General features: G+C 44.5%; 4 protein-coding genes, 1 long non-coding RNA gene and 2 pseudogenes across 44 annotated transcripts, besides 15 other annotated features; 3 read left to right on the forward strand and 4 right to left on the reverse strand.

The window, feature by feature from the left end:
• The first annotated feature begins 8,613 nt into the window (after window positions 1–8,613).
• Window positions 8,614–15,628, forward strand: XAGE5 (X antigen family member 5). Of its 2 annotated transcripts, NM_001386970.1 has the most exons (6): window positions 8,614–8,739; window positions 8,875–9,046; window positions 9,886–9,965; window positions 10,467–10,572; window positions 12,419–12,544; window positions 15,518–15,628. In NM_001386970.1, exons 3-6 carry the CDS (start codon window positions 9,894–9,896, stop codon window positions 15,538–15,540), a joined length of 327 nt encoding a protein of 108 aa, NP_001373899.1. In that variant the 5' UTR covers window positions 8,614–8,739; window positions 8,875–9,046; window positions 9,886–9,893; the 3' UTR covers window positions 15,541–15,628. The 2 variants fall into 2 exon arrangements, with proteins under 2 accessions (NP_001373899.1, NP_570131.1); NM_130775.3 differs by lacking the exons at window positions 8,614–8,739; window positions 8,875–9,046 and adding an exon at window positions 9,531–9,587.
• Window positions 15,629–18,937: 3,309 nt separating this feature from the next.
• On the reverse strand, window positions 18,938–26,588 carry LOC107985641 (X antigen family member 3-like; annotated as a pseudogene).
• Window positions 23,495–24,461: an enhancer, noted in NCBI's record as "NANOG-H3K27ac hESC enhancer chrX:52855217-52856182 (GRCh37/hg19 assembly coordinates)". NCBI's record gives its function as "activates a minimal SCP1, AML or CMV promoter by ChIP-STARR-seq in primed H9 embryonic stem cells {active_cell/tissue: H9 hESC(primed)}" and the evidence as "EXISTENCE:reporter gene assay evidence [ECO:0000049][PMID:30033119]".
• Window positions 26,589–29,969: 3,381 nt separating the features above from the next.
• EIF4A2P4 (eukaryotic translation initiation factor 4A2 pseudogene 4) lies at window positions 29,970–31,260 on the reverse strand (annotated as a pseudogene).
• Window positions 50,463–50,532: an enhancer, noted in NCBI's record as "active region_29644". NCBI's record gives its function as "activates an Ori minimal core promoter by ATAC-STARR-seq in GM12878 lymphoblastoid cells {active_cell/tissue: GM12878}" and the evidence as "EXISTENCE:reporter gene assay evidence [ECO:0000049][PMID:35858748]".
• On the reverse strand, window positions 59,855–65,410 carry XAGE3 (X antigen family member 3). 5 transcript variants are annotated; one of them, NM_133179.3, is made up of 5 exons: window positions 65,333–65,410; window positions 64,380–64,468; window positions 63,760–63,865; window positions 62,102–62,227; window positions 59,855–59,967 (listed from the first exon to the last, which is right to left on the reverse strand). In NM_133179.3, the coding sequence occupies exons 2-5, from the start codon at window positions 64,458–64,460 to the stop codon at window positions 59,945–59,947; spliced, it is 336 nt and encodes a 111-aa protein (NP_573440.1). In that variant the 5' UTR covers window positions 64,461–64,468; window positions 65,333–65,410; the 3' UTR covers window positions 59,855–59,944. The 5 variants fall into 5 exon arrangements, with proteins under 5 accessions (NP_573440.1, XP_011529070.1, XP_011529071.1 ...); XM_011530768.3 differs by having other exon boundaries at window positions 64,380–64,482; XM_011530769.3 differs by having other exon boundaries at window positions 65,213–65,410.
• Window positions 63,417–64,614: an enhancer, noted in NCBI's record as "MED14-independent group 3 enhancer chrX:52895119-52896318 (GRCh37/hg19 assembly coordinates)". NCBI's record gives its function as "activates an origin of replication core promoter dependent on BRD2, BRD4, P300/CBP and CDK7 cofactors, and independent of MED14, by STARR-seq in HCT116 cells {active_cell/tissue: HCT116}" and the evidence as "EXISTENCE:reporter gene assay evidence [ECO:0000049][PMID:35650434]".
• A 23,508-nt stretch (window positions 65,411–88,918) lies between the features above and the next one.
• Window positions 88,919–105,887, forward strand: FAM156B (family with sequence similarity 156 member B). 14 transcript variants are annotated; one of them, NM_001321181.2, is made up of 4 exons: window positions 88,919–89,057; window positions 96,386–96,868; window positions 97,895–97,987; window positions 104,436–105,887. In NM_001321181.2, exon 4 carries the CDS (start codon window positions 104,553–104,555, stop codon window positions 105,192–105,194), a length of 642 nt encoding a protein of 213 aa, NP_001308110.1. In that variant the 5' UTR covers window positions 88,919–89,057; window positions 96,386–96,868; window positions 97,895–97,987; window positions 104,436–104,552; the 3' UTR covers window positions 105,195–105,887. The 14 variants fall into 14 exon arrangements, with proteins under 14 accessions (NP_001308110.1, NP_001308115.1, NP_001308112.1 ...); NM_001321186.2 differs by having other exon boundaries at window positions 96,795–96,868; NM_001321183.1 differs by lacking the exon at window positions 88,919–89,057 and adding an exon at window positions 94,268–94,517 and having other exon boundaries at window positions 96,795–96,868.
• Window positions 117,766–118,369: an enhancer, noted in NCBI's record as "H3K27ac hESC enhancer chrX:52949629-52950232 (GRCh37/hg19 assembly coordinates)". NCBI's record gives its function as "activates a minimal SCP1, AML or CMV promoter by ChIP-STARR-seq in primed H9 embryonic stem cells {active_cell/tissue: H9 hESC(primed)}" and the evidence as "EXISTENCE:reporter gene assay evidence [ECO:0000049][PMID:30033119]".
• Window positions 118,061–118,120: an enhancer, noted in NCBI's record as "active region_29645". NCBI's record gives its function as "activates an Ori minimal core promoter by ATAC-STARR-seq in GM12878 lymphoblastoid cells {active_cell/tissue: GM12878}" and the evidence as "EXISTENCE:reporter gene assay evidence [ECO:0000049][PMID:35858748]".
• Window positions 118,651–118,780: an enhancer, noted in NCBI's record as "active region_29646". NCBI's record gives its function as "activates an Ori minimal core promoter by ATAC-STARR-seq in GM12878 lymphoblastoid cells {active_cell/tissue: GM12878}" and the evidence as "EXISTENCE:reporter gene assay evidence [ECO:0000049][PMID:35858748]".
• Window positions 118,861–118,950: an enhancer, noted in NCBI's record as "active region_29647". NCBI's record gives its function as "activates an Ori minimal core promoter by ATAC-STARR-seq in GM12878 lymphoblastoid cells {active_cell/tissue: GM12878}" and the evidence as "EXISTENCE:reporter gene assay evidence [ECO:0000049][PMID:35858748]".
• LOC124905190 (uncharacterized) lies at window positions 120,552–128,172 on the forward strand. Its single transcript, XR_007068242.1, has 3 exons — window positions 120,552–120,784; window positions 121,193–121,519; window positions 126,329–128,172. It is a non-coding gene; the product is annotated as an uncharacterized LOC124905190 (long non-coding RNA).
• Window positions 121,134–121,263: an enhancer, noted in NCBI's record as "active region_29648". NCBI's record gives its function as "activates an Ori minimal core promoter by ATAC-STARR-seq in GM12878 lymphoblastoid cells {active_cell/tissue: GM12878}" and the evidence as "EXISTENCE:reporter gene assay evidence [ECO:0000049][PMID:35858748]".
• Window positions 121,324–121,533: an enhancer, noted in NCBI's record as "active region_29649". NCBI's record gives its function as "activates an Ori minimal core promoter by ATAC-STARR-seq in GM12878 lymphoblastoid cells {active_cell/tissue: GM12878}" and the evidence as "EXISTENCE:reporter gene assay evidence [ECO:0000049][PMID:35858748]".
• Window positions 131,330–132,302: an enhancer, noted in NCBI's record as "H3K27ac hESC enhancer chrX:52963212-52964184 (GRCh37/hg19 assembly coordinates)". NCBI's record gives its function as "activates a minimal SCP1, AML or CMV promoter by ChIP-STARR-seq in naive H9 embryonic stem cells {active_cell/tissue: H9 hESC(naive)}" and the evidence as "EXISTENCE:reporter gene assay evidence [ECO:0000049][PMID:30033119]".
• Window positions 131,330–132,367: a biological region, named in NCBI's record as "H3K27ac hESC enhancer GRCh37_chrX:52963212-52964184".
• Window positions 132,118–132,367: an enhancer, noted in NCBI's record as "active region_29650". NCBI's record gives its function as "activates an Ori minimal core promoter by ATAC-STARR-seq in GM12878 lymphoblastoid cells {active_cell/tissue: GM12878}" and the evidence as "EXISTENCE:reporter gene assay evidence [ECO:0000049][PMID:35858748]".
• Window positions 132,303–133,274: an enhancer, noted in NCBI's record as "H3K27ac hESC enhancer chrX:52964185-52965156 (GRCh37/hg19 assembly coordinates)". NCBI's record gives its function as "activates a minimal SCP1, AML or CMV promoter by ChIP-STARR-seq in primed H9 embryonic stem cells {active_cell/tissue: H9 hESC(primed)}" and the evidence as "EXISTENCE:reporter gene assay evidence [ECO:0000049][PMID:30033119]".
• Window positions 144,581–192,799, reverse strand: FAM156A (family with sequence similarity 156 member A). Of its 22 annotated transcripts, none has more exons than NM_001242493.2 (5): window positions 192,742–192,799; window positions 154,415–154,565; window positions 153,600–153,673; window positions 152,481–152,573; window positions 144,581–146,032 (listed from the first exon to the last, which is right to left on the reverse strand). In NM_001242493.2, exon 5 carries the CDS (start codon window positions 145,913–145,915, stop codon window positions 145,274–145,276), a length of 642 nt encoding a protein of 213 aa, NP_001229422.1. In that variant the 5' UTR covers window positions 145,916–146,032; window positions 152,481–152,573; window positions 153,600–153,673; window positions 154,415–154,565; window positions 192,742–192,799; the 3' UTR covers window positions 144,581–145,273. The 22 variants fall into 22 exon arrangements, with proteins under 22 accessions (NP_001229422.1, NP_054857.2, NP_001229421.1 ...); NM_014138.5 differs by having other exon boundaries at window positions 153,600–154,082; NM_001242492.2 differs by lacking the exon at window positions 154,415–154,565 and adding an exon at window positions 161,411–161,562 and having other exon boundaries at window positions 152,481–152,570; window positions 192,633–192,799.
• Window positions 186,998–187,577: an enhancer, noted in NCBI's record as "H3K4me1 hESC enhancer chrX:53018839-53019418 (GRCh37/hg19 assembly coordinates)". NCBI's record gives its function as "activates a minimal SCP1, AML or CMV promoter by ChIP-STARR-seq in naive H9 embryonic stem cells {active_cell/tissue: H9 hESC(naive)}" and the evidence as "EXISTENCE:reporter gene assay evidence [ECO:0000049][PMID:30033119]".
• Window positions 213,465–213,566: a silencer, noted in NCBI's record as "fragment chrX:53045322-53045423 (GRCh37/hg19 assembly coordinates)". NCBI's record gives its function as "represses an EF-1alpha promoter that drives an FKBP-Casp9 reporter gene in an ReSE screen in phorbol 12-myristate 13-acetate-treated (for megakaryocytic differentiation) K562 erythroleukemia cells {active_cell/tissue: K562(+PMA)}" and the evidence as "EXISTENCE:reporter gene assay evidence [ECO:0000049][PMID:32094911]".

Raw genomic sequence — 245,108 nt, forward strand, 5'->3', positions numbered from 1 at the left:
CTGGAGTGCAATGGTGCAGTCCCGGCTCACCGCAACCTCCACCTCCTGGATTCAAGCAGTTTCTCTGCCTCAGCCTCCCGAGTAGCTGGGATTGCAGGCATGTGCCACCACGCCCGGCTAATTTTTGTATTTTTAGTAGAGACGGGGTTTCGCCATGTTGCCCAGGCTCGTCTCGAACTCCTGAACTCAGGTGATCCACCCACCTTGGCCTCCCAAAGTGCTGGGATTACAGATGTGAGCCACTATGCCTTGTGCAGCAAGGGGCATGCACACTGAGTCAGGCACATGCAGGGCCGGCCAGGGTTTTCCTGCTATCCCCACACCCTTATCCCAGGTAGTTTGTAGTAGGAAGAAAGGGACGTGAGAGATTTTTTAAATTTTTTTTGTCTCTTGCCCAGCCATTCTCAGGCATCCAGAAACATTGAGAACAGAGAGTCCCATGTCACCCTTAGTGGAGGGTGTGTCTCAGAAAGACCTTTTGTGACAGAAATAAAGAATTTTATGTCTATATTTACACATACTGTTTTCTCAGGGTGTTTTTCTGTTGTCCAGGGTGGAGGGCAGTGGCATGACCATGGCTCACTGCAGCCTCCATCTCTTGGGCTCAAGCAATCCTCCTCACACAGCAACCTCCCCTGTAGCTGGGACTGCAGTTGGCCGCCACCACGCCCTCCTAATGTATTTAATTATTATTATATTTTAGATGCGGGGTGTCACTGAGTTGCTCAGGCTGCTTTCAAACACATGGCCTCAAGTGATCCTCCCATGCCTGCCAATTTTTATACATGCTTTTTATACATGCTGTAGACAATCAATTCACACCTGTACTTTTTTTTAAGGTTGTGTTATTGCACTTTTATACCTCTTGACTGGTAGCTGATTTCCTTGAATACCTGTAAGGTAATCACTGGCTCACCAATGAATGTGGTTTTAACAATGGCTCACAGTGGCTTGGAAAGCCCTCATGGGAAGTATTTCTGAGGAAAAGTGGAGAGTGTGCAGGAATAGTTTTGAAAAACAGAGACAACCGATGTCCTCCTTCCCTCCCTTGCCTCTCCTCATGTGCCAGGTTTTCTGTTTTCTCCACTATTACAGAATCACCATGTTGTATCCTGTGATGAAAAGTTTTTATCTCTTTAATCATCCCATTTCGTCCTCCAGACCTTTTTTTTTCTGGAAGGGTTGTAAGCAGAAGGGACGAAACATCTTCAGAAAAACACATTATGATATAAACTTAGTGAAAAGATTCATCATATTTAAGAAATGGACAGGATGAAATCCTGAATTCATAAAAATTTTAAAAATCAGTTTACATAACATCCATCCCTTTTGTCTCTATCCCTTATCCAGTGAGAAGTGTAGAAAAGATGAATTCCTCACTTGTGGCAACTGCATTAAGTAGTCAAACTGCTGGACCCTCTCCGTCAGTATCACACATCCAGATGTAATAGCCACAAAACACAAAGACATTTTACAACTGTACCTTTTTTTTATCTCATTGTAATTTCCATCAAAACCCTAGCACTGAACTCAACATTCACAGAGTTATGATACCATGGCCAAGAGAAATCCTGCCTCAAATGTTGGGAGGAGGCTGCAGCACTGGCAGTCCAGCTGAAGACAAGGCTGAAATGTGTCTTCACACACCCCACTCCCTTTTTGAGACAGGGTTTCTCTCTGTCATCCAGGCTGGAATACACTGGAGGACTTAGAGCTCACCACAACCTAGGAGTCCTAGGCTCAAGCAATCCTCCTGTGTTACCTTCCTGAGTAGATGGGACTACAGACATGTGCCATGATACCCAGCTAATTTTAAAAATTGTGTAGAGCAGGGGTCTCACTATGTTGCCCAGGCTGGTCTTGAACTCCTGGCTTCAAGTGATTCTCCTCCCTCAGCCTCTCAAAATACTGGGATTACAGGTGTGAGCCGCTGCATGTGGCCTTTTTTTCTCTCACTTTTTTTCCTTTATCTAAGACTTAAGTTTTATCTAAGGCTTTGCTTTAGCCCAGGAAACTGATTTTTTCCCTCCCACTTAGAGGAAAGAGCAATTCAAACCTTCAGGATTTTTGGCCTACTGAAAGTTCATTGGCAACAATTGTATCCTGTCTCTACCTGCCTGCAGGAGAAAACAAAAATTAAAGTCAGCACCAGACTGCGATTTTCCTCCGTACATTATCCTGCACAGAACAGCGGTCGAGGGATCCAGTCAGCCAGTTCTCTCACAGTTGGAGGGATTATTGTTAATGCTGTGAGTACATGTATTCTTCATAAAAGACAACAGCTCAGCTGCTGCTTCATACTATGGGGAAATCCATAGTCTCCCAGGAGTGACAGCTTCCTCATCTCTACCCCTTCGCTCTTCCTTTACTCAAAGAAAGTTTCACCATATTGTAGTGAGTCAGGGTCCTGCTGGTGAATCACACGGTTGCTGACAGTGTGTCAGGAACCCCCAAGGCCACCCTCACCTTCAGTGATTCATGGACATTCTCTGCTGCCCTTCTGCATACAATACTCCTAACTGAAGCCAGCCCCCTCACCTCAGGTCAGTATACCATGCCTCCCACCTTGTCATGGGCTTTGCTCCTACAGTGATCACTCCTCTCTCCTGAAGCATCGACTGCTCCCTCTACATTGGATCATTCCCCAAGCTACGGGAAAACTCACCCTCTTCCCCCATGTCCTTCTCTAGCTATGAACACATTTAATTCCTGCCCTGCAAAGGAAAACTGCATGAACTTATGCAACACACTTCACTGGAGTCCATTTTCAAAATTATCTACATAGGAAAATGAACCAGAATATCCAAAGCAATTCTGAAGTTTAACTTTGGGGAATTCACCCTACAGGAGGTCAAGATTCACATTAATTCTATTATATTTATTGATTGATTATGTTATCAGTGCATTGGAAGAAGGTGACTTCCCCCTTGGCTTGGGGATTGATCCAATATAGAGGGAGCTGTTGATGGTTCAGGAGAGAAGAGAGATCAGTGCAGGAGCAGAGCCCCTGAGAAGGTGGGAGGCATGGGATCCTCAGCTGAGGTGAGGGTGCTGCCTTGAGTTAGGAAGCATTGCATGAAGTTGTTGATTATGATTCTTAATCATCCAGCCCCATATGGCAATTGTGTTACTTCTCCAGTATTCAAGACAGTATGGTATTGGAGAAAAATCAACAGGTCAAAATAGAGCCAGCAATAGGCTCACAAACCTAATAAGTTGATTTTCAGAAAAGTGGCAAAGGCAATGGACAAAGATTATCTTTTTAAAATATTGTGTTGTTTTCTCCTGTCTCGTGGCCACTACATTAATTGATTTTTATTCCTCTGGTTCCCTTCCCTGTGTTTCTCCTTTGCACTTCAACTGCTGTTTTGTTTGTCTGTCTTCCCCACCACAGTGCAATATTTCCCACAGCAAGGACCACGTGTCTTTGTGATATTTGAGATGTCCAACCCGTCAATGAGAAACCGAATCAAGAAAATGCGGTACATGTACACCATGGAATACCATGCAGCCATAAAAAGAATGAGATCATGTCCTTGGCAGAGACATGGATGGTGGCGGCAGCCACTATCCTTAGCAAACTAATGCAGGAACAGAAAACCAAATACCAGATGTCCTCACTTTTAAGTGAGAGCTAAATGATTAAAACACATGGACACATGGGAGAAGCATCACACACTGGGCCTACTGGACTGCGGGGGTGGGAGGAGGGAGAGGGTCAGGAAGAATAGCTCGTGGATGCTGGGCTTAATACCAGGGTGATGTGATGATGTGTGCAGTAAATCACCGTGGCACATATTTACCTATGTAAGAAACCTGCACATCCTGCACATGTACCCCTAAGCTTAAAGTAAATTTTGGAAATAAAAAATGTCAATATTTCAGAATCCTTCTTTCCATGTGTTGGTCATTGTGTCATTTATCTAAGCATTATGGTGACATGAAAGCTGAGGCATAATAACAATTAGTATGATCAGCAATTTTCCAGGATTATGCCCCAGTATGATCTAACATCAACTACTAATATTGAATTGCATTTGACTCCTGGAAGTACTTAAGGAAAGTTGGTAAGAAAAAATACTCATCCTTGAAAATATTTTTAAAATTTGTATAAATTGGATCAACACTGAATACCACAGATGTCACTGTCACTGGATACTAATGAAGTACATAATGGACCCATAAGACACAATCAATAATAAAGGGGGAAATAAAAGGGAACATATCAAAGCACTGTCAGACGAGTGCAGAAGCACACACATGGTCACACCTGCAGCTGCAGAAAGACATGGTAGGAAGTAAAGCCCCACAACTCATCAGCCTTCCTTCTCACCAGCTCATGAGTTCACAAATGAGTTTGCTGAGGGTCAAATGCCCACAGTAAAACTGACCAATTTAAACATCACTGAGTGCCATTTCAAGCATTATGTAGAAAGCTACAGAGAACAGTGAACTTATTCTGAGCAAATCTTAATCCATCATCTTCACAGATGGCTATAGAAATGGCCTGTAAACATTTTATCTGATAACCACTAAAGTAATGACGTTCAAACTCTTTTATGACAACGTGTGAGAAATACACAGTTTATATATAGTCAACTAGGCAAATAAATATATGTATGTACATGGAGATGTGTAGTGTATTTGTATATTCTATATACAGTGAACGCTATTTAGTAATTTATCTCCATTCTTTAAAATGCTGTTTGTGGCTGACAACATTCATCTTATGATCCACTATGAATTAAAAACCAGTTTAGAAATGATTACAGCTTTTTCAGAGAACATCCCCCATGGTTGATAAATGTTGCTATAGAATATATGCAAATATACATGAGAACCCAATTTTGTCCACCTCCTTTGCAATTCAGTGTTTTTAGACAAAAATGTCATCTTTGATATGGGCCACAAAGGCTACTACAAAATATACAATTACTGATGAAATGTGTGCTTCATCTGCAGATATCAGCGTCTGTTTTGCACAGGTGAAGTCTTACTTGGAGAAGTGGGAACTCACAGGCAAAAGGAACAGAAAGTACATGTGACTTCTTGTCCTCTTGATATCATGTGGAGGCTTTGCTTGGGCTGCAGCATAGCTGAATGTCATGCATTGCATGCATTCACAGGGAGGTCCCTGTGTGACCTCCATTCCCCTATGGTGCTCCCATTTTATGAAGCAAGTGGGAGAGCTACACTGAAAATGGTAGGTAGTAAATAATTTGGCCTCAACCACCAAGCAATCTGAGCTCACGTGACAGCGTTTACTCTGGTACCCTGAAACTTGCCAGCTGCTCAGAATCTGTAGACTTTGTCCCACCCACCCACCATCCTGTGGAAATCTATGTTTGGTCATAGATTCCCGTGTATGGAGGATGGGAAGCTCTGGTCATGTGGGAAATTGAGCCCTCCCACAGGTAGACCGGCTGTGTTGCTCCCAGCTCTGTTTCCTCCCTTAGCAGCTAGAGAGTTGCTAGGGTCATGTATCAGGCAACTCTTCTTGTCTCTACAGTGTCTTTCATACTTTCCGCTGCTTCCTGTTTGTCACAAGGACTCTTTCACAACTTTCCCAATCCCAATCCTAATATGATCCTTTGAACTCATCCAGCAGGTCTGGAGTTATGGCCCACAGGAATGGCAGCGGGAAGTTCAAATTTGGCAAGAAATTCAAGCCTGCTCTTTGAGGCTGGAGTGAGGCCACTCAGGAATCATTAAAGTCCAGGTCTGCATGTGATGGTTAATATTAAGTGTCAACTTGATTGGATCGAAGGATGCAAAGTATTGTTCCTGGGTGTGTCTGAGAGTGTGCTGTCAAAGGAGATTAATATTTGAGTCAGTGAACTGGGAGAGGTAGACCCACCCTCAGTCTGTGTGGGCACCATCTAATAATCAATTGCCAGCGCCACTAGAACAAACCAGGCAGAAGAACATGGAAAACTAGACTTGCTGAGTCTTCCAGCCTCCAACTATCTCCGGTGCTGCATGCCTCCTGCCCTCGAACAACAGACTCCAGGTTCTTCAGCTTTTGGACTCTTGAACTTACACCAGTGATCTGCCAGGGGCTCTCGGGACTTTGGACATAGACTAAAGGCTGCAATGTTGGCTTCAATACTTTTGAGGTTTTGGAACTCGGACTGCCTTCCTTGCTTCTCAGGTTGCTGATGGCCTATTGTGGGACTTCACCTTGTCACCATGTGAGTCAATACTCCTTAATAAACCTTACTTCATATATACATCTGTCCTATTAGTTCTGTCCTTCTACAGATCCCTAACTAATACAGCATGAAACACTACCATCCAGCCATCTGATGGCATGGCCATTTGCTAAATAGTTGCTCACAAAACGTCTGAGTCCAGAAATCACTATCTCCCATTCTGTGAGCACTTCTGAGTGCACTATATTAAAAACTGGAGTTAATAAGAAGCAAAAGAAAGTAAAATTTAATAATGATAGTGTCCATGCCAAGAAAGAATAAAAAATATAAAAGGTAAATTAAATAAGAGATTATGATTATAACTGCTCTCGCTTTTAAAAAAAAATATTTAAAACACCATGATTCCTACTCAAGTTGCTTTTGAGAGACAGAGAGAGACTGAGCAACCTTTCTTTTCCAGCTCAAGGTATTTCCCTAAAAGAAGCCCAGCTGCATGAAATATATAGGCGTCATTTTAGCAATATATCTTAATTTATTTATAAAGGGCTACATTCTGATCAGGACACCCTTCCTATCCTTCCCTTCCATATAATATTTCCCACATTAAACTGCTAAAGAATACAAAAGTAATAAGAACAGGAATCATGCGCACAGCTTGCTGTCTACATGGAGAGTTTATACTCCACTGGCTTCATCAACATAACTTTACTAATACAGCAATCTCTTGCCTAGGAAAATAAAAGTTTCAAAGAACTTTACTGTTCATTTCAGCAACTGCCTGAAAGATCCATCAACTCTTCAGTCAAAAGTGTCAAATGACATTTTTCAATCCCAAAACTCATTGAACTGTTGCCTAAAAATCTTTGTCTTCTTGGCTCCACCAACCCTAAATCATTATGATTCCTACCTAACTCTAACCAAACAATCCCCCACTTTAAAAGACCCACTGTACACCAGATTTCAAAATCAGAATAAATATACTGAAATCCCTTCAACGTCTGATGTGCTAGTGCCTCAGTCGAGGTAGTGCTCTCCCTTACAGCATTATGCAAATAATGTCAGCCCTGTCATATGAACAGGCTATTTGGCTGATATTTGGAGAGTACAGTATATGATCCATTTAGTCACCACTGCTTTGCATCATGTCACAGTAGACTGCGCCTAGATCTTGTCATCAATATGTATGTATATTTCTGAATCAAAATACATGATCTGAATGACCTACAGGTATATTCAGGCAAATCAGTCACTAGCCCAGAGATTTAAATGTGCAATAACACATCCTCCGAAAAAAAACTAAGCATGTGTGAATATATTTAGTCTGCAGAAGAGTTTATTCCATTACATTCATTAGAAGCATGGCAGAAAACTGAGAACCAGAGGGAAAAAGTGACTAATCAAAGCATTTATAAAAATTGGTCAAGGTGGGATGATAGCTTGAGCCCAGGAATTCAAGACCAGCATGGCATCAGACTGAAACAACGTTCTAAAAAATAAATTAATTGCTCAGGTGTGGTGTTCGCACCTGTAGTACCATCCACTTGAGAGGCTTCAGCATGAGGATTATTTGAGCCCAAGAGACCCAGACTTCAGTGAGGTATGGTCATGCCACTGCCATCCAGCCTGGGCGAGAAAGCCATACCCCGTCTGAAAAAAAAATTTATAAATAAAGATATAAAAATAGTTTATTTCTTTCACAACAGGCTTTTCTGAGACACATCTTCCATTAAGGGTGACATAGGACTGTGTGTTCCCAACGTTTCTCAATGCATGAGATTGTTTGGGCAAAAAAAAAACAAATGCTCTCTTAAGTCCCTTTATTTCCACTACAAACACCCTGTGGATGCGAGTACGAGAACAGCAGGAAAACCACGGTCAGCCTGCAAGTGGCAGACTCAATGGGCATGCTCCCTGCTAAGCAAGTTCCGGCTGCCCATGTGCCTTGCTGTCTGTCTTCTATCCCTGCAGAGCTGTGGAAGGAAACGTCATGACTTCTTTCTTGCCAACTATGACACAGCAGGTAGGTCAGCAGACCAGTCCTCCCAGAAGTTGAAGTGTCTGAGTGTGAGGGAAAGCAGAAAGGCTTCCCGTGGTTTGGACCACTCGGTCCATGGCCTCATATAGGTTGTCATCCTTCTACTAAAAGGCAGCGACATCACCATGGCCTTGCTGTTGTGGGGTCCTGGGCAGGGGAGGAAGTAAGGGCATAGAGGGGAGGAGGGTCAGATGAACACGGAATGAGTTGAAGGGTGACATTATTTGCAGTATTTCAGTCTCAGAGGCATAAAAAAACCACACAGAGAGGATGGATTCCAAAGTCCTTAGTGGGGGACCTTGGAAGGAGCAGAGAACAGGGCACGGGGGGACACTGAAGGGGCAGTGCAGCTCTTAAGGCAAGAGGCGACCTCACTGCGCATGCTCCTTGGGTGCCTCCTTAGTGCGCATGTTCATTGGGCACCTTGCCATTGGCCCTTCGCCCACCCGGGAGCTGTGATCCTGCACTTCGGGTCCCTGAGGTCTGGATTCTTTCTCCCCTACTGAGACGCAGCCAGTAGGTCCACAGGCCGATCCAACTGGGAGTTGAAGTGTGAGTGAGAGTGCGGAGGAGCCAGCGGGCTTCCGGAGGGTCGGGGCGCGTGATTGGTGACTCCGAGTGAGAAGGGCCTTGATGTCGTCGTCCTTCTCGTGCGGCCCCGCAGCTATGGGCCTTCTTGTCTTGTAGGGGTCAGGACGAAGGAAGAAGGAGGGCTTCGGAGTGCGACGGGGGTTAGGTGAAGCTGGGGCAATGCTGGGGTGCTGTTGGTGGTATTCCAGTCCCAGAAACGCCTGGAACTCCCAACAGAGGACAAATTCCAGACTCCTCAAGGGACATCAAGGCTGGAATGTCGTGGACGGTAAGGAAGGGGCCTAGAAAGTGGGAACACTCCGGACTGGTGACCGCCACCCCAAGGTTTGTATAACGAACCGCAGAGGTGCCCGCCCGGTGAGGACTGCCCAGTGCTATGTGGCAACTTCTCAACCCCATCTTGGAAGTTCGAATGGGTGGAAGGGGCTATGCATTCCAACAAAACTCGATTTTAGGGGGGAAACGGGCCTAGCAAATGGGTGTGTGACAAAAGCCATGGGCACTTTAATTTTAATTCTCAAGCTGTATTTTCCTAAATGTCTCACGATGGAGAGTCCAATTGCGAAACCAAACCTCATTGGAAATACCGTGTGTCTCTTGCCATAAGCCCTAAGGATTGCTCAGCTAGCTTGACGAACATAAGTGGCTGTACAAGTATTCGATTCAGAAGGCATACACACTTATACATGCCCTCTGACTTACTTTTCAATGTCTTACCAAATTTTTAAAAATTGCAAGTTAGCATTTGGCCATGGAAGTGCTCAAGTGTGGTATACACTCAGGTGCATTTTTCCAATCACAATATTCTGGTTTTTGCTTTGGTTTGGTTTGGCTTTTTTGAGACAGAGTTTTGCTCTTGTTGCCCAGGCTGGAGTGCAATGGTGCAATCTCGGCTGGCTGCAACATTCGCCCCCCGGTTCAAGTGGTTCTCCTGCCTCAACTTCCCGAGTAGCTGGGATTACAGGTGCTCGCTACCACACCCAGCTACGTTTTTGTATTTTTAGTAGAGACGGGGTTTCACCATTTTGGCCAAGCTGGCCTCGAGCTTCTGACCTCAGGTGATCCATCCCCCTCAGCCTCCCAAAGTGCACACTATTCTGTTTGCAGACTGAAATATGAGTTGGCGAGGAAGAAGATATAGACCAAGACGATGTTTACGACTTGCTCAGCTGGTTGGGCCTATGCTTGTGAGTGACTTCACATTCGATTTTTTTCTACTAGCAGAAATTTTTTTGTGTGGTAGTTATTGTTGAACTAGTATAGATACACTGATAAAGGTCTCCCATGTTGATAAAAAATGATCATGGCATCTCATGAAGGAAAGAGTAACCCAAGAAGACTACATACTGTTTTTGCCTGGATGTGTGAACTTGTGTTCCTCGATTTCACTGGTGATTTCCTCTTCATGCTTATTCATAGCACATTACACCCATTCAACCCAACATAAATTAAAATGGCTTCCAACGCCATTGAGGGTAACGGTCTCAGAGTAACCTCTCTATGGGAACAGTAACTTAATGAAGAATAAGTATGTGGAATCGTTTTGGGATAGTGTAGGAGCATGTCTTTAAACATGCATATGATCAGAAGTATCTGTGTAATCTGTATATTCATATTATTGACATGCATTGATAAGAAAAATTTTTTATCTCCACACACACACACCACCACCCCCGCCCTTGTCCCAGGAGCCCAGTGTGCCAGAGCCTCAACAAGAAGAACCACCAACTGAAAGTCAGGATCATACACCTGGTCAGAAGAGAGAAGATGATCAGGGTGCAGCTGAGATTCAAGGTGCTGGGAAGGGAAAGAAGGAATGTCTATGGGGGGAGGAGGCCTGTGTGTGCATCACGCCTTATGCCATGACCAGTAACAGGAGGAAAGAAAGCAATAGGAAAGGATCTCAAACATTTGCTGAGAGTTTTGCAAGAGGCTGGAAATGTGATGGGTATAGTTTGCAGCTTCCTGCAGTCCCTGGATATGATGAATCTTCTCTTTTTCTTTGAGATGCATTTTGTATGCTTGAAAATATAGTCCTTCCTAAATCAGATGAAACCGTTTAATTGGTTGTATAAAATGTACATTATTTCACCAGTTTAACTTGATATTCTTAGGATGTTGCAGTGAGATCCTCTCAGCCATGGTGTTCACAGTGTTGTAAGCACCCTTTGATAGCATGTGGAGTGCCAAGTCACCCTACCATATAACATCCCAAATAAAGCCCATTTGCAAAGGGATGTTAACCTCATTTTATAAATAAGAAAACTGAGGCCGGGCGTGGTGCCTCACCCCTGTAATCCCTGCACTTTGGGAGGCCGAGGTGGGCGGATCACTTGAGGTCAGGAATTCGAGACCACTGTGGCCAATGTGGTGAAATCCTGTCTCTACTAAAAATATACGAATTAGTTGGGCATGGTGGCACTCACCTGTAATCTCAGCTACTAAGTAGGCTGAGGCAGGAGAATTTCTTGAGCCCGTGCGGCGGAGGCTGCAGTGAGCCAAGATCGCGCCACTGCACTCCAGCCTTGGTGACACAGCGAGACTCCATCTCAAAAAATGAAAATAAATAAATAAGAAAACTGAGGCTCAGAGATAGAGGCTTACCAAGAAAACTTGACTCATGGAGAAGGAATTCATATTTTGTTCCAAGGTGTGCATTCTTCCTGCCATCTATTTTAGAAAATGTGAATGATTTTGCTTAAAAATGCTTAATACTCAAATGTGTCTGTACTATAAGGTACTTCGATATTGGCTCAGGACAAAACGCAGTTCAGTGAAACAGGATAGCAACTCCAGAAAAGAGGTCAATGAATGACAGCCACTGTTTCCTTTGATGTACATTTTTGACAGCATGTTTCGTAAAAGGTGGATAATTCAGGATGTTGGCGTGCAGGTAACTGTGTTAATAGGATATGGAAGGGGCTTTTAAAAGTTGTTTCAATATTTTTATAATTAGAAAACTCCAAGTAGAATAAGATTATCGTGAAACAGAAATTGTTTTCACAACGGATAGCATTTTCAAACTAATCAGAGACAGAATTTGGGCCATGGATTATTTTAGCAATTCACTGTTAAGGGGTTTCCAGAATATGACTGTCAACAATGCTCATTAATTTCTTTGCACTTCAGTTCCCATACTCTCACTGGAAGACAGTGATTTTGCTGTTATATTTCGTACTTTTTTTCTTAATGACATTCATGTATGGAAAGTCACATATAGGGCCTTTCAACCTAAGAATTACTTTAATAAAGTTTAACCCCAACATTTTCAAGATACCTCAACAGGGGATGAGTGTCAGGACCATAAGATTTGTCATAAGCTCACCAATACATTGATCTAATCCTTCAGAAAATTACATTTAAGTTATGATTAAAATGCTATCCGTGAGGCCGTCTTCAGTTTTCCTAGGTAGCTGTGTGTTTATAATACACATTAGTAAAGTATGGGAAATGTAGGTGTGCTGAGACTTATCCTCAGATTGTCATTTAAGATAAGATATCATAATACAGGAAAACAAACATTTATTACCACAGTAGCCTCTAGGCTTTTATTGCACAACACTGAGGAAAAGAATAGGATCATCTCCTTATTTATCATTCTGGTTTGGCTGCTCCAGTCCATATCCTTGGTATTTTTCAGTGCCTAACCTGGAAGCTGATCTCCAGGAGCTGTCTCAGTCAAAGACTGGGGATGAATGCGGAGATAGTCCTGATGTCCAGGGGAAGATTCTGCCAAAATCAGAGCAATTTAAAATGCCAGAAGGAGGTATGTTATCCATTAAGATTAAAAATTATGTGCTTTCTGTATTACACAATATTATACTTTTGATAATAAAAGGAGAGAATATTACTGCCCCTTTAGAAATAGAGTTCAAATGCAGACTTTCTTTGGAAGGTAATTCAGACCCCAGAAGCCTGACTGCAAAGCTGAAACACTATCAGATACAGACACAAATTGGGTGAAAGCCATATTGAACCATCAAATAGGAAAGCATTTTCTTACTTCTGATTATAACCAACAGCTAACAATTTTCAGATTATTTTGTAATTTCTGCTTTTCACAAATATATAATACACTCGTAATACCTCTTTGTGTGAAATATGCTGATCCCTGAAGAAGATTCTAGTACCAGCTCTAACATAATTTGTGAGATTCTGGACAAATCACATAAATCCAACACCCATTTTTGCTTTTATTGAAAGTAGTGAATGCACATCAGATAGATTAAAATCCATTTCATTGCTGATTTCTACATGCTCTGGTTCTGTTGGAGAGAATACAAAGATATTCGGATTTTCATGATTTGTTTATCATAACGATCAGCTTCAGTCCAATTGTAATATCTGAGTTGAGATTTCATTGCTCCTAAGAAAACGAGCAGGCACTCTGCTTGATGTTTGTTTTTCCATAAGGAGACCTTCATGAGTGTTCTTGGATTTTGTCAAATCCTGAATTCTCTCAGGCTCTTAAACAACTATTGTTTTATTTATTTTTGTTTGTTTTTGTTTTGTTTTTTTCGGACGAGGTCTCGCTCTGCCGCCCAGGATGGGGTCCAATCTTGGTTCACTGTGACCTCCGCCTCCCGGGTTCAAGCGATTCTCATGCCTTAGCCTCACATGTATTTGGGATTACAGGTGCGTGCCACCACGCCCAACTAACTTTTGTATTTTTAATAGAGACGGGGTTTCACCATGTTGGCCAGTCTGGGCTCGAACTCCTGACCTCAAGTGATCCACCTGCCTTGACCTCCCAAAATGCTGGGATTACAGGTGTGAACCACCTCCCTCACCGGACCCAATGATTGCATTTGCAGGAACCTACTGGACATTCAGACCATACATTCAGACCATTCCCGCAGTGAAGCCTTGAATGACTGAATAATAAAATGGAAAGAGACAGTCAAGTTTTTGTGGCCCATGAAGTAGGGAACATGCATGTAGGTCAGTGATGCTCAAAATGGTTGGAAGATGCCTGCGCTAAGCATGCTCCCTACCCTTCTGTCAATCGTCATGAGCTACTGTGTGTAATTAGATTGAAGACACATATGGTAACCTCTAAACATATCAGAGGTTATATATTACAGGTTTCTGCCTTGAGTCATCAGATGATATGATTTAAAGGTCAAAGACTATAACGTACTAAGTCCTGAGTAGTCCACAGAAGTATCTTTTACACATGTTTTCCAAATTCCTGACTTAATTAGAACTTCTGAATTTAAAGGATGCACTGCATTTTTAGGGGAGAAATTATCTAAATGTTTTACTCCACACTTCTGAACCACTCCATTAGACTAATTACATCAATAGATAGTTTGTAGACGATTTCCAGGAGCCTACTGAACAAGCCTCAGTTGTATTCTTAGGACAGTCATAGCGTTAAATGCATATCTTATTAAAATAGATAACAAATTACATGATACAAGAAAATAATACTAAGACATAAAAAATAATAAAAGAGTCACAGAATAAACTTAAGGGAAAAGGAAGCAGGCAGTAAATGAAAGGTATGAATCATTAACAAAAGGAAAACTAATCCAAAAGTAATACATTTAATAGATCGTTCTTTTGAGAAATAGGTAGGAAGACAGCATCCAGTAGATTAAACAATCTTGAAAAAAATGGAAAAAGCACAACATGGAATATGAACAAGACCCAGATATTGAATGTAAGGCATAATTGAAAGTGAATACATTCTTAAACACTAATATTTTCAGAGTATGGATGAAATGGTTGACATGCTAGGGATGCCTACATTATTTAATATGTCCCTGCAATACCTGAATATCTGAACGCCACAAAGACTGTGCATGAACTTGTGAAATTTGCTAGTCGTCCCTCAAAAACAGTTACTTTTAGAAGCAAATATTTAGCTTTTCCAGATGTCTTACTCTCCGTTTTCATTTCCCTCTCCATCCATTTCTTCTTTTTTTTCCACACTGGTTATGATATATAACTCTTTCACATTTTAATATCAATCATGATCTTGATACCTTAAAACTTATATGACCATTTAATTAATTGTACAAACGGGAATAGTTTCCAGTGAAAAAAGTGTCATTATTCATATTGACATGAGGACTATAGGTGAAAACTGGATGCAAATGGTTAGTGTATGTTAAAAAAGAACAAAGAAGGGTAAACTAGCTCAAAGCAATATCACAGCACTTCTTCACGATAGAGAAAAAACAAATGCAATACTGGTCTTTCTATTCATTCCACTTATGTATTTCCTAATGTGACATTAACTGTTTTCTCAAAAGATGGTTTTCAGACTATTTGTAGGAACCTATTGGACATTCAGACCATACTCTCAAGCCAAAACTTTAAATTATGCATTTTTTCTGGAGGAATTTTTTTTTCAGAAATTCCTTCTGTTTCTTAGGTTTTTTGTGTTCTCGTTGTATTTTGAGTAAACTCTACACAATGTTTGCCATCTACTTTAAGCCCCTTTTGATAGATGCACTTGATTTAATGTGATCTGACCTCAGACTGTCTTTTGGTTTCCTTCTAGCACTAAAAGCAGGGTGTGTTTTAAAAATGTTGCTAATGTATATGTTTGGAAGTGTATCCTCAAAGTCTCTACAGAGGTCTAGTTGAATATTAGCCGTAGGGAGACTCTTCAGATTCTGGTTTTAGTCCACTGTATAAAACTAAACCTTTGGTGTCCTTTGCATACCTTTAATTTCATCTGAATACAGTTCTGCTAGTAATGTTCCCTCCTGTTATGTTTCTATTGCAGGGGAAGGGAAACCACAGCTTTAAACGAAGACAACCAAAAGAATGCAAACTGGATTTATCCGAGATATTTGACTTTTAAAAATCTCAATAAAGTTTTCCAGTTTTCTCCAAAGAAGTATCACACATCTTTTGTTCATTTATTCTCGCATATTAGACCCTATTGGAAATTTTGGCCAGGTGCAGTGGCTCATGCCTGTAATCCAAGCACATTGGGATGCTGAGGCAGGAGGATTGCTTGAGCTTGGGAGATTGAGACATGCTTGGGCAACATGGCAAAACCCGCTCTCTACAAAAATAAATGAATGAATGCATGAATATATGCATATATGTATGTAGGTGTAGTCCCAGCTACTCTGGAGGCTGAGGTGGGAGTATCCCTTGAGCCTAGGAGGTCAAGGATGCAGGTAGTCATGTTCATGCCACTGCAACTCCAGCCTGGGTGAATGAGACTCTGTCTGTATAAAAAATCGTATCATTTTTGCAACTTTGTATTCTGATTGAGCTGGTATACACGTGTGATATTGTGAAATATATATATTTGGTCCTGGACCCTGCTTACTGTCATACAACTCCTACAGGTTTTAGAATCGCCTCATAGTGACGTCTTTTTGTATGCTAGTGAGTTGACCATTGACTGGCAGCTCCTAGGTAGCTCTAGGATAGGGGATTAGAGGGTTGGCACTTTCAGCCACATCCCCAACCTTCAGGACAGGGAGAGGGGCTGAAGGTTAAGTTGATTGCCAATGGCGGGCCAACAGTTTAGTCAGTCATGCCTATATAATGAAAACCTCCATCAAAACCCAAAAGGACAGGGTTCATAGAGCTTCTGCCTAGCAGAACACATGGAGGGTAGCATGCCCGTAGAGGCCATGGAAGCCCCCTGCCTCTTCCTTCTATTCCTTCCCCTATGTATCTCTTTATCTGCATCCTTTGTTAGGATATCCTACTTTCCACAAAATATGTGAGAATTCCCCAGGCTGTAGAGCTGGATGAAAGAACTACAGCCTAGGCAGAAGAAAGGGGAAAGCAACTAGGGCAACTTGCTGAAGCAAAATTACTTGGATCCTACCTACACTGTCTCCTTACAGGCGATGGCATGACATAGCCATGGGTGTAAGAGCCATCCTGCCTCTCAAACACTGGCCTTGAGATGGTGGGCAGGATACTTACATCCTGTGGGACTGTTTCCCCATTTTAAAGTTGAAATTAGAATATTTAGACTAAATACTTGCTATGAAGAATAAATGAAATAACATACAATGCAGGCATTACATTGCAGATAAATTTACTAGTTATCTTTCCTTAATCCCTTTAAAATTTCAAATGTTTTCATTCCATTTTTCTTTACAACTACACCTCTAGTATGTGATAACTGCTTTGGAATTGCAAGTAGGAATATCAGTCTACCTTTTTAAATGCATTTGACTTCAGAAACTGATTTGATGTAAATATGTAAATTAAATAGCAGTGTAGCTGGCATCAGACATGGCATTGATTCTGAAGTTGATTTGTAAATAACCGAGGTGTGACAAGGCCAACCCTATGTCAGTACTATGTGCTGAAAACTTGTTTGGTGTGTGTGAAGCCATGAAGAATAAGTCTATTCCGGTCAGTCAACACCACAGAACTCAATATCATCGTGTGTCAAGAGCTCAGGCAGTCCCTAAGCAGCCCTGTGGTGGCTAATGGGGCCACAAGGATCACCAGTGCAGTTGTAATTTTGTCTTGTCATATATTCATAGATTTGGTGGGTAAAAGACAATGAGCCCAAATGGATCAAAGTGGTTGATTACTTGCAGACTCAGCAAAAGCAAGATTAACATCGTGTCAGCACTGTGTCCCTAGTCCTACAGTACCACACTGAATCGGAGTTACTCAGTGACAGCACAGATGGTGGGTCTCTCTGCCTGTGAGGAGCCCACAGTCATAGCATAAGGCCAATTTTGAAACCACACTGAATCCTGAACCCCAGATCACACCTGACCAAGTTGCAACTATGGGACAGCAGGGGTGACCCAGCTCCCGAACATCTCACACAGAACACCTTAGGGATGTCATCCATGCTTGTGAGGAGGAGGAACCTGTGTCAATGACTACCCTGAACTGGCTGCCTGCTGACAGCTCCCGTAAACCAAAGATGCAAATCAGTTGTTTGGACTGGACAAGGAACCCTAGAGGGAAAGGTCCCTTAATGGGAGGCCACATTGGGGGCCTTGGCCAGCTCCTACCTGACGAATGTATGTCCTGCTGCGGGTGCCCTAACAAGGGTAAAGTCTTGTTGTCCAGGGGTATCACCTGTGCCCTCTGGGATTGTTCTTACCTATATGCCCTGACTATCCCATCACTGCCTCATCCCTGGAAGGCATTCACATCAGCTTCAGCTTCCTGTCCATAGTTGCGCTGAGCCTGAAATGCTGGCTTGGGCTGGATAAAAATGGTTAATACAGAATCTTAGTTAGGAAGTCACCTGCCTTTGTCAGATGGACCTTCAGCATTAATAGGATTCGTATAAGATGGATGTGATGGGAAATTTGATGTGTCAACTTTGCTACGCCACGATGCCTGAGAAATGTTCACTTTGACCACAGTAGATGTATCCATGAAGTGTTTTCTTTACATGAAAACTAGCATTTAAATCAGCAGACTTTGGGTAAACCTAATTGCCCTACCCAATGTGGGTGGGCCTCCTCCAGTTCCTTGAAGGCCTTCAGAGAAGAAGACAGGGGTCCTCCACAAGATGAAGAAATTCTGCCTCCACACTGCCCTCGATTTGAGCTCTCATATCACCTCTTCCCCGAGTCTCCAGCCTGACATCCTGCTCTGTGAGATTTGGACTTGCCAGTCACAACACTTCCATGGGCTAGGTCTTCAAACTCAGTCTCTCTCTCTCTCTCTCTCTCCACCCACCCACCCACACGTGCACACACACACACACACACACACACACGCGCGTGCACGCGCAATGAGGAACCCTAACCAATAGGCTGCATATGTCTGGGACCCTTAAAGGGCATAACTGAGATCAGTACTGCAGGTTGGTCTCACTCTGCTGCATGGCTCCTAAAGCAGAGGCCTGTGGCATTCCCCTCCCGCCCTCTGCAGACTGACATCCACGTGACTTAGGGTTTGGTCATCCAACCATGTAGAGATCACTACAATTCCACAAGTGTTCCCTGCCCTCCTTCTGCATGTGAGGTCCTCTGAGATATTTTTAAGTCAAATGTCTAATACAAAACCAGTTTGCGTTCTTTCAGCTTGTATTCATTTAAACCTGTAGTTGCCTTTCACCTATGATAGAACAACATTACTAGCAGAACTGTATTTAGGTGACATTAAAGGTATGCAAAGGACGCCAACGTTTTAGTTTCATACAATAGACCAAAACCAGAAGCCTATGAGTCACCCATTGGCTTACATGCAGTTAGACCTCTGTAGAGATTTTGAAGATAGATTTCCAAGCATATACATTATCAATACTTTTTAAACACACCCTGGTTTCTAGTGCTACAAGGAAACCAAAAGACAGTTAGAGGTCAGAACACTTTAAATCAGGTGAACCTATTAAAAAGTGGTTCAAAGTAGAAAGCAAACATTGTGTATACTTTTGCTAAAAATATAACCAACACACAAAAAAAGTTAAGAAACAAAAGGAATTTACAAAAAAATGTTTAATGCTTTAGCTTGAAACTACGTTCTGGATGTCCAATAGGCTCCTGGAAATAGTCTGAAAACTATCTTTTAAGAAAACAGTTTATTGCATTTGTTTTTTCTCTATTGTGCAGAAGTGCAAAAGTGTTTCTTTGGGCTAGTTTACCCTTCTGTGGTTTTTAAGGTACAGTAATCATTTTCCCCAATTTTCACTTAAAGTGCTAATGTCAATATGAATACTGCCTTTTTACACTTGAAAGTATTCCCGTTTGTATAATTAATTATATGGTCACATTAGTTTTAAGCTATCACTATCATTCCTGATGTCAAAACGTGAAACCGTTATATATCATGAACAGTGTGGCCAAAAAAAAAAGGAAATAGAGGGATAGGAAAATGGAAAGGACAGTAAGACATCTGGAGAAGCCAACCATTTGTTTCTAAAAGTAAGAGTTTTTGAGGGACAACTAGCAAATTTCAGTTCTTCCAGTCTTCGTGATGTTTAGGTATTCACATATTATAGGGATATATTAAATAATGTATATGTGCCTAGCATATCAACCATTTCATCCATACACTGAAAATATTAGAGTTCAAGAATGTATTCACTTTCAGTTATAACCTAAATTCAATATCTGTGTCTTGTTCATGTTCCGTGTTGACCTTTTTCCATTTTCTCCGAGTGTGTAAACTACTGGATACTCTATTCATAACTATTTCCCCCAAAAAAATCTTTTGAATTTGTTACTTTTGGATTCGTTTTCCTTTTACTAGTGATTCGTATCTGTCTTTTATTCATTTCCTCTTTCCTTTCCCCTTAGGTTTATTCTATTGCTCTTTTTTTTTTATTTTTTATTCTTCTCCTTTATCATGTAATGTGTTATCTATTTTAATAAGATGTGCATTTAGGACTATAATCTTCCTAAGCATACAGTTGAGGCTTCTTCAATAGGCTCCTGGAAATAGACTGAAAACTGTCTTTCTTTTTTTTTTTTTTTTTGAGACGGAGTCTCGCTCTGTAGCCCAGGCTGGAGTGAGTGCAGTGGCGCGATCTCGGCTCACTGCAAGCTCCGCCTCCCGGGTTCACGCCATTCTCCTGCCTCAGCCTCCCGAGTAGCTGGGACTACAGGCGCCCGCCACCACACCTTGCTAATTTTTTGTGTTTTGTTTAGTAGAGACGGGGTTTCACTGTGTTAGGCAGGATGGTCTCAATCTCTTGACCTCGTGATCTGCCCGCCTCGGCCTCCCAAAGAAAACTGTCTTTGTATGTAAATGGTCTAATGGAATGGTTCAGCAGTGTAGAGTCCAAACTTTTAGGTAATTTCTTCCCTAAATATGGAGTGCTCCCTTGAAATTCAGAAGCTCTTCTATTAACAGTCAGCAATTTGGAAAATATGTGTAAAAGATACTTATGTCGACTACTCACGAATTAGGACGTTATAGTCTTTGAACTGTAAGTCGTATCATCCGATGTCTCAAGGCAGAAACCTGTAATATGTAACCTCTGATATGGTTAGAGGTGATTCTATCATATGTGTCTTCAATCTAATCACACACAGTAGCTCATGAAGACTGACAGAAGGGCAGGGAGCATGCTTAGCACAGGCATCTTACACCCACTTTGAGCGTCACTGACCTACATGCATGCTCCCTACTACATCGGCCACAGAAACCTGACTGTCTCTTGCCATTTTATTATTCAGTCATTCAAGGGTTCACTGCGGGAAGGATTTAAAATACAATTATTCCTTAAGAACCAGAGAATTCAAAATTTAACAAAATCCAAGAACAGTCATTTAGGTCTCCATACAGGAAAACAAACATCAAGCAGGGTGCCCACTCTTTTTCTTAGGAACCATGAAATCTCAAATCAGATATTATAACTGGAGTGAAACTGTTATGAGAAACAAATAATATCTTTGTATTCTATCCAACAGAACATGAAAATACAGAAATCAATCTTGAAACAGATTTTAATATATCTGATTTGCATTTACTATTTTCAATAGAAAAAGATGGATGTAGAATTTTTGGAATTCATCCAAAATCTCACAAATTATGTTAGATCTTGTACTAGAACCTCCTTCAGTACTCAGCATATTTCACACAAAGTGGTATTACAAATGCATTATGTATTTGTTTAAAGCAGAAATTAGAAAATCTGAAAATTGTTGGCTATTGGCTATAGTCACAAGTAAGAAAATGCTTTCATATTTGATGATTCAGTATGGCTTTGACCCAATTTGTTTCTGTATCTGATAGTGTTTAAGTCTTCCAGTCAGGCATTTGGGGTCTGAACAACTTTTCAAAGAAAGCCTGCATTTGAATTGTGTTTTTAAAGGGGCAGTAATGTTCTCTCTTTTTATTATCAAAAGTATAATATTGTGAAAAACAGAAAGCACATAATTTTGCATCTTAATGGGTAGCATACCTCCTTCTGGCATTTTAAATTGCTCTGATTTTGGCAGAATTGTCCCCTGAACATCAGGACCATCTCCGCATTCATCCCCAGTCTTTGACTGAGACAGCTCTGGAGATCAGCTTCCAGGTCAGGCACTGAAAAATACAGAGGTTCTTGATTGAAGCAGGCAAACAAGAAAGACAAATAAGGAAATGATAATACTATTTTCCTCAGTGTTATGAAATAAAAGCCTGTAGACTACTGTGGTAATAAATGTGATGTAAAGATGTCACATTTTTGTTTTCCTATATTATGGAATCTTATCTTAAATGATAATCTGAGGATAAATCACACCACACCTACATTTCCCATACTTTACCATTGTGAATTATGAACAGTGAATATCGACTAAGAAATCTGAAGTCTGCCACATGGATAGAATTTTAATCCTAAATGAAATGCAGTTTTCTGAAGGATTAGATCAACGTATTGGCCTGCCTATGAGACATCTTACAATTGTGACACCCATCCCTTGTTGAGGTAACTTGAAAATTATTTAGATAAATTAACATTATGCTTAGGTCTAAGGGCCCCATATGTAACTTTACATAAATGAATCACATTTAGAATAATGTACCAAAAATAACAGGAAAATCACTATCTTCCAGTAAGGGTACAGGAGGTTGAGTGCAAATAAATTAGTGGTCATTGTTGACAGTCATATTCTGGAAACCTCTTAACAGTGAATTGCTAAAATAATCCATGGCCCAAATTCTGCCAGTGTTTAACGCAAAAATGCTATCTACTGAGTAAACAACTTCTGATTCAGGATAAACTTATGGTACTTTGAGTTTTCTAATTATGAAAGTGCTTCTACAACTTTTAAAAGCCCCTTCGAAATCATACTAATATAGCTACCTGTATGCCAGTGTCCTGAATTACCCACCTTTTGCCAAACATCCTGAAAAAATACAGAAGGATACCAATCAAAGAGTGGCTGTCATTTATTGAGCTCTTTTCTGGAGTTGCTATTCTGCTTCACTGAACTGTGTTTCGTCCTGAGCCAATACTGAAGTACTTTACAGTACACACACATTCGAATAGTAAGTATCTTAAGCAAAACCACTGACCTTTTCTTATTACAACATGGATAACACAAACCTTGGGACAAAATATGAATTCTGTCTCCATGAGTACAAAGGTTCTTGGTAAACCTCCATTTCAGAGCCTCAGTTTGCTTATTTATAAAATGGGGCTACCATCCTTACGCAAATGGGCTTTATTCAGGGTGTTATAAGGTAGGATGACTTGGCACTCCACATGCTGTTAAAGGGTGCTTACAGCACTGTTGACACAATGGCTTAGAAGATTATACAACAACATTCTAAGAAGAACAAATTAAACTAATGGCACACTGCATATTTATGCATAAAATTAAACTGCTTCATCTGATTTAGCAAGGACTGTATTTTCAAGTACACAAAATATATTTCTTTTTTTTTATGTTTCCAAAATTTATTAATTAAATTTAGGTTTATTTTAGTAATAAAGTGTAAATAGCAAATGGCATTCCTTTTCATTATTGGGTTAGTAGATACTACGTTCAGTATCTTTTTCTTACACACATCTAATGAAAGATGTGAAAACAAAAACTTTCACAGTGAAGAGTATACTCATGCACCATTAATTCATCATGTCCCATAGCTTAAAAAATTCCCAAGAAGTGTATCCATCTCTTTTTTACTGGCGCTACAATTTCTTCACTTTTGCCATCCTCATGGAACTGTCAGCCAGCACACTGGAAGGATTCTCTGAAAACAAAGGCATCATCAAGTTCTCTGGGTTTTGGTAGAGATTGAAGGCCAACAGACCTCAGACTCATTTAGAAATATTTAGTTGAGGAATAACCCTTCATAAGCAGTCGCTTGACAGGCGACATTTTATTTTTTTTTTTAATTTATTTTTTTATTGATAATTCTTGGGTGTTTCTCACAGAGGGGGATTTGGCAGGGTCATGGGACAATAGTGGAGGGAAGGTCAGCAGATAAACAAGTGAACAAAGGTCTCTGGTTTTCCTAGGCAGAGGACCCTGCGGCCTTCCGCAGTGTTTGTGTCCCTGATTACTTGAGATTAGGGATTGGTGATGACTCTTAACGAGCATGCTGCCTTCAAGCATCTGTTTAACAAAGCACATCTTGCACCGCCCTTAATCCATTTAACCCTGAGTGGACACAGCACATGTTTCAGAGAGCACAGGGTTGGGGGTAAGGTCACAGATCAACAGGATCCCAAGGCAGAAGAATTTTTCTTAGTGCAGAACAAAATGAAAAGTCTCCCATGTCTACTTCTTTCTACACAGACACGGCAACCATCCGATTTCTCAATCTTTTCCCCACCTTTCCCGCCTTTCTATTCCACAAAACCACCATTGTCATCATGGCCCGTTCTCAATGAGCTGTTGGGTACACCTCCCAGACGGGGTGGTGGCCGGGCAGAGGGGCTCCTCACTTCCCAGTAGGGGAGGCCGGGCAGAGGCGCCCCTCACCTCCCGGACGGGGCGGCTGGCCGGGCGGGGGGCTGACCCCCCCACCTCCCTCCCGGACGGGGCGGCTGGCCAGGCGGGGGGGCTGACCCCCCCACCTCCCTCCCGGACGGGGCGGCTGGCCGGGCGGGGGGCTGACCCCCCCACCTCCCTCCCGGACGGGGCGGCTGGCCGGGCGGGGGGTGGACCCCCCCCCACCTCCCTCCCGGACGGGGTGGCTGCCGGGCGGAGACGCTCCTCACTTCCCAGATGGGGTGGCTGCCGGGCGGAGAGGCTCCTCACTTCTCAGACGGGGCAGCTGCCAGGCAGAGGGTCTCCTCACTTCTCAGATGGGGCGGCCAGGCAGAGACGCTCCTCACCTCCCAGATGGGGCGGCGGGGCAGAGGCGCTCCCCACATCTCAGACGATGGGCGGCCGGGCAGAGACGCTCCTCACTTCCTAGATGTGATGGCGGCTGGGAAGAGGCGCTCCTCACTTCCTAGATGGGATGGCGGCCGGGCAGAGACGCTCCTCACTTTCCAGACTGGGCAGCCAGGCAGAGGGGCTCCTCACATCCCAGACGATGGGCGGCCAGGCAGAGACGCTCCTCACTTCCCAGACGGGGTGGCGGCCGGGCAGAGGCTGCAATCTCGGCACTTTGGGAGGCCAAGGCAGGCGGCTGGGAGGTGTAGGTTGTAGCAAGCCGAGATCACGCCACTGCACTCCAGCCTGGGCACCATTGAGCACTGAGTGAACGAGACTCCGTCTGCAATCCCAGCACCTCGGGAGGCCGAGGCTGGCGGATCACTCGCGGTTAGAGGCTGGAGACCAGCCCGGCCAACACAGCGAAACGCCGTCTCCACCAAAACCAGTCAGGCGTGGCGGCGCGTGCCTGCAATCGCAGGCACTCGGCAGGCTGAGGCAGGAGAATCAGGCAGGGAGGTTGCAGTGAGCCGAGATGGCAGCAGTACAGTCCAGCTTCGGCTCCGCATGAGAGGGAGACCGTGGAAAGAGAGGGAGACCGTGGGGAGAGGGAGAGGGAGATGGAGAGGGAGAGGGAGAGGGAGGCACAAAATATATTTCAAAGTTAGGAGAAGATTCCTTATATCCAGGGACTGCATGAAGCTGTAAACTGTACTCTTCACTTTTCCAGCCAACTTTCAGCAAATGTTTGCGATCCTTTCCTAATGTTTTCTTTCCTCCTGTTACCGGTCATGGCATAATGCATGATGCACACATAGGCCTCCTCCCCCCATAGACGTTCTTTCTTTCCCTTCCCACCACCTTGAATATCAGCTGCACCCTGATCTTCCCTCTTCTGACCAGGTGTAGGATCCCGACTTTCAGTTGGTGGTTCCTCTCGAGGCTCCTCATCACTGGGCTCCTGGGACTGTGGTTGTGTGTGTATAAATAAAAAGTTTTGGCCGGGCGCAGTGGTTCATGCCCAGCACTTTGGGAAGCCAAGGCAAGCAGATCACGAGGTCAAGAGTTCGAGACCAGCCTAGCAAACACAGTGAAACCTTGTCTCTACTAAGAATACAAAAATTACCCGGGCGTGGTGGCGCATGCCTGTAATCCCAGCTACTTGGGAGGCTGAGGCAGGAGAATCGCTTGAACACGGGAAGCGGAGGTTGCAGTGAGCCGAGATCACACCACTGCACTCCAGCCTGGGTGACAGAGCAAGACTCTATCTCGGGAAAAAAAAAAAAAGTTTTGTTATAAATACATGTCAATAATGCAAATATACAGAATACATAGATATTTCTGATCATAAGTCTAAAGACATTTCTCCAACACTATTCCACATACTTATTATTCATAAAGTTATTCTTCCCACAGAGAGGTTACTCTAAGACAGTTACACTCAAGGGCTTTGGAAGGCAGTTTAATCTATGTTGGGATGGATGTGTGCAATCTGTTATGAATAAGCATACGGAGGAAGTCATGGGCAAAATCTGGGGAATCCATCCAGGCAAAATCAGAATGTAGGCTGGGCACAGTGGCTCAGGCCTGTAATCCCAGCACTTTGGGAGGCTGAGGCAGGCGGATTGCCTGAGCTCAGGGGTTCAAGACCAGCCTGGGCAACATGATGAAACTCCGTCTCTATTAAAATACAAAAAGAAATTAGCTGGGCGAGGCGGCGTGCACCTGTAGTCCCAGCTACTCGGGAGGCTGAGGCAGCAGAATTGCTTGAGCCCAGGAGACGGAGGTTGCAGTGAGCCGAGCCTGGGTGACAGAGCAAGACTCCGTCTCCAAAAAAAACACACACAACGTAATCCTCTTGGACCAGTCTTTCCTTCATGAGATGCCATGATCATTTTTTATCAGCTCGGAAGACCTTTAACAGTGTATGCATACTAGTTCAATGACACTATCACAAAAAAAAATAATTTCTGCTAATAGAAAACAACGAATGTTAAAGCACTCACGCATACTCCCAATCAGCTCAGGAGGTTGTAAACTTCGTCTTGGTCTAGGCCTACATGTTGATCTTCCTCGCCAAATTATATTTCACTCTGCAAAGAGAATACAGAACACTGTGATTGGGAAATGGCACTTGAGAGGATAGCTATATTTGAGCACTTCCATGGCCAAATGTTAACGTGTCACTTTTTTAAAGTTTGGAAATACTTTGAAGGTAAGTCCCAGGGCAAGTATAAGTTTGTGTGTCTTCTGAATAGAATGCTTGCACAATCACTTAAGGTGGTCAAGCTATCAATGTCTTAAGGCTCCTGGCAAGAGATACTGGATATCTCTGATGTGGTTTGGTTTCACAGCTGGAATTTCCATCATGGAGACATGTAGGAAAATAGAACTAGAGAATTAAACTGGGAGTGACCACAGTGTTTGTCACATACCCATTTCCTGGTCCCAGTTCCTCCCTAAAATCAAGTTTTGCTCGACCACAAAGCCCCGTCCATTCAAACCTCATGGAGTTGAGAAGTTGCAACACAGCACTGGGTGCTCCTCACTGGACACCTGTGCCTGGCATTCTACAGACCTCGGGGCTGAAGTCACCAACCCGCAGCCTTCCCAGTTCCCAGGCCCCTTCCTTGCCACCCACGCCGTCCCTGCCTGGGTCCCCCCTGGGGAGTCTACAATCTGTCCTCTTTTGGGGGCTTGAGGCATTTCTGGGACTCAGATACCTCCAACAGCTCCCCCAGTATGCACCCCATCATAACCCAGTCCCCCCCATGCCGAGGCCCTCCTTCCTCCCCAGTTGTGGCCCCGACAAAAAAGAAGGCCCATGGCTGCAGTGCCACATATAAAGAATGAAGACCTCGAGGCCCTTCTCCCTCTGAGTCTCCCTCCCACCGGTGACCCTCCAGAAGCCCACTGGCTCCTCCTCACCCTCACTCACACTTCAACTCCCAGTTGGATTGGCCTGTGGACCTACCTGCTGCATCTCAGTAGGAGAGAAAGAATCTAGACCTTAGGAACTTGGCCTCACAGCTCCAAGGCATTCACCACGAGGGCGAAGGGGTAGAGTAGAAGACGCCCAGTGAACATGTGCACTGAGGTGGGCGCCCAAATAGCATGCGCAGTGAGATGTGCGCTAGCCTTAAGGGCTGTGGTGTCCCTCCTTCTCCCCCCTCCCCCTGCTCTTTCCTCCATCCCTTCCTAGGACCCCACTAAGGACTTTGGAATCCATCCTCCCTGTGTGTTTTTTTATGCCTCTGAGACTCAAATACCCCAATATCACCATTCAAAACTCACTCCGTGTTCACCTGACCCTCCTCCCCTCTATGGCCCTTGTTCCTCCCTTTTCCAGGCCCCTCAAGGGAGCAAGTGCATGGTGGTGTCGCTGACTTCTAGTAGGAGGATGAGGCTCTCTGTCAGGCCACGGACCAAGTGGCCCAACCCATGGGAAGTCTGCCCACTTTCCCTCACACTCACTCACACTTCAACTTCTGGGAGGACTGATCTGTGGACCCACCTGATGTGTCATAGTCAGCAAGAAAGAAGTCACAACATTTCCTCCCACAGCTCTGCAGGGACAGAAGGCAGACAGCAAGACCCACAGGCAGCAGGAACTTGCATAGGAAGGAACATGCACATTGAGCCAGGGACTTTCAGGGACAGCCAGAGTTTCCTCACTGTCACCATGATAGCAGCAGCTGCTGCCATCACACTGGCTGCAGCAGGGAGGCCCAGCCAGGGCTGCACGCTCTGTGGAGGCAGCAGGAGCCAGGGACAAGTGGGATCCCCATCTTTTACGAGTTGGGGAGGGAGCTCCTGGGTGCACCTGCAGCTGCCCAAACAGCAGCTGTAGACCCAGACCTCTAGCTCCATGGAGCAGGCATATTGTGGCTACAGATCCAAGCCTCCCTGTCCTCTTGGGGGGACTGTGAGCAGGCAGGATCCCTGCCCTCCTGGGTGCAGCTGCAGCCAAGCGATCTATGGCTGCAGACCCAGGAGCTGGGGACAGGTGGGAGCCCCACCCCTTCAGAGTTGGTGGGTTGGGAGCTCCCCAGGAGCAGCTGCAACTGCCCTCCCAGGTGCAAGACCCAGGCGTGTCTGCAGCCTGCACTCTCTGAAGCCCAGGAAGGCCCCCACTGTCCCTGCAGACTTGGAAGTGTCAGCACCCACTGCCTGATCTCTCCCTGCTCTCAGCACCCACTCTGATTTCAGAGCAGGTTGGGAGCTGAGCCCCTGCACTGTCACAGCTCAGCCAAGTGTGCACATGGCCAGGCCAGCACTGGCATGCCAGCCCCCTGCCACCTCAGACACTCCAGCATTTGATTTTTGAGGAACATGAGAGGGGAAGCCAAGGAGGTGCTGAGGGCAGCTGGGCGGAGGCCTGCAGGTGCCCCTTGGTGTGAGCAGCCTGGGCACCATAGACTGCAGTGGGAGGCAGACCGGCTCCAGAGCAGAAGGGGGCAGTCCCTGGTAAGGACCCACCTTCAGACCAGGGACTGGCCAGGCAGCCAATCCCAGAGACCAGAGTGTGGACTTGTGGTGCCTTTTCTGGGCCGATCCATGGCCACCCATGGACCAATGTACATGCACTTTCTCCCCTCCGAGGTCCGTAAATGCCTGGGACTCAGCCAGAGCAGGGCAAAGGATGGAGAGACAATGGGACGACCAGCTGCAGAGAGGAGCTACCCTCTCCAGTGCCTCCTCCCTGCTAAGAGCTGCAGACATTGGAAAGACCTGCCTGCAAAGAGGAGCCACACTCTTCAGGGCCTCCTCTCTGCTGAGAGCTGAACACTTGAGTGAACAACCTGCCTACAGAGGAACTACCCACTGCGGATCTCCTCTGAGCTGTTCTAACACTCAATAAAGCTCCTCTATGTCTTGTTTTTTTAAAAAGTGAACATACAATTTACTTAACATTCAAACTTCGTTAAGACATGTGCAATATGGCAATTTTACTGGGGATTAAACCCTACCTAGGATGATTGCTTGCCGGAGCTTAGCAACAGGGTCCAGTTCACACTTAGCACTAATTAAATATTTTACTGAATAAATATAATACCAAACAAAATGCATTCAAATGCTTCCTAAAAAAAATTTTAAAGTCCTTTCTACTCAGGCTAATGACAAACACAATAAAGGCAGATATGCTAGTTTAACATAATTGGCTGATTTTATACAGCACTTATATCTTTTAGTCCACAAGTATATTATTAAATCATGGAGAACATCAAATACAACCATTTCTACAGAACTAGGAAATAAATTTCTAAGAAAGAAAGATTTTACAGACCCCATCTTTTATACCCACCCCAACAGTCTAACTCTAAAGAGGATGAAGCCAATGACTTTCCTCACAAGAGCTCAAGACTAATGTAGCTTTGCTATCAAAATCTATATTTCTGATCCATTATGAGCATTGAGACAAGATCCAAATAGTCCCAAAGAAAGAACCACAATGCATATTGTCATTGCCTATTCAGCAACAGCAAACACTGCATCCAAAACTCTCATCCCAGAAATTAAATAAGGTCAGCCACATTCATGGGCATCTCCTTTACTGTAGTATTGTAGAAAGTCTCAATGTCATGAAGAATCCTCTTGTCTTCTTCAGTAACAAAGTTTGTAGCCACACCTTTCCTCCCAAATAGACCCCCTCTGCCAATTCTGTGAATATAGTTTCACGATTGGTAGGTAGATCATAATTTATAACCAAAGACAGTTGTTGCACATCAATCCCACGAGCCAACAAGTCACTAGTGATCAGAACACGGCTTGACCCTGATCAGAATTCCCTCATGATAACATCTCTCTCCTTCTGGTCCATGTCACCATGCAGAGCAGAAACTGAAGTCTCTGGCATGCATTTTCTCAGTCAGCCAGTCCACTTTGGGCCTTGAGAAAAATAACAGCCTGCGTAATGGTCGGTGTCTCATACAAGTCACAAAGTGTATCCAACTTCCATTCTTCTCTCTCAACATTAATATAAAACTGTTTGATTCCTTCAAGGGTCAATTATTCCTTTTTCACCAGAATTCAAATTGGATCTCTCATGAATTTTTTGGTCACTTCCAACACATCAGTTGGCATTGTGGCAGAAAGCAACACAACCTGAATACTTGTATTTAGTTTTTGGAAAATCTCATAGATTTCATCCTTAAACCCATGGCTCAACATTTCATCTGCTTCATCCAAAACAAGCATTTTGATCCATTTTGGAAAAAGATATCTTCTGTTTAACATATCAAACACTCTCCCAAGTGTACCAACAACAATATGTGGTGCTTCAGCCTGCAGTTTTTGCATTTCAGTTTGAACATTTGTTCCACCAATGCAGGCATGACAAGTTGCTCCCATATAGTCTCCAAGTGCCAGAATTACCTTTTGGATCTGTGGAGCCAGTTCTCTGGTGGGGGCCAGCATTAGTGCTTGGGTCTCCAACTGTTGCAGGATGGAAATAGCAAATGTGGCTGTCTTGCCAGTACCTGACTGAGCTTGAGCAATCACATCATACCCTTTCATACAGGTAATAATAGCTCTCTGCTGAATAGCAGAAGACTTCTCAAAATCGTAAGCATAGATGCCCCAAAGAAGAGACTCCTTTAAATTCATATCATCAAAGTTATCAACGATCTCATTACAGTTGCTCTCAATGGCACCATCAGGGTCCATTCCCTCTGGGCTGCCACGTTCTCTGTTATAATCCATGGAGCCACCAGACATGATCCAAAAAACCACTCAGTGCCCGACTGAAAAGTCCTCTTTGTCTTGTTTACCCTCCACTTGTCTGTGTACCTTATACTTCCTGGATGCAGGACAAGAACTTGAACAAAGGTGCCACCAGCCACAGAGGTTTCCAGCCAGAAAATCGACACCCCAAAGATCCCATAACACCTGTATCCGCATCCACAGGGCATTTTTTAGTAAAAAGAAAGGGACTTAAGAGAGCTTTTGTTTCTTTGCCCAAACAATCTCCTGCATCAAGAAACACTGGAAACACACAGTCCCATGTCACCCTTAGTGGAGGATGTATTTCTTTTGTGACAGAAATAAGGAATTTTATGTCTGTATTTATACGTGCTTTTTCCTAAGGATGTTGTTCTGTTGCCAAGGCTGGAGGGCAGTGGCACAACTCCTGGGCTCAAACAATCCTCATCCTGCAGCCTCCCAAGTGGGTGGTACTACAGGTGTGGACACAACACCTGAGCAATTGATTCATTTATTTTTTAGAGAGTGGTCTCACTATGTTGTTCATGCTGGTCTCAAATTCTTGGGCTCAAGTGATCTTCCCACCTTGGCCAATTTTTATACATGCTTTGATTAATCACTTTTTTCTGTGATTCTGGGTTTTATGCCATGCTTCCAGTGAATGTAACAATAAAAGATCTTACAGGGCAATAATCCTACTGCACTTCTAGTCAGACTAACAATTATTACACTTCAGCTTTTACGTCACCATTATGCTTAAATGACATATTGACCAAGACATAGAATGAAAGATTCTGAGATTTTGACATTATTAACAAATCAACTTGAGAAATACACAATTGTGGACTACCAGGAAAATTATTGCCTTGAAACTCATGTAGGATAGGCGAGCCCCAAAGTTGGAGCTTATTCCAGGGGGGTTCTTGGCTTTGCCTCGGAGAGAATTTAAGCATGAGCTGGTGGTGTTAGACAGCAATACTTTTATAGAACAGTACGGCTCCTTTCTGAACAGGGCTAACCTACAGGCAGTGCGCCAGGAGGCAGCAACCTATGGGCTCTTGACAACTGTATTTATACTCATTTATACCCACTTTCAGTTCCATGTAAATGAAGGGGTAGGTTAATGCAAATTGAAGGGCGAGTTATTTAGAACTGTCTAGTAATGCAGGGGGGCAGGGGAGGGTGAACTTCTGGTTCATTGCCATGGCGGTTGTAAACTGTCATGGTGCTGGTGACAGTGTCATGTGCTAGTGAACAATGAAGTCAGCTAGAGATTCCTCAATCATCCACGGTCATCTCTGTCTGCGGGTTCATGAGGGTTTCTTCACTCTATCCTGTGAGGACCGTGAATTAAGTCCTGTCAGGACCTGGAACTAAGTGCTGTGTGTCTTCTACTTAAAAACTACAAGAGAATGCAGGGTTTTCTTTCTTATTAAAATCAGGTGTCCCTTTAATCATTCCAAGCATATTTTTTATTGCATGCAGCCATTCAAAGTTTGCTTTTTCACAAATATTTGGCCTAAATTTTCTATTCAGCTTCAGTTTCAGCTTAGGATATTTAGGAAGACAAAGTAGCCAAATTCTATGCCAACAAGATTTCTGGCATCCCTATACTACTTTGTGATCCTGATAATTCTTATGTGACCATCATATCTAACCAATAATACATCATCAGTACTATAAACAAACCATAACATTTAGAGTTATGGTTATCATGTTATCCCAATTACTTTCAGATGAGTAATTGGGAAATAGATTGAGAGTTCAATTAAAAAAAGAGCATACATAAGTTAGAAAATATCCTGAAGAATGTTATATTCTTCTTGATTAGACCCATGTTTATATAAATGTATACATTATAACATAAATATGTCTTTATATTGATACAAATTCTTGGTAAACATAGTGAAAAACATTCATTTGTATCATGTTTTTAATTTTGCTTGTTGAAAAATCACAAAACACATTGGTAACTTGATGGGGATGGCATGGAATCTATAAATTACCTTGGGCAGTATGGCCATTTTCACGATATTGATTCTTCCTACCCATGAGCATGGAATGTTCTTCCATTTGTTTGTATCCTCTTTTATTTCATTGAGCAGTGGTTTGTAGTTCTCCTTGAAGAGGTTCTTCATGTCCCTTGTAAGTTGGATTCCTAGATATTTTATTCTCTTTGAAGCTATTGTGAATGGGAGTTCACTCATGATTTGGCTCTCTGTTTGTCTATTATTGGTGTATAAGAATGCTTGTGATTTTTGCACATTGATTTTGTATCCTGAGACTTTGCTGAAGTTGCCTATCAGATTAAGGAGATTTTGGGCTGAGACGTTGGGGTTTTCCAGATATACAATCATGTCATCTGCAAACAGGGACAATTTGACTTCCTCTTTTCCTAATTGAATACCCTTTATTTCTTTCTCCTGCCTGATTGCCCTGGCCAGAACTTCCAACACTATGTTGAATAGGAGTGGTGAGAGAGGGCATCCCTGTCTTGTGCCAGTTTTCAAAGGGAATGCTTCCAGGTTTTGCCCATTCAGTATGATATTGGCTGTGGGTTTGTCATAAATAGCTCTTATTGTTTTGAGATACGTGCCATCAATACCTAATTTATTGAGAGTTTTTAGCATGAAGGGTTGCTGAATTTTGTCAAAGGCCTTTTCTTTTTTTTTTTTTTTTTTTTTTGAGACGGAGTCTCACTCTGTCGCCCAGGCTGGAGTGCAGTGGCGCGATCTCTGCTCACTGCAAGCTCCGCCTCCCGGGTTCACGCCATTCTCCTGCCTCAGCCTCCTGAGTAGCTGGGACTACAGGCGCCCGCCACCACGCCCAGCTATTTTTTTTTGTATTTTTAGTAGAGACGGGGTTTCACCGTGTTAGCCAGGATGGTCTCGATCTCCTAACCTTGTGATCCACCCGCCTCGGCCACCCAAAGTGCTGGGATTACAGGCGTGAGCCACCGCACCCGGCCAAAGGCCTTTTCTACATCTATTGAGATAATCATGTGATTTTTGTCGTTGGTTCTGTTTATATGCTGGATTACGTTTATTGATTTGCATATGTTGAACCAGCCTTGCATCCCAGGGATGAAGCCCACTTGATCATGGTGGATAAGCTTTTTGATGTGCTGCTGGATTCGGTTACCAATGACTTTCTTCACAGAATTGGAAAAAACTACTTTAAAGTTCATATGGAACCAAAAAAGAGCCCACACCTCCAAGTCAATCCTAAGCCAAAAGAACAAAGCTGGAGGCATCACGCTACCTGACTTCAAACTATACTACAAAGCTACAGTAACCAAAACAGCATGGTACTGGTACCAAAACAGAGATATAGACCAATGGAACAGAACAGAGCCCTCAGAAATAATGCTGCACATCTACAGCTATCTGATCTTTCACAAACCTGACAAAAACAAGCAATGGGGAAAGGATTCCCTATTTAATAAATGGTGCTGGGAAAACTGGCTAGCCATATGCAGAAAGCTGAAACTGGATCCCTTCCTTACACCTTATACAAAAATTAATTCAAGATGGATTAAAGACTTACATGTTAGATCTAAAACCATAAAAACCCTACAAGAAAACCTAGGCAATACCATTCAGAACATTGGCATGGGCAAGGACTTCATGTCTAAAACACCAAAAGCAATGGCAACAAAAGCCAAAATTGACAAATGGGATCTAATTAAACTCAAGAGCTTCTGCACAGCAAAAGAAACTACCGTCAGAGTGAACAGGCAAACCTACAGAATGGGAGAAAATTTTTGCAATCTACTCATCTGACAAAGGGCTAATATCCAGAATCTACAATGAACTCAAACAAATTTACAAGAAAAAAACAAACAACCCCATCAACAAGTGGTCAAAGGATATGAACAGACACTTCTCAAAAGAAGACATTTATGCAGCCAAAAGACACATGAAAAAATGCTCATCATTGCTAGCCATCAGAGAAATGCAAATCAAAACCACAATGAGATACCATCTCACACCAGTTAGAATGGCGATCATTAAAAAGTCAGGAAACACATCCCATTCCTGGGTATATACCCAAAGGATTAAAAACATGCTGCTATAAAGACACATGCACAGGTTTGTTTATTGCAACACTATTCACAATAGCAAAGACTTGGAACCAACCCAAATGTCCAACAATGATAGACTGGATTAAGAAAATGTGGCACATATACACCATGGAATACTATGCAGCCATAAAAAATGATGAGTTCATGTCCTTTGTAGGGACATGGATGAAGCTGGAAACCATCATTCTCCGCAAACTATCGCAAGGACAAAAAAACAAACACCGCATGTTCTCACTCATAGGTGGGAATTGAACAATGAGAACACATGGACACAGGAAGGGGAACATCTCACACCAGGGCCTGTTGTGGGGTGGAGGGAGTGGGGAGGGATAGCATTAGGAGATATACCTAATGTTAAATGATGAGTTAATGGGTGCAGCACACCAACATGGCACATGAATACATATGTAACAAAACTGCACGTTGGGCACGTGTACCCTAAAACTTAAAGTATAATAAAAAAATTAAAAAAAGAAAAATTACAAAACACAGAAAATCATAAACAAAAATCTCAGCAATGGGAGATTTATAATAGTGCCCATTTAACTGCAGCATTATGAAGAATATCCATGGGTATTCGTTGTTTATTCAAAAATAAGTGTTTTCTAATTTGATGGAGAAAGTTTCCATTTAAATTTTGCTTTATTTTTCATTCCAAAATTACTAGAAGGTGCATAAGTGTTTCTATATCTTTATAATTTGAACTGTTTTGGTGCTAATTTTCCATTTTATTCTTATTTTTATTTATCATGTTATATCCATACTGTTTTAATTTTTTTCATCTCAAGGGTTTTTGTTTGTGTGTACAAAGAGTATTAACTCTGTCACGTTATACAAAGAATAACTTTTCTGTTGATATATTGTTTCAAAATTGTTGATGATTTTTATTATTTTTTCTTCTTTAAAAATGTTTACTTAACAACTAATAATTATATATATTTATGGTGTACAATTTGATGATTTGATATATGTATACAATTTAAGATATGAGTGAGTTATAAAAGGGATTGGATAGAAGTGCAACAAATGTTTACCTCACACTGTGAAATTTTGGCTGTTTTTATTCTGCTATTCCATATTTTACAATTTTCTGTAAAAATCATCTACTACTTTTTAATCAGAAAAGAAATAATATCTTACATCAAGAAAATTAATATTAAATTCCTTTAGAGAGAATATACAACCACAAATCCTTAATCAAATAAATAGCAATATGCTATTTACTTTATTATGGTAAACTTCTGGTTCATTGCCATGGCATTTATAAACTGTCATGATGCTGGTGGGAAGGTCCCATGCTAATAAGCAATGAGGGCAGCCAGAAATCACCCTCACGGCCACCTGCTGGTTTCTGCCAGTTTCACTATCTTATCCTGTTTGGATCAGATCCTGTTTTGGTCAGTAGGGTTATGACTAGAAAACAAGTCCTGCTGGTCTCCTACCTCACATACATGTTTGTGTATTCACATGAGCCTTGGGCCAAGTTCCCCCGACTGAAACCATGGTATCATAAAGCTGGATGATTTATGGAAGGGATACAGTAAGATCAGAAAGTAATCCATAATTTTCAATCTGTAGGTAAATAAATTAAGCAATGGGTGAAAAAATGTATACAATAATGCAAAGCAGAATAATATGTATTAAATTAATATGAGGTCAGCAAATTTTTCTTTAACAGGCCCTACAATAAGTATTTCAGTCTTGGTAGGCCATGTAGTTTCTGTGTCATATTGTTGTGTTTTTTAGAAATAATACTTTAAAATGTAAAAAAAAAATACTTATCTCAAAAGATGTGCAAAAATAAGCCATAGACTGGATTTAGCTTTCAAGCCATAGACAGCTAGCCCCTGGATTATCTTTTAATTCAAATATTTGAATACTGTATTTTTGTACCAGTAGTCAAAATATTAACAAATGAGAGTTCTAACTTCAGATAAGATTTTGAAAGCCTCAAGAGAAAGTCACTCTAGCCCTGAAAATCAGCAATATCCTGATAATCTATAAAATTATAGGGGATTTACATGCTACTATAAAGACACATGCACACGTATGCTTATTGCGGCACTATTCACAATAGCAAAGACTTGGAACCAACCCAAATGCCCATCAATGATAGACTGGATTAAGAAAATGTGGCACATATACACCATGGAATACTGTGTAGCCATAAAAAAGGATGACTTCATGTCCTTCGCAGGGACATGGATGAAGCTGGAAACCATCATTCTGAGCAAACTATCACAAGGACAGAAAACCAAACACTGCATGTTCTCACTCATAGGTGGGAACTGAACAATGAGAACACTTGGACACAGGAAGGGGAACATCACACCTTGGTGGGGTGGTGGACAGGGAGAGGGATAGCATTAGGAGAAATACCTAATGTAAATGATGAGTTAATGGGTGCAGCACACCAACATGGCACATGTATACCTATGTAACAAACCTGCAGGTTGTGAACATGTACCCTAGAACTTAAAGTATAATAATAAAAAAAATTATAGGGGATTTATTAGATCATGATCTAAAAAAGATCATCAAGGTAACAAGGCAGCCATGGGAACTGATACAAAAGGGCGACTAGTCCCTCTAAGGAGAGATGAGACACACAAACTGCATCACTTCTGGCAGAGCACATGTGGAGGCAGTGACAGTCATAAAAGTGAGTAAGAAGGAAACAACTGAAAATGTAACAAATTCATAAAGGCCAAACATACGCAATTGAGAGAGCTGGAATCCCTGGAAGTCTCAGAGACAAGTGGAATTCACATCCACAGACAGAGTGAGATCCTGTCTCAAAAAAAAATTGTCTGAGTTTATAATACTAGATAAAAAGGTAAGAACGAAAATAACAGATGCTGGTGAGTTTGTGCAGAAAAAGCAACACTGGCACCCTGTTGGTTGGAGTATAAAAATTAGTTCAACCATTGTGGAAAGGAGCGTGGAGATTCCTCAAAGACCTAAAAATAGAAATACCATTTTGACACAGCAATCCCATTGCTGGGAATATACCCAAAGGAATACAAATCTTTTTATTATAAAGACATGCACATGTATGGTCATTGCAGCACTATTCACAATAAGAAACACATGGAATTAACCTAAATGCCCATCAATAGTAGACTGGATAAAGAAAATGTGGTACATATACACCATTGAATACTATGTGCCCATTTTAAAAAGCGAGATCATATCATTTGCAGGAACATGAATAGAGCTGGAGGCCATTATCCTTAGCAAACTAATGCAAGAAATGAAAACTAAATACCACAAGATCTCACTTATAAGTGGGAACTAAATGATGAGAACACACGGACACATAGAGGGGAACAACACCCACTGGAGCCTGTTGGAGGGTGGAGGGTGGGAGGAGGGAGAAGGTCAGAAAAATACCTAATGGGTACTGGGTTTAATACCTGGGTGATGAAATAATCTGTACAACAAACCCCTATGACACAAGTTTACCTAGGTAACAAACCTGCACATGTACCCCTCAACCCAAAATAAAAGTTTCAAAAAAACGCACAAAAATTGTGAAATATTCTGATCTTTCTACTGAGAAAAAAAATCAGTTCATTTCTTTTTATTAAAAAGGGAAGGGAGGAAGGGAGGAAGGAAGGAAGGGAGGAAGGAAGGAAGGGAGGAAGGGAGGAAGGAAGGGAGGGAGGTAGGTAGGTAGGGAGGGAGGGAGGGGATAAGGAGAGAAGGAGAAGAAAACAGAAAACAAAAACAGGGCTGAACAAATGTGTCTGTCTCTACCCAAACAGCTCTTGATGAGAAGGCACTTTGAGCAACTTGAGTGTCAAGTAACATAAATCAGAGGGTCATAATCATCTCCATTTACAGCCTTTCAAAAGTTATTCTGGCTAGTTTTTTTTATTACACTTTAAGTTTTAGGGTACATGTGCACAACGTACAGGTTTGTTACATATGTATACATATGCCATGTTGGTGTGCTGCACCCATTAACTCGTCATTTAGCATTAGGTATATCTCCTAATGCTATTCATCCCCCCTCCCCAGTTTTTCTGAGCGATTCAATCCTGCCTTGGGCTCCATTGAATCCAGTGTATTCTCCTGAAGGGCACCTCTTCCCTGGATTAACAGCCCAACTGAGGACCAAAAGAGACTGGTTAGTTTAGGGAAAAAAGGAAAAGAAAAATATAAAAGACCAACATTTCCTCCCCCATGATAATGTTCTCCTTTTTACGTTTCCCACTCAATCTACAGGAGGATATTTGAACTCCAAAATGTCAAAGCTAAGAGAGCTCTGAGAGATCATCTGATATAGCCATTTTTCAAAGAACTTTTAGCACCATAACACTTCTGTAAAATGAAATTTTATCCAAAACCCTACTGCAGAAAGTGGTGGGATAAAATAATATTTTTAGACAAATATATCACTTTAGTTTCAAGTTATCTTTCCATAAAGGCTGTAAAATGGTTTGATTTAGGTTCTTTTGAAGAACCTTACAAATTATTCTGTGGATTTCTTCATAACACTTCAGTTTTATATTAACTTCTGCATCTAATTTTTTGGTATTTTTATTGTGGCGCAGCTGCAAGAAGATCTTGATTTTCACAATACATTTATCAGTAATCCGTATCTTGAAAAAACCCACGTTAAAAATAAATAAGTTACAAGCAAAGGATAGAAGAAGATATAACCCCACAAATACGAATCAAATAAAAACTGGAGGGATTAATACCTCACAAAGCACACTTTATAGTGGAGATTATTACAAGGGACAAAGTGGGACATTACATAATAATCATAGAAAGGTGCATTGATTCAGGAGACAGAAACACCATGAGTATGTATGCACCTTCAAAATACATGAGGCAAAATCGATACATCAGAAAGAAGAAATAGACACACATGCAGTTATAGTAGAACTCTTCAACACTCCTGCCAGCAATTGGTAGAAAGAGTGTACAAAAACACCAGGATATATACATGCAGAAGGCTTAAACATCACTATTAAACAACTTGGCCTAATTGATATTCATAGAGCAAAGCAGAATGCATATTCGTCTCAAGTGCTCATGGAATGTTCACCAAGATAAACCATATTATAGGCCGAAAAACAAATATCAACAAATTCAAAAGGAATGAAAACTTATAAAACATGTTTTGTGACCACAAAAGAATTCAAATAGAAATTACTTGTAGAAAGATATCTAGAATCCATGAAATAGCAGAAATTAAACAAAACTTTTAAGTAATGCAGGGATGAAAGAAGAAATTGTAGGGAAAATTTTATTTTTATTTTTATTTTTTTTTATACTTTAAGTTTTAGGGTACATGTTCACAACATGCAGATTAGTTACACATGCATACATGTGCCATGTTGGTGTGCTGCACCCATTAACTAGTCATTTAACATTAGGTATATCTCCTAATGCTATCCCTCCCCCCTCCCCCCCACAACAGGCCCCGGTGTGTGATGTTCCCCTTCCTGTGTCCATGTGTTCTCATTGTTCAATTCCCACCTATGAGTATATTTTTATTTTTTATTATACTTTAAGTTCTACTTTAAGTTCAAATGTGCACAACAAGCAGGTTTGTTACATAGGTATACATGTGCCATGTTGGTTTGCTGCACCCTTTAACTCGTCATTTACATTAGGTATTTCTCCTGATGCTATCCCTTACCCTGTCCCCCAGCCCACGACAGGCCCCAGTGTGTGATGCTCCCCGCCCTGTGTCCAAATGTTCTCATTGTTCAATTCCCACCTACAAATAAGAGCATGAGGTGTTTGGTTTTCTGTCCTTGTGATACTTTGCTCAGAATGATGGTTTCCAGCTTCATCCATGTCCCCACAAAGGACATAGCCTCATCCTTTTTTATGGCTGCATAGTATTCCATGGTGTATATGTGCCACATTTTCTTAATCCAGTCTATCTTTGACGGACATTTGGGTTGGTTCCAAGTCTTTGCTATTGTGAATAGTGCTTCAAAAAACATACATGTGCATGGGTCTTTATAGTAGCATGATTTATAATTCTTTGGGTATATACCCAGTAATGGGATCACTGGATCAAATGGTATTTCTAGTTCTAGATCCTTGAGGAATCACCGCACTGTCTTCCACAATGGTTGAATTAGTTTACACTCCCACCAACAGTGTAAAAGCGTTCCTATTTCTACACATCCTCTCCAGCACCTGTTGTTTCCTGACTTTTTAATGATCACCATTCTAACTAGTGTGAGATGGTATCTCATTGTGGTTTTGATTTGCATTTCTCTGATGACCAGTGATGATGGGCATTTTTTCATGTGCCTGTTGGCTGCATAAATGTCTTCTTTTGAAAAGTGTCTGTTCATATCCTTTGTCCACTTTTTGATGGGGTTGTTTGATTTTTTTCTTGTAAATTTGTTTAAGTTCTTTGTAGATTCTGGATATTAGCCCTTTGTCAGATGAGTAGATTGCAAAAATTTTCTCCCTTTCTCTAGGTTGCCTTTTCGCTCTGATGATAGTTTCTTTTCCTGTGCAGAAGCTCTTGAGTTTAATTAGATCCCTTTTGTCAATTTTGGCTTTTGTTGTCATTGCTTTTGGTGTTTTAGTCATGAGGTCCTTGCCCATGCCAATGTCCTGAATGGTATTGCCTAGATTTTCTTCTAGGGTTTTTATGGTTTTAGGTCTACAATTTAAGTGTTTAATCCAGCTTGAATTAATTTCTGTATAAGGTGTAAGGAAGGGATCCAGTCTCAGCTTTCTACATATGGCTAACCAGTTTTCCCAGCACCATTTATTAAATAGGGAATCCTTTCCCCATTGCTTGTTTTTGTCAGGTTTGTCAAAGATCAGATAGTTGTGGATGTGTAGTGTTATTACTAAGGGCTCTGTTCTGTTTCATTGGTCTATATCTCTGTTTTGGTACCAGTACCATACTGTTTTGGTTACTTTATCCTTGTAGCATAGTTTGAAGTCAGGTAGCCTGATTTCTCCAGCTTTGTTCCTTCTCCTTAGGATTGTCTTGGCAAGGCAGGCTCTTTTTTGGTTCCATATGAACTTTAAAGTAGTTTCTTCCAATTCTGTGAAGGAAGTCATTGGGAGCTTGATGGGGATGGCATTGAATCTAAAAATTGCCTTGGGCAGTATGGCCATTTTCACAATATTGATTCTTCCTATCCATGAGCATGGAATGTGCTTCTATTTGTTTGTGTCCTTTTTTACTTCGTTGAGCAGTGGTTTGTAGCTCCCCTTGAAGAGGTCCTTCACATCCCTTGTAAGTTGGATTCCTAGATATTTTATTCTCTTTGTAGCAATTGTGAATGGGAGTTCACTCATGATTTGGCTCTCTGTTTGTCTGTTATTGGTGTGTAAGAATGCTTGTGATTTTTGCACATTGATTTTATATCCTGAGACTTTGCTGAAGTTGCTTACCAGCTTAAGGAGATTTTGGGCTGAGATGATGGGGTTTTCTAGATATACAATTATGTCATCTGTAAACAGGGACAATTTGACTTCCTCTTTTCCTAATTGAATACCCTTTATTTCTTTCTCCTGCCTGATTGCCCTGGCCAGAACTTCCAACACTATGTTGAATAGGAGTGGTGAGAGAGGGCATCCCTCTCTTGTGCCAGTTTTCAAAGAAAATGCTTCCAGCTTTTGCCCATTCAGTATGATATTGGCTGTGGGTTTGTCATAAATAGCTCTTATTGTTTTGAGATATGTCCCATCAATACCTAATTTATTGAGAGTTTTTAGCATGAAGGGCTGCTGAATTTTGTCAAAGGCCTTTTCTACATCTACTGAGATAATCATGTGGTTTTTGTCCTTGGTTCTGTTTATATGCTGGATTACGTTTATTGATTTGTGTATGTTGAACCAGCCTTGCATCCCAGGGATGAAGCCCACTTGATCATGGTGGATAAGCTTTTTGATGTGCTGCTGGATTCGGTTTGCCAGTATTTTATTGAGGACTTTTGCATCGATGTTCATCAGGGATATTGGTCTAAAATTCTCTTTTTTTGTTGTGTCTCTGCCAGGCTTTGTTATCAGGATGATGCTGGACTCATAAAATGAGTTAGGGAGGATTCTCTCTTTTTCTATTGATTAGAGTAGTTTCAGAAGGAATGGTACCAGCTCCTCCTTGTACCTCTGGTAGAATTCAGCTGTGAATCCATCTGGTCCTGAACTTTTCTTGGTTGGTAAGCTATTAATTATTGCCTCAATTTCAGAGTCTGTTATTGGTCTATTCAGAGATTCAACTTCTTCCTGGTTTAGTCTTGGGAGGGTGTATGTGTCCAGGAATTTATCCGTTTCTTCTAGATTTTCTATGCAAATAAGCATAGAGGTGTTTATAGTATTCTCTGATGGTAGTTTGTATTTCTGTGGGATTGGTGGTGATATCCCCTTTATCATTTTTTATTGCGTCTATTTGATTCTTCTCTCTTTTCTTCTTTATTAGTCTTGCTAGCAGTCTATCGATTTTGTTGATCTTTAAAAAAAAAACCAGCTCCTGGATTCACAGATTTTTTGAAGGGTTTTTTGCGTCTCTATCTCCTTCAGTTCTGCTTTGATCTTGTTATTTCTTGCCTTCGGCTAGCTTTTGAATGTGTTTGCTCTTGCTTCTCTAGTTCTTTTAATTGTGATGTTAGGGTGTCAATTTTAGATCTTTTCTGCTTTCACTTGTGGGCATTTAGTGCTGTACTTTTCCCTCTACACACTGCTTTAAATGTGTCCCAGAGATTCTGGTATGTTGTGTCTTTGTTCTCATTGGTTTCAAAGAACATCTTTATTTCTGCCTTCATTTCGTTATTTACCCCGTAGTCATTCAGGAGTAAGTTGTTCAGTTTCCATGTAGTTGTGTGGTTTTGAGTGAGTTTCATAATCCTGAGTTCTAATTTCATTGCACTGTGGTCTGACAGACAGTTTGTTATCATTTCTGTTCTTTTGCATTTGCTGAGGAGTGCTTCACTTCCACCTATGTGGTCAATTTTGGAATAAGTGCGATGTGGTGCTGAGAAGAATGTACATTCTGTTGATTTGGGGTGAAGAGTTCTGTAGATGTCTATTAGGTCTGCTTGTTGCAGAGCTGAGTTCAGTTCCTGGATATCCTTGTTAACCTTCTGTCTCGTTGATCTGTCTAATGTTGACAGTGGGGTGTTAAAGTCTTCCATTATCATTGTGTGGGAGTCTAAGTGTCTTTGCAGGTCTCTAAGGGCTTGCTTTATGAATCTGGGTGCTCCTGTATTGGATGCATGTATATTTAGGATAGTTAGCTCTTCTTGTTGAATTGATCCCTTTACCATTATGTAATAGCCTTCTTTATCTCTTTTGATCTGTGTTGGTTTAAAGTCTGTTTTATCAGAGACTAGGATTGCAACCCCTGTTTTTTGTTTGTTTGTTTGTTGTTTGTTTTGTTTTGTTTTTTTGTTTTTTTGCTTTCCATTTGCTTGGTAGATCTTCCTCCATCCCTTTATTTTGAGCCTATGTGTGTGTCTCTGCACGTGAGATGGGTCTCCTGAATACAGCACAGCAATGGGTCTTGACTCTTTATCCAATTTGCCAGTCTCTGTCTTTTAATTGGGGCATTTAGCCCATTTACATTTAAGGTTAATATTGTTATGTGTGAATTTGATCCTGTCATTATGATGTTAGCTGGTTATTTTGCCTGTTAGTTAATGCAGTTTCTTCCTAGCATTGATGGTCTTTACAAATTGGCATGTTTTTGCAGTGGCTGTTACCAGTTGTTCCTTTCCATGTTTAGTGCTTCCTTCAGGAGCTCTTGTAAGGCAGGCCTGGTGGTGACAAAATCTCTCAGCATTTGCTTGTCTGCAAAGGATTTTATTTCTCCTTCACTTATGAAGCTTAGTTTGGCTGGATATGAAATCCTGGGTTGAAAATTCTTTTCTTTAAGAATGTTGAATATTGGCCCCCACTCTCTTCTGACTTGCAGCGTTTCTGCTGAGATATCCACTGTTAGTCTAATGGGCTTGCCTTTGTGGGTAACCTGACCTTTCTCTCTGGGTGCCCTTAACATTTTTTCCTTCATTTCAACCTCGGTGAATCTGACAATTATGTGTCTTGGGGTTGCTCTTCTCGAGGAGTATCATTGTGGTGTTCTCTGTATTTCCTGAATTTGAATGCTGGCCTGCCTTGCTAGGTTGGGGAAGTTTTCCTGGAAAATATCCTGAAGAGTGTTTTCCAGCTTGGTTCCATTCTCCCCGTCACTTTCAGGTACACCAATCAGACGTAGATTTGGTCTTTTCACATAGTCCCATATTTCTTGGAGGCTTTGTTTGTTTCTTTTTACTCTTTTTTCTCTAAACTTCTCTTCTTGCTTCATTTCATTAATTTGATCTTCAATCACCATTACCCTTTCTTCCACTTGATCGAATCGGCTACTGAAGCTTGTGCATGTGTCACGTAGTTCTTGTGCCATGGTTTTCAGCTCCATCAGGTCATTTAAGGTCTTCTGTACAGTGTTTATTCTAGTTAGCCATTCATCTAATCTTTTCAAAGGTTTTTAGCTTCCTTGCAATGGGTTCAAACATCCTCCTTTAACTTGGAGAAGTTTGTTATTACCAATCTTCTGAACCCTACTTCTGTCAACTCGTCAAAGTCATTCTCCGTCCAGCTTTATTCTGTTGCTGGTGAGGAGCTGCAGTCCTTTGGAGGAGAAGAGGTATTCTGGTTTTTAGAATTTTCAGCTTCTCTACTCCGGTTTCTCCCCATATTTGTGGTTTTATCTACCTTTGGTCTTTGATGATGGTGACCCACAGATGGGGTTTTGGTGTGGATGTCCTTTTTGTTAATGTTGATGCTATTCCTTTCTGTTTGTTAGTTTTCCTTCTAACAGTCAGATCCCTCAGCCTCAGGTCTGTTGGAGTTTGCTGGAGGTGCACTCCAGATCCTGTTTGCCTGGGTATCACCAGCAGAGGCTGCAGAACAGCAAATTTTGCAGAATAGCAAATATTGCTGCCTGATCCTTCCTCTGGAAGCTTTGTCTCAGAGGGGCACCCATCTGTATGAGATGTCAGTTGGCCCCTACTAGGAAGTGTCTCCCAGTTAGTCTACACGGAGGTCAGGGACTCACTTGAGGAGGCAGTCTGTCCATTCTCAGAGCTCAAACACCTTGCTGGGAGAACCACTGCTCTCTTCAGAGCTGTCCAACAGGGATGTTTAAAGACGTTTAAGTTTGCAGAAGTTTCTGCTGCCTTTTATTCAGCTATGCCCTGCCCCCAGAGGTTAAGTCTACAGAGGCAGACAGGCCTCGTTGAGCTGCAGTGGGTCCCACCCAGTTCAAGCTTCGCTTCGTTTACCTACTCAAGCCTTAGCAATGGCAGATGCCCCTCCCCCAGCCAGGCTGCAGCCTCGCAATTCGATCTCGGACTGCTGTGCTAGCAGTGAGCAAGGCTCTGTGGGCATGGGACCTGCTGATCCAGGTACGGGATATAATTTCCTGGTGTGCCATTTGCTACAACCATTGGAAAAGCACAGTATTTAGGTGGCGGTGCCCCAATATTCCCGGTACAGTCTGTCACATCTTCTCTTGGCTAGGAAAGGGAAATCCCTTGATCCCTTGCACTTCTCATGTGAGGCGACGCCCCGCCCTGCTTCAGCTCGCCCTCTGTGGGCTGCACCCACAGTCCAACCAGTCCCAATAAGATGAACCATGGAAATGCAGAAAGCACCCGTCTTCTGCGTCGGTCACACTGGGAGCTGCAGACTGGAGCAGTTCCTCTTCAGAACCGGACCTCACAGAGAAAATTTTAAAATAAAAATGCAACATATCAAACTTTGCAAGATGAAACTAAAGCATAGAGGGAAATGTATACCATTCAATACTCGCATCAGAAAGGAAGAAAAGTCTTAAATTGGCCAGGCATGGTCAGGCGAGGTGGCTCACGCCTGTAATCCCAGCACTTTGGGAGGCTGAGATGAGAGGATTGCTTGAGACCAGGAGTTCAAGAACAGCCTGGTCAACATAGGGAGGCTCTATTTCTAATTTTTTTAAAAAAATGCATCATAGAACTAAATGTAAAAGCTAATGTTACAACACTTGTAGAAGAAAATGTATGAGGATGTCTGACATCATGTTAGACAAAGACAGGATACAAAAAGCACAGACTATGAAATAAAAAATTCATAAACTGTTTTTAAGTTTATATACCTATGTCCTATCATTATCCAGTGACTACTTACTTTTCAAAGCATTATACAAATCACATGAAGAGGTCACTAGAGGTCTAATTGCCTAGAGAAATGTAAATTTTTCCTAGAAGTTCATGATGACTAAATCCCACCATTTCATTTAGTTTCCACAATACCCTTTAAGGAGAGCTGAATATTCATTATGCTAAAAAAAAAAAACTATGCCCTCTCCCAAGCCCCGCAGACTCAGTCTTTGAGTCCCTGAAGAGCTGAAGAGATAACCCAAAGATCAGCCAAGGTGTCAAAGTAGTCTTGACTTTGTATCTCTGGAACATGCTCCAGGAAAATGTGGGAAGAGCAACAATATTCACAGCAAAAATGTCACTGCTAGAATTAATTGGAAACTTACTATATGCAAGGAACTGTCTTGACAACTGTACTTGTTTACACAGTCAGTGCTCTAAACTGCCTGCAAGAAGTAGATGACTTTACAAGTACTATTTCCAAAGAACTAATGGAGAAAGGAGGCACAGAGATGTTAAGTAACTTTCTCAATGTCACCCAGCAGTAAGCAGTGGAGCATGGGTCAGAGGCATCATGAAAACATCTACTGTGCTACATATTTGTGCAATCAAGGGCAAGACCCAAAAGCTACTGCAAAATATTTATAATTTTACAGCATGGGACTGTACAATGAATGGAAATTTGATTTCTTCAGAAATCATTTAGAGACGGAGGCTTGAAAGGATTGGTCTGGGTATCATTTGGAGAAGGTGCCCTGAGTGTGTCATTACCATACCAGGCAGCATGTCAGTGTCAGCCCCGTAACCTGAAGGTCTTGAGTTTGTACATCAGAGAACACTCCAAACCTATCCCTTTTATACATTCACAAAGGAGAAAGCTGTGTGGCTGGGAAAGACTACTTCCCTGCTCTAGTAGTCCTCAAACAAGTTTCCATGAAAGTTGGAACCCAGAATCTTTTAAAAATGCAGACTCCAGGATTCACACCCAATGAATCTCATGTAGTGCGGCCACAATGGTGCCCTAGGATCTGGGAATTTACTGCCTAGCCTAGGGAACTTTCAGAAACCTTATTAAATCCCTTAGGTAGCAAGACTGTGTGCAATATACCCACTCTTCCCAGCACAGACAGGACGTTTAGAAGAGCGACCTCAGAGTACACGGGAACAGAAGACATGATGAACACAGTGTGAAAGTCACCACAAGGGTAAGACGATGAGTCTTATGAGAAGACCTTGCAACTCCTACTGGCCTTTCTCCCTGAAGGACTCAGTTTATCTCAAATCTCTTATCCTCATGGGTAGTGGATGGAGGGGTGCCAGGAAACGACCTTTTAGATCACAAAAGGGCATAGGCTTTTCTCAGGGACCATTGAACACATTAGATGGGAGGTGATGCAAGCTATTGTCCCCCTCCCACCAGCCTTGGTTTCTTTCTTCGTGTCCCTCCACGGGAACCTAGAGCAATGTCAGGATGTAGGGCCAATGTCCCCTTCACTAACAGACTCCACACCCTCACCTGAGGAGTTCGTCTCCCCTCTCCTCCCTTAAGCTGTCCTTCTCCTGATCTCGTCTGTGATCCCACAGCAGACAGCTGTCCCTGGCAGCCCGACAACCTAGCCTGGCCCCTTCCTCCTGTGTCCCAGCCTAGAGAGGGCTGTCCTCACCAAGGAGAAGGACATCTGTCCCAGGATCCCAGAGCCATGACTACCACAGAACCATCCTGAGCATCAGTGTCCCATGGCAGTGGTTGACCTATGAAATGAAGCTTCACCACACACCCCAGATGGCTCTGAAATACTTTCTTTTCTTTTTGTCTTATTTCAGACAGGGTCTCATTGTTGCTCAGCCTGGAGTGCAGTGGGGAAATCATGGCTCACCGTAGCCTTCACCACCCAGGCTCAAGCCATCCTCCCATCTCAGCCTCCCACGTAGCTGGGACTACATGCACACTCCACCACATCTGGGGTTGTTTTTTTGTTTGTTTGTTTGTTTGTTTGTTTTTGTAAAGACGAGGTATCCCTATGTTCCGCAGGCTGATCGCAAACTCCTGGGCTCAAGCAATACTTGTGCCTCGACGTCCCAACATGCTGGGATTAGAGGGCTGAGCCACCTCGCTTGGTCCTGAAAAACTTTCCTATCACAGAAAGCAAGACAGAGGAGGAAGGTGCCTTAACCCCTCCTAGGAAACGTGTCCTTTTCCACACTAGAGAGCTATTTCCTCTGTACTGACCACAACATTCCTATTCTTTTTATGTAAATAAGAAGACTGAGGGTAATTTCAATCCTAAACTTGTAATTTATAGCAAGAAAATCATTGCACATTTTGGGACATTTAGGACATTCTGAGGGCAGCTTTGGTTGCTGGAGTGATTGGCAGGGGCTACTGGCATTTGGGGACTGAGGGTTACAGGGAAGGCAATTGACTTTTTCTAGAGTCTTAAATAAACTGGATTTTCCATACATGTCACTCCTTGTAAACTGAGAGATGCTTGTAATGTTGCTTCATCTGAGAACTTACAAAGACTTATTGACTGCTTTGGCAATCACATCACTACAGAGCATTCCATTCTTGGATTGCACTCTGACACAACATACCAGTATCAATTTGCTTTGTAACTCCGCATGCCCCAGGGGAAACAATGAGGGGAATCCAACTTACCTACCAAAGGGATAATTTCCATGATAAGCTGTTAGTTGATGCGGAAAATCAAGTGGGAGATGTTGGTAGTGTGATCTCTCATTAGTTGGTGAACACACCGGCTATGCCCGTTGCTGTTACTGCACTGAAGTTCTCTTTGCAGGTGTATTTCCCTCACCAGGCTCTGTGGTCTCTCCTGGAAAGCTGGAAACATACCCAGTAGATCTCTGTGTCCTCAGGATGGGACAGAGGACCTCACAGACAGAAGGAGGGCAGGGAACACTTGTGGAATGGTAGTGATCTCTACATGGTTGGATGACCAAACCCTGAGTCACAGTGATGAGCCACATGGATGGCAGTCTGCAGAGGGTGGGAGGGGAATGCCACAGGCCTCTGCCTTAGGAGCCATGCAGCTGCAGCAGAGTGAGACCAACCTGCAGTACTGATCTCAGTTATGCCCTTTAAGGGTCCCAGATGTATGCAGCCTATTGGTTAAGGTTCCTCTGTGTGTGTGTGTGTGTGTGTGTGTGTGTGTGTGTGTGCACGCAGAGAGAGACAGAGAGAAATTGATTTTGAGGAAGTGGATCATGCAAATGTGGGGGCTGGAAGTACAAACCTTGCAGAGCAGGATGTCAGGCTGGAGTCCCATGGCAGAGGTGATGTGATCTCTCAAATTTAAGGGCAGCGTAGAGGCAGAATTTCTTCATCTTGAGGAGAACTTCAGTCTTCTTCTCTGAAAGCCTTCAAGTGACCGGATGAGGCCCACCCACATTGTGGAGGGCAATTAAGTTTACCCAGTGTCTGTTTATTTAACTGTTAGTCTCAGCTGAAAAACACCCTCAGAGAGACACCTACCCTGGACAAAGTGAACAATTTTGTCTCGATCGTGACTGAGCCAAGTTGACACACCAGATTTCCCATCATAGCCATCTTATACAAATCCTATTAATTATGAAGGTCTATCTGACAAAGGCAGGTGACTTCCTAACTAAGATTCTGTATTAACCTTTTTTGTCCAGCCCAAGCCTCCATTTCAGGCTTGGTATGATACTGGCCAGGAAACTGAGGCTGATGTAAATGCCTTCCAGGGCTCAGGCAGGGTCAGGATAGTCAGGGCGCACATGCAAGTACAATCCCAGAGGGCACAAGTGATACCCGTGGACTCTAAGAGTTTATACCCTTGTTAGGGTACCCCCAGCAGGACATACATTAGTTAGGCAGGAGCTGGCCAAGGCTCCCAATGTGGCCTCCCACTGCGTGACCTTTCCCTCTGGGGTTCTTATCCAGTCCAAACAATTCATTTGCATCTTTGGCTTAAGGGAACTGTCAGAAGGCAGTCAGTTCACGGTAGTCATTGACACCAGTTCCTCCAATTCAAAAGCATGGATACATCCCCAGGTGTTGTGCCTGGGATGTTCAGGAGCTGGGTCGCCCCTGCTGTTCCATAGTCGCAGCTGTGTCAGGTGTGATCTTGGGTTCAGTATTCGGTGTAGTTTCAACCTTGGCTACAGGATATGACTGTGGGCTCCTCACAAGCAGAGAGACCCACCATCTGTGCTGTCACAGAGTACCTCCAATTCAGTGTCATACTGTAAGACTAGGGACACAGTGCTGACACAATGCTGATCTTGCTTTTGCTGTCTACGCAAGCAATCAACCACTTGGATCCATTTGGGCTCATTTTCTTCTTACCGGCTAAATCTATGGATATGTGACAAGGTAAACTAACAACTATACTGGTGAACCTTGTAGCCCTGTTAGCCACAACAGGGCTGTTTAGGAACTGCTTGAGCAATTGACACACTATTGTACTGAATTGTGTGTAGTGTTGCCTGGCCAGAACATTGACTAATTCCTCCTGGCATCACACGGAGCAAGAAGCACAGTTTTTAGCACATACCACTGACTTAGGATTGGCCTTGTCACCGTTGGGTATTTACAAACAGACTTTAGAATTCATTCCATGTCTGACACAATTAATTAACATATTTATTTAAATCAAATAAGTTTTGGAAGTCAAATGCATTTTTAAAGATAACTTGGTATTTTTACTTGCATTTCAAAAGCAGTTATCACTTACTATAGATGTAGTTGTAAAGGTAAATTGAATGAAAAAAATAAATTTTGAAGAAAAAACAGAAATGTAACTAGTAAACCAAATTTGTCTGCAATGTCATGCCTGCTTCCTATATTATTTCATTTATTCTTCATAGCAAGTATTTAGTGTAAATATTCTAATTTCTACTTTAGAAATGGGGAAACCGTCCCATAGGATATAAGTATCTTGCCCACCATCTCAAGGCCAGCGCGTGAGAGGCGGAATAGAAACCCATGGTTATTTCATGTCATAGCCTATAAAGAGACAGTGTAGCTAGGACCCAAGTCATCTCTCATCAGCAAGTTGCCCTGGTTACTTTCCCCTGTCTTTGACCTAGGCCTTAATTCTTTCATCCCAGCTCTATGGCCTAGGCAAATGGGATCCCCTACACTTAGTCTCACTTTTTATTTGAATCCTGGCTTTTCAGTCCTTTTGGATAAGAAAATACTTTATAATCTCTGTAATAGGGAGAAATAATTGCTGATTATAATCTCCTTCCCCTCCTTAAGCAGTATGGATTCTGAGTAGGGCCTTTGCTGCAGAATTCTCTTTGTGGGTATGAGGATACAAATGGAGCCCAGAGTTGAAATTCCTGTATTATGTTTAGTAAGAGGGATATAAGGCTGGATCCAGGAAGCTTCAGGGGCTTCTGAATGAGATGTGGTGACTGTCAGACTGATGGAGTTTTTATGTAGATGAAAAATGAGGCTTGTATGAAATACTATGCAGCCATAAAAAAGAATGAGATCGTGTCCTTTGCAGGGACATGGATGAAGCTGGAAGCCATCATCCTCAGCAAACTAATACAGGAACAGAGAACATTCTCTCACTCATAAGTGGGAGTTGAATGATGAGAACACATGGACACAGGGAGGGGGAACAACACACACTGGGTGGGGGGGTCGGGGGCAAGGAGAGGGAGAGCATTAGGACAAATACCTAATGCATGCAGAGCTTAAAACCTAGATGACAGGTTGGTAGGTGTAGCAAACCACATGGCACATGTACACCTACATAACAAATCTGCACATTCTGCACATGTATCCCAGAACTTAAAGTAAAATTTAAAAAAAATGATTTAAAGAGGGAAGCACAATTTCTTTTAGAAATGTAGAAGAGGAAGCTTAGCAGTTTAAGTACATTAAAGAAGGCTTCATAGAGAAGGTAACACCTGAGCAGAATAAGGGAGAGTAAATGGGAGTTACTCAAGTAAAAAAAGAGGGGTAAGCACATTCCGGGCAGAGAAGACAATATATATACAGACAGGGAGGAATAAAATAGCATTGTGTGTGGATGAGAAGTATGAGCAGTCCTTGACAATAGAATGTAAAATGAAAGGTGGAAAGCGGTGGTGATTGAAACTAGAAAGATCATAGGAGGATGGGAAAGAGAGGAAATTTTGTATGTCATGTTGAAAAGCTTGGAACATATCATACAGAGATATAAAACCAGTGGTAACTTTTGAGGATGGGGTTCAGGACACACTACCCCAGAATATGGGGCTATTTAGAAAACAGCAGAAGCAGGAAGATAGCTCTCACCTTCCCCCAACCCTTCTCCCCTGAAGCAGGTCATAAAACCCTCATTTGACAGGTGCTGTCTCTATACCCAGAGGAAATGGACATCTGTATGTCTCCAAAAACACAAGATCACTGACAGCAATCTGAACAAACAGGCATAACTGAGTTCTCCCCAATTAACTACCATTAGATCATGCGTTTTTATCCAACATACTTTTCCATCACTATCCACTTCTCCATCAAACCTAGAATAAATATACACAAGTTTTCCTGTTTCTTTGTGTTTTCCTTTCCCTATGTAAAACTTATATTAAATAAATGTGTGTGCTTTTCTAAAAAAAAAATGAGGTTTGGTGCTTCTCCCTCCCTGGCTCTTAATAACTTTTAAAGAAAGGTCAAATGTGTTTGCAGGAGATGTTGTGGCATTTTCCATAGGGATTGAGGCATCAGTTCTTCTCTCCGTGTTCCCACAAACTATTCCAAATGACTTTAGTATTCCAGTTATATTGTTCTGTAGCACAGTAAAATAGGTATGTTATCATTACTTTTTTAAATGTTTTTGTACCAATGGTTTCATCTCGGAACGCCTGTTAGCTCTATGTGCCATATTTTGGGAAACCCCTCCTTCAAGAAAAGAATAAAGCCTTTTATCTTGAACTATGAAAAAATATATATTTTATATATTACCACAGATTTATATGAAAAATGAGATTACCACTGAAGTCAATATATACAACACCAGTTCTACATTCAATGCTGTCAGAAGCATTTGCTTCGAGAAAATGCAGACTGTGAACTTAGAACTTGAATCCCCATATCTGCTTCTTACTAGAGTCATTTATTGCAAAGTTTACGAAAACTCTGACTCACCTTTTTAAAGGATTAAATGAGGTCAGAAACAATGAAACATAGCTCAGAGAAGTGGCTAATGGATAACACATACTCTTTAAATGTGAGTTATTATTATTCCTGTTTTTCTTAACTCAATAAATGGAGCTATTGTCCTAACTATAAACACCTTTGGTTAGTCAACCCATTCACAACCACATACCACAGATCAAAATCATGTAGGCAGGCCCGGCATGGTGGCTCTCACCTGTTATCCCAGGACGTTTGGAGGCCAAGGAGGGAGGATCACTTGAGCCCAGGAGTTCAAGATCAGCCTGGGCAACATAGCAAGAACCCATCTCTTAAAAAACTTATGTAAGCACATTAATAGAATGGCAACTTTTAACTTTCTGTGTACAGGGGTTAATATCAGTACAAAAAAAAAGGAGCAGGTAGTTTTCAGAGTGACAGCATCATTAGAGGGATCATTGGAGGAAAGACGGCCACCTTATAAAGTTCAAAGGCATAGGAACCTAAAGCTGCCCCTTCTGTCTTTCTTTTAAGTAAGGTCCAAAGGTAAAAAGGAGATTCAATCTAGAAACAAAAGAACATGACAAAGCCTATCCCTAAGTTATTCAGTCTTGCAGAGATTTCAGTTCTAGAGAATAGAAAGAGGACTTATACCCAGGAGGCGGATCTTGCAGTGAGCCGAGATTGCACCACTGCATTCCAGCCTGGGCGACAGAGCTAGACTCCGTCTCAAAAAAAAAAAAAAAAAAGAAAGAAAGAAAGAAAGAAAGAGGACTTATATCCCAATTCATTTCATGAAGCTAGTGTAACCTAGATACCAAAGGCCAACAAAGAGAATACAGATGGCCCCAACTTATGATGCTTCCACTTAAAATTATTTGGCTTTATGATGGCAGATAAAAGAAATGTGTTCAGTGGAAACAGTACTTCGAATAGCCATATAACCATTATATTTTTCACTTCCAGGACAGTATTCAATAAATTACATGAGATATTCCAAGTTATGATAAAATAGACTTTGTGTTAGATGATTTTGCACAACCGTAGGCTAATGTAACCATGCTGGGCACGTTTAAGGGAGCCTAAGCTAAGCTATGATGTTTGCTAAGTTAGGTGTACTGAATGCATTTTCAACTTACAAAATTTTCAATATATGATCGATTTATTAGGACATAATTCTATGATAACTTGAGGAGCATCTCTACATAAAATAAAAATATAGGCTAATGTCGCTTCTGAGAACACACATACAAATCCTAAACAAATTAGTAATACATAGATTATTCAAAAAGGATAATGTGTCATGACCAAATGTTTCCCCCTAGGAATGCAACGTTGGTTTAAACATAGCAACTTACCAATGTAATTCACAATGTTAACAGATTAATAAAGGAAAAAGTCCTGTAATCATCTACGTGGATGCATTACAAGTGCTTCATGAAAGTCAATATATATTCAAGATAAATAGTCTTAACAAATGGAAAATAGAATGGAACTTCCTATTCTAATAAAATAGATCTATTTTAAAAAGCACAGCAAACTTAAGATATTTATCAAAAAATTCCCATTCTTATACACCAATAACAGACAAACAGAGAGCCAAATCATGAGTGAACTCCCATTCACAATTGCTTTGAAGAGAATAAAATACCTAGGAATCCAACTTACAAGGGACATGAAGGACCTCTTCAAGGAGAACTACAAACCACTGCTCAATGAAATAAAAGAGGATACAAACAAATGGAAGAACACTCCACACTCATGGGTAGGAACAATCAATATTGTGAAAATGGCCATACTGCCCAAGGTAATTTATAGATTCAATGCCATCCCCATCAAGCTACCAATGACTTTCTTCACAGAATTGGAAAAAACTACTTTAAAGTTCATATGGAACCAAAAAAGAGCCCACATCGCCAAGTCAATCCTAAGCCAAAAGAACAAAGCTAGAGACATCAAGCTACCTGACTTCAAACTATACTACAAGGATACAGTAACCAAAACAGCATGGTACTGGTACCAAAACAGAGCTATAGATCAAGGGAACAGAACAGAGCCCTCAGAAATAATGCCGCATATCTATAACCATCTGATCTTTGACAAACCTGACAAAAACAAGCAATGGGGAAAGGATTCCCTATTTAATAAATGGTGCTTGGAAAACTGGCTAGCCATATGCAGAAAGCTGAAACTGGAACCCTTCCTTCCACCTTATACAAAAATTAATTCAAGCTGGATTAAAGACTTAAATGTTAGACCTGAAAACATAAAAACTCTGGAAGAAAACCTAGGCAATACCATTCAGGACATAGGCATGGGCAAGGACTTCATGTCTAAAACACTAAAAGCAATGGCAACAAAAGCCAAAATTGACAAATGGGATCTAATTAAACTCAAGAGCTTCTGCACAGCAAAAGAAACTACCATCAGAGTGAACAGGCAGCCTACAGAATGGGAGAAAATTTTTGCAATCTACTCATCTGACAAAGGGCTAATATCCAGAATCTACAATGAACTCCATCAAATTTACAAGAAAAAAACAACCCCATCAAAAAGTGGGCAAAGGATATGAACAGACACTTCTCAAAAGAAGACACTTAGGCAGCCAAAAGACACATGAAAAAATGCTCATCATCACTGGCCATCAGAGAAATGCAAATCAAAACCACAATGAGATACCATCTCACACCAGTTAGAATGGCGATCATTAAAAAGTCAGGAAACAACAGGTGCTGGAGAGGATGTGGAGAAATAGGAACACTTTTACACTGTTGGTGGGACTGGAAACTAGTTCAACCATTGTGGAAGTGAGTGTGGTGATTCCTCAGGGATCTAGAACTAGAAATACCATTTGACTCAGCCATCCCATTACTGGGTATATACCCAAAGGATTATAAATCATGCTGCTATAAAGACACATGCACATGTATGTTTCTTGCGGCACTATTCACAATAGCAAAGACTTGGAACCAACCCAAATTTTGAGAAGTGTCTGTTCATATCCTTTGCCCACCAACCAATCCAACAATAATAGCCTGGATTAAGAAAATGTGGCACATATACACCATGGAATACTATGCAGCCATAAAAAATGATGAGCTCACGTCCTTTGTAGGGACATGGATGAAATTAGAAATCATCATTCTCAGTAAGCTATCGCAAGGACAAAATACCAAACACTGCATGTTCTCACTCATAGATGGGAATTGAACGATGAGAACACATGGACACAGGAAGGGGAACATCGCACTCTGGGGACTGTTGTGGGGTGGGGGGAGTGGGGAGGGTTAGCATTAGGAGATATACCTAATGCTATATGACAAGTTAATGGGTGCAGCACACCAGCATGGCACATGTATACATATGTAACTTACCTGCACATTGTGCACATGTACCCTAAAACTTAAAGTATAATAATAATAAAAAAAAGAAAATGTGGCACATATACACTATGGAATACTAAGCAGCCATAAAAAATGATGAGTTCATGTCCTTTATAGGGACATGGATGAAGCTGGAAACCATCATTCTCAGCAAACTATCACAAGGACAAAAAACCAAACACCACATGTTGTCACTCATAGGTGGGAATTGAACAGTGAGAACACATGGAAACAGGAAGGGGAACATCACACACCAGGGCCTGTTGTGGGGTGGGGGGAGTGGGGAGGGATAGCATTAGAAGATATACCTAATGTTAAATGACGAGTTAATGGGTGCAGCACACCAACATGGCACATGTGTACATATGTAACTAACCTGCACATTGTGCACATGTACCTTAAAACTTAAAGTATAACAAAAAATATAAAACAAAAAATTTCCAGTGCCTAGTACGCATAAGAGAAGGATGGCCACAATTACTGGTTCTAATCAGCATTGTATTGGGTGAGTCCGTCTGATGTTGTGAAATAGGAAAAAGGAAAAAGTACAGTGTTTGAAATGTCAGAAACAAGCTGTTGTTATTCAAAGACGATATGATTGTGTATGTTGAAAATCCGAAAGGATCTAGAGATAAATTTGGAATGAGGATATTTAGCAAGTTTACTGCATAGAAAAACAATATACAAACATGATACCTGTTGGTTGAATGGAAGAAAAAAGTGTTTTCTCTGTTCTTGCCCTACTACCAGTAACATCAAAGACTTCTGTGACCAAATATGTGGGGGCTTTTCTCAACACACCAAGCAAGCAATCAGTTTTGCAGCATACGCGAGCTGGGTATCCTCCCATTCAACTCCAATAGGATCTACCTGGAGATAGCATCAGATTGCACAGATTGAGGGCTCAGTCCCACAAGAGGACCCTGCCAATTGCTTCAAGCCCTAGGTTGTTTTACTGTGTTTCTGACACACCAGCTATAAATTGAATTTCCCATGACTCCTACTCGAGTTCAATTAATTTACTAAAGCATCTCACGACTCAGTGAAACATATACATTTATGGGTTGATTTAAACAGGATATTAGAAAGGATCCAGTTAAAGAGATGCATAGGGTAAGGAATGAGTTAAGGGGCAGGGAGCATCCATGCCCTCTGTGGAAATGCTATCCTCCATGTGTGCAGCTATCCAGAAGCTCTCTGAACCCTGTCCTTTTCGGTTTTCATGGAGGTTTCCATTATGCAGGTGTGATCGATTAAACCACTGGCTGGCCATTGGTGATCAACTTAACCTTCAACTCTTCTCCCTTCCCTGAAGGTTTGGGGTGGGGCTGAAAGTCCCAGCCCACTAATCCCCCATCCCAAAGCTACCTAGGGGCTGCTAGGCATCAGTCCAACTCATTAGCATACAAAAAGACATCACTTTGTGGAGATTCTAAAAATATTAAGAGTTGTATGCCAGTATACAGGGTAGAGGACCAAATATATATTTATATATTTCATAATATCACAAGTGTGTGTACCAGTGTAATCAGAATAGAAAATTTCAAAAATGATACTTTTCCTTTTCTTTTTTTAAACAGAGTCTCACTCTGTCACCCAGGCTGGAGTTGCAGTGGCCTGAACATAACTACCTACATCCTCGACCTCCTGAGTTCAAGGGATCCTCTCAACATAGCCTCAGGAGTAGCTGGGACTAAGGCTACATATATACATGCATACATTCATGCATTCATGCAGTCATTCATTTATTTTGCAGTGAGGGGGTCTCACTATGTTGCCCAAGCTGGTGTCAGTTTCCTGAGCTCAAGAAATCCTCCTGTCTCCGCATCCCAAAGTGCTGGGATTACAGGCTTGAGCCACCACACCTGGCCACCATTTTCAATAGTACCAAATATTTGGGAATAAAATGAACAAAAAATGTGCAAGACTTCTTTGGAGAAAGCTGCAAAAGTTTATTTCGATATTTTTAAGTCAAATATCTTAGATAAAAACAGTTTTGTGTTGTTTCAGCTTGTCTTCATTTAAACCTGTGGTTGCCTGTCACCTATAATAGAAATATAACAGGAGGGAACATTAGTAGCAGAACTGTATTCAGATGACATTAAAGGTAGGCAAAGGACACCAAAGTTTTGGTTTTATACCGTGGATTAAACCAGAAGCCTAAGAGTAACCTGATGGCTAACATTCAGTTAGACCTCTGTAGAGACTTTGAAGATAGGCTTCCAAGTATATACATTAGCAACATTTTTAAAACATCCTGCCTTCTGTAGTTCAAGGAAACCAAAAACTGTCTAACTTCAGAGCACTTTAAATCAAGTGAACCTATTAAAAGGTGGCTCAAAGTGAAAAGCAAACATTGTGTATTGTTTTAATAAAAATATGACCAACACACAACAAACCTAAGAAACAAAAGGAATTTACAAACAATGTATCATGTAATGCAATGTTTTGCCTTGAAATAATAGTCTGGATGTTCAACAAGCTCCTGGGAAACAATTTATGTCACATTAGGGACTGCAAAAGTGCAGTGAATTGAAAGGTCAGTACTGCATTTGTTTTTTCTCTTTGCACAGAAGTCCAAAAATATTGCTTGGGGCTAGTTCATCCTTCTGTGGTCTTTAAGGTACGGTAACCATTTGTCCAAGATTTTCACCTATCATCCTGATGTCAATATGAAGAGTCCCTCTTTTTACACTTGAAAGTATTCCCATTGGTAAAATAAATTACATGGTCACATTTGGTTTAATCTATCACTATTATTTTTGACATCAAAATGAGAAAGAGGCATATATCATGAATAGTCGGGCAAAAAAAGAAATGGAGGGAGAGGAAAATAGAAAAGGACAGTAAGACATCTGGAAAAGCCAAATAATTGTTTCTAAAAGTTAAGTGTTTTTGAGGGATAAGTGGGAACTTTCAGAAGTTTTCCCACACTCTTTGTGATGCTTAGATGTTCAGGTATTACTGGAATAAATTAACTAATGTATGTGTTCCTAGCATATCAATCATTTCATTCATACTTCGAAAATACTAGAGTTCAAGAATGTATTCACTTTCGATTATACCATATATTCAGTATCTGTTAGGGTCTTGTTCATATTCCATGTTGAGCTTTTTCCATTTTCTTCAAGAGTGTGTAAACTATTACTCTATTCATAGCTATTTTTCAAAAGAACAATCTTTTAAATGTATTACTTTTGGATTACATTTCCTTTTACTAATGACTCATATCTGTCTCTTATTAAGGACCTCTTTCCTTTTCCCTTAGATTTATTCTATTGCTCTTTATAATTTTCATTAATATTTTCCTTTCTCGTGTAATTTTCTATCTATTTTAACAAGATACTCACTTAAGACTATCTTCCTAAGAATACAATTGAGGATTGCTCAATGGGCTCCTGGAAATAATTGAAAACTATCTTTCATGTAAATAGTCTAATGGAATGGTTCAGCAGTATAGAGTAAAACCATTTAGGCAATTTCTTCCATAAATATGGAATGCTTCCTATAAATTCAGAAGCTCTTCTGATTAACAGTCATCAATTTGGAAAATATGTGGAAAAGATACTTTCATGAAGCAAGTTGCCCACTCATTTTCTTAGGAACCATGAAATCTCAACTCAGATATTATAACTGGAGCGAAACTGATTGTTATGAAAAACAAATCATATCTTTGTATTCTATCCAACAGAACATGAGGATACAGAAATCAATTTTGAAACAGATGTTAATACATCTGATATGCATTTACTATTTTCAATAACAGCAAAAGATGGTTGTAGAATTTATGGAATTCATCCAGAATCTCACAAATAATGTTAGAGCTGTTATTAGAATCTGCTTAAGGTGCTCAGGATATTTCACACAAAGTGGTATTACAAATGCATTATGTATTTGTTAAAAGCAGAAATTGAAAAATATCTGAAAATTGTTAGTTGTTGGGTATAATCAGAAGTAAGAATATGCTTTCATATTTGATGATTCAATGTGGGTTTGACCCAATTTGTGTCTGTAGCTGATAGTGTTTAAGTCTTACAGTCAGGCAATTGGGGTCTGAACAACCTTTCAAAAAAAGTCTGCATTTGAACTCTGATTTTAAAGGGATAGTAATGTTCTCTTTTATTATCAAAAGTATAATATTGTGGAAAACAGAAAGCACATAATAATGGATAGCATACCTCCTTCTGGCATTTTAAATTGTTCTGATTTTGGCAGAATCTTCCCCTGGTCATCAGGACCATTTCCACATTCACCCCCAGTCTTTGACTGAGACAGCTCCTGGAGATCAGCTTCCAGGTCAGGCACTAAAAAATACAAAGGTTGTCGATTGAAGCAGGCAAACAAGAAAGATAAAGAAGGAAATGATAATATTCTTTTCCTCAATGTTATGAAATAAAAGGCTGCAGGCGACTGTGGTAATAAATGTGATGCAAAGATGTCCCACCTTTGTTTTCCTGTACTATGAAATCTTATCTTAAATGACAATCTGAGGAAAAATCAGACCACACTTACATTTCCTATACTTTACCATTGTGTACTATAAACAGTGAGTGTCAGCTATCTAGGAAACCTAAAGACTGCCCAATGGATAGCATTTTAATAATAACTTAAATGTAATTTTCTGAAAGATTAGATGAATATATTGGTGAGCCTATGACAAATCTTACAGTCCTGACACTCATCACCTGTTGAGGTAACTTGAAAATTTTTTGGTTAAAATTAAACAAACTTAGGTCCAAAGGCCCTATATGTAACTTTCCATAAATGAATCCCATTCACAAAAAAATACCGAATATAACAGCAAAATCGCTGTCTTCCACAAGAGTACAGAAACTTGAGTGAAAAAAAAATTAATGGGCATTGTTGACAGTCATATTCTGGAAACCCCTTAACAGTGAATTGCTAAAGTAACCCATGACCCAAATTCTGTCAATGTTTAACTTCAAAATGCTCTCTGTTGAGGAAATAATTTCTGTTTCATGATAATCTTATCGTACTTCGAGTTTTCTAATTATAAAAGTATATAAACAACTCTTTAAAAGCCCCTTAAAATCATACTAATATAGCTACCTGTATGCCAATGTCCTGAATTATCCAGATTTTACCAAACATACTTTCAAAAATACAAAGCAAAGGAAAGAGTGGCTGTCATTCATTGAGCTCTTTTCTGGCGTTGCTATCCTGCTTCACTGAACTTTGTTTTGTCCTGAGCCAATACTGAAGTACTTACAGTACAGACACATTTGAGTATTAACATTTCAAGCAAAATCATTCACGTTTTCTAATGTGAATGGTAGGGAGAACACAAACCTTGGAATGAAATATGAATTCCTTCTCCATGACTCAACTGTTCTTGGTAAGCCTCCATTTCAGAGCCTCAGTTTTCTTATTTATAAAATGGGGCTAACATCCTTATGCAAATGGGCTTTATTCAGTGTATTCAGGTAGGGTGACTTGGCATTCTACATGCTATTAAAGGGTGCATACAATACTGTGGACACCTTGGCTGAGAAGATCAGACAACAACATTCTAAGAAGATCAAAGTAAACTAGTGAAATAATGTATATTTTTGTACATCAAATTAAACAGTTTCATCTGATTTAGCAAGGACTGTATTTTCAAGCATACGAAATATATTTCAAAGGTAAGAGAAGATTCATTATATCCATGAAGCTGCAAACTATACTCTTCACTTTTCCAGCCAACTCTCAGCAAATGTTTGAGATCCTTTCCTAATGTTTTCTTTCCTCCTGTTACTGGTCATGGCATAAGGCATGATGCACACATAGGCCTCCTCCCCTCCCCATAGACATTCTTTCTTTCCCTTCCCAGCACCTTGAGTCTCAGCTGCACCCTGATCTTCTTCTCTCTCCTGACCAGGTGCAGGATCCCGACTTTCAGTTGGTGGTTCCTCTTGCTGAGGCTCCTCATCACCGGGCTCCTGGAACCAGGGGTGTGTGTGTGTGTGTGTGTGTGTGCAGATAAAAAGTTTTGTTATCGATACATTTCAATAATACAAATATACAGAATACATAGATATTTCTGATCATAAGTCTAAAGACATTTCTCCAACACGATTCCACATACTTATTTTTCATAAAGTTACTCTTCCCACAGAGAGGTTACTCTAAGACAGTTGCCCTCAAGGGCTTTGGAAGCTGTTTTAATCTAAGCTGGGATGAATGTGTGTAATCTTTTGCAAATAAGCATGAGAAGGAAATCATGGGCAAAATCTGGGGAACACAAGATCATCCATCCAGACAACAGAAGAACTTAATCCTCTTGGACTAGTCTTTCCTTCATGAGATGCCATGATTATTTTTCTCAGCATGGGAGACCTTTATTGGTATATCTATACTGGTTCAACAACAATTACAAAACATAGTTTTGCAACAACAACAAGTTACAAAAATAACTTTCTGCTAATAGAAAACATCAAAGGTTAAGGCACTCACCAGCATAGGCCCAATCAGCTCAGGAGGTGGTACACTTCTCCTCGGCCTAGGCCTATATGTTGATCTTCCTCGCCAAATCATATTTCACACTGCAAACAGAATACTGTGAATTGGTAAATGCACTTGAAAAGACAGCTATATTTGACCACTTCCATGACCAAATATTAACTTGTCATTTTTTAAAAGTTTGTAAATACTTTCGAACTAAGTCTCAGGGCAAGTGTAAGTATGTGTGCCTTCTGAATGCTTGGGAAGCCATTAAGTTGGTCAAGCTAGCTGAGCAATTTCTTAAGGCTCCTGGCAAAAGACAGGATATTTCCGATGAGGTTTGGTTTCACAACTGAACTCTCCTCCGTGGAGACATTTGGGAAAATACAGCCAGAGAATTAAAACTGCAGTGACCACGGCTTTTGTCACACACCCATTTGCTGGGCCCATTTCCCCCCTAAAATCAAGTTTTGTTGGAATGCAGAGCCCCGCCCATTCAAACCTCCACAGTGGAGTTGAGAAGTTGCCACACAGCTCTGGGCCCTCCTCACTGTACACCTCTGCCAGGCGCTTTACAGACCTCAGGGCCACAGTCACCAACCCGCAGCGTTCCCAGTTCCCTTCCTTAATGCCCACCCTGCTCCTTCCCGGGTCGACACGGAGGAGTCTGGAATCCGTCCTCGGTCGAGGGTTCCAGGGACTCGGATACCTGCCCCAGCACCCCCAGCACTCGCCCCATTTTCACCTGACCCCTCTCAACTACGCGGCCCACCTTCTTCCCTCATTCTGACTTCACCACAACAAGGCCCATGGCAGTGCCACCTCACGAGGAGAAGGACGATCACCTTGAGACCCTTCGGCCTCTGAGGCCACGGGCTATGCTTTCCCACGCTCCGGACAGCCACTGGCTCCTCCTCACACGCACTCACACTTCAACCCTTGGGAGGACTGGCCTGCGGACCTACCAGCTGCGTCTCAGTGGGACAGAAAAAGTCCAGACAGCAGGAACGCGACCCTCACACCCTCACAACTCCAGGGCATTCACCACGTGGGAAAAGGGGCCGAGGGGAAGACACCCAGTGGACATGCGCAGTGAGGTCGGTGCCTGCCTAGTGGGCTGTGGCGCCTCTCCTAGCCCCACCCCATGCCGCGCCGCGCAGTTCTCTACCCTCTCCCAGGTTCCCACTGAAGACTTCGGAATGTGTCTTCTGTGGGCGGTTTCATATGCCTCCGGGACTCAAATACCACAAATAGTTTCCCCCTTCAAAACTCACTCCATGTTCACTAGGTCCTCCTCCCCTCTATGGCCCTCCTTCCTCCCCTGTCTGGGACCCCCACGACAGCAAGGCCATGGCTGTGTCACCACCTGTTAGGAGAAGGACAGGAACCTCAAGGACCTCCCCGTCGGAGGCCATAGACCGCGCCGCGGGCTCCTCCTCACAGTCTCTCCCACTTCAACTCTGGGAAGACTGATCTTCGGACTTACTGGCTGACTCCTAGTCAGCAGCACAGAAGGAAGTCATGATGTCTCCTTGCACAGCTCTGCAGGGACAGAAGGCGGACAGCAAGGCACATGGACAAGGGACTTGGGCAGCAAGGGACGTGCACACTGAGTCAGGCACATGCAAGGCCACCCGGGGTTTTCCCTCTCTCCCCAGGCTCGCATCCCTAAGGTGTTTGTAGTAGAAGGAAAGGGACTAAGAGGCTTCGTTCTCTCTCTTGCCCTACCATTCTCATGCATCCAGAAACACTGGGGACAGTCCCATGTCACCATGAGTGGAGGATGTGTCTCAGACCTTTTGTGACAGAAATAAATTATTTTATTATATATATTCATACATACTTCTTTCTCATTTATATATGCATGGGTGTCTGCCATGTTGCAGGAAATATCTGGGATGCTGGAAATGTGAAGACCAAGGAACCACACGTGGTATGTCCCATGGAGGCTACCACACTGTGGTGGGGCAGACAGACAGTTAAACAGAAGAGCAGTTGAACTGCAAAGGAGAAACACGGGGAACGGACCCAGGGGAGTAAAGAACAATGAATGTCGTGGCCAAGAAGCAAGGGAGAAAACAACACAATTTCTCAAGAAGATAATATTTCTCCATTGCCTTTGCACCTTTTTTGAAAATGAGTTTATCATGTCTGTGAACCTATTGCTGGACTCCATTCTGATCTGTTGATTTTTCCCCAGTACCACATTCCCTGGATTACTATAGAATTAACATGACTCTTGAAATTAGGTAGTGTGATTTCCCCAAAGTTATAGTTCAGAATCGTTTTGGTTTTTCTCGTTCATTTTCCTTTCCATATAATTTTGAAAAAATGACTCCAATGAAGTGGGTTGTATAAGTTCATGCAGTTTCGCTTTGAAAGGCAGCAGATAAATGTGTTAGTAGCTATAGGAGGACATGGGGGAAGAAGGGGAGTTCCCCCCTTAGCTTGGAGAATGATCCCATTTAGAGGGAAGAGTTGGTGGTTCAGGAGAGAGGAATGATCATTGCAGGAGCAAAGCTCCTGAAAAGGTGGGAGGCATGGGATCCTGAGCTGAGGTGAGGGGCTGGCTTTAGTTAGGAGCATTGTATGCAGAAGGGCGGCAGAGAATGCCAGGGCAAGCACAGGTAGACTGGGTTTTAGAAGCTCTAAGAGTTCCCAGCAGATCGCTTCTCTCCTCTAAATGAATCATTATGGGAGGTCATTCAAATGGAGGAGAGTTTCTAGCATTGTGTGGGTGTTTATATAACTATAGAGAAAGTTTCTGTCATCTTAGAGAATACATCAATCATCATGAACAGAATATTCCTAGAAATATGAATGTTGAAGGTGAGCTCTCAGACAGGAATGGGGAACACGGTGTTGGAAACATGTGGACACACAATCCCTGTAAGAAAGTAGCAGAGAATTTGGCTAGAATGCATTCTCTTAGATGCAGAGTAGAACTTGTAAGTGATGAAATTGTATATGTAGCTAAGAACATTTCTAAGCAAAGTATTGAAGTTGTGGCCTGGTTTCTCCTCGCTGTTGGTTGCAAAATGTAAGGGAGGAGAAATAAAACAACAACAGAATTGCTGAGCAAAAAGGAATCAGCCCTTGATTATTTAGAAGATTCTCAGCCTAACCAGATAGCAAGCTCTGGAAATAGGGCCAAGGGTGTAGCAGGACAACTGATTGCTAAGGATATGAGCTATGTGAGTCATGGATCCAGTCAACCATCTCAGCAGAATGCAGGGAAGGAGATGCATTTATCCAGGAAAGATCTAGGGAGGATTCAGGGTCTGTTGGCATGGATGCCATGAATTGCATCAGAGGCCAACATGTTTTTGAGGATTTTATACCAAAAGAAGCACAGCCAGCCTGAAATGAAAGGGACAGAAATGGGACAAAATAAAGGAAGAGTGACTTTGAGGGGAGAGCTACAGATGCAGAGGCTGGCAAGCTGCCACTGCCTCTATAGGCCCAGACAGCAATGACCTGGGGAACAGGAATCCAGACGCCTCTTCCTGAGCTCCAGATGGCAGAGCCACCTCCTCAATTTCAGAAAACAGGGCTTCTGCCCAGGGGTGAGGGAGCAGGGCTAACATTCAGGGCCAAGAGGGCAGAGCTGCCACCCTACTAGGCCCAGAGGACACATCATCAAGCCAAAGAGGACCATTCTGAAGCCTTAAAATCTCTTAAAGTCTGAAACCTTGCTTGGACCCCATGACTCCTTTTCTCCTTCCATCTTCTCCATTTTGGAATAGGAATGTTTCTACTATGCCTGCACCTTCATGCTGTTTTGGAAGCAGATAACATCTTGTCTGGTTTCACAAGTTCACAGATGAAAATAATTTTGCCCCAGAATACAACATACTCTGACTCTCACCCTTTCCTGATTTTGATGACATTTGAATGAGATTTGGGATTTAGAGTTGATGCTGAAAAGAATTAAGAGTTTTGAGGATGTTGAGATGAGATGAATGTATTTTAGATGTGAGAGAACATGAATTTGAGGTGCCAGATGGTGGACTTTTACATATTAAATCATGTCCCCTTCAGAAATTTATGCAGGCATAAATCATAGATATTGCATGTACTGTTCCAGAACACCACAATAAAGCAAGTCTCACACATTTTTTTATTTCCTAGTGCATATAAGAGTGATGTTTATAGTATGTTCTCACTCATAAGTGGGAACTAAGCTATGTGGATGCAAAGGCATAAGAATGATACAATGGACTTTGAGGACTCAGGGGAAAGGGTGGGAGGGGGGTGAGGGATGAAAGACTACAAATTGGTTTCAGTATATACTGCTCAGGTGATGGGTGCATCAAAATCTCACAGATCACCACTAAAGAACTTACTCATGTAACCAAATACCACCTGTTCCCCCAAAAACCTATTGAAATAAAAAATTTTAAAAATGATAATAAAATAAAATAAAAGTGATGTTTATACTACACTACAATCTGTTAACTGTGCAATAGTATTATGTCAAAAAATGTACATAACTTAATTGGAAAATACTGTATTGCTAAAAGATGCTAAAGATCATCTGAGCCTTCAGTGCGTTGTAACTTTTGGGCTGGTAGAGAGTCTTGCCTGGATGTACATGGCTGCTGACTGATCAGGGTGCTGGTTGCTGAAAGTTGGGTGGCTGTGGCAATTTATTTTCTTTTTTTATTTACTTTTTAACAAGCTAATACTACATGGAGGGCTGTGGCAATTTCTTAAAGTAAGACAACAGTGAAATTTGCTCCATTGATGTACTCTTCCTTTCACGAAAGATTTCTCCATAACAGGCAATGCTGCTTGATAGCATTTTACCTACAGTAGAACTCCTTTATAAATTGGAGTCAGATCTCTCAAATCCTGCCATTACCTAATCAACTCATCCTTTGCTGTCATTTCCACAGTGTTCACAGCATCTTCACCGGGAGTAGATTTCATTGCAAGAAACTACTCTCTTTATTCATCCATAAGAAGCAACTCCTTACAGGTTAAAGTTTTATCATGAGATGGCAGCAGTTGAGTCACCTCTTCACGCTCCACCCTTGTTCTCTTGCTGTTTCCACCATGTCGGCAGGTACTTCATCCACTGGAGCCATGAACCCCTCAAAACCACCCATGAGGGAATACACGGTCTGCTGTCGTTATGAGGAGCTTTCTTTACATGTCACTTAGATCCAATTAGTCCATGGTGCCATTCAGTTCATCTATATGTTGCTGACTTTTTTCCATTGGTTCTGTCTGATTTGATTATGCATTTTAAAGCTTTGTAGTTGAGTTCTGTGCAAAAAAGAGGTAATATAGCAGGTCTGAAACTACTATCCTTAGAAAGGCCAGCTTGCAAGACTGGCCCTTGCCTGGCATCTCTGAACTTGATTTCAGGAGGTTTCCCACCATTCTCCATCTGATAAGAGTGGTTTACTCCTCCGAAACTGTTCAAGCAATATGTTCTATGCTGAACACCAGCTTCCCTTCTGGGAATCTGAAATGTTGTTGCCTGTTAGGCAGAGAGTGCCTATGTGACCAGTCCCCAGTAAAAACCTGGGGCACTGAGTTTCTAATGAGCTTCCCTGGTAGACAACATTTTACACATGTTGTCACGATTCATTGCTGGAGAGACAAATTGTGTGACTCCATTGGGAAGGGACTCTTAGAAGCTTTTGCTGGTTCCCGCCGGACTTTGCCCAGTGGACTTTCCCCATTACTGATTTAGCTCAGTATTCTTTTGCTGTAAGAAATCTTAGCCACGAGCACAACTATACATTGGGTCCTCATAGGCAATTACTGGAAGTGAGGGTGGTCTTGAGGATCCCTGACACAGTGGCAGCAACAGTGTGATTCTCCAGCAAGACCCTGACTCACTAAAATATGATGAAAGACTTCTTTGAATAAAGAATGAAGAAGCAGGCATGACGAAGCTGTAACACCTGGGAGACTGTGGATTTGCCCATAATAGGAAGCAGCAGCTGAGCTCTTGTCTGTTGTGAAAAATATATGTACTCACAGCATTTCACAGTAATCCCTCCAATGGCAAGAGAGTTGGCCCACTGGATCCCTGAGTCGCTGTTCTATGCTGAATAATGCAGGGTGCAGGGGGAAGGTGCAGCCAGGTGCTGACTTTGGCTTTTGTTTTCTCCTCCAGGCAGGAGGAGAAAGGACTCAAATGTTGCCAAAGGTGAGCTTTGAGGAGGCAAAAATCCTGAAAGTTTGGTTGCTCTTTCCTCCAAGTGGGTGAGAAAAAAATCAGTTTTCTGGGCTGGAGCAAAGACTTAGATAAAGGGAAAAAAAGGAGGGGGCAAACAGACCAGGTGCAGTGGCTCACACCTGTAATCCCAGCACTTTGGGAGTCTGAGGCAGGACAATCACTTGAAGCAAGGAGTTTGAGACCAGCCTGGACAACATAGCAAGAACTCACATCTACAAAATTTTAAAAATTAGCTGGGCATGGTGGCACCCATATGTAGTCCCAGCTACTCAGGAGGCTGAGGTGGGAGGATCACTGGACTGCAGAAGGTCGAGGCTGCAGTGAGCCATTATCATGCCACTACACTCCAGCCTGGGTGAGAAAGCGAGACTTTGTCTCAAAAAAATAAATTCATTGGTGACTTAATAAAAGACCAATGATACTACTGTTTTCTGAGCGAAATCATGAGAAGATGGTATCAATTTACTCAGATCCAGAGTCAGAGGAAATGGGCAATGGGGAAAGCGAGTGGAGTGTGGAGGGGAGGTGAAGGTGTGTGGGGGCAGGGAGAGAGATCTGGGGCAGACAGGGGCAAGGAATAATGGGGAAGAGCAGAAAGCAGAAGATCAGAGATGTGAGAATAGAAGCTCAAACTTCTGGATACTTACTCTAGGCCAGATGCTTTTACTTTACAGATACTTTTACTTTACAGATTTTACTTTACAGATGCTTTTACTTTACAGCTTTTTTTTTTACTTTACACATGCTTTTACTTTACAGCTTTTACTTTACAGATGCTTTTACTTTACAGATACTTTTACTTTACAGATTTTACTTTACAGATGCTTTTACTTTACAGATTTTACTTTACAGATGCTTTTACTTTACAGCTTTTTTTTTTTTACTTTACAGATGCTTTTACTTTACAGCTTTTACTTTACAGATGCTTTTACTTTACAGATGCTTTTACTTTACAGATACTTTTACTTTACAGATACTTACTCTAGGCCAGATGCTTTTAGCGCACTCTTCTCTCTCTCTCTCTCCCCACATATATATATATATGTATATATATGTGTGTATATATGTATGTATATATGTATATATACGTGTATAAATATATATGTGTGTATATATGTATGTATATATGTATATATGTATGTATATATGTATATATGTATGTGTATATGTGTATGTATGTGTGTATATGTATGTATATATGTATGTATATGTATGTATATATGTATATATATGTATGTATATATATGTATATATATGTATGTATATATATATGGGGAGAGAGAGAGACTATATTTTTAAATTTTATATATATATGTATATATAACAACAGTCACTTAGTGCTCATAGCAACACTGTCATGGGTGTGTTATTAATGTTATCACCTCTTATTATAGAATAGGAAACTGAGACACATTAAGAGACTAAGGAACTTGCCCAAAGTCACCTCGCCAGCAAGGGCAGAGTCAGATTGGTACCCAGGCTAGACAGGGGTGTACAGACACATGCAATCTGACCCTGACACTCTAGAATGCACTGCAATGTGGAATGGTCCTCCAGATAAGAAGACAAGTGAAAGTGTCCAGCAGCATTCATGAGATGACATTATCTGCGTGTGGATTCAACATGAGGTCTCTTGAGTGCATTCGATAATACGGGGTGATGAGTCAATACCAGGAAAGCACAAAGGCGGTCTGTGGTCCATATCAAGCTTTCTGTATGTGTTTGCTACCATGGATGCTAGCAGCAACATCTCTGTCACTGTCATTATGGGAAATAGCTTTGGTATAATATTAAACAAAACAACATATGCAGTATTGTAAACACACTACTTATTCTCCAATCTCATAATTTTTTTAAAAATGCATAGAAAAAAGCCTGGAAGGGAACGCGCCACATATGAGGTGTTGTTCTCTATGTGGGAAACTCTCAATTATTTTGAAACAACATTCCTTTCACTGTTTTACTTGCATTTTCTTTGCTATTATTACTCAGCCACTGTTGCTATAATAATTTTTAAGATAGATGTTCTGAAGACTCATTCTTTTAGGTATCTTGAGAATCCTCAAAGGGATAAAAGGTGTTTTGATATCCTTATCAGGAGGAAAATCAGTCAGTGACCCTCAGGGCAGCACGTAAACAGAAGGAAGGTTTGGGGTAGGGTAGAGAGGGGCAGTGGGGGAGGCAGGGTGGTGTGGATGGAAGGTTAGCTGAAGACCCCAGGCATCCTGAAAAATGCCACAGTGGGTACATGTTGAAAGAAACCAAAACACCCGCATGTCCATAAGAGGAGGCTGCTGTGCTATCGAGATGGAGATCTTTATGACGTCTCCTTAGACCTTTCCTCTCCTTCGGCTCCAGTGGCACAATTTGGCAGCACATGGCCCTAGCAAGGCGCTGCTGCTGGTGAGCTGTGCTGAGGTCAAGGCCCGGCCCACCTGCAGCATCATCACTTCAGAGACTGGCCTGGGGCTCCTGTCTTGGTATCTGGAAGCCTACAGTTTCAGATCAGGGAAACGGAGAAAACACATAGTGCAATAGTTAGACTCAACGCTCCCCCAGTGACGCCATCAGTGCAAAGCGAGAGGCACATATAGGTTGCTGTGGTCATTAGTTTGGGATGAGCAGGGCTGGGTTGGATTGGTCCCTGAAAGAATAATTGGGGGAGTGAATGCCAATGCAATCTATAACATTACTAGCGCACAAGTGGCTAAGCTTATGTTTCCTAGGTTTGTTTTTCTGCTAAGATGATGGAGTGCTCCATTACTGTGGTGAGAAGCCTCCCTGGCCTTAGGCATGTCAGGCAATGATTGTATCTAGTGATGAGTATTCTGAAGATTCGCCAAAAGCTGTGACAAGGGGGCACTGAATGCATAAATTATATTGCTGTAGTTATTTTCAACATAACACAATACTTCTGATTCAGGGTACAAGATACCAGTATGATGGTATGAAGATCCCCAGGCCCTTACCACCCACACACCCAGAAAGCTCTTCAGCCCGGCTGCGTGTCATGCCATGACACCTTCAGGAAGCTTCGAAGCCAACATCGAGCTAAAGTTCCAGTGCCCTTCAGCCTCCTAATGCAGGTCAGGTGGCTGCACAGAAGCTGCCCACTGATCTGAATCAGTGCCAAGGGAATGTGTGCGTGTGTGTGTGTGTGTGTGTATGTGTTTAACAGAGAGGGAGGGCACACCTGAAATAGTGAGAGAAATCGACCAGGGCTTGCTCTGTCTTGCTTCTGACCTGAGGAGCTAACTGCCTTTGCTCATTCCCACACGTAGGCCAAGCTAACTATGGGAGGAATTTAGTGTAGGGTTTAACTTCAAAGCAAAGATGATAATAGTCCCTTTCGGAACCCAGCCCCGAGGAGATGAGAAGGGTGTACACACAAGCAGCAATGTTGTGTGAAAGGTTTATGGGAGCACTGTGAACTGACCAAGGACAAAGATGTTTTGCCACCTCCCCGGGCTCCCGTTGACACCTAGATGTCTGTGGTCACCATTCTCCTCCTGACCTCACCCTTTCCTGATTCTCCCTTGCCTGTAAAAAGAAGCTTGAGATTCATGCCCCTTAAGATGGCTCCACAGGACACTAGTCCATCATCGTCTCAGCTTGGTGGCTCTCTGAAATAAAGTCACTTTTCTCTCCCCGGGAGGTGGAGGTTGCAGTGAGCCATGATCAGGGCACTGCACTCCAGCCTGGGCAATATAGTGAGACCCTATCAGAAAAAAAAAAAAAAACTTCATTTGTTGAACAGTCATTTGCCAAATCCCAACTATATTCTCTGTACTGAGCTGAGTGTCTGGGGCATATGATAAAAAAAGACACATCCCCGCCCCCATGGAGTTTATGTCAAATTGTAGGATAATGGTCAATCTACTGATCCACACAAAAAGTGCAAAAATTCCTGCCAGACTTCAAGTAATATCCTACCACTTCATGTACACTGTAAGACTCTTACAGCTGTATTCTTCCATTTCCTTTCTCCCCAGCTTTCTGCTATTATTGTCTTACATTATATTTCTACCTATGTCAGAACCCCACAATACATTGTTACTATTTGACAGTCAATTTTCTTTTTTTTTTTTTAGACGGAGTCTTGCTCTGTCACCAGGCTGGAGTGCAGTGGCGCAATCTCAGCTCACTGCAACCTCTGCCTCCCAGGTTCAAGTGATTCCCCTGCCTCAGTCTCCCAAGTAGCTGGGATTACAGGCACGCACCAACACACCAGCTAAATTTTGTATTTTAGTAGAGATGGGGTTTCACCACGTTGCCAAGATGGTCTCAATCTCCTGACCTTGTGATCCGCCTGCCTCAGCCTCCCAAAGTGCTGGGATTACAGGCGTGAGCCACCGTACCTGGCCCAATTTTCTTTTAAAGAGATTAGCTACAAGAAAAAGTCTTCACTGAGCATGATGGCTCACACCTGTAATCTCAGCACTTTGGGAGGTTGCAACAGGAGGATTGCTTGAGCCCAGAGGTTTGAGAGAAGCCTGGGCAACATAGGGAGATCTTTTCTCTAAAAAAATGACAGGATCAAATTCACACATAACAATACTAACCTTAAATGTAAATGGGCTAAATGCTCCAATTAAAAGACACAGACTGACAAACTGGATAAAGAGTCAAGACGTATCAGTGTGCTGTATTCAGGAAACCCATCTCACGTGCAGAGACATACATAGGCTCAAAATAAAGGGATGGAGGAAGATCCACCAAGAAAATGGAAAACAAAAAAGGGCAGGGGTTGCAATCCTACTCTCCAATAAAACAGACTTTAAACCAACAAAGATCAAAAGAGACAAAAAGGCCATTACATAATGGTAAAGGGATCAATTCAACAAGAAGAGCTAACTATCCTAAATATATATGCACCCAATACAGGAGCACCCAGATTCATAAAGCAAGTTCTTAGAGACCTAGAAAGAGACTTAGACTTCCACACAATAATAATGGGAGACTTTAACACCCCACTGTCAACATTAGACAGATCAATGAGACAGAAAGTTAACAAGGATATCCAGGAACTGAACTCAGCTCTGCACCAAGCGGACCTAATAGACATCTACAGAACTCTCCACCCCAAATCAACACAATATACATTCTTCTCAGCACCACACTGTACTTACTCCAAAATTTAACACATAGTTGGAAGTAAAGCACTCCTCAGCAAATGTAAAAGAATAGAAATTATGACAAACTGTCTCTCAGACCACAGTGCAAAGAAACTAGAACTCAGGATTAAGAAATTCACTCAAAACCGCTCAACTACATGGAAACTGAACAATCTGCTCCTGAAAGACTACTGGGTACATAACAAAATGAAGGCAGAAATAAAGATGTTCTTTGAAACCAACGAGAACAAAGACACAACATACCAGAATCTATGGGACACATTCAAAGCAGTGTGTAGAGGGAAATTGATAGCACTAAATGCCCACAAGAGAAAGCAGGAAAGATCTAAAATTGACACCCTAACATCACAATTAAAAGAACTAGAGAAGCAAGAGCAAACACATTCAAAAGCTAGCAGAAGGCAAGAAATAACTAAAATCAGAGCAGAACTGAAGGAAATAGAGACACAAAAAACCCTTCAAAAAATCAATGAATCCAGGAGCTGGTTTTTTGAAAAGATCAACAAAATTGATAGACCGCTAGCAAGAATAATAAAGAAGAAAAGAGAGAAGAATCAAATAGACGCAATAAAAAATGATAAAGGGGATATCACCATCGATCCCACAGAAATACAAACTACCATCAGAGAATACTATAAACACCTCTATGCAAATAAACTAGAAAACCTAGAAGAAATGGATAAATTCCTCGACACATACACCCTCGCAAGACTAAACCAGGAAGAAGTTGAATCTCTGAATAGACCAATAACAGGCCCTGAAATTGAGGCAATAATTAATAGCTTACCGACCAAAAAAAGTCCAGGACCAGATGGATTCACAGCTGAATTCTACCAGAGGCATAAGGAGGAGCTGCTACCATTCCTTCTGAAACTATTCCAATCAATAGAAAAAGAGAGAACCCTCCCTAACGCATTTTGTGAGGCCAGCATCATCCTGATGCTGATACCAAAAGCCTGGCAGAGACACAACAAAAAAAAAGAGAATTTTAGACCAATATCCCTGATGAACATCGATGCAAAAGTCCTCAATAAAATACTGGCAAACCGAATCCAGCAGCACATCCAAAAGCTTATCCACCATGATCAAGTGGGCTTCATCCCTGGGATGCAAGGCTGGTTCAACATACACAAATCAATAAACGTAATCCAGCATATAAACAGAACCAAACACAAAAACCATATGATTATCTCGATAGATGTAGAAAAGGCCTTTGACGAAATTCACCAGCCCTTCATGCTAAAAACTCTCAATTAATTAGGTATTGACGGGACGTATCTCAAAATAATAAGAGCTATTTATGACAAACCCACAGCCAATATCATACTGAATGGGCAAAACCTGGAAGCATTCCCTTTGAAAACTGGCACAAGACAGGGATGCCCTCTCTCACCACTCCTATTCAACATAGTGTTGGAAGTTCTGGCCAGGGCAACCAGGCAGGAGAAAGAAATAAAGGGTATTCAATTAGGAAAAGAGGAAGTCAAATTGTCCCTATTTGCAGATGACATGATTGTATATTTAGAAAACCCCATCGTCTCAGCCCAAAATCTCCTTAAGCTGATAAGCAACATCAGCAAAGTCTCAGGATACAAAAATCAATGTGCAAAAATCACAAGCTTTCTTATACACCAATAGCAGACAGACAGAGAGCCAAATCATGAGTGAACTCCCATCCACAATTGCTTCAAAGAGAATAAAATATCTAGGAATCCAACTTACAAGGGATGTGAAGGACCTCTTCAAGGAGAACTACAAACCACTGCTCAACGAAATAAAAGAGGACACAAACAAATGGAAGAACATTCCATGCTCATGGATAGGAAGAGTCAATATCGTGAAAATGGCCATACTGCCCAAGGTAATTTATAGAATCAATGCCATCCCCATCAAGCTACCAATGACTTTCTTCACAGAATTGGAAAAAACTACTTTAAAGTTCATATGGAACCAAAAAAGAGCCCGCATTGCCAAGTTAATCCTAAGCCAAAAGAACAAAGCTGGAGGCATCACGCTACCTGACTTCAAACTATATATACTACAAGGCTGCAGTAACCAAAACAGCATGGTACTGGTACCAAAACAACGATATAGACCAATGGAACAGAACAGAGCCCTCAGAAATAATGCCGCATATTTACAACCATCTGATCTTTGACAAACCTGACAAAAACAAGAAATGGGGAAAGGATTCCCTATTGAATAAATGGTGCTGGGAAAACTGGCTAGCCATATGCAGAAAGCTGAAACTGGATCCCTTCCTTACACCTTATACAAAAATTAATTCAAGCTGGATTAAACACTTAAATTGTAGACCTAAAACCATAAAAACCCTAGAAGAAAACCTAGGCAATACCATTCAGGACATAGGCATGGGCAAGGACTTCATGTCTAAAACACCAAAAGCAATGGCAACAAAAGCCAAAATTGACAAATGGGATCTAATTAAACTCAAGATCTTCTGCACAGCAAAAGAAACTACCATCAGAGTGAACAGGCAGCCTACAGAATGGGAGAAAATTTTTGCAATCTACTCATCTGACAAAGGGCTAATATCCAGAATCTACAATGAACTCCATCAAATTTACAAGAAAAAAACAAACAACCCCATCAAAAAGTGGGCGAAGGATATGAACAGACACTTCTCAAAAGAAGACATTTATGCAGCCAAAAGACACATGAAAAAATGCTCATCATCACTGGCCATCAGAGAAATGCAAATCAAAACCACAATGAGATACCATCTCACACCAGTTAGAATGGCAATCATTAAAAAGTCAGGAAACAACAGGTGCTGGAGAGGATGTGGAGAAATAGGAACACTTTTACACTGTTGGTGGGACTGGAAACTAGTTCAACCATTGTGGAAGTCAGTGTGGCGATTCCTCAGGGATCTAGAACTAGAAATACCATTTGACTCAGCCATCCCATTACTGGGTATATACCCAAAGGATTATAAATCATGCTGCTATAAAGACACATGCACATGTATGTTTATTGAGGCACTATTCACAATAGCAAAGACTTGGAACCAACTCAAATGTTCAACAATGATAGACTGGATTAAGAAAATGTGGCACATATACACCATGGAATACTATGGAGCCATAAAAAAGGATGAGTCCATGTCCTTTGTAGGGACATGGATGAAGCTGGAAACCATCTTTCTTAGCAAACTATCGCAAGGACAAAAAACCAAACACCACATGTTCTCACTCATAGGTGGGAACTGAACAATGAGAACACATGGACACAGGAAGGGGAACATCACACACCAGGGCCTGTTGTGGGGTGGGGGGAGCGGGGAGGGATAGCATTTGGAGATATACCTAATGTTAAATGACGAGTTAATGGGTGCAGCACACCACCATGGCACATGCATACATATGTAACTAACCTGCACATTGTGCACATGTACTCTAAAACTTAAAGTATAATAAAAAAAAAAAGAAACCTAAAATTTTTTTAAAACAATCAGCTGGGCCTGGTGGCTCATGCCTGTAATCCCAGCACTTTGGGAGGCCAAGGCAGGTGGATTGCCTGAGCTCAGGAGTTCATGACCAGCCTGGGCAACATGGTGAAACCCCGTCTCTATTAAAATACAAAAAAATTTGCCTGGCATGGCAGCGTGCACCTGTAGTCACAGCTACTTGGGAGGCTGAGGCAGGAGAATCGCTTGAACCCAGGAGGCGGAGGTTGCAGTGAGCAGAGATCGTGCCACTGCACTCCAGCCTGGGTGACAGAGGGAAACTCTATCTCCAAAAAACAAAAAATCTTGCACTTGCCCACAATTGTTCTGTGTTCAGCACGGTGAAGTTCTGTGTGTAGTTCCAAATTTCCTTCTATTTTCCTTCTGACCCAAGAACTTCCTTTAACATGTTTTGTAGGACAAATCTGTTGACAGTGACTTTTCTCCCCATTTTTGTTTGTTTACCTGTTTGTGTAAACATGTTTATGTCACATTCATTAAAAAAAATTGTGCTGATTAGAAAGTTCTGGGTTGCACAGATTCTGATGAGAAGTCTGATGGATGACTTTAAATTTGTTCCTCTGTATGTAGTGTGTCTTCCTTTCTTTTTCTGCCAGAGCATTGATGTTGGGGTTTGAATCAATCTTTTCAGTAGCTGAACTGGACTTCAGTTGTGTTTTTGCTGTAGTTATTTTCTCTCTTTTTTTTTGCAGCAGCTATAAATGTGAATTTATTTTTTTTTTAATTTTTTAATTTTTATTTATTATACTTTAAGTTCTAGGGTACATGTGCACAACATGCAGGTTTGTTACATAGGTATACATGCACCATGTTGGTGTGCTGCATCCATTAACTCGTCATTTACATTAGGTGTATCTCCTAATGCTATCCCTCCCTCCTCCCTCCCACCCCATGACAGGCCCCGGTGTGTGATGATCCCCTTCCTGTGTCCAAGTGTTCTCATTGTTCAATTCCTACCTATGAGTGAGAACATGCGGTGTTTGGTTTTTTGTCCTTGTGATAGTTTGCGGAGAATGATGGTTTCCAGCTTCATCCATGTCCCTACAAAGGACATGAACTCATCCTTTTTTATGGCTGCATAGTATTCCATGGTGTATATGTGCCACATTTTCTTAATCCAATCTATCATTGATGGACATTTTGGTTGGTTCCAAGTCTTTGCTATTGTGAATAGTGCCGCAATAAACATACATGTGCATGTGTCTTTATAGCAGCATGATTTATAATCCTTTGGGTATATACCCAGTAATGGGATGGCTGGGTCAAATGGTATTTCTAGTTGTAGATCCTTGAGGAATCGCCACACTGTCTTCCACAATGGTTGAACTAGTTTCCAGTCCCACCAACAGTGTAAAAGTGTTCCTATTTCTCCACATCCTCTCCAGCACCTGTTGTTTCCTGACTTTTTAATGATTGCCATTCTAACTGGTGTGAGATGGTATCTCATTGTGGTTTTGATTTGCATTTCTCTGATGGCTGCCTAAATGTCTTCTTTTGAGAAGACTTTTTGAGAAGTCTTTTGAGAAGACTTTGCCCACTTTTTGATGGGGTTGTTTGTTTTTTTCTTGTAAATTTGTTTGAGTTCTTTGTAGATTCTGGATATTAGCCCTTTGTCAGATGAGTAGATTGCAAAAATTTTCTCCCATTCTGTAGGCTGCCTATTCACGCTGATGGTAGTTTCTTTTGCTGTGCAGAAGCTCTTGAGTTTAATTAGATCCCATTTGTCAATTTTGGCTTTTGTTGCCATTGCTTTTGGTGTTTTAGACATGAAGTCCTTGCCCATGCCTATGTCCTGAAAGGTATTGCCTAGGTTTTCTTCTAGGGTTTTAATGGTTTTAGGTCTAACATTTAAGTCTTTAATCCATCTTGAATTAATTTTTGTATAAGGTGTAAGGAAGGGATCCAGTTTCAGCTTTCTGCATATGGCTAGCCAGTTTTCCCAGCACCATTTATTCAATAGGGAATCCTTTCCCCATTTCTTGTTTTTGTCAGGTTTGTCAAAGATCAGATGGTTGTAGATGTGTGGTATTATTTCTGAGGGCTCTGTTCTGTTCCATTGGTCTATATCTCTGTTTTGGTACCAGTACCATGCTGTTTTGGTTACTATAGCCTTGTAGTATATATAGTTTGAAGTCAGGTAGCGTGATGCCTCCAGATTTGTTCTTTTGGCTTAGGGTTGTCTTGGCAATGCAGGCCCTTTTTTGGTTCCATATGAACTTTAAAGTAGTTTTTTCCAATTCTGTGAAGAAAGTCATTGGTAGCTTGATGGGGATGGCATTGATTCTATAAATTACCTTGGGCAGTATGGCCATTTTCACGATATTGACTCTTCCTATCCATGAGCATGGAATGTTCTTCCATTTGTTTGTGTCCTCTTTTATTTCGTTGAGCAGTGGTTTGTAGTTCTCCTTGAAGAGGTCCTTCACATCCCTTGTAAGTTGGATTCCTAGATATTTTATTCTCTTTGAAGCAATTGTGGATGGGAGTTCACTCATGATTTGGCTCTCTGTCTGTCTGCTATTGGTGTATAAGAATGCTTGTGATTTTTGCACATTGATTTTTGTATCCTGAGACTTTGCTGATGTTGCTTATCAGCTTAAGGAGATTTTGGGCTGAGACGATGGGGTTTTCTAAATATACAATCATGTCATCTGCAAATAGGGACAATTTGACTTCCTCTTTTCCTAATTGAATACCCTTTATTTCTTTCTCCTGCCTGGTTGCCCTGGCCAGAACTTCCGACACTATGTTGAATAGGAGTGGTGAGAGAGGGCATCCCTGTCTTGTGCCAGTTTTCAAAGGGAATGCTTCCAGGTTTTGCCCATTCAGTATGATATTGGCTGTGGGTTTGTCATAAATAGCTCTTATTATTTTGAGATACGTCCCGTCAATACCTAATTTATTGAGAGTTTTTAGCATGAAGGCTGTTGAATTTTGTCAAAGGCCTTTTCTGCATCTATTGAGATAATCATGTGGTTTTTGTGTTTGGTTCTGTTTATATGCTGGATTACATTTATTGACTTTCGTATGTTAAACCAGCCTTGCATCCCAGGGATGAAGCCCACTTGATCGTGGTGGATAAGCTTTTTGATGTGCTGCTGGATTCGGTTTGCCAGTATTTTACTGAGGATTTTTGCATCAATGTTCATCAGGGATATTGGTCTAAAAGCTGTAGATATTTTCAATATAACACAATACCTCAGATTCAGGGTACAAGATATCAGTATGCAAAAATCAATTGTATTACTTCTTTGTTTTTATTTGATAAATTGGCATAATAATTGTACATATACATGGGGCAAGTAGTGATATTTCCATACATATGATGTATGGTGATCAAAGCAGAGTAATTAGCATATGGATTGTCTCAAACATTCATCATTTCTTTGTGTTGGGAATATTCAATGTCCTCCTAACTATTTGAAACTATATAATATATTATTTGTTTACTTTTTCAAAACAGAGTCTCACTCTGTCACCCAGGCTGGAGTGCAGTGGCACGATCTCAGCTCACTGCAACCTCCGCTTCCCAAGCTCAAGCGGTTCTCCTGTCTCAGGATCCCGAGTAGCTGGGATTACAGGCAACCACCACCACGCCTGGCTAATTTTTGTATTTTTAGTAGAGACGGTGTTTTGCCATGTCGACCAGGCTGGTCTCAAACTCCTGACCTCAGATGATCCGCCCGCCTCAGTCTCCCTAAGTGCTGGGATTACAGGTGTGAGCCACCATGCCCGGCCTATATAATATATTATCGTTCATTATAGTTATCCCACAATGCTGTGGAACACTATAACTTACTTCTCCTATCAAACTGTAATTTTGTATCCTTTAACAAATCTCTCTCTATCTCCACCACCCCTTACCCTTTCCAGCCTCTAGTATCCTCTGTTCTACTTTTTATTTCTATGAGATTAGCATTTTTTAGCTTCCACATATGAATGACAACATGTGGTGTTTAAGTCTCTGTTCCTGGCTTATTTCACTTAACATAAAGTCCTCCACTTCCACCCAAGATTGCTCAGAATGACAGAATTTCATTCCTTTTTAGGGCTGAAAAGTATTGCATTGTGTACGTGTACCACATTTTCTTCATCCGTTCATCTAGACTGATTCCATAGCATGGCTATTGTGCATAGTGCTATAATCAATGTGGGAGTGCAGATGTCTCTTTGATATGCTGATTTCCTATCCCTTGAATAAATGCCCAGTAGTGGGATTGCTGGATCATATGGTGGTTCTATTGTAGTTTTTGGAGGAACCTCCCTTCTGTTCTCCATAGTGTCTCTACTAGTTTAAATTCTCACCAATAGGGTATGACAGTTCCCTTTTCTCTGCATCCTTGCCAGTGTTTGTTATTTTTCGTCTTTTTGAGAATAGGCATTCTAGCTGAGTGAGATTGCCAGCATTTGTTTGTTTGTTTGTTTGTTTTGTCTTTTTGATAACAGGTATTGTAACTGTGTGAGACGATAACTCATTGTGGTTTTACTGTTATTTCTTTTCTTTTCTGGAGACAGGGTCTCACTATGTTGCCCAGGCTGGTCTTGAAGTCCTGAGCTCAAGCAGTCCTCCTCCCTTGGCTTCCTAAGTAGCTGGGACTACAGGCCTGCTCCATCCCAGCCAGCTCTCATTGTGGTTTTGATTTGCATTTCCCTGATGATTAGCGATGCTGAACATTTTTTCATACATTTCTTGGCCATTTGTAGGTCTTCCTTTGAGAAACATCTATTCAGATAATTTCCCTATTTGAGCTTGGATGGGTTTTTTGGCTGTTGAGATGTTTGACTTCCTTGTATATCATGGTTATTAACACCCTGTCTAATGAATAGTTTGCAAATCTTTTCAATCTTTTGTAAATAAACAAATACGGGATTTTATTTTTTTAATTATATTTTTTTGAGACAGGATTGTGCTCTGTCACCCAGGTTGGAGTGCGGTGGCGCGATCAAGGCTCACTGCAGCCTCAACCTCCCAGGCCCAAACCTTCCTCCCACCTCAGCCTCCTGAGTACCTGGGATTCCAGGTGCTCACAACCCTGCCCAGCTCATTTTTAATTTTTTTTTGTAAAGACAGGGTCTCGCTATGTTGCCCAGACTGGTCTTGAACTCCTGGCCTCAACTGATCCTCCCACTTCAGCCTCTGAAGAGCTGGGATTACAGGAGTGAGCCATCGTGCCCAGCCTAAATATGGGATTTTAGGCATTAAGCAGGGACAGGTGTTTGGGTGAGCGTAGCTAAGAGCTGGGTTCTTCAGTCAGAGAGCATCCCACCAGGCATTGATTAAGCCCGGACTGTGTTCAGAGCGCTGGAGGAAATGCTGAAGATGCGACACTGGGCTCCTGTGGTCCTGCGGGAGTGCACGTCCACCAGGGAATCAGAGATGGGCCACTGAGTGTGTCCGCCAGGAGGATCAGGCCTACCGGCCAGGCCCACCTGGGCCTCAGTCCCCGAATTCCACAGCCTTACAGCTGTTTTCATCCATGAGCAAATAGCCCTGCCCTAGGGCTGGTCTAGAGGAGATGGGGCAGGGAGATGTCTGGGCTCCTTCCGTTTGCACAAAGCCCTGCAAGAAGCATGGATACCCTCGTGTGCTGTCTCTTGTAAAGCAGAATCAGGCATTTAGAGGTAGGGAGTGGGGTCGGGGGGACGGGTCTCTCATGGCACAGGGAGGATAACTGGGGAGGGACAGCAGCACCCCTCAGTGTCAGCTCTTGGTCTGTGCCACGGATCCTCAGCACAGCACGGCCAGCTACTTCAGGCTCCACTTTAGCTGCCTCTGCTTCACTCCCTTGCGAAAGATCTGCAGGTGCCCTTCTGTTCAGGGCCACAGAGGGCAGAGAGAAGCCAGGTGGCCGCCGTGCCTCCTGAGTGCACTTGCCCAGGAGGCTGAAGCAGACTTGCTCAGGGCGGATGAAGAGGGTGTGGACAAGCAGTCCCAAGGTTGGGGGAAGCTTCCAGCACTTTCGTAAGCAGCACAGGTTCATGCTCTTATTCCACCGGGGCAGAGACACCCCTTCCCCACACCAGGACAGCAGCACCTCAGCAGGAGGGCAGCTGGGGCCTTAGGGGCACAGGGTTCCACCTCATGATGGCATGAACCCTCCAAACCTAGAATGGATCCCCATTTTGATGGGTAAAGGGCTCCCCTGTGTGCCTGGGCCAGCTCCTGCCCTCCTGGATGTGGCCTAGGCCCAGAAACAGCCTCTGAGGGCAGAAACCGGGGTCTCCCTTCGCCTGGAAAACAAAAGGTTACTCGGCTGCCTGGGCCCGGGTCCTGAGATCGAGGCTAACTCCGTGAGGACAGAAGGTGTCCAGAAATGCTCTCCCTAATCCTCAATCCCTCCCCCACCTCATTGCTCCCTTTGACTCTGTCTGTCTCTGTCTCCCTGTGTCTCCATGTCTGCCTCATGAGCCTGGGTGATCTCTTGCTGTGACTGCATCTGACACGTGTCCTGTACCAAGTGACTTTTTAGGTGTCTCCAACGCAAGATGTCATTCTGCTGAGCTTTTTCAGGCTCTGTGCCCAGATTCTGAGGCCTCTGACCAATTTGGAGGGTAGCGTCCCAGGTCGGCAGGTCTCTGAGCTGTGGAGGGCTTGTGTCTGGGGTGACAGTCCTCTGGGCTGATCAGGGTTCTCTCCCAGCATGTGAGGTGTCTGATCTGCTTTAGGTATTGTGTCTAGAATGCAAGGCATGGGAGCAGTTCTGATTTCAGGAAGTAGGGTTTGAGCTCTCCCGAGTGTCTGTGTCAATGATAGGACACAATAGCGCCCCTTGGGGCTCCATATCCTAGGTTGTGAGAACACTGAGGTTATTCCAAACTCACGAAAGGTGTCTGATCCTTTTGGGGTCCTGCGTCCTGAGTGTGTCCTCCCTACCCGGTTATGAGTCTGCACCGCAGGGGTTGAGGCTGCTGACATGTTGAGGAGTTGCTGTGTCTCAGGTTGTAAACTCTGTGCTGTGTGGGAATGGTGTGTCCCACACTCTGAGGTCTCCTAGGTGTTTGTTGCAGGGAACATTGTGCCCAAGGCCTCTGTGTTCCCTGTCCCGGTCCCCTCAACTGTTTCTGTGTCCGCATCTCAGGGTGTGCGCACTGTGGTTTTGTGGGCTTCTGGGTCCGGGCTGTGAGGTCCGTGAGGTAATCCGTTTTCTACATCACAGGTTCTAAAGTTGCTCACACGCACGTGGGTCTGAATTTTAGAATCTGATGTCTCTGAGCAGGTTTAGTGTCTGTGTCCTCCTTCACTGAGTTCTTGGAGGGGTCTGAGTTCTGCGAACTGTTCAGTGTTGTGTGTCCAGGGTTGAGGTCTCTGAGCTGCTTGTTCCTGGGTTGTTGTCTGGGTTTTCTATGTCACTGGGGTCTCTTGGGCTTTGTGACCCAGCCTGTGAGGTCCCTGAGGTATCTGAGAGTGTGTGTGTCCAGGATAGGACGTTTCAGAGCTGGTAGGAGATGTATGTTTTGGAGGGAGGCCTGTTCTGTCTTTGGTTCCGTGTTCCAGGGATTGAAACGTCTGAGCTCTTTGGGAGATCATCTCAAGCATGAGAGACACTGTCACATAGCAAAGTTCAGACATGAGTTGTTTGTGACCTTCTCCTGATATTTGGGTCTCACCCTGTACAGTCAGTGAGAGGTTGTCTTGAGTTGACTTTCCCAGACTCGTCCACTCCAGCCTGCCACAGCCACGCTTACTTATCTAGACCCCTGAGTTTACACGGCCAGCTTCCTTCACAGCTGCCCCTGGGGTTGGAGTCATGCGACTGCTTTGAGAGTCACAGGTCCCCCTCAGCACCACTTGTGGAGATCTCACTGTGCGGAGGAGTTTCTTCTGTGTCTCTGATAAAAGACACAGAGCAGGGACCCTCTCTCTCAGCGATGAACAGGACCTGCCCATGTGTTCCTGGGTCGTGTGGTCTGTCTCCTGCAAGATGTCACTGACACCCAGAAAATAACCTGGACACAACATCCCTCTTGCAGCTCTCCCAGAACACATGCATCAAACCCGGGATCCCCTGTGCCCTGGTGGGATGGCAGGAGTCTCTAGCTGTTTGGATCATCTTCCCAAACCTTAACTTCACCTTTACATGATGAGGATCTACAGAGCGGCATCTCAGCCCTTTCCTGCAAACGCACGGTGCTTCTGAATGCAGAATTCGGGGCTAGGGAAGGGAGGGGACACAGGTAGATGCCATCTGTGGTCAGGGGGAGGTGTGGGCCCGAGACCGTCTCAGCTGAAATGTAGGAGTAATGGGCACAGACCATTCAAGAGAAATGTGTGTTGGGCTGAAGAAAGTAGAAACTACCTCCAGAGTATCTCCTCCATCTCTAAGACATGCACGGTTTAATTCTGTTATTTTGTGAGGCTCTTTGCACCATGACACAAGCATGCATAGAGGGCTCCATCATACAGGGGAGAACGAGACCCTGAATGGTCTCACAGTCTAGTGGGGGAGGCATATGTGTTCCTTCAGGCAACAAATATGTATGAAAGTCTTCTACGTGCCAGGCACTGCTTGAGGTGTAGGGATACCTCAGGGAAGCAAATCAACAGAAATCCCTGCCCTGGATCTGACATTCCCCGAAGAGGACGTGGTAGGTGGCAGACAGCAAACCCTCCACAAGGGAATCTAGGAAACGTTAGAAGTTATGAACCAAAACGTACCCGAGACAGGTCTCAATCAATTTAGAAGTTTATTTTGCCAAGGTTAAGGACGTGCCCCTGACACAACCTCAGGAGGTCCTGACGAAACATCCCCAAGGTCGTCAGGGTACAGCTTCGCTTTATACACTTTAGGGAGACATAAGACATCAATCAATGCATGTACGACATACATTGATTCCTTCTGAAAAGGCGGGACAACTACAAGTTGGCGGGCGGTGGAGGGGCGGTGGGGTCTTACAGGTCATAAGTGGATTCAAAGATTTTCTGATTGGCAATTGCTTGAGTTTATCTAAAGACCTCCAATCCATAGGAGGGAGTGTCTGGGTTAAGATAAGGGGTTGTGGAGATCAAGGTTCTTATTATGCCAATGAAGTCCCGAGGCAGCCGGCTTCAGAGAGAATAGACTGTAAATATTTCTTATCAGACCTTAAAAGTTGCTGGACTCTTGGGAACTAATTCTCTCCTAGACCAGGAAAAAGACCTGGAAAGGGAAAGGGATTCTCTACAGAATGTAGACTTCCTCACAAGAGATGGCTTTGTAGGCCTATTTCAAAATGTGTCAAAGAAATGTATTGTTGGATGAAACACTTTGACTTCTTTCAGGGCCTATTTGTTATGTGATGCTATACTAGTCAGGCTGGAACTTGGTGTCTTATTGCCACAGTCTTAAGATCTCTCCCTTAACATAAATGCTGGTCAGTTGTGCCTGAATTCCATAGGGAGAAGGGTGTAATGACGCATGTCTGACCCACCCTTCCCATCATGGCCTGAACTACTTTTTCAGGCTAACTTTGGAAAAGCTTTGGCCGAGAGGAAGGGTCCATTCAGATGGTTGGGGAGTGGGGCTTAGAATTTTATTTTTAGTTTACAAAGATGATGGGGGCTGTGTTAAAAAGAAAAAATATACAGATCACAGTACAGGGATTGGGAATTGGGGGAGGCACTGGGTTAGCTGCAGGTAAATTATAACAGAGTGACTAGGGTAGGCTGGGTTGAGAAGGTGACAATTTGACAAAGATGTGAAGGGGGAGGAGTCAGTCAAGCAGATATCTGTGGTGAAGGCCTTCCAGACAGAGGGAGCAGTTGGAAAAAAGTCAGAGGCTGAGTCGTTCCAACATGGCGCAGATGCCACAAGGACACTAGCACACCAGCAGGAAGCTGAACAGAAGGCTGGAGGTGCCACGGTGACAAGGACGGGATCCTGTCAGGCCAGGTAAGCTTCTGCTCTGCCAGTGACACGGAAAGGGACAATGAAGGGCCACAGATACAGAAAGCATGTCTGTGCAGCCTGCAGAGTTCAGGTGAAGGAGGGACCCAGGCAGGAGCAGTCAGAACCAGGAGGGCTTAGGCAAGAGACAGGACAGGCAAAGGCACTGATGCAGCCCACCCAGACTTGACAGACGCGTTCATCCAGGTGTTCATGTCCTTGTCACTGTGGACATCTGTGTTGCAGCCACAGAACCACATACTCGATTAGGACGCCTGAACCCAATCAATAGTCGTTTTTCCCTACAGACCCTGGGGGAGGCCCACATGCACTTGCCCTAGGGTACTCTGACATTTTGGCACTGCAGTCCCACTGGGAGGCCACATGGAGTAACATACTGGCCAAGACATATTTAAAAATTCTGGCAGGGTGCGGTGGCTCACACCTGTAATCCCAGGACTTGGGGAGGGCAAGGCAGGCAGATCACTTGAGGTCAGGAGTTCAAGAACAGCCTGGCCAATATGGTGAAGCCCCATTTCTACTAAAAATCCAAAAAAAAAAATAATCCCGGGTGCAGTGACGCACACCTGTAATCCCAGCTACTTGGGTGGCTGAGGCACAAGAATCACTTGATCCCAGGAGGTGGAGGATGCAGTGAGCTGAGATTGTGCCACTGCACTCCAGCCTGGGTGACAGAGCTAGTCTCTATCTAAAATAAACAAATAATTTTGTAGCCTCTTTTACTAGGAGTTCTGGAATTAGGGAAGAGAGGAAAGGTACAACCCTCCTCCCGAACTCCAGGGGAGGAGAATCTCATTGCACAGATGTCCTCTGTTCACTCGATTCTCCTGGAGCATTTCTAAGGCACACAGAGCTGCTACCATCATAGCCATTACTGACCAAGTACTCTGGGTGAAATTCCTTTATTAACTGAATAAACTTGTTCTGAAGTGCTGACCGGACACTCTGGGGACAGGGGGAGGTTTCGGCTGTATCCTTGCTGGCAGATGACCCCCACACTTGGGGGGTAAGGAGAGCCATGGCAGAATTCAACCCACGGTCCCCTAGGAGTACACAGGAGACCACCCTACCCTCACCTGAGGGATGTGTGTGTGCAAGGGTTGGGTCAGGGCAGACTCTTCAGAAGAGGGGAGGTTTGTGCGGCAGGCACTTTGATTCTGCACAGCTTACAGTCCAGAGAGCCGAAGAACAAGAGGAACTAGATTCCCATTCTCAGTCTGTTGATTTCCACACCACATTTGGAGTCTGATCAACTCCACAGCTGTGTTGCAGCCGCTAACGCTGCCTCTGCTCTGTTTGCCTCTAGATTCTTCTTATCTGTTAAATAAAGTGAGGCTGATGGAGATGTAATTTAGGGCGGGGGTGGATTGCAAGTGTCTCTGTGATAGGGCAAAGCGCCTCCCGGTGGAGGCGCAGAAGCTAAACTCGACTGGTAGCTGTGAGGCAAGGGACGCCAGGGCAGCTCCTGTGGACTGTGTTAGAACTTTTCAGGGTGGCTTTGCCCTGCCAGGGGCCTGGATCTCACAGGGGGACGTCGTGTTAGGACCAAGCTGACTGTCCCATCACAGAATAATATCTGCAGCTCAGCATGGGGAGCATAAGCAAAGTACGTTGTCGTGAGTTTAAAGAGGCCTGGCTTTGGAGTCTGACAGAACCCGCGTGTGAGTCCCAGATCCAGCCTTTTCTGCCTCAGTGCCCTGACCTCTTTCAGCTTGGTTCCTTATCTGTAGATGGGAGTTTGATACTTACCTCTCTGGGTCTTTGGGAAATCAACACTGTACATGAGTAGCACACAGTAGGTCCTCAACAACCAGGCTCCAGGGAGAGAGAGCCATTCACACTGTGCCATGTTAGAGGCACATCAGTGTGCAGGCCAGCGTGCCAGGACAGTGGGAGTCCAGTCTACCCTCCAGCCAGGGTTTGGGCTTGGGCTGATGGTGGCAGGACCAGGGCCATTTCCATCTTTTCTCTTTTATTGTCCATATGTCCAAAGCAGACACTTCCATTCATATTCAGGTGTGCAATGCTAGGAGCTGAAATAACAGGCTGTAGTGAATGAAGCGAAGCCTCACAGTTCACTCTATGGCAGGAAGAACCAGCTGTGAGGCAGGTCCTCAGCCCACATCACTTCATGGTACTGAACCTGGGGCCACAGTTCCAAACTCCATGTTCACACATGATGAGTCTATAGGAATGAAGGAGAGATCTATGTTGTGTATCTTTATTATTATGTTTTATTGTATATATTTAAGGTATAAAACATGTTGTTATACACACACACACACACACACACAGTGAAATAATTGCTACAGTCAGGCAAATGAACCTGTCACCTTCCTCAGTTACCTTCCTGCATCCTATTTTTGCAAGTAAACTTTTCCTAAAAACCCTACTCTCACGTGACATTCCAGTTGGTTGGCCCATTGGGGGAATTTTCATGAATCTCCATCATGTGCTATTCAGTAAAAATATCAAACCCACTAAGCATGCCTTTTCATCCAGTTGCTCCCTAGGTAAAGTATAATTTGCTCTCCTTCACTTGAGAGCTGAAGGTAAGGAGCAATCAGGCAGCGGTTGATGGAGCAAGTGCAGGCCAGACAGAGGGAAGGGCGGTTGTGAGGCGGCAGACACGAGAGAGAGACAGCGAGAGAGCGAGCGTGCACGCTAGACAGAGAGAGGCCTGGTAGTAGCTGGGGCCTGATACCCCTAATCCAGGAGGCTGGACTTTATCCTAAGGGCAGCAGGCAGCCCTAGTAGAATTTGAAAAGGTTTGACATGACCAGATTAGCAGTCAAGAAAGGTGCCCCACTCACTGGGACAGAGAATGCGTGGGAAGGGGTCAAGACTGGCAGCAAGATGAGCTATGAATTGTTGGTGGTCATCGAGGAGGGAGATGAGGGTGACTGGACTAGGGAACTTCCTGTGGTGATGGAGAGGAGTCAGTGTCAAGGTCTCACTTAGAAAAACTTGGGAGGTCTAACTGGCCAGGCTCGGTCAACTGTGGGGGTGGTAAGAGGCAGCAATCAAGGATGGCTTTCAAGATCTTTGGCCCAAGCTGCTGGGTAGAGGGTGGTGCCTGTCACTGAGTCAGGCAGCACAGGAGGAGGGGCAGGCGTGCTGAGTGGGGATGGGTGCGTTCACTTTGGGACATGCTGAGCAGTACTTGCTATGGGACTCAACGACTTATGACTTGAAGACTTCGCAGAGCTGACCTAACCTCCCTGTGCTTACCGTGCCTCATCTGTAATAGGAGAATAAGAATAATTAGAAAAAATAACTAATTAGTTTCATTTGTTGAGTCTAGGAGAATGTTCTCCTTTTATACTGCAGAGTGGTATTTTCTTGTCAGGTCTTCCCAAGTAAAATGGGAATGTCTCGACTTGCCCATACAGTGGCTTGATTTTACCTGTCTGCTTTGGGTATCACCACCATTCGGCATGTATTGCCAATACTAAACAAATAAGTAAATACATAAATTCAAAGTAACAGGTGTTTATTATCACGTGTGTGCTGTAATAGCCCATCAGCCTGTCCCTCAGACAAATAAACTCTCTTTAAATCTTCTAAACTTCCTCTTGAAGCCCACCTCTCCCTCCAGGGGCTGGACAGGGCATTTGGGACCCAGGATCTCTAACACTCTCTTCTCTGGGAAGCCATCTCCCACTGCCCAGGATGCTGGATGGGAGGTGAGTGCAACGGGCCTGTGGGGTTGTCAGTTGGCGGAAGAAATCTGTAGATCCAGGGAGAGAATCGAGCCACATGTGTGGATTTGGAAATGACAGTGTATGGCTGCACAGCACGAAGGGGATGAAGTCACAGACACCTGGATTTAAATCGAGACTCCACCATTTATTTCTTGTACGACTTTGGGGAGGTTACTTAATCTCTTTGTGGCTCAGTTACTTCATTTGTAAAATGAAATGATAATATTCTGGGAGAATGGTTCATGTTTCCTTCCTTCATAAACTGCTGTTCACGAGGCGGCTTCTTCCAGGGTTAAAAAGGAATCTACTATCCATGTATCTGCTAGGACAGACATTGTTGCGTGTCACTTGACTCCTGAAATACGCCACGGTAAAGAAATCTCTGTACACTTTCGTGTTCTGGGAAGTCACTGACCACACAGGACCAATTATTCTCCATGAGACTTAGATAAGGGATGCTGTCTTCCCACTCTGTGCCGTGACTCCCAGATGGCAGACACCACCAGTCCTTGTTCTTTTGTCTCATGAATGTGTTGTAACCAAGCGAGTTATAGAGAAACGCCACACTTTTGAGACAAATTAAGGGGACCTTTATTAGCTGGCGACCTACAGGCAGCTAACGCTCAAAATTCTCTCGGCCCCAAGGAAGGGGCTAGTTTTGTTTTTATACCGTGGTCTAAACAGGGGAGGGGGGAGTTTAGCTGAAGCAATTTTACAGAAGCAGAATAGGCAAAAAGTTAAAAAAAATTAATTGGTTATAGAAGCAGTTACAAAAAATAAACAGTTCCAGGTGCAGGGGCTTAAACTATGATTAAGAGATAAATGCAGGGGCTTTTAGGTACCTTCCACCGAGCACATTCCCGAGCTGTTGGTACAGCCTGCCTCAATATCTTACCAGCAGGTGTATTCTTGGATGTGCTTGGACTCAGCTTGCACTAGTTATTCCCTTAAGGGGGATAAAGGGGGCTGCAAGTGAAGAAACTAAAATGGAGTCTGTCCGGCTCTCTCTGCTAGGAAAGAGTCACTCAGGTTAAAACAAGGTAGGGTATCACAAATGATTCACTTAGACGGGAAGTCTGTCCTCCTAAAAGTAGCTAGGCACAGAGAGAAACATTCCCTGTTCAGCTGGCTGAGACTTCCGCTGATTAAAAAAAAAACAAAAAACCCTGCCCCATAAATCTCCCCACTGAAACCGGTGTACTCCTTCCTATGAAAGTAAAAGACACCCCCGCCCCGCCCCGGTTACCCCAACAGTGTGATTTCCACTTCTGGGGCGCTCTCCCTAAGGCAGTAGCCTGAATAATTTCAATGTATTGGATTGTTTGGTTTCTGTCTTTACCAAGGTGCATTTATCATTCATGCAAAAACAGTAAAAAAAAAAAAAAAAAAAAAAAAAAAAATGAAACAGCACGTGTCGGTTCTCAGCGGCGCGCCCTAGCTCAAAACTCCAGCCAATCACAGGAGAAGTCGGCCGCCTCCCAACCCTCCAGCCCAGTTCCCACGTCCCTCGCCCGGGAAGTCACGTCCGCTACAGGGAGTGTCTTCCCATGGCCTCCGGAAGCATTCGGCAGTCCACAAGCCACGCTTCAGAGAAGCCGCTCCGGGAACGCCGCGGCGCACCTCCGGAAGGGATGACCTCCACGCCTTCTCCCCTCGCAGTCCACCCGAGCGGCGTGGGTCGCGAGAAGCCACCCAACCGCTCCGTCTTCCGGCTCCGGCGGTCCGCGGCAGCCAATCAAAGGTTCAGTTTCTCAGCGGCGTCGCATCCCTGTGACGTGAGCACATCCTCGCCGGCGCCCCCTTCCGCGCTGCGGCGCCTCTAGCCCGCCGGAGGGCGGCTCCTCTCGATGGTCTTAACCCTTCAATTACGAGCGGGCGGCGCTGCGTTTCCAGGGCAGAGGAAACGAGGCGCCGCGTTGGCGCTTGGACGGCGGGAACCGGCTCCGGAGCGAGAACGCGCGTGAGAGAGCCCGAGAGAGACGGAGAGCGAGCGAGCGCGCGGGAGAGACTGAGAGCGGGGGGGTGGGAGAGAGACTTCCAGAGAGACAGAGCGAGAGGCCGAGACGGAGGCTGTCCCTAGCACAGGCCAGGGTGTCTTGGGACTCGAATCCCTGGGTTGGGCTGGCCGGGAGTGGGGCTTTCGAAGGAAGCGGGTGATTTTCCACGTCGTCCATATCTCCCCGGTGTGGGAATGGCGGTCGTGCACTCTGGGGGTGGCGTTGTTCTCGTTCCCTACTTGGGGGTGGCCTTTTTCAGCGGAGAAAGAGGATGCCGCGGGCATTGGTAGCCGGCGGGACTACACTTGGGCTAGGATCAGTGTTCAGCGGGTTCAGAAATCACCGTGTCCTTGGCATCACCTCCCTCCCCACCTCCTCTCCCATCGCACAGCAGGAGACAGTGACTGGAGGGTTTTCAAGGAGGACTGCATTGCCCCTATTGAAACAAACCGTCCGACAAACCCTTTCTCCGACGTGTGACAGAGGGACGGTCGTAATGTGAAATACGACTAGACATGCGTTTAATGGGCGGTGTGATTGCTGCATTCGTGCGCAATGAATGGTCCAGGCCATTTGTGTCCAGTAGCCGCACAAGCTGCAGGGTCTCATGTTTAGAGAGGGAGGGCCTCTCCGCCGTCCACCTTGCTGGAGTACAGGCGACCCTGGGCGGTAGCCCTCTCCGCCATCAGAAATGTGGTGCTCTGAGTAGCCACAGATTCCCATCTGCATCTCCAATACCATTTCCCTCTACTCACTGACCCGTTGGGTGCGTTGGATTTGTGCGTGGGTGTGAGGGTAGTTTGGTGTGTTTGCTTGCAAATGGAAAAGCGAATGGCCTTGGTTGGCTGAGCTTATCAGGGCACTAGCAGTGGAGAGAGAAAGGACTACTGTATTCTTAGGAGCAGAATCTCAACAACTTCCTATAAAACGGGCAGTGTGTCTTACCTGGAATGCTTTGGCATTTAATAAAATGTCCTGTGAATACTTTTCATAGGGAAGCACTTTGTTTTTACTGTTTCTGGTTGGACAGTGGTTACATTTCAAATCGTAGTTCAGAATTCGTGAAATACCCAAATTAAATCTCTACGTGGCAGTAATCCATTTTCTTTCCTTGGTGTGTGGTTGGAAGATTAATTTGAGATAAGTGTTCAGTTCTGGGCTGGGCAGTCGTGCCGGGCACGGGAAATTCAGGTTCTTTAAGGGAAAGGCCTGATGTGCTAAGACGAAATCTATACCGTGTGTAGCCGCTTATGAGAATATGAAACTAAGGAGAGCCACAGGTAAGTATACGTCTATGAATGCGAATTAAAACGGGTGACAATATAAAGAGAGATTGGTGTCACAAATGGTGGAGTGACTTTTGTATTTCAGCAGACCTCAGTGAGAAATGGTCACCACCACTCCCTAGATGTGTGACCTTGAGTGAGTTGCTTAACCTCTCTGATCCTGTTACCTCATCTGCAACTGGGGATGAGAATATATATCATAGCATGCCCTGGGAGAAGCTGTTCCTGACCACCTGGGCTATGGTGATTTTGACTTCCTCTGTGTCAGAAGTACCCCCGTCTCATGCCTGCCATAGTTGTCTTTTTGTTTTGTTTTGTGATTTCAGATGGACTCACCCTGTCACCCAGGTTGGACTGCACTGGCCTCAACCTCCTGAGTTCAAGTGATCGTCCCACCTCAGCCTCCCCAGTAGCTGGGACCATAGCTGTGCAGCATCATGCCTGGCTAATTTTTTAAGTTTTTTGTTGAGATGGTGGTCTCGCCCTGTTGCTCAGGCTGGCCTCAAACTCCTGGGCTGAAGCAGTCCTCCCACCTCAGCCTCCCAAAGTGCTTGGATTAGAGGCGTGAGCCACCATTCCTGGCTCCTTGGACAATATTTTATTCCTCAGATTAAGACACGTCCTTGGGATGGGGCTGCATTGGATAATTCACCGAAGGCACCGCTGAATGGAGTGGGCCCTCAGTAAATACCTGGAGGAATGTGACCTGGCCAGTGAGGTTATTTTCTTTTGTAGGTGAAAGGTGTAGCAGTCACTCGGCCTACACCCACAGCATCGACCTTGTGAACCCAGCGACCTGACTGCCTTGGGTGAGTCTAGGCAAGCTCCATTCTCGCCAGAGCGGACTTGCTCCTTGTCTTCCTCTTGCTGCTCTGGCCACTCTTCTTGGTCCCTCCCCTGTTCCCTCCCCGGACTCCCGGTTGTACTCCCGCTGCTTTTCTGTGTACTCACCTGCTGGGAGACCCCTGATGCCAGCACCACGCTTCACTGCTGTCTTCATTTTCTTCTTTCTTTCTTGAAAGTGGGCATTGCTGGCTTTACTGACTACCTGTTCTTTTGTTACAAAGCTGCTAAAAATTGTATCTCTTCCGCTCCAGACCCAGTAGGATAGAGATGATCTGTGTAGGCATCAAAAATGTAGAACATCTGCAAGTCATGTGTAGGACAGACTCTTTCCTCAATCTGTGTGGCGTTGCGTGGCTAGGAGTTAGATTCCTTTGCCATGACATGGCACAAGACTAGGAGCACGGTTTTCAGCACCCAGAGAACTTGCACAGACCTTAGACATTTTGCTGTAGGATTTTGCCACTTCTAGAAAAAAGTCCATGTGGCCGGGCGTGGTGGCTCACGCCTGTAATCTCAGCACTTTGGGAAGCCGACGTGGGCAGATCACAAGGTCAGGAGTTCGCGGCCAGCCTGGCCACCGTGGTGAAACCCTGTCTCTACTAAAAATACAAATGTGAGCCGGGTGTGGTGGCGGGTGCTTGTAATCCCAGCTACTCCGGAGGCTGAGGCAGGAGAATTGCTTTAAACCAGGAGACGGAGGTTGCAGTGAGCTGAGATCATGCCACTGCACTCCAGCCTGGGCGACACAGTGAGACTGTCTCAAAAAAAAAAAAAAAAGTCCATATTTAATTGGGATTATTAAATGAAATCTGTATCTTTAAACTGAAATAAATGCATTTTATTATCTCATATTATTGTGGAAGATTGAAAAAAGCATCACATGGGACTGGCTTAATTTTGAAAAGAAACACAAAGCTCTTCCTGGCGCTCATCTGCAGGGTGTCGTCTGGATTCACTTGCTTAGCTGTTCTCTTTCTCCTTCCGCACAGGAGAATTGAAGCGAATGAGAGTGGGGAGTGTGAGAGGTGCGTTTGGTGCAGCATTTCTGGCATGGGAACAGAACTGGCCAGGAGGAAGTGACGGTAAGGATTCGCAGCATTGCACCCGATCCCCGGGCAGCTGTGGACATGCGGGTCAGCCCCTAGGACTCTGCTGTCTGAACTCTTCCCTCAGGATTACTTTCTCGCTTAGGTATCAGGGGAGGCTGAACACCCAGAGAGGCAATGCCACCAGGGGTGTGTTCATCTGCAGTCAGGGAGACCTGGGAGGGAATTCTGTCCCTGAGTGGTTGTGTGATCTGAGGGAAGTTACTTGACCTCTCCATGCAGGAATTTCTGCCTTTGCAACGTGGGAAAATATGGATTCTGCAGGGTTGACTTGACATTCTCAGTGAGATGTTTATCACGGGCCCCACATCCTTCTTGTTTCATTTGATAGATATTTGTGAATGTCCACTGGGCTCAAGGCTCTGTGATGGGTGAACAAGACAAAGTCCCTGGCCTCTGTCAGCTCCTGGGCTAGTGGGTTGACAGAGAAATAACCATCTGTTGACAGCTGAGTGGGATTGGGGCTGGGACAGGGGAAATACAGGGCGTTTTAGGAGCTTGGAGAAGGCTTCCTGGGAGAAGTGCTATCTCAGCTGAGTCATGCAGGGTGAATGAGAGGTGAAAGTCTTGCCAAGGGCCATGGCAGTCCCAAACTACAGGCACCCATCACTATACCCGGCTAATTTTTATTTTTAGTAGAGATGGGGTTTCACCCCGGTGGCCAGGCTGCTCTCGAACTGCTGACCTCAAGTGATCCACCCGCCTCAGCCTCCCGAAGCAGGGATTACAGGCGTGAGCCACTGTGCCCAGCGTGATTGTAAATGTTAATCATGTCCACAAATACCTTCCCAGCAACAACTAGAGTAGCATTTGACCAAAAGGGACCAGGCACCAAGCCTGGCCGAGTTGACCGATAAAACCATCACAGTGAGGGATTGGTACCCAGAGACATCACCTCTCATGCTGAAGGTCTGACCGGTAAACTGTCTGGGTTCCCTGTCTCCAGTAGTCCTTCTCTCTCTTCGGTAGCTGCATGACATGATGCAGGAAACTTGAGGCTGTGGTGTTTCATGCAGAGATTTTTGATACAAGGTCTTTTACCTGGGGGCAAGTGCCTGTTGAAGAAATGACATTGGTGAGATGATGAAGGAAGGGAAGTCACATGTATTGCTGCAGCTGCTCCCCTCCGCACACACAACGGACTTCTCTAGGCCTCACTGTCCTTAATGCCTCTGTCAGGGATCATGAGCAACTCCATGGGTGTGGTTTGAGAATCTCTGGATGAACCTACACATAGGACGGTAAAATGTTTCATTTCACAAAATTGCTGGAGGGAGAAAGAGAGAAAAGAGAGCGATGACTATGCAGGCCGGTTGTCAGTTGATGTCTCCAGAATCTTCCTATTTCTTTTTTTTCTTTTTCTTTTTTTTTTTTTTTTTTTTTTTTTTTTTGAGACAGAGTCTTGCTCCGTTGCCCAGACTGGAGTGCAGTGGTGCAATCTCGGCTTACTGCAACCTCCGCCTCCTGGGTTCAAGTGATTCTCCTGCCTCAACCTCTCTATTACCTGGGATTACAGGTGCCCACCACCACACCCAGCTAATTTTTTTGTATTTTCCGTAGAGATGGCGTTTCGCCATGTTGGCCAGGCTGGTCTCAAACCCCTGACCTCAGGTGATCTGCCTGCCTCGGCCTTCCAAAGTGCTGGGATTGCAGGCATGAGCCACCACACCCGGCTCACATTTCTTCTCATAAAAGTGTTTCTGGCTGGGAACAGTGGCTCACGCCTATAATCCCAGCACTCTGGGAGGCTGAGGCATGCAGATCATGTGGAGCTCAGGAGTTCCAGACCAGCCTAGGCAACATGGCAAAACCCCGTCTCTACAAAAAATACAAAAATTAGCCGGGCATGGTGGCTCACGCCTGTAGTGCAAGCTGCTCAGGCGTCTGAGACTGGAGGATCCCTTGAGCCCAGGAAGCAGAGGTTTCAATGAGCCGAGGTTTTGCCACTGCACACCAGACTAGGTAACAGAGCGAGTCCCTGCCTCAAACAAACAAACAAAACAGCAAAAGAAACGTGGGGGGTGGGGGTCGTAAGGTCTTTTCTCTCTCTGAGAATTGGCTTTCTACATGTAGAAATAGATCCTGAGAGAGTCCTTGTGACACATGAGAATTGGCTGGGAGATAATTGGGTTAAGATCATTTTCCAAACGTTTCACACATTAACTGTTTGTGTCAGATAGTGGTGGCCCAAAGGATGTCAGGGAACTAACTCGTAGGAAAGATAGATTGCAATTTCTGAAAAGTTAAGAACTCTTTCTGGGATGTGTGTGTGTGTGTGTTTATATATGTTTGTGTTCAGTACATATTCAAACTGTTCCTGTTACGGTTCTGTCTTTCTTGCCCCAGTGTGGGCTGATAGCCACGATTTGGTGAATAAACATTCAGAGGACCAGTATCCTCTGAAGAAAACTAGTGAATTCTTGGTTTCCACGTTTGTCAAAAGAATAGAGCCTGGGAGGCTGATCTAAAGTTTCCATTTAGCATTTAATGTCAATTTTTGGTTGCACTCATCCAAGATGTATTTATCAAAACAGTACAGAGAGATACCCTTATCGCAAAATATGCCGTTGGGTTTTTCCACTTAACCTACAGCAAGATTGACTTTTTTCCCTCAGGAGTACAGTTCTGTGAGCTTTGACACGGGCATACATTCTTGTCACCACCACCACAGTCGGGATCCAGAACAGTCCCATCACCGCAGGACACTCCCTGGAACTGCCCCATTGCGGTTACCCCTTCTTCATCCATCATCCCTGGTGTAAAGTGATCTGTTTCCTTCCCTCTAGTTTTGTCTTGGGGAGAGTGTTATGTCAATGACACCATACAGTTTGTGGCCTTGTGAGGCGGGCTTCCTTCTTTTGGCCCGATGAACATCTCGGATGAGTGTCAGATGCCTCTGTCACAGGCTGTTGTTTTTTCATGAAGGCAGTTTCACGGTGTGGAAGACCACAGGTGTTCAGCCATCCTTCTACTGAATGACATTTTCCTCTGTCCAGTGTGGGGCAGTTTCGCATCGAGCTGCTTTTACAATTCAGTGCGGGCTTTTTTGTGAACCTAAGTTTTCATTTCTCTAGGGTAGATACCCAGGAGTGGGATGGCTGGGTCCTATGGTAAACATCTGTTTGACTTACAAGAAACTGCCAAACTGCTTCTCAAAGTTGCTGTGCTATTTCGCCCTCCCAGCTGCAAAGTGTGAGAGTTCCAGTCACCCAACATGTTCTCGCTTGGCCTTGCCAGTCTCCATGGTGTTAATTTGCATTCCCCTAATGCTGAATGATGTTAAATATGGTTTCTTGCGCTCCCATTCAAGTCTTTCCCCCATTTTCTAGTTGGGGTGTTGATTTTCTTATTGTGGAGTTTTGAAAACGCGCCATGTGTTTTGGATATAAGATCTGTCAGGTTGGTGATTCTCAAACATTTCCTCCTAGTGGTGCAGCTTTGATTTTCATTCTCTGAACACACTGGCTCTTACACAGCCAAAGTTGTGTTGTATTGTATTGTGTTGTATTGTGTTGTATTGTATTGTATTGTATCGTATCGTATCGTATAGTATCGTATAGTATCGTATCGTATCCTATTCTATTCTATCTATCCTATTCTATTCTGTTCTATTCTGTTCTATTTATTTATTTAGAGACAGGGGCTCGCTATGTCGCCCAGACTGGAGGGCAGTGGCTCGATCTCGGCTCACTGCAGCCTCTGCCTCCTGGGTCGAGCAATTCTCCTGCCTCAGCCTCCCCAGTAGCTGGGGACTACAGGTATGTCCCACCATGCCAGGTAATTTTTGTATTTTTTGGTAGAGACAGGGTTTCACCATGTTGGCCAGGCTGGTCTCGAACAACTGAACTCTAGTGATCTGCCCACCTTGGCCTCCCGAAGTGTTGGGATTACAGGCAGGAGCCACCACGCCCGGCCAGAGCCAGAGTTTTAAATTTTGCCAAACTCCTATCCATCCATCTTTCCTTTCCATGGATCATGCATCTCAGGTCATGTCCTAGCCTCCCCTCACAAAGATGTCCTCCTACGGTTTCTACCAAAAGTCATAGTATTGAACTTTGGCGTGTAGGTCTCTGAACCCTTTTTCCTTAATTGCGTGTAAAGGTTGAGGTTGAGGTGCATCTTTTTGCGTAAGGATAGGCCACCTCATGTATTGAAAAGCTTATCCCTTCTCCATTGGATTCCCTCTCACACCCATGTCAAAACTCACTGGACACATTTCTATGGATGGATTCATGGACTCTATTTTATTCCATGGATCTACTCGTCTACCCCTGTAAGCCAGCAATCTCGATTATTACAGCTTTAGAGCAAATCTGAAAATCTGATAATATCATCTCTCTAAAATACCTTCTGCTTTTTGAAACATCAGATATTCCACGTGAATTGTAGAATCTGCTTGTTTATGCATGCAAATGTCCCTCAAGGATTCTGATTGGCAGGCACTGCATTCATTCTACAGATCAAGTTGGGGACAATGGACTGTTAACTTTTTTGGGTCTTTAAATATGGGAACACATTGTTTCTCTCCATTTAACTAAATCTTCTTTGATTTTTTCATTACCGTTTAATAGTTTTGGGCATACAGACCCCGTCCACGTATTTTAGCTTTATACATAACCATTGCATTGTGTTTGTAGCTTTTGTAAAACAGTATTATTTCTTAAATTTAGGTTTCCAGTTACGCATAGGATTGTTTTCCGTGTGTTGAGTTTCTCTCCTGTATTGCTGCTAAGCTCTCATTAATGAGCACTAAGCTCTTATTAGCTCTGAGAGTCTGGGGGAGATACACTGGTTGTTTCATGTAGACGATCACAGGACCCATGAAAAGGAGTACTTTGGTTTCTTGCTTTCTCCGGTGTGTGCCGTGATTCTTCTGGCATTATAGCACTGACTGGGCCTCAGCGTGACGTTGAATAGCTGTGGTGAGAGTGGACGTCCTTGCCTGGTTCGCATCCTTAGGCAGAAAGCATCCAGTCGTTGACCATTAAGTGGCTTGTTAGTTGTAGGTTTGACTGTACACGCCCTTTTTCAGGTTGAGGAAGTTGTCTTGTGTTCCTAGTGTGCTAGAGCTTTTATATCACCAGTGGACTTTGAATCTTATCAAAGGGTTTTTCTGCATAGCTTGATGTGATCCTGTCATTTTTGTTCTTCATCTGATCTCTCAATCTGTGGGTTACATTGATTGATTTTCAGGTGTGGGAAGAACAACCCTTGCATTCCCGCTATAAAACCCACTTGATCGTGGCTTATTATTCTTCTCACATATTGCTCAATTCAAACTGCAAGGTTTTGTTGAATACTTTGGTGCCTGTACTAGGAAAGAATACTGGTCTGTCCTTTTCTTGGTATCCCTGTGGTGCTGGCCTCATAAAATCAGTGGGGCGCATTCCCTCTGCTTTGTTTCCTAGAAGAAGTTGTGTAAGTTGGTGATATTTCTTCATTAAACGTTTGGTAGACTTGGCCAGTGAAACTGTCTTGGCCCAGAGATCTTTTTGCAAATGTGTTTGCCTGTGAATTCAACTTCTTTAAAACATATAGGACTGTGCACACAGTTCAGTGTTTGAAATCCATCCTGTGTGAGTTTCCGTAGCTTGTGGTTTTCAAGTATGTGCTACATTTCCTCTGACCTGTGGAATGTGAATCTGTAGAGTTGCGTGTATTCTTACCATATTGACCCTTTTATGTTTTCTGGGTCTGGAGTGAAATCTCTTCTTGCATTCCTGATATTGGTAACTTGTTTCTTTGCCCTCTTTTTTCCCAGCCAGTCCTGCCACGGGTGTATCAATTTCATTGATCACTTCAAAGAACCAGCTTTTTTTTTTTTTTTTTTCCTGGATTAATTGAATTCATCTATGTGTTTTTCTGTTTGAAGTCTCCTGGGGGTTTATGCTTCTGTTGTTTAGCAAAATAAATTCTTATCCACACTAGGAATTTGGAAACGATTTCCATAGGCATGAGCAGCCTTTTCGACTAGATGCAAACCCAGTGGTCAGGAAGGCGAACATACAAAAGGGTGTGTCCCCATGGTGCAAACGCTTACAGTTGAGTAAAAGTCTCCCTTGTGAGTGGATGAAAATGAACGCTCATGGGCAGAGCACCTGTGAGTCACACATTGATTATTCTACAAATGATGCTTGGGAAGGGGTTGGAAAATGTCAGCAGGGAATTGACATCGTCGAACTGCATTGCATCCTTTTGCACCCCGTGTCACGTGGATGCATTAATTGGTATCATTTGTAAATCCTTTATTAGATGGCATTAATATTCTAAGCTGGTGAGATGTATGATCTCACGTCATCCTCAGAAGAAGCCTAGGACAGGGTCTCTCTATAATCCCCATTCTACACACAGGAAGTGGAGGGACAGAGAGGTTGAGTAAGATGAATAATTCTGTGTTTTCTTGTCTTATCACCTTGCGTTGCAGTCTGGGTTCTGCCCGCACACATTCCTCGCCACCTTCTTGGTGTCTGAGAACCTCCAGCTTCACCTCCTTTTCTGGACCCGAGGGCCTGGCGGAGCTTCCAGCTGGGACCAGACCTCCATGGATCCACTCCAGAAACGGAATCCAGCATCGCCTTCCAAATCTTCCCCGATGACAGCTGCAGAGACTTCCCAGGAAGGTCCAGCGCCCTCTCAGCCTTCGTACTCAGAACAGCCGATGATGGGCCTCAGTAACCTGAGCCCCGGTCCTGGCCCCAGCCAGGCCGTGCCTCTCCCAGAGGGGCTGCTCCGCCAGCGGTACAGAGAGGAGAAGACCCTGGAAGAGCGGCGGTGGGAGAGGCTGGAGTTCCTTCAGAGGAAGAAAGCATTCCTGCGGCATGTGAGGAGGAGACACCGCGATCACATGGCCCCCTATGCTGTTGGGAGGGAAGCCAGAATCTCCCCATTAGGTGACAGAAGTCAGAATCGATTCCGATGTGAATGTCGATACTGCCAGAGCCACAGGCCGAATCTTTCTGGGATCCCTGGGGAGAGTAACAGGGCCCCACATCCCTCCTCCTGGGAGACGCTGGTGCAGGGCCTCAGTGGCTTGACTCTCAGCCTAGGCACCAACCAGCCCGGGCCTCTGCCTGAAGCGGCACTCCAGCCACAGGAGACAGAGGAGAAGCGCCAGCGAGAGAGGCAGCAGGAGAGCAAAATAATGTTTCAGAGGCTGCTCAAGCAGTGGTTAGAGGAAAACTGAGACGTGCACCCCCATGGGATGGAGACCCGAAGGGACTCAGACGGAGCCGCCGTGTTGGCAGCGCCTGGGTGTGGGCCCATTTTGGGGACCAAACAGCAAGCTGTGGTCGGATGAGTGCCAGGACCTGTGTACCGGGACACGTGGGAGTCCTCCCAGCATGATGCTTGACTGACCCGAGGAAGGTCCTCATGTTTCGTGCCTGTCATTCTCGGATGGCTGTGAGGCATTCCTTGGCAAGGGACGCTGCGTACCAGCGGTCCTCACCGCATCTCACATGGCTCCTGTGATGCATGTTGTCGCTTTCCCACCCGGGATCTCCATCTCTCTTCCCTTCCTGCTGTCAGTAAGAGATCACATGTCTGTGTAGTGTGAATGCCTTGTCGCTGTCCTGTGCTTTTGCACCATTGAGTTGACTGCCTCTGAGAAGCAGCACTAGGCCTGTTGAAATGCAATGTGCTGCCCTGAGATCCAGTTTCAAGAATGGGCAGGTAAACGCAGTGTGGGAAAGGAATGTGGAATGAGAACTTGGTGGTTCACCGCTGTACTATTTGTGTAAATGTTTACGTATGTGATAAGCTACATGTATGTAAATGTTGCAATACCCCTAACAGTCGAGTAGTAGTCTCCCTTACAGGAATTTTTGACGGGGTTCCTCATCATCAATACCAAATAAATATATGTAGGAATGGAAAATGGGTGTAGAATTCAGGTTTGTTCCTCAGTATTGGTTTGTTTCTCATTAGATCTGAGCTGGTTACCTTGAAATCTCCCAGCAGGGGATCCGGGTTTATTGAGGGAAGCTCTGTGCTGTGGAGACTGGGAACGGGGGAGGGAGGGCACCAGAGAACACAGCCCAGTCACTGTTTGAGCCCTGCAGCGGGACCAGCATCGAGACCAGCGAGGCAGGGCCATGGCTTTGAAGAGAGGCTTCCTGTGCACAGGAGACGTGGAAGCAGAGTCCGCCGCCCACGGTGAGAGCCCTGCGTGTTGGTGCTGGTGCCCTGGCTTAGGGGCTGCGGCGCCATTGCTTGTTGTGTGGTGGGCCCGGGTGGGTGAAACTGAGCAGCAGTTTGCACCTGCTTTGTGAGAACCAGAGCATCCTTGGGTTCTTCCAACATCTTATTGGGATTTAGACATGTGTGTCTTTTAATTTCAGGAGGCACAAATGACTAAATCTACCTTTTTTTTTAACCTCTGCAGAATCCTGAGATGTGAACCCAGCCAGTACCCATGTGACTCCTCTGAACTGAAAACAAATTCTGCTTTGTGTCAGTCTGTTTTAGGTAGTCCCCAGAGCTGTCTTGCTGCAAAAGTCTACACATCTCCTGCCGACAGAAGTGGCTTGAAAACAGGTAAGTGTCTTGGATTCTGATGCTGAGATCTCATGAGAGAGTCGACAGTTGAACTGACCTAGCTCCAGGGGAGAAGGGAAAAAAAAGCAGGGCTATTCCTTCTTGAAACACAAAGGCCTAAATGGAGACCAGTGAATCCGGGAGGGTTTCAAAGGGGTTCGAGGCGTTGCCCTTTGGCTGATGTTTCCTAGGGTTCTGATGGTATTTTCCCCATTTCCATATGTCAGCTGCCTTCCTCCACTCCCACACACCCATCCTCTAGCAACATTTTCAGTTCCGCTTTATGAATTTCGAAAGCAGAACACCAGAGAAGTTAGGGAACTAGCCCACGGTGGCACAGGCAGTAAGAGGTAGAACTAGCACCCGAACCTAGGTAGGCTGGGATCGGAGCTGGCCCCCCTTCAGCAGTTCACCTCTGTGAAGGCTGTGGGTGAAGTGCCTAGAGCCGGGCTTTGGTGCTCATTTCATAGCTGGTAGCACCAAGTCTTGGTGAGATCCATTGCTGAATCCTCCACACAGTGCCGTGGGCCAGGTACAACCATCCCCACCTTGTGGAGAGTTTGTGCAGGTCCTAAAGTGGTGGCCAGAGATGCATGCCTTTGTCTCACTCCCCAACCACTCAGATGCTCTCTGCGGACCTTCTCAGTCAGCGCAGCAAGCACACCAGGTCCATGCTGCCAGTGACAGTCATCATTTCAGCAATCATCAGGGTTTCCATTTTCTCACCTTGCCTGTCTCCCTTCTGGGCTACGTCGACTGTCGTGGTGGGGAGGTGAGGAGGAGTTGCAGAGGTAGCCCCGCTCCGGGGGATTGAGCGATTCATCAGGGAGAGAGATCCGACCCCATCTTAGTCTGTGTCCTTCCACTATATCATGAAATACAACAGGTTGGGTGCTCTGGACTGGATATGGTGTGTTTATCCCCACCAAGAGTCAGGTTGAAGTTGAATCCTCAGTGCTGCAGTGTTGGGAGGTGGGTCCTAGTGGGAGGTGTTTGGGTCGTGGTGGGGATCCCTCATGAATGAGTCAGTGTCCTGTGATGCCATCCTGCTGGGCTGAGTTCTTACTCTCACAGGTATGGATTAGTTCGCAGGAGAGTGGATTGTTCACAAGATTCTGGCCTCCCTCGATTCTCTCTCCCTTCCTTCTTTCCATGTGATCTCGTTGCACACGCCGGCTCCCCTTCCACTTTCCACCATGAGTTGAAGCAGCCCGAGGCCCTCACCAGATGCAGTTGCCCAAAAATGAATGTTTCAGCCACCAGAATTGTGAGCCAGATAGACCAACTTTTTCTTTTTAAAAGATTTATTTATTTTAATTTTTTTTAAGAGACCGGGTGATGCTCTGTTGCCGACGAGAGTGGAGTGGCACGATCATGGCTCACTACAGCCTTGAACTCAGGTGGGATCCTCCCACCTGAGCTTCCCAAGTAGCTCAAGGATGTACTGCCATGCCAGGCTGATTTTTAAATGTTTTGTAGAGATAGCGTCTGGCCGTGTTGCCCAGGCAGATCTCGAACTTCAGGCCTGAAGGTGTTCCTCCTACCTTGGCCTCCCAGAATGCTGGGATTAACAGGCATGAGCCACCGTGCCTGGCCTCCCATTTTCTTTAGAAATTACTGAGTCTCAGGTATTCTGTTATAGCAAAGCAAAATGGACCAAGACAGCTGGCAATTTGTAATGGAAACAAATTTATTTCTCGCGACCCTGGATGCTGAGAAGTCCAAAACAAAGGTACCAGTATCTGGTATCTGGCAAGAGTCTTCCTGGTATTTCCTCACGTGGCAAAAGGTGGAAGGACAAGCCGGGGAGAATGTTATGTCCTCACATAGCAGAAGAGGAAAAGAGAGAGCAAACCCACTTCTGCAAGCTCTTTTCATAGCAGCATTCATTCACTCACGAGGGCTCTGCCGTGATGGCCTAAACACCTGCTGTTATTCCACACCTCCCAACACTGTTGCAGTGGGGATTCATTTCACTGTGAGTTTTGGAGGGAACACAAATATTGAAATGCTAGCAGATACGCATCGTTGTGTCAGAGAACAGGTGGTTGATCCCATGTGGTCCCAGTCTCAGGAGATGAAAGGAGTGAGAAGGATCTCAGTTGGAAAAAGCAGGCATCAGGGGCTTGCTCAGGGAAGTCACAGATGCACAGTGCCACAGGGTCTCCAGGAACAGACATGGAAGGTGGGTGGGTGGAGGTAACTGAGGCACTCGGCACACCCTCCACATCCTCACCTCCAGGTCTTTGTCCCTGTACCTGTGTATGGGGGGTGGATGGGACTTGGGGGTCATGTCTGAGACACCATACTATCCCAAGTTACAGACTAGGATCTGCAGTCCTGTGATGTCCACAGGTGTCCAGCATGCGACATTCTAGAGTAGAGACCAAACCAAAGGCACCAGCAGGCGAGAGAGGATTGGGACAGAGAAAGGTGCAAATGCAGTGATCACATGGGACATCTGAGTAGACCCGGAGAATGTAAGGAAATAGAAAGACTACATTAAAAATCTTCCCACTAGGGACAGTCTAGGCTCCACTGCCTCATTGGTGAAGGCTATCCAACATTTACAAAATACATAATGCCAACCCTTCACAGATTCTTTTAGACTATAGAGGAGGGAACATTTCCCAACTTATCCTTTGAAAATTGTATTACCCTGCTACTAAAGGCAGATAGAGGCTGGGCGTGGTGGCTCACGCCTGTAATCCCAACGTGTTGGGAGTCTGAGGTGGGCGGACCACCTGAGGTCAGGAGTTTGTGACCAGCCTGGCCAACATGGTGAAACCCCGACTCTGCTAAAAATACAAAAATTAGCTGAGTATACTGGTGGGCACCTGTATTCCCAGCTACTCGGGAGGCGGAGGCAGGAGAATTGCATGAACCTGGGAGGCAGAAGTTGCAGTGAGCCCAGAGCGCACCACTGCACTCCAGCCTGGGTGACAGAGCAAGACTTGTCTCAAAAACAATAATAAAATAATAATAATAATAATAGTGCCAGAGACAGCAGAAGAATACCATAAACCAATATCCATCATGAATATGCGTGCAAAAATCCCCAACAAAACATTAACAAACCCCAATCCAGCGACACATACAGTGGGTTATGCAACATGACCAAGTGACATTTATTCTAGGAATGCAAGATTGGCTTAACATTCAAATTTCAGTCAAGGTAATCCACCCTGTTAATATAATAGAGGACAGGAACTATATCATCATCTTCATAGACAGAGAAAAGTATTTGACAATATCTGACACCCATTAGTGATAAAATCATGTCTACACAAAGACATGTGCTCAGATGTTCACTGCAGCATTTTGCAGGAAGGCCCCAGGGTGGAAACAAGCCAAATGTCTACCAATCAGTAAAGGGATAAAGAAGTGGTATATCCGTACAGCCGAATGTTACTGAGCCGTGACAAAGAACACACTACTGATGCACGTTTGAGCCTCCAAGACATTATGCTCATTGACAGATGTCAGACACAGAAGACCACTTATTGCACAAGTCAGTTTATAGGAAATGCCCAGAGAGGCAGCTCTAAAGAGAGAGAAAGGAGCTTGCTAGTTGCCTGGGTGGGCCTGGAGGTAAAGTAATGGGGATTCACTGCTGCTAGTGGGTACCAGCGATCTTTCTGGGGTGATGGAAGTATTCTGAAACTGGATAGTGGTGAGGGCTGCAAAACTGTGTAAATTTACTAAAACTCACTGTGTTATTCCCTTTAGGTACGTGAAGTTTGTGGCAAGCAAATTATACCTTAGTAAAGCCATTTAAAAAATGTAGTGCAAGTGTGACCGTAAGTCACGGAGGAAGGGGTATGCAGTCATTTTTTTCTACAACAGTAAGCAACATCCCCTCTCTTTCCCTGTTCCGCATCCTGCCTACATGTCCTGCCTGGTCGCCTGGCTCCTCCACGTGCACTTGATGCTCCAGCCAGATAGACTGTGCACACCTGGGCAGAGGGAGTGCTGGTGAGTGCACATGTCTACGTGTGTGTCTGTGTGCGGTGTGCACGCGTTCCTGCGCAGGCACCCTGTGGGTGCATGCACTAGTGACTGTCAATCCTCTGTCTGTGGGCTGGCTCCCATAATCCATGCTACGTCCTGAATTCCACTGCCGGTTTTTCTGTTCACCAATCTCAAGGACCTGGCTTCAGTTTCTCTGGTAACCAACCTCAGCCCTTAGCTTCAACCTCTGAGCACAGGAAGACAGCCAGAGTGGGGAGGGGTGTTGTCTCACCCACAGGGCCCCTGCCGGAGCTGAGCACCCCAATGGGATGAGTGGCAGCACGGTTACCAAGACAACAGAACTCTCGACCCCTTTCCACCTGCAAGGCTCTTCTCCCTCTCCTGGGCCTGCCGAGCATCAGGTCGGAAAGGTAAAGCTGTGGCATAACCACCCTCCTAAGTCCTTGAAATTGCTCTAGACGTGGCTGTAGAATAAATATGTCAAAAGATGCTCTTGAAAGAGAAGGCAACCCCTACTTTTTTTTTCCCAATTCATTAACTACAAACAAGGCTATGAAGTCCAAGGTTATATTTAAAAATCAGGGCAGGCGAAAGGGAGTGTGTGCTTATGTCTCTCAACGTCAGCTGTGCATCAGGTCTCTCGTGGAGCATTTGTCCAAGAGCAAATGCCGGACCCCATCCCCAGAGAGTCTGACTTAGCAGGTCTGGAATGTGGCCCCAGCATGAGTATCATTTTATAACTCCTCTTATGAAAGACGAGGTGGCAGCTGCAGAAACGGAACCATCCTCATAGGAAGTAAAGCATATCTGAAACACAAGGTCCCTCGCCAAAGGGAAAGCAGGACGTCTTTGCTCCCTGCTGTGCTGGCGGTTTCTAGGGCTAATAGATTTCCCGGGCTAAGGAAAGGTCAAAAACATTCAAAGTAATGTGAGTGCGTGTTTTACAGCTGACACTGTGCTCGCCTTCCTCTATATTCCTGAAATCAAAATTTTCACGTTAACATGCTGCATTTGCCAGTGAAATTTATTGTTGTTTCTGGTGAGGGTCTCCTATGCTCGAGTTCTTTTCTTTTTTTTTTTTTTTAACTTTCCACATACCCTCTTTTTTATTACTATTATTATTATTATTATTAATATTATTCTTATTTTGTGTGTGTGTGTGTGTGTGTGTGTGTGTGTGTGTGTGTGTGTGATAAGAACACTTAGCCAAAAATCTACTCTTTTAGTAAATTTGAAGTATACAATACAGTGTTTTTAGCTATAGGCATTATGCTATGTAGTAGATCTCTAGAACTTCTTTATCTTACATAACTGAAACTTTGCAACTTTGACCATCAACCCTCCATTCCCTGCCCCAACCAGCCCCTGGCAACCACCATTCTACTCTCTGTTTATATAAGTTTAACTATTTTAGATTCCACATATAAGTGAGGTCGCACAGTATGTGTCTGGCATATTCACTTAGCATAATGTTCTCAGGGTCCATCCATGTTGTCACAAATGTCAGAATTTCCTTCTTTTTAAGGCTGAATAATATTCCATTGTATGTATATACCACATTTTCTTTATTCATCCATCAATGAACACTTAGGTTGTTCTTATATCTTGCTTATTATGAATAGTGCTGCAAAGAACATGGGGAGTATCTGGACTATCAATACCCAGAAGTGAGATTACTGGATCATATGGTAGTTATTTTCAAGGTGAGTAAAACACTGCATAGATACGTTCACGAGACATTGCACAATCATTCCTTGAATCTAGAGATGGCTCAGATTTGTATTAGCTGATGTGGATGAATCAGCTCCCAGGCTTACTTATTGTGTTGAGATGTATTTTTCACATGTTATTATAATTAGTGATATCAGATTAATCCTTCCGCTTAAAGGGCCATATAGGACTAGGAAATGTACGATGAAAAATACAATTCAGCAGTCCCTTGTTTCATGTGGTGCACCCGTGGAGACCCACCTCCGCAAACTTCTCTTTTTTTTCTTCAGCTATTTCTTCTGAATATTAACCTCTGTGTCTCTAAATGATGGGCTCCTACTGCTATGTCCCGATTTAGGGATTTGGAGGTTATCTGCTGAGTTCTCGGAGGAGATGAGCATTTCGGTCTCTGAGATACATTACAGGGCCCGGGTCTGCTCTTTGGCCTTCCCTGTGGGGGCCACCCAAGCCAGGGTCTGGGCCTCCACTCGGATGCCTGTAGAGAGTCTCTGCCAATACAAAGCCTTCACGGGAGACTCTTTGCTCATCTGTGGCAATGTGGAGGTCATGGTTGGCTTTTTCCAGAGGCTTGCAGCAGAGTCACGGGGTGATCTGCAGCCAACCTGGCAGTATTCCTAGGTTCTGGGGTTCAGGAACTGAGTGGATGGCGGTGCCAACCCATGAGACAAGGGACACAGTTGGGGGTCATCCGCTGATTTGTTGGGCTTGTGGGATATCTGAGTGGACATGCTCCTGAAACCATGCCCTGTGGGGGCTCTGGGGCTCAGCTGGGATTTTCCTGGTGGAGTTCGTGATGCAGGAATCCATCAGCACACAAGCGGAGAAGGACGGAACCAAGTCTGGGTGGCCATGTGGGCACCCAGGGTCACCTACAGAATGAGGAGTGTCCAGGGCAAAGGTCGCAAGAGGGAGGAGGAGTCCTGCTGGGGGAGCACAGAGCAGTCTTGTGATGAGAGTGGTGGACCTATGGGGCTTGGAGTTGGGGTGATGGAAGGGGCTGGGTACATGGGGGCACTTGGTCTGGAGATTCACACCGAATGCCTGGTGTGAGGAGGTTTCTTTGCTTGGGACCATAGAAGCACGAGGAGCCATCAGAAGCCAGAAGAGGTTGTTCGTGTCTGTGGCCCTGGCCAGGATGGATTTCCAGCCTCTGTAAACCTAAGCCCTATCGTGAGAGTGGCCTCAAAGTGTTATCCCTCGTGGTGAGGAGGCTGTGCTTTTGGGCCCTTCAAGGGAGGATCAGAGAGACTTAGCCACAGGGTGACACAACAGAACTCCCCTGGGAGTTCTCCATGGGAACTGCGAGGGGCCCCGTGTTCCAGTATTCTTTGCAAATGCAAGGAGAGCCCCGAGTCTGGAGGTTCAGATATCTTGCAGCGAGCCACCTGTACCAGGCCGCCATAAATAATGGTGGGGTATGTTCCCCAGTGAAGGAGCAGGTGCGATGCAAGAAAGATTCCAGCCACCACTACCTGGCCACAGCCCAGGTGCCGTCGGGAACTGAAGGTCTTTGTCAAGGAAACTCGTCATTGCAAAGCTCCTTAAACTCTCTTTGGGCGGTGGGGGGGGGGCAGTCTCCGGGTGTCTACCTGGGTGGTACCCCCTATAAGAAAAGGGGACCACATGAGGCATGAATGTGACAAGAGGAGAAGCACGCCCTTCCTCCAAATTGACCCCTTTAGAGATCTCAGGATGAGACACAAGGGCCCCGGGAGCCTCTCTGGGTCTGGTTCCTGGTGTGCATTTGCCAGACTCTTCGGCCTCAGAGCGCTGCTGGGGCGTGAAGAAGTGCTGTGGAAGTCATGATTTTCTCAGCGTCAAGAGCCCAATCAGGATCTGGAAGTGGTGGAGTGGCCTCGGAGTTCCAGGTACTCGAGAGGCTGAGGTGGGAGGATGGCTTGAGCCGAGTTCAAGGCTGTAGTGATGTATGTTTGCACGACTGCACTCCAGCCTGGGTGACAGAGCAAGACCTTATATCAAAAAAAAACAAAACCGAATCAGGCAATGCGTATATAAATGTTTTCTAAATCTTACAGCTCCACGTGAAGTAAGAGTGCTATTACTGATTTTGTTTTTGCTGTCTAACTGTGGCGGCTGCTTCTATTAGTAACCGAGTTCTATTATTAAATGAAAACACTCAATGGGGCCCAAGACAGCTGACTCGCCCCGGGGTGGAGAAGCGAGACCTGCCCAAAGGGCCATGCCAGTGCACTAGGGCGCATGGCGTCTGTGAGAAATGAGGAGGTTCTGCCTTGGAGAATGAGTTTCTGCCAGGATACAACAATGGGAGACAATTCTTGGGTCTGTCAGGAGCCACTGAAGTTCTCCCCTGTACCTTTCAACTCTTGGGAGGAAACTGGCATTATGTACATTTGAAAGAAATAGGAAGGAAAAAAGCCCTCCTTCTTTTAATAAGAAATTTTGGCTTGCTGCATTTGCTCCAGGCGTCATTCTCTGTCTGTAGAAACATTGTTTCACTCCACCCTCCAGGGCTCAGGTCCTGGGAAGTGGGGTCTATCTTAATAAAGAACACTGGAGCCCGGCATGGCTGGGGATGTCAATGATGGCCCTGAAGGAGGCCCTGCTCACCTCGGTGACACGCTCATTGGCTGCTCCACTCTCTGTGTGTGTCTGGTTTTCTCCTCTTTCTGTGCTCTGTTTGGGGAGGGTCTATTTATGGGGAGTTAATATCATCTCAGATGATTAAAGAAGAGGTGGCAGCCATGCACACTGGTACACACCAGTAATCCCAATCATTTGGGAGGCTGAGGCTGGAGGATGCTTGAGCCCAGGAGTTTGAGACCAGCCTGGGCAACATAATGAGACCTCATCTCTACAAAGAATAAAAACATTAGCCGGCTGTGGTCGTGCAAGATTGTACTCCCAGCTACTGGGGTGGTTGAGGTGGGAGGATCTCTTGAGCCCAGGAGTTTGACGCTGCAGTGAGCTACAATCATGCTACTGTACTCCATCCTAGGTGACAGAAAAAAAAAGAGAAAGAAAAGAAGGGGGAAAAAAACCCTTCTTTTTATGAGAATCTTTGGCTTACTGCTTTTTCTCTAGACATCCTTTCCTGGCTCTCGACACATGTTTTGACTCCAAGCTCCATGGCTCAGGCCCTGGGAAATGGGGTCTGTCTTAATAAAGGACAGTAGAGCCTGGCCTTGCATGGGGAGGGGAACGACAGCTTCTCTCTTCTGTGTGTCTGTCAGATTCTTTGCTCTTTCTGTGTCCTGTTTTGGGAGTCTGCTTATGAGGGGTTAAAATTGTCCTGGGTTACAGTAGGGAAGACAAGTACGTCCCATTCCCTTGCTACTGTGGACTGATAAGACGGTGTGCAGAGGAGGAGTCGCAGGGAATGGTATGCAGAGAGCAACAAACTCACTCAAGCCCCTCACACCCCACAAGCACGCTGGCTTATTTATTCTCTCTGACTGATTTGACATTTGTCTTGCTTGTCCACCCTCTGGACTGGATAGTAAGGGGAAACAAACGCACTGGATTTTCGTCTAATCTGGTGTCATCTGATGCTGTCATGTAACCGATCCATTTGTATAAATGCTCAATCTGTTTTGGCGAAAATGATCAGTCTCTTGGATTGCCACCCCACCTCCCTACTCTTGTCCAAGATGGGGAAGGGGCATATATGGCTTTTGAGTCTCCATGGTGATGTGGGAAGGGGCCTATGACATTGTATGTTGGCTGCAGTGTCCTCGGTGGGTTCTGAGGGAAGGCTCACTCTTGTCCCCAGGTCCTGCTGTCGACGCTGCCCTGCTCACCCATGCGTGAGGCTGGCGTAACTTGCATTTTTGTCTCTCTCTCTCATCTTGATCAGGACCTTGTGCTCCCTGGCTGACTTGACCTCAGCCCACCTGTGCTGGCATCTAGCCGACCCTTCTGAGTCAGGGCCTCATGCTCTCCCCGACCCCTGACCAGTGCTGTCCACTCCACAGCCTCAGCTGCAGGGTCTCCTAGCTCCTATCTGGCTTATGCTTGCTTCATGGTAGCACCGCTGGGTTTTGAATCAGCCACTTCCACATTCCCCTCTCAGAGAATGTAGAGCGCTGAGGTCTCCCAAAACAGCAGGAACCAAGATCAGCTCTACAAAGTGAAATTCCTCAACTCCAGACATCCCTCTGCCCAAAGAGGCTACTGGGCCATTCTGCAAAACGAGCTCCAAATTTGCATGAGGTAAAACCCTCTTTTACTCGAAGCTTCTCTCCACTCCCTTGTCACACCTTCCTCCTCTGAGATGTCTGACTCTGTCACTGCCTCTGGGGACCTCCTACCCCCTGTGACCAGAACAGGACACCTTCTTTGGCTTGTCTTTCATGTTCACCTCAGACTTGCCCTGTTATATCCAGGTCAAGAAGGTCACAGTTGGGAATTTGTACTTGGTTCAGAACAACAGTAGAATATGTTTCCAAGGGCCTGAGCCATGGAGCTTGGATTCAAAAAAATGTGTCCAGAGCCAGGAAAGGACGCCTAGGGAAAAAGCAGTAAGCCAAAGGTTTACTGCTTCTTACTTATAAGAAGAAGGGGAGATTTTTCCCTCTTGTTTCTCTCTCTTTTTTTTTTTTTTTTTTTTTGAGACACCCTCTCGTTCTGTCACCAAGGCTGGACTATAGTGGCACAATCATAGCTCACTGCAGCCTCAAAATCCTGGTTTCAAGAGATCCTCCCACCTCAGCCACCCCAAAATACAGATTAGGGACAAAAGCCCTATTGAAGGGAGTTGAGGAGGCCGTGGCCTCAGAACTCCAGGCAGTTTTTGTTGAAGGGCAGCACATTCTGTGCCAGCAGCTGCTGAAGGACATGTGGGGAGAGGGTGGGTTTTTCCTCCTTTGCTTGTGGAGTGCTCCAACGTAGAGGGGGCAGTTGATGACTTTGAAGGGAGGAGGGATCATTGCAGGAGCAAAGCCCCTGAGAAGGTGGGAGGTATGGGATCCTGAGCTGAGGTGAGGAGCTGGCTTCAGTTAGGAGCACTGTATGCAGAAGGGCGGCAGAGAATGCCAGGGCAGGCACGGGTAGACCGGGCTTGGGAAGCCCTAAGAGTTCCCAGTGGATTGCTTCTGTCTTCTCGATGAATCCTTAGGGTAGGCCACTGAAATGGAAGAGGGTTCCTAGCATTGTTGGGGGGTATGTTAGCAATGGAGGTAGGATGACAGTGAAAGAGAGAAGCAATCTCTCTTGGTCATGGAGAAAGGTACAATAATAAGTAAGGCATTTTTTCTCATCAGTGCTCAGCTCCTGAGAGGCAGGGCGCCCATCCTTTACTGCACATCGTGGAGGGGCGCAGTCTTTCCTGAGGCCAAGGGCATGAAGGTGGGCAGGAGGAGACCCCTGAAGACATAGGGGTTCTGGCAGTAGCCTGGTCAGCCCCGGGGGTGGGCGTTGAGATCGCCAGAGAGGATTTATAGAGTAAGGGCTGCGAGGGTACAGGGGGTGTGTCACGTGGGAAGCGTGTGCAAAGGCTGGCTTGGGCACTTTGGGAGGCTGAGGCGGGGGGATCACACGGTTAGGAGTTCGACACCAGCCTGGCCAATATGGTGAAACCCCGCCTCTACTAAAAATACAAAAATTAGCCGGGCATGGTGGCGGGTGCCTGTAGTCCCAGCTATGCGTGAGGCTGAGGCAAGAGAATCGCCTAAGCCTGGGAGGCGGAGGTTGCAGTGAGCCGAGATCGCGCCACTGCACACCAGCCTGGGGGGACAGAGCGAGACTCCGTCTCAAAAAAAAAAAAAAAAGCGCCTGGCTTGGTAGGAGGAGAATGGCCTGGTGACTGACACAAGTCTCGAACGTGGCGCGGCTGGGGCAGTCGCGTCCCTCAGCCGTCAGCTCCCAACAGCAAGGAAGGAAGCCCTGGCGGACCCCGTGAAGGATACAGGAGCCGATCTCCCCGGGCTCCGAAGCGTAGTCCCAGAGCCCGTCAATCCTACGCCAGCAACGCCCCACGGGTTGCGTTTTCCGGCGCTACAGGAACTTCCTGCGCGGTTGCTGTGGTTGCGAGGGCGTGACAAGTGGGGGTTACCGACGCCGTAAGCACTTCCTGCTCGGCTGCTGTGGTTGCGGGAACGGGACTAGCGCGGTTGCTATGGTTGCGAGGCCGTGACTGGGGGGGGGGGGGTTCCGGCGCCGCAGGAACTTCCTGCGCGGTTGCTGTGATTGAGAGGGCGGGATTAGAAGTTTTGTGCAGTGGTGGGTCCCTCTTCCCTGTTCGCCGGAGCCATTGCGTCCCGTACCATTCCCTTCTCGGGTCGTAGTTCTCCTCCCGCTAGCCTGCCCCAGTCGGGCTCGGGGCCGAAAAGCAGAGGAGAAGATGGAATTTCCTCTGCAGTTGGCGGCGTTCGGTTTTTGCGGCCGGCAGGTGGCAATGTTGCACCATGGAGCCACCCTGCTCGCCTCCCGCCCCGCCCTTCGCGAGCGAAAAAAGGCCGCCGAACCTTTTCCGAGAGAAGAGGCTTTTTTTTTTTCCCTTCCCTGGGGTCTGCGCCGGTAGGTCCCGGAGGCTGAGATTCCGCCCTCTGAGGGGCCCCCTCGCTAAAACTCACAGCCTGTGGACAAAGCCTTTTTGGTTTTCAAATCGGCCTGTTTCCCGCGAGGCTGCCTTCTTCCTTTAGCAACCCTCATTCTGCTGCGCTGAATGCTCTCGTCTTTTTTTTTTGGAGACAGAGTCTCGCTCTGTCGCCCACGCTGCAGTGCAGTGGCGCGATCTCCGCGCACTGCAAGCTCCGCCTCCCGGGTTCACGCCATTCTCCTGCCTCAGCCTCCCGAATAGCTGGGACTACAGGCGACCGCCACCACACCTTGCTAATTTTTTGTGTTTTGTTTAGTAGAGACGGGGTTTCACCTGTTAGCCAGGATGGTCTCGATCTTCTGACCTCGTGATCCACCCGCCTCGGCCTCCCAAAGTGCTAGGATTACAGGCGTGAGCCACCGGGCCCGGCCTGGTCTCATCCTTCTTTTCCCCCCACGCCGTCCTGGCGCCTGTGGACCTTCATCAACGTTTTTTTTTTTTTTTTTGAGACGGAGTCTCGCTTTGTTGCCCAGGTTGGGGTGCAGTGTTGCGAGGCTCACTGCAACCTCCGCCTCCTGGGTTCAAGGGATTCTCCTGCCTCAGCCTCTTGAGTAGCTGAAATTATAGGCAGGCGCCACCACACCCGGCTAATTTTTGTATTTTTAGTACAGACGAGGTTTCACCATGTTGGCCAGTCCAGTCTCGAACTCCTGACCTCAGGTGATCCGCCCGCCTCAGCCTCCTAAAGTGCTGGGATTACAAGCGTGAGCCACCGCCCGGCCCATCAATGTATTCTTTCATTAGGGACTGCGTTCAGCCTCACTGGAGAACGTTGGGAGGCGAGATAACGCAGAATAAAGAAAACGAATCTTAGCCACCGTCCCATCACGCAGCGGTGGCCATTCATTATGCTTTGTGATATTTCCTTAAGAAGGTTTTTCAACCATAAAGGTGCATTTTCCACATACTGAGATTCCTACTTCCGTCGCGACTTCAACATCCTTCTTTTTAACTCGGTTTCACATTTTTGAAAAATTCTTTTTGTAACTTTAATGGTTTTGATTGAAATAATAATGCAAACGTTTTCTGGAACGTTGAAAGTTCCTGTAAAACTTGAGTGCACAATTCATTAACTCGATATCCAAAGACAGCCGTCACTGTGTTATGAGGGTAGGAGCTGTGGTATGTGTGTGTTCCAGTCTTTTGTCCTCAGCACCTGGAAGACTACTTAGAATTTACTAGGTGCCTAATAAACATTGTGAATTAAACTGATATTTACATTTCCAGTCAATTTTCCTTATATATGCAGAGTTAATCTTTTCATAACCCTGGATTATAATATAGCACCGGTTTTCTACATGATTTTTTCGTTTCACATTTTGTAGTGAGCATTTGCCTTTGTCGTTAACATTTCTTAAATGTTTGTCTTGCATCGGTCAGGTCAATTCACTTACAAAAGATAATTTTACTTGTTTATGATATTCAGGAAAGAATTCAGGGCTTTGCATGTAAAACACTCTCCATAATTCCATAAAAATCTCACTGAAGCCGGCCAGCGCAGTGGCTCACGCCTGTAATCCCAGCACTTTGGGAGGCCAAGGTGGGCAGATCACCTGAGGTCGGGAGTTTGAGACCAGCCTGGCTAACATGTTGAAACCCCGTCTCTACTAAAAATACAAAATTAGCTGGGCGTGGAGGTGTGCGCCTGTAATCCCAGCTACTCGGGGGGCTGAGGCAGGAGAATCGCTTGAACCCAGGAGGTGGAGGTTGCAGTGAGCCAAGATCACACCACTGCACTCCTGCCTGGGCAAGAGTGAGACTCCGTCTCCAAAAATAATAATCTCACTGAAGCTTAACTAAGTTGTAGCCTAGAATTGCCTTGATAGAGACGGATCTTTTATTCTGTGTTTTAATCAGCTTTCAATATATTGGCTGTCTTCCACAGGACACTGCCCTAGATCAAGACAATTCACAGAACTGAGATTCTGGATGGCATGCTAAGGTTATCTGGCCCAGTGGTAAGAAGCTACAGTCAGCTTAGCTTGCTGCATTGATATAGTCATGTAATGACGTACTGGGGGCATAAAGAAAAATGCACTAAATATGAACTTAGGGGCCTAATTCCCAACGTGTCATTGGAGTCAGGGACACCATCACTTGACTGGAAGCACCATATGTGAGCCAAGGCTCATCTGACTGCAGTGGTCTTTCTCCATGTCTAGCTAATACTTGTGAAGCTGCTTTAGGCATGCCTCAAATAACTGAAAAAAATCACATACTTCTTTCCAAAAAGGGGGAGGGGGCTCACCGTAAACAGTACTGTACACAAATAATCGGAGTTAATTTATGCAGACAGCTTCTTTACCCTAAAGCTGCGGTTTGATTTGGACAAGAAGTTCTTCACTAATATTCACTTCCTCTCACAGGGCCTCATGCAGGGCCTTGGGCCAGGCCTCAAGAGAAGTCCCTTTCTATTAATAGTTCCTGCCCTGCCAGCCTTACCTATTTGACTGAGTCACTTTGCTTCTCTGGGCTTGCAGCAGCATCCAGGGAGGGGTGTGGTGAGAGTGCCCCTGTTCCCAGCCCAACAGCTCCTCTTTTTTCTCTTATGCATTGGATTTTTTTTTCAAGAAACATGCTTTTACTTTAACAAAAACTGAAATCCACTGGTCTACGTGATTTCTAAGATTTCCTATGTGCTTAGTCACCCACAGATGAAGGAAGATTGGACAGCAATGAAGTTATGAAAATGAGTAAGTACAGCTATCCATAGGAGTAGCGGCTACTACCAAGCAATCGCTCTGCTTAGGTCTCCAGCACTGTCAAGTTACTCTACTGGCCCTTGGCTTAATCAAGACTATTTGAAGATAAACTTTTATCTTTTGTTAAAGCTAATATATTTTTGCTGCCTCATTAAATAGATTAGCCTGTTTCCTAACTAAATAGTTATATAAGGGCCGGGCACGGTGGCTCACGCCTGTAATCCTAGCAATTTGGGAGGCCGAGGCAGGTGGATCACATGGTCAGGAGTTCAAGACCAGCGTGGCTAAGATGGTGAAACCCCGTCTCAACTAAAACTACAAATAATTAGCCAGGCGCTGTGGCAGGCATCTGTAATCCCAGCTACTTGGGAGGCTGAGGCAGGAGAATCGCTTGAACTCGGGCGGCAGAGGTTGCAGTGAACCGAGATCGCACCACTGCACTCCAGCCTGGGTGACAGAGATTCTGTCTCAAAATAGTAGTAGTAATAATAATAATAATAATAATAATAATAATAATAGGCATATAAGAGCATAGACTGTAGCATCACTGAAAACTAAACTCTATAGAAATTTCAGTCCTTTTTTTCAATTTAGTGAGTTTTTCAATATCTTTTCCAAACAGCAAAACACAGTTTTTCCTATATTTGTTTCCCAGTGGCATCTTAGGTTGTATTATTTTGGCACAGACACCCTTCGTTTGTATTTTAAAGATGTAGGGACCCCGTCTCTACAAAAAATTTTTTTAAAATTAGCCAGGTGTGGTTCCAGCTACTCGAGGCTGAAGTGGCAGGATTGCTTGAGCCCAGTAGTTTAAGGCTACAGTGAGCTGTGATCACACCATGGCACTCCAGCTTGGGCAACAGAGTGAGACCTTGTCTCGAAAAAAAGGATGTAAAGAAAGTCTTTACTCTCCCTAAAATTATGATTCCAGAGACTGTATTCTTATCTATTTCAAATCATGTGGATAAGATTTATTGAGCATATACTATGTGTTGGGTACTATACTGAGTCCTTTACATGTACTATTAGTCTCATTGATCATAGAAACCTTTGGAGTTTGTTATTGGTTACTATAATTATTCCTGTTTAACAGATGAGAAAACTGCTACTTAAAGAGACATCAATGCTCAGGTGTGTGATGCTAAAGATGTTTGTATAATGTAAACCCTATGATGACTCAAGGGACAGATTTCCTCATATTATTTTTTTCTTTTTCTTGAGACGGAGTCTCACTCCATCACCCAGGCTGGAGTGCAGTGGGGTGATCTCAGCTTACTGCAACCTCCGCCTCCTGGGTTCAAGCATTTCTCCTGCCTCAACCTCCCGAGTAGCTGGGATTACAGGCACACGCTACCACGCCCAGCTAATCTTTTGTATTTTAGTAGAGACGGGGGGCATGAGCCACTGTACATGCCGTTTTTTTTTTTTTTTTTTTTTGAGACAGGGTCTCTATCACCCAGGCTGGAGTGCAGTGGTGCAATAATGGTTCACTGCAGCCTCGACCTCCTGAGCTCAAGAGATCCTCCCACCTCAGCCTCCCAAGTAGCTGGAATCATACCTGGCTTTTTTTTTTTTTTTTTTTTTTGAGACGGAGTCTCGCTCTGTCACCAGGCTGCAGTGCAGTGACACGATCTCGGCTCACTGCAATCTCCGCCTCCCAGGTTCAAGCGATTCTACTCCGTCAGCCTCCTGAGTAGCTAGGATTACAGGTGCGTGCCACCACACCCAGCTCATTTTTTCGTATTTTTAGTAGAGACAGGTTTTCACCATATTGGCCAGGATAGTCTCCATCTCCTAACCTCGTGATCCACCTGCCTCAGCCTCCCAAAGTGCTGGGATTACAGGTGAGAGCCACCACGCCTGGCAAAACCTGGCTAATTTTTAAAAATTAAAAACAAATCCCAGCACTTTGGGAGGCCAAGGTGGGAGGATCACTTGAGATCAGGAGTTCGAGACCAGCTGGGCCAACATGGTGAAACCCCGTATCTACTAAAAATACAAAAATTGGCCAGGCGTGGTGGCCCGTGCCTGTAGTCCCAGCTACTGTGGAGGCTGAGGCACAAGAATCGCTTGAACCCAGGAGACAGAGGTTGCAGTGAGCCGAGATTGCACCACTGCACTCCAGCCTGGGCAACAGAGTGAGACCCTATCTCAAAATAAATTATTTTTCCAGTCCCTCCTCTTAGACAAGATGAACTCCTTTCATTGCCAGCATATTCTTTTTTGGAGAGAAAACAAAATTATAAGGATATATCATATTCAGGAATTGAGCCAAGAAGGCCTCCATAATGGATCTGAGGAGCAGTTTGTTATTTGGTCTTCTGTTCCTTAGTCGTAACATGGGTCATCCATTTGGACAGGAGAGTGCTGCTGGTCTTAACTAGATGTGACTGGATAGACTTCATGAGGAGTATTCCTATGAGAATAAAAAGAAAAATTATCACTATATCTTGGAAAAGCAGTGCATCCCCAGGACTGTATCCCTGTTGGGAATATTCAAGGGAAAAGGTCATATTCTCAGCCACCCAATGATAACCCAGAGGTCCCAGAGATCAGGACTAGGTGGCAATTCATCAAAAAGACATCAGAAAGGTGTTGGGGGATATATGTACAGCAGTCGTCATTGACAACTGCACAAGTGCATCCATCTCCTAGATCTGCCCGGATGATGGCTAATGCCAGTTGATGATGGACAACAGCCTCTGGAGTTCTTGCATTTCTTGAGTGATTGTGTTAATATTTTTCGTGACATCACTGGTGACTTGGTTGGCTTCATGAATGAGAGCATGGAAAACTCAGGAATTGGGTTGAGCTTCTTCAGTAACCCACAGAGCTGGATTGCCAGAAAAGCCTGCAACCTGAGACCTGTCCCTGTTGGGGGCGAACACATCTAAAACCATTCCAAGTCTTTTAGCTTCTTCAGACAGTTCCTGTTGTTTTCCTGGAGAGAATGGCTGTTTTGCAGAGGGATGTTCTCACTCCTGACAATGGATTGTTCTGTCTAGGAGTGAGAGTTTTACTCTACTTCTGAAAAGGTGGTAAGTTGTCATAACTCTATGCAAATGTATAATCAGAAAGGGAGAAAGAGATGGGTAAGATAACATGACTATCCAATTGGCTGGTTAAAAAAAAAAAGGCAGTGAACCCACAACAAAGTATGAATTGCTTTGGTATTCTCCGGGGGGGAAAAAAACAATTGTCACAATTTATCATGTAACTTTCCTAGGTGCGGCTGGTGTTGGGGCTAAACCCAAGTTACCCACTGCCTTCATTTGGGCTAATAACCTGGCCAGTTTCCTTTGCAGTAGCTTAGGCTCACAAATTTATGATTACAAACAAACACTTCCTTTGGATAAAAACAAGTTCATCTCCTTTGGTGCGTATCCTGGGTAGGGTGTGTTCCTTTTTTAGAGTCGTCAGAGGTCCAGTTTGTATGGGAATATGCCTCAAATGGCAGCCGTACTGGTGGAGAGATTTCTTCCAGGGTAGGAAATGGAGGAGTTGTAAAATACAATTGACAGGAAAAGGTGAGCAGAGCCAATAGGTGACATTAGCTTCATAAGCCTGAGCAAGAAAATGAGAAAGATTTGAGGTATTGAGTAAGGGCAGAGGAGAAAGGGAGAAGGAAATGGGGAGAACAAGGAGAGGAAACAGAAATAGCAGAGTGAGAATACAAGTTGGTAGCGATAGTATAATTTTTGGCTAACAGGAAACACCTTACAAAGTTTCTTAATTATAATTTCAGTAAAATGAGTAAGTAGAGATTCCCCAGATAGGAAGTACAAATTCTAATGTTCTTAAAAGTCATAGTAAGAGCTGTTGCCTTAGAGCAAGGGAATTAAGGAAATTAAACGTTTTGTGATGCAGGGAGTTATATAAAGTCCATCTGTAAATCTTCAAAAGGTCCCTGGAGCTGTGGTTCCTGTCCATGTCCCACATTTACAGTTTGTCCAGGATTATAAAATATTGCAGGTGGAACATACCCTGGGGACATCATCTGCTACTCAAATAAAATTCCCCACCAGTGTTGGCCCAGAGGAGTTTTCAAGGTTTACTGTGATGGATCATAGCCTAGAAATTTTTCATCAAGCTCCAATTCAGACTGGAGAGGCCAAACAGCAGTCTTGGTATCTCCATTGCCCATCTGATAGGAGGGAACATTGGGTTTCTTCCAATATCTTATTTTACTGTGGTAAAATATACATAACATAAAATTTACTATTTTAACCATTTTTAAGTATACAGTTCAGTTCCATTGAATACATTCATATTGTTCTGCAGGCACCACCACCATCCATCTCCAGAACTCTTTTCATCTTGCAAAACTGAAACTCTGTCCACACTGAACCATAGCTCCATATTCCCCCCTCCTTCCAGCCCCTGGCAACTACCATTCTACTCCCTGTCTCTATGAATGTGACTACTCTAAATACCTCATATAAGTGAAATTATATAATGTTTGTCTTTGTGACTGTCTTATTTCAGTTAGTATGTCTTCAAGGTTTTTTAATGTTGTAGCATGTGTCAGAATGTCATTCCTTTTTTAAGGCTGAATAATACTCCATTGTATTTATATACCACATTTTGTGTATCTATTCATCTGTCAATGGACACTTGGGTTGCTTCCACATTTTGGCTATTGAGAATAATGCTGCTATGAAAATGGGTGTACAAATATCTGGTCATGTCCCTGACTGCAGTTCTTTTGGGTATATACCAAGAACTGGGATTGCTGGATTATATGGTAATTCTATGTTTAATTTTTTGAGGAACTGCCATTCTCCCTTATCTCTTTTATAGAATCGAATGCTTGTGACTGCAGTTTTCCCAAGGTTTCATAGAAGTGGTCTGGAGGCTCTTCAAGGAGAACTACAAACCACTGCTGAAGGAAATAAGAGAGGACACAAACAAATGGAAAAACATTCCATGCTCATGGATAGGAAGAATCAATATCGTGAAAATGGCCTTACTGCCCAAAGTAATTTATAGATTCAATGCTATCCTCATCAAGCTACCACTGACTTTCTTCACAGAATTGGAAAAAAACTACTTTCAACTTCATATGGAATCAAAACAGAGCCCGCATTAGCCAAGACAATCCTGGGCAAGAAGAACAAAGCTGGAGGCATCACGCTACCTGACTTGAAACTTTACTACAAGGCTACAGTAACCAAAACAGCATGCTACTGGTACCAGAACAGAGATATAGACCAATGGAACAGAACGGAGGCCTCAGAAATACTACCACACATCTACCACCTCTGATCTTTGACAAACCTGACACACACAAGCAATGGGGAAAACATTCCCTGTTTAATAAATTATGTTGGGAAAACTGGCTAGCCATATGCAGAAAACTGAAACTGGACCCCTTCCTTACACCTTATACAAAAATTAACACAAGATGGATCAAAGACTTAAACGTAAGACCTAGGACCATAAAAATCCTAGAAGAAAACCTGGGCAATACCATTTAGGATGTAGGCATGGGCAAAGACTTCATGACTAAAACATCAAAAGCAATGGCAACAGAAGCCAAAATTGACAAATGGGATCTAATTAAAATAAAGAGCTTCTGCACAGCAAAAGAAACTATCATCAGAGTGAACAGGCAACCTACAGAATGGGACAAAATTTTTGCAATCTACCCATCTGACAAAGGGCTAATATCCAGAATCTACAAAGAACTTAAACAAATTTACAAGAAAAAAACAACCCCATAAAAAAATGGTCAAAGGGTATGAACTGACACTTCTCAAAAGAAGACATTTATGCAGCCAACAGACATATGAAAAAATGCTCATCATCACTGGTCATTAGAGAAATGCAAATCAAAACCACAATGGGACACCATCTCACGCCAGTTAGAATAGCGATCATTAAAAAGTCAGGAAACAACAGATGCTGGAGAGGATGTGGAGAAATAGGAACACTTTTACACTGTTGGTGGGAGTGTAAATTAGTTCAACCATTGTGGAAGACAGTGTGGCTATTCTTCAAGGATCTAGAACTAGAAATACCATTTGACCCAGCAATCCCATTACTGGGCATATACCCGAAGGATTATAAATCATTCTGCTATAAAGACACGTGCACACGTATGTTTATTGCGGCACTATACACAATAGCAAAGACTTGGAACAACCCAAATGTCCATCAATGATAGTCTTGATTAAGAAAACGTGGCTCATATACACCATGGAATACTATGCAGCCATAAAAAAGGATGAGTTTGTGTCCTTTGCAGGGACATGGATGAAGCTGGAAACCATCATTCTCAGCAAACCATCACAAGATCAGAAAACCAAACACCGCATATTCTCACTCATAAGTGGGAGCTGAAGAATGAGAACACATGGACACAGGGAGGGGAACATCACACACCAGGGCCTGTGGTGGGTGGGGGGATAGAGGAGGGATAACATTAGGAGAAATACCTAATGTAGGTGATGGGTTGATGGGTGCAGCAAACCACCATAGCATGTGTATACCTATGTAACAAAACTGCACGTTCTGCACATGTAACCCAGAACTTAAATTATAATAAATAAATAAATAAGTGGTCTGGAGGAACCAGACCATCATTAGTTTGCTGAATATGAATGAGAGCGAATTGTTTAGCATACCAGTCAAGGACTTTCCTTTTGTTTCACAGGTTTATTTCCCAGTAGGAGCTTTGACCACACTTACAGCCAATTCCTGGAGCAAGGTTTCTAGTAAAGCTCGACCTTGTCACCATACTTAATGTAAGTACCAGCAGCAGGTAGGAAACCCTATTGTTTCCGTAGAATACCAAAATTATAAACCACAGCATCGGCACACATGCTTGTCTAGCTGTGTTGTATTTGTAGAGGCCCTTGTGTTTCCCTTAGGTGAAGTTGAGGGCCATAAGACTGTGCATGCAGTTTTCTCCTCATTTATCATACTTTCTTCAAAATACTGAGCTAAGTGTTGTAACTCATGGATGGGTATGACTTGCCCACCTATTTTCTGCTTCTGAACAGCAGCTGATATTTCAGGCTTAGGGCCATTAACAAAAAAGGTGGAGAACTCCCTGGCGGCATCAGCATTAATGCCCAACCTCTAGCATTCCTGATAGTAGTATCTAATTGGTCTCTATAGTTAGAGACAGATTCATCCTACCTTTGTCAACAGGATTGGATTGTTCTCTAGTAATTGTGAGGGGGTAAACTTCAGGGATAGCCTTTAAAAGACACTATCCTATTTCTGGGGCTTCTACATATGCAGAGCAGGTGTTATTTCTAGGAGCGTTACCTAAATCCTCATTTATGGTGGCCTTGTCAAACCAGGCTCAGGGATCTCCTGGTCTTACTGAAAGGTGTGCTAAATGATACAGGTCAAGGAGCTCAGGCAAATCAAGGAGCTCAGGGTGGCCAGGTGCAGTGGCTCACGCCTGTAATCCCAGCACTTTGGGAGGCCGAGGCAGGCAGATCACCTGAGGTCAGGAGTTTGAGACCAGCCTGGCCAACATGGTAAAATCCTGTCTCTACTAAAAATACAAAAATTAGCTGGGCGTGGTGGTGGGCACCTGTAATCCCAGGTACTCGGGAGGCTGAGGCAGGAGAATTGCTTGAACCCAGGAGGCAGAGGTTGCAGTGAGCCGAGATGGCGCCATTGCACTCCAGCCTGGGCAACAAGAGCAAAACTCCATAAATAATAATAATAATAATCATCATCATCATCATCATCAGAGATAGTGAAAAATATATATGTACAAAAATATTCTTTACATTTTATGGAGGGAATATCTTTGAGGAATGTATCAATATGCTTTCCTCCTACACATTTCCTTGCATGAATTTCCCTAGTGATTAGTAGAGTGCATTTTCTACCAGAAGGCAAAAATGGAAAATGAAAGAACACATAGCAGCTATAACTAAATTTCTTTTTTTTTTTTTTTTTTTTTTTGAGAGGAGTCTCGCTCTGTCGCCCAGGCCGGACTGCGGACTGCAGTGGCGCAATCTCGGCTCACTGCAAGCTCCGCTTCCCGGGTTCACGCCATTCTCCTGCCTCAGCCTCCCGAGTAGCTGGGACTACAGGCGCCCGCCACCGCGCCCGGCTAATTTTTTTGTATTTTTAGTAGAGACGGGGTTTCACCGTGTTAGCCAGGATGGTCTCGATCTCTTGACCTCATGATCCACCCGCCTCGGCCTCCCAAAGTGCTGAGATTACAGGCGTGAGCCACCGCGCCCGGCCACTAAATTTCAAGACTAGATTTTACTACATGCACTCTAAAAAAAATCTGGCTTAAAAATCCGGTTGGGCGCCATGGCTCACGCCTGTAATCCTAACACTTTGGGAGGTTGAGGCAGGTGGATCGTTTGACGCCAGAAGTTCGAGACCAGCCTGGTCAACATTGTGAAACCCTGTCTCTATTAAAAAGACAAAAATCAGCCAGGCGTGGTGGCCCATGCCTGTAATCCCAGCTACTCAGGAGGGTGAGGCACAAGAATCGCTTGAACCTGGGAGGCAGAGGTGCAGTGAGCCGAGATCGTGCCACTGCACTCCAGGCTGGGAGACAGAGCGAGACTCCGTCTCAAAAAAAAAAAAAAAAAACTGTACCTACTACACACGTAATAGAAAATATTAGACACAACAACAGTAGTATGACATCTACAACCGCCAGGACCCAAGCCAAGAACCTGTTGGGCTGTTTATGATGAACACCACCCCCTGAAGGAGATGCTGTTACCACCCTTAATCTATACTTGTGGAAACAGGCACACAGATGTGGAGTCAGTTGTCCCTGGTCTGTCAGACTCTATATTACACACTGGCTTGCAGAATGCTTTCCTGCCCCCAGTATAAGAATAAAAGACACACTGGGGAAGTGTGTAAAAGAGCCAGCAAAACTTTTTAAAAAATCATGGAAGTCACTGCTCACAGAAATAGTGCAAAATGGAAAGAAAAAATAAACCATGAAGGAAATTGTTCAAAGAGTAGGATCTAAGTATTATGAAATGATCTTTTTTTTTTTTTTTTTTGAGACAAGGCCCAGGTTGGAGTACAGTGGTACAATCAAGGCTCACTGCAGCCTTGACCTCCTGGGCTCAAGCGACCCTCCCACTTCAGCCCCCTGTGGCTCCCAAAAGCTGAGACTATAGGTACACACCACCACAGCCTGCCAATTTTATTGTTTATGTTTTGTAGAGACAGGATCTCACTATGTTGCCCAGGCTGGCCTCCAACTTGATCCTGGGATCAAGCAATCCTCCTGCCTTGGCCTCCCAAAGTGCTGGGATTACAGGCCTAAGCCATGACGCCTGGCCTATTTTTTTTTTACTCACCTGGAAGAAATTAGACACTTGTATTTGTATTCAACAAATGTCTATATTGACAAGACAAAGCTAGGCACTGTTCTGGTAATGTGCTGAAAATACATTGGTGAGCAAAAACAAAGCAAAACAAATATAGTTTCTGTCCTTATAATGATCACTTTCTGATATTAACCTTTGAAATAGGGAGTCAGGGGTTATTTCTGTTGTACAGCTTAATTGTTAATTTTTTTTTTGCTCTTCTATACTACATATTGTATTAGCAAAAGACATGAATAAAAAATTTTCGAGTCTTTTTGAAATAATTTGTGGGACACCTTAATGCTAAATAGAATAGTTTAAAAATTTTCGAAAGAAATGATGCAAACATCAATCTCAGTATGTTTAAAATGTACCTTTATAGATGGAAAACCGCTAAGGAAATAAAAAAATATGATTAGTGATGATGGCATGTTGATGGAACTGTGGATAGTTTTCTTCACTATATTTTATCTCTCAGTGCTATGAAAAGATTGTTTCTACACGTATAAAGAAAAATGACGGGAAATATAAATACTTTATTTCACAATGTTTATTAGGCACCCAGTAAATTCTAAGTGTCCTTGCAGGTACTGAGGACAAAAGACTGAAACACACACACACAGACCACAGCTCCTGCCCTCATAAGAGAACACGGTGACAGCTGTCTTTGGATCACGAGTTAATGAATTGTGCACTGGAGTTTTACAGGAACACAGAACATTCCAGAAAACGTTTGCATTATTTCAATCAAAACGACGAAAATCACAAAAACCGTTTTTCAAAAATGTGAAACCGAGTTTTAAAATAAGGATGTTGAAGTCGTGACGCAAGTAGGAATGTCAGTATGTGGAAAATGCACCGTTATGGATGAAAAACCCTCTTAAGGAAGAAATTTCACAAAGCATAATGAATGGCCACCGCTGTGTGATAGGACGGTGGCTAAGATTCGTTTTCTTTATTCTGCGTTATTTCGCCTCGCATGTTCTCCAGCAAGGCTGAACGCCCTACCTAATGAAAGAATACAGTGATGAAGGCCAACGGATTCCAGGACGACGTGGGGGAAAGACCATTCAGAGCAGCAGAATAAGGGTTACTAAGGGACGCAGGCAGGTCCGCGGGAGACAGGCCGATTTGAAAAGCAAAAAGGCTTTGTCCACCAGTGCTGAGTTTCAGCGAGGGACCCCCCCCCCTCGCCCGCCAGAAGGTGGCAACTCAGGCTCCAGGACCAGCCGGTTCACACGCCAGGGAAGGAGGAAAAAAAAAAACCGACCTCTTCCATCGGAAAACGATGGGCAGCGTTTTTTCGCTCGCGAAGGGAGGGGCGGAAGGCGAGCAGGGCCACTCCACAGTGCAACACTGCCACCTGCCGGCGAAATAAACCGAAAGCCACCAACCACAGAGGAAATTCCATCTTCTCCACTACTTTTCGGCACCAAGCCCTGAGAGATCCACTGGGGCAGGAAAGGAGAGCGACGAACAGAGAAGGGACTGGAACGGGCCGCGATGGCTCCGGCGAACAGGGAAGAGGGACTCACCCCTGCACAAAAGCCTCCCCTAGTCCCGCCCTCGCAACCACAGCAACTGCGCAATAAGTTCCTGCGGCGCCAGACACCCCCACTAGTTCCGCCCTCGGAACCATAGCATCCGGACAGAAAGTTCCTGCGCCGCCGGAAATACGCAGTCCGGAGGGCGGGGCTGGCCTAGGATTGACGAGCTCTGGGCCTGCGCGTCGGAGCCCGGGGAGGTCGGCTCGTCTCATCGGGGTTCGCCGCAGGCTTCCTTCCCTGCGGTTAGGAGCTGACGGCTGAGGGACACGACTGCCCAGCCGCCCCGCGTTCGAGACCTGTGCCAGTCCCAGAGCCATTCTCCTCCCATCCAGCCAGCCTTTGAACACGCTTCCCACGTGGCACACCCCGTCTTCCCCGCAGCCCTTAATCCGCCGATCCTCCCTGGCGATCTCAGCGCCCCCAGGGGCTGACCAGGCCACCGCCAGAACCTCTCCGTCCTCACGGGTCTCCTCCTGCCCACCTAAGTCTCTTCTGCCAGCGGTCATGCCCTGGGCCTCAGGAAAGACCGCACCCCTCCACGATGTGAAGGAATGCACGGGCGTCATGCCTGTCTGAGCACTGATGAGAAAAACCTTAACAAGCCTTACAAATTATTGTACCTTTCTCCATGACCAAGAGAGATTGCTTCTCTCTTTCACTGTCATCCTACCTCCATTGCTAACATACCCCCCAACAATGCTAGGAACCCTCTTCCATTTCAGTGGCCTACCCTAAGGATTCATCGAGAAGACAGAAGCAATCCACTGGGAACTCTTAGGGCTTCCCAAGCCCGGTCTACCCGTGCCTGCCCTGGCATTCTCTGCCGCCCTTCTGCATACAGTGCTCCTAACTGAAGCCAGCTCCTCACCTCAGCTCAGGATCCCATACCTCCCACCTTCTCAGGGGCTTTGCTCCTGCAATGATCCCTCCTCCCTTCAAAGTCATCAACTGCCCCCTCTACGTTGGAGCACTCCACAAGCAAAGGAGGAAAAACCCACCCTCTCCCCACATGTCCTTCAGCAGCTGCTGGCACAGAATGTGCTGCCCTTCAACAAAAACTGCCTGGAGTTCTGAGGCCACGGCCTCCTCAACTCCCTTCAATAGGGCTTTTGTCCCTAATCTGTATTTTGGGGTGGCTGAGGTGGGAGGATCTCTTGAAACCAGGATTTTGAGGCTGCAGTGAGCTATGATTGTGCCACTATAGTCCAGCCTTGGTGACAGAACGAGAGGGTGTCTCAAAAAAAAAAAAAAAAAAAAAGAGAGAGAAACAAGAGGGAAAAATCTCCCCTTCTTCTTATAAGTAAGAAGCAGTAAACCTTTGGCTTACTGCTTTTTCCCTAGGCGTCCTTTCCTGGCTCTGGACACATTTTTTTGAATCCAAGCTCCATGGCTCAGGCCCTTGGAAACATATTCTACTGTTGTTCTGAACCAAGTACAAATTCCCAACTGTGACCTTCTTGACCTGGATATAACAGGGCAAGTCTGAGGTGAACATGAAAGACAAGCCAAAGAAGGTGTCCTGTTCTGGTCACAGGGGGTAGGAGGTCCCCAGAGGCAGTGACAGAGTCAGACATCTCAGAGGAGGAAGGTGTGACAAGGGAGTGGAGAGAAGCTTCGAGTAAAAGAGGGTTTTACCTCATGCAAATTTGGAGCTCGTTTTGCAGAATGGCCCAGTAGCCTCTTTGGGCAGAGGGATGTCTGGAGTTGAGGAATTTCACTTTGTAGAGCTGATCTTGGTTCCTGCTGTTTTGGGAGACCTCAGCGCTCTACATTCTCTGAGAGGGGAATGTGGAAGTGGCTGATTCAAAACCCAGCGGTGCTACCATGAAGCAAGCATAAGCCAGATAGGAGCTAGGAGACCCTGCAGCTGAGGCTGTGGAGTGGACAGCACTGGTCAGGGGTCGGGGAGAGCATGAGGCCCTGACTCAGAAGGGTCGGCTAGATGCCAGCACAGGTGGGCTGAGGTCAAGTCAGCCAGGGAGCACAAGGTCCTGATCAAGATGAGAGAGAGAGACAAAAATGCAAGTTACGCCAGCCTCACGCATGGGTGAGCAGGGCAGCGTCGACAGCAGGACCTGGGGACAAGAGTGAGCCTTCCCTCAGAACCCACCGAGGACACTGCAGCCAACATACAATGTCATAGGCCCCTTCCCACATCACCATGGAGACTCAAAAGCCATATATGCCCCTTCCCCATCTTGGACAAGAGTAGGGAGGTGGGGTGGCAATCCAAGAGACTGATCATTTTCGCCAAAACAGATTGAGCATTTATACAAATGGATCGGTTACATGACAGCATCAGATGACACCAGATTAGACGAAAATCCAGTGCGTTTGTTTCCCCTTACTATCCAGTCCAGAGGGTGGACAAGCAAGACAAATGTCAAATCAGTCAGAGAGAATAAATAAGCCAGCGTGCTTGTGGGGTGTGAGGGGCTTGAGTGAGTTTGTTGCTCTCTGCATACCATTCCCTGCGACTCCTCCTCTGCACACCGTCTTATCAGTCCACAGTAGCAAGGGAATGGGACGTACTTGTCTTCCCTACTGTAACCCAGGACAATTTTAACCCCTCATAAGCAGACTCCCAAAACAGGACACAGAAAGAGCAAAGAATCTGACAGACACACAGAAGAGAGAAGCTGTCGTTCCCCTCCCCATGCAAGGCCAGGCTCTACTGTCCTTTATTAAGACAGACCCCATTTCCCAGGGCCTGAGCCATGGAGCTTGGAGTCAAAACATGTGTCGAGAGCCAGGAAAGGATGTCTAGAGAAAAAGCAGTAAGCCAAAGATTCTCATAAAAAGAAGGGTTTTTTTCCCCCTTCTTTTCTTTCTCTTTTTTTTTCTGTCACCTAGGATGGAGTACAGTAGCATGATTGTAGCTCACTGCAGCGTCAAACTCCTGGGCTCAAGAGATCCTCCCACCTCAACCACCCCAGTAGCTGGGAGTACAATCTTGCACGACCACAGCCGGCTAATGTTTTTATTCTTTGTAGAGATGAGGTCTCATTATGTTGCCCAGGCTGGTCTCAAACTCCTGGGCTCAAGCATCCTCCAGCCTCAGCCTCCCAAATGATTGGGATTACTGGTGTGTACCAGTGTGCATGGCTGCCACCTCTTCTTTAATCATCTGAGATGATATTAACTCCCCATAAATAGACCCTCCCCAAACAGAGCACAGAAAGAGGAGAAAACCAGACACACACAGAGAGTGGAGCAGCCAATGAGCGTGTCACCGAGGTGAGCAGGGCCTCCTTCAGGGCCATCATTGACATCCCCAGCCATGCCGGGCTCCAGTGTTCTTTATTAAGATAGACCCCACTTCCCAGGACCTGAGCCCTGGAGGGTGGAGTGAAACAATGTTTCTACAGACAGAGAATGACGCCTGGAGCAAATGCAGCAAGCCAAAATTTCTTATTAAAAGAAGGAGGGCTTTTTTCCTTCCTATTTCTTTCAAATGTACATAATGCCAGTTTCCTCCCAAGAGTTGAAAGGTACAGGGGAGAACTTCAGTGGCTCCTGACAGACCCAAGAATTGTCTCCCATTGTTGTATCCTGGCAGAAACTCATTCTCCAAGGCAGAACCTCCTCATTTCTCACAGACGCCATGCGCCCTAGTGCACTGGCATGGCCCTTTGGGCAGGTCTCGCTTCTCCACCCCGGGGCGAGTCAGCTGTCTTGGGCCCCATTGAGTGTTTTCATTTAATAATAGAACTCGGTTACTAATAGAAGCAGCCGCCACAGTTAGACAGCAAAAACAAAATCAGTAATAGCACTCTTACTTCACGTGGAGCTGTAAGATTTAGAAAACATTTATATACGCATTGCCTGATTCGGTTTTGTTTTTTTTTGATATAAGGTCTTGCTCTGTCACCCAGGCTGGAGTGCAGTCGTGCAAACATACATCACTACAGCCTTGAACTCGGCTCAAGCCATCCTCCCACCTCAGCCTCTCGAGTACCTGGAACTCCGAGGCCACTCCACCACTTCCAGATCCTGATTGGGCTCTTGACGCTGAGAAAATCATGACTTCCACAGCACTTCTTCACGCCCCAGCAGCGCTCTGAGGCCGAAGAGTCTGGCAAATGCACACCAGGAACCAGACCCAGAGAGGCTCCCGGGGCCCTTGTGTCTCATCCTGAGATCTCTAAAGGGGTCAATTTGGAGGAAGGGCGTGCTTCTCCTCTTGTCACATTCATGCCTCATGTGGTCCCCTTTTCTTATAGGGGGTACCACCCAGGTAGACACCCGGAGACTGCCCCCCCCCCACCGCCCAAAGAGAGTTTAAGGAGCTTTGCAATGACGAGTTTCCTTGACAAAGACCTTCAGTTCCCGACGGCACCTGGGCTGTGGCCAGGTAGTGGTGGCTGGAATCTTTCTTGCATCGCACCTGCTCCTTCACTGGGGAACATACCCCACCATTATTTATGGCGGCCTGGTACAGGTGGCTCGCTGCAAGATATCTGAACCTCCAGACTCGGGGCTCTCCTTGCATTTGCAAAGAATACTGGAACACGGGGCCCCTCGCAGTTCCCATGGAGAACTCCCAGGGGAGTTCTGTTGTGTCACCCTGTGGCTAAGTCTCTCTGATCCTCCCTTGAAGGGCCCAAAAGCACAGCCTCCTCACCACGAGGGATAACACTTTGAGGCCACTCTCACGATAGGGCTTAGGTTTACAGAGGCTGGAAATCCATCCTGGCCAGGGCCACAGACACGAACAACCTCTTCTGGCTTCTGATGGCTCCTCGTGCTTCTATGGTCCCAAGCAAAGAAACCTCCTCACACCAGGCATTCGGTGTGAATCTCCAGACCAAGTGCCCCCATGTACCCAGCCCCTTCCATCACCCCAACTCCAAGCCCCATAGGTCCACCACTCTCATCACAAGACTGCTCTGTGCTCCCCCAGCAGGACTCCTCCTCCCTCTTGCGACCTTTGCCCTGGACACTCCTCATTCTGTAGGTGACCCTGGGTGCCCACATGGCCACCCAGACTTGGTTCCGTCCTTCTCCGCTTGTGTGCTGATGGATTCCTGCATCACGAACTCCACCAGGAAAATCCCAGCTGAGCCCCAGAGCCCCCACAGGGCATGGTTTCAGGAGCATGTCCACTCAGATATCCCACAAGCCCAACAAATCAGCGGATGACCCCCAACTGTGTCCCTTGTCTCATGGGTTGGCACCGCCATCCACTCAGTTCCTGAACCCCAGAACCTAGGAATACTGCCAGGTTGGCTGCAGATCACCCCGTGACTCTGCTGCAAGCCTCTGGAAAAAGCCAACCATGACCTCCACATTGCCACAGATGAGCAAAGAGTCTCCCGTGAAGGCTTTGTATTGGCAGAGACTCTCTACAGGCATCCGAGTGGAGGCCCAGACCCTGGCTTGGGTGGCCCCCACAGGGAAGGCCAAAGAGCAGACCCGGGCCCTGTAATGTATCTCAGAGACCGAAATGCTCATCTCCTCCGAGAACTCAGCAGATAACCTCCAAATCCCTAAATCGGGACATAGCAGTAGGAGCCCATCATTTAGAGACACAGAGGTTAATATTCAGAAGAAATAGCTGAAGAAAAAAAAGAGAAGTTTGCGGAGGTGGGTCTCCACGGGTGCACCACATGAAACAAGGGACTGCTGAATTGTATTTTTCATCGTACATTTCCTAGTCCTATATGGCCCTTTAAGCGGAAGGATTAATCTGATATCACTAATTATAATAACATGTGAAAAATACATCTCAACACAATAAGTAAGCCTGGGAGCTGATTCATCCACATCAGCTAATACAAATCTGAGCCATCTCTAGATTCAAGGAATGATTGTGCAATGTCTCGTGAACGTATCTATGCAGTGTTTTACTCACCTTGAAAATAACTACCATATGATCCAGTAATCTCACTTCTGGGTATTGATAGTCCAGATACTCCCCATGTTCTTTGCAGCACTATTCATAATAAGCAAGATATAAGAACAACCTAAGTGTTCATTGATGGATGAATAAAGAAAATGTGGTATATACATACAATGGAATATTATTCAGCCTTAAAAAGAAGGAAATTCTGACATTTGTGACAACATGGATGGACCCTGAGAACATTATGCTAAGTGAATATGCCAGACACATACTGTGCGACCTCACTTATATGTGGAATCTAAAATAGTTAAACTTATATAAACAGAGAGTAGAATGGTGGTTGCCAGGGGCTGGTTGGGGCAGGGAATGGAGGGTTGATGGTCAAAGTTGCAAAGTTTCAGTTATGTAAGATAAAGAAGTTCTAGAGATCTACTACATAGCATAATGCCTATAGCTAAAAACACTGTATTGTATACTTCAAATTTACTAAAAGAGTAGATTTTTGGCTAAGTGTTCTTATCACACACACACACACACACACACACACACACACACACACACACAAAATAAGAATAATATTAATAATAATAATAATAATAGTAATAAAAAAGAGGGTATGTGGAAAGTTAAAAAAAAAAAAAAAGAAAAGAACTCGAGCATAGGAGACCCTCACCAGAAACAACAATAAATTTCACTGGCAAATGCAGCATGTTAACGTGAAAATTTTGATTTCAGGAATATAGAGGAAGGCGAGCACAGTGTCAGCTGTAAAACACGCACTCACATTACTTTGAATGTTTTTGACCTTTCCTTAGCCCGGGAAATCTATTAGCCCTAGAAACCGCCAGCACAGCAGGGAGCAAAGACGTCCTGCTTTCCCTTTGGCGAGGGACCTTGTGTTTCAGATATGCTTTACTTCCTATGAGGATGGTTCCGTTTCTGCAGCTGCCACCTCGTCTTTCATAAGAGGAGTTATAAAATGATACTCATGCTGGGGCCACATTCCAGACCTGCTAAGTCAGACTCTCTGGGGATGGGGTCCGGCATTTGCTCTTGGACAAATGCTCCACGAGAGACCTGATGCACAGCTGACGTTGAGAGACATAAGCACACACTCCCTTTCGCCTGCCCTGATTTTTAAATATAACCTTGGACTTCATAGCCTTGTTTGTAGTTAATGAATTGGGAAAAAAAAAGTAGGGGTTGCCTTCTCTTTCAAGAGCATCTTTTGACATATTTATTCTACAGCCACGTCTAGAGCAATTTCAAGGACTTAGGAGGGTGGTTATGCCACAGCTTTACCTTTCCGACCTGATGCTCGGCAGGCCCAGGAGAGGGAGAAGAGCCTTGCAGGTGGAAAGGGGTCGAGAGTTCTGTTGTCTTGGTAACCGTGCTGCCACTCATCCCATTGGGGTGCTCAGCTCCGGCAGGGGCCCTGTGGGTGAGACAACACCCCTCCCCACTCTGGCTGTCTTCCTGTGCTCAGAGGTTGAAGCTAAGGGCTGAGGTTGGTTACCAGAGAAACTGAAGCCAGGTCCTTGAGATTGGTGAACAGAAAAACCGGCAGTGGAATTCAGGACGTAGCATGGATTATGGGAGCCAGCCCACAGACAGAGGATTGACAGTCACTAGTGCATGCACCCACAGGGTGCCTGCGCAGGAACGCGTGCACACCGCACACAGACACACACGTAGACATGTGCACTCACCAGCACTCCCTCTGCCCAGGTGTGCACAGTCTATCTGGCTGGAGCATCAAGTGCACGTGGAGGAGCCAGGCGACCAGGCAGGACATGTAGGCAGGATGCGGAACAGGGAAAGAGAGGGGATGTTGCTTACTGTTGTAGAAAAAAATGACTGCATACCCCTTCCTCCGTGACTTACGGTCACACTTGCACTACATTTTTTAAATGGCTTTACTAAGGTATAATTTGCTTGCCACAAACTTCACGTACCTAAAGGGAATAACACAGTGAGTTTTAGTAAATTTACACAGTTTTGCAGCCCTCACCACTATCCAGTTTCAGAATACTTCCATCACCCCAGAAAGATCGCTGGTACCCACTAGCAGCAGTGAATCCCCATTACTTTACCTCCAGGCCCACCCAGGCAACTAGCAAGCTCCTTTCTCTCTCTTTAGAGCTGCCTCTCTGGGCATTTCCTATAAACTGACTTGTGCAATAAGTGGTCTTCTGTGTCTGACATCTGTCAATGAGCATAATGTCTTGGAGGCTCAAACGTGCATCAGTAGTGTGTTCTTTGTCACGGCTCAGTAACATTCGGCTGTACGGATATACCACTTCTTTATCCCTTTACTGATTGGTAGACATTTGGCTTGTTTCCACCCTGGGGCCTTCCTGCAAAATGCTGCAGTGAACATCTGAGCACATGTCTTTGTGTAGACATGATTTTATCACTAATGGGTGTCAGATATTGTCAAATACTTTTCTCTGTCTATGAAGATGATGATATAGTTCCTGTCCTCTATTATATTAACAGGGTGGATTACCTTGACTGAAATTTGAATGTTAAGCCAATCTTGCATTCCTAGAATAAATGTCACTTGGTCATGTTGCATAACCCACTGTATGTGTCGCTGGATTGGGGTTTGTTAATGTTTTGTTGGGGATTTTTGCACGCATATTCATGATGGATATTGGTTTATGGTATTCTTCTGCTGTCTCTGGCACTATTATTATTATTATTATTTTATTATTGTTTTTGAGACAAGTCTTGCTCTGTCACCCAGGCTGGAGTGCAGTGGTGCGCTCTGGGCTCACTGCAACTTCTGCCTCCCAGGTTCATGCAATTCTCCTGCCTCCGCCTCCCGAGTAGCTGGGAATACAGGTGCCCACCAGTATACTCAGCTAATTTTTGTATTTTTAGCAGAGTCGGGGTTTCACCATGTTGGCCAGGCTGGTCACAAACTCCTGACCTCAGGTGGTCCGCCCACCTCAGACTCCCAACACGTTGGGATTACAGGCGTGAGCCACCACGCCCAGCCTCTATCTGCCTTTAGTAGCAGGGTAATACAATTTTCAAAGGATAAGTTGGGAAATGTTCCCTCCTCTATAGTCTAAAAGAATCTGTGAAGGGTTGGCATTATGTATTTTGTAAATGTTGGATAGCCTTCACCAATGAGGCAGTGGAGCCTAGACTGTCCCTAGTGGGAAGATTTTTAATGTAGTCTTTCTATTTCCTTACATTCTCCGGGTCTACTCAGATGTCCCATGTGATCACTGCATTTGCACCTTTCTCTGTCCCAATCCTCTCTCGCCTGCTGGTGCCTTTGGTTTGGTCTCTACTCTAGAATGTCGCATGCTGGACACCTGTGGACATCACAGGACTGCAGATCCTAGTCTGTAACTTGGGATAGTATGGTGTCTCAGACATGACCCCCAAGTCCCATCCACCCCCCATACACAGGTACAGGGACAAAGACCTGGAGGTGAGGATGTGGAGGGTGTGCCGAGTGCCTCAGTTACCTCCACCCACCCACCTTCCATGTCTGTTCCTGGAGACCCTGTGGCACTGTGCATCTGTGACTTCCCTGAGCAAGCCCCTGATGCCTGCTTTTTCCAACTGAGATCCTTCTCACTCCTTTCATCTCCTGAGACTGGGACCACATGGGATCAACCACCTGTTCTCTGACACAACGATGCGTATCTGCTAGCATTTCAATATTTGTGTTCCCTCCAAAACTCACAGTGAAATGAATCCCCACTGCAACAGTGTTGGGAGGTGTGGAATAACAGCAGGTGTTTAGGCCATCACGGCAGAGCCCTCGTGAGTGAATGAATGCTGCTATGAAAAGAGCTTGCAGAAGTGGGTTTGCTCTCTCTTTTCCTCTTCTGCTATGTGAGGACATAACATTCTCCCCGGCTTGTCCTTCCACCTTTTGCCACGTGAGGAAATACCAGGAAGACTCTTGCCAGATACCAGATACTGGTACCTTTGTTTTGGACTTCTCAGCATCCAGGGTCGCGAGAAATAAATTTGTTTCCATTACAAATTGCCAGCTGTCTTGGTCCATTTTGCTTTGCTATAACAGAATACCTGAGACTCAGTAATTTCTAAAGAAAATGGGAGGCCAGGCACGGTGGCTCATGCCTGTTAATCCCAGCATTCTGGGAGGCCAAGGTAGGAGGAACACCTTCAGGCCTGAAGTTCGAGATCTGCCTGGGCAACACGGCCAGACGCTATCTCTACAAAACATTTAAAAATCAGCCTGGCATGGCAGTACATCCTTGAGCTACTTGGGAAGCTCAGGTGGGAGGATCCCACCTGAGTTCAAGGCTGTAGTGAGCCATGATCGTGCCACTCCACTCTCGTCGGCAACAGAGCATCACCCGGTCTCTTAAAAAAAATTAAAATAAATAAATCTTTTAAAAAGAAAAAGTTGGTCTATCTGGCTCACAATTCTGGTGGCTGAAACATTCATTTTTGGGCAACTGCATCTGGTGAGGGCCTCGGGCTGCTTCAACTCATGGTGGAAAGTGGAAGGGGAGCCGGCGTGTGCAACGAGATCACATGGAAAGAAGGAAGGGAGAGAGAATCGAGGGAGGCCAGAATCTTGTGAACAATCCACTCTCCTGCGAACTAATCCATACCTGTGAGAGTAAGAACTCAGCCCAGCAGGATGGCATCACAGGACACTGACTCATTCATGAGGGATCCCCACCACGACCCAAACACCTCCCACTAGGACCCACCTCCCAACACTGCAGCACTGAGGATTCAACTTCAACCTGACTCTTGGTGGGGATAAACACACCATATCCAGTCCAGAGCACCCAACCTGTTGTATTTCATGATATAGTGGAAGGACACAGACTAAGATGGGGTCGGATCTCTCTCCCTGATGAATCGCTCAATCCCCCGGAGCGGGGCTACCTCTGCAACTCCTCCTCACCTCCCCACCACGACAGTCGACGTAGCCCAGAAGGGAGACAGGCAAGGTGAGAAAATGGAAACCCTGATGATTGCTGAAATGATGACTGTCACTGGCAGCATGGACCTGGTGTGCTTGCTGCGCTGACTGAGAAGGTCCGCAGAGAGCATCTGAGTGGTTGGGGAGTGAGACAAAGGCATGCATCTCTGGCCACCACTTTAGGACCTGCACAAACTCTCCACAAGGTGGGGATGGTTGTACCTGGCCCACGGCACTGTGTGGAGGATTCAGCAATGGATCTCACCAAGACTTGGTGCTACCAGCTATGAAATGAGCACCAAAGCCCGGCTCTAGGCACTTCACCCACAGCCTTCACAGAGGTGAACTGCTGAAGGGGGGCCAGCTCCGATCCCAGCCTACCTAGGTTCGGGTGCTAGTTCTACCTCTTACTGCCTGTGCCACCGTGGGCTAGTTCCCTAACTTCTCTGGTGTTCTGCTTTCGAAATTCATAAAGCGGAACTGAAAATGTTGCTAGAGGATGGGTGTGTGGGAGTGGAGGAAGGCAGCTGACATATGGAAATGGGGAAAATACCATCAGAACCCTAGGAAACATCAGCCAAAGGGCAACGCCTCGAACCCCTTTGAAACCCTCCCGGATTCACTGGTCTCCATTTAGGCCTTTGTGTTTCAAGAAGGAATAGCCCTGCTTTTTTTTCCCTTCTCCCCTGGAGCTAGGTCAGTTCAACTGTCGACTCTCTCATGAGATCTCAGCATCAGAATCCAAGACACTTACCTGTTTTCAAGCCACTTCTGTCGGCAGGAGATGTGTAGACTTTTGCAGCAAGACAGCTCTGGGGACTACCTAAAACAGACTGACACAAAGCAGAATTTGTTTTCAGTTCAGAGGAGTCACATGGGTACTGGCTGGGTTCACATCTCAGGATTCTGCAGAGGTTAAAAAAAAAGGTAGATTTAGTCATTTGTGCCTCCTGAAATTAAAAGACACACATGTCTAAATCCCAATAAGATGTTGGAAGAACCCAAGGATGCTCTGGTTCTCACAAAGCAGGTGCAAACTGCTGCTCAGTTTCACCCACCCGGGCCCACCACACAACAAGCAATGGCGCCGCAGCCCCTAAGCCAGGGCACCAGCACCAACACGCAGGGCTCTCACCGTGGGCGGCGGACTCTGCTTCCACGTCTCCTGTGCACAGGAAGCCTCTCTTCAAAGCCATGGCCCTGCCTCGCTGGTCTCGATGCTGGTCCCGCTGCAGGGCTCAAACAGTGACTGGGCTGTGTTCTCTGGTGCCCTCCCTCCCCCGTTCCCAGTCTCCACAGCACAGAGCTTCCCTCAATAAACCCGGATCCCCTGCTGGGAGATTTCAAGGTAACCAGCTCAGATCTAATGAGAAACAAACCAATACTGAGGAACAAACCTGAATTCTACACCCATTTTCCATTCCTACATATATTTATTTGGTATTGATGATGAGGAACCCCGTCAAAAATTCCTGTAAGGGAGACTACTACTCGACTGTTAGGGGTATTGCAACATTTACATACATGTAGCTTATCACATACGTAAACATTTACACAAATAGTACAGCGGTGAACCACCAAGTTCTCATTCCACATTCCTTTCCCACACTGCGTTTACCTGCCCATTCTTGAAACTGGATCTCAGGGCAGCACATTGCATTTCAACAGGCCTAGTGCTGCTTCTCAGAGGCAGTCAACTCAATGGTGCAAAAGCACAGGACAGCGACAAGGCATTCACACTACACAGACATGTGATCTCTTACTGACAGCAGGAAGGGAAGAGAGATGGAGATCCCGGGTGGGAAAGCGACAACATGCATCACAGGAGCCATGTGAGATGCGGTGAGGACCGCTGGTACGCAGCGTCCCTTGCCAAGGAATGCCTCACAGCCATCCGAGAATGACAGGCACGAAACATGAGGACCTTCCTCGGGTCAGTCAAGCATCATGCTGGGAGGACTCCCACGTGTCCCGGTACACAGGTCCTGGCACTCATCCGACCACAGCTTGCTGTTTGGTCCCCAAAATGGGCCCACACCCAGGCGCTGCCAACACGGCGGCTCCGTCTGAGTCCCTTCGGGTCTCCATCCCATGGGGGTGCACGTCTCAGTTTTCCTCTAACCACTGCTTGAGCAGCCTCTGAAACATTATTTTGCTCTCCTGCTGCCTCTCTCGCTGGCGCTTCTCCTCTGTCTCCTGTGGCTGGAGTGCCGCTTCAGGCAGAGGCCCGGGCTGGTTGGTGCCTAGGCTGAGAGTCAAGCCACTGAGGCCCTGCACCAGCGTCTCCCAGGAGGAGGGATGTGGGGCCCTGTTACTCTCCCCAGGGATCCCAGAAAGATTCGGCCTGTGGCTCTGGCAGTATCGACATTCACATCGGAATCGATTCTGACTTCTGTCACCTAATGGGGAGATTCTGGCTTCCCTCCCAACAGCATAGGGGGCCATGTGATCGCGGTGTCTCCTCCTCACATGCCGCAGGAATGCTTTCTTCCTCTGAAGGAACTCCAGCCTCTCCCACCGCCGCTCTTCCAGGGTCTTCTCCTCTCTGTACCGCTGGCGGAGCAGCCCCTCTGGGAGAGGCACGGCCTGGCTGGGGCCAGGACCGGGGCTCAGGTTACTGAGGCCCATCATCGGCTGTTCTGAGTACGAAGGCTGAGAGGGCGCTGGACCTTCCTGGGAAGTCTCTGCAGCTGTCATCGGGGAAGATTTGGAAGGCGATGCTGGATTCCGTTTCTGGAGTGGATCCATGGAGGTCTGGTCCCAGCTGGAAGCTCCGCCAGGCCCTCGGGTCCAGAAAAGGAGGTGAAGCTGGAGGTTCTCAGACACCAAGAAGGTGGCGAGGAATGTGTGCGGGCAGAACCCAGACTGCAACGCAAGGTGATAAGACAAGAAAACACAGAATTATTCATCTTACTCAACCTCTCTGTCCCTCCACTTCCTGTGTGTAGAATGGGGATTATAGAGAGACCCTGTCCTAGGCTTCTTCTGAGGATGACGTGAGATCATACATCTCACCAGCTTAGAATATTAATGCCATCTAATAAAGGATTTACAAATGATACCAATTAATGCATCCACGTGACACGGGGTGCAAAAGGATGCAATGCAGTTCGACGATGTCAATTCCCTGCTGACATTTTCCAACCCCTTCCCAAGCATCATTTGTAGAATAATCAATGTGTGACTCACAGGTGCTCTGCCCATGAGCGTTCATTTTCATCCACTCACAAGGGAGACTTTTACTCAACTGTAAGCGTTTGCACCATGGGGACACACCCTTTTGTATGTTCGCCTTCCTGACCACTGGGTTTGCATCTAGTCGAAAAGGCTGCTCATGCCTATGGAAATCGTTTCCAAATTCCTAGTGTGGATAAGAATTTATTTTGCTAAACAACAGAAGCATAAACCCCCAGGAGACTTCAAACAGAAAAACACATAGATGAATTCAATTAATCCAGGAAAAAAAAAAAAAAAAAAGCTGGTTCTTTGAAGTGATCAATGAAATTGATACACCCGTGGCAGGACTGGCTGGGAAAAAAGAGGGCAAAGAAACAAGTTACCAATATCAGGAATGCAAGAAGAGATTTCACTCCAGACCCAGAAAACATAAAAGGGTCAATATGGTAAGAATACACGCAACTCTACAGATTCACATTCCACAGGTCAGAGGAAATGTAGCACATACTTGAAAACCACAAGCTACGGAAACTCACACAGGATGGATTTCAAACACTGAACTGTGTGCACAGTCCTATATGTTTTAAAGAAGTTGAATTCACAGGCAAACACATTTGCAAAAAGATCTCTGGGCCAAGACAGTTTCACTGGCCAAGTCTACCAAACGTTTAATGAAGAAATATCACCAACTTACACAACTTCTTCTAGGAAACAAAGCAGAGGGAATGCGCCCCACTGATTTTATGAGGCCAGCACCACAGGGATACCAAGAAAAGGACAGACCAGTATTCTTTCCTAGTACAGGCACCAAAGTATTCAACAAAACCTTGCAGTTTGAATTGAGCAATATGTGAGAAGAATAATAAGCCACGATCAAGTGGGTTTTATAGCGGGAATGCAAGGGTTGTTCTTCCCACACCTGAAAATCAATCAATGTAACCCACAGATTGAGAGATCAGATGAAGAACAAAAATGACAGGATCACATCAAGCTATGCAGAAAAACCCTTTGATAAGATTCAAAGTCCACTGGTGATATAAAAGCTCTAGCACACTAGGAACACAAGACAACTTCCTCAACCTGAAAAAGGGCGTGTACAGTCAAACCTACAACTAACAAGCCACTTAATGGTCAACGACTGGATGCTTTCTGCCTAAGGATGCGAACCAGGCAAGGACGTCCACTCTCACCACAGCTATTCAACGTCACGCTGAGGCCCAGTCAGTGCTATAATGCCAGAAGAATCACGGCACACACCGGAGAAAGCAAGAAACCAAAGTACTCCTTTTCATGGGTCCTGTGATCGTCTACATGAAACAACCAGTGTATCTCCCCCAGACTCTCAGAGCTAATAAGAGCTTAGTGCTCATTAATGAGAGCTTAGCAGCAATACAGGAGAGAAACTCAACACACGGAAAACAATCCTATGCGTAACTGGAAACCTAAATTTAAGAAATAATACTGTTTTACAAAAGCTACAAACACAATGCAATGGTTATGTATAAAGCTAAAATACGTGGACGGGGTCTGTATGCCCAAAACTATTAAACGGTAATGAAAAAATCAAAGAAGATTTAGTTAAATGGAGAGAAACAATGTGTTCCCATATTTAAAGACCCAAAAAAGTTAACAGTCCATTGTCCCCAACTTGATCTGTAGAATGAATGCAGTGCCTGCCAATCAGAATCCTTGAGGGACATTTGCATGCATAAACAAGCAGATTCTACAATTCACGTGGAATATCTGATGTTTCAAAAAGCAGAAGGTATTTTAGAGAGATGATATTATCAGATTTTCAGATTTGCTCTAAAGCTGTAATAATCGAGATTGCTGGCTTACAGGGGTAGACGAGTAGATCCATGGAATAAAATAGAGTCCATGAATCCATCCATAGAAATGTGTCCAGTGAGTTTTGACATGGGTGTGAGAGGGAATCCAATGGAGAAGGGATAAGCTTTTCAATACATGAGGTGGCCTATCCTTACGCAAAAAGATGCACCTCAACCTCAACCTTTACACGCAATTAAGGAAAAAGGGTTCAGAGACCTACACGCCAAAGTTCAATACTATGACTTTTGGTAGAAACCGTAGGAGGACATCTTTGTGAGGGGAGGCTAGGACATGACCTGAGATGCATGATCCATGGAAAGGAAAGATGGATGGATAGGAGTTTGGCAAAATTTAAAACTCTGGCTCTGGCCGGGCGTGGTGGCTCCTGCCTGTAATCCCAACACTTCGGGAGGCCAAGGTGGGCAGATCACTAGAGTTCAGTTGTTCGAGACCAGCCTGGCCAACATGGTGAAACCCTGTCTCTACCAAAAAATACAAAAATTACCTGGCATGGTGGGACATACCTGTAGTCCCCAGCTACTGGGGAGGCTGAGGCAGGAGAATTGCTCGACCCAGGAGGCAGAGGCTGCAGTGAGCCGAGATCGAGCCACTGCCCTCCAGTCTGGGCGACATAGCGAGCCCCTGTCTCTAAATAAATAAATAGAACAGAATAGAACAGAATAGAATAGGATAGATAGAATAGAATAGGATACGATACGATACTATACGATAATATACGATACGATACGATACAATACAATACAATACAACACAATACAACACAATACAATACAACACAACTTTGGCTGTGTAAGAGCCAGTGTGTTCAGAGAATGAAAATCAAAGCTGCACCACTAGGAGGAAATGTTTGAGAATCACCAACCTGACAGATCTTATATCCAAAACACATGGCGCGTTTTCAAAACTCCACAATAAGAAAATCAACACCCCAACTAGAAAATGGGGGAAAGACTTGAATGGGAGCGCAAGAAACCATATTTAACATCATTCAGCATTAGGGGAATGCAAATTAACACCATGGAGACTGGCAAGGCCAAGCGAGAACATGTTGGGTGACTGGAACTCTCACACTTTGCAGCTGGGAGGGCGAAATAGCACAGCAACTTTGAGAAGCAGTTTGGCAGTTTCTTGTAAGTCAAACAGATGTTTACCATAGGACCCAGCCATCCCACTCCTGGGTATCTACCCTAGAGAAATGAAAACTTAGGTTCACAAAAAAGCCCGCACTGAATTGTAAAAGCAGCTCGATGCGAAACTGCCCCACACTGGACAGAGGAAAATGTCATTCAGTAGAAGGATGGCTGAACACCTGTGGTCTTCCACACCGTGAAACTGCCTTCATGAAAAAACAACAGCCTGTGACAGAGGCATCTGACACTCATCCGAGATGTTCATCGGGCCAAAAGAAGGAAGCCCGCCTCACAAGGCCACAAACTGTATGGTGTCATTGACATAACACTCTCCCCAAGACAAAACTAGAGGGAAGGAAACAGATCACTTTACACCAGGGATGATGGATGAAGAAGGGGTAACCGCAATGGGGCAGTTCCAGGGAGTGTCCTGCGGTGATGGGACTGTTCTGGATCCCGACTGTGGTGGTGGTGACAAGAATGTATGCCCGTGTCAAAGCTCACAGAACTGTACTCCTGAGGGAAAAAAGTCAATCTTGCTGTAGGTTAAGTGGAAAAACCCAACGGCATATTTTGCGATAAGGGTATCTCTCTGTACTGTTTTGATAAATACATCTTGGATGAGTGCAACCAAAAATTGACATTAAATGCTAAATGGAAACTTTAGATCAGCCTCCCAGGCTCTATTCTTTTGACAAACGTGGAAACCAAGAATTCACTAGTTTTCTTCAGAGGATACTGGTCCTCTGAATGTTTATTCACCAAATCGTGGCTATCAGCCCACACTGGGGCAAGAAAGACAGAACCGTAACAGGAACAGTTTGAATATGTACTGAACACAAACATATATAAACACACACACACACACATCCCAGAAAGAGTTCTTAACTTTTCAGAAATTGCAATCTATCTTTCCTACGAGTTAGTTCCCTGACATCCTTTGGGCCACCACTATCTGACACAAACAGTTAATGTGTGAAACGTTTGGAAAATGATCTTAACCCAATTATCTCCCAGCCAATTCTCATGTGTCACAAGGACTCTCTCAGGATCTATTTCTACATGTAGAAAGCCAATTCTCAGAGAGAGAAAAGACCTTACGACCCCCACCCCCCACGTTTCTTTTGCTGTTTTGTTTGTTTGTTTGAGGCAGGGACTCGCTCTGTTACCTAGTCTGGTGTGCAGTGGCAAAACCTCGGCTCATTGAAACCTCTGCTTCCTGGGCTCAAGGGATCCTCCAGTCTCAGACGCCTGAGCAGCTTGCACTACAGGCGTGAGCCACCATGCCCGGCTAATTTTTGTATTTTTTGTAGAGACGGGGTTTTGCCATGTTGCCTAGGCTGGTCTGGAACTCCTGAGCTCCACATGATCTGCATGCCTCAGCCTCCCAGAGTGCTGGGATTATAGGCGTGAGCCACTGTTCCCAGCCAGAAACACTTTTATGAGAAGAAATGTGAGCCGGGTGTGGTGGCTCATGCCTGCAATCCCAGCACTTTGGAAGGCCGAGGCAGGCAGATCACCTGAGGTCAGGGGTTTGAGACCAGCCTGGCCAACATGGCGAAACGCCATCTCTACGGAAAATACAAAAAAATTAGCTGGGTGTGGTGGTGGGCACCTGTAATCCCAGGTAATAGAGAGGTTGAGGCAGGAGAATCACTTGAACCCAGGAGGCGGAGGTTGCAGTAAGCCGAGATTGCACCACTGCACTCCAGTCTGGGCAACGGAGCAAGACTCTGTCTCAAAAAAAAAAAAAAAAAAAAAAAAAAAAAGAAAAAGAAAAAAAAGAAATAGGAAGATTCTGGAGACATCAACTGACAACCGGCCTGCATAGTCATCGCTCTCTTTTCTCTCTTTCTCCCTCCAGCAATTTTGTGAAATGAAACATTTTACCGTCCTATGTGTAGGTTCATCCAGAGATTCTCAAACCACACCCATGGAGTTGCTCATGATCCCTGACAGAGGCATTAAGGACAGTGAGGCCTAGAGAAGTCCGTTGTGTGTGCGGAGGGGAGCAGCTGCAGCAATACATGTGACTTCCCTTCCTTCATCATCTCACCAATGTCATTTCTTCAACAGGCACTTGCCCCCAGGTAAAAGACCTTGTATCAAAAATCTCTGCATGAAACACCACAGCCTCAAGTTTCCTGCATCATGTCATGCAGCTACCGAAGAGAGAGAAGGACTACTGGAGACAGGGAACCCAGACAGTTTACCGGTCAGACCTTCAGCATGAGAGGTGATGTCTCTGGGTACCAATCCCTCACTGTGATGGTTTTATCGGTCAACTCGGCCAGGCTTGGTGCCTGGTCCCTTTTGGTCAAATGCTACTCTAGTTGTTGCTGGGAAGGTATTTGTGGACATGATTAACATTTACAATCACGCTGGGCACAGTGGCTCACGCCTGTAATCCCTGCTTCGGGAGGCTGAGGCGGGTGGATCACTTGAGGTCAGCAGTTCGAGAGCAGCCTGGCCACCGGGGTGAAACCCCATCTCTACTAAAAATAAAAATTAGCCGGGTATAGTGATGGGTGCCTGTAGTTTGGGACTGCCATGGCCCTTGGCAAGACTTTCACCTCTCATTCACCCTGCATGACTCAGCTGAGATAGCACTTCTCCCAGGAAGCCTTCTCCAAGCTCCTAAAACGCCCTGTATTTCCCCTGTCCCAGCCCCAATCCCACTCAGCTGTCAACAGATGGTTATTTCTCTGTCAACCCACTAGCCCAGGAGCTGACAGAGGCCAGGGACTTTGTCTTGTTCACCCATCACAGAGCCTTGAGCCCAGTGGACATTCACAAATATCTATCAAATGAAACAAGAAGGATGTGGGGCCCGTGATAAACATCTCACTGAGAATGTCAAGTCAACCCTGCAGAATCCATATTTTCCCACGTTGCAAAGGCAGAAATTCCTGCATGGAGAGGTCAAGTAACTTCCCTCAGATCACACAACCACTCAGGGACAGAATTCCCTCCCAGGTCTCCCTGACTGCAGATGAACACACCCCTGGTGGCATTGCCTCTCTGGGTGTTCAGCCTCCCCTGATACCTAAGCGAGAAAGTAATCCTGAGGGAAGAGTTCAGACAGCAGAGTCCTAGGGGCTGACCCGCATGTCCACAGCTGCCCGGGGATCGGGTGCAATGCTGCGAATCCTTACCGTCACTTCCTCCTGGCCAGTTCTGTTCCCATGCCAGAAATGCTGCACCAAACGCACCTCTCACACTCCCCACTCTCATTCGCTTCAATTCTCCTGTGCGGAAGGAGAAAGAGAACAGCTAAGCAAGTGAATCCAGACGACACCCTGCAGATGAGCGCCAGGAAGAGCTTTGTGTTTCTTTTCAAAATTAAGCCAGTCCCATGTGATGCTTTTTTCAATCTTCCACAATAATATGAGATAATAAAATGCATTTATTTCAGTTTAAAGATACAGATTTCATTTAATAATCCCAATTAAATATGGACTTTTTTTTTTTTTTTTGAGACAGTCTCACTGTGTCGCCCAGGCTGGAGTGCAGTGGCATGATCTCAGCTCACTGCAACCTCCGTCTCCTGGTTTAAAGCAATTCTCCTGCCTCAGCCTCCGGAGTAGCTGGGATTACAAGCACCCGCCACCACACCCGGCTCACATTTGTATTTTTAGTAGAGACAGGGTTTCACCACGGTGGCCAGGCTGGCCGCGAACTCCTGACCTTGTGATCTGCCCACGTCGGCTTCCCAAAGTGCTGAGATTACAGGCGTGAGCCACCACGCCCGGCCACATGGACTTTTTTCTAGAAGTGGCAAAATCCTACAGCAAAATGTCTAAGGTCTGTGCAAGTTCTCTGGGTGCTGAAAACCGTGCTCCTAGTCTTGTGCCATGTCATGGCAAAGGAATCTAACTCCTAGCCACGCAACGCCACACAGATTGAGGAAAGAGTCTGTCCTACACATGACTTGCAGATGTTCTACATTTTTGATGCCTACACAGATCATCTCTATCCTACTGGGTCTGGAGCGGAAGAGATACAATTTTTAGCAGCTTTGTAACAAAAGAACAGGTAGTCAGTAAAGCCAGCAATGCCCACTTTCAAGAAAGAAAGAAGAAAATGAAGACAGCAGTGAAGCGTGGTGCTGGCATCAGGGGTCTCCCAGCAGGTGAGTACACAGAAAAGCAGCGGGAGTACAACCGGGAGTCCGGGGAGGGAACAGGGGAGGGACCAAGAAGAGTGGCCAGAGCAGCAAGAGGAAGACAAGGAGCAAGTCCGCTCTGGCGAGAATGGAGCTTGCCTAGACTCACCCAAGGCAGTCAGGTCGCTGGGTTCACAAGGTCGATGCTGTGGGTGTAGGCCGAGTGACTGCTACACCTTTCACCTACAAAAGAAAATAACCTCACTGGCCAGGTCACATTCCTCCAGGTATTTACTGAGGGCCCACTCCATTCAGCGGTGCCTTCGGTGAATTATCCAATGCAGCCCCATCCCAAGGACGTGTCTTAATCTGAGGAATAAAATATTGTCCAAGGAGCCAGGAATGGTGGCTCACGCCTCTAATCCAAGCACTTTGGGAGGCTGAGGTGGGAGGACTGCTTCAGCCCAGGAGTTTGAGGCCAGCCTGAGCAACAGGGCGAGACCACCATCTCAACAAAAAACTTAAAAAATTAGCCAGGCATGATGCTGCACAGCTATGGTCCCAGCTACTGGGGAGGCTGAGGTGGGACGATCACTTGAACTCAGGAGGTTGAGGCCAGTGCAGTCCAACCTGGGTGACAGGGTGAGTCCATCTGAAATCACAAAACAAAACAAAAAGACAACTATGGCAGGCATGAGACGGGGGTACTTCTGACACAGAGGAAGTCAAAATCACCATAGCCCAGGTGGTCAGGAACAGCTTCTCCCAGGGCATGCTATGATATATATTCTCATCCCCAGTTGCAGATGAGGTAACAGGATCAGAGAGGTTAAGCAACTCACTCAAGGTCACACATCTAGGGAGTGGTGGTGACCATTTCTCACTGAGGTCTGCTGAAATACAAAAGTCACTCCACCATTTGTGACACCAATCTCTCTTTATATTGTCACCCGTTTTAATTCGCATTCATAGACGTATACTTACCTGTGGCTCTCCTTAGTTTCATATTCTCATAAGCGGCTACACACGGTATAGATTTCGTCTTAGCACATCAGGCCTTTCCCTTAAAGAACCTGAATTTCCCGTGCCCGGCACGACTGCCCAGCCCAGAACTGAACACTTATCTCAAATTAATCTTCCAACCACACACCAAGGAAAGAAAATGGATTACTGCCACGTAGAGATTTAATTTGGGTATTTCACGAATTCTGAACTACGATTTGAAATGTAACCACTGTCCAACCAGAAACAGTAAAAACAAAGTGCTTCCCTATGAAAAGTATTCACAGGACATTTTATTAAATGCCAAAGCATTCCAGGTAAGACACACTGCCCGTTTTATAGGAAGTTGTTGAGATTCTGCTCCTAAGAATACAGTAGTCCTTTCTCTCTCCACTGCTAGTGCCCTGATAAGCTCAGCCAACCAAGGCCATTCGCTTTTCCATTTGCAAGCAAACACACCAAACTACCCTCACACCCACGCACAAATCCAACGCACCCAACGGGTCAGTGAGTAGAGGGAAATGGTATTGGAGATGCAGATGGGAATCTGTGGCTACTCAGAGCACCACATTTCTGATGGCGGAGAGGGCTACCGCCCAGGGTCGCCTGTACTCCAGCAAGGTGGACGGCGGAGAGGCCCTCCCTCTCTAAACATGAGACCCTGCAGCTTGTGCGGCTACTGGACACAAATGGCCTGGACCATTCATTGCGCACGAATGCAGCAATCACACCGCCCATTAAACGCATGTCTAGTCGTATTTCACATTACGACCGTCCCTCTGTCACACGTCGGAGAAAGGGTTTGTCGGACGGTTTGTTTCAATAGGGGCAATGCAGTCCTCCTTGAAAACCCTCCAGTCACTGTCTCCTGCTGTGCGATGGGAGAGGAGGTGGGGAGGGAGGTGATGCCAAGGACACGGTGATTTCTGAACCCGCTGAACACTGATCCTAGCCCAAGTGTAGTCCCGCCGGCTACCAATGCCCGCGGCATCCTCTTTCTCCGCTGAAAAAGGCCACCCCCAAGTAGGGAACGAGAACAACGCCACCCCCAGAGTGCACGACCGCCATTCCCACACCGGGGAGATATGGACGACGTGGAAAATCACCCGCTTCCTTCGAAAGCCCCACTCCCGGCCAGCCCAACCCAGGGATTCGAGTCCCAAGACACCCTGGCCTGTGCTAGGGACAGCCTCCGTCTCGGCCTCTCGCTCTGTCTCTCTGGAAGTCTCTCTCCCACCCCCCCGCTCTCAGTCTCTCCCGCGCGCTCGCTCGCTCTCCGTCTCTCTCGGGCTCTCTCACGCGCGTTCTCGCTCCGGAGCCGGTTCCCGCCGTCCAAGCGCCAACGCGGCGCCTCGTTTCCTCTGCCCTGGAAACGCAGCGCCGCCCGCTCGTAATTGAAGGGTTAAGACCATCGAGAGGAGCCGCCCTCCGGCGGGCTAGAGGCGCCGCAGCGCGGAAGGGGGCGCCGGCGAGGATGTGCTCACGTCACAGGGATGCGACGCCGCTGAGAAACTGAACCTTTGATTGGCTGCCGCGGACCGCCGGAGCCGGAAGACGGAGCGGTTGGGTGGCTTCTCGCGACCCACGCCGCTCGGGTGGACTGCGAGGGGAGAAGGCGTGGAGGTCATCCCTTCCGGAGGTGCGCCGCGGCGTTCCCGGAGCGGCTTCTCTGAAGCGTGGCTTGTGGACTGCCGAATGCTTCCGGAGGCCATGGGAAGACACTCCCTGTAGCGGACGTGACTTCCCGGGCGAGGGACGTGGGAACTGGGCTGGAGGGTTGGGAGGCGGCCGACTTCTCCTGTGATTGGCTGGAGTTTTGAGCTAGGGCGCGCCGCTGAGAACCGACACGTGCTGTTTCATTTTTTTTTTTTTTTTTTTTTTTTTTTTTACTGTTTTTGCATGAATGATAAATGCACCTTGGTAAAGACAGAAACCAAACAATCCAATACATTGAAATTATTCAGGCTACTGCCTTAGGGAGAGCGCCCCAGAAGTGGAAATCACACTGTTGGGGTAACCGGGGCGGGGCGGGGGTGTCTTTTACTTTCATAGGAAGGAGTACACCGGTTTCAGTGGGGAGATTTATGGGGCAGGGTTTTTTGTTTTTTTTTTAATCAGCGGAAGTCTCAGCCAGCTGAACAGGGAATGTTTCTCTCTGTGCCTAGCTACTTTTAGGAGGACAGACTTCCCGTCTAAGTGAATCATTTGTGATACCCTACCTTGTTTTAACCTGAGTGACTCTTTCCTAGCAGAGAGAGCCGGACAGACTCCATTTTAGTTTCTTCACTTGCAGCCCCCTTTATCCCCCTTAAGGGAATAACTAGTGCAAGCTGAGTCCAAGCACATCCAAGAATACACCTGCTGGTAAGATATTGAGGCAGGCTGTACCAACAGCTCGGGAATGTGCTCGGTGGAAGGTACCTAAAAGCCCCTGCATTTATCTCTTAATCATAGTTTAAGCCCCTGCACCTGGAACTGTTTATTTTTTGTAACTGCTTCTATAACCAATTAATTTTTTTTAACTTTTTGCCTATTCTGCTTCTGTAAAATTGCTTCAGCTAAACTCCCCCCTCCCCTGTTTAGACCACGGTATAAAAACAAAACTAGCCCCTTCCTTGGGGCCGAGAGAATTTTGAGCGTTAGCTGCCTGTAGGTCGCCAGCTAATAAAGGTCCCCTTAATTTGTCTCAAAAGTGTGGCGTTTCTCTATAACTCGCTTGGTTACAACACATTCATGAGACAAAAGAACAAGGACTGGTGGTGTCTGCCATCTGGGAGTCACGGCACAGAGTGGGAAGACAGCATCCCTTATCTAAGTCTCATGGAGAATAATTGGTCCTGTGTGGTCAGTGACTTCCCAGAACACGAAAGTGTACAGAGATTTCTTTACCGTGGCGTATTTCAGGAGTCAAGTGACACGCAACAATGTCTGTCCTAGCAGATACATGGATAGTAGATTCCTTTTTAACCCTGGAAGAAGCCGCCTCGTGAACAGCAGTTTATGAAGGAAGGAAACATGAACCATTCTCCCAGAATATTATCATTTCATTTTACAAATGAAGTAACTGAGCCACAAAGAGATTAAGTAACCTCCCCAAAGTCGTACAAGAAATAAATGGTGGAGTCTCGATTTAAATCCAGGTGTCTGTGACTTCATCCCCTTCGTGCTGTGCAGCCATACACTGTCATTTCCAAATCCACACATGTGGCTCGATTCTCTCCCTGGATCTACAGATTTCTTCCGCCAACTGACAACCCCACAGGCCCGTTGCACTCACCTCCCATCCAGCATCCTGGGCAGTGGGAGATGGCTTCCCAGAGAAGAGAGTGTTAGAGATCCTGGGTCCCAAATGCCCTGTCCAGCCCCTGGAGGGAGAGGTGGGCTTCAAGAGGAAGTTTAGAAGATTTAAAGAGAGTTTATTTGTCTGAGGGACAGGCTGATGGGCTATTACAGCACACACGTGATAATAAACACCTGTTACTTTGAATTTATGTATTTACTTATTTGTTTAGTATTGGCAATACATGCCGAATGGTGGTGATACCCAAAGCAGACAGGTAAAATCAAGCCACTGTATGGGCAAGTCGAGACATTCCCATTTTACTTGGGAAGACCTGACAAGAAAATACCACTCTGCAGTATAAAAGGAGAACATTCTCCTAGACTCAACAAATGAAACTAATTAGTTATTTTTTCTAATTATTCTTATTCTCCTATTACAGATGAGGCACGGTAAGCACAGGGAGGTTAGGTCAGCTCTGCGAAGTCTTCAAGTCATAAGTCGTTGAGTCCCATAGCAAGTACTGCTCAGCATGTCCCAAAGTGAACGCACCCATCCCCACTCAGCACGCCTGCCCCTCCTCCTGTGCTGCCTGACTCAGTGACAGGCACCACCCTCTACCCAGCAGCTTGGGCCAAAGATCTTGAAAGCCATCCTTGATTGCTGCCTCTTACCACCCCCACAGTTGACCGAGCCTGGCCAGTTAGACCTCCCAAGTTTTTCTAAGTGAGACCTTGACACTGACTCCTCTCCATCACCACAGGAAGTTCCCTAGTCCAGTCACCCTCATCTCCCTCCTCGATGACCACCAACAATTCATAGCTCATCTTGCTGCCAGTCTTGACCCCTTCCCACGCATTCTCTGTCCCAGTGAGTGGGGCACCTTTCTTGACTGCTAATCTGGTCATGTCAAACCTTTTCAAATTCTACTAGGGCTGCCTGCTGCCCTTAGGATAAAGTCCAGCCTCCTGGATTAGGGGTATCAGGCCCCAGCTACTACCAGGCCTCTCTCTGTCTAGCGTGCACGCTCGCTCTCTCGCTGTCTCTCTCTCGTGTCTGCCGCCTCACAACCGCCCTTCCCTCTGTCTGGCCTGCACTTGCTCCATCAACCGCTGCCTGATTGCTCCTTACCTTCAGCTCTCAAGTGAAGGAGAGCAAATTATACTTTACCTAGGGAGCAACTGGATGAAAAGGCATGCTTAGTGGGTTTGATATTTTTACTGAATAGCACATGATGGAGATTCATGAAAATTCCCCCAATGGGCCAACCAACTGGAATGTCACGTGAGAGTAGGGTTTTTAGGAAAAGTTTACTTGCAAAAATAGGATGCAGGAAGGTAACTGAGGAAGGTGACAGGTTCATTTGCCTGACTGTAGCAATTATTTCACTGTGTGTGTGTGTGTGTGTGTGTATAACAACATGTTTTATACCTTAAATATATACAATAAAACATAATAATAAAGATACACAACATAGATCTCTCCTTCATTCCTATAGACTCATCATGTGTGAACATGGAGTTTGGAACTGTGGCCCCAGGTTCAGTACCATGAAGTGATGTGGGCTGAGGACCTGCCTCACAGCTGGTTCTTCCTGCCATAGAGTGAACTGTGAGGCTTCGCTTCATTCACTACAGCCTGTTATTTCAGCTCCTAGCATTGCACACCTGAATATGAATGGAAGTGTCTGCTTTGGACATATGGACAATAAAAGAGAAAAGATGGAAATGGCCCTGGTCCTGCCACCATCAGCCCAAGCCCAAACCCTGGCTGGAGGGTAGACTGGACTCCCACTGTCCTGGCACGCTGGCCTGCACACTGATGTGCCTCTAACATGGCACAGTGTGAATGGCTCTCTCTCCCTGGAGCCTGGTTGTTGAGGACCTACTGTGTGCTACTCATGTACAGTGTTGATTTCCCAAAGACCCAGAGAGGTAAGTATCAAACTCCCATCTACAGATAAGGAACCAAGCTGAAAGAGGTCAGGGCACTGAGGCAGAAAAGGCTGGATCTGGGACTCACACGCGGGTTCTGTCAGACTCCAAAGCCAGGCCTCTTTAAACTCACGACAACGTACTTTGCTTATGCTCCCCATGCTGAGCTGCAGATATTATTCTGTGATGGGACAGTCAGCTTGGTCCTAACACGACGTCCCCCTGTGAGATCCAGGCCCCTGGCAGGGCAAAGCCACCCTGAAAAGTTCTAACACAGTCCACAGGAGCTGCCCTGGCGTCCCTTGCCTCACAGCTACCAGTCGAGTTTAGCTTCTGCGCCTCCACCGGGAGGCGCTTTGCCCTATCACAGAGACACTTGCAATCCACCCCTGCCCTAAATTACATCTCCATCAGCCTCACTTTATTTAACAGATAAGAAGAATCTAGAGGCAAACAGAGCAGAGGCAGCGTTAGCGGCTGCAACACAGCTGTGGAGTTGATCAGACTCCAAATGTGGTGTGGAAATCAACAGACTGAGAATGGGAATCTAGTTCCTCTTGTTCTTCGGCTCTCTGGACTGTAAGCTGTGCAGAATCAAAGTGCCTGCCGCACAAACCTCCCCTCTTCTGAAGAGTCTGCCCTGACCCAACCCTTGCACACACACATCCCTCAGGTGAGGGTAGGGTGGTCTCCTGTGTACTCCTAGGGGACCGTGGGTTGAATTCTGCCATGGCTCTCCTTACCCCCCAAGTGTGGGGGTCATCTGCCAGCAAGGATACAGCCGAAACCTCCCCCTGTCCCCAGAGTGTCCGGTCAGCACTTCAGAACAAGTTTATTCAGTTAATAAAGGAATTTCACCCAGAGTACTTGGTCAGTAATGGCTATGATGGTAGCAGCTCTGTGTGCCTTAGAAATGCTCCAGGAGAATCGAGTGAACAGAGGACATCTGTGCAATGAGATTCTCCTCCCCTGGAGTTCGGGAGGAGGGTTGTACCTTTCCTCTCTTCCCTAATTCCAGAACTCCTAGTAAAAGAGGCTACAAAATTATTTGTTTATTTTAGATAGAGACTAGCTCTGTCACCCAGGCTGGAGTGCAGTGGCACAATCTCAGCTCACTGCATCCTCCACCTCCTGGGATCAAGTGATTCTTGTGCCTCAGCCACCCAAGTAGCTGGGATTACAGGTGTGCGTCACTGCACCCGGGATTATTTTTTTTTTTGGATTTTTAGTAGAAATGGGGCTTCACCATATTGGCCAGGCTGTTCTTGAACTCCTGACCTCAAGTGATCTGCCTGCCTTGCCCTCCCCAAGTCCTGGGATTACAGGTGTGAGCCACCGCACCCTGCCAGAATTTTTAAATATGTCTTGGCCAGTATGTTACTCCATGTGGCCTCCCAGTGGGACTGCAGTGCCAAAATGTCAGAGTACCCTAGGGCAAGTGCATGTGGGCCTCCCCCAGGGTCTGTAGGGAAAAACGACTATTGATTGGGTTCAGGCGTCCTAATCGAGTATGTGGTTCTGTGGCTGCAACACAGATGTCCACAGTGACAAGGACATGAACACCTGGATGAACGCGTCTGTCAAGTCTGGGTGGGCTGCATCAGTGCCTTTGCCTGTCCTGTCTCTTGCCTAAGCCCTCCTGGTTCTGACTGCTCCTGCCTGGGTCCCTCCTTCACCTGAACTCTGCAGGCTGCACAGACATGCTTTCTGTATCTGTGGCCCTTCATTGTCCCTTTCCGTGTCACTGGCAGAGCAGAAGCTTACCTGGCCTGACAGGATCCCGTCCTTGTCACCGTGGCACCTCCAGCCTTCTGTTCAGCTTCCTGCTGGTGTGCTAGTGTCCTTGTGGCATCTGCGCCATGTTGGAACGACTCAGCCTCTGACTTTTTTCCAACTGCTCCCTCTGTCTGGAAGGCCTTCACCACAGATATCTGCTTGACTGACTCCTCCCCCTTCACATCTTTGTCAAATTGTCACCTTCTCAACCCAGCCTACCCTAGTCACTCTGTTATAATTTACCTGCAGCTAACCCAGTGCCTCCCCCAATTCCCAATCCCTGTACTGTGATCTGTATATTTTTTCTTTTTAACACAGCCCCCATCATCTTTGTAAACTAAAAATAAAATTCTAAGCCCCACTCCCCAACCATCTGAATGGACCCTTCCTCTCGGCCAAAGCTTTTCCAAAGTTAGCCTGAAAAAGTAGTTCAGGCCATGATGGGAAGGGTGGGTCAGACATGCGTCATTACACCCTTCTCCCTATGGAATTCAGGCACAACTGACCAGCATTTATGTTAAGGGAGAGATCTTAAGACTGTGGCAATAAGACACCAAGTTCCAGCCTGACTAGTATAGCATCACATAACAAATAGGCCCTGAAAGAAGTCAAAGTGTTTCATCCAACAATACATTTCTTTGACACATTTTGAAATAGGCCTACAAAGCCATCTCTTGTGAGGAAGTCTACATTCTGTAGAGAATCCCTTTCCCTTTCCAGGTCTTTTTCCTGGTCTAGGAGAGAATTAGTTCCCAAGAGTCCAGCAACTTTTAAGGTCTGATAAGAAATATTTACAGTCTATTCTCTCTGAAGCCGGCTGCCTCGGGACTTCATTGGCATAATAAGAACCTTGATCTCCACAACCCCTTATCTTAACCCAGACACTCCCTCCTATGGATTGGAGGTCTTTAGATAAACTCAAGCAATTGCCAATCAGAAAATCTTTGAATCCACTTATGACCTGTAAGACCCCACCGCCCCTCCACCGCCCGCCAACTTGTAGTTGTCCCGCCTTTTCAGAAGGAATCAATGTATGTCGTACATGCATTGATTGATGTCTTATGTCTCCCTAAAGTGTATAAAGCGAAGCTGTACCCTGACGACCTTGGGGATGTTTCGTCAGGACCTCCTGAGGTTGTGTCAGGGGCACGTCCTTAACCTTGGCAAAATAAACTTCTAAATTGATTGAGACCTGTCTCGGGTACGTTTTGGTTCATAACTTCTAACGTTTCCTAGATTCCCTTGTGGAGGGTTTGCTGTCTGCCACCTACCACGTCCTCTTCGGGGAATGTCAGATCCAGGGCAGGGATTTCTGTTGATTTGCTTCCCTGAGGTATCCCTACACCTCAAGCAGTGCCTGGCACGTAGAAGACTTTCATACATATTTGTTGCCTGAAGGAACACATATGCCTCCCCCACTAGACTGTGAGACCATTCAGGGTCTCGTTCTCCCCTGTATGATGGAGCCCTCTATGCATGCTTGTGTCATGGTGCAAAGAGCCTCACAAAATAACAGAATTAAACCGTGCATGTCTTAGAGATGGAGGAGATACTCTGGAGGTAGTTTCTACTTTCTTCAGCCCAACACACATTTCTCTTGAATGGTCTGTGCCCATTACTCCTACATTTCAGCTGAGACGGTCTCGGGCCCACACCTCCCCCTGACCACAGATGGCATCTACCTGTGTCCCCTCCCTTCCCTAGCCCCGAATTCTGCATTCAGAAGCACCGTGCGTTTGCAGGAAAGGGCTGAGATGCCGCTCTGTAGATCCTCATCATGTAAAGGTGAAGTTAAGGTTTGGGAAGATGATCCAAACAGCTAGAGACTCCTGCCATCCCACCAGGGCACAGGGGATCCCGGGTTTGATGCATGTGTTCTGGGAGAGCTGCAAGAGGGATGTTGTGTCCAGGTTATTTTCTGGGTGTCAGTGACATCTTGCAGGAGACAGACCACACGACCCAGGAACACATGGGCAGGTCCTGTTCATCGCTGAGAGAGAGGGTCCCTGCTCTGTGTCTTTTATCAGAGACACAGAAGAAACTCCTCCGCACAGTGAGATCTCCACAAGTGGTGCTGAGGGGGACCTGTGACTCTCAAAGCAGTCGCATGACTCCAACCCCAGGGGCAGCTGTGAAGGAAGCTGGCCGTGTAAACTCAGGGGTCTAGATAAGTAAGCGTGGCTGTGGCAGGCTGGAGTGGACGAGTCTGGGAAAGTCAACTCAAGACAACCTCTCACTGACTGTACAGGGTGAGACCCAAATATCAGGAGAAGGTCACAAACAACTCATGTCTGAACTTTGCTATGTGACAGTGTCTCTCATGCTTGAGATGATCTCCCAAAGAGCTCAGACGTTTCAATCCCTGGAACACGGAACCAAAGACAGAACAGGCCTCCCTCCAAAACATACATCTCCTACCAGCTCTGAAACGTCCTATCCTGGACACACACACTCTCAGATACCTCAGGGACCTCACAGGCTGGGTCACAAAGCCCAAGAGACCCCAGTGACATAGAAAACCCAGACAACAACCCAGGAACAAGCAGCTCAGAGACCTCAACCCTGGACACACAACACTGAACAGTTCGCAGAACTCAGACCCCTCCAAGAACTCAGTGAAGGAGGACACAGACACTAAACCTGCTCAGAGACATCAGATTCTAAAATTCAGACCCACGTGCGTGTGAGCAACTTTAGAACCTGTGATGTAGAAAACGGATTACCTCACGGACCTCACAGCCCGGACCCAGAAGCCCACAAAACCACAGTGCGCACACCCTGAGATGCGGACACAGAAACAGTTGAGGGGACCGGGACAGGGAACACAGAGGCCTTGGGCACAATGTTCCCTGCAACAAACACCTAGGAGACCTCAGAGTGTGGGACACACCATTCCCACACAGCACAGAGTTTACAACCTGAGACACAGCAACTCCTCAACATGTCAGCAGCCTCAACCCCTGCGGTGCAGACTCATAACCGGGTAGGGAGGACACACTCAGGACGCAGGACCCCAAAAGGATCAGACACCTTTCGTGAGTTTGGAATAACCTCAGTGTTCTCACAACCTAGGATATGGAGCCCCAAGGGGCGCTATTGTGTCCTATCATTGACACAGACACTCGGGAGAGCTCAAACCCTACTTCCTGAAATCAGAACTGCTCCCATGCCTTGCATTCTAGACACAATACCTAAAGCAGATCAGACACCTCACATGCTGGGAGAGAACCCTGATCAGCCCAGAGGACTGTCACCCCAGACACAAGCCCTCCACAGCTCAGAGACCTGCCGACCTGGGACGCTACCCTCCAAATTGGTCAGAGGCCTCAGAATCTGGGCACAGAGCCTGAAAAAGCTCAGCAGAATGACATCTTGCGTTGGAGACACCTAAAAAGTCACTTGGTACAGGACACGTGTCAGATGCAGTCACAGCAAGAGATCACCCAGGCTCATGAGGCAGACATGGAGACACAGGGAGACAGAGACAGACAGAGTCAAAGGGAGCAATGAGGTGGGGGAGGGATTGAGGATTAGGGAGAGCATTTCTGGACACCTTCTGTCCTCACGGAGTTAGCCTCGATCTCAGGACCCGGGCCCAGGCAGCCGAGTAACCTTTTGTTTTCCAGGCGAAGGGAGACCCCGGTTTCTGCCCTCAGAGGCTGTTTCTGGGCCTAGGCCACATCCAGGAGGGCAGGAGCTGGCCCAGGCACACAGGGGAGCCCTTTACCCATCAAAATGGGGATCCATTCTAGGTTTGGAGGGTTCATGCCATCATGAGGTGGAACCCTGTGCCCCTAAGGCCCCAGCTGCCCTCCTGCTGAGGTGCTGCTGTCCTGGTGTGGGGAAGGGGTGTCTCTGCCCCGGTGGAATAAGAGCATGAACCTGTGCTGCTTACGAAAGTGCTGGAAGCTTCCCCCAACCTTGGGACTGCTTGTCCACACCCTCTTCATCCGCCCTGAGCAAGTCTGCTTCAGCCTCCTGGGCAAGTGCACTCAGGAGGCACGGCGGCCACCTGGCTTCTCTCTGCCCTCTGTGGCCCTGAACAGAAGGGCACCTGCAGATCTTTCGCAAGGGAGTGAAGCAGAGGCAGCTAAAGTGGAGCCTGAAGTAGCTGGCCGTGCTGTGCTGAGGATCCGTGGCACAGACCAAGAGCTGACACTGAGGGGTGCTGCTGTCCCTCCCCAGTTATCCTCCCTGTGCCATGAGAGACCCGTCCCCCCGACCCCACTCCCTACCTCTAAATGCCTGATTCTGCTTTACAAGAGACAGCACACGAGGGTATCCATGCTTCTTGCAGGGCTTTGTGCAAACGGAAGGAGCCCAGACATCTCCCTGCCCCATCTCCTCTAGACCAGCCCTAGGGCAGGGCTATTTGCTCATGGATGAAAACAGCTGTAAGGCTGTGGAATTCGGGGACTGAGGCCCAGGTGGGCCTGGCCGGTAGGCCTGATCCTCCTGGCGGACACACTCAGTGGCCCATCTCTGATTCCCTGGTGGACGTGCACTCCCGCAGGACCACAGGAGCCCAGTGTCGCATCTTCAGCATTTCCTCCAGCGCTCTGAACACAGTCCGGGCTTAATCAATGCCTGGTGGGATGCTCTCTGACTGAAGAACCCAGCTCTTAGCTACGCTCACCCAAACACCTGTCCCTGCTTAATGCCTAAAATCCCATATTTAGGCTGGGCACGATGGCTCACTCCTGTAATCCCAGCTCTTCAGAGGCTGAAGTGGGAGGATCAGTTGAGGCCAGGAGTTCAAGACCAGTCTGGGCAACATAGCGAGACCCTGTCTTTACAAAAAAAAATTAAAAATGAGCTGGGCAGGGTTGTGAGCACCTGGAATCCCAGGTACTCAGGAGGCTGAGGTGGGAGGAAGGTTTGGGCCTGGGAGGTTGAGGCTGCAGTGAGCCTTGATCGCGCCACCGCACTCCAACCTGGGTGACAGAGCACAATCCTGTCTCAAAAAAATATAATTAAAAAAATAAAATCCCGTATTTGTTTATTTACAAAAGATTGAAAAGATTTGCAAACTATTCATTAGACAGGGTGTTAATAACCATGATATACAAGGAAGTCAAACATCTCAACAGCCAAAAAACCCATCCAAGCTCAAATAGGGAAATTATCTGAATAGATGTTTCTCAAAGGAAGACCTACAAATGGCCAAGAAATGTATGAAAAAATGTTCAGCATCGCTAATCATCAGGGAAATGCAAATCAAAACCACAATGAGAGCTGGCTGGGATGGAGCAGGCCTGTAGTCCCAGCTACTTAGGAAGCCAAGGGAGGAGGACTGCTTGAGCTCAGGACTTCAAGACCAGCCTGGGCAACATAGTGAGACCCTGTCTCCAGAAAAGAAAAGAAATAACAGTAAAACCACAATGAGTTATCGTCTCACACAGTTACAATACCTGTTATCAAAAAGACAAAACAAACAAACAAACAAACAAATGCTGGCAATCTCACTCAGCTAGAATGCCTATTCTCAAAAAGACGAAAAATAACAAACACTGGCAAGGATGCAGAGAAAAGGGAACTGTCATACCCTATTGGTGAGAATTTAAACTAGTAGAGACACTATGGAGAACAGAAGGGAGGTTCCTCCAAAAACTACAATAGAACCACCATATGATCCAGCAATCCCACTACTGGGCATTTATTCAAGGGATAGGAAATCAGCATATCAAAGAGACATCTGCACTCCCACATTGATTATAGCACTATGCACAATAGCCATGCTATGGAATCAGTCTAGATGAACGGATGAAGAAAATGTGGTACACGTACACAATGCAATACTTTTCAGCCCTAAAAAGGAATGAAATTCTGTCATTCTGAGCAATCTTGGGTGGAAGTGGAGGACTTTATGTTAAGTGAAATAAGCCAGGAACAGAGACTTAAACACCACATGTTGTCATTCATATGTGGAAGCTAAAAAATGCTAATCTCATAGAAATAAAAAGTAGAACAGAGGATACTAGAGGCTGGAAAGGGTAAGGGGTGGTGGAGATAGAGAGAGATTTGTTAAAGGATACAAAATTACAGTTTGATAGGAGAAGTAAGTTATAGTGTTCCACAGCATTGTGGGATAACTATAATGAACGATAATATATTATATAGGCCGGGCATGGTGGCTCACACCTGTAATCCCAGCACTTAGGGAGACTGAGGCGGGCGGATCATCTGAGGTCAGGAGTTTGAGACCAGCCTGGTCGACATGGCAAAACACCGTCTCTACTAAAAATACAAAAATTAGCCAGGCGTGGTGGTGGTTGCCTGTAATCCCAGCTACTCGGGATCCTGAGACAGGAGAACCGCTTGAGCTTGGGAAGCGGAGGTTGCAGTGAGCTGAGATCGTGCCACTGCACTCCAGCCTGGGTGACAGAGTGAGACTCTGTTTTGAAAAAGTAAACAAATAATATATTATATAGTTTCAAATAGTTAGGAGGACATTGAATATTCCCAACACAAAGAAATGATGAATGTTTGAGACAATCCATATGCTAATTACTCTGCTTTGATCACCATACATCATATGTATGGAAATATCACTACTTGCCCCATGTATATGTACAATTATTATGCCAATTTATCAAATAAAAACAAAGAAGTAATACAATTGATTTTTGCATACTGATATCTTGTACCCTGAATCTGAGGTATTGTGTTATATTGAAAATATCTACAGCTTTTAGACCAATATCCCTGATGAACATTGATGCAAAAATCCTCAGTAAAATACTGGCAAACCGAATCCAGCAGCACATCAAAAAGCTTATCCACCACGATCAAGTGGGCTTCATCCCTGGGATGCAAGGCTGGTTTAACATACGAAAGTCAATAAATGTAATCCAGCATATAAACAGAACCAAACACAAAAACCACATGATTATCTCAATAGATGCAGAAAAGGCCTTTGACAAAATTCAACAGCCTTCATGCTAAAAACTCTCAATAAATTAGGTATTGACGGGACGTATCTCAAAATAATAAGAGCTATTTATGACAAACCCACAGCCAATATCATACTGAATGGGCAAAACCTGGAAGCATTCCCTTTGAAAACTGGCACAAGACAGGGATGCCCTCTCTCACCACTCCTATTCAACATAGTGTCGGAAGTTCTGGCCAGGGCAACCAGGCAGGAGAAAGAAATAAAGGGTATTCAATTAGGAAAAGAGGAAGTCAAATTGTCCCTATTTGCAGATGACATGATTGTATATTTAGAAAACCCCATCGTCTCAGCCCAAAATCTCCTTAAGCTGATAAGCAACATCAGCAAAGTCTCAGGATACAAAAATCAATGTGCAAAAATCACAAGCATTCTTATACACCAATAGCAGACAGACAGAGAGCCAAATCATGAGTGAACTCCCATCCACAATTGCTTCAAAGAGAATAAAATATCTAGGAATCCAACTTACAAGGGATGTGAAGGACCTCTTCAAGGAGAACTACAAACCACTGCTCAACGAAATAAAAGAGGACACAAACAAATGGAAGAACATTCCATGCTCATGGATAGGAAGAGTCAATATCGTGAAAATGGCCATACTGCCCAAGGTAATTTATAGAATCAATGCCATCCCCATCAAGCTACCAATGACTTTCTTCACAGAATTGGAAAAAACTACTTTAAAGTTCATATGGAACCAAAAAAGGGCCTGCATTGCCAAGACAACCCTAAGCCAAAAGAACAAATCTGGAGGCATCACGCTACCTGACTTCAAACTATATATACTACAAGGCTATAGTAACCAAAACAGCATGGTACTGGTACCAAAACAGAGATATAGACCAATGGAACAGAACAGAGCCCTCAGAAATAATACCACACATCTACAACCATCTGATCTTTGACAAACCTGACAAAAACAAGAAATGGGGAAAGGATTCCCTATTGAATAAATGGTGCTGGGAAAACTGGCTAGCCATATGCAGAAAGCTGAAACTGGATCCCTTCCTTACACCTTATACAAAAATTAATTCAAGATGGATTAAAGACTTAAATGTTAGACCTAAAACCATTAAAACCCTAGAAGAAAACCTAGGCAATACCTTTCAGGACATAGGCATGGGCAAGGACTTCATGTCTAAAACACCAAAAGCAATGGCAACAAAAGCCAAAATTGACAAATGGGATCTAATTAAACTCAAGAGCTTCTGCACAGCAAAAGAAACTACCATCAGCGTGAATAGGCAGCCTACAGAATGGGAGAAAATTTTTGCAATCTACTCATCTGACAAAGGGCTAATATCCAGAATCTACAAAGAACTCAAACAAATTTACAAGAAAAAAACAAACAACCCCATCAAAAAGTGGGCAAAGTCTTCTCAAAAGACTTCTCAAAAAGTCTTCTCAAAAGAAGACATTTAGGCAGCCATCAGAGAAATGCAAATCAAAACCACAATGAGATACCATCTCACACCAGTTAGAATGGCAATCATTAAAAAGTCAGGAAACAACAGGTGCTGGAGAGGATGTGGAGAAATAGGAACACTTTTACACTGTTGGTGGGACTGGAAACTAGTTCAACCATTGTGGAAGACAGTGTGGTGATTCCTCAAGGATCTACAACTAGAAATACCATTTGACCCAGCCATCCCATTACTGGGTATATACCCAAAGGATTATAAATCATGCTGCTATAAAGACACATGCACATGTATGTTTATTGCGGCACTATTCACAATAGCAAAGACTTGGAACCAACCAAAATGTCCATCAATGATAGATTGGATTAAGAAAATGTGGCACATATACACCATGGAATACTATGCAGCCATAAAAAAGGATGAGTTCATGTCCTTTGTAGGGACATGGATGAAGCTGGAAACCATCATTCTCCGCAAACTATCACAAGGACAAAAAACCAAACACCGCATGTTCTCACTCATAGGTAGGAATTGAACAATGAGAACACTTGGACACAGGAAGGGGATCATCACACACCGGGGCCTGTCATGGGGTGGGAGGGAGGAGGGAGGGATAGCATTAGGAGATACACCTAATGTAAATGACGAGTTAATGGATGCAGCACACCAACATGGTGCATGTATACCTATGTAACAAACCTGCATGTTGTGCACATGTACCCTAGAACTTAAAGTATAATAAATAAAAATTAAAAAATTAAAAAAAAATAAATTCACATTTATAGCTGCTGCAAAAAAAAAGAGAGAAAATAACTACAGCAACAACACAACTGAAGTCCAGTTCAGCTACTGAAAAGATTGATTCAAACCCCAACACCAATGCTCTGGCAGAAAAAGAAAGGAAGACACACTACATACAGAGGAACAAATTTAAAGTCATCCATCAGACTTCTCATCAGAATCTGTGCAACCCAGAACTTTCTAATCAGCACAATTTTTTTTAATGAATGTGACATAAACATGTTTACACAAACAGGTAAACAAACAAAAATGGGGAGAAAAGTCACTGTCAACAGATTTGTCCTACAAACCATGTTAAAGGAAGTTCTTGGGTCAGAAGGAAAATAGAAGGAAATTTGGATCTACACACAGAACTTCACAGTACTGGACACGGAACAATTGTGGGAAAGTACAAGATTTTATTTTTTGGAGACGGAGTTTCCGTCTGTCGCCCAGGCTGGAGTGCAGTGGCACGATCTCTGCTCACTGCAACCTCCGCCTTCCAGGTTCAAGGGATTCTCCTGCCTCAGCCTCCTAAGTAGCTGTGACTACAGGTGCACGCCGCCACGCCTGGCTAATTTTTTTGTGTTTTAGTAGAGACGGGGTTTCACCATGTTGCCCAGCCTGGTCATGAACTCCTGAGCTCAGGCAAACCACCCACCTCGACCTCCCAAACTGCTGGGATTATAGGCATGAGCCACGGGGCCCGGCTGATTTTTTAAAAACTTTTAAAGTTTCTTATTTAGAAAAAAGGTCTCCCTATGTTGCCCAGGCTTCTCTCAAACCTCTGGGCTCAAGCAATCCTCCTGCCTCAGCCTCCCAAAGTGCCAGGATTACAGGCATGAGCCGCCATGCTCAGTCAAGACTTTTTTCTTGTAGCTAATCTCTTTAAAAGAAAATTGACTGTCAAATAGTAACAATGTATTGTGGGGCTCTGACATAGGTAGACATATAATGTAAGACAACAATAGCAGAAGGCTGGGGAGAAAGGAAATGGAAGTATACAGCTGTAAGAGTCTCACAGTGTACATGAAGTGGTAGGACATTACTTGAAGTCTGGCAGGAATTTTTGCATTTTTTGTGTGGGATCAGTAGATTGACCATTATCCTACAATTTGACATAAACTCCATGAGGGCGGGGATGTGTCTTTTTTTATTGTATGTCCCAGACACTCAGCACAGTACCTAGAACATAGTTGAGGCTTGGCAAATGACTGTTCAACAAATTAAGTTTTTTTTTGAGACAGGGTCTCACTATATTGCCCAGGCTGGAGTGCAGTGCCCTGATCATGGCTCACTGCAACCTCCACCTCCTGGGCAGAGAAAAGTGACTTTATTTCAGACAGCCAGCAAGCCAAGACGATGATGGACTAATGACCTATGGAGCCATCTTAAGGGGCATGAATCTCAAGCTTCTTTTTACAGGCAAGGGAGAATCAGGAAAGGGTGAGGTCAGGAGGAGAATGGTGACCACAGACATCTAGGTGTCAACGGGAGCCCAGGGAGGTTGCAAAACATCTTTGTCCTTGGTCAGGTCACAGTGCTCCCATAAACCTTTCACACAACATTGCTGCTTGTGTGTACACCCTTCTCATCTCCTCGGGGCTGGGTTCCGAAAGGGACTATTATCGTCTTTGCTTTGAAGTTAAACCCTACACTAAATTCCTCCCATAGTTAGCTTGGCCTACGTGCGGGAATGAGCAAAGGCAGTTAGCTCCTCAGGTCAGAAGCAAGACAGAGCAAGCCCTGGTCGATTTCTCTCACTATTTCAGGTGCGCCCTCCCTCTCTGTTAAACACATACACACACACACACACACACACACACACACACACACACACACATTCCCTTGGCACTGATTCAGATCAGTGGGCAGCTTCTGGGAAGCCACCTGACCTGCATTAGGAGGCTGAAGGGCACCAGAACTTTAGCTCGAGGGTGGCCTCAAAGCTTCCCGTGGCCTCAAAGATGCCACGGCATGATGCACAGCCAGGCTGAAGAGCTTTCTGGGTCTGTGGGTGCTAAGAGCCAGGGGCCTTCATAGCTTTATGCGGGCAGTGCCCCCTTGTCACAGCTTTTGGCGAATCTTCAGAATGCTCATCAGTAGGTGCAGTCATTCCCGCACACACCTCAGGCCAGGGCAGCTTCTCACCACAGTAACGGAGCACGCCATTGTCTTAGCAGAAAAACAAACTTAGGAAACAGAAGCTTAGCCACTTGTGCACTAGTAATGTAATAGATCACACTGGCATTCACTCCCCCAATTCCTCTTTCAGGGAATGACCCAACCCAGCCCTGCTCATCCCAAACTAATGACCACAACAACCTATATGTGCCTCTCGCTTTGCACTGATGGCGTCACTGGGGGAGCGTTGAGTCTAACTATTGCACTATGTGTTTTCTCCGTTTCCCTGATCTGAAACTGTAGGCTTCCAGATACCAAGACAGGTGCCCCAGGCCAGTCTCTGAAGTGATGATGCTGCAGGTGGGCCGGGCCTTGACCTCAGCACAGCTCACCAGCAGCAGCGCCTTGCCAGGGCCATGTGCTGCCAAATTGCGCCACTGGAGCCGAAGGAGAGGAAAGGTCTAAGGAGACGTCATAAAGATCTCCATCTCGATAGCACAGCAGCCTCCTCTTATGGACATGCGGGTGTTTTGGTTTCTTTCAACATGTACCCACTGTGGCATTTTTCAGGATGCCTGGGGGTCTTCAGCTAACTTTCCATCCACACCACCCTGCCTCCCCCACTGCCCCTCTCTACCCTACCCCAAACCTTCCTTCTGTTTTAAATGCTGCCCCCGAGGGTCACTGACTGGTTTGCCTCCTGATAAGGATATCAAAACACCTTTTACCCCTAATCCTCAAGATACCTAAAAGAATGAGTCTTCAGAACATCTATTTTAAAAATTATTGGCCAGGTGCGGTGGCTCACGCCTGTAATCCCAGCACTTTGGGAGGCTGAGTCGGGCGGATCATGAGGTCAGGAGTTCGAGACAAACCTGGCCAACATGGTGAAACCTGGTCTCTACTAAAAATACAAAAATTAGCCAGGCATAGTGGTGCATACCTGTAATGCCAGCTACTCGGGAGGCTGAGGCAGGAAAACTGCTTGAACCTGGGAAGCAGAGGTTACAGTGAAACAAGATCGTGCCACTGCACTCCAGCCCGGGCGACAGATCAGGACTCCATCTCAAAAAAAAAAATTATTAGAGAAACAGTGGCTGAGTAATAATAAGGAAGAAAACGCAAGTAAAACAGTGAAAGGAATGTTATTTCAAAATGATTGAGTTTCCCACTTAGAGAGCAACACTTCAAATGTGGTGCATTCCCTTACAGGCTTTTTTCTATGCATGTTTTTTAAAATTATGAGATTGGAGAACAAGTAGTGTGTTTATAATACTGCATCTGTTGTTTTGTTTAATATTATACCAAAGCTATTTCCCATAATGACAGTGACAAGGATGTTGCTGCTAACATCCATGGTAGCAAACACATACAGAAAGCTTGATATGGAACAGAGACCATCTTTGTGCTTTCCTGGTATTGACTCATCACCCTGTATTATCGAAATATGACTATATTTTTACATTATATAAATATGTATATATAATAACAGTCACTTAGTGTGTTGCTAATGTTATCATCCCTTATTACAGAATAGGAAACTGAGACACATAGGTTAAGAGACTAAGGAACTTGCCAAAAGTCACATTGCCTGCAAGGGCAGGGACAGTAGAGTTTTCACGATGCCTGTGGCACTATACATATATATATATATACACACACACATATATATATACACACACATATATACATATACATATATACATATATATACACACACACACACACACATATATATATATATATATATATCTTGATACGTATATATATAAATGAAGAGAGAGAGTGCACTAAAAACATCTGGCCCAGAGTAAGTATCCAGAAGTATGAGTTTTTATTCTCACATCTCTGAACTTCTGCTTTCTGCTCTTCCCCATTATTCCTTGCCCCTGTCTGCCCTAGACCTCTCTCCCTGCCCCGCACACCTTCACTTCCCCTCCACACTCCACTCTCTTCCCCCATTGCCCATTTCCTCTGACTCTGGATCTGAATAAATTGATACCATCTTCTCATGATTTAGCTCAGAAAACATTAGTACCATAAGTCTTTCCTTAGATCAAAAATGAATTTACTTTTTTGAGACAGGGTCTCACTCCCATTGCCCAGGCCAGAGTGTAGTGGTATGATCATGGTTCACTGCAGCCTTGACTTCCTGGGCTCAAGTAATCCTCCCACCTCAGACCCCTGAGTAGCTGGGAATACAGGCATGAACCACCATGCCCAGCTTATTTTTTTATTCTTGTAGAGACAAGGTCTCACTACATTGCCCAGGATGATCTCGAACTCCTGGGCCCAAGCAATCCTCCTGCCTTGGCCTCCTAAGATTCTAGGATTATAGGTGTGAGCCATCATGCCTAGCCAACAATAAACATTAATGGTAGAAGTAATCAACACAAGATACAACAGACGAGGTGAATACTATACAAAAAATAAAATACCACTAATAAAAATTCAACTGCTAACAGCTTCATATCTCCATCAGATTCAGATCTTCACAATTTGATGGAGGAGAGTTGGACTTAATAGAACTAATAGCAATAGAATAATCCATATGATAATAATTTTTGACCTTTAAATTTCACTCTTTAAATTATTTCTAAAAATTTATATGCTTTTGTGCTATCATTATCCAGTGACCACTTGCTTGTCCAAGCATTATACAAGTTACATGAAGAGGTCACTAGAGTTCTAATTTCCTAGAGAAATTTCCATTCAAATTTTCCATACAAGCTCATGATGATGAAACTCCAGCATTGCATTTAGGCTCCACGATACCCTGTAAGGAAAGCTGAATATTCATTATGCTAATAAAATGTGCCCTCCCCCTGCCCCACAGACTCAGACCTTGAGTCCCAGAAGAGCTGAAGAGATAATCTAAACATCATCCAAGGGGTCAAAAGTAGACTTGACATCTGTCTCTCCAGAACATGCCCCAGGGAAATGCGGGAACAGCAACAATAACAGCTTAGAATTTATTGGAAACTGACCATATGCCAGGGACTGTCCAGACAACTGTACATGTCTTCACACAGTCAGTGCTCTAAACTGCCCCAAGAAGTAGATGACATTACTAGTAGTATTTCCATGGTACTAATGGAGAAAGGAAGCACAGAGATGTTAAGGAACTTTCTCAGGGTCACCCAGCAGTGAGTGCTGGAACCAAGAGCCACGGGCATCGCGAAAACTCTACTGTGCTGCATATTAGTGCAATCAAGAGTAAGATCCAAAAGCTACTGCAAAATATTTAGAATTTTATAGCATGGGACTGCACAGGCAATAGATATTTGATTTCTTCAGAAATCTTTAAGAGATGGAGACTTGAAAGGACTGGTCTGGGTATCATTTGGAGATGGTGCCCTGAGTGTGTCATTACCATAACAGGCAGCACGTCAGTGTCGGTCTCCTCAGCTGAAGGTCTTGGGTTTGTACATCAGAGAACACATCAAACCTATCCCTTCCATACCTTCACAAAGGAGAAAGAAGCTGTGTCACTGGGAAAGGAGACTATTCTCCTGCTCTAGTATTGCTCAGACACGTTTCCATGAAAGTTAGAACCTAGGATCTTTTAAAAGTGCAGATTCCAGAACTCACACCCAGTGAGTCTCATGTAGTCCAAGGGAACTTTGCTGGCCAGCCTAGGGAACTTTCAGAAACCTTATTAAATCCCTTTGGTAGCAAGACTGTCTGCAATATACCCAGAAAAATATTCCCAGGACAGACATGAGGTTCAGAAGAGCAACCTCAGAGCAAAGTAACACAGGACAAGATGAGCGCAGTGTGAGACTCACCGTAAGGGTAGGGCAGAGGGACTTTTGAGAAGGCCTCACAACTCCTACTGGCCTTTCTCCTTGAAGGCCTCAGTTTATCTCAAATCCCTTCTCTTCATGGGCAGTGAATGAAGGGGTCCCAGGAAATGACCTTTTAGATCCCAAAATGGTATGGGCTCCTCTCAGGGACCACTGAACACATAGGATGGGAGGAGATGCAAGCTGTTGTCCCCCTCCCACCAGCCTTGGTTTCCTTCTTGCACCGTCATTTCCTTCAACGGGAGCCTAGAGCAATGTCAGGACTTAGGACCAATGTCTTCCCTTCACCAACAGACACCTGCCCCTCACCTAAGGAGTTCGTCTCCCCTCTCCTCCCTCCAGCTGTCCTTCTCCTTCTCCCACAGCACACACCTGTCCCTGGCAGCCTGACGACCTAGCCTGGCCTGTTCCTCCTATGTCACAGCCTGGAGAGGGCTGTCCTCACTGAGAAGAAGGACACCAGTCCCAGGATCCCAGAGCCATGACTACCACAGAACCATCCTGAGCATCAATGTCCCATGGCAGTGGTTGACCTTTGAAATGAAGCTTCACCACACACCCCAGCTGGCACTGAAACACTTTCTTATCACAAGAAAGCAACACAGAGGAACAAGGTTCCCGCAACCCCTCCTGGGGAACATTGTGTCCTTCTCCATGTTACTGTGCTGTTTCCTCTGTACCGACTGCAACATTCCTAAACTTTTGATGTTATTAAGAAGTTCTAGGATTCTTCTTTTAAATCCTAAACTTGTGGTTTGTAGTCAGAATATCATCGCCCATTTTGGGGCATTTTGGAAATTTCCAAGGGCAGCTTTGGGTGTTCAAATTATTGGAAGCGGCTACTGGCATTTGTGGAGTGAAGGTTACAGGGAGGCAAACAACTTTTTCCAGAGTCTTAAATAAACTGGATTTTTTTCCATATATATCACTTCCCTGTAAACTGGGTGGCGGGGGCCGGGGCTTGTATGTTGCTTCACCTGGAAACTTACAAAGACTTATTGACTGCTTTAGAAATCACATCACTGCAGGGCATTCCATTCTTGGATTCCACTCTGACACAACATACCAGTATCAATTTGCTTTGTAGTGCTGCATGCCTGGGGGAAACAATGAGGGGAATCCAACTTACCTACCAAAGGGATCATTTCCATGATAAGCTGTTAGTTGATGGGGAAAATCAAGCGGGAGATGTTGGTAGTGTGATCTCTCATTAGTTGGTGAACACACCGGCTATGCCCATTGCTGTTACTAAACTGAACTTCTCTTTGCAGGTGTATTTCCCTCACCAGGCTCTGTGGTCTCTCCTGGAAGGTTGGAAACATGCCCAGTAGATCCCTGAGTCCTCAGGATGGGATAGAGGACCTCACAGACAGAAAGAGGGCAGGGAACACTTATGGAATTGTAGTGATCTCTACATGGTTGGATGACCAAACGCTGAGTCACAGTGATGAGCCCCATGGCTGGCAGTCTGCAGAGGGTGGGAGGAGAATGCCAGAGGCCTCTGCCTTAGGAGCCATGCAACAGAGTGAGACCAAAGTACTGATCTCAGCTATGCCCTTTAAGGGTCCCAGATGTAAGCAGCCTTTTGGTTAGGGTTCCTCTGTGTGTGTGTGTGTGTGTGTGTGTGTGTGTGTGTGTGTGTGTGTGTGTGTGTGTGTGTGTGTGTGTGTAGAGGGAGAGAGAGAGAGAGAGGCTGTGGGGGCTGGCAAGTCTAAATTGTGCAGAGCAGAATGTCAGGCTGGAGACCCAGGGAAGAGGTAATGTAGCTCGAATCCAAGGGCAGTCTCGAGGCAGAATTTTTTCTTCATGGGGGGATCCCAGTCTTTTTTTTTTTCTTTAAGACTTTCAAGTGATTGAATGAGGCCCAGCCACATCATGGAGTATAATTTGCATTACTCAAAGTCTACTGATTTTAATGTTAGTCTCATCTTAAAAAACACCTTCACAGAGACACCTAGTCTGGTGTTTCAACAAATACCTGTGTACTGTGGCCAAGCCAAGTTGACACATCAAGTTTACCATCACAGCCAACTAATACAAATCCCAGTAACCATGAAGGTCTATCTTAGAAAGGCAGGTGACTTCCTAACTAAGATTGTGTATGAACCTTTTTTTGTCCAGCCCAAGTCTCCATTTCAGGCTCAGCACCAATCTGGACAGGAAACTGAAGCTGACATGAATGCCTTCCAGGGATGAGGCAGTGATGGAATAGTCAGGGCGCACATGCAAGTACAATCCCAGAAGGCACACGTGGTACCCCTGGACACCAAGACTTTACCCTTGTTAGGGCACCCCCAGCAGGACATACATTAGTCAGGCAGGAGCTGGCCAAGGCCCCCAGTGTGGCTTCCCACTGTGGGACTTTTCCCTCTAGGGTTCCTCGTCCATCCAAACAACTCATTTGTGTTCTTGGTTTCTGAGGGACTGACAGAAGGCAGTCAGTCCAGGTTCTGTTAACCATTGACACCAGTTCCTCCTCTTCACAAGCATGGATGACATCTGTAGATGTTCTGCATGGGATGCTCAGGAGCTGGGTTGCCCCTACTGTCCCCTAGTTGCAGCTCTGTCAGGTGTAATTGTGCACTCGGCAGTCAGTATGATTTCAACATACTCACAGAAATTTAGGAAGGCTGAATGAGGAGCTTTTTTTTTTTTTCAGGAAAAGGGGAAGGTTTTCATGAACCATTTGAAAACCAGAGATCACTAATGTCCCCTCTCTCTGGCTTGACTCTTTCCACATGTCAGGTTTTGTGTTTTCTTCATTGTTAGAAAACCAGTGTGTACTAATCTGAAATCAAAACTTTCCACTTCTTACAAATCAAAACTACAATGAGATATCATCTCAGTGGATCATGCCTGTAATCCCAGCACTTTGGAAGGCCTAGGAAGGAGGACTGCTTGAGGCCAAGAGTTCAAGACCAACCTGGCCAACATAGCAGAACCCATCTCAAAAAATAAATAAAATTTTTAAAAACTTATATTTTTTAAAAGGCTGGGCGTGGTGGCTCATGCCTGTAATCTCAGCACTTTGGAAGGCCAAGGTGGGTGGATCACTTGATGTCAGGAGTTCAAGACCAGCCTGGCCAACATGGTGAAACCCCATGTCTACTAAAAATACAAAAATTAGCTGGGCATGGTGATGAGCACCTGTAATCCCAGCTACTCGAGAGGCTGAGGTGGGAGAATCGCTTGAGCCTGGAAGGCGGAGGTTATAGTGAACCAAGATCAAGCCACTGCACTCCAGACTGGGTGATAGAGTGAGACTCCATCTCAAAAATAAATAAATAAATAATTTTAAAAAAGAAAGTCAATTAATGTAAGTAACGATATATTAATCAGTTAAAGTAAAAAATAATAATCTCAATAGATACTATAAAGACACTCAATGTAATTCAATATATACTTTAAATAAAACCAAGTATCTCTTAAAAAAAAAAGACCTTCCCATTTCTTTACTTATCATCTACCGTCCTCTAGATCTTTTCTCTGAAATGGTCATATGCAAGAGGGAAAAAAGAATTTTCAGAGAAAAAAATTTTAATAAATCAACCAATAATACACATCATGTTCAGAAACTGATCAGGATGAAATTCCAGATTTAAAAATAAATTTATGTAGGTTTGCATAACTTCTTATCCCTTTTGTCTCTATCATTTATTTCACGAGCAGGCTGGAAAAGTTCAATGCTTTGCTGGTGACAGCTCTGCATTGAATGGTCAAAGTGCCTTACCAAGGTGTGTACACCAGGAGAAAAGTTAGGGAAGCAAAGCCAGGCTATTAGTCCTTTGTTGTGTAGGAGCTGAGGGCTTTGGCCCTTTACAGGTTCACTGGAAATGACTAACATAAGGCAGATTGAGCCCAGGAATTAAAGACCAGCCTAGACAACACAGAGAAACTCCATCTCTACAAAAAGATAAGAAAATTAGCCTGGCATCCTGGCACATGCCTGTGATCTCAGGTACTCGTGAGGCTGAGATGGGAGGATTGCTTGAACCCAGAAGGTCGAGGCTACAGTGAGCCATGATTGCACCACTGCACTGCAGCCTAGGCAACAGAGTGAGACCGTCTCAAAATAAAAAAGAAAAAATATTTCCCCTCCAGCCTTCCCTGAAGGGGATGGTCCCTCTAGCATTTATTACATTATAAGTATATAGCATTTCACATCAATTTTATCATACATCCAGATGCAGCAGCCATAAAACAAAAAAAAAAGCTATTTTTAATTCCTTTTTTTGGCTTTCATTGCAATTATAGGGTTAACATCATAGCTGCCAGGGGAGATTCTGTCTGGAAGGCTGGGAGGGGCTGCAGTAGCAGCAGCAAAGCTGAAGAAAAGGCTGGAGAAATTTTTCTTTTTGTTCCCTTTGGTTTATCTAAGCTTTGCTCCAGCCCAGAGAACTGATATAATTTTTTCCCTCCCACCTGGAGGAGAGAGAAACCCAAATTTTTAACATTTTTCATCCACCCCAGCATTACTTTTGTGAATTCCCAGTCCCTTTCTTTTGTTTGGAAGAGAGGACAAAAACCAAAATTTGACCTGGCTGTGCTCCCACCCCACAATCTCCGGCATGGCAAAAGACGCCAAGGAATGCAGTGATCCAAGTCTCCAAGAGTTGGATGTGTTCTTTTTAAATTCTGTAAGTAACATTTACCTCTCACAAGAGACAACAGCTAGCTGCTGTTTCACAGCGTGTGTGAGGCCATAATCGCCCGAGCACAAAAGGTTCATCACCCATTACTCCTTCATCCTTTCTTTACTTAAACAAGGCTTTCACCATATTTTAGTGAGTCAGGCTCATTCTGGCAAATCCCACCACTGTCACAACTGTGTCAGGGGTCCCCAAGACCACTCCCATTTTCGATTATTTGCTGGGAGGACGCACAGGACTCACAGTCAGCATATAGCTGGACTCATGTTGGTGAAGATTCATTACAATGGAAGTATACGGCAATATCAGCACAAAAAAAAAAGTGTATGGGGCAATGTCCCGAGGAAACCAGCCCAAGTTTCCAGGAGTCCTTTTTTAGGAAAGTCACAGAATTCGTTCCTCCAGAAATCAATTGTGACATGTGTGATGTGACATATTTTCTACCAGAGCAGCTCACTAGAGATTCAGTGTTGAAGACTTTTACTGGGGGCTGGTCACACAGGCACCCTCTGCCTAGCATGTGCCAAGATTCCAGACTTCCAGAATGAAAGCACCTATGCAGCATAAACTATATTTTGTACAAACAGTTTAGGCAGAGTAAGGGAATCATGGGAATCCTTCCCAAATCCAAGTTCCCTGATGCCTGGCAAGGGCCAACATGGTAAGCAGGCCCTTCTAAGGGAAGTCTCAGGCTTCCTATATTATTAACCCTTTTCTGCCAGCACCGAACAACAGACCTTCGAAACACAAAAGCAGGCTGGGCACAGTGGTTCGCGCCTGTAATCCCAGAACTTTGGGAGGCCGAGGCAGGTGGATCACCTGAGGTCAGGAGTTTGAGACCAGCCTGGCCAACAGGATGAAACCCCATCTGTACTAAAAAATACAAAAATTAGCCAGGTGTGGTGGCACATGCCTGTAATCCCAGCTACTCAGGAGGCTGAGGCAGGAGAATCGCTTGAACCTGGGAGGCGGAGGTTGCAGTGAGCTGAGATTGCACCACTGCACTCCAGCCTGGGTGACAGAGTGAGACTCTGTCTCAAAAAACAAAAAACAAAAACAAAAAAAAAAACACAAAAGCAAAATCACACATAGAGGAAAAGATGAACAAATTTATAATTATAGTTGGAGATTTCAATTCTCTCTCAGTAATATATAGAAATAGTTGAAAGAAAATTAGCAAGGATATAGAAGAACTGAATGACACCATTTACCCACTGAATTGTATTTACATTTACAGAACCATCTACATAACAACATGAGGATATACATTCTTTTCTAGTACATATGGACACTTCACCAAAATAGCCCATATCTTGGGTCACAAAATAAATCTTCCCAAATGTAAAATAATTGAAATCATACAGAGCATGTTCTCTGATCAAAATAGGAAAAAAAAAAAACAAGGAATAAGAGAAAGTAAACAGGAAAATCTCCAAACTTAGAAATTAAACAATCCATATACTTCTAAGTAATCCATGGGTCAAGGAGCAATACAAGGGAAATTAGAAAATATTTTAAACTGAATGAAGATGAAAATACAACATATTAAAATTTGCAGGATGCAGCTAAATCAGTGCTAGGGAGTAAATTTATACCATTACATTATCATATTGGAAAAAATAAAGGACCCAAACCCATTATGAAACTTTCCACCTTAAGAAACTAGAAAAAGAAAATAAAAATAAACCCAAAGTAAGCAGAATGAGGGAAATAAAGATTGGAGCTGAAATCGATAAGACTGAAAACAAAAAAAAGAACAGACAAAATCAATGGCCCAAAAGCTCGTTCTTTGAAAACTTTAATACAAGTTAGAGACCCCACAAAAATGAAAAGGATACTATGAATAACTAATGAATACTAATTCACAAATATATGAATGCATATACATTAAGCAACTTAGATGAAAATGGAACAATTGTTTGAAAGACACAAACCACCAAAACTTACTCAAAAATAGATCATTGGCCAGCTGTGGTGGCTCATGCCTGTAATCCCAGCACCTTGGGAAGCCAAGGTGGGTGGATCACTTGAGGTCAGGAGTTCAAGACCAGCCTGTACAACATGGCAAAACTCTGTCTCTACTAAAAAAAAATAATAATAATAATAAAATAAACCAATAATAAAATAAACCAATCATCTAAATAGATTCCATCTATTAAAAGATGGAATTTTCTTAATCCAGTCTATCATTGTTGGACATTTGGGTTGGTTCCAAGTCTTTGCTATTGTGAATAGTGCCACAACAAACATACATGTGCATGTGTCTTTGTAGCAGCATGATTTATAATCCTTTGGGTATATACCCAGTAATGGGATGGCTGGGTCAAATGGTATTTCTAGTTCTAGATCCCTGAGGAATCGCCACACTGACTTCCCTAAACTTAAAGTATAATAATAATAAAATTAAAAAAATAAAATAAAAAAATAAAATCACTGCAGAAAAAAAAAACATGGAATTGATGGTTGAAATATTTACCAAATCATGTTATAAGATCAGCATTACACTGACACCAAAATCAGACAAAGACAGCATTAAGAAAAAACCAACTATAGTGTAATCTCCCTCATGAACATAGATTCAGAAAATTCTCAACAAAATATTATCAAGAAAACATTTGGTTAATATTAAATCCAATAATATATAAAAAGGATAATGCACCAAGACCAAGTGGGATTTATCTTGGGAATGCAAAGCTGGTTCAATATTCAAAAATGTGTCAATGCAATCTACCATATTAATATACCGAAAAAAAACTGCAAACTCCAACCACATGGTCACAACAGTTGATACAGATAAAGCCTTTGACAAAATTCAACAGTCATTCATAATTAAAGAAAAAAAAAACAGCAAACCAGAATTAGAAGGAGGCTTGCTTAACTTGATATGGAGCAACTAAAAAAATCCTACACCTTATATTATACTTAATAAAGACTAACTGCTTTCTCCATAACATCAGGAACCAAACAAGGTTGCTCATTCTCACCCCTGTTATTCAATATTGTACTGAAAGTTCCAACCAGCTTAAAAAGGAAAGAAAAAGAAATAAATGGCTTACAGATTGGAAAGGAGGGACTACAACTACTCCAACTCACAGACATTATTATAATCTACATAGAAAATCTTGTCAGATTTATAAAAAATACTTCTCGAATGAACAAGGGAGTTAAGCAACATTATAGGATATATGTTCAACAACAACAAAAAGCAAAGCACTTCTATAGACTAGCAATGAACTGCTTGGAACATTTTTAAAAATATACAATACCATTTACAATAGCTGCCCCTGAAAACCTAACAAAACATGTGCAGGAGCCGTATGCTAAAAACCATCAGAAGCTAATGAAAGAAATAAAGGAACAATTAAATAAAGAGAGGGACGTACTGTACTCATGGATTACAGACTCATTATAGGAATGATGTCCCCAAATTGATGTACAGATTTCATGCAATTCCAATGAAATTCCCAGCAGGATCTTTTATAGATACAAACTGATTCTAAAATTTATGTGGAAAGGGAAAGGAGCTACAACAGTCAAAATGACTTTGAACTTTGGGAAGCCGAGGCAGGATGGCTTGAGCCCAGAAGGTCGAGGCTGCAGTGAGTCATGATCATGCCACTGCACTCCAGCCTGAGTGACAGAGTGAGACCCCATCTCTGCAAAAAATAAGAAAACTTAGCCGAGTGTGCTGGTGTACACCTGTAGTCCCAGCTACTCAGGAGGCTGAGGATTGCTTGAGCCTGAGAGGCCAAGGGTGCAGCAAACCGTGATTGTGGCACTGCACTCTAGCCTGGGTGAGAGAGTAAGACCCTGTCTCAAAAAAAAAAAAAAAAATCTATTTGCCTTATTTTTGTGGATAGTTCAACAGAAAGAGAACAGTCTTTTCAACAAATGGTGTTGGAAACATTGGACATCCAGGATATTTATCCTAGAAGAAGGAAAATTTATGTTTACACAAAAATCCATGCACAAATGTTTATGGCAGCTCTATTCATAATTGTACCAAACTAGAAATGACCCAAATGTCCTTCAATGGGTGCATGGATAAACAAGATCTGCTACACACATACAATGGAATATTATTCAGAAAAAAAGAAGGAACTATTGATATATTCAACGATTTGAATGAAACTCAAGGGGTCGAGCGCAGTGGCTCATGCCTATAATCCCAGCACTTTGGGAGGCCGAGGCGGGCGGATCAGAAGTTCGAGACAACCCTGGCCAACATGGTGAAACCCCGTCTCTACTAAAAATACAAATATTGGCAAGGCATGGTGGTGCGTGCCTGTAATCCCAGCTACTCAGGAGGCTGAGGCAGGAGAATAGAATCGCTTGAACCCGGGAGATGGAGGTTGCAGTGAGCCGAGATCACGCCACTGCACTCCAGCCTGGGCAACAGAGCAAGACTCTGTCTCAAAAAAAAAAAAGAAAAGAAAAGAAAAGAAAGGAAAAGAAAAGAAAAGAGACTATGCTGAGTGAAGAAGCCAGTCTCAAAAGACTACAGGCTGTATTATTCCATTTCTATGATATCCTGGAAAAGACAATAGTATAGTGATAAGAGAACAGATCCGTGGGTGCCAGCGCTTAGGGGTGGGAGAAGGAAGTGACTATACAAGGGCAGCACAAGGAACCCAGGAAGTTCTTTGGGGTGATGCATATGTTCTGGATACTGACTGTGATGGTGGTTATATCTATCTATACAGGTGTTCAAATTCACAGAACTATACCTCAAGTGTCCATTTTACTGTATAATTTCAAAAATTAAGAAAATTTGCCCACCAGACAGGTTAGAATCCTTGCTTTCTGTAAAACTGTTATAATACAGACATATGTATGCCTAAACACTATTGTTATTTGCTTTTGAGCCATGTAGAAAGGGAATCACATAGCATATCCTCTTTTATATCTGGCTTCAGTCACCTAATGTTATGTCTCTGTATGGTCTAGCTCATTCCTTCTCATAGCTGTGCAGTAATTCATAGTGTGAATCTGGCAGAATTTATTTATGCAACTTCTTATTGGTGTGTAGTTGGGTTGTTTCCAGTTTTTAGCTATTACAAGTAGGGTTACTCTATGAACATCATTGCATGTACAAGAATTCTCATCACAGGTCTGGATGGTCAAAAAGTAAATCAAACACTAATTAACGATCCAATAGGAGAATGACTGAATAAACTATGGCTACAATAAATGATGGCATATAATCCAAATCAGGTCAGAACAGGTGAGTCATTATTTGGATAAATTACCCAAGTGTTAACCTGGTGGCTGTTGTGATGATGACGCATGGCTCTAATGACTGCATGTGGGTCGCAGTAACTCACAGTGAGCTCACTGGGCTCGTCTCGGGGCACCCATAGGCAGAGATGACGACAACAGGAAGGAACAGTGACAAAGCAGGTGGCCACCCCAGAACACTATAGAGAAAATCTCACCTGGTCCCCAGACCATGGTTCTGCTCACAACCTCAGAACTTCCCTCGCCTGACTGTCCTGAGCACTTCCAGGAAGGCAGCCCCTGGCTGTCCCTGAGGTGGCCGCATCTGTCCTTCCCCACCAACCCTGACCCACTCCTCCTCCTCTTGGGCCAAATCTGCTTTATTAACGCCTCAGCTCCCCTCCATTCATGAGCATCCCCTGCATGTTGGGGGTATAATGATGCTCACTGCGCAGGTGAGGAGACTGAGTGTCGTAGAGGGCAGCAGCTGGGCCTGCAGCTGCACAGCAGGTCAGTGGGCCTGTGCTGGGTGGGCCGTGCCTCACCCCACAGCTGTGCACCCCCTCAAGCTGTATGGAGATTGTCTGCTGCCTCCTCTTCTGAGGGATCCTCCTGGTCCCTGTCTCCCCAAACCACCAGGCCTGGAGCTTCTAGACCCAGAGTTCAGGCCCTGGGAGAGGACAGGGTGGAGGCGGAGCCGGCAGCTGGCCAGGATCTGGCTGGGGGGTTGGTGGCCTTTTCCTGAGCCCCAGGCTCTGTTGGAGCCTGCCCCCAGTATCTTCAGGATCCAGGCTGGTGCCCTCAGGACTCGCCAACCTATAGCCTGACCTGCCTCAGAGCCAGTGCATCTTGTAGAAGAAAGCATATAATGCAATCATTAAATAAGAAAAGGAAGACAAAATTATATGAGAATTTTCCTTTAGCCATGGAAATGAGCTTCTGGTACAAGGAGAAGAAGTAGGAAGGAGTGAAAAGCCATCTGCAGATGACCCCAACAGCACTAAAACCTGGCCCTAGGCTGCCCCTACCTGTCCACATGCAGAGAGGGAGGCTCCAAGAGACACCCAGCCTGGAGCTCATGCACCCTGAGGCCTCTGACCCCACCAGGAGTGAATGTTTAAGACTGTTCCTCTGTCTTCTCTGAGGCTTTCCCGGTCTTGGAGATGAGATGCCCCCTGCTGGCAAAGGTGGATATCACTGCAACGTGGCTGCACTGTGCCTGGAGACACCAAGACCTCACCGTGGGACCACAGGCTTCAGTCAGGCTTCCCTGACTGAAAGGAAAAGGTCACTTTGACTTAGCAGGAAGCTCAGGTTTGGACTTGGTCCCACCCTGGACAACAGACACGGAGAAGAGGAAGTGGAGGGGTTGTAGGATGTGGGTGGGTGACAGCAGGGCTGAGGGCTGAGGACAGAATGAGCAGGGGCCACTGTGAGACTAAGATGCTAGCTCTGGCCAGGTACGGTGGCTCATGCCTGTAATCCCAGCATTTTGGGAGGCCAAGGCGGGTGGATCACTTGAGGTCAGGAGTTCAAGTCCAGCCCGGCCATCATGGCAAAACCCCATCTCTACTAAAAATACAAAAATTAGCCATGCATGTTGGCGTGCACCTGTAATCCCAGCTACTCTGGAGACTGAGGCAGGAGAATCGCTTGAACCTGGGAGGTGCAGGTTGCAGTGAGCCGAGATCGCTCCACTGCACTCCAGAGTGGGCGATAGAGTGAGACTGTCAAGAAAAGAAAAGAAAAGAAAGAAAAGAAAAGAAAAGAAAAGAAAAGAAAAGAAAAGAAAAGAAAAGAAAAGAAAAGATGCTGGCCCTGGTCAGAAGGAGGAGGAGGAAGAGGAGGACCAGGAAGGCCTCGGCAAAGGACTGTGCTCGGAGCTGGGGCTGATGAGAATACAGAAGGCCCTCACCTGTGAATGGGTGATAGAAGTAGAGTTGACAGTCACGGAGTTGGGTGAGAAAAGCATGATTCATGTTAGGTGGTCAGCCAGTGTCTGGTACAGAATCACGGTGAGGTGAATACCGATAGTATTGGTATGAATGGTTGTATTAGTCAGGGTTCTCCCAAGAAACAGAACCAAAGAGGGGACTTGTTATGGGAATTGGCTCATGTGACTGTGGGGGCTGAGAAGTCCTGCCATCTCCATCTGCAAGCTGGAGAGCCAGGGAGGTGGATGGTGTGATTCAGTTTGAGTCCAAAGGCCTGAGAACCAGCAGAGCCAGAGGCATAATTCATGGAGTCTGAAGGCTTGAAAACCCGGAGTTCTTATGTCCAAAGGCAGGAGAAGACGGGGTGTCCCAACTCCAGAAGACAGCAAATTCCCCTTTCCTCCGCCTTCTTGTTGTACCTGTGCCCTCGAGGGATCGGACAATGCCCACCCACGCCAATCTTCCTCCATCGGTTCACTGATTCAAAGGCCAGAAACACCCTCACAGACACACCCAGAGATAATGGTTTGCCAGCTATTTGGGTTTTTCTTAACCCCATCAAGCAGACACCTAAAACTAACCATCACAATAGTGATATAAAAGGCATCACTCTGTGAACTGCCTGCGACATGCTGTTCTCCTCTACAGGGTGGGCACTCACTCTCTTGGAGGCTAAGGTCCATCTGTCTACCTCTGTGGCCCCAGTATGGGGACAATGACAGTTACCATCAAGGCTTGCCAAGGAAGAGGGTAAGTGGTAGGCAGAATAGTGGCCCCCCAAACACATCCATGTCATTATTGCTAGAACCTATTCCAGCCAGGGAGATGACAGTGGGCCTGTACTCAGCCTTGCCCTGTGCCCGGCACTGCTCTCGGTGACTGACCAGTTGTCTCACCTCTCCTTCACATAACCCTGTGAGGAGGGAAAGTTAGTACCCTGATGACAGACGAGCAAAGGGAGGCAGAGAGAGCTGAAGCCACTTGCCCACCGTCTGATCCGGGGCAATTTAGTCCCTGCCAATGTCACTCCAGCCCCTGCTCCTACCCTGCCTCAACTACTAGACCCATCTAACATGGGCTCGGGAGGAGGGCAGTACACATGTTTTCCCCAAAACCTGCACCTACCCTGCTTGGCGGGCATTAGCCTCCTTTATGAATGGGGAACTGAGGCTGGTCAAGGACAGGTGACTTGCCCAAAGTCACACCACCAGGGCTTGGGGTTCCAGGCTTCTATGAAGCCTGCCAGGCCCCAAAGCCCACATGTCCTGGGCTATTGTGGGTGTAAATGAGGCCTGAGGGGAGATGGACCCCAACATCTGAGGACAAAATGGGCAGATCCTGTCTATCCCCTGAGAGGTGGTGTTCCTGCTCCATGGCTGGCGTCAGGAGCACAGGATAGAGGATTTCCCACCAGACAATCTCCACAAACAGGCCTGAGGGAGCCTCTGGAGCCTCCAGGATAGAAGGCAAGACCTGGAGCCCAGGGGAGGTTCTGCAGGAAGGAGGCCGCCTATGCTGTGTGGTCCACACCAGCAGGCCAGGGCACTGCGAGCCTGTGTGCAGGAGTCAGGGACACTCACGCGACTCCCACTTCCCACAGCACTCTGCTTCACTTGTGAGTCTTTTTTTTTTTTTTTGCCTGAGAGTGTATAAAACGTTAAGTGTATGTTTTAATGACAAGCAATAAGCTGCACGTTCATGTAACAACCATATAGTTCAAGGTCGATCACCATCCCAGAAGTCCCCAGGGTCCCTTCTCAATCAGTGTGTTTTTCCTCACTGTCCCCCACCTTCCCCTTCTGCCTCTCTCTTCCATCCCAGTTCCTTTCTCATTCCTAAAGTCCTGCCTTCCCACTGGAAGTAGAAATGTCATGCTGGCCATGGTTCCTGTATTATCATAAATAATTTCTACTGGCTGGCTGGCTGACTTTCAGTGTGGATGGCACCTTCCCTCCAGCTGTGGGCTCAAGCCCTGTGTCTCCCGTGGCACAATAGGAGGTCATCCCTCTTTTAGGAATTTCAGGTGTGAGCAGGAGAGCAGGCTCAGGGCACTTCTCTGAGCCTCAGGTCCTTCATCTGTGACATGGGAGAACCCCATCTCCCTCTCAGGTTGTGGGAGAAATAGAGATGGGGACACCAGGCACCTGTCAATGAGTGCCACATGTCAAAACCTTGGATGAGCCTTTCTTTACCATCACACATCCTTGAGATCCCAGACCCACCAGGTGCTTCCCCTGCTCCAGGGCTGTTGCACTTGCTGTTCCTTCTGCCTGGAATGCTCTTCCCTCAGGTAATTGCAAGGCCTGCTCCTCACTGCCTCCAGGTCTCTGCTCAGTCATCACCTCTCCAGGGATGCCTTCCCCACACACCCTGAATAAAATAACATCCTGCCCACTTACCCATTTACCTGACCCTGTCTTAACTTTCTTTTTTTTTTTTTTTTTTTTTTTTGAGACAAAATCTCACTCTGTCACCCAGGCTGGAGTGCAGTGGCGCGATTTTGGCTCACTGCAAACTCCGCCTCCCGGGTTCAAGCAATTCTCATGCCTCAGCCTCCCAAGTAGCTGGGATTATAGGTGTCTGCCACCACGCCTGGCTAATTTTTGTATTTTCAGTAGAGACGGGGTTTCATCATGTTGGCCAGGCTGGTTTCGAACTCCCAACCCCAGGTGATCTGCCCGCCTCGGCCTACCAAAGTGCTGGGATTACAGGCATGAGCCACTGCGTCAGCCACTGTCTTAACTTTCTACGTAGCACTTACCACACTGTGATGTGCTATATATTTACTGACCAACTCTATGCTATCAGGGATGTTGTTGGTTTTGGTCTCTGTTGTATCTGCAGAACCTAGAACAGTACTCAAATATACAGCAGACGCTCAGGAAATTCTTGTTGAAGGATGGCTGGAGTGGGGCCCTTTACACACATTGCTAAGATGCACAGATGCCCTCCAAGATGGATATTGGCCCCATTTTACTGATTATGATACATACTGAGGTTCAAGGAGACAAGTGACTTGCCCAATGTCACACAATCAAGACTTGGGGGCTCCAGGCTTTGAAATCATGTCTGCCAGCCTCCAAAACCCATAGTTCCTGGACCGAGACCTCACAGCCAAAAAGGTAAGAAATTTCACTCCTGAGACACAGACTCCCAAACAGCTCAGATACTCAAAGACATCAAAAAGAGCTCACTAATCTCACAACCTGAAACAGACTCCAAAATCCCTGCACAGAGACCCCACAACTTGACACAGACCCCCAAACAGAACAGAGACCACACATGCTGTGACAAAGACCCCCACACACAACAGACCAAAGTTCTCACTCCTGGGAAACAAATTAAAACCATTCAGATATCTCACACCCTAGACAGAGACCCCCCCCAAACCACTCAGACACCTCCCAACCTAATACAAAACAGAAACAGAAGTTCAAGTAGCTCAGAAACATCACATAATCTTAAGATAAAGTCCCCAGACAAATCAGAGAACCTACATTCTGGGCAGAGACCCCTCCCTCCTCCAAACAGCTCAGATACTTTATACCTTAAGCAAAATTGTCCTCACCAACACCAGCTGGGAAACATCACAACTTGGGACCCAGAATTGCAAACAGCTCAGAGACTTCACATCCTGGGGTGCAGACACCTACATAGAGCTCTCACACCCAGGGACACAAATGTCCAAAAAGCTCAGAAGATGCACACCCAGGCCAGGCGTGGTGGCTCATGTCTGTAATCCCAGCACTTTGGGAGACCGAGGTGGGAGGATCACTTGAGGCCAGGAGTTCAAAAACAGCCTGATCAACATAGCGAGACTCCATATCTACAAAATAAAAAATAAAAAACTTAGCCGGGCATGGTGGTGAGCACCTATAGTCGCAGCTACTCGGGAGGCTGAGGCGGGAGGATAGCTTGAGCCTAGGAGTATGAGGCTGCAGTGAGCCATGATCAGCCACTGCACTCCAGCCTGGGCGACAGAGTGAGACTCTGAAAACAAACAAGAGAAAAGAAAAGAAGGCATATCCAGACACATAGGCACACAAAATCCACTGAGATAAAATATCCCATTCAGACACAATCTGGACCCCAAACGGCCCAGAGTGATCAAATACACCCAAACAGCATCTGAGATGTCATGCCTAAAGATACACATCCCCGAAACTGCTTCACCCGCATTACTTCCTAGGCAAACACCAAACAAGCTCAGAGACCGCTCCCTGGACATTAATTGAGTGTAGCGGGAGGAACGATGGTGCCGTGCCAAAAGCGCCAGACTAGGCTTGTCACCGAGTTAAGGATAAACAAGACTGAAAGAGCTCACGTGAAGCAAATGACTAGGGCGAACTTTGCCGGGGTGGCATCTCCAGCCCCTTTGGGACTGTCAGTTGGTGAGTAGGCCAAAGAACTCTACTGTATCAAAAGCCACACACCCTCCTCGCTCCCGCTGCCTGAACTTCAGCTCCGCAATCGTCGTGCCTGTCACAAACTGAAGGCCAATGGGAACCAGAGATGCGAAGAGGGAGGCAGGGGCTAGCCGGTCCATCCGGAGCCACTCCGCGCCCCGGAAAAGCTTAGTCGGGGCACTCTCGCAGTAACCAATCACCTCCCGGGACGGCCCTCGACCCCGCCCTTCACATCTTGGAGCCAATCGCTTGCCCCTTTGCGGTCCCCAGCGGGATTTGACTATGTAGAAACGAGGGGGTGGAGGTAAAGTGAAAATGATGCCTCGAACAGGCTGGGAGAACCGAGTGGTGCGAGTAGGGACGGACCTAACGGGGCAGGAACTGTGGCGGATGCTACACGTGGGTTTAAAGAGACCCTTAGTGCTGTCGCACACAAGGGATTATTCCAAAATGGACAGGCGGAGTGGACTGTCCTTCCTCTGCGCCCCTCAGTGGTACATCCCAGGATAGAACTGTTCCATCCCGCGCGCCCCTTGGTGGTGCAAACAAGGAACAGCTAGTGGATGCAGATACCCATGGACCATTCCGGGCTGGTCCCCAGAGGGTGAGAGGGCAAAGTCAGGACAAAAACTGACTGTATACTCACTGCAATCTTGAACAGGAGAAAAGTGTTCCTAAGCAGCAGACTTCCATTACCTTCCTGCAGCGTCCACCATCAAACGTTTACCACGTGCTGGGCATTGTGCTCACTTGTCCCTCCCTGGGTAATGCAGAATAGATCTAATGGGGGGCCTGCTGGCCTGGGAACCCAGCCACAGTCCCCCAAGGGGCAGGAGGGATGGAACTCCTGACTGGGCTCAGAAGGCCTGATGCGGGCCAGGTGTCTGTCCTTGACTGTCAGTAATGGGTGAGAGGGACAGCAGGACCTTCAAGCTCTGTTAGGGAAAGGGCCATCTCTCAGGGGCCCCCAAGGAGAATGAGTAGGCCAAATAAATCCTGTCACACCTGAATATGTGCCCTAGCAGAATCCTCAACCTGTCTAGCTATATCTCTCACCAGAATTTTGCATTGGTTTATTCATTTGCTAATTTATTCATTCTGTCCAAAGTATGTGCCAGGCACTGTTATAGGTGTTAGGAATACAGCTGTGTGGAAAGAGACAAAAACTCCTGCCCTCGTGGAGCTTACATTCTATTGGGATCATATGGCACAAAAATGTAAGCATGTAATTTGTCAGGTGGTGGTAATTGCTGTAATGAAAAGTCAGGGTAGTGAAATAGAAGAGGGGAGGATCCTATCTAGAAAGAGTAGCCAAGGAAGATCTTTCTGAGAACGTGAAATTGACATTTCAATAGGAGATGAATATCTGAGAGAAGCATTCTGGGCAGAGATAAGAACCAGTGCAAAAGTGTTGAGGTGGAACTCTGCCTAGCATGTGTGAGGCACAGTGAGGAGGCCAGTGTTGCTGGAAGAGGTGGGAGATGAGCTCAGAAAGGTAATGAGGACCAGATTATACAGGACCTTCTGGGCCATGGCAAGGACTTTGACTTACTCTGAGCGAGCCATGGGAAAGTTTTTAGCAGAGAAGCTCCTATGCTTCTTTCAGAGGCCAGAGGCCCAGGTCACTCAAAGTATAGGGAAGAGCTCCTGGTTTTGCCGAGGGACTCCTCCAGCCCCTCTGCAGCCAAATATGCCTTTCCTGGACAATCCCTTAGACTCAGAAGGTATCCTCCCAACTGCTCCCCAGAAAAATCCATGTCAGAGGATGATACCCTTAGAAGAAGCTGATCAAGGGCCCTGATAGCATGAGTGAGGTCACACCTAGCCCCATGTCTGAGAGAGAAAGTAACAGACACAGAGAAGATAGAGGGAAAGAAAGAGAGTAATAGAGAGACAAGGGCAGAGAGACTACTTCTGGCAGCTGGCTGTCCCTGCTGAATTAGATCCACAGCTCCGGACCCCTATGCATGCTACTAGGTGCTGTGCCTGTGTCTGCAGAGGAAAGGAAGCCTCTCCCCAGAAACTGTGTCTAGGGACTGACTCACCTGCCCTTGGCCTGGGCCTCAGTCATGAGGGAAGACCCGCCCCACTTCCTTGACACACATTGGGACCCTCTACCCATCAGGATAAGGACACGTTCCAGTTATGGGGAGGCTCATGCTGTATACAGAATCCCCCATACCCCCTCCAGCCCTTGACTGCCGTCCTGCTGACTCTCAGTGCTGAAAAAATTCTTTTTTTTTTTTTTTTTTTTTGAGACAGAGTCTTGCTCTGTCACCCAGGCTGTAGTGCAGTGGCACAATCACGGCTCACCGCAGCCTCAACCTCCTGGGCTCAAGCAATCCTCCTACCTCAGCCTCCCAAGTAGCTGGGACTATAGGTGCACGCCACCATGCCCAGCTGATTTTTTTGTTTTGGTTTTGGTTTCTTTGAGACAGAGTTTCCCTCTGTCACCGAGGCTGAGTGCAGTGGTGTGATCTCGGCTCACTGCAACCTCCACCTCCTGGGCTCAAGCGATTCTCATGCCTCAGCCTCCCGAGTAGCTGGGATTACAGGCATGCACCACCATGCCCGGCTAATTTTTGTATTTTTAGTAGAGACAGGGTTTCGCCAGGTTGGACAGGCTGGTCTCAAACTCCTAGCCTCAAGTGATCCACCTGCCTTGGCCTCTCAAAGTGCTGGGATTACAGGCATGAGCCACCATGCCCGGCCTGATTTTTTTTTATATGTTTTGTAAAGACAGGGTTTTGCCATGTTGCCCAAGCTGGTTTTGAACTCCTGGGCTCAAGCCATCTGCCTGCCTCGGCCTCCCAAAAGTGCTGGGATTACAGGCGTGAGCCACCATGCCTGGCCTGAAAAAAATTCTTTCAAGGGGGAAGAAGAGGTAGGAATCTCTACATTTGCTGGTGGACCTCATGCCAATGGATGAATCTGTGGTATTTCCCCACTCTTTACCTCATGCCACCACTTCCACAGGTAACGTGAGGATTGCATTCTCAACATCCATTACCAAGCAGGGTGTGCGACAGAGAGACAGAGAGGCAGACCTCCCACCAGTGAGTCAGTGATGGGGCCCTTGAGGCCCTGGGCAAACCTCTTCCTTTCCCCTTTCCTTGTCATCTCCCATTGACCCCGGCTGTGCCTGAGCCTTTCCCTGTCTCCTCCAGTGAGTCCAAGTTACAGCCAGTTCCTCCCTCTTCATGAGGACTGTGTGAGCACAGGCCCTACCCTCACTTGGCTTCAGCCTCCTCATCTGCAAATGGTGAGCTCCTCATTGGCAATTTGGCAGATTGAGTTAACATGGGTTACATGGGTTTGTCACAGGGGTCGGCCCTGAGCAAGGATGGGGTTAATGTCTGCAGACATTGTCATTAGTATTTGTACCACTGGCTCCTACATGCTACACTGAGGACTTGCCCTCCCTAAGGATAAGGATCCTATGTTTTCATCTCTCTGATACCAGGGCACCTTGTTCTACCCCTGTGAGAGAAAGGACCATCCTGCCTTCCTCACAAAAATATCCTGATATATGAGCAGCTCGGAGACCTAACCTTCTGGACAAAGACCTCCCACAAAAATGTTCAAAGATCTCATGCCTTAGGACAGTGCCCACAAGCAGTTCAGAGACCTCTCACCCTAGACACCAACCACCAAACAGCTCAAAGATGCCACACCTCAGGACACAGACCCCCAACCAGCTCAGAGAATTCCTACCTCAAGGTAACAGCTCACAATAACTCAAGGACCTCACACACCAACCCACAAAGAGCTTACCAGCTACACCCTGGTACACATACCCACAAAGAATCAGCTCAGGGCTGCTGTGTGATGCTGAATCTCTGTGCCATCCAACACTGTTATGGGGAGGCCTTGGATCTTGTAGTTCCCCACAGTCTGCAGTCACCACCGTTGTTGTCATGAGGAAGGCAGGTTCACACCAGGGATGGGGAAGGACCCTCTGGGACTGAGGGGATCAGAGAGTAAGCTCTCATATCTGGCTCCCAGGAATGGCCATCGTCTGACCAACCCTGATCACCTTTGGTCCTGGTGACTTTTGTATCTTGCCCCATGGGGGCTTCAGGGTAAATCCCAGAACACAGTAGGAGACCCCTAGACCCCGTTATCTTTGCCATCTCTCAGCACCCACTGTGGGGAACTGGATCTTGGAGAGAGAGTAGAGGTCCTCCCTTCACACTGCCAATGGCAACCCCCATTATGGCCCTTCTGAGCATTCTGGTCCTTTCTCCCAAACTTCCTCTCCAATTGGCAGCTGCCACACCTCCTCTCTCTCCCCAGCTCCCCACCCTTGTGAGCCACCAGGGCTCCCCTTCCACCACGGACCTCTACCTCCCTACCCCAGCCCTAGTCATGGGGCCTCAGTTATACCCTCTCACGCCCACTTCGGTCCTCTCACCCGGCACCTAGGCCTACCTCAGAGGACCCCCTCAGGACCCTCCCTGCACTTCCTGAAAGTGCAGACCATTTTGCAGGACAGATATCTCTCCTGCCCCCACACAGGTTTCTGTCACAACATCCCTGTTAGGGCAGAACTGGAAATGTCTCCCAGATCCAGATGAAACTCCAGACCCAGACTGAGAGTCCAGGGCAATTCGCCTAGGGCTGGAGGGGGCGGGGTGGGATTCCTGAAGGAGGCGCTGGGGTGAGTGTCACCTCAGGAGATGGGAGGACACTGCCCAGCTGGGTCTGTGAGGACAGAGAAGGGACCCTGGGAGGGACAGGGGCAGCATGAGCGCTGGGAGTGTCCCAACTGCGGTCCTCCGGGAATTGTCATCTGGCCCCAGCTCTGCCCCACCCTGGTTGGAGGGCCCCAGCCAGGGATCTGCCTTCTTGGCGCTCCAGTGTCCTCATCAGCGACAGAGGTGACAGGGCTTTCTTCCAAAGGTGCTAGTGGGGATTAAATGAGATGGCACATAAGAAAGAAGTGCTTGGGACACTGCAAGTCAGATCTGTGATGACCTAAAACTTAGAGCCCTGCGCACTGAGCGCCAGATGACCCCTTGCGAGTGGTCTCACTTAAGCCCTGCCTGTGACTTGGGAAGCATCTTTAGCCTCATACTGAACAACAGTCCAAGTCTTGAAGACTGGATCCCACTGGTCATCCAGTCCTTAAAGCCCAGGCTCCGCTTTACGAACTTCCGCCCATCAGCCACTGTGCCTGACCGTGCGCGAGCGCGAAGACCCAGGGACCCGGCTCTACGAGTGCATCCCGCTGTACTCTGTAAGAGCCGCACTCTCTAGGTGAGCTTCCCAGAGCGGTCCTTGATGCCTTCCTGCCTTGATCGTCCCACAACCGATCGACTGCCCCTTTGCAGGTTCCTAATTTATTCAGATCTGTAGAACGGAGACGGGCGTGGCCAAAAATGGGACTAGAGGGGTCTCCGAGAAGTCGGAGAATGGGTGTCAGCTTGGGCCTGGGTGGAAACCAGGAGGACGGATTGCCGCCTGGGGCGCTCGCCGCCGCGCCCGCCCTACTGTCGAAAGGTGGGGCTGATTTCGTTGGTGGGCGGGGGTGGGCTTTATTGTCCCTCCACACACAGCATTTGTATTCTTACAAAATAGAAGCTCCCTTCCCCTATGGTATCTCGCATAATGGTGTGTTCATTTCCGGTACCCGCAATGGTATGTTACATCCTCCACGCCTCATCCCCAGCTGCACACTCACAGGAGGTGAGATCCAAGAGGGGCCAGCTATTTCATACTTAGGTCCTGTGGATTACTCTAATGGTTCTCAAACTTTAGTGTGCATCAAGAATCACCTAGAGAGCTTGTTAAAACACAGATTGCTGGGCCTCACCTTTCAGAGTTTCTGATTCAGTGGGTCTGGGGAGGGGCCCAAGACTTTCATTTCTTTTTTTTCTTCTTCTTCTTTCTTTCTGTTTTTGCTTTTGAGATGGAGTCTCGCTCTGTTGCCCAGGCTGCAGTGCAGTGGCCGAACTCGGCTCACTGCAACCTCCACCTCCCAGGTCAAGTGATTCTCATGCCCCAGCCTCCGGAGTAGCTGAGACTACAGGCGCACACCACCACACCCGGCTAATTTTTGTATTTTTAGTATTTTTAGTAGGGACGGGGTTTTACCATGTTGGCCAGGCTGGTCTAGAACTCCTGACCTCAGGTGATCCGCCCGCCTCAGCCTCCCAAAGTGCTGGGATTACAGGCATGAGCCACTGCACTCGGCCAAGACTGCATTTCTAACTGTGCCCAGCCACTCTTCCACACAGCTAAGTAGACTTTTATTCCCACCTTCCTCCACTGTATTACTAGTAGACCAGCCCTTCCCCATCTTTTTCTCCCTCTCTCCCCAACAACACACCCAGATAAAGTCTTATCACCAGACCCTGAAGATCTTAAAGGGAGCAAAGGTCTAAGCATCGAGTCCACTGCCACAGAGCTCCTGCCCCATGAGTGGTGTGACTATGCCAGTCAACAAACTTTTCTTCTCCTGCACCACTGATGAATAACATCAGAGCAGCATCTATCAAAATGAAAAATCCTTATATGTAAGCCCTTAGAATGTTACATCCATGAGGGCAGGGGCATTTTCCTATCCAGTTTCCTCAGTCTCTCCAGTGCCCACCACACAGCAGGCACTCACTGCATGGTTGTTGAATGGCTGAACTCTTTTTCCCTAGCAATTCCACTTAAAAGAATGTATAATGAAGAAACATACACATAGCACAGAGCTTAGTATACAAGGAAGATAGTAGCAAACAATCAGGGAAAACCTCTAAATGTCCATTCATAGTCAGTGATCACTGGATGGTAAATGAACAATGAGAGACTTGTATTATATCAGGGAGCAGTCACTGGCCACGGAACAGAATGAGGGGACCAGACTATACTGGTCAAAGGAATCTTCTTCAGGACACGCTCTTAATGGGGGAATGTGGAAAAGTTCATAGTGGGACCTGGGGTGTGTGTGTGTGTGTGTGTGTGTGTGTTTAAACACAGAGAAATGTATTTGAAGAAAACAAGCAAACACCCAGATCCTCACCCCAGTGGTAAGCTGGGAAGGGAGAGAATGTGGAGGAAGGGGATGGCCTATGTAGTCCGTGTACTGATGTACTAATGGAGTCTTTTATTCTTCTTTTTTTGAGACAGGCTCTCACTGTGTCACCCAGGCTGAGTGCAGTGGTGTGATCACAGCTCACTGCAGCCTCAATCTCCTGGGCTCTAGGGATCCTCCCACCACAGCCTCCCAAGTAGCTGGGGCTACAGGCGTGTGCCACCACACCTGGCCATTTTTTAGTTTTTTGTAGAGACAGGGTCTCACTATGTTGCCCAAGCTGGTCTTAACTCCTGAGCTCAAGTGATCCTCCCACCTTGGCCTCCCAAAGTTCTGGGATTACAGGTATGAGCCACTGTGCCCAGCCTAATGGAGTCTTTTACACCAGGCCCATATTCGAGTATTATTTGAGTAACTATAAAGCAAAGTCATGTGATGAAAGCAATCCCTACACCACAGAGGAGTTTTGTGTGAGGGTATCTGGAGGGTGTCCAGGAATAGGGTTATCAAAGTTACATGCCCGAGGGGCTAGACAATGTGCATAAGAGAACCCAGCTCATCTCAATGTAAGGAAGATCAGCGCAATGAGTATGCTAAATGTTCCCTGCCAATCAGCCTCTGGAGTGAATACAAACAGAGAAATTGGAGCTGGTGCAGATCCCAGCTTCTCCTCCTCTTATTAGCTGTGTGACTGGGGATCATTCCCTTGCCTTCTGTGTGTCTCAGTCTTCTCCACTGTGAAACAGAGTCAATCCCCATAGATTGTAGTGAAGAGTAAATAAGGTGATCCCAGTAAGAGTTATATTGGCTGTGAAGTGAGTCCTTGGTTAAAATATATACACACACACACACACACACACACACACACGAGTTCTCTCAAGACCTGGCACAGAATAAATGTGAGATAAACATTAGCCAGTACTATTGTTTTTGTCTTTCGGAGTCTCCCTCTATTGTTCAAGCTGGACTGCAGTGGCGTGATCTCGGCTCACTGCAACCTCTGCCTCCTGGGTTCAAGCGATTCTCCTGCTTCAGCACCCCCCACCCCCACCCTGAGTAGTTGGAACCACAGGCGTCTGCCACCACACCCAGCTAATTTTTGTATTTTTAGTAGAGACAGGGTTTCACCATGTTGGCCAGGCTGGCCTTGAACTCTTGACTTCAAGTGATTTGCCAGCCTCAGCCTCCCAAAATGCCGAGATTACAGGCATGAGCCACTGCACCCGGCTGCTTTTGTCATTATTTTTTCCAGAGATGCTCTATTTTAATGGTCAGTTAACTCCTTTAATACTGATAACATCCCTGGGTGGTTGTTATTATTATTAATCACTGTTTTACAGATGAGTAAACTGAGGCACTGTTCATCAGCTGACTTAAGCTTACCAGGGCCAGAGGATAAAAGCTAGTACTTATGCCCAGGTCTAGTCTGGCCCCAGAGCTCCTGCCCATATGCCTGGCTGTGCCTTATTCCATAGCAATATCAGTGACAGTGGTAGCCACTGTCATAAAGGTCATAAAGGTAGCCAAAGCTGAGCAAAGACCCCTGAAAGAAATTCGATCCTCACAACATGCTGAAGAAAGACTAGACATTTGAAGTACTCTCAGTCTCAGTGAGTCACTCCTCCCTGTGCATGTCCTGGGAGCTGGGAGAATCCATCCTATGGGTTCTGTCTTCAAGGGACATCCCAGCTACCTACAGGATCATGTCCAAAGCTGACCTGAGCAACACCCATCTCTTTCTGCACCGCTGGGCAGGGCATGCTGATGGCATCTGTTCTAGGGACTTTCTACCCCTGGGCCCAGCTGACCCATCATGACCTCCTTCCTGGCACTCTCCGCTTCGAGTGGCTGCAACAGCCCACATTCACCCCTGCTTCTATTAATAGACCAGTGAATAAGGAGACCTAGATACAAAGGGGTTAGACAGCTTGTCCAGGATCCCACCAAAGCCTGGATTTACACACTGCGCTTTCTGATGCTAGGTGTCCTGTCCTAAAACAACATTCTATTCTGCCTCTAGTAGCAGGTGCTCTTTAAATGATGACCTCATGTCGTGTACTTTACACACGATACATCCTCATCATCATAAATGGTAACTGTCATGATAGCAACAGCTGTTAAATTTTTACACTGACAGAACGTGGGGAGTTTCCTTCAACCTCTTCATCACAGGTCACACACATACATGTCATATGAGAAAGATTGCCAACCCTCTGAACACAGCATTCCAAGCCTAATTCAAGACTTACCTAGGAATCACTTCTGGCTTGCTACTCCATGATAAAGTAATGGGGTCTAAATTTATCTTCCCACTCTAAATAACTAAAAAAATTGGAAGAAGCAGTTTTAGGATATGGTACAACAGGCAGTGCAGGCATTGATACATGAGAGAAGGGGGGAAATGAGGTAAGTACTAAAATTGTTCCCAATTTACTGCCTGGAGAGTTTCCAGACATCAGTGCAGGGAAAGGGAACCCAAACAGAGGCCAGCATTCTCCCAGAGTTGAGGAAACAGAGCTGATTATTCTCGGAGGCCAAGACAGCTAGAATTCACAGAGCAGAGGTCCTGAGAAAGAGAGCTGCATGGAGAGGAGAGAGCTGCAGAGACAGAGAGAGAGAGTTCTGGAAATCTGCCAAGGGTCCCGTTGAGTCTTCAGCTGAATTTTGATCAGCATAAGTGTGTGAGGAAACTACCCAAGCCTGGAAAAACAGTCGCGGAAAAGGAGTGGGTGGAACAACCCCAGAACTCACAAAGGGATGGAAATAGTTTATCTCCTCACCTGCCAGAGTGGGAAAAACTTCATAACATGCAGGCTTCTGGGTAGAGTACTCAAAAAGATACTACCTCATGTGTTAAGCCATTCTTGTATTGCTGTAAAGAAATACCTGAGGCTGGGGAAAAGAGGTTTAATTGGCTCACAGTTCTGCAGGCTTCACAGGAAACATTGTGATGGCATCAGTTTCTGGTGACGCCTCAGGAAAGCTTTCAATCATGGCAGAAGGCAACGGGGAGCCAGCATGTCACATGGTGAGAGTGGGAGCAAGAGAGAGAGGGGGGAGGTGCCACACACTTTTAAATGACCAGATATCTTGGGAACTAGCTGAACAAGAACTCACTTATCACCAAGGGAATGTTGCTAAACCATTCATGAGGGATCCACCCCATGATCTAACCACCTCCCATCAGGCTCCACTTCCAACATTGTGAATCACATGTCGTCATGAGATTTGGAGGGCACAAACATCCAAACCATATTATTCTGCCCCTGGCCCCCCAAATCTCATGTCTTTCTCACACTTCAAAATACAATTATGCCTTTGCAATAATTTCCTAAACTCTTAACTTGTTTCAGCATTAAATCACGTCTCAAGTCTCATCTGAGACTCAACTCCTTCCACCTATAAACCTGTAAAATCAAGTTATTTACCTCCAAGATACAATGGTGGTACGGGCATTGGGTAAACATTCCCATTCCAAAAGGGAGAAATCAACCAAAAGAAAAGGGCAACAGGGGCTGGGCATGGTAGTAGATGCCTGTAGTCCCAGCTACTCAGGAGGCTGAGGCAGGAGAATCGCTTGAGCCCAGGAGTTTGAGGCTGCAGTGAGCCATGATTGTGCCACTATACTTCAGCCTGGGCAACAGAGTAAGATCCTGCCTAAAAAAATTAAATTAAATTAAAATAAAGGGGCAGTAGGCCCCAAGCAAGTCCAAAACCCAGCAGGGCAGTTATTAACCCTTAAATCTCCAACATAATCTTTGACTCTATGTCCTGCATCCAGGCACACTGGTGTGAGGGGTGGGCTTCCAAGGCTATGGGCAGCCCTGCCCCTATAGCTTTGCAGGATACAGCCCCTGTGGCTGCTGTCACAGGTCGAAGTTGAGTGCCTGCAACTTTTCCAGGCTCAGGGTACAAGCTGCCCATGGCTGTGCCATTCTGGGGTCTGGATGACAGTTACCCATTCTCACAGCTCCACTAGGCAGTGGCCCAGTGGAGACTCTATGTGGGGGCGCCTCTTATGTGGGGGGCTCTAAACTCACATTTCCCCTCTGCACTGACCTAGCAGAGGTTCTCTGTGAGGGCTCTGCCCCAGGCTTTCTCATATATCCTTTAAAATCTAGAGAGAAGCTGCCAAGCTTCCTTACTCTCACATTCCATGCACCTACAGACTTAACATTATATAGAAACCACCAAGGCTTATGGCTTGCACCCTTTGAAGCAGCAACACAAGCTGCACTGGGAGCCCCTTGAGACACAGCTGGATCTAGAGCTGGAGCAGCAGGGATGCAGGTAGTAGTATCCCAAGGCTGCATAGGGCAGCAGGGCCCTGGACCTGGCCCCCCAAACCCTTTCCTTCTAGGCCTCTGGATCTGTGATGGGATAGGCTGCCACAAAGATCTCTGAAATGCCTTCAAGGTCTTTTTCCCATAGCCTTAGATATTAATACTTGGCTCCCCTTTTGTCATGCCAAGTCTCTCTAGCAAATGGTTACTCCACAGCCCTCTTATAGTCCTCTACTGAGAAAACTTTTTCTTTGTCTGCCACATGGCTAGGCTGCAAATTTTCCAAACTTTTACACTCTGCTTCCCTTTTAAATATAAGTTCCAACTTTAACTCATTCCTTTGCTCCCATATCTGATCACACATTGCTAGAAGCAGCTAGGCTGATTTTTGAATGCTTTACTGCTTAGAAATTTCTTCTGCCAGCACCTGTAGTCCCAGCTACTTGGGAGGCTGAGGCAGGAGAATCACTTGAACCCAGGAGGCGGAGGTTGCAGTGAGCCAAGATCACGCCACTGCACTCCAGCCTGGCGACAGAGCAAGATTCTGTCTCAAAAAAAAAAAAAGAAAGAAAGAAATTTCTTCTGCCAGATACCCTAAGTCATCACTCTTAAGTTCAACCTTCCACAGATACCTAGGACATGGACACCATGCAGCCAAGCTCTTTGCTAGGGCATAACGCAGGTGACCTTTACTCCAGTTCCCAATAACATCCTTCATTTCCAACTGAGACCTCTTCAACCTGGCCTTCACTGTCTACATTTCTTTCTTTCTTTTCTTTCTCTTTCTTTCTTTTCTTTCTCTTTCTTTCTTTCTTTTTCTTTCTTTCTTTCTTTTTTTGAGACAGGGTCTTGCTATGTTGTCCAGGCTGCTCTTGAACTCCTGACCTCAAGCAGTCCTCCCACCTCAGCCTCCTAACGTGCTAGGATTATAGGTATGAGCCACTGTGCCTGACCTGTCCATATTTCTGTCAGCATTTTGGACATGACTACTTAACAAGTCTTTAAGAAGTTCCAAGCTTTCCTTCATCTTCCTGTCTTCTTCTAAGCCATCCAAACTCTTCCAACCTGTGCCTGTTACCCAGTTCCAGAGTCATTTTCACATCTTCGGGTATCTTTCTAACAATGCCCCACTCTTTGGTACCAATTTTCTGCGTAAAGCCATACTTACATTGCTATAAAGAAACATCTGAGGCTGAGTGATTTACACAGAAAAGAGGTTTAACTGGCTCATGGTTATGCCAACTGTACAGGAAGTATGGTGCTGGCATCTGCTTCTGGTGAGGCCTCAGGAAGCTTACAATCATGGCAGAAGGCAACAGGTAGCCAGCATGTCATATGGTGAGAATGGGAGCAAGAGAGAGGGAGAAGGTGCCACACACTTTTCGGCAACCAGCTCTTGTGTGAACTAACTGAGCAAGAACTCACTTATCACCAAGGGGATAAACCATTCATGAGGAATCTTCCCCCATGATTCAACCACCTCCCACCAGGTCCCACTTCCAACACTGGGAATCACGTTTCAACATGCGATTTGAAGGGAACAAACATCCAAACCATATCACCTCATAGTGAGGCAAATTGTCACTAAATACTGCTCTTGTTCCATCTAACAATGCTTGAAAGCAAGGCTCAGAAGGATTAAACTGTTTCTAAGTAGTTTAACTGCATCTGAGGACAAAGCCCAAAATCATGTAAATGAATGATTATTATTTAAAAAGATTTTTTTTGGAGACAGGATCTCATTCTGTCACTCAGGCTGGAGTGCAGTGGCACATGCATAGCTCACTGTAACCTTGAGCTCCTTGGGCTCTGCTTTGGCTCAAGTGGTCTTCCCACCTTATCCTCCCAAGGAGGCCATTTGGTGAAGGCTAAAGGAGGATCCCTTTAGCCCAGAAGTTCAAAGCTGAAGTGAGCTATGGTCATGCCATTGCACTCCAGGACTACAGGCATATCCCACCATGCCCAGCTAATTAAAAAAAAAAAATTCTTTTTAGAGACAGGATCTCACTATATTGTCAAGTCTAGTCTCAAACTCCTAGTCTCAAGCAATCCTCCCACCTCAACCTCCTAAAGCACTAGGATTACAGGTGCAAGCTACCATGCCCAAAACCCAACAAGGTAAATGTCACAATGTCTGGCATTCAATAAAAAATTATTAGGCATACACACAAGGAGGAAAATACAGCCAATAACAAGGAGAAAAATCAATCAATAGAAACAGACACAGAACTAGCACAGGTGGTAAAGTTAACTGACAAGGACATTAAAACAGCTATTATATTGTTGTACATTATATTGTTGTACAATACATAGATGTATTCTATGTATTGAAGAAGATAAAGGAATGAGTTAGCATGTTAAGAAGAGACACAAAATTATAAAAAAGGACCAAATTGGACTTTTAGGGATGGAAAATACATGGTCTGAAATGAAAAATGCACTGGATAAGATTAACAGCAGATTAGACATCACAGAAGAAAAGCTTAGTGAACTGGAAGACATAATGAAAAATTTTAAGTATTCTAAATGAAATTTACAAAGTGGAACAAAAGCTGATAGAAATTGAATGACGTAATGATGTGATGAACTGTAGGACAACTTCCAGCAGCCTAACATACATATTATTGGAATTGCTGAAGAGAGGTGGACACAAAAAATATTTCTGGAAATAATAGCTGAAATTTTTCCAAATTTGAGGCAAAGCATAAACTCACATGTCCAAGAAGCTCAATGAATCCCAAGCACAAGAAACAAAGTAAAGCACCTGTTGGACATGGTGGCTCATGCCTGTAATCCCAGTAATTTGGGAGGCCAAGGTGGGAGGATTGCTTGAGGCCAGGAATTCAAGACCAGCTTGGGCAACATAGCAAGACCCCATCTCTATAAAAAATAAAAAAATTATCTGGGCACGGTGGAACACGCCTATACTCCTAGCCACTTGGAAGACTGAGGCAGGAGGATCCCTTTAGCCCAGAAGTTCAAAGCTGAAGTGAGCGATGATAGTGCCATTGCACTCCAGCTAGATGGCAGAGTGAGATCCTATCTCTAATTTAAAAAGAAAAGAAAAACACACCAAGTCACATTATAATCAAAATGTTTGAAAGCAGTAAAAAAGAGGAAATCTTAAAAGCAGCCAGATTTTTAAAAACCTCATTATATAAAGTAGAACAAAAATTAAAATGACAGCACATGTCTCTTCAGAAACAACAGAAACCAGAAAACAGTGGAGCAACATCACTAATGTAGTGAAAGAAAGGAATTGTCAAACTAAAATTGAAAACAGAGATAAAATAATTTTCAATAATGAAGACAAAATGGTGACTTTTTTAGCGTTATAAAGCTAAAAGAATTTATCAGCAAAACTGCACCATTAAAAAAATGATTTAAAAAGTCTGTCAGCTAGAGTGAAAATGATATTGTATCAGATGGAAATTAGGGCATGCAAAAAGAAATAAAAAGTGCCAGAAATGAGGCTGGGCATGGTGGCTCATGCCTGTAATCCCAGCACTTTGGGAGGCCGATGCAGGCAGATTGCTTGAGGTCAGGCATTCAAGACCAGCCTGGCCAACATGGTGAAACCCTGTCTCTACTAAAGAATACAAAAATTAGCTGGGGGTGGTGGTGCAGCTACTTGGGAGGCCGAGGCAGGAGGATTGCCTGAACCCTGGAGGTAGAGGTTGCAGTGAGCTGAGATCATGCCACTGCACTCCAGCCTGGGCAATGGAGAGAGACTCCGTCTCTCTCTGTCTCTCTCTCTCTCTGTCTCTCTCTCTCTCTGTCTCTCTCTCTCTCTCTGTCTCTCTCTCTCTCTCTCTCTCTCTCTCTCTCTATATATATATATATATATATATATACCAGAAATGATGAATATGTGTGTAAATATAAAACACCCATTTTCTTATTTTTAAAATAAATTTTAAATTAATTTAATTTAATTAACATTTTGAGGCAAAAAAATAATATATTGTGGAGTTTATAACATAAGTAAAAGTAAAATGTATTCCAACGAAGGCAAAAACCTGGAAGAAGTGAAATAAAATTATACACTTATAAATTTCTTATACTCTATTTGAAGTGGTATACTATTACTTAAGAGTGATAAATTGTAAATGTATAGTATAAACCCTGAATCAACTACTCAAACATAAAAGTACAGCAAATAAGCCAACAAATCAGCAATGGAGATAAAATAGAATTATAAAAATACTACATTAATCCAAAACAAAGAATAAAAAGAAGATAATAGGAACAAAGAGCAGATGGGACAAATAGAAAACAAATAACAAAATGGAATATGTAAATCAAAATATATCAATAATCACATTAAATGTAAAGGTTCTAAATGCCCCCATTAATAGACAAAGATTGCCAGATGGGTTTAAAGAGCAAAATTCAACTACAGTATATGCTGCCTAGAAGAAACCCAATTTGAATATAAAGACACAGATAGGTTAAAGTAAAAAGATGGACCACTCAGGGAATTCTGCTTGCAGGATGGCAATGCAAAGAGCTCTGTGGACCTGTTCACCAGTGAAACTAGTAAAAAGTATTTTCTTTCTTTTTTTTTTTTTTTTTTTTTTGAGACGGAGTCTTGCTCTGTGGCCCAGGCGGGAGTGCAGTGGCGCAATCTCAGCTCACTGCAAGCTCCGCCTCCCGGGTTCACGCCATTCTCCTGCCTCAGCCTCCCGAGTAGCTGGGACTACAGGCGCCTGCCACCACGCCCAGCTAAATTTTTTTGTATTTTTAGTAGAGACGGGGTTTCACCATGTTAGCCAGGATGGTCTCGATCTCCTGACCTCGTGATCCGCCCGCCTCGGCCTCCCAAAGTGCTGGGATTACAAGCGTGAGCCACCGCGCCCGGCCTCTTTTTTTTTCTTCTTTCTTTTTTTTTTTTTTAACAGAGTCTCGCTCTGTCGCCCAGGCTGGAGTGCAATGGCGTGATCTCGGCTCACTGCAAGCTCCGCCTCCCAGGTTCATGCCATTCTCCTGCCTCAGCCTCCCAAGTAGCTAGGACTACAGGTGCCCACCATCATGCCTGGCTAATTTTTTGTATTTTTAGTAGAGACGGGGTTTCGCCGTGTTAGCCAGGATGGTCTTGATCTCCTGACCTCGTGATCCACCCGCCTTGGCTTCCCAAAGTGCTGGGATTGCAGGCGTTGAGCCACCACGCCTGGCCTAAAAATATTTTCTTAGAAAATAAAACATTTAAAGTTTACAGAAGATGTCCTAAGGACACATAATAAATAAACATGTGTTCAAGGAAATCTACTAAATCTCAGTAAAAGCAGTGACAGTCTGTGGCATTTAAGCCATGACCCACTCTCCCAGCTCAGCTAGATGGAAGCTCCACTCTAGGAGGATGTGATTAAAAATATCAGTCTCCCTCTCCCTTCAGCTCTCAATCTAGAGATACAGTATCTCACTGGAAGAGACAGGACACCAGCATTTCTTATCCCACCCAAATCCAAATTGCAGAGACTAAATTCCTTGTGAGGGTATCTGAGGGCTCAGGAGCTGCCTTCCTCCACACAACCCCCATTCGTAAAGTGGAAGCCTTACCCCAGGCCTAACAGGCTGAGAATACTAGAGCACTAACAGCCTTTGCCCCAGGTCACTCTAAAGAGGTGGTTTCAGTTGAGAAAAGCAGAGGCTACTACCCCCACCCAGTGTTTGGAGCAGATAGATCAGAGATTTTGCCCAGGGAGTGAGGCAGTGCATAGGAAGATAAAACTCTAAAGTTATCTTCAAAGGAATCAACTTTATTTGAAACAGTGTGAGAGAGTTCAAACTTAAGAGAACTCTAAAAAACTATAGATTTTGCTAGTAAACAACTAAAAAGAGGATGGTAACTCTATGAGACCAACAAACAAAACTGACTGGGAGTTCCAGACAGAGCAATTAGGCAAGAAAAAAGAAATAAAAGCTATCTAGATTGGAAAAGAAGAATCAAAATGACTTCTAATTGCAAATAGCATGCTCTTATAAATAGAAAGTCCTAAGGACGCCACTAAAAAACTATTAGAGCTTACAAATAACTTCAGAAAGTTTGTAGGATAAAAGGTCAACATACCAAAATGAAGTGTTATTTCTATATACTAACAATAAACAACCCCAAAATTAAATCAAAGAAACAATTCAATTTACAATAGCATTAAAAATACTTAGGAGTAAATTTAACAAAATAATTGCAAGACCATACACTGAAAACTACAGAATATTATTGAAAAAAAAATTAAAGAAGACCTAAATAAATGGAAAGACATTCCATGTTCATGGAACAGAAGATTTAATGCTGTTGAAATGGAAATACTCCCCAAACTGATCTATTATTTCAATGCAATCTCTTTCAAAAATTTAACTGCATTTTTTGGTAGAAATTGTCAAAATGATTATAAAATTCATATGAAGTTGAAAGGGAACTAGAATAACCAAAACCATCTTTAAAAAGGTGAACACAGTCAAAGGATTCACACTTTTTGTTATCAAAACTTATTATGAAGAAACAATAATCAGGAGAGTGTGGTACTGTTAGCAGTGGCGAATCTGTATGGGTCTGCAGCAACCTCAGTTCTTGCCTCCTCAGAAGCAAGAATTTGACCAAGGGGCATAAGGCAGAGTGAGAGACTGAAGCAAGTTTTAGAGCAGGAGTTAAAGTTTATTAAAAAGTTTTAGAGCAGGAATGAAAGAAAGTAAAGTACACTTGGAAGGAGGCCAAGCAGGTGACTTGAGAAATTAAAGTGCACTGTTTGGCCTTTGACTTGGGGCTTTATATGTTGGCATGCTTCTGGGGTAGGGCAGGGTGTTGCATCCCTTCTCCCCTGATTCTTCCCTTGGAGTGGGCTGTCCACATGTGCAGTGGCCTGCCAGCACTTGGGAGGGGCCGTATGTGTTTACTGAAGTTGTATGCATGCTCACTTGAGGCATTTTTTCCTTACCAGTCCAGTGGTCCTAGAGGAAGGTCATATACCAGTTAAACTCTGCCATTTTGCCTCTTAGTGTGCATGCTTGAGCCCGCTCATCCAACTCCTGAGAGCTTATTGGGAAGCTGCTGATCACCAGTTTCAGGTATTTTCTGTCTATTGGGAGATTGCTTTTCCCTGGCACTGGCTGCAACTAATTATTATTTTAGAGAGACAGTTTAACAACTCCCTGACCATCACCTTGATGGTCACCTGAAATTCCTGGTTATGGGGGAGGGGGGCGGTCTCCTGCTCATGTCTACCTGACTGCCTACTGTAACAATATTGGCATAAGGGTAGATATGGAATAGAACTAAAAATCCAAAAATAAACACTCACGTTTCTGGTCAACTGATTTTGGACAAGGAGGCCAAAACAATTCAATGGCAAAGAATATTCTTTTCAACAAATGGTGCTGGGACAACTGGATATCCACATGCAAAACAATGAAGTTAGACCTCTATCTCACACCTGTGGAGGCCAAGGCCCTTGGTCCCCTAAAAGCTCACTGAAAAAAAAAATCACTGACATGAGGCAGATTAACTAAAAGGAGAAGAGGCATACACATTTATTTAATGTGTATATACAGGAGCCTTCAGAATGAAGACCTAACCTCCCAATGAGGTTCAGAAATTTATATACCATCTTCAGATTCCAGAAAGAATGCAGGCTCAGAGCATGGCCAAAAACAGATTTTACTGGCAAAACAGGTTATGAAAAGGAGAAAGGAAGAGGCCTGGCTAGCAAAGGGAATCTTGTTATGTAAATGAAACCTCACAGTAGTCCTCAGAGAGAATAGATGGTGAATGTCTCTTTTAAGACCTTTAGGCCAGGTGTGGTGGCTCATGCCTGTAATCCCAGCATTTTGGGAGGCTGAAACGGGCAGATTGCTTGAGCCCAGGAGTTCAGGACCAGCCTGGGCAATATAGTGAGACCTTGTCTCTACAAAAAATACAAAAAATTAACTGGGCGTAGTGGTGCACGTCTGTAGTTCCAGCTACTCGGGAAGCTGAGGTAGGAGAACCACCTGAGCCAGGGAAGTCAAGGCTGCAGTGAGACAAGATCACGCTGATGCACTCCAACCTGAACGATGGAGTGAGACCTTGCCAAAAAAAAAAAAAAGGAAAGAAAGAAGGAAGGAAGGAAGGAAGAAAGGAAGAAAGGAAGAACCTTTAAAGGTGTCAGACCCTCAGTTAATCGCTCCTACATCCAAGAAAAGCCTACAAAGGGAAGGCCTGTTAATGGGGATTCTCTACAGATATAAATTTCTCACACAAAAGACTGCTTTGCAAGGCCATTTCAGTCCGTGGCAGCCACTTCAAATTATGCCAAAGAAATATAATTTTTGGGTAAAATATTTTTATTTCCTTCACACCATATACAAAAATTGGCTCAAAATGGATCAAAGATTAAAGAGCTAAAACTCTTAGAAGAAAACATAGGCATGAAACTTTGTGACCATGGCTGATCATGATGTAATTACACGTCTATAATCCCAGCTCTTTGGGAGGCCAAGGCGGGAGAATCACTTGAGGCCAGGAGTTCAAGACTAGCCTGGGCAACATAGTGAGACCTCATTTCTAAAAAAAAAAAAAAAAAAAAAAAAAAAAAAAAAAAAAAAAATAGCTGGGTGTGGTGGCACTCACCCACGGTCCTAGCTACTCAGGAGGCTGAAGTAGGAGGATCACTTGAGCCCAGGAATTTGAGGCTGCAGTGAACTATGATAGTGCCTCTACACTCCAGCCTGGGTAACAGAGATAGACCCTGTCTCAAACAAACAAGGTCACAAAAAACCTTTGTGACCATGGATTAGGCAATGGTCCCTTAAATGTGATAGCAAAAAGCCTAAGTAATAAAAGGAAAAAAATAGATAGATTGGTTGTCATCAAAATTAAAAGGACACCATCATGGACGTGAAGAAGCAACACAGAATAGGAATTTTTTGCAAATTGTATACAGATGCTCCTTGACTTGCAATAAGGTTACATCTCAATACATCCATTAAAAGTCAAAAATATCATAAGTTGGAAATGCATTTAATTCACCTAACCTACTGAACATCGTAGCTTAGCCTTGTCCACCTTAAACATGCTCAGAACACTTACGTTAGCCTATAGTTGGACAAAATCATCTAACACACAAAGCCTATTTTATAATAAAGTGTTGAATATCTCATGTAATTTATGGAATACTGCACTGAAAGTAAAAAACAGAATGATTGTATTCTACTGAACATGTATTGATTTTCCATAATTGTAAAATCAAAAAATCATAAGTTGAACCATTTTAAGTCGGGGACCGTTCTGTACCTGATATCTGTATTATAGAGAAAACACAACTCAATAATAAAAAGATAAATGACCTCATTTAAAAGTGGGCAAAATATATTAATAGACATTTCTCTAAAGAAAATATACAATGACCAATATGCACATGAAAAGATGCTCAACATCAACAGTCATCAAGGAAATGCAATAAAAACCACATGAGGCTGGGAGTGGTGGCTCACGCCTGTAATCCCAACATTTTGGAAGGCCGAGGTGGGCAAATCACCTGAGGTCAGGAGTTTGAGACCAGCCTGGCCAACATGGCAAAACCCCGTCTGTACTAAAAATATTTTAAAAATTAGCCAGGCGTGGTGGCGTGTGCCTGTAATCCCAGCTACTCAGGAGGCTGAGGCACGAGAATCACTTGAACTCAGGAGGCGGAAGTTGCAGTGAGCCAAAATTGTGCCACTGCACTCCAGCCTGGGTGACAGAGTGAGACTCTGTCTCAAAAAAACAAAAACAAACACCACATGAATTACCACTTCATGCCCACTAGAATGACGATAATCCAAAGAGAGATTAAAAACCAGCAATGGCAAGGGTGTGGAGAAATTGGAACATTCATATACTGCTGGTGAGAATGTAAAATGGTATAGTTGTGCTATGATATGAATGTTTGTGTCCCCCCAAAATTTATATGTTGAAAACCTAATCCCAAAGGTGATGATGCTATTAGGAGGGGGGTCTTTGGGAGGTGATTAGATCCTAAGGGTGGAGCCCTCATGAATGGGATTTGTGCCCCTATAAAAGAAGCTCCAGAGAGCTGTCTTCCCCCTTCCACCACGTGAGGACAGATAGAAGATAATCATCTATAAACCAGAAAGTGAAACTTCATCAGACCCAAATCTGCTGGCAACTTGATCTTGGACTTCCCAGCACCTAGGGCTATGAGAAATAAATTCTTTGTTTATAAGTGATTTAGTTTGGGTATTTGTCCCTCCAAATCTCGTATTGAAATGTAATCCCCATTGTTGGAGGTGGGGCCTGGAGGGAAGTGATTGAATCATGGGGGCAGATTTCTCAGGAATGGTTTAGCACCATCCCCGTGGTGCTGTCCTGATAATAACGAGTGAGTTTTCATGAGATTTGGTTATTTAAGAGTGTGTAGCACCTCCCCTCCTCTCTCTTCCTTGCTTCCACTCTCGCCATATGAAATGTCTGCTCCCTCTTCACCTTCCACCATGATTGTAAGCTTCCTGAGACCTCCCCAGAAGCTGAGCAGATGCCAGCACCATGCTTCCTGTAAAGTCTGCAGAACCGTGAGCCATTAAACCTTTTTTCTTTAAAAATTATCCAGCCTCAGGTATTTCTTTATAGCAATGCAAGAATGGTCTAATACAATAAACTACCTAGTTTATAATATTTTGTTATAGCAGCCCAAAAAGACTAAGATAAGATGCTTTGGAAAACAGACTGGCAAGTCCTCAAATCCTAAGTAAAAAGTCACCATAAGACCCAGCAATACCCAAGAGAATTGAAAACATACGTATGTATATATACACATATGTATGTGTATATATATGTTTGTGTGTGTATATATATACACGTGTATATATGTATGTGTGTGTATATTTATACACATGCATATATATATATTATGAGTGTGTATATATATACATGCATATGTATGTATGTGTGTATATATATACACATGCATATATATGTATGTATGTGTGTATATATATACACATGCATATATATGTATGTATGTGTGTATATACGTATGTGTGTATGTGTATATATGTATATATATACTTGCATACAAATGTTTATAGAAGCATTACTTTTATTATTTTTTTCTTTCTTTAAGAGACAGGATCTCACTATGTTGCCCAGGCTGATCTCGAACCCCCGGACTCAAGAGATCCTCCCACCTCCACCTCCCAAGTAGCCAAGATTACAGGCATGTTCCACCAAACTCAACTTAGCATTATTTTTAATAGCCAAAAAGTGGAAACAACCCTAATGTTTATTAACTGATAAATGAATAATATGTTATATATCCACTTAATGGAATACTACTTGGCAATAAAAAGGAATGAGGTACCGATACATGCTACAACATGGAGGAACCTGAAAACATTATCCTAACTGAAATAACAAAAGCAACCAGTCAAATCAATGACCTCAGCTTCTGACATAATAAACCAGAAAAAGAAGAGCAAATAAGATCCACAGTAAACAGAAGAAAGGAAATTATAAAAATAAGATCAGAATTCATTGAATAAAGAAAAAATAATAGAGAAAAATCAATGACATTAAGAGTTGGTTCCTCTAGAAGATTATTAAAATTGATAAACTCTTTGGCAGCATGATCAGGAAAAATGATCAGGGAAAAGAGAGAAGACACACATTACCAATATCAAGAATGACTACAGATGCCACAGATTTGAGAAAATAACCAGGAATATTATTGTGTTACTGTGATGTATATATTTGGTTTTGTTCGTGATTCCTGGCTTTCACCTTCTGAAAGCCTTATTGTTTCCCAAGTAATTAGAGTGATAAGAATATCTTTTGTTAAAGTATTGTATTTGGTCTTTTGTCTTTGGTTGCTGAAGTAGCACCTGAACTTAAAAATGAAAGACACTTTTTTGTTATTTACAGCAAGCCCTTCAAACACACCTGGACTTACGTGAATGAGACAGTTTTTGGAAAGCCTTTGGATACCATAGGATGGGGGCGTTGGTTGCCAGGGAAACTACCCAGGTGCTCAGAGGGTTGGAACTTTTAGTCTCATCCCCCAGCCCTCAGGGAAGGGGCAGGGGCTAAAGGTTAAATTGATGCCAATGGCTAGCGGTTTAATCAATCATGCCTATGTCATAAAGCTTCTATAAAAACCCAAAAAGGACAGGGTTCAGAGAACTTGCAGATAGACGAACACTTGGGGGCACTCCAACTCCAAAGGGACAGAAACTCCTGCAATTGGGACCCTTCCAGACCTTACCTTATGTATCTCTTCATCTGGCTGTTTATTTGTGTCTTTTAAAATATCCTTTGTAATAAACTGGTAAACGTAAGTAAATGTTTTTGTGAGTTCTGTGAGCCGCTCTAGCAAATTAATCAAACCCAAGGAGCGGAAACTGTGGGAACCCCGATTTATAGCCAGTTGATGAGAAGCACAGGTAAAATAACCCGGGGACTCAGTTTTGTGGGATTGCGTCCTCAACCTGTATGATCTGATGCTAGCTCCAGGTAGATACTGTCAGAATGGAATTGAATTAGAGGACACCCAGCTGGTGTCCACTGCAAAATTGAATTCTTGCTTGCTGGCGGGAGAAATCCCCACAAATCTGGCATCAGAAGTGTGCTGTGAGAGTACGGTGGGAGAAACTGAGTTTAGTTTTTTTCCTATTCATTTGGTGTCAGTGAAGAGGGATTTGCTAGAAAGGCCCTGGTTCACAGAAACATTTGGTTTAGGAAGAGAAAGGATGAAAGGGTGGGGGATAAGAAACCTTCCATCCCTGGATAGCTACCTAGTCAGTCACCCATGGTATGAAACTGCAGCTAAAAAGTTACCAGTGGAATTTAGAGATGGATCCAACTCCCAGGGAGTTGGTTCACTGGACACATAAGGAAGTGCAAACTAATAAGAAAAAAAGCAAAATATTCAATCCCTTGGTTATTAATATCTGTAATAGCTAAAACGAAGTGAAAAGCCTGGGCATGGTGGCTCACATCTGTAATCCCAGCACTTTGGGAGGCCAAGGTGGGTGGATTGCTTGAGCCCAGGAGTTCGAAACCAGCCTGGGCAACAAGGCGAAACCTCGTATCTACAGAAAATACAAAAATTAGCCAGGCATGGTGGCACACACCTGTGGTCCCAGCCACTTGAGAGGCTCAGGTGGGAGGATCACTTGAGCCCAGGAGTTCAAAGCTCCAGTGAGCTGTGATTGCACCATTGCACTACAGCCTGGGTGACAGAGCAAAACCCTGTCTCCAAAAAAAATAGAAGAAGAAGAAGAAGAAGAGGAAGAGGAAGAGGAAGAAGAAAAGGAGGAGGAAGAGGAGGAGGAAAAAGAGAGTGCTGAGTTGGACCTTGATGCTGGAATAAGACTAGATTTCAGTAAGCCTGAGCTTCAGCCACTAGCCTGAAAACTGACCTCCATGGTAAAAATTGTGCAGGGACAACAGAATGTACCTCTGAGACCTGTGGTTGCCAAGAAGGTAGTCAATGTGGGAGAAACCCAAGAAATTATTGAAACTAAAGGATGGTGTAAAGGAAATGTTTAATTTTGTAGATGGTATCATGAGCTTGCTGAGCAGCTTTTACTAAAATGAATTCTGAGAGTAACAAATTTAGGAGCAGTATCTTTGGTTTTAAATGCTGCAGGGTGAAAGAACATGTTTGAGTTGATGCAAGAACCACAGCTCACTGTTGAACAATCGTAGATAGCTATATGTGATCCAGACATGCAGGAGGCTATTCCTGAGAGCCACCCAGCATGGTGGACTGGATAAAAGCCACTGTAAAGTATGTTTACCCTTTACAGATAGCCCCCATGAGATAGGCCCCATAAGAAGGGGGACTATGTGACTCCCTCTATTATAAATGCCAAGTGGAACATCCCAGGCGAAGCAGCTGACATACTTCATATGCAAGCTATGTGGGACTGGTTTATGATGCCTGGGATATTAACCTACTGAATATGCACATTACCCAGGTCATGGCAGATGCTGTGATTAAAGGGGGTACCTAAAGTATGGGCACCCCATGTGATGTTACTCCTGCAAAACTGAACAACAGTTGGAGAAACCTCATCTGATTTGCTGGCTCGACTTCCCCATACAGATCTCACTGATACCAAGGACATTAAAGTAGGGATTATATTTCCCACATAAAGGGAATGTGGGGAAAGACAGAGGGAAGAGTCAGGGAACTCACTCCAGCAGGGTAGAAATCTTTAGATGGTTTAGATGGGATCAATTTGGCAGACAATAGATGGTGCTAAAACAAATGGGACACCCCCCATCTCCCATCCCTCACTGCTGGTCCCCCAACTTTAAAAGGCTCCAAGCAAGTCCTCTACATTTATTCCAGTTTGGAGGAATTTTTAAAGCTGGAAGGCAAAGATTACATGAGGTATCCCATTTGGAATCACCTAGGGCAATGGTTAGATTAATTGGGGTGATGATTGACTAAGAGACTTAGACTTGGCTGGGTACCTGAAGTCATTTGCATACATATGGGTAAAATGTCCAGATTGGGGAGAAGAAACCTTCTGGGGACTCCTTGACACAGGAGCCCAATGCATTGTGATTCCAAAGCCTTTTGGGATTTTTTTTTTTTTTTTTTTTTTTTGAGACAGAGTTTCACTCTTGTCGCCCAGGCTGGAGTGCAATGGCGTGATCTCAGCTCACTGCAATCTCCACCTCCTGGGTTCAAGTGATTCTCCTGCCTCAGCCGCCTGAGCAGCTGAGATTTCAGGCTTCTGCCACCACACCCGGCTAACTTTTGTATTTTTTAGTAGAGACGGGGTTTCGTCATGTTGGCCAGGCTGATCTCAAACTCCTGACCGCAGGTGATCCGCCCACCTTGGCCTCCCAAAGTGCTGAGATTACAGGCGTGAGCCACCGCACCCAGCCACCTTTTGGTGAAATCTTATAAAGGGGAGCTAAGCTTAAATTGGGAAGGTATGGAGAGGGAACAGTTTGGATGAAACAGTTTGGATACAAGTTTGGATGAAAAGTGCGATTATAATTGAAAAGCAGGTTAATTGCTTACCTCATGCAGAGTCCAATTAACAAGAGCAAGATCTGATACTAAGGAAGGAGACCACTACTACTCCTACTGCCCTCCTCCCCCCACCTTGCCTAGTTCACAAGACAGGAGGAGAGAAAAAGCAAAACGTTGGAAAAAAAACAAAAGTAAGATAAATAGCCAGATAACCTTGGCACCACCACCCGGCCCTAGGAGTTAAAAAAGTAATAATAATAACATCAACCCCTGACCTAAACTACTTGTGTTATCTGTAAATTCCAGACACTGTATGAAAAAAGCATTGTAAAACTTTTTTGTTCTGTTAGCTGATGCATGTAGCCCCCAGTCACGTTTCCCAAGCTTGCTTGATGTATCACGACCCTTTCACGTGGACCCCTTAAAGTTGTAAGCCTTTAAAAAGGCCAAGAATTTCTTTTTCGGGGAGCTCGGCTCTTAAGACACGAGTCTGCCGGCCCAATAAAAACCTCTTCCTTCTTTAATCCGGTGTCTGAGGAGTTTTGTCTGCGGCTCGTCCTGCTACAATGCAAAACAAGTGAATTAATTCTGAAGCTAGCTTAGGGGAAGGGGCACAAAGCGTCCTGTGTTTAAATGTGCCACTTCCCCTTTGGAGCAGAAAGCGGCCATTTTTTCAAGGTGGGAGAACGTGAACAAGGGCAGGGGTCCCCCTGCTAGTTTGGTGTCTTATCTATGGGACAGGTGAATTGGCACCTTCCTGGGCAGAAGTTAAGTCATAAAAGTGGCTAAGCCGGCATGCTTTCAATAAGCCCTCCTCGTGGATAAAAGTTCCAAGGCAATCCCTGGAAGATGGAAGTTCCAAGGCTACCCCCTGGAGGTGAAAGTTCATGGCGGGGGTATGCTTTGGTCTGCAAATTGACTGTCACGTCTCAAGGAGAGATCTGTCTTGGAGCACACAGTTAGAAGAATTTGCCCTGCAGGGAGTGTCTGGTGAGAGGGATGTGAAAGGTTATATTCTGAAGGGCTAAGTAGGAAACAGGGAACAGGGGAAAAGGGGAGAGGAGAAGTGAAGAGACGTTTTTTTTTTTTTTTGAGACGGAGTCTCGTTCTGTCGCCCAGGCTGGAGTGCAGTGGCGCGATCTCGGCTCACTGCAAGCTCCGCCTCCCGGGTTCACGCCATTCTCCTGCCTCAGCCTCCCAAGTAGCTGGGGCTACAGGCGCCCGCCACCGCGCCCGGCTAATTTTTTGTATTTTTAGTAGAGACGGGGTTTCACCGTGTTAGCCAGGATGGTCTCGATCTCCTGACCTCGTGATCCGCCCGCCTCGGCCTCCCAAAGTGCTGGGATTACAGGCGTGAGCCACCGTGCCCAGCAAAAATAATTTTTAGAATAATAGTAATTCATTCCCTTTTTTTTAGAAAAAAATGGAGGCACTCAGATACAGGATTTTTTCTTTTTTGAGACGGAGTCTCACTCTGTCGCCCAGGCTGGAGTGCAGTGGTGCAATCTCGGCTTATTGCAAACTTCGCCTCCCGGGTTCAAGCGATTCTCCTGCCTCAGTCTCCTGAGTACCTGGGATTACAGGCATGCACCACCCGGCTAATTTTTGTATTTTTAGTGGAGACGGGATTTCACCATGTTGGCCAGGCTGGTCTCGAACTCCTGACCTCAGATGATTCACCCGCCTTGGCCTCCCAAAGTGCTGGGATTACAGGTGTGAGCCACCATGCCCGGCCTTGGATACAGGATTTTTGAACAACCTTTTATATGAGGTGGTCACGTCTCCTTTACCTGAGTATATTATTGGGATAGATATTATGTCTGACTGAGGATTGTTTCCCCTACCTAATATTTGTTTTTTTATTTTGTTTTGCTTTGAGATAGGGTCTAGCTCTGTCACCCAGGCTGGAGTACAGTGGCACAATCATGGCTCACTGCAGCCTCGACCTCCTGGACTCAAGTGATCACCTAAGCCTCCTGAGTAGCTGGGACCACAAGCGTGTGCCACCACACCTGGCTAATTTTTTTTTTTTTTTTTTTTTGTAGAGACAAAGGTCTCCCTATGTTACCCAGGCTAGTCTTGAACTCCTGGCCTCAAGTGATCATCCCGTCTTGGCCTCCCAATGTTCTGGGATTACAGGGGTGAACCACAGCGCCCAGCCTCTACCTAATATTATAAAAACAGAAGGCATGTAAGTGATACCGACAGGAGGCAGCCAAATGCCTAGGCAGATGGGGCGGGTCCCCGGTGAAACCCAACCTCCAAGCTGAAGCCAGTCTAAAACCTGAAAGCCAAGCTATAAGTTAAATCTATGAACTGTACTGAGAACTTGTTTTTCCATTTGATGCACTTTCCTCTGATTAATCCTCACCCTTCACCTATTTTACATATACCTGCCCTTTCCTAATTGGCTTCCCACACTGTCATGCCCACCTTTGAGTGGTGTCTTCGCTTTAACCTTTTTCCACACTCATAAACCAATCAGCACGCCCTCCCCATTCTGAGTCCATAAAAGGCCCCAGACCCAGCCGCATGGGGAGAAAAACCACCTGACTGTTGGGGTGGGGGACTGCTCCCCTCCCCCGCTCCCCGCTCTACTGAGAGCTGTTCCATTACTCAATAAAACTCCCCACCTTGCTCACTCTTCGATTGTCAGCGCATCCTCATTCTTCTTGGCATGGGACATGAACTCAGGAACTGGTGCACGAGCCAGACTCGGCCAAGGTGGGACAAGTAGGCAGGCCATCTCCTGCAGCGGGTAGTGTAGCCAAGTGAGGCCCGAGTAGCTTGCAAAGTGACTGAGAAAAAATCCTGTGTCATAAGTCAACCTTCAGGCCAGTCTTGATTAGGCATGCTAAATGGGAACCACTAAAACTGCCTGAACCCACACCAGTGGTTAATTTAAAACAATATAGGCCGGGTGCGGTGGCTCATGCCTGTAATCCCAGCACTTTGGGAGGCCGAGGTGGGTGGATCACGAGGTCAGGAGATGGAGACCATCCTGGCTAACACAGTGAAACCCTGTCTGTACTAAAAATACAAAAAATTAGCTGGGCGTGGTGGCAGGCACCTGTAGTTCCAGCTACTTGGGAGGCTGAGGCAGGAGAATGGCATGAAAACCCGGGAGGCGGAGCTTGCAGTGAGCCAAGATTGTGCTATTGCACTCCAGCCTGGGCAACACAGCAAGACTCCGTCTCAAAAAAAAAAAAAAAAAAATATATATATATATATATAGAATATATATATAGAATATATATATAGAATATATATATATATAGAATATATATATAGAATATATATATAGAATATATATATATAGAATATATATATATAGAATATATATATATAGAATATATATATATAGAATATATATATATAGAATATATATATATAGAATATATATATAGAATATATATATATATAGAATATATATATAGAATATATATATATAATATATATATATAGAATATATATATATAATATATATATATAGAATATATATATATAGAATATATATATATAGAATATATATATATAGAATATATATATATAGAATATATATATAGAATATATATATAGAATATATATATAGAATATATATATAGAATATATATATATAGAATATATATATAGAATATATATATATAGAATATATATATAGAATATATATATATAGAATATATATATAGAATATATATATATAGAATATATATATAGAATATATATATATAGAATATATATATAGAATATATATATATAGAATATATATATAGAATATATATATATAGAATATATATATAGAATATATATATATAGAATATATATATAGAATATATATAGAATATATATATAGAATATATATATAGAATATATATAGAATATATATATAGAATATATATATAGAATATATATATAGAATATATATATAGAATATATATATAGAATATATATAGAATATATATAGAATATATATAGAATATATATATAGAATATATATAGAATATATATATAGAATATATATATAGAATATATAGAGAATATATATATAGAATATATATAGAATACATATATAGAATACATATATATAGAATACATATATAGAATACATATATAGAATACATATATAGAATACATATATAGAATACATATATAGAATACATATATAGAATATATATATAGAATGCATATATAGAATATATATATAGAATGCATATATAGAATATATATATAGAATGCATATATAGAATATATATATAGAATATATATATATAGAATATATATATATAGAATATATATATAGAATATATATATATAGAATATATATATATAGAATATATATATAGAATATATATATATAGAATATATATATAGAATATATATATATAGAATATATATATATAGAATATATATATAGAATATATATATATAGAATATATATATAGAATATATATATAGAATATATATATAGAATATATATATATAGAATATATATATAGAATATATATATATAGAATATATATATAGAATATATATATATAGAATATATATATAGAATATATATATATAGAATATATATATAGAATATATATATATAGAATATATATATAGAATATATATATAGAATATATATATAGAATAGCTGCTGGGCAGAAAGAGATTACTCTATAATCAATGACATGCTAGAAGATTATACCAACAAACTCTGTACAGTAGCCCTGCAAGGCCCATGAAAATGGTGGATGGCTCATGGAGACTAACAGTAGGCTATCCAGGCTTAAACAAAGTTGTACCACCCATGGACTCAGCAGTCCTGGACATGATTTTGACCATACAGAAAATACAACAGGCTAAAGGAGAACAGTACTCAGAGGTTGATCTTGCAAATGCCCTTCTTCTCTATCTCAATTTCAGAAAAGAGACAACTGCAGTTTGCCTTCATGTAGGAAGGATCAGTTTATATTTACTGTGCTCCCACAGGGTTACCTGAATTCACCAACTTACTGTCATAATTTGGTCAGGAGGGATTTGGACTTGATGTTGGTCTCAAGTGTAATAATACACTATATTGAGGATGCTATGTTAATATCAGAAACTGAAGAGCAGTCTAGGACTGATTTGAATGCAATGGTGGCTCACATGACCAACCAAGGCTGGTTAATAAATCCAGCAAAGATTTAAGGGCCTTCCCAAACTGTAAAATTCTTAGGAATAACCTGAGCAGGAGCTATCCAGGATATTCCACAAGTAACTAAAAATAAGTTGATGTTGCTCCCCACCCCTAGGATGAAACAAGAAGCCCGGCATTTGGTTGGTTTGCTTGGATTTTGGAGAATGCATATACAACATCTGGGAATATTGCCAGCTCCTATCTATAAGACCATCTGAAGGAAAGCCCTGTTTGAATGGGGACCTGAACAAGGGCAGGTCATGACTAAATGACAAAAAGCAGTAGCCCTCTCAGCACTTTGGGGCCCATATAATCCTCACTGAGATATGATTTTGTAAGTGTCTGCCATCCACACTCATGTGGACTAGAGCTTGTGGCAAAAGCCCATGAACGCCCCTCAGCCTCAACCATTGGGATTTTGGACCAGAAAATTTTCAGATGCTCCCACCAGGTACATACATACCTTTTGAGAAACAACTACTAGCTTATTATTGGGCATTTATTAAGAGTGCCTCAATGACTGAAGGACATAATCATGAAAACTAATACCTGTAATGTTTTGGGTGATAAGAGAGACATTCAAATAAGGAAGGCAGTGCCCAGAAGAGTTCCATAATAAAATGAAAATGGTTTATATTGGAGCATGCGACCAGAGAGATGCAAGGAAGCACCCACAGTATCCGTGAGCTGGTAGCCTCTTTTCTTTTAGGACCGACTTTAGAACCATCTGAGGAGCTACTGGAACCAATTGCCCTATGGGCAGTGCCCGATGAACAGCTCTCAATTGACCAACAAGGAGCTGCTTGGTTTACAGATGGCAGTTCCCAGGGGAATGGAAACTGCCTTGTTTGGAAAGCTGCTGCATTAAAACCAGGACACGGAAAGATGGATTGAAGAAGGTAAGAATAAATCAGCTCAATGGGCTGAGTTGCATGCTGTTTTCCTATCAGTTAGCAGTGATAAAAGCCACTGTGTTTGAGCTGGGTGCAGTGGCTCATGCCTGTATTCCCAGAACTTTGGAAGGCTGAGGTGGGAGGATTGCTTGAGCCCGTGAGTTTGAGGCTGCAGTGAGCTATGATCACACCACTGCACACCAACCTGGGCAACAGGGTGAGACCCTGTCTCTAAAAAATAAACATTAAAATAGCCACTGTATTCGGGTTTTTACTATTTATGGGTAGTAGCCAATAGCCTGGTCATATGGTCAGTTAGACAGACAATGGAGAACTGGACTATTAAAGGAATTTCTGTATGGGGCACAGCCCACTAGGAAATCACTCTAGGAATTTAAGGGGCACATTAAAGTAGGACGTGTCAATGCCTATCAGAAGAACCCTCTTCCAGGCTCAGAAGGTGATTGGAACTATAAAGTGAACTTTTTGGTGAGCTCCTTTGAGGTGGCCACCTGGGTCCATGAAATGAGTGAACCTTTAAGTCAGAATTCCTAAGGGCCTGATAGGGTGGGTTGTACTTTCACCCCATATGGCAAAGTTAAGGCTAACAGTATGTGCCATTATGTTGCCCAGTGGTTGAGGTAGCCCACTAGTTCTGTACTTATGTAATCCTACCTTATGTGAATGGGAATAGACTGAGTGGGAGGGATTAGTTAGAATGGTATTGCTGCTAGCAATCTGGACCAGCACAGTGGCCAAACCTAATGTCCCTTCCAACGGTAAAAAAGTTTGGGTAAAAATAAATGCAAATGGATCTCAGCACTTTGGGAGGCCAGGCGGGAGGATCGCTTGAGACCAGGAGTTCTAGACCAGCCTGGGCAACGTTGCAAAGACCCCATCTCTACCAAAAAAAAGAATTTTTTTAAAATTCCTCAGCCATGGTGGTGCATGCCTGTAGTCCTAGCTACTCGGGAGGCTGAGGCAGGAGGATCACTTGAGCTGAGGAGTTCAAGGCTGCAGTGAACTATGATCACACCACTGCACTCTAGCCTAGATGACAAAGCAAGACCCTGTCTCCAAAAAAACTTTTTTTTTAAATGACAAATGGAGAGAAGGAGAAACAATAGCTGAGGGTAGAAGAATGAGTAAGTGGATGATGCAATGAGGGAAATCCAATATTGTATTAATACATCAAGAGAGGCTCAGAGCAAGAGAATAATGTTATCTCTTAGCACAACAATTACCAGATGCCCAGAAATGTGAAGCTATATGCTTTCCAAGACCACTCCTGCTTTTGGAAACTGACCAGGTTGAATGGCAACCTGCAAACTTGAGTGACAGTTTCCTGGGAGATGTTCTGGGAGATGTTCTGGGAGATGTTGATTAACTGGACCAAATGTTAATGACTAAATGAAACACTTGTAATGTGCTGGCATCTTTTGAATTCTATTTTTCAGGCAACCCCTTCTACGAAGAATATAATTTGAGAATGAATTTCCAAGAACTGTTTTCCCACTTCAAACTGTGTGGTGTATGTACAGCTTCCAGCAGACTGGTCGCTGTGTACCTGTAAACCTTGATGATTGAATGCTTACAAAGGCCCTTGATTAAAAAGGACAAAGTGTAGTGTAGCCCAACATGTCACAATGTGCTGTGCACAAGCACAAATTGCCCTTGTTCTTGTGGATGGAAAGCTATTAAGCATAACAGGAACAAACAGTGGATTCCTGATGGCATTAAAGCTGTGGGCATCATTTGGTGGATCCAGAGTCCCTCAGGGAATGGGCCCACCCTGAGACAAAGGAGGATTTGTAAGGCCTTACGGCACACTCAAACTAAATTACATCTAGGTGTGGCCACCACTCTTGTAACCCTAGTATGGGGACCCAATTTTTTTGGGTGCAAAACATGTATCCCAACTGTACTCAGGCCATTAGTACACAGTGGCAAAAACATGCATGGTGGATTAAACAACACTGGCCCACCAGACAGAAAAGGCGCAAAGGGGAGATAGGTGCAGGTCCAGGAATCCCAGAACAAGCTGAGTTTGCTTTCAATGAGGAAAAACGTTCAGAGGAAAAAGATTTATTAACTAGAATAGGCAGGTTAGACAGAATTCTCTTCTAGGAGGAAGGCCAAGGATGGGAGTTAGCCTGGAAAGATGATAAGGCTTTAGCAAAATGGGTCAGGCAAACTCAACAAATGATGCTGTATGATGCTAAAACCCACTGTAGGGGAAAGGGCCTGCACCCGGACCCAACAGGGCCTCTTGACAATTTTAATACAAATAGAGGCTAAAGTGTCCATGAGGCAGTGGCCCTCTGTCCTGGCTGCTCAGGCTCAAGGGGCACACCTATGGGAATCTTATGGCCCTCCAAACTCATGGAAGTTCTGTGGGGCACTTGTACTTTACATCGATATAATATGACTGCCCTCTCCTCCAGAACAGGCCAAAATAAAACATATGCTATGGTACAGTAAGTAAGAATATGAGCTGTTCTAAATACCACATATGTCCTCCCTGTAGGAGGGAGGTGGGCCCTGCTATATAATAACACACAGTGGGCCGGGCAAGGTGGTTCATGCCTATAATCCCAGCACTTTGGGAGGCTGAGGTGGGAGGATCACTTGAGCCCAGGAGTTCCAGACTAGCCTGGGCAACATAGCAAGACCCCATCTCTACATTACAAAAAATAGCAGGGCATGGTGGCACGTGCCTATAGTCCCACCTACTTGGGGGTCTAAGGCAGGAGGATTGCTTGAGCCTGGGAGATTGAGGCTGCAGTGAGCCGTTATTGTGCTACTGCACTCCAGCCTAGGAGACAGAGTGAGACCCTGTCTTAAAAAATAAAAACAACACACAGTGGAAACCAGTCAAGACCGTGAGATGAGACACAGTGATTGGCTTTGTCCCCATCTAACTTGGAATTCAGAAATAACCGAGTCATGGTCCATTACAACAACACCTGTCCTTAATAATATGTGGTATATGGGCAAGGGTAGATCTGCTGGGAAGACAAAGCAAATACCTCCATAATTCTTACTGATCTCTTCTGTAATGAAACTGAATCATACCATGATCATACTGCAATATGATGAAATACTGGTGTTGCTGGTAAGATTCAACTCCCTCATGTAAGTAAATCAGTCTTTTTTTTTTTTTTTTTTTTGGAGACAGGTTCTCACTCTGTCTCTCAGGTTGGAGTGCAGCCTTGACCTCTGGGCTGAAGCGATACTCCCACCTCAGCCTCCCAAGCGGCTGAGACTACAGGTGCACACCACCACTCTCAGTTAATTTTTAAAATTTTTATTATTTATTTGGCCAGGTGTGGTGGCTCACGCCTGTAATCCCAGCACTTTGGGAAGCCGAGGTGGGTGGATCACTTGAGGTCAGGAGTTTGAGACCAGCCTGGCCAACATGCTGAAATCCCATGTCTACTAAAAATACAAAAATTAGCCAGGTGCGGGGGCGCGCGCCTATGGTCCCAGCTACTCAGGAGGCTGAGGCAGGGGAATTGCTTTAACCCAGCAGGCGGAGGTTGCAGTGAGCTGAGATTGCGCCACTGCACTCGAGCCTGGGCGACAGAGCAAGACTCTGTTAAAAAAAAAAAAAAAAGAAAAGGGGGAAGGTTGTTATTTCCTAAGTGATTAGAGCAATAAAAATATCTTGTGTTAAAGTATTTGGCCTTTTGTCTTTGGTTACTGAAGTAGCACCCGAGCTTAAAAGTGAAAGACAATCTTTTGTTATTTGCAGCAAGCCCTTCAAACACACCTGGGTTTATGTTAATGAGGTAATTTTTGGGAAGCCCTTGGATACCATAGGATGCAGTGGGAGGGTTGGTTGCCAGGAAAACCAGCCAGATGCTCAGAGGGTTGGAACTTTCAGTCTCAACCCCCAACGCTCGGGGAGGGCAGAGGGGCTAAAGGTTAAGTTGATGCCAATGGCTAGCAGTTTAATCAATCATGCCTATGTCATGAAGCTTCTATAAAAATCCAAAAGGGACAGGGTTCAGAGAACTTGCAGATACACGAACACTTTGGGGCACCCCAACTCCAAGGGGACAGAAGCTCCTGCACTCAGCACCCTTCCAGACTTTGCCCTATGTATCTCTTCATCTGGCTGTTTATTTGTGTCTTTTAAAATATCCTTTGTAGTAAACTGGTAAACGTAAGTAAATGTTTCCCTGAGTTCTGTGAGCCACTCTCGCAAATTAATCAAACCCAAGGAGTGGAGGCTGCGATTTATAGCCAGTTGATCAGAAGCACAAGTAAAATAACCCAGGGACTCAGTTTGGTGGGATTGCATCTTCAACCTGTGTGATCTGATGCTAGCTCCAGGTAGATACTGTCAGAATGGAATTGAATTAGAGAACACCCAGCTGGTGTCCACTGCAAAATTGATTGCTTGCTTGCTGGAGAGAGAAATCCCCGTACGTCTGGCATCAGGAGCGTGCTGTGAGAGTATGGTGGGAGAAACTGAGTTTGTTTTTCCTACTCAATTATGGACAGTATTATGCCTGTAAATTTGACAACTTAGATGAAATGCACATATTCTTTGAAATATGTAATCTACCAAAGCTCACTCAAAAAGAAAGAAAAAATCTGAACAGACGAATAGCAATTAAATAAATTGAATTTGTATTTAAAACCCTCCCATAATGAAAACTCTAGTCCAGTTGGATTCACTAATGAATTCTACCAAATATTTAAGGAAAAAAATATCATTTCTACATAATCTCTTTGGGAAAATTGACAAGGAAAGAACATTGCAAAGCCCATTCTATGAGGCCAGAAGTAAACTAATAACAAAATCGGAAAAATAATTTACAAGTAAAGAAAGCTATAGACCAATAGACCAATATCTCCCATGAACATATACACAAAAAGTTTTAATGATGATTTAGCAACTAAAATTCAAAAACATATAACTAGATCCTTTAAAAACAAGTGAGGTTTTACCCCAGGAGTGTAAGTTTGGTTTACTATTTCAAAATCAATGTAAATTCACCATATTAGCAGAATTTTAAAAGACAATCTATATGACCATGTGAATAGAGGCAGAAAACCACTTGAAAAAAATTAAATGCCATTTATGCTGAAAACTCACCAAACTAGGTGAAGAAAATTTTCTCAATCTGATAATGAGCATCTGTGAACAACCTACAGCTAACACTCACTGGGGGAAAGACTGAGTGCTTCTTCTTTTAAGACAAGCAACAAGGCAAGGATGTCTGATTTCTCCACCCACTTCTATTCAACATTATACTGGAGGTTCTAGCCCTTGAAATATGGTAAGAAAATGAAATGAAATGTACCCAGATTGTAAAGGAAGAAGTAAAGTTGTCTTTTTCACATATGACATTATTGTCTATAGAAAATCCTAAGAAAAGGCCACGCATGATGGCTCACACCTGTAATCCCAGCACTTTGGGAGGCTGAGGCAGGTGGATCACGAAGTCAAGAGATGGAGACCATCCTGGCCAACATGGTGAAACCCCATCTCTACTAAAAATACAAAAATTAGCTGGGCATGGTGGCGCACGCCTGTAGTCCCAGCTACTAGGGAGGTTGAGGCAGGAGAATTGCTTGAACCTGGGAGGCAGAGATTGCAGTGAGCTGAAATCATGCCACTGCACTCCAGCCTGAGCGACAGAATGAGACTCCATCTAAAAAAAAAAAAGAAAAAAAATCCTAAGAAATCTACAAAAGAATCTATCAAATGAGTGTAGCAAGGTTGCAAGATAAAAGGTCAACATACAAAATCAACTGTATTATTATATACTGGCAATTAATGATCAGAATTTGAAATTTAAAATACCATTTACAATAGCATCACGATATATAAAATAGTTAGAGATAAATTTGACAAAAGATGTGCAAGACCTGTGTACTGAAAATTATAAAGCATTGTTGAGAGCAATTAAAGAAAATATCCTAGCCAGACGTGGTGGCTCACGCCTGTAATCCCAACACTTTGGGAGGCCAAGGTGGGCGCATCACTTGAGGTCAAGAGTTTGAGACCAGCCTGGACAAAGTGGTGGAACTCCATCACTACTAAAAACACAAAAATTAGCCAGGTGTGGTGGCACGTGCCTGTAGTCCCAGCTACTGTGGAGGCTGAAGCACAAAAATCACCTAAACCTGGGAGGAGGAGGTTGAAGTGAGCCAAGATTGTGCCACTGCACTCCAGCCTGGGCAACAGAGTGAGGCTCCATCAAAGAGAGAAAAAGAGAAAGAGAAAGAAAAGAAAGAAAGAAAGAAAGAAAGAAAGAAAGAAAGAAAGAAAGAAAGAAAGAAAGAAAGAAAGAAAGAAGGAAGGAAGGAAGGAAGGAAGGAAGGAAGGAAGGAAGGAAGGAAGGAAAGAAAGAGAAAGAAAGAAAGAAGAGGGAGGGAGCGAGGGAGGGAGGGAGGGGGGAAGGAAGGAAGGAAGGAAGATCCTATATTCACAGAAGAAAAGAGTCAGTATTGTGAAGATTCACAAATGACAAGCTGATTCTAAAATTTATATGGAAATGAGAAGGACCTAGAACCAAAACAATTTTGAAAAAGAACAAAGTTAGAGACTTACTCTACCCAGTTTTTATCTACAGTAATCAACATGGTGAGATGTTGGTGTAAAGATGAATGAAAAAGAAGAGAGTCAAGAAATAGGCCTACACATATATGATCAGTTGATTTTCAACAAAGATTTAAATGCCACTCAATGGGGGAAAGAATGTTTTCAATAAATGGTGCTGGAACAATTGAATAGCCATATTAAAAAAAGATTTAACTTTGACAGTTACCCAGTTACCTCACAACATATACAAAAATTACTGCAAGATGAATCATAGACCTAAATGCAAAACCTAAAACTTTGAAAAAAAATTACTGAAGAAAACATAGGAGGAAATTTTACTCACCTTCAGTTTGGCAAAGATTTCCTAAGGGGGATACAAAAGCATGGATGTAAAAGAAACATTAGCCAGGCTCATGCCTGTAAAACCAGCACTTTAGGAGACTGAGATGGGAGGGTTGCTTGAGGCCAGGAGTTCCAGACCAGCCTGGGCAACATAGCAAGACCCTGTCTCTACAAAATAAAAATTAAAAAATTAGCTGATCATGGTGATGCATCCCTGTGGTCCCAGATACTCAGGAAGCTAAGGTGGGAGGATCTCTTGAGCCCAAGAATTTGAGGCTGCAGTGAGCTATAATCATGCCACTGTACTCCAGCCTGAGCAATAGAGCAAGACTCTGTCACAAAAAAATAATGGTAAAGGCCGGGCGCGGTGGCTCAAGCCTGTAACCCCAGAACTTTAGGAGGCCGAGGCAGGCAGATCACGAGGTCAGGAGTTCAAGACCAGCCTGGCCAACATGATGAAACCCCGTCTCTACCAAAAATATGTAAAAAATTAGCCAGGTGTGGTGGCATGCACCTGTAATCCCAGCTACTCAGGAAGCTGAGGCAGGAGAATTGCTTGAACCTGGGAGGCGGAGGTTGCAGTGAGCCGAGGTCACACCACTGCACTCCAGCCTGGGCAACAGAGCGAGACTCCATCTCAAATAATAATAATAATAATAATAACAGGAAAAAAAGAATAAGAATATGGCCTGAGCAACCAAAAGAATGGAGTAACCAACATGATAGGGAAAGACTGTGGGAGGAGTGGGCTTTAGGGGTAAGGCTGGAGTTCAGTTTTGGAAGTGAGGATTTGAAAATGCCTATGAGACATACAAGTGGGGATGTTGAGTAGAAAGCTGGACATGAGAGCCTGGAGATCAGGAGAGAGAACTGGGCTGGAGACACAAATTTGGGAGCCTGACTCCAAGACTTCCACTCTTAACCCCCAATATTTATCACTCCTGAATGTTACTGTGGTTTCCTTACAGGTCTCCATTCTTCCTGTTTTTACCCCTCCAGTTCATCTTCCCTGCTTTCCCTGCTGGAGAGATCCTTCTGAACTGTAAAATAAGTCACACGATGCTTTAAAAATAAAAAGAAGGAAGAGGAGGGAAACAATCTCAGTAGTGCCCCAATCTCTTAAGCGATAAAGTCCCATCTTCTTAATCCAGTACCTTAGAATTTTTTTGACATATCCTTTGTTTCACCAACCTACCCTGCAACCTCAATTCTCCCCTCCATCTCTAAATGCAGCTCTCTCTGATCCAATCTTCCCAAAATGCTAGCAGTTCCTCGTGTTCTTCCTCTGCCTGGAATCTCTCTCTTTCTCCCTCACCCATATCCTCCTAGAGAGATCCTATCTTCTCATCCTTTAAAACTGAGCCCATGACTCCACACGTATAACTCTCATGGTGAACTTATTTTGCAACTTTCTGCCTCATCTGTCTGTCTCACCTGTGGGACTATGATCTTCAGGTTACTTTTTCCTTCTTTTGCAAGCTATGTATGTAGGACTCAGGCTCCCAACAATGCCAGTGATAATGGATACAAAATCGTGGTGAAGTCAGACAACAGAATGCTCTTCAGCAAGAACAGTGAACTACCTGTTCAGCCAACAGAGTGGATCTCACAAATATAAAATTAATCAAAAGAAGTATATACTTTTAGTTTTCCATTCATATAAAGTACAAACCCAGGCAAAACTAAACCATGCCCTTAGAAGTCAGAAAAATGGCTACCCTGGACAGCGACTGGGAAGGGACACAGGTGGGCCTTCCGGTCAGGATCGGTTTCTTTACTTGTTCAGGATCTGTTTCTTTACCTGGATATGTTCAGTTTGTGAAAATTCAAGTTTTCCATAATTTTAGTGCACTTTCATGTGTGTGTGTTATACTCGAATAAAGGCAAAACTAAACTAAGTTGGTAGACCATCAAAAGAAGCAAGCAAGGAAATAAATACCATATGATTCAGGATGATGGTTACCTCTGGAGGAGAGAGAGGGAGGTATGATTGACAGAAGTCAGTAGGGTACTGACAATGTTCTATTTTTTAACCTGTTTAGTGGTTATACAGGTGTTTGATTTATATGTTCATATTATTTAAAAGTGAATATATGGTTTATATACTTTTATATATGTATGTTATATTTTACCATAAAAATCTTTTTATGGCCAGGTGCAGTGGCTCACGCCTGTAATCCCAGCACTTTGGGAGGCTGAGGCGGGCGGATCACGAGGTCAGGAGATTGAGACCATCCTGCCCAACATGGTGAAACCCCGTCTCTACTAAAAATACAAAAATCAGCTGGTTGTGGTGGTGCACGCCTGTAGTCCCAGCTATTCGGGAGGCTGAGGCAGGAGAATTACTTGAACCTGGGGGGCAGAGGTTGTAGTGAGCCAAGATTGCGCCACTGCACTCCAGCCTGGGCAACAGAGAGAGACTCTGTCTCAAAAAAAACAAAAAATCAAAAATCTTTTTATAAGTACATGCATTTCCAGGATACAGTTGTCAAGCAAATAGTGCAAAAGAAAAAGCAAAGTGTAATAGAATATCTCAGTATACTATCTTGTGTGAAAGAAAGAGAACCAAGAAATATATATTGTTCATTTGTGCAAAAAACAAACAAACAAAAACCAAGAAGGGTATACCAGAAACTAGTGAGATTTATTACCTACAGGGGATGTGTAGGAATGAGGTGAAAAGGATGAGAGGAGGGCCAGATGTGGTGGTTCACGCCTGTAATCCCAGCACTTTGGGAGTCCGAGGCAGGTGGATCACGAGGTCAGGAATTTGAGACCAGCCTGGCCAATATGGTGAAATCCCCTCTCTACTAAAAATACAAAAATTAGCCGAGTGTGGTGGCACGCACCTGTAGTCCCAGCTACTCAGGAGGCTGAGGCAGGAGAATTGCTTGAACCCTGGAGGCAGAGGTTGCAGTGAGCCAAGATCGCGCCATTGACTCCAGCCTGGGTGACAGAGCAAGACTCCGTCTAAAAGAAAAAGAGAGAGAGAGAGAAAGAAAGAAAGAGAGAGAAAGAAAGAAAGAAAGAAAGAAAGAAAGAAAGAAAGAAAGAAAGAAAGAAAGAAAGAGAAAGAAGAAAGAAAGAAAAAGAAAGAAAGAAAGAAAGAGAAAGAAAGAAAAGAAAAGAAGGATGAGAGGATAGAATGGGGTACAGGGGATGGGAAGTGACACTTCTCTGGGTATAATTTTTTGCATAGTCTTGACTTTAAAAGGCACGTTAATGTTTCACATTGTCAATCAATTAACAATGATGGTGGTGGAGGATGGAATACAAACAGCAACAGATGAGCCTATTTCAATGGAATAAAGTGACTATACTAAAAGGGGAAAACAAAAAGAATTGTAACCTAATATTAAACCTTAATCAGTAGCTTTATTTTTCACAGTGTGGGTTGACAATTCTGAAACTACTGAATGTGTATCCTAGGATTGAACAAACAAGTAAATATTGTGAATGACGGGAAGTGAGGTTCTCGCTGTTAGAGAAGGGAGTTAGAAATATGGAAAGTAGAAAGACTGGAATGAACTCTGTGGCTTGGGATTGGGGTTAGAGTATCAGTACGAGCTTATGGTTTTTTTGAGACAGCATCTCACTCTGTTCCCCAGGCTGGAGGGCAGTGACACGATCATGGCTCACTGTAGCCTTGAACTCCTGGGCTCAAGTGATTTTCCCACCTCAGCCTCCTGAGTAGCTGAGATCACAGGCATACTCCACCACGCCCAGCTAATTTAAAAAAATTTTTTATAGAGACAAGGTCTCACTATGTTGCCCAGGCTGGTCTCAAACTCCTGAGCTAAAGCAATCCTCCCACCTTGGCCTCCCAAGGTGCTGGAATTACAGGCATGAGCCACCATGCCTGGCCTGCTCCTGGTTTTTAAGATGATACAGAGATTAGATAGATTAGATTAGATTAAATTAGACAGACATATGATAGATAGATAGATAGAGATAAATAGATTAGATAGATAGATGATAGATGATAGATTAGATAGATAGATAGATAGATAGATAGATAGATAGATAGATAGATGTATTCCTACACATATGTATACATATGTATCCTAGCTCTGTCCACTAAGGTGGCCTAGAAACAATGATCCCCTAGTAGCAAGAACACACCTTATGCCCATAACTTGTTATCTCTATCGAAAGGAATGAAGCCTGGATTTTTGGAGAGCTGGTTCCAGGGCTGTGTCAGGAAAAGTACAAGATGAGCCGGAAGCATCTTGCTCTTCTAGGAAGTGAGGAAATCCTCAAAGAATGATGGAGCATGAGAAGGACACAGAAACAAGGACACAAATCAAAAGGACACAAAAAACAAGCTTGAAAAGGCTCCCCTGTCAAATTCTGGAACAATTTGGGCATCAAAATTAATAATAAATGTAGCAGTTTATAACCCATTGAATAAACTGAGAATCCGCAAAGCCATGATAAAACTAGCTAACTGAATGAATAAATAAATGGAGGCAAAAGGAAAATTATTCCTTATTGTAAAGTGTGAACCAATAAATGTAGAATGAATAATGGAATTAGAAAATCACCATCTGGCAACCACCAAGGTAATAATTGTTTCTAGCAAGTGCAGTGAGATTGGGTGAGGGCGAGGGAAAATCATGGCTTTTTCTTCCATACACTCCTGTGTTGTTCAAGCATCTCACGATGTGCATGTTCTCATGCATTACTTTTGTAATTAAAAATATGTATATTCTTTTGACATGCTGAGGGACAAGTGCTTGTCACTGTCAGTGCTCTCTGCAAGATAGTGGAGATAAATAAGTTGTACTGAAGCGGCACCCGGGAGCACTGTCTTCTGAGAGACAGAGATAAGAGCAGCAGCCCTAATTAACTGTAATACCGAAAAATATACTGGAACATGGTGATAAGTAGGATCACTCTTGCCTGACTACCTCAGTACAGTGCTGAGAACATAATAAGGACTCAATAGATGCTTGCAGAAGGTGTAAAATAGTGAATCCAGTCTGCTACCTTTGCATGAGAAAGAAGGGAAAAAGCAAAGTATAAGTATTATATATAAGTATATATAGATGTATATATATAAGTATTATATATATAGATACTTATATTTGCAAAAAGGAACACTAGAAGGATAAACTAAAAATTAATAAAAAAGAGTAACCAACAAGGGAGGGGGTATAACAGGGTATAGGGACATGATGGAAGTGAGATTTCTCTGAATAAGCCTTGTTACAGAGTTGAGACTTTGGAAACATAAAAACATTTTACATATTCAAAATTAAAATTCAATTAAAAATTTAAAAATCAATCTTTAAAAATAGAAAACAAACTGGAATGAATAAACCTAACTATATCACATTGGTAACATAGCTTCCAAAGATAATATACTATTTCCAGCAACTTTAGAACACAGTTTTTGAATGCATATCCTTACTGGAATATATTCCAAGAACAAATAGAACTACTAAGAAATCCTAGACTTCTTTCAGGAGTCTAATTGATTGTAGAAATATTGGTTTGATTAGTTTAATGCAGGGACGCAAATATATAAATGTTGTTAGGAGCCAAAATTTTCAGTATAAAAATGCCATCTATGAAGTATAAACTTTGTATTTATTTATTTATTTATTTATTTATTATTTTATTTTATTTTATTTTGAGATGGAGTTTCGCTCGTCGCCCAGGCTAGAGTGCAATGGCGCGCTCTCGACTCACCGCAACCTCCGCCTCCCGGGTTCAAGTGATTCTCCTACCTCAGCCTCCTGAGTAGCTGGGATTACAGGCATGTGCCACCATGCCCAGCTAATTTTTTATTTTTAGTAGAGACAGGGGTTTCTCCATGTTGGTCAGGCTGGTCTTGAATTCCCGACCTCAGGTGATCCGCCCGCCTCAGCCTCCCAAAGTGCTGGAATTACAGGAATGAGCCACCATGCCCGGCCTGAAGTATAAACTTTTAAAAAGTACATAAACACCTTGGAATATTAACTTTGAACTGGAAATATCAATATGATACAACAACATTTTTGCTTCTTTCAAAAAAAATTTTTCCCTGCCTTGTTCATTGGAAATACCCAGAAGCAGTGACACCTAGTATCAATGAACATCCCTAGCACCTGTATCTTGGTGTCTGAATACATCCCAACTAAAACGAACCAGGGCTCCTTGGAGAAATGGCTAATTTCAGGTCTGGAGCAGGAAATGTCCAACATGAGCCTGAGACATCTTTTCCTACCAGAAACCAAGAAAACTATCAAAGACTGCTAGTGTCATGTTAAAAAGGCACAGAAACAAACTTGAAAGGGCTCCCACTGGCCAAATATGGGGTAATTTGAACATCAAACAGAATGATAATTGCAATGGATTGAAACACACTGAATATTTTTTTAAATGAGTTCATAATGGCACTAAAAACAAGCAGCAAAAACAAAAAACATAAAAACCTCATTTGAACCATTGGAAATAACTAGGACATCAAGTCCTTCCTCTGAAAATTGGCATTTATAATGACAAAATTATATATTTATTTTGTCTTTCCTATGTAAATTCTATCTTGGGGTAACTCCAATGGCCCAAGTTGATGAAGGGAAGTTTTTGTTTTTGTATTTTTCTGAGACAGAGTCTCCTTCTGTTGCTTGAGCTAGAATGCAATGGTACGATCATAACTCATTGCAGCCTCAAATTCCTGGGCTCACGCCATCCTCCAACTTCACCCTTCCAAGTAGCTGGGATTATAGGCACATGCCACTGGGCCCCCTTAATTTTTTAATGTTTGTAGAGATAGGGTGTCACTATTTTGCCCAGGCTGGTCTCAAATTCCTGGCTTCAAGCGATCCTACCTCTTCAGCCTCCCAAAGTGTTTAGATTACAGGCATGAGCCACCACGTCTGGCCAGAAATATTTTACTTGTAGAGAAGGCTGGTTAATAAATGTAGAAAAATGACAGAATTAGAAAGATCACCACTTGCAAGTCCTAATAAAACAACTGATTCAGGCAACAATCATCAATAGATGAAACCATTAGATGAAAGGTTAATGGGGAAATTTACCATGGAGAGATGAGGCTTTTACCACCTTAACCCACCGATAAATCTTAACATCACTAACAGCAGGACCACCAGACATTATGTGCCACTTGATGTGTTGAAATAGAAATCTCACAGCACCACCTCTAAAGTGTTGCAACTAATAATAATAATAATAGTTATAGTAATAATAATAAATAATAATGATAAATAACCTGAATGCAACAGAGTCTTAAGAGCTAACTTCCAACTCCAGGAAAAAATAGAGTGGTGGGGGGCAGATAAAGAACATGTTAAATGACACCACAAGGGAGCAAACAGAGAAATCCAAAAGATAGGTCCTTCTACAGGACAACTGCAACAAGTCGGTGGCATGAAATGAAAAGTGGGAAGGCAGGACCTGCTCTAGGATTAAGGGACCCTCAAGAGACATGTCAAATCATTCAGTGTGTTCTGGTTTGAACAAGCTGGGTGTAAAAAGACATTTAATTATGAAGACAATTGGGTAACTGTGGACTTGCTATTATGAGACATCACCAAGGAATTGTCACTATCCTTCAGTGTAATAATGGTATAGTGGTTTTAAGATATTCCTATTTTTTAGAATTGCATACTGAAGTATATAGGGATGTGATACAATGTCTGAGATTTGATTTGAAATACTTCAACAAAAGAAAAAATAGAGTAGATGAAATAAATACAGTAGAATCTTATTCATTGTCCAATCTGAGTAGTGCATGTATGTGTATTCATGGTAGTATCCTCTGCATGTTTGAAATGTTCATAATTTTAAAAATTAAAGTTTTTTGAGACAATGAAAGGGGATCTTGACTCTAAGAAAATGTTCAGAGTAAGTTGCAAAGGAGCATTTTTATTCAAGCCTTGTTTAGATTCAGTAACTAGGACAGTTTAAATGGGTGAGAAATGAATCAAACCACTCCCAGCTATTTATACACTATGTAAAAAAAATTCCTTATGATAGGAATGTGTTTTTATTTTTTAAAATGAAATAATCATTAATGCTGGAGGCTTCTGGATACCATTAATGTTCTATTTCTTGAGCTGAGCAGTGGTTAAGTGGGTGTTCATTTTATAACTATTTCTTCATCTACAAGACTTATGCACATTTCTATCTGTACATTATATTTCACAATTTAAAAAGTTGAATTTTTGAAAAGTATAATTGAAATAGTAGAACATGACACTTTTTCTCCCAATTCAGTGTAGCCTCACTGACTGGTTAAGGAGACCGTCGCAGCCCCATGAAGGTGCTTTCGCCCACCAGATGGTGGAGTACTGTCATTTTAGAGATAGAAACAAGAGCAAATATGGAAGGAGTTCTTAAATCTTCCAAAACCTGCTTATCTCCCTGCCTGCTCAGGGTGATAAACAGAGGGGCACAGGCAGAAAGGAATCAGGTCTCTTCCATTCCTGCAGTGTTGGAGTTGATTCAAAATGGGGGACTGTGGGCCGGGCGCAGTGGCTCACGCCTGTAATCCCAGCACTTTGGGAGGCCGAGATGGGCGGATCACCTGAGGTCAGGAGTTCGAGATCAGCCTGGCCAACATGGCAAAACCCCGTCTCTACTAAAAATACAAAAATTAGCCGGGTGTGGTGGCAGGAGCCTGTAATCCCAGCTACTCGGGAGGCTGAGGCAGGAGAATCACTTGAACCCGGGAGGCAGAGTTTGCAGTGAGCCAAGACCACGCCATTGCACTCCAGCCCAGGTGACAGAGTGAGATTCTGTCTCAAAAAAGAAAAGCAGGGGGACTGTGGCTACAAGTGCATGACTCAGTTTCCCTTGTTCCCCCTGTCTTCTCTCCCTACAACTCTGCCTGATGATTTCTGTGTGCTCATCTCATAAAGACAGGTCTTTCTGGAGAACCCTCTCCTCCCACTGCAAAGGGAGGAAAGCTGCTTCAGAGTGGATAGTGAGTGTGTGGGGGGGCGTTCAGTCCAGCTGGCCCCTCCCACCCTCCTTCGCAAGGCATTCCTTCCCCATCACTGTTCCTCACCATCGCCAACAACAGAACAATCCTTTCTCTTGACGGCCTTGGAAGGTCATGAGTGAAGGCTAACTGAGGGCAAACTGAGATAGCAGGAGTCCAGGTCAAGATCCCTGTCTTGAGATAAAGTCTGAGATCCTTAGGCTGGCATTCAGGGTCTCATCCCTGCCTCCTGAGCATCCCTCATCAGGCAACATCAAATTGCTTCCAGCATGCTCCAAACACACTACCCTCTGGGACCCCCCAAGCCTTTGTACAGGCTGTTTCACTCACCTAGTCACCTTTTTAAATGGAATTAAGAGGTATATGGTACTGATTATGTCTTGACACTGTTCCGAACACTTCACAGATATTACCTCATTTATCCTCACAACCCTATTGTAAGCACTATTATCACCCCATTTAACAGATAAGGAACTTGAGGCACAAGGAGGGTAAGAGGCATGGATTCAAACCCAAGCAGTCTGGTGCCCGAGTCAGTGCTCTTAGCCACTGCACTATGCTGCCTCTTAAACTTCCGACTCACTTCCACTTCTTCCACACTGACCTTGGGTGTCAACACTTCTCCCCACCCCGCCCCTGACATTTTTGGGCTCCCACAGCTCTCAGTTCCCACCTTCACTTCACACTGTAATGAAACAATCTGATTGCCTCTTTTACTTTTTCATTTTTAAAAACTTTGTATTGAAGTAGTATAACACATAAAGTACTCATTTTCTCTCTCCTGCCACCATGTGAAGAAGGTCCTTGCTTCCCCTTCATCTTCCACCACGCTTGTAAGTTTCCTGAGGCCTCCCAGCCACGCAGAACTTTACAGGGCTTTGACACTTGGGTACACGTATCTCATCTAAAGAAGGCACTGACTTCTGCCAGTATCTGACACCAAGCTCAAGCTAACCAAAGCCTCATCTTTAGGCCTGGGCAAAGTTTATATCTTCCAGGTTACAGCAGTTCCATGTAAAGATGATGATCATGCAAGGATTCCAGCCAATTCTTGTCTCGGAATCGGACTCACCTGCTGATGCACCCTGGGGACCCTTAGACCAGGCATCCAGAGATTTCCAATCCCTGGACAGGCAAGGCCAGCACCCTTAAATTAGCAAGAAGAAGATACAGATGACTGGCCTCCTCCCTCATCAACCCTTAAGAATAAGGGATGGAAATCTCTGAAGGGTGAATGAATTAGGAAGAGCACTGGGTGGTTACAGGAGGATGAAAAAACTCAAACAACAGCTAAAACAAGAACTAGGCAAAGAAACAATGGGATAACAGAAAATCTGAAATAAGGGGGAGAAAATGGCCAGAATCCCAGCCAGGGTGACATGTCCATGACTCTTCTGGGAAAACCCAAATAAGGGAGAAAAGGGGTGGTAACCAGAGTGGGGGAGCTGAAATCCCCTCCTTTTCTAGAACATCTAATGATTATTCCACCCCCTAATTAAAGAAACACCCATAAAATTAGAAACCCAAACTCCCTTCTGTGCAACTCGTTCTCACAAACACGCCCGCACTTCTCTCTCTTAAGTGTTTACTTTTGCCTTGCAATAAAAGCTTCTTGCCTTTCCCTTCAAAAGAGAAGAGAAAAGTACTTGAAGTCAGGAGCAGTGGCTCATGCCTGTAATCCCAGCACTTTGGGAAGCAGGAGGACTGCTTGAGCCCAGGAGTTCAAGACCAGCCTGAGCAACATAGTGGGTCTCTGTCTCAATAAAAAGAAACAAAATAAAAGAAAAGCACTCGAGACATATAAATGAACACTCTCGATGAACTGTTACTAAGCCACCTGAGTAATCAGCTCCAAAATCAAGAACCAGAACATTCCCAGCACTCTAAAAAGTCTCTTTGGCCTGGCGCGGTGGCTCATGCCTGTAATCCCAGCACTTTGGAAGGCAGAGGTGGGCAGATCACCCGAGGTCAGGAGTTCGAATCCAGCCTCTACTGGCCAACATGGTGAAACTCCGCCTCTACTAAAAATACAAAAATTAGCCACACATGGTGGTGGCCGCCTGTAATCCCAGCTATTCAGGAGGCTGAGGCAGGAGAATTGCTTGAATCCGGAAAACAGAGGTTGCAGTGAGCCCAGATGGTGCCTCTGCACTCCACCCTGGGCGACAGAGTGAGACTCCATCTCAAAAAAAAAAATAATAAAAATAAAGAAAAGAAAAAAGAAAGAAAGAATGTCTCTTTAGGCCTCCTACTCAGACCCCAATGGTAATCACTATTCTGACTTCTATCACAATACATTGGTTTTGCCTGGTTTTGAACTTTATATGTATGGAATCATACAGTATTCTTTTGTCTGGTTTATTCTGCTCAGTGTAATGTTTGTGGGATTCATCCATATTGTAGTTGTAAGTCATTTCTTCTCATTGATGTATACTATTCCAATGTGCAAATATACCACAATTTATTTTTCATTCTCCTATTGATGGTATTTGGGTTGTTTCCAGTTTGCACTGTTACAAATAGTGCTTTTATGAACATTACCACAATGTCTTTTGGTAAACATATATATGCATTTTGGATGGGCACATACCTAAAAGTAGAACTGCTGGGTTATGAAGTATGCACGTGGTCGCCTTAGTAGATATTGCTAAACAGTTTCCAAAGTGGCTATATCAATTTATACTCTCATCAATACTGTATGAGAGCTCTTATCACTCCACATTCTCACCAATATTCGGTATTGTCTTTTTCTTTTTAGTCAATCTAGTGAGCATGGTTTCATTTTGTATTTTCTTGACTACCAATGAGGTTTAGCACATTTTCCTAAGTTTTTGGCCAGTTGGCTATCCTCTTTTGCAAGGTCCCTGTTCAAGTATCTTGTCTGTTATTCTTTTGGGTTATCTGTCTTTTTCTTATTGGTTGGTAAAAGTTATTTGTATATTCTGGATATGAGCCTTTTACTGGATATATACTTTGCAAATATTTTATCTAATTCTATGACTTATCTTTTCACTATTTTAATGGTATCTTTTGATAACCAGAAGTTTTAAATTTTAATGCTGTTCAATGTATCACTCCTTTCCTTTATGGTAATTACTTCTTGTCTTGTTTAATTCCTTCCTTACCCCAAAGTTATAAAGATATTCTCTTACATCATATTTTAGAAGACTTATTGTTTTGCCATTTTTTTTTTTTTGAGACAGAGTCTTGCTCTGTCGCCCAGGCTGGAGTGGAGTGGTACGATCTCGGCTCACTGCAGCCTCGACCTCCTGGGCTTAAGCAATCCTCCTACCTCAGTCTCTGGAGTAGCTGGGACCACAGGTGCGCACCACCACGTTCTGCCAATTTTTGTATTTTTAGTAGAGACAGGGTTTTGTCATGTTGGCCAGGCTTTTCTCAAACTCCTGAGCTCAAGCAATCTGCCTGCCTTGGCCTCACAAAGTTCTGGCATTACAGGCGTGAGCCCGTGCCCAGCCCGTTTTGCCTTTTTTTGTTTGTTTTTCGAGACAGAGTCTTGCTCTGTTGCCCAGGCTGGAGTGCAGTGGTGAGAACACAGCTCACTGCAGCATCCTGGGCTCAAGTGATCCTCCCACCTCAGCCTCCCAAGTAACTGGGACTACAGGCGCACACCACCATGTCCAGATAAGGTTTAAATTTTTTATAAAGACGGGGTCTCAATATGTTGTCCCGGGTGGTCTCAAACTCCTGAACTCAAGCAATCCTCCTGCCTTGGCCTCCGAAAGTGCTGGGATTACAGGTATGATCCACTACACCCGGCCTCCAAAACATTTTCTAATTTTCCATGGATTTTTCTCCCTCCCCAAAGCATGTGGGCATAAAAATGACCACCGGAGGGCCTTGTCAAAAGGCAGGTTTTGAAGCCCCATCTGAAAACCTCCTAGATTAGTATTTCTGGGAGGTAGGCTTGGGTATCTACACTTTACAAGTTCTCCAGGGGATTCAGATGCAAGTGGGTTCCAGGTCCACAGTCTGGTAGCAGAGCCTGCATTTCCTAAGGGCAGAGAGCATAGGTCTGAGTCACCCGGTACTGTTAGTGCCCAGCACTGGGCCTAACATAAAACCATTTGTCATAAATGAAGGAACCAATGGATGAAGGAAGAAAGGAAATAAAACACAATTTCTTATATCAAGATAATTTGAATTCTTGAATGCTGTAACTTAGGGGAACCACTGAAGCATCATTTGGTCCCAA

Source organism: Homo sapiens, chromosome X (assembly GCF_000001405.40).
Source record: "Homo sapiens chromosome X, GRCh38.p14 Primary Assembly".
Taxonomy (NCBI): domain Eukaryota; kingdom Metazoa; phylum Chordata; class Mammalia; order Primates; family Hominidae; genus Homo; species Homo sapiens.

Bases quoted from the DNA above. Each gene is read 5' to 3' on its own strand.
- XAGE5 (NM_001386970.1), top strand. From the start codon at position 9,894: ATGAGTTGGCGAGGAAGAAGATATAGACCAAGACGATGTTTACGACTT. The intron at 10,573-12,418 runs GTGCTGGGAAGG...GGTATTTTTCAG, and splicing joins GGGTGCAGCTGAGATTCAAG to TGCCTAACCTGGAAGCTGAT. The intron at 12,545-15,517 runs GTATGTTATCCA...TTTCTATTGCAG, and splicing joins ATTTAAAATGCCAGAAGGAG to GGGAAGGGAAACCACAGCTT.
- XAGE3 (NM_133179.3), bottom strand. From the start codon at position 64,460: ATGATTTGGCGAGGAAGATCAACATATAGGCCTAGGCCGAGGAGAAGT. The intron at 62,228-63,759 runs GTGCTGGGAAGG...TGTATTTTTTAG, and splicing joins GGGTGCAGCTGAGACTCAAG to TGCCTGACCTGGAAGCTGAT. The intron at 59,968-62,101 runs GTATGCTATCCA...TTTCTATTATAG, and splicing joins ATTTAAAATGCCAGAAGGAG to GTGACAGGCAACCACAGGTT.
- FAM156B (NM_001321181.2), top strand. From the start codon at position 104,553: ATGGATCCACTCCAGAAACGGAATCCAGCATCGCCTTCCAAATCTTCC.
- FAM156A (NM_001242497.2), bottom strand. From the start codon at position 145,915: ATGGATCCACTCCAGAAACGGAATCCAGCATCGCCTTCCAAATCTTCC.